The sequence below is a fragment of the Uloborus diversus genome, chromosome 3 (genome assembly GCF_026930045.1).
Source record: "Uloborus diversus isolate 005 chromosome 3, Udiv.v.3.1, whole genome shotgun sequence".
Lineage (NCBI taxonomy): Eukaryota > Metazoa > Arthropoda > Arachnida > Araneae > Uloboridae > Uloborus > Uloborus diversus.
The window spans coordinates 54,788,596-55,076,953 of NC_072733.1; the positions used below are offsets into that span (position 1 = coordinate 54,788,596).

General features: G+C 33.6%; 2 protein-coding genes and 1 long non-coding RNA gene across 3 annotated transcripts; 1 reads left to right on the forward strand and 2 right to left on the reverse strand.

The window, feature by feature from the left end:
• Positions 1 to 33,812: 33,812 nt before the first annotated feature.
• LOC129219436 (RNA-binding protein 26-like) lies at positions 33,813 to 234,485 on the reverse strand. The gene is made up of 18 exons (XM_054853832.1): positions 234,243 to 234,485; positions 186,652 to 186,770; positions 179,939 to 180,120; positions 175,460 to 175,599; positions 169,371 to 169,420; positions 165,436 to 165,522; positions 138,646 to 138,753; positions 126,560 to 126,670; positions 123,354 to 123,536; positions 120,399 to 120,586; positions 108,730 to 108,903; positions 92,150 to 92,281; positions 80,484 to 80,618; positions 79,284 to 79,493; positions 73,293 to 73,499; positions 62,306 to 62,389; positions 58,989 to 59,093; positions 33,813 to 34,040 (listed from the first exon to the last, which is right to left on the reverse strand). The coding sequence occupies exons 1-18, from the start codon at positions 234,299 to 234,301 to the stop codon at positions 33,960 to 33,962; spliced, it is 2,355 nt and encodes a 784-aa protein (XP_054709807.1). The 5' UTR covers positions 234,302 to 234,485; the 3' UTR covers positions 33,813 to 33,959.
• Positions 234,486 to 236,527: 2,042 nt separating this feature from the next.
• On the forward strand, positions 236,528 to 260,520 carry LOC129218751 (uncharacterized protein K02A2.6-like). The gene is made up of 4 exons (XM_054853075.1): positions 236,528 to 239,439; positions 247,602 to 247,684; positions 249,126 to 249,206; positions 260,405 to 260,520. Exons 1-4 carry the CDS (start codon positions 236,528 to 236,530, stop codon positions 260,518 to 260,520), a joined length of 3,192 nt encoding a protein of 1,063 aa, XP_054709050.1.
• A 10,195-nt stretch (positions 260,521 to 270,715) lies between these two features.
• Positions 270,716 to 279,880, reverse strand: LOC129218362 (uncharacterized). Its single transcript, XR_008580318.1, has 3 exons — positions 278,751 to 279,880; positions 272,966 to 273,190; positions 270,716 to 270,864 (listed from the first exon to the last, which is right to left on the reverse strand). It is a non-coding gene; the product is annotated as an uncharacterized LOC129218362 (long non-coding RNA).
• Between the last annotated feature and the right edge of the window lie 8,478 nt (positions 279,881 to 288,358).

Consider the following 288,358-nt stretch of genomic DNA (forward strand, 5'->3'; position numbering starts at 1 on the left):
TATAGAGATTTTTTCGATATATAGAAACAACTTTTCTATGTAATGAACATAGAAATTTGCTGGGATTTCGATACATAGAAAATTTCGATATGTGGAAGTTCGATATATGGAGGTCCGACTGTAGTTATTGCTCACCGTATGTAATATAGAATTGAAAAAATGTTTTTCCCCGTACATTTTGTAATTAGAGTTGTAATATTCTGTTGTAAAAAAGTTTTTGCTCACTGTGCACTTCAAAATTATGAAACACAAAGATAATATAAATATGTGATTGTAAAATACTTATTGCTCACCGTTGTCTGTTATGGCTCACCGTATGTGATGCAGTACTATTTATAAATTATTGCTTACTGTGCATTTCATAACTTATAGACGCAGTGAAAGGTTTTTTTTGTAAATTGCATAATGCATCATTCAAAAAATGAAGATCTTTTTCACAGGAGGTGAAAAACATCTCGGCTCTTTTATGTAAATGCAACTTCTATCCAAAACCAATGTATGTATGACGTTTTTTATATCTCACCATGCATTTATCAATTTTTTAGAAGTATTTTACAGTTTATTTGTAAATTGCACAATGTAGCATTGATGTCTCTCAAGTTTCTGTAAAAATGTAAAATTTTCTTTAAAAACGAAGTTCTATTTTCACAAAGAGTATGAAGCTTCTCAATGGCGGGAAGCACCATGGTCTTACATGTAAATACTAACATTATCCCTAAGTAATCCTTCTATATTGTTTATTATTGTTCACCATGCATTTCATAATTTATACAAGTAACTCATGATGTATTTGTTAATGATACAATGCATGATTAATAATCAAAAATTATTGTAAAAATGTGAAGTTTACTTTAAAACTGTTAGAGAAAAGCATTTCTCTCTCTCTCTCTCTCTCAGCTCTTACATGTAAATGCAATTCCTATCCATAATAATTGATTATATAATGTTTTTAATTGTTAACTATGTATTGATTAATTTATAGGAGTAACTTAATAGTTTGCTTGTCAATTTAACATTACGGTATTAATTTTTCATATTGTAAGCAAATATAGTCTCGTTATGGAGAACTTATTATCAAGTGGAATGAATAAATATCCTACTGCTGTTATAGTTGTAGTTATTTTTGCCCCTAATTCCTTCGTTTTGTATTTAAACTGAACTTTTAAATATTTTTAAGAGGGTTATTTGATATTTAAATTGTTTAGTTTAATATATTTTTAGAGTTTGTTTTCCATTTTGATACATTTTGTATTCTTGTTACACAGAATGTTTTGAATAAAAATTAAGAATTAAATTTTAAATTTCATCACCACTAATTTCAGCAAAATTTGACAAGCAGATACGCGTTTTATTTATTTACGCGAGGGAGCAAAGCTTAGGATTGCGGGGGGGGGGGGGGCATTCCCTCGACCCGATTGAACATTACTAAAATCTAGCAAGCCTGTGCATGGCCGAGTGAATCATACTAAAGATTTGGAAATCTTATCAATAGTTATGTAACGATAAATGATTAATATGTTCACTGAAATATGTTGAATTCAAATCCGTATTTCTTGTTACTTTTCGGCAAAAAGGTTTTTATATTAGTGGTATTTCGAAAGAAAAAATATTTTTGCAGTGAAACACACAAGTGTTCCAAAAATGTATTCATGCAACGATTTATGCTTGATGAGAACCTAATTTCTTCCATAGCTGTTTGTGCAAGATGTTGCTTTCGCTTTTTTTTTTTTTTTCAAATTTGAAGAGTAAAATATAAATAATAAAATTTACGAAACTCGTTATGAACTTTCCTTTCACAGTTTGAAAACATATCCACATAAAATATAACGTTTAAAAAATGTTCCGAGAACAGTCGGATGTTGAATGTTCTATCGAGCAATTTAGGCAAGTAATTTTTGGGTAATTTAGATACAACCCTTCAATTATTATCCTTACTACGATAATAAAGGTTACAAAGCTCGTTATGAACTTTCTTTCACAGTTTGAAAACATATATATCCACATAAAATATAATGTTTAAAAATATGTTCCGAGCACAGTCGGATGTTGAATGTGCTATCGAGCAATTTAGGCAAGTAATTTTTGGGTAATTTAGATACAACCCTTCATTTATTATCCTTACTATGATAATAAAAGTAAAACTTACTTTCAAAGTTCGATGAAAACTCTTCCAATTTCCAATCTTCTAGTTTTTTCTTGACGAACAGATCAGCCATCTCGATCGCTCCGCAAGACAGCAACAGCACGAAAAACGCGCCGAAAGCGTATGAACATTGTCGACACTTGTTCACGCTCTTGAGCGACGCGTAGCATGCGCAATAAGAAAAGAGTTTTAAGCTCGCGAGTTTTATTCTTGGAAGTCACGCTTATTATATTTCCTATTTATACATGAATATTTATTAAACCATGTTCTTGAAACGTTAGCTGCAGTATTAAATGATTGTAGGCATCTTTATTCATGAATTAGTGTTTGATAATGTGTTGTATTCTTATATGATGACTTGGGTATGTTCGTATATGATGACTCGTATTTCTCGTATGTTTGTATTTGATGCCACATTTACTCATTTTTGAATCAATTGTATTCAAAAAAAAATGAATACATTCAGAGTTTCATTTTTGAATACATTTTTTTTAACAGTGTGTAATCGCGAATCGGCATAAACGGCCAATGTTGAGAATAACCTTTAGTTTTGATAGCATTTAAAATATTTCATGGTGGTTATAAGTTTCAAATCATTTTTATTAGCCTGGAATCAAAGTTCCTAAATTTAACGATAGTAGTTAATCTTTGAAGAAACTTCATCTAGGGCAGTTTATTACGGGCTTTTCATTAAGACCAAATTAATGACTATACACAAATTCGTTCGTGTAGAAAAGAGCTAAAAAAATTTTATGACTCAAAATATGAATTTAGACCATTTTGGGTCTTTTTAAAATTTTAAAAACCTGCCTATATACACTCCTGAGCAACAATTTACCTTTGTGCTAAATTTGGAAGAAATCCGACGAAAACTGGATTTGTAGAAGGAACATACACTCCCACACACCCACAAACATACATGTTCTTTGATAGCCTGGAGCGACTTCTATTTAACCGAATTAGGTTATTGGTAATAGTTGAACTGAATTACTTAAAGATTCGACGTAAATCGAGGAATGGTACACAAAAAATTTACACATTGCAAATTGATTTGGTAAGGATCATATGAATGAAATAGATGTGGTTTTAATAAAAGTATTCTAATGCTGAAACAGTCGAAGATAATACGTCAATCTTGAATGTAATATTAATACCTTACTAAGGTTTGCATTTTCTTTGCTATTAACGCGGAAAACACTGATAAAAAATTACACGCAACCCTAACAGTCGGGGATTTTTTAATTAAACAGTATTAAAAATTTCAATTCAACGGTTGCATCAATGGATCCCAGGGGATACGAAACGATGTACAGCATTATCCCGTATATCTACGGCTCTCTTACCACACATGCGTTTCGCTTGTCGCTAAAAGATATTGCCGGCCGTTGTTTATGATACTTTTTGTGTTTATTGTGTTAAAAATATTTCCTGGTGGTTATAAGTTGCAAATCATTTTTATTAGCTTGGAATCAAAGTTCCTAAATTTAACGACAGTAGTTAATCTTTGAAGAAACTTCATCTAGGGCAGTTTTTTACGGGTTTTTCATTTAGACTTAATTCATAACTATACAAAAATTTGTTCGTGTTGAAAAGAGCAATTTATGATTAAAAATATGAACTTGAACCTCCTAGGATCTTTTTTAAATTCCAAAAACCCGCCTGTATAAATTCCTGAGTAACAATTTACCTCTGTGTCAAATTTGGAAGAAATCCGACGAAAACTGTGGATTTGTATAAGAAACATACACATATACCCACACACCCACAAGCATACATCCATTTTTATATATATAGATTTAAATTTATTTAGGGAGCCTTCTCATTTAGCAGATTTTTTTTACATGTGCCATGCGCTATAGAAATCTAATTATATTTTTCTCTTTTAAGTATAATGAATTAATAAAAGTTATTCAAACTTTAAAGTTAGAGATCAAAAAGTTTTGGTTCCTTTTAATACTCATCATTAAAGCCAGAAAAAGAAACATGTCAGGAGGAAAAAATCAAATGAAGTTAATATATATTTTTCCAGTGTGGGGTGGGGGGGGGGGGGGTCTTTTACATTATTTTTAGAAATCTCATTAGATCTCTTGAAAATGAAAACAAGCATCTCGTAGCATTTAGATAGTGTGTAGGGGAAACTGGGCATACTTGATACCCACTTTAGTTCTCAATTTTTTTCTCTAATGCAAATTATCAATTAAAAAAAACATTGCGTGAACAATCGTAGTTGTTCCCTCTATCTCACAGTATTTATTCCAGTTGAAATTAAACATAGTTTTGATAGAATTTTCTTTTTTTCAATATTTTTATAAAAGGATCATGTATCACCACATCAAGGGATACTTGATTCTTTCAAGGGGGATACTTGATCCCACTAAGAAAATACGTTGACTTTTCATTAGATCAGCAATTTATTTTCACATCATGCATTTCTCTCATATGCCCCAAATTCCCCAGTTGTTATGAAATATTTTTCACTTTTTACAAAAATTTAAATTAATCACAAAAATTGTACTTTTTGTTACTGTTTCGGAGAGGAGATTTCGTATCACACAAAATAAATAAATCTAAAATCATTCTTCTGGCTGTTATTAAATTCACTTGCAAAATTTCTCGTAATTTATGACATACTTATTTATAATCCCAGAGAAAAAAAAGATGAGTTGGAAATTCAAGATGGTTGTCAATTCATAATAGCAAGATATGAAAGAGCCCAATTTCATGTTTTCAATCTATAGAAAATAATATATGCATTGATATAAAGTTGAATTCCAAGAATTAAACAAGTAATTTGATTGTGTTTTTGGTCTCGTTTATTAACTGAAAATTGAGATTTTGAAAATCATAAGTTTGGGACACGTTGCAACAGATGATCAAGGATCAACGTGAGAAAAACGCGAATGTACTCAATACTCCACTACGCGCACGCTAATGTACTCAGGCTTCCGAGCTCTGAAAAACAAGGACAATAAAATGACACTTCACATATGGAATTGGTGTGAATGTCAATAGACATGTCTTGGGGCGACCGCCAAAATCAAAGGAAGTAGCAAATCTCCGTTTCCCTCCCCCTCTCGCCTCTCATTACCTTGCTCAAACCTTTTTCTTGTAAATTGGTCTTTGTATAAGGTGGAGAGGGAGGAAGTATTTAAAAGAGAGATAATGGCGTCGATTAATAAAGGTAGATGCACTGCAGCCAACTTTTTTCTTTTCCCGTACTTGATATTTTTCAGTGACATTTTATTTTGATGATATAACAAAAATGGTTTTTAACATTTTAAAGTGTTTTTACTTCTTTAAAAACAAAAATCAAACGTTATTCATAAAATCAAGCCTAGGTAAACAATAAAATTTGTAAGGGTTGGTTGAAGTAAGTGGGACCTCTTTTTAGAACAGTTCGTTTTTGAAACCTTATACAAATATTTTGAAGCAATAATAATAATAACTTCCTGACATATTTTTCATCTTAGATATTGGTAATAACCAAAAGTTCATTACTATTTTATTAAAAGGGCTTTAAATTTTCTTAACGATTACATTTTTTTAAAAAATCACATGGGTTACTTACACCACATACATGCACACTTACCCCATAATAAAGGGGTAAGTAAGTGGGTCACCCCACTTTTATTTAAATTTAAATCAAGCACATCTAAAAATGTGGTAAGGGGGTTTTTCTTTTATAAATTTAAACATTTATGAGATATTTACTACCATTTAAACCTGTATGATGGAGGATTATAAAACGAAAAACAAAACAATTATATCTATGAAATTTATTGAAAGCATATAGGTATATAATTAACTTTTATATGAAAAGTGTGTTAAATGAACATAAAAAAGTTGAATGAGATTAATTTTTGGAAATTGGCAAAAAAAAAAAAAAAAAAACGCAAGTTAAAAAAGAATTTGGAGAGACTAAATTGCGACGTCAATTTAAAGTTGGATAAGCGTGAACCATTATCACTTCATCCTCAATAATAATTCCAACGTCATTTGCATCAAGCCAATAAAAAGTTTCACTATTTTTATCCGTTCTTGTAAATTCAGCACTATTTTTTTTCTTTGAATAATCAACTTCCAACACTGGAGCTATATAATACTTTATGATTTTCTTTGATGGAAGTTTCATTAAATAAATGTCCATTATCTGTAGCAGTTTTTGTAGCTAAACTAGCACTTTCTACTAGGTCTTCATAGTTACCTATTATTTAATAAATGGACTTAATTTCATCAGAATTGTTTTTGATATCAAAATTGTCACTATTAGGGGAGAACGCACTCACCCCACAGTGAGGGGACCAACTTACCTTTTATAAAAAAAAAAAAAAATACGGGGTAAGTGGGGCCCCTCCTTTCAAATACTTAATAAAAATATTTGATGCAAAAATTCATAATATAGAATGCACTTTAGGTTAAATTCTATACATGAAAGTTTAATAATCAAAACAATTACAAAAAGTAACATGGAAACACTTCTTTGAAAAATATTGCTTAAACTCCCTAAAATATATATTTTTAGAAAACTTTTTTTGACATATAGGTTCTATGACTTAGAAAAAATTCCATGAAGCCTAAATATATGTAAAATCGATCGTACCATGAAGCGTAAATGTATGTAAAATCAATCACTGTGATGAAATGTGACATGGTAAGTGGAAAAAAATATAAAAGTCATTTCCATATTTGTTTTAGGGTACCCACTTATTGCAACCAACCCTGCATTTTTAAACAAATGAATAAATACAGCGTTAATAAAGGTATCACCCGTTTCTTCACAACTGAAAATGTTTATTATAATTCTAATGATCTAATGATGTTTGTTATAATTCTAACTAAACCTTAGTTTCATTAAATCGCGGAAAATATTTTTCTTCGCGGATTCACTACAATAAAAGTAAACTCAAACATCAATCCACTTTTTTCTGTTTTATATCTTAATAACTCCCCTTATATAATTCTTAGGACTTTTACAAGAGGAGTCATAATTTTTTTAAAATTAAATCTGTGATATGGCACTTTAAGTTTTAATGCAGAACTTTTGAAAATTGAAATTTGGAGCTTCCTCCTTTTTGCATCAAGCCCTTTAATTGCAATTTCAAGCCATCTCAGCTGACGTTCGGGCTCTGGTGATCTCACAAGAAATTTGTTTGAAGTTAACATCTTACGCTACTCACTGTTTAAATTTTGCAGGCGTTGTACTCAAACCTTTAAAAGAGTCATTTGCATCCCTTTGCTTCTCACTGTCTCATATACTTGCGATAAATATGTATCATAAAATAAGGTGTCGTCAAATTTTGCCTGGTTGCAATAAAAAGTAAACATCAAAAGTATCTATCATTTCAAATGTAATAGTAACGTAAACATACTGTTCAGCTTGGAGTAATATACAAGTTGTTAAAGAGTTTACAATTTTAAAATTCTTTTACTCTTCTTGATATTTACGCCTTCCTGTAGTGCGATATGAAATTACTTGATTTTTTAAAAATTTAGCTGCAGATTTGGTACTCCATGTGCCTATGCCTTCATTTGATAAGGTAGGGAAAGGGCGGGGAGGGGGGTGCTTATGATGGCAGCGTAAAATTTTCTTGCTACCAGTCCCTGATGTCTCTCTAGACTGGCAGAGAGGTAGGGTACATATATATTATGTGAAAAAGGTTTAAAAATTTAAAAAAAAGCTTTTTTCAGAAACATCGAGTTTATTTTATTTATTTATTTATTTATTTTATTTTATTATTTTTTTTTGTCCAGTTCAAATTTATTTAAATAGTTCTTTTTTACCCTAAAATTCTAATGAGAACTTTAGGCCGTGTAAAGAATTTCAAAGCGAGAAAGTGTCAATTTTTTTTTCTTTTATCTTTTCTCGCCCTCGCATTGTAATGAAAACTTCCCGTGTACCAAATAATTCATTCAGAATGTATGGGTGGGATTGTTCGGGGGTTAACCCCTGAAAACGCTTGGTTTTGAACCATATTATTAATCTCATCATAGAGTTATATTTGGTGGAGGGACTGCTTTACCACCCCCTCTCCTTTACTCAGTAAGTTAAATTCTGGCTGCGCTAGTGGCAATATTCAATCATTTAACAGCTACTTTCGAATCAAACCTTTTTAACAAATCATTAAACGCCATATTTCAAAAACTATAAAAAGTTGTTCTTAAATATCTTTTTCTATCATATAACGTCCATCAGGTTTTATGTGACGAAATAATACATAATAAACTAAGCAGAAAGGATTATTAAAGTTTAAAGAGGCAAATTATACACTATTCATTTTCGTCGTAACGGCTTTTTTTTTTTTTTTTTTTTTTTTTTGAGAAATACCAGACTCATCATAACCTTTATGAAACAACTTACTCGTGAATCCTTTATATTGTCAGACCTGTCAGTTGTTTTTCAAAACATAATTTATGTCGGTAATTGTAGAACAATATTAACTTACTGTAAAATTTCATGCATTTTACTATCCCCCCTTCCTTCAATGGGAAAAATGTAACCTGTAAAACCGTCCCATTGGCCCGTCTTGTGAATTTAAAATGTTTGTTATTGCAACAACTGATCTTATTGTACTCTATCAGATTTAGAGATTGCAATACCGGACAGAAAATTCAATACCGGTATTCGGTATTTTAAAACGTAATACCGTTATTTGAAATTTCTCAAACAATTCTTGAAAGCATATTGTTCCATTTGCCACACTTCATAATTGTGTGCAAAAGTTATATTATTTACGAAAACGTATTGTGGAAAACATAAAATGAAGGAACAGATGTCATAATAAAAAATCGATTATAGTGAAAATCATAATGCATTTATTGAACTGTCTAAGCATGGAACTCATTTTAGTGCTCAACTTTCATATAGTTAAAAGTACTCTTTCTGATTCACGCAGGTCGGTGGTACTATTAACAATGTGCAATTCATCTCCTCTAATTGTCCTTCATCTTCAAATAATTTGGTATCTTGCTTATCCGTTTGTGTGTGTGTGTGTGTGTTTTGTATTGTGTGCATTATTATTATTGTTAATTACATTTATCTTTATAGCTAGTTGTAATTTCTTTGCGAGAGACGATACGTTTCCAATATTAACATCATTTTCTCTTGAGAAGGAGAGGTTTGTGTTTGCTTTTGAAATTTACGATACGTAACTAAATTAGATCTTGTTATTTTCTCTTATTCGTTTTCGCTTTCTTTTCAAAATTCTTTACAATTATAATTGTGCAAATATATGAAAGTATGTTTCAGTTGATTAGGTTTTACCTGTATGCAAATTTTCAAGCACTATTCTATAATTTCTAAATATTATCTTTCAAGTATAAAGTCAAATAGCGAGACAGGACAACAATACTGATGATGGTGACAACAAATTACCTATTTGTTATGCTAACAAGAAAAAGTTTTTGTCAAAATTTAGTACAGTTGAAACAATTTTTTTGTAAAAAAATCATAAAGTATTACTCAATTGATAGTTGAAATAAATTTTTCACAGAACATATGCATTCAAAATTACACTCGAAATTTAACTTTCACAGAAGGGAAAGTGATTGATCAGGGAAATGGAAAAAATACAAACATGGTGCACAAAAGCACACGAAAATACGATTTCAGCTCAACATATAGTAATGAAAGTATCATTTTGTAATTTTTCCGCTATTTGTGTTAAATGATATTCTATTAGTTCATGCTTTTGAAACCAAATGTTTACATCAATTGATTGATTTTGGTTGTTGTATCATGGACAAAGAAATATACGTTTAAAATATAAAGTAGATATATTTAATAAGTTGAAAATTCTTTAATTGAAGCTATTGATTATTTTCAGCTAATACCGAAAATACTAGTATTTTACCTCCGCAAATACTCGTATTGCGAAATTGTAAAGTTGCTCTTTATACCGGTATTCGGTATACCGGTAATGCAATCACTAATCAGATTCATTACAAGTATAGCGCAGCCTGAACTACCTCCTGAAGGTTTTTTTTTTTTTTTTTTTTTCTTGAAAATATTGAGAGAAAAACTGAAGTTTAATATTGTTTAACAAACAATCCCACTTTTGAGAAAGTACTCCCCTTCCCCTCCCCCGACGATTTTGTGATTATGAATGAAACTACTATATTATTTCATAAATTTTCAAAAAATTATAACTGTGCATATGTTATGCTGTTGTCATGCTATTTGTCATTAGAAATTCAAAAAAAAAAAAAAAAATCCACGAATGATTCTAAAATTGCTTGTATTATTGCTCTTAGATATGAAAGAATTGAAACTGATATGGTATGCAATACTATAATAAAGAATTATATTTTAGAAAAAATCACGGAAAAAGGATTCCGTAATTCTCGGAAACGTTTTTGAAAATTGTTTGGAGAATTCCGAAATACTCGGAAACGTTTTCGAAACTTTCATGAACCACAGCTGCACAGAATACTCAGAAACTTTTCTGGAAATTACGGAAAGAGGATTCCGAAATACTCAGAAACGTTTCTGAAAATTACAGAAAGAGGATTCCGAAATACTCAGACACGTTTCTGGACAATACAGAAGGAGGATTCCGAAATACTCAGAAACGTTTCTGAAAATTACAGAAGGAGGATTCCGAAATACTCAGAAACGTTTCTGAAAATTACAGAAAGAGGATTCCAAAATACTCAGACACGTTTCTGGACATTACAGAAAGAGGATTCCGAAATACTCAGAAACGTTTTTGAAAATTTCATGAACCGCAGCTGCACGATATACTCAGAAACGTTTCCGAATTTTTTTTACAGTGTATCATTTTGTAATTTTTCCGCTATTTGTGTTAAATGATATTCTATTAGTTCATGCTTTTGAAACCAAATGTTTACATCAATTGATTGATTTTGGTTGTTGTATCATGGACAAAGAAATATACGTTTAAAATATAAAGTAGATATATTTAATAAGTTGAAAATTCTTTAATTGAAGCTATTGATTATTTTCAGCTAATACCGAAAATACCAGTATTTTACCTCCGCAAATACTCGTATTGCGAAATTGTAAAGTTGCTCTTTATACCGGTATTCGGTATACCGGTAATGCAATCACTAATCAGATTCATTACAAGTATAGCGCAGCCTGAACTACCTCCTGAAGGTTTTTTTTTTTTTTTTTTTTTTTTGATAAAAACTGTCTGAGAGAGAGAGAGAGAATATATGTATAAAATACTGAATTAAGTTTTACAATATTGTTAAGGTAGGCGAACAACCTAAATATTTTTTTCTTTAATATTCATTGTAACTTTTCTAAAAATTAACGCAACTTAAAAAACGCGGTTATGAGAAAATCAAGAAAGAAAAAGTAAATTTCAGTTATAAGCAGTGCATTTGAGTTTAGTAAATTTCTTCTAGTTTTCTTAATAATTCAAACGTTTACCAATTTAAAAAACAATTGCGGATTTAGAAAGAACTCTCTAAAACACTGGGGGCTCTCTAAATTTTTCAAAATCTCAAAATCGATAATTTTTGAAAATAAGGGTTTTCGCCCACTTGTAACCAAGGCATCTAACGGAGAGATGACCCCCCCCCCCACACACACACACATCCTTCTCGCTGCACCTACAAAGAGGAGATTTGAAGTTTTACATAACAATAGCTTTTTAAGCATTTTTTAAATAATTCAAAATTACAACTCGAGCGGGAAAAAAGGAAAGGAGATGAAAATAGAAATTGTAACGAGGATAGAAGGGAAACTATTAAGAAAAAAAAAACTGCGAATGATTAAAGGAATTATTTTTACATTGGTTCCCTATTCCGTTAGCGGAAAAAATGTTTTATTTTCGATTATATAAAGTGAAGATTTATGAATTAAACAAACTGTTTGAATAAATTTTCATCTGTCTTTCTTTATGTTCAGTATCAGTTTTATTTGAAAGGTTTGTCTGTATTCCGATAAAGAAGGATAGGGGAAAGAACATAGCGATTAGCCATATGGAAGTGCTTGCCACCTGTTTTGACAGGCTTGCGGTGACCGCCAAAAAGCCCCATATTCCCCCCTCCCCCCTTTCTTCTAAACAAATCACAATAAACCGGTCTCAACCCAGAGGGGGTGTTGAGAGAAACATATACCCTCAAGATTTGTTATCGAAATTGAAAATTGATGGAATGTTTTTTAAATTATACTTCAGATCGGATAAAATGGCCTAAAATTCATTGTCCTGCAGTGGCGTACTAAGAAATTAATTTTGTGAAGTGCATATATTGTTCTTGTAACAAAATATGGCATTTTTAGAACTACCACTCGCTGAATATAATTTTTTACTACCGTATTATAATTTTTTTCTGTTTAAAACTGACTAAGGATTTTTAAAAATTAAATTATAAAAAAACAAATATGAATTATTTAGAAATAATAAAGCTACCATAAGAACAAAATTTGCACTAGCCAAAATTTGGGAAATCAATCATTCAATAATTGATAATACAGTCACATGAAAAGATCAAAGCAGTGAATGTGTCGAAAATAAAAATTATGTACACATTTGGTTTTATAAATTTGCATCTATTCGCATTTTTTGTTTTACAAAATTATTAAGATTTCTTCAGCCACGTAGAGACACATCTCCATGTATTTTTATCCTAATATAAATAATAGCGGATGATCGAGTAACTCGCGTGTTTCAACAATGAAACTCGCGCCACGGCATGATAATTTGATAATACGTTTTGGTGATGTTTAACATGCAGGCAAAGACTAAATGGTCAACAATGAACTCTATCTACTGGAGTTTTGATTTAACCTACTGGAGTTGGGTTTAAAACTTCAACTGTCAAAATATCACCAAACAAGCAATTGCTGAGCTAAAATGTAGGAGCAAATTTTCACCCATCATACCTTGACGGGCGATTTTCTAGTAATATTATAACAAACATTCCGTTCACGCTTCTCAAAAGTACTAAAAATTATAATTTTTTTAAAAATAAAATTACGTTGTTGGAAACGATTTTTCAGCAGTGCATTAGGTTAGATCTTAAAAACCGCGATTTTTTTTTTTCTGTTTTTTGCAGGCCAGTTTGAATAATGCATTAAATTATTTAGAGGTAAATTAACGGAATCAAAGCTTGAAAGATAACCGAAAACAACAATTTCTCGAAACTTAACAAAATGTGTTTACAATTACCGTATAAATTTCAAAATTTTTAAACATTATTGTACACATCGACTTAACTTTTTGTTTGAAATTAAAAATGTATCATTAATGCAAAAACTAAGACTTTTGTCTCTACTAGCAGTATACTTTGACTTTCAATAGCTTGTATAGCTTGACCACGAAAATAAGGCGGATGACCTTGAAGCAAAAACATCATGTGTATCATTTGTGATAGGTTGTTAGTTATTATTTTGGGATAGATAGGATTAGCGAGACCGTGCTTCTTGCTATTTGCTGCTTTCTGGCAGATTCTACCTATTACAAATGATACAAATGATGTTTTGCTTCAAGGTCATCCGCCTTCTTTTCGTGGTCAAGCTTTAACAGGAATTGATGTTGGTTTACACCACTGGGTTAACCCTCTGTCTCCCATAAGAGCAATTTTCACATTTTGTTTATATGACCATTTACTGTTCCTAGGACTTTAATTATGTCCTTTATCTGAAAGTTATCCTCCTTACTCTGTTAAATCTTCCAGATTACTTCCAAGATATTCAATAGAAGAAAATTCCAACAATGGAAATAATATCATTGACTCATTTGTAACAAAGTCTTCTAAGATTTTGTTTTTAATTCAATTCAACTCAACACTGATTTTTTGGTGTAATTTCTACTTTAGCAGAAACTTAATTTTACATATCATTCACCACCAACATCAGTCTTTTTGTTGATATACTGACAACTATCCAATGAAGTTAAACACACAAGTCCTAATAAATATTGCAAGTGATTTGAAAATTGATTTGAATTTGATTCAGAAATGTTGAATTATTGATGAAAATTCAAGTAGCGATTTCAGAAACAGATAATTGTAAGAAACTCTGGAAGCTTGCAGTGCAGACATCTGAGCTTTCAAATATATACAAACTATGAAAAGGTGCATTGGACATTGTCCTTCTCCTTTTGAATTTAATATAAATTGAGTTTTGGATGTTCGGAGCTTGAGGAAATATACGACTTAAGACCATATATGGTAGATTGCTCCCTGTGACAATAGCTTATAAATGTAATTATACTAAGCTGGACCAACAAAAAAAGATGTTCATAAGTTCCAGAACTTCATTACAATCTCCTTATATTTGGTTTATTTTGTTTTAGGTATTTGTTTGCATAGTCGATGGGGGGTCTTTAACATTATGCTTTCTACTAGTTTTGCAATAATCTTTAATGAAGTTCCCGGCTCACACTTCACTAAAAAAAAAATCCTAATATTTTTGAAAACTTTCAAGCAGCGCAATCTTCAGGAGAGGATGTAATTCCTATGCATGCTTTTAAGAATAAACTAATTATCTATACTCTATGATTTGATGTTTGCTAGCACGTGGAAGAAGTTTCTTTAGTTTATTGGGATCAGTGTTTGGACTGGTGCGACTAAAAATCATTGAACAAATGCTGCCATATCAACATTACCAATCTTAAATAGCTTCAGTCTCACTTTTTTCTGTAGGAACTGCGTAAAATTAAGAAATTTCTTTCCCAGCAGCTCAATAAATGATCAAGTTCTTCAGTAAGATTATAGATTAATTTTCTATCACAGTTACAATTTATTAAATTCTATATTTTTAGCGCAATTAAGTGAGTTTTACTGCTACCGTCTAATAATTATATTGTTTGGAAATAAGTAAGAGCCAAGTTTAACCTTAAGAATTAAAACAAAGTCTTCAATTCTAATCCAAAATATTCATGATTTCTAAAAACTAAGTTTTAGAAAAAATATTTCGAACATTTTTTAACGGTAGTTCATGTATTCTGTGATAGCAACACAAAGCGGCTCATCTGTTTTTTCCCCCTATTATTTATAGTTTTACATAGTCTAGTAATGCCTCACATAATTTAAATAGAAAACTGAAGTAGTAATGAATGTATTTTTATGATTTTATCATTAAATTAAATTTCCATGTATTGTATATATGAATGTATGCATATGCATCAAATATTTCCCCATCGTTGAGCTACCTCTAAATATTGTTAGAACCAAATTGCCAAAACTTGTCTGTTTTTTTTTTTTTTTTCCACAAAAAAGAACCAAATTAGGGGGTGAGAAGATTTCAAAAATAAGCTCCACCCTGCAGTACAGTGTTATGAAAGGTTATTTGGCTAAGAAAGCTTGGCTAAGGAAGCTTTGGGTTAAGGAAAATTGGTTAAGGAAGTTGGCTGAAAATTTTAGTTAATTATATTCTGAAAAATATCTAAATTGCACTCTTGTAAAGCTGTTACAGCAATAAATCTCATTTGTATTGTTAATAAGTTCTTCCTCATGGCTAATTACTCCACAGTCGAAATACACATACTATAATCTGCCAAATCTTAAAATCAAGTCTCTCTCAGCATTTCTAATTGATTTATATTTACGTGGTACAGAAATGAGGTCATTCTCCGTTCTTTACGATGTACAGTAAAAGCATTCGAAAAATTATTGAAAAGCATTATGTTAAAATAAAGGAGAGGAAGAAAAAGGGATCATATTTTTTTTTCTTTCAAATTTTAAAACACCTACAACCAGTGGGGCCAACGCCAAAAACTGCTGTGATACTCAAGCATGTCCCAAAAGGTTTGTGATATGCTGGGTAATACCGCACTCTTTACTTCTGAAGAAAAAAACCTGATATTAAAATATATATATATATATATATCCTTTTCTATCAAGTATTTCTCATTCAAAAATATATGAAGCACTTTTTCATGAAGATCTCAATTCAAAATTTACCACGTTTCCCAACCCCTCCCCTCATTTTGATTTTGAACAGTTCCACTGAGTTTCAAAACTCGGTGTTACCGTCTTTAATATAATGAAAAAATCTTGAGGGTGCAGCATGTATTTCTTTGTTGCAACTTTTGCGTATGCCATCCTATACCATTGCTATCCTATACCGACTTTTTATTTTCTTTCGTAGTTAAGTTATATTTCTTTCTGTTGCCAACTCTTTTCGGAAATCTTATTTTGCATGGGTATAATTAAACTGCTTTAGACACATTTATATGAGGAAAATAGAATAACTCTACTCTTAAGAATTTTTGACTACTGGAAGGGGCAATATTTATTTTGAAGAAATTTCTTTCCATAATTAGTCCAATTTTTCTTTTCCTTATAAAATGCAAAATATCAAAATATTTTCTTCAGTTAAAAGAATCGAAAAACACCTGAAAAAGGCAGTAATGTACATTTTATTAAGAAAAAGTCGTATTTATGGATTTATCTGCAAATAACGTCCCTAAAAGAAGAAAAAAGATACAATTACTTATGAACTTTTATGGTTGCAAATAATCCAGGCTGTAACTGTAACTCCCCCCTTTTTTTTCCAATAGATTCATAATTTCAATCATTTTTTACAAAGACGGATTCCTCTGATTCTGACAAAGTAAAAGTTTTAATCCTCATGGTATTTTTCTCACTTTTCTCAAATGATATTTATTTTCAACTTGATTAAAATTGCATTAAAACTCGAACCACTTCGGGTCCATTTGACCCAAAACGATGTTCAATTTACCACATTGCGAAACTTTTTTGTTGTGGAAGAAAATCCTTTTGCAACTTTTAATCATTTTAAGTCAACTACGATTTGCCAAATTTAAAAATCCGTAACTTAAATATTTTTAAAATTATTAGCACATATACCTGAACCGTGGAGTGGGTCAATTTGACCAATAGAATTTTTGCGCACAAATAAAAAAATGCATTTTTATAGAAAGAACTGCTGAAAACTACTTCCTAACCCAGGCCCGTCATCTAAAAGACCCCTCTGGCTTTGAGAAATTGATGTATTTGGATAAAGTGGGTGTGGTTTTGTTGTTTTTTGGTATAAATTTGCATCGAGTATAAACCCTTTGACACCCCTCCCCCCCCCGCCAAAAATAATATTCGAAATGACGGGCCTGTCCTTATCCTCGCATTCTTGATATGGATTCCACCAGAAGAGGAAACAGGGAAAATTTAAAAGTTTTCAATCAAGGTCACTGTAATTGGTTTGAAACACAAACTACGATTGTATGCAATTGAAAAACTAAAGGCCAGTTTGAAGACATTTTGAAGTTACCGTAAATTGGGGCTACTTGAGCCTCCAGGGGCTACTTGAACCCATGAGAAAAAAGTGTTTAAAATCCTTCCTGGTCCTATATAACTCAATGTATACAATTAAAAAACTTTCTCCATGACAGGTAGCAGTACTAGGTAGAGGCTGGATTATGAACCAAAGTTTCTGCTATTCCTAGCTTTTTCTGATTGAGGTTATGATAGCAAGTTGTCTAAACAGTTGTTTTTTGTGTGTCTGCAAACTTTCACATCTAAGTTCATGGAAACATCTGGTATCATCAAGGTCAAGATAGTTTTATGTTTGCATTCTATTTCTTAATAAAATAACTGTGTTTTAAGGTTATAGCTATATAATTAACACAGTAACTAATATAAGTTAGTAAAAGTGCACTGGTTGCCTTAAAATGGGACTACTTGAACCCAGCGTTCAAACAACCTCAAACCACATTTCGTCACTAAATTATGTAAGTAAGGTTTGTAACCTTTTAAAATAAAGAGGTTAGTTACTATTTATACCCGTTTTTTTTTTTTTTTTTTTTTTGCAAATCTAAGGATAAAAAGTGTCCGAAAGTAAAAGAGAACCCTTTGAAGTAGGAAATAATGCTGATTATTAAGAGGAAAAATTACAATTGTGTCCAGCTTCAACTAATTCCGGAGAAATGTCTTAGAGAATGGCATCAGCCCATTTTGACTCCAGTACATCAACTCTTAAAAGGAAATTAAAATATCTTTCGCAAAACAAGCCTGGGCATCCTGTAGTGTTTGGTAGCTTGGAAGAGCAGTTATTAAAAAATATCAGAGAAAACAAAATCATCCAAGCCAGTCAATTGAGAGGTTTTCATTCTTTGTAACGTTTAAATAAAGAGCATTTCAATTAATTTTAGCTGTAGTTGGATATTGTTTCTATTTGAGAAATTATGTTTGCCTAAAAATATGTTTTTTACGTAAATGTTGATTTTATATTAACTTATATAAATAATTTGCAATTTATATAAATAGTTTGCTCACTAGAATATACGTTTTGAGTTTATTTTTCAAAATCATTGGTCTTTCTTGATACCACCACCTGTTTTATAGCTTTTTCTAATGGATTTGCTGAGTGGGACCAAGTAGCCCCAGCACGAGGCTACTTGAACCCAATTTTCAAAAACAGAAAAAAAATATCGAGTTAAAATTGTTGTTTAAAAAAGGCTTAAGGTGGTAACAGAACGTCTGAAAGTGGTAAAAACAAGGTTATCAGTTCAGATTATGGGTTTAACAAAGCATTCAGTGTAAAACTCGCAAAAAGTATGAAATTTCGGGTCCAAGTAGCCCCACTTTACGGTACTTTTGTTCTCTCTCTCTCTCTCTCTCTCTCTCTCTCTCTATATATATATATATATATATATATATATATATATATATATATATATATATATATATATATATATATATATATATATATATATATATATATATAAATTTAAAGTCCCACTCGTAAGTGGCACACTAGCAAGTGTATGAAACAAAAACAACAAGAAACATATAATAATAATAACAGTATAAATTAAAAAACTATGCGAAGTTGAACAATATGAACTTTAGAATTTTAGAATGGGCAGTAACTGCTACGTTATCAAAGAGCTGGAGCAGTTGGCATAATATATCTCTATAGAAACCTGCAAATTAATATATTATGCCAACTGATCCAGCTCTTTGACAACGTAGCAGTTACTGCCCATTCTAAAATTCTAAAGTTCATATTGTTCAACTTCGCATAGTTTTTCAATTTATACTGTTATTATTATTATATGTTTCTTGTTTTTGTTTCATACACTTGCTAGTGTGCCACTTACGAGTGAGACTTTAAATGAGATATATACAATATACATTTAACACTTTAGCTGCATTTGCGCTGTCTAAATGTATAATATTTTATTTTAAGTTCTAAGAATATTATATATATATATATATATATATATATATATATATATATATATATATATATATATATATATATATATATAGAACAATTATGTCATCATTGTCTTACATGAATATGCCAATAAGTACGCTCATTTCTTTCTTACTGAAAAAAGCGTTCCTTATAACGCCGAAACACGTGTCTGCAGTAACCTGAAATTTGCATTTTGACGTTGATATTTCCAATTTTACTATTCCTTACGTATTTACATATAAATTCTTCGATCAAGTTTTCTAGCAACTGAAGGACTATTGTTGATATAATTGAGCTTAATATGTGGTGTTGGGTCTCTAATTTCTATCGAAATATCACTTTAATTTTCTTCCTCTATAGTGAGTATCTATTTGAGAGACATTTAAAAATAAGACCCCCCCCCCCTTCTTCCCCAACTTTATAATTTAGACATTATTTTAAAGAATCAAAACGCCGCTGTCTTAACTGTTCGGGAAACTTTTGAATATTAAAAACAGTTATCAAAAAATGATTCGAAATGTGCTCATTGCTATACGGATGGTAATTATCTTATAAAAAATATATTTTTCCAATAAAATATACACATTTGCAAGGACATTTTCAAAAGGAAACGGCAATAACCTTTAAAGTCAAATTATAAAGTTGGAGAAGAAGGGGGTGGGGGCTAATTTTTAAATGTCTCTCAAATAGATAGTAACTATGGAGGAAGAAAATCAAAGTTTCATTTCGATAGAAATTAGAGACCCAACACCACATACTAAGCGCAATTATATCAACAATAGTCCTTCAGTTGCTTGAAAACTTGATCGAAGAATTCATACGGAAAAACGTAAGGAATAGTAAAATAGGAAATATCAACGTCGAAAAGAAAAATTTCAGGTTACTGCAGACACGTGTTTCGGCGTTATAAGGAACGCTTTTTTCAGTAAGAAAGAAATGAGCATACTTATTGGCATATTCATGTAAGACAATGAATTATAATATTAGAAGAAAAGTATGCTTAAAAATCATCTTTATATACACTTCGAATAGGTCGTGAAAAAAAGGACTTGAATTGGATAACTCGCGGTCAAATTACTGGGAACTATCTGTTCTTCTATAATAAAATGTCAAGAGACCAAGTCCTTGAAATGTGAGATTTTTACACTTCGATACGCAATCGTTGCGGGTTTTATGTAATATGTATTACACCTTGCTGTATTCAATGTCTGGGTTTTATGAATTGAAGTAAATGGATTTAGCTGGTTGAAATTCATTCAAAATTTAGATGTAAGAAAATGACGCGTAAAGTTCGTTCTCTCTCGAACAAAAAAAAAAAAAGTTGACCGAAATAGAGTGCAAACAAAAATGAAGGACAACAGTAGGTTAAACGTAGAAAATGCAGAACACTCATTTATTAAGTTTTATACGCAATGCATCTAGTAAGTTGAATTATAAATATAGTCAGTAAAACTATGAAAGATATGGGGGCTATGGGGGGGGGGGGGAAGACAACGGCCCTGGAAAGAAAGAAGTATACAATTTTGTGAGGTAATTCAGGATCTAGGTGAGTGTCGCGTGCTCCATTACTCACTTTTTCACAACATTAATGTGAGAGCTAACGCTGCTTTTTAATATTCATGATGCAAAATTAAATTAATATTTGTTTATTTTATTTTTATTTTAGCGGTATACCCTCACGCCCCTTTGAAATTCTTCTACGCACCCTTTGGATACACCTCCCCCCCCCCCCCAGATTGAGAACAACTGGTAAAGAATAGCACTTGTCTTAGAAGCATTTAAGAAAAGGTTTCTTGGATCTTTGAAACTCGTGCACGCCTTTTTTTTTTTTTTCATTTCAATTAAATTGTCTTTAACGTTGAATACAGTATATCTCTAATAACAAGGCGTTTGGTCTTGGAAGAGCATTTCTGCCCGGGGGAGTTTCTTCTTTTAGAGTATCTGCGCTCTGTAGTCGATTATTTTAAAGTTGAAATGTTGAAAGTTATACCATAATACTGGAAGCAATTAGCAGAAAATTAATGCAGTAAAAACTGCCCGTAGCTATAATATTATGTAAAAGACGTGCCACTTTATAAAAAACTGGTTCATTGAAAAAAAAGAAAAAAGAACTTTTTGTTTTAAAGCAGACAAAACGAAAATGAAAAATCTACTTAAATAAGTTCATTTGAATATCTTTCGCACTAGAAAATCTTAGGTTAGATATGATTTAAAAAATAATCATTTATAAAGTTGCGCAACGGTTATAGTATCTAAGGGTTTAAAGATAAATAATACTGCAATGTATGCAGAAATAAAAAGAAAAAAAAACAGGTGCAAAGAATTTCCGATCCGAAAGACATCAACAAGGAAAGAAAGAATGTGAAACCACACACTACTGCATTTTTAACGTGATAAGAAAGCAGATGAGATTATAAATATATAAATTATCATACACACTACGTAAGCCGCCAACTACTAATCACTAAGTGAATAAAACTCTATGCCGAAGTGAAACATTATAAACAATCTCGATCGCTTAAAAAATAGCTAAATAGTTTGGTTTTGAATGAATAAATATTTTATTTAAAAAAAAAATAATAATATTTTGTTTCTTTGAGTCTAACAAAGGTGAGTCACAATATTTAAACAAAATCATAATTGATTTGAAAAAAAAAGAGATACAAAAAAAAGGAGGAAGGAGAAAGAATGAAAGAAAACGAAATAAATTATTGGGTTGTTTCCGAAATTTGAAAAGTATTTTTTCTGCAAGAGCATGCTAAAAAACATAAGATTTGATCATTTTTTAAATAATTTGACAAAGTTAATATTTTGTAAAATATACTTTAATTGGTTCAATTTCATTTTCTTCGCTTCTGCACATGACATCACAAACGATGAAATGCAATTCACCGATGCCATTAGAGCAGAGCGCAATATTTAACTAGCATCTTTACTCACATGTACTTGAAACGGTATGGTTGATAGCAAGCGTAGAGCGCAGTATTCAATTCGCTTCTGAATTATCATAACCTGGAAACGCGGTAGACAGCAAGCGTAAGCATTCCGTGCCAGCGGAGATGCGCCAAAGTACATAATTGTGACGTCATAAAAAACCACGCCTATTTTCAAAATTGGACTGTTTAAAAAAAATAGTTAAAAATTAAGCGGTGGGAAATTGAAAGTTTTTTCTCTCTTCATGTTACATGTTTTTTTTTTTTTTTTTTTGCATATTCTATTAATTTCAGTGACTAAAAGTAATACTTTTGACTGAAGAAAACAACCCTATTAAAGTAAAGATAAAGATTAAAGTTATTTCAAAATGTTAAAAATTAGCTTTATAAATATTTTAAGAAAATACGTAAGACATTTTTAAAACCATCTTATAAATATTTAATTATTTAATTTAAACCATGTGTCTGTTTAACTTATGAAAGGTTTTTCTTCAATCTCTTTCTCAAAGCATTAAATAATTTAATTTGTTTACATGAGGCCAGACTCATTAAAAAAAGGAAGCAAAAAAAAAAAAAAAAAGAGAAAATAATAATGATAATCCAGTTTTCCAGTAAAAAAAAAAAAAAAAGTCGCCATTAAAATGTCGCATTTCCATCTGAGGGAAAGAACGCGGAACGCGCAACAGTTTCGGAATCGTTTCACGCTCATTCTCAAATCCATACCTTCCTTACTACACTCCCAACAAAAAGAGAGCAGAAATCTTCCCCCCTCCCCCATTAAGCCTTCAGCCCACTCGCCTGGGGGACGATCTAGGCTAGGAAATCTTTCCACTACCGAGAAAAAGTGACATCCCGCGATCCGCGCAGGCAGTTTTCCCGCCCAAAAATAATGCCTCCTAATAAAGGATACACCATTCCGGCGACAAAACATTCTCCATACAGAAGATAAGGGGTCGGCTAAGATTATAATTTGTTACTCAGAAACGAGTAGTAGTTCGAAGATTTAAAAAAGGTGGGGGGTGGGGGGTGCTTGTAAACTACTTTTGATTATAACCATCCAGTGTGTAATAAAAAGTACTTTTAAAACTATGATTTTATTACTTTTAATACATGAGACAATTAGTAGACAATTTTTAATCAGCTCTATTTATGAATATACTTTATAATCCAATGTTAGAAGCAGCCCCTCACCTCGCACGCACACACACGCACACACTCAAGAGAACAGAGTTTGACGGAATAATGAACGATGTTATGAATATTATTTGAGTATAACCTATTGTTCAATGCCAATTCTATTATTAATTAAATTTTAGAAATAAACTTCTAAAACTGGACGTTATGTCCTAGCTGTCCAAAAATGTGGACGTTCTGTCCCTGGACCTTTTGTCCGTCGGACATTGTGTCCGTTGGACGTTATGTCCGCTGGACGTTATGTCCGTCGGACGTTATGTCCCTCGGATGTTTTGTCCGTTGGACGTTTTGGTCATGGACGTTATGTCCGGCATTCCCCCTGACATCGTCAAAGATTGTCTAAAGTTTCATTTTTAGAATCTTCAGGGGCAGAAACCACCGAGCACCGCTATTTCTTGCCTAACACTATTAGCACAATATAATTAGCACGAATTATTTTGGAAACTCTCTTTCTCCGCATACAAGCGATTCTTCTGATTTAAAATCCCTATTTGTGCGCCATGGAAATGTTCAACTAGAATCAAGGTACTCAAAAATACCAAAACGGATGATTACCATGAGGTTTTTCCCCCAAAATTTATATACAACATAATTAATTCACCATTATATTACAAAACTTATTGAGTAGAAAATGTTCTTATGTGACAAATATTATACGGATAAAGTGTTTTTTTTTTTTTTTTTTTTTGAATTTCCTCAGAATGTCTCATATAAAATTCCTTGTAATTCCTCATTGCCGTTCTCTCTGGCTAATCTGTCACTGTCCACTGGAGATCTGTAAGTACCACCGGATCTAGAGGGAGGGGGAGACGGGGTTTTGCCCTAGGCGGCGACTTCTAGGGGCGACAAATTCACACTATTTTTATGTTTTTTCTTTGAAACTGTATTTTAAAACTTGATGGAAGATGGATAGGGGTGGCAGTTTCGAGATTTGCTCCGCCTAGGAAAAAAATGTAGATCCGGCACTGATTACCCTCTCCCCTAAAGTGTCCTTAATTGGCATGAAACTGCGTTTTTAAAACTTTAATTTCGAAAAACTACCGGGGGAGGGCCCCCGAATCCCCCCTCCCCCATTCATTTCTTACGCGACATTAAAGATGATAAAATCTTTGTTTTTAGAAATTTTTACGGAAGAACTCGCGAAACCACCCTACCCTTTCTAGAAAAAAGCCCAAAATTGACTCCAGCGAAAAAGATAATGAGAATGAACCCGCGATCCTCTTGCTTCATATAAACCAAAGCATAAAGTCACGTTTTTAGTATGCCAATTTTGGTATTTTTCCGGAGGACAGCAGTCTATGAAATTAATGCATCCCCTTAGCATTACTGAAGCTTGTCTACAATTGCATGTTCCAGACTTCAATGTGTAACGATTGTGATATATATATACACATAAAATGTGTGTGCGTATGTATCTGTCGAGTCGGCAAAATCAGTTTCAACACCCCCCCCCCCCCCCAAACGAATGTACCTGGCGACGGTCCTGGCCACGGATGTTCCAATTATTTGACCATATGCTGAAATTATCGCGTTTTGGGTTTTCCAGCTCAAATAAGTGGCGTTGGCAGGAGCAGACATGAGATGCTTTTTTAAATTAACATCCCCTGAATCCAAACGGAAGCGTAGTGCTCCACGGAATACTCCATCATTGACTTCGGATTCGGGCTTTCAAGTGGGCTTCCGCTATCACGGTGCTCGCGAAGCGGCAATTCGTGTCTTCCGCAGAAAATAACTGTTTTAATTATGGGCATTATATTGAAGCGGTTTTCCAAAATCTGCTTTCGGCGACTACTGTCCATAATGTTTATGATAGCATTTTCTGGTCTTCTAAAATTGGCAACAAACTCTTCTGACTTAATAATTGCTTCTCTAATGAAGTTTTCTCATGAGAATCGCAAATTTCTATAACATCTTGATATTGACATAGCGGTGCTTTAACTAGTTTTCCCAGCTTTTGGTTGCCAATATTGTGTAGTGCGAACAAGACACAGTGCTTACAAAAAGCTCCGGAAAGCTTTTCACTGTAAGCCAAGTATACCTTTGTATCCAACGTTTCTGAAATTTTTGTTTCTTTCCTCTTTCCACTACTTGAGGGAAAATATAATTGTCCGAAGGGATCCAACATTCGGTCACAAATGCATATCGCATTTCCCGAGATACTTTCTCTTCGACGCATAGTCCAATGTCGTGAGCGGGGGTGGTATCGATATAATTTGAGGAAGTCGTTGCTTCCTCATCAGGTTGTTGTTTTTTTTCTCCGACGGTGCTGACAAATCTACATCTGCGCTGTTAGGAGCAGATATAGTTGACCTGGAGGCCCCGTGGTCAAAGAGCGTAAGTTGGCGTTTCATAGATAATAATGATATAATGAGAAATAAAGCCAAAAACAATTTTTAAAAACTATCTGAATTTGTAACAATAAAAACTAAAAAATGCATTTTACATTATAGATGAAGATTAACAAGAAGTAGGTTTGAGGTGATACAGCTTGAGCATACAGTTTAAATGAAACTCAAACTCAATGAGAATCGTTCTGTCGTTTGTGTGATCATCGGGGGGGGGGGGGAGAAAGGATTGGCCAATACATACGCACGTGGCAGCGGCGCCGACCATTTTTTAACCGACTTCAAAAAGGAGGCGGTTATCAGTTCATACCGTATGTATGTTTTTTTTTTGTTTGTCCACTCATAGCGTCTCACCTAGTGAACCGATTTTGATGATTCTTTTTTTAATGGAAGGGGATGGCTCAACTTAGGTCCCATTACTTTGTTTGACCATATTTGTTCTTTAGAAAAAAAGTTATGGGCAAAAAACAGTAAATTTTATGCAATTAAAATGCTATTGTAGCGAAGTTCGCACTTTTCATCCGTGGATAACGGTGGCTTAGTGGTAGAATTCTCGCTTCCCACACGAGCGACCCGGTTTAAAATCCCGACTAGGACAAAGAGAATTTTACTAAAATTTCGTTTCTACTGTTTCCCGTATTTTCTCGAATGTTCTATTAATTTCTGTATCTTTCCAAGTCTGGAAAGTTCCAGCACTTTCTCAAGTATTCGCTTCATTTGGCTTTCACATTGTCTTCGCTATCTTCATCTACGCGACAATATGAAACTCATTGTTATAAAAGTTTGGTGCCATATAACAGTAACATTAATAGTAATTGTAATGATAATTTTGAATAAAGGCTTTTTTAAAGCAATACAGTGATATAGAACCGAACTTCTTACTAGGTAACTTCTTACTTTTACTGAAATATCTACATTTACACTAAAAAGAATGAAATAAAAAAATTTTGAAAAAAAAATAGAACCGACTTCAAAATTGCTCTAAAAAGTGAAAAATAATTTTATTCTTTAAACACCATCGATAATACTTTTAAACATAATTTTTGAAGTTGGCGCAAAAACAAAACGTAAAATCCATTGTAACCATGCTTCTTTCATATTTTTATCAAAAAATCATCCAAAGTTAGGAACGAAACATTTATATCGCTACTTAAATATGCTGTCATCAATGCGTAATGCATGTGGTAGTGAAGAAACTAGACCTGGTAAAATTTATACTTGTAGTTGAGTTATGGCTGTGAATGATTTTATCGATCGTTTTTGCGCCAACTTCAAAAATTATGTTTAAAAGTATTATCGATGGTGTTTAAAGAATAAAATTATTTTTCACTTTTTAGAGCAATTTTGAAGTCGGTTCTATTTTTTTTTTTTTTTTTCAAAATTTTTTCAAAAATACTTTTGAAGAAAAATTGAATTGAATTTTTCGAAATGAAATTTTCGAACAAAAATTTCATTTGAAATGAATTTTTCGAACAAAAATTTCATTTTTGTTCGAATTGAAAAAAATGATTATTTTTGAAAATTGTTCATATTAGTGTCCTGGGGGGGGGGGGGGGGGGGGTCACGGGCCCTGTGGGCCCCACCCTGGTTGCGCCTTTGGTACGTACGTTACATATAGTATGCAGCAATAATATAATGCAGAACAACAATACCGTACTGTACAGCAGATACAGTAATTTAATTCGACGCAACTTTTAGTTAAAGCACATCGAAAATCTGGTACATTTCTATATTTGTCAGAAACTTTCTGTTTTTCCTTCCATTTTCAAACTTTAGATAAACAGCTGCTGATGTGAAATTGTGTTTCATGAGCTTCATATTTAAAATGAAAAGATGCGGAGTGGCGATATGTACGTTAACAATTCGATGTTTCGACTAGTATGGTGTGGGGAATTTCTGTTTTCGGTAACCATAAAGGGAAATTCCATTCACGAAACTAATATTTAGTACCCAAGAAAGATGGTGCTGTAAGCCCTGCTCTTCCGCTCCGAAAAGTTTAGTGTTGCGGGTGAGGAATTCGCGTCAGCTGCAAAATTCGTTTCTCGAGAAAAACTTTCTATGTAACCATTTTGCGTTAGTTGAATATTAGCCCGAGTCCACTGTTGTTAAAAATTGCATATTGAAGTAAAGTAAGCATTTTTAGTTATGTTTCATGTTTCGGATTATAGGGGAGGGTGGCCCAAAGCGGGTAGGTTTTCGAAGAATGCTCGAAAATTGTAGTTTTTGAATTTTAATCGCAACAATTTCCGTTTTATTTCCTAGCAGGGTTCTTCAACTTCAAAATAGAAAGTGATTTTTGTATTATTTCAAACCCAATATTTATTTATTATTAAATTTAACAAACATGTGAAAAATTTGCTTTGTCCTATTGAGCATAAAGCGGGTAAGCTTAATTAATTATGGTTGGTACTTTTGCCAATCAAAGAAGTATAAAAAAATGAAGTTATAAATGATTAAAATAGTTGACTAGCTACCAGCCAAGAACGTAGCCAGGGGGGGGGGGTCCATGGGGTCCGCTCCCCCCCTTCCCGAAAGACCACTGTCTGCTTTTTTTCAGTTGTTGCACCTCACGTCAATAAAAAAATTTCAAAAGAGAAAATTTTTATGAAACCCCGTATTTTCCATTTAAATATTCCCATTAATCGGCAATTTTCCCGCATCCGAGTCAATTCGGTACACGAGAACATCGTGAAACTGCAGTTCTCTTTGCTGTGTCGCGTACTCCGTGCGAAAATGACGAATTTCTGTTTCTTCTTTCAACTCAGCTGGGTTGTGACCTTGAAATTCGGCCCCTTTCCCTTGATCCACCACCAGATTGTCATCGGCAAAGTAATTCAAAACAAACATTTATTGTCACTTTCGCCGTACCCCAGTCTCATTGGCGTGGTTTTCTTTCTTTCTTTTTTTTTTTGACTCTTTTCCCGTTTGGACTGATTTCCTAGACCCATGCTGCACGAAGGACAGCCAGAGTGGGATGCATCCCTGGTGAATCAGTAATTGAAATTCCTATTATTTTCTGTTTTAACACACAGTACTTTTCTACCACACACTTATAGGAAAGATATCTAGAACAAATTTGTAATCAGAAGAAAATTGAGTTTATAGGTAAGTTGTAGTTCCCTTTTAAAATTTTCTTAATAATACGAGCAATTTTATGTGTTAATGTGTTTTCTCATTTAAAAATTGAGTTCAGACAGCAACGAAAAAGAAATTCTGCCCATTTCGTGTGTTTGAGGATGAGAAAAAATGAACATTAATTATTAATTAATTTATTTTTGCTCTTTATATTTTTGGGATGATTCATTTCAGATTCATTTTATATTTTGATTAATAATCTTATTTAAACTTTTAGTTTATTTTTAACAATAATAGATTACTTATGTCCCCAGAAGCTTACAACTTTTGAACTTTAATCCTGAAAACAGTTCGTTATTTTTTCTTTTTCTTTTTGAACATTTGTGTCTTATTTTTAGCTCAAGATAACATTGAGAAACTTCTCTCTCCTTTCTGAGAAACAAACTTGATTTTTTACGGATGTCTTTCCACCCAATATTTAAACATGACCATGAAACATATTAAATGCCCAAAAAGAATTTGTGTTTGAAGGTAAAATAAGTGAATAAATAAAATTTGAAGTTGATGCAACGAAATTACTTTTCGCTTTATCAAAATTTTATCAAGCGAAGAATCAAATTGAAAATTACTCGAATATTTTACTGTGATCAGTTTATGAAATTGCAAGTTCAGCCATATTAACACACGTAATTTAAAAGTAATTATTTGAAATTCGTACTTTTAAATCTTACTGAATTGTGAGTCTATGATCCCAAAAGAAGAGCCGTTAGTCATTTTTAACTGAAGAAAAAAATCTTTCTCCGATGTTGTTCCGTTTTTCAAGTAAAGCATATTTGTATTTGCTCCTTTGGAATACATTTTCTGATTGTTATTTACCGCCTTTGTACTGAGGAATTATTTAGTAAGCATCTATGCATTTATCATTAGTAAATTGCGAAGGTAGCATTAAACGTAACAAAAACGGACATGTGCATTTAACTATAAATTATCAGGTGAAAATGTCTGCTATTTACTGCGTTACAAGCAAATAATTAAAAAAAAAAGTGAATGCGAAGTAAATTTTCTTGTGTTTTTCACTTCTATATCATTTTTTTTTAATTTATTTTTATTTTTAACTTTTAATTTCTTCAAGTTAAAATTACTTGCTATTTCTTGCACTAGAATATATTTTACTAACACCACATAAAAGAACGAAAAAAAAAAAAAAATCAATACCTACGTTATAAAATATGATATGCTTTCGAGAATACAGGATGATTACAAAATTGCTCCTAGAATAGTAGTTATACCAATTTGAAAATGAAAGAATCATAAGTGTTATTATTGTTATTTTAATTTCGGAAGATTGATTTAAATCATTACTGGATTTTTAACCACAGTTATTCTAAGAGTTTTTACAAAAGATTGTCTTTAGACTTAAGAACATCAGATGACTGAGGAGCAAAAAATTTGCAAACTGAGGCTATAAGAAACCTATAAGTTTCGTTTCCAAAAATTGGCTAGCTTTATGCATGCATATTGTTGAAAATGTATCTAATTTGATGCTGCTGTATTATCGCAAACGGGACGAAGACTACCTTAATGATCAAAATTTGACGTTTGACTCCAAATTAGGGGCCGTGGTAGCCCGATCGGTAGAGAGTCGGATTCGGGGCCGGAGGGTCCTGGGTTCGAACCCAGATGGTCGAAGACCCTCCGTCGTCATTAAAGGGGATTGGGCGACGTTAAATATGCTCGTGGTCTCAATGTCCTCCAAGTGAAACGATACCTCTGGGGGAGCTAGCACCAGGTAGCTATTAGCTCCTGGACTAGTTCTAAATTCTCATTAACTGTTCGATCCGGTGATGGTGCTGCCATCAATCGGTATATAAAATAATGGAGGCAAGGCACTTAGTATGCAGTCCTCGACATAAATACAGTTGTAGTCAGTTGTGACTCTGAATAGGAATAGGACTCCAAATTATGAAATTTTCGAGTTTGACACTTGCTTACTGCTAATAAAGACAGTAAAGTAACCAGGTTATGATCAAATATTGTCACGATAATTCGTAGCAGAGCATATTGCCATTTTCCCTGTAGTTGTTTACAGTTATTTTTTTAACTTGAAAAGGACTGATTTGTACAGAAGTTGTTTTGTATCAGCAGAATAAACAGAACTTGTGTTTGTGGTGAGATAGGTGGGTGCAATGCCTCCTCTTGATCTTTTTAATGAAGCATCAAATTGAAAACATTTATAAAAAGCAATCATTTACATTTTTTCCAAAATATTGTTAAAATAAAAGTACATAGATGCTTAATTTCATTCATTATAAATTTCATTACTCGCCAGGTAAAAGATCTCTTAGGTATTCGTTTGGCTTGAAAAAATTAAACCCCAAGTGCAGTTTTGCATCACAGAGAGCTCAAGTGCCTCCATCTGGTGGAAACTCGGCGTCCTGTGCCAGTCACATCCGCGTCTTAATGGTAGCATATGAAAGACTAGATGCCACATCTGTGGCTCGCACTAGGTCCGAAAAGGCTAAAGCCTCTAACGAAGCCCCATTAGAAAGAAAAAAAATACCATAACGAATCCTAAGATAGCTTATTTTACCAATTCGTTGGACATAGATATATAGGTACATAGATAGATACATACGCTCAGTTTTTTAATTATATAAGATTATGACTGGATCTATCTCAATTTCAAGTAGATGAGTTACACTTTTTGAATGAAATGTTTACTGTCAGGAAAGGATTAAAAATTTGAAGGTTGAATTCCTTCCACTTTAAATTCTTTCTTGCTGGGAATATTCTATAAAAATCGTAAAAAATGTTTGGATTGATAAATTGGCTCATTAAAGGAAAGAAAGAATAAATAATTTATAGTAAATGTTCATCATCATGACATGTGTGTTTCATGTCATTCCATGTTCAAATGAGCCAATATATCTGTTCAAATGAGCCAATATATAAGTTCAAATGAACCAATATATCAATCTATACAATTTTTTGAATTTTTTCATTCAATCCTCAAACGGTGTGTATGTTTATGTTTTTTATTTATTTATTGTTTTTTAAAGCAGCGAAGTAGTGACTACATTTCAAAAGTAGTTTGTAGTAGCTACATTTTGAAAAAAAGTAGTTGTAGTTAACTACATTTGTATTAAAGCAGTTGTAGGTTGTAGCTTGCTACAAAAAAATGTAATTTTACCAACCACTGCATCAAATACATCTTCCATGGAAAATTGCTTTTTCTATCCTTCTTTTGTCTACTTTTGTGTACCAAGTTCGATGTACATATTAGCACGATTATGTTCAAAATTGCACTGAATAATAATCTTGATATCTGTTATTTCTTCCTACAATATGAAAATTTTCCCTTCATACTCAATATTGGCAAAGGTAGTTCAGCTGACAAGCGTTACTTTGCAATATGCTCTTGAAAACACATCAATAAAATAGCTAGCTTAGAACAGTTTTCCTTTGATGTTTTATCGAATATTTAAACCTCATGAATGTTGATAAAGTGAAAACATTTGTCGTCCAGTATTTCTCCAAAATCTCAATTTGGGAGGTAAACCTTCTTAAAACACAAAGGGCACCTGTTTTAGCAATTACAGATTTCACTGTTTTCAAGAGATTTGATGGTGAACTTTGATGTAATTTCAGAAGTTCACTTATAAGAGACTGGATTTCTACATGGTAATAATCTCTCATATCTGTTTAACATTTGTTTTACTGTCCCAAAGGACCTACAAATGTCCTCTCAGAGGAAAGTCATCAGCAATCTTGTTAAATTTCTTCAGTGTTACTTCTAGAAAAAGTCTCCTGCAGTGTTGTTCTTATTTCGACCAGCATATATCTCAAACTGATAACATAGTTTTTTCGTTGTTCCTAGAGTGATATTAATAAAATCCATGAGAAATTAGCGAATTTTATTCTGATTCCATAATTTTGAACCCCCCCCCCCCCCCCCACCAAACTGACCATTACCGTAACCTACCATTACCTTAAAAATGTTTTTATTTCATTATGACAAAAAATCTAGTTCTTCTATGATCTTGCCATATATTCATAATGTGTTTTACTAATTCCTTCATTCGCATTTAGTGCAGAAAGAGCATAAGTCCAGGACTTATGTTCTTTCTGAACTAAATGTAAAATGAGACCCCTAAATAAAGAGCTTTGTTGTACAAGGATTGACTTCCTAGTTATACTAGTTGATTTCTCTACATACTAATATGGGAAAACCACAGCTAATTTAATTTTGAAAAAATGTGACTTATGACCTTTCTGAAATAATAGATTCACTTAAGAAAAGAAATGTTAAATAAGGTACGGATTTATTGACGCCAAGTTCATGGCTCACTTTCTTCTTCATCATCATAAACTTCCAGTTTAAAAATGTTCTAAAACTCAACAAAAGTATTGAAATATGAAATCGGATATAAACAATTTCAACTATTGCACATTCATACAATAGTATTGAAATTATTTTTCAACCAAGCTCATTTGCTACAGGGGAAAATATATAGTATTGAATTCAATTGAAATTTTTTTTTCTGCCATACTTTGCATTTGTGATTTACTTTAAGTAGTATTTGCTGAATCTGTGTTCGCAAAGCTTTAAAAATTACGTGTTGTAATAATCTGCAGTAATGTTTCAGTAATCTGCTAATTTTGTATGTAAAACATTGTAGACCATTATATGCATTTAACTAACTAAGCATTTTGTGGGTTGAGAGGAAAGTGCAGCCATGGACAACTGTTTGGTCCTCTAGAATCTGTTATCTGGAAGAGACACTATAGCTGATGATTAAGTGTAAGAAAAAGTGCTTCGTATACATTGAAGTGAGAATACAAGATTATTTGAAAAGTAAACAGAATTCAACTTTCAAATTGGCCATTTTTTAGGTACTAGAAAAAGGACCATTTAAAAGGGAACTCCTTATTGACTAAATAGTACTTCAATCAAAAAACACATCTTTCTTAACAATGGAATAAAAAACTTTTATTTTCAAATCTTTAAAACCTTACAAAGATGAGTATTCACAGAGTTATATTCATAAAATATTACTGACAGCAATAAAAATTTGCATCAAAATGAAAAATGACTATGATATTTAAGAAAAAAGAATGCAAAATAAGATAAAGTTTCAATGGCGCCAAGATCTTGCCTCACTTTCCTCTTCATCTTCATCATCGTCATCATCAAAATCGTCCAGTTTAAGAATGCTCTAAAATTCAACAAAAGTATTGAAAAATATGAAATCTTCTACAAACAATTTCAGCTATTGCACACTCATTAGATAGTATTAAAATTATACGTCAATTAAGTGCATTTGCTAAATTCATTTGAAAAGCTTTTTTTTTGGGGGGGGGGGAGGATTTTGTCATACTTTTCACTTGTATGGCAAAAAACAAAACCTTATCCCCCCCCCCCCACAGATTTAGCAAATACTACTTGTCCTCAGTGGTGGATTGGTTGAAAACATCGGCCCTGGCATTAGGAGATGGCAGCCCCATAGCTCTTATAGATACTCAATTTTACCTAACGATTGGGATATCACTTAAATATGAAGAAATTATTAAATTATTCTTAACAACTAAATATGTTTTATTTAAACAAAATTTAACAGATAAGAACACTTCTGCGCTTTAATGGTGAACAAATTGATACAGTATTAGCTAAGCCTTATTTTGGGGGGGGGGGGGGGAATTGTGATTGTAACTGTCCGTTTTTAAGTATTTTTATAATGCCCGGAACTTGATTGTATATTTCTGTAATGACTGCTTGGCTAGTATATCATGGGTGAAAGACTAGGGCCATCTTAGAATGTGATGGGTCCCTTGACACAAACATACATTACTGGGCCCTGTCATAAACATTCCCTTTTTTATACTGCAATACCCTGATGACCCCCAGACTCGAGGCGAGGTCAAAAACCTGGTGAGAGGGGTCGGGTACAAGTTTGGCAGCCCCTTAATTTTTTACTCTGAAAATTAGAAGGCTCTACTCTGAAAATTAAAAAAATATATATTAGCTCTGAAAACGCAGTTTTAGAAGATCTTTGGTGATTTTAAGTCGAGATAGATTACAAGACCATCCACCAGAAAATTTTCAAATTGAAGTCTTAAAAGCCTTTTTTGGTACAGACTAGGACGTCAGCAGTTATTCGAAAGTTAAGTTCCAAAAACGAAATTTTTGCTGACCCTCAATGATGTTAGGAAAAGTGGTTTCAAGGAGACTCAACCGGAGACTCAACTCTGGTCAGGAGACTCAACCCGGAAAATTTTCGAAATTGAAGCACTAAAAAAAATTTTGAAAAAAAAAATAGAACCGACTTCAAAATTGCTCTAAAAAGTGAAAAATAATTTTATTCTTTAAACACCATCGATAATACTTTTAAACATAATTTTTGAAGTTGGCGCAAAAACGATCGATAAAATCATTCACAGCCATAACTCAACTACAAGTATAAATTTAACCAGGTGTAGTTTCTTCACTACCACATGCATTACGCATTGATGACAGCATATTTGAGTAACGATATAAATGTTTCGTTCCTAAGTTTGGATGATTTTTTGATAAAAATATGAACGATGCATGGTTACAATGGATTTTACTTTTTGTTTTTGCGCCAACTTCAAAAATTATGTTTAAAAGTATTATCGATGGTGTTTAAAGAATAAAATTATTTTTCACTTTTTAGAGCAATTTTGAAGTCTGTTCTATTTTTTTTTTCAAAATTTTTTTTATTTCATTCTTTTTAGTGTAAATGTAGATATTTCAGTAAAAGTAGGAAGTTACCTAGTAAGAAGTTCGGCTCTATATCACTGTATTGCTTTAGAGAAGCCTTTATTCAAAATTATCATTACAATTACTATTAATGTTACAGTTATATGGCACCAAACTTTTATAACAATGAGTTTCATATTGTCGCATAGATGAAGACAGCGAAGACAATGTGAAAGCCAAATGAAGCGAATACTCGATAGTCTCAGCTCGAGATCTTTATTCAGAACCACGAATGAACGTTACATCTCCTTATATACAACTTGAAAAAGTGCTGGAACTTTCCAGACTTGAAAAGATACAGACATTAATAGAACATTCGAAAAAATACGGGAAACAGTAGAACCGAAATTTTAGTAAAATTCACTTCGTCCTAGTCGGGATTTGAACTCGGGTCGCTCGTGTGGGAGACGAGAATTCTACCACTGAGCCACCGTTATCCACGGATGCAAAGTGCGAACTTCGCTACAATATCATTTTAATCATTTAATAGGGAAATTTACTGTTTTTTGCCCATAACTTTTTTTCTAAAGAACAAATATGGTCAAACAAAGTAATGGGACCTAAGTTGAGCCATCCTCTATCCATTAAAAAAAGAATCATCAAAATCGGTTCACTAGGTGGGACGCTATGAGTGGACAAACAAAAAAAAAACATACATACGGTATGAACTGATAACCGCCTCCTTTTTGAAGTCGGTTAAAAACGAGATTTAAAACGTTCTTCATTGATGATGCCGAGAGAAAGGAGGGACGGGGCACTTTCCCAGAAAATTTTTGCTACTGTTAATTTAAAAACAAAGTTTTAGACCATCTTTGGGAATGTTTAAAAAATGGGTGAGGTTCGAATATTTTCCTCCAGCAAATTTTCGAAACTGGAATTCCATGTTGTGGTGGAAGTGGATTGAGCTGCTCTCTAATGAAGTTATTCAAAATTGAAGTCCAAAAAAAATTTAAATTTTACACGATCTTGGGTGATATTAGGAGGGGGGGGGGAGGTTCTGGGGACCACCAGAATTCTTTTGACATTGGTTTTTATCAACTTATTTTCTTTTTAAACTGAAGGGCCCGAAACCGTGAGTTTATACAGCGTACAGAATACTTTGTTTCATCAAAAAATATTTGAAACTCACATTTTGGCGGCCTTTGGCCTTTGATTTGATAATCTTAATAATGTAGAGTCTTTCATGCTCCTCAATGGTATTATAAGATTGCATTTTTTTAAAACAATTTTACAGGAAAAAAATATTTTGTCACTTTTATTCCGATTGTTATAAACAGGGTCGTGAGAGCAAAAGCGGATCTGGGAAGAAAATGACCAAAGGTCAATTTTTTCACAAGCCTCCTTCTACACCTTTCACCATTAGGATATTTTACCCTCTGCACGAGTTCAATTCCGAAGCGGGCCCTTATTCACCAACTAAGCTGATATGACCTCACGTCGGCCCTTGCTGTAAGTTGCATTTTATAGCAATTGTGAATTGTCATTTATAAATAAAAGCATCAAAGAGACCAAAAGTATTTTAACTTTTTCAACCACTAAGGTTTCCCTATTAGGTTTTTAAAAAATACATGTATTTTTCATATCGTTGCAATGCTATGTATAATTCTTTAAAAAATGTGGGGCCCCTTAGGAACATGGGGGCCTAGCCTAGTCAGCCTGTGTGTTTTAATCAGGCTCTGGGCAACACTATTTCAGAAATTCTCAGTCCCCCACTTTTGGTAATGGCCCTGCCTTCCTCCACCCACAAGCTTTAGCCCATGCGTAAAGCGGAGCTGAGGCTGTTTTGCGAATTTGCTGTTTGTAGACAAGCCCGAAAGACTTTGCTGTTAGTTGATCGGTCCAAAGCATGATTGGCCCAATGGGCAAAAGCCCGGTTGCCCGCCGGCTGTATCCGCCACTGCTAGTCCTTTAAGTAGTATTTGCTAAATCTGTGCTCGCAAAGTTTTAAAAATTCCACTTCATGATCTATTTATTTTATTCCTAACAAATATAATTGCAATATCTTGAACTACTAAAGTGTGCAGATCACTAACTATGGCAGTGTGGCATGTACAAACATGAATCATTATATCACTGAAAACATATACAGTTGGCTCTCTGTTTAACGACTATCAAGGGACCACAAAAAATCGTCCTTAAGTAGAAAGCGTCCTTAAATAGAATGCTTTTAACACTATAGTGGACCATCTGGGACCATGAAAAAGCCGATAATTAGAGTGTCGTTAAACAGAGAGCCTACTGTATTTATAAATTGCTTAAAAAATTCTCCCATACTCTAAATTGCAGACTATAAGCGCTGCAAGGAAAGAAACATTTTGAATATGGTATTGCTCTAGAAAAGGTTTTCTATCATTCAATAAGCGATATTTTTCATAAACAAATGACTTTTCACATAAAGTTTGTCTAAATCTGTTTATTTGTTTTCTGTTCTTAAAAAACCCTTTTGAAGCATGTACAGAATCTTGAAAACAAGAAAATTTATCCGACTATGATAATAAATTTAAAAACCAATTTTGGGGGGGGGACCAATTTTTAGAAGAAAAATATTTTAAGCATTAAAATTATTTTTAATGTTACTTTTTTATTCAGCAATGAAAACCATATAATAAACAAAAGATTAATTGAAAATAATCATACTTTTAACTTTTTATTGCATACCTAAGAGGGAAGATTATAAAATGCACTAACTTCATATATAATGAGCAAACATACCCGTGTAGCTGGGTTAGTAATAATATTGAGAAACAATTTATACTTTCCTTTATTTCTTTTTAAATGTGCCTTGAGGGTTCACCCGCCTTAATAAGACAACAATGTATTGAAAAACTATTTTAAATACATCATGCTACGATATAGTAAAAAAATTACACACACTATATCATTACAAAACCTTATCCACATCGAGGTTTTGTGTTAAATAAGAAAAAAAAAAAAAAAAAAATATATATATATATATATATATATATATATATATATATATATATATATATATATATATATATATATATATATATATATATATATATTCAATCCAAAATTATTGAAAACCCTTGATTTATAAATTAATTATTAAATGAGTCAGGTAATAATTTCTGAAAATCTTCCCGCTCGTAGCGGTGTTTCAACCCGAGACTCTAGGGTTGCTAACGCAGCGCTTTATCGACTGAGCTATTCGGGAATGAAAGTTCAAACTGTTGATGCAATAAGTGCATCATAATTGTTATATATTTAATTTCAATTTTTTTGCTGCTCCACTAAAAATTAGTCATAGCATGATGCAATTATAGCCCCAATAACCTTCCCCAATAAGTATTCAAGACAAAAAGAATTTTTCAATCCAAACCAGTAGTTCCTGAGATTAGCGCATTCAAACAAACAAACTTTCTTTATTAGTATATTTCAAACTTATTTTATTATTATTTTTTTTTATCATTCATAAAAATATTTCTGGGAACATGAATTGTTTTGCTGGTGATGTCAAAGTTATGGGGATTGTAGAAAATGAAGAACAAGCAAATAAGATGCAAGAGGATCTAGATCATATTACGGAGTGGGCTGATAAATGGGTTATGGCTGTTAATATTGAGAAACGTCAAGTGCTACATTTAGGGCATGGAAATAAGTGTACAAGTTATTATTTGCAAGCTTCAGTCATTAGTCAGGCAGAAAAAGTTACTGATCTGGAGGCTATTTGCTGGGCGTCTTAATAAGTCAGGATTTAAAGTTTAGTTAACAGTGCAGCATAGCTAGTAACAAAGCCAATAAGATGCTTGGGTTTATCAATAGATCTAGTTCAAACAAATCTAAAGAAGTTCTTCTGCCCTTATTAGAGTATGTTGTTCAGTTTTGGTCTCCTTATCTTAAGAAAGATATCAATGTATTGGAAAGGGCTTAAAGGTGGGCTACAAGGCTAATAAATGGACTTTCTCCTTTAGACTACGATTCCAGGCTTAGAATGCTACCTATGTACAGTCTTGAGCAAAGAAGAGACCAACGGGACATGATTCAGTTGTAAATAGTGATGTAAAATACCCGGGTATTTATTTTTAGGGGTAAATACCCAGGTTATATACCCAAAATGGGTATTTACCTGGGTATTTATTTCAAAAATTTATATTCAACTAAAATACTTTTCTGTATGTATTCCACTATGTATATATACAAAGTGTTTTGTTTTAACCTTCAAGACCTCTATTTTTGCAATCGTTAGTCCTAGATGCATACTTACAATTGCAAAAATGTTCAAAATCAGATGCAGACTTAAGATATTGAAAATTTGAAGTAAAAATAAAAATGAGTAAAAAAAATACAAGTTTAAACTTTTTACACGGGCCCCAGGTCCTCTGACTTATATTTAGGGAAATAATCTCCATTTGAAAAACAATTACAAAAAAAGTTTAACATTAGTACGACCACTATTCACTATGATATGAAACGCAGCATTTTGTGACTTACACCACTTTACATTCGCCCTCAGTAACATCTTTTGGGGGGAAAATATAGCAGTTAATAAGTGTTTATATAAAATTATATGTGTGTAGAGTGGTTTTTCAAATTGTTCAAGGTTTTGCAGCATGTTTTGCGTATCACGGCATAACATTTGCATGAATTTTTGAATAGAAATGAAAAATGTAAATACCTTGTGCTTTTTACTTTGCCAACCTATCATTCTTCTGAAAGGATAATAAGTTCGAATCTCATCTTCTGTATGGTCCCTTGAAACTTTCAAATGGAATATCTCCTTGAGTTTTGATTGCACAAATGTCAAGTTTTTTTATGTCAGTAAGTTTTAAATGCAGATCATTTCTCTAAATATAAGTTAGACCTAGGGACCGTATAAAAAGTTAAATTTTGTAGTTTTTGACTCATTTTTATTTTTGCTTCAAACTTCCAATATCTTTACTCTGCATCTGAATATTTTTGCAATTGGAAGTAAGCATCTAGGACTAACGGTTGCAAAAATAAAGGTCTTGCAGGTTAAAATGAAACACCTTGTATAACCAACTATATACGAAACAATAAATTTTTCCCTAAAATTTGTATTTTGATCACATACTTAAAGAATTATTGTGTGAAACAACTCGGCAATCTAATATGATATTCACATTAAATGTGTTGGATATGCCTAATCAATGTTGATAGATTTCACATATAAAATGCAATTCTACAAAAAGTAAAAAGCTTAACTGGTTACAAAAAAAAGCAAACATCTTCTTCAATTATGGCATTGAAAAGAAAGATTCTTTGGTTCGTGATATGTTTCTTTCATAATTTCATTAAGTCTTTTGATAAAAAATATTAAAAACTGTGTAATACATATGTATGTTAATACATATGTATGTATCAGTTTTACCAATTATTTCATATTTAGATTTTAAAAAAAAATTCTCATTCACTTTTTGCATTTTTTTGTAAAATACCCATTTGTTTTTGGGTATTTACCCAGGCCTTGGGTAAATACCCGGGTAAATACCCAAAAAATATTTACCTACCCACTAGGTATTTACCCGATCCACATCATTAGTTGTAAATTTATTAAAATTAAAGATGTTATGGAGCTAAAGTTTAGCACTGAAAACTGGACAAGGAACCATTTTTTAAGCTATTTTAATCTCAGGCTAACATGGATATTAGGAAAAATTATTATTTTAGCAGGGTAGTGGAACCTTAGAACAGCTTACCGGAAGAGGTGGTAATGAGCAAGGGAGTAGATAGTTTTAAGGGGGCCATTGATCTTTACTGGGGATTGTAAATTGACTAGGACGAGCCTAGCTGGGCCCAGAGCCTGTTACTGGCCATCACTTTTGTATTTGTATTGATTTGAAATTTGAAAATATTGTTTTGTTTACACATCATTATGGAAAATGAAAACTTAAGGCTCTTCTAAACCTCTCCGTAAAATCAGATTCGACGAAAACACGAAATCTGTGGCAACACAGGGGGTGTATCTGGGAGGGTCTAACTCGATTTTTTTTGCACTGCTAATTGGTCAGATTTCATGATGGACAACGTCAATCATTGAGTTGTTGAAAGGTCAGTCGTAAATCTAAGCTGTCCCCATCGGTACTCCTTTGCGGTCGGACGAGGGCAGAGAGCTAAGAAGGATTCTGTTCCAAAACATGTCCCCCCCCCTCCGGCCTGTCTCCCACCACGACAACAGATCGGCCATAGCGGAAAGAACTCACGAGTATGAGGGTGAAGAAAAAAGAATCCAATTCTCATATTCTATTCTACCACCCTTCTCACTTTTACTTGAAAACTTTGGAATCGCGGGACAATTCTTTACATTTACTCTTCGAATCGAATTCTGCATTTGTTTTGCAATTCATGGGCGGCATAATCTTCATTTTTTAAAATTTTTTTTTATATTTATTCGTTCAGTTCATTCATTTATGTATTTTTCAATATATAATTGAGGGGGAGGGGGCGAGCAGAACACTGATGATCTTTATAACTTTATCGATAAAAGATTGCTTTGCTTTTTACAGAAATTTCTGAAACTATTCTTGAAAAGAAAAGCAAAACAATCATAGAAAAATGTCGAAGAATTTCTGCGGATGTCGGTGTGAGCATAAAATAAAAACATTTGGTAGTTGTGTAGTTAGTAGGGCTCGACCGATGGCATTTTTTGGCCGATGGGCCGATGCCGATTGTTGGCCAATTGTTCAAAGATGGCCGATTGTTTTCTCCAAATGGCCGATTGCCGATGCCGATGGCAAAAAAAAAAAAAAAAATCAAACAGAAATAAGTTGATAAAATTGTCAGAGATTTAAAGGATGATTGATTCATTTCACTTTACTTCCTTTCTACAAATAAGGAATTGCAATCACAAAAAAAAAAAAAAAAAAAATGAGATTTTCACCTAAATTTTTATTTTACGATCACCCAATTTAAACTTCACAAGTTTTTTCGGCACATTTGTACATGCATATGTACCTAAGAACATGTAGATGACCGAAATATCCATTTTGAACGCTTCCTCAGTTAATTATCGCAAATTCTCCTGTGATGACTTCTTGCGCGTAAACTTACGTCACTCAAAAACGTTATGAAATAGTAAGTTGAAAACTCATACGTACGTAGTATGATCTAAAGGTTAGAGGACAAGTTGTATAAAACCGTACCCTGAATAGTTCACATTACCGAAGCAAATCTATCTACAAAATAGTCACCTTGAACGACTATGCACTTCTGCCAGTGTTCGTGTAGCTTTTAGAAGCGCTCCTGGAAGACATTTTCGCAACCTCCTGTAAGGCCTCTTGCGCTGCTGCTTTAACTTCATCGTAGGGAAGAAGGCGACTTTCATGTTGAGGATGCACGGTTTGATTGGTCAATACTCTGATATGACAAACAAATAACATAACGTTTCGTCGGACTTAGCTCCGTGTGACTTTTACCTGTTCCCAGCAAAAAAACATTTGCATGGACGATGCTTTCCTCCGTCAGGAGAAGATAAAGCTGCATCATAGAAGGTAGCGAAAAATGGCTTTCAGAAGTGTTTCCAAAAGTTATATGAACACTGGCAGAAGTACATAGTCCCTCAAGGTAAACTTTTGAAGGTGGATGTGCTTCTGTAATGTGAACTATTCTGAGTAAGGTTTTATACAGCTTGTTCCGAACTTTTGGATCGTACTACGTACAATCTATAAAGGGTGTAGTTATGCTTCTCCTTTTTTGACTGCTGTACAATGAAAGATAAAGAACAACAGCCAAAAAAAAAAAAATAAATAAAAAAAGAAAGAAAGAAAGAAAAAAGGAAGAAAAACAAAAAGACTGTTTAATAAACAATTGATTTTTTTTTTTAAATTGAACATACCAGCCTAGCTGGGCCCAGAGCCTGTTGCTGGTCGTCACATTTGTATTTGTATTTGTATATATAACTAAGATTTCAGTAATATTGTAATGATGTATGGATTTAAGTTCACTAAACATAGTTAAAAAACATTAAATTATGTTGTTAAATCATTCAAAAAAAAATTAAGAATAAAACTATAAAACCGTTAACAAATTACGCAATTAAATTGGAAAGATTGCACGTAGACATTTTTTAGTCATCAAATTAAAAAAAAGATAACAGATAAATTACAATACTAAATCATAAAAGAAATATTTTTTTCTTATTTAAAATTTATGAATAGAAAATTTTGCATTTTTCAAAAAACTAAAACAGTGACATAAATTTTGCTGGAAAAAAAATTGCCATGAAAAGAGCGAGGTTCTTAAAATGCAGCTATAAACAAAATCAATATTTACACAAAGTTAATAACTGAATACATATGACTACTTGATCTGATGTTTGCATACATAATATTGAACAATTAGATTGTTTAATCTTTTGGTTTGAATAGAAAATTTTGCATTTTTCAAAAAACTAAAACAGTGACATAAATTTTGCTGGAAAAAAAATTGCCATGAAAAGAGCAAGGTTCTTAAAATGCAGCTATAAACAAAATCAATATTTACACAAAGTTAATAACTGAATACATATGACTACTTGATCTGATGTTTGCATACATAATATTGAACAATTAGATTGTTTAATCTTTTATGAAGCTTTACAAACAAGTTCAAATTAAATTGTTCAATTTAACAGTAATTTTCTGAAATTTAAAAAATTGCATAATAGAAAATCCTTGAAACTTTTCTATCAAAAAACGAAAATAACTTATTCATTGATTTTATATAAATATATAAAAATAGTTACTTACAACAGAAAAAAAAATCGATCGCTATTAATGATACAAAAAAGATGGCGCATTACGAAATGGAGGGGGGGGGGGTCACCCTCTGATTTTGCAGTAACTCACACTTCGGCCCCAACCTCGGCCTAATATTTATAGTACAGAACCGCTAAAACCAACACCTCGGAAGAGTTTCTGAATCTATTTCAGCACTTCCGAAGAAAAAATTTAAAAGTCCCTTCGATTTCCGAATTGTGTCACCATTCAAAACGTCTTTCTTTAATCAATTTCTTAAATTAATGCTCTAAATTCTTTCTAAACAATAGATAAAGTTTGAAAACTAAAAATCTCTAATTTTATGAATGGTGTTAGTTTTAAACAACTCAGGAGTATAACTAGAGTTTAATTTCAGAAATTGAGGGAGTGGGAGGAGGGGCACACAAGTGTTCTCGGAAATTCAAAATAGTCGTGAAAAATAGAGTTTAAAATAATCATAAACATTGAGCAAAAAAACCCTTCCGAAACTTGCACCCGAGTTTGTATTGACTTGCAGTGGCGGATTTAAAATACCGAGTGTTTTAAAATGAATAGCGGGGTTTTGCCATCTCATATTTGTTTCCATAGTCTCCAATTCGGCAATATATCACCGAATGACCGTCAGTCTGAGACGCTATCATAGTTTTGCATTGAAATAAGTAATTAATAGCCACAAAAAATGAGTAAACAGGCTTTTCAGAACACCCGATTGAAAACAAAAAGGGAAGTGCACAACTGGAACGTACGCACACCCCACACGCGAAAACTTATCCTTCTACAGTTTACCATTTTGGAGTTATGTCTTATGAGAGATACTACGTACATCCAGCAGCAAGAAACAACGCAATAATTAACTTGTTTGGTACCTGAATGCAATAATAAAAACTCTTTCAGGGGTGACTCAAATAAAAATTCATACTGAAATTTAGTAAACAATTTTATATGAAAACAACCTTTACTTTGTATTAAAAGGCAAAACATCAAAGGTCTTTTTTCTTTCAAAAACATCGGCCAATTCCATCGGCTTTTCGAAGTTTTTAAGGCCGATGGGCCGATGTTTCTTGCAATTTAGCATCGGCCGCCGATGCCGATGCTGATGGCTAAATTGTTGAACCATTGGCGCCGATGCATCGGCCAAGCCGATGCATCGGTCGAGTCCTAGTAGTTAGGCTTGCTGATTGCTAGTTTGATGAATGTTACAATTAATAAAAAAAGCATAAAGAGTATATCTTTCGAAAACACTCACGCCCTGTACAAGGATTTTCTGTGCAGTTTTTAATTAGAAAATTATGCTTTTGTTTTGTCTATGAATTTTCTGCGCATCAAAAGAGGAAAGAAAGAAACTGACGAATCTGCATGTTGGCACGATAGAAAACAGGAAGAGAAAAAAAATGCTGTTGTCTTGTTAGTGATCAGAAGGATACCATATTACCAGTGGCGCACAGGAATTTTTTAAAGGGAGGGTCCAAGGTCGAAAGTCTCATTCCATTATTACGCCGTCAAACATATTGACTTGATTTTATCGATTCCCAAGAACAAAAAACAGTAAAAAATAAGCTAATGAATAAATAATTAGCATTAAGTAAAGAAATAACCAGAAGTTAAATAATTTACGCTTTTATTTTTCTCATAATTAAAAAATGAATTCAAGTTCAAAGGATCTCATTTCAATTTGTAATCACAAAACTAAAAACATAGTTATTACTGTGTATTCATTTATAATCCCCATTCTTCTTCTCATAGGCTAAGTGCACAGTATTTTAAAAAATCTCTTAACATGAGGGTTTTATTTTTTCACTTATTAAAACAGAAGTTATTGTTACCTTTGTTTGAAATTATTTCACGCACAAAATATAGAATCGTAATCAATCGGGGGAAAAAGCAAGACCTATGGGTGGGACCTGACCCCCTGGACCCTTGTGTGCGCCACTGATAAATACCCACAAATGTTTTCATTATTTATACACGTGTACTAAATAATTAGAATGAAATGACAACTCTCAGTAATGCTAAAAGCAAATTATTGCAGAGCTTAGTATTTTTGACAGTTGCATGCAGAATCAACGCTTGATTTAAATCTGAGAAAAGCCATGTTACTGCGTACAAAAGCCCTTTATCACGCTCTGAATGCAAATTGGGAATTTTACTATTGTTTTTCTACGACTTCAATTCAAACTTTCGTCGATGTACCTATTCATCAACATTTTAAGATAATTTCAATTCATTGAGCGTATTGTTAAAAGAATAAAAATTATATGTTCACAAATTTTACCAATGCATATAATAAAACGTAAGTAATTGAACTCTAATGGTTTAAATATATTTCGAAAGAATGAATAAAGTGTAAGAAAGCGTACGGTAGTTTAAAATAGTCAGCAAGTGGTATTTAGGAGTTTCCGTATCATAAAAATTTGATTTCTTGATTTTGAGGCAAAGAATGTTTTTTTCTTTCAGTTTGACACTCTCTGTTATTTAAACATTTTGTTCACATAGTAGGAAATTAATAAAACTCCTTATGAAAATAGAGTGGCGTTAAACAATATGAGTAGCACAGTATACAAATGAAAAACGTTATCTATCATGAAAGCGTCTCGAAAAATATTTACGTGTACCAACAACTACGTTATTGTAAAAAGATTGCCATCAATCATGAAACGAGAAAAAAAAAATTCCCAAAAAAAGGGAAGGAACATGGTTTTGTTAATATTTTCGAAAAGATTTTCGTTTAGAGTTCAACAAAACTGTCATATGACAAAAAAAAATGCATCGATTCAATGAATCAAATGTATGATCATGTTCAATCTCGAGAATTATAGGAAAAAATAGATCGCAAAAGACACAAAATTAAATAAGCACCATTCAAAAGGGGATACAGTGAGGCACTCAATTTATGTGCCGAAGTAATTATCACTATGAGGAACTTTCTTGTTCCCAGTCTCATTTGCTGTACGCAAACGAGAAGACTTGTTTATCCAAAGTGGGGAAACAAAGTGCAAAAGGTGAGAAAAAATTATACATGAAATCAAATGAATTGATATCGTTCCATCTTGAGTATTGGAGGCAAACAAAATAATATGAAAATTCAAAAAAAAAAAAAAAAAGAGCAAGGAAAAAGAGTACTGTGGCCCTAAATTACTGTGACAGTATCACCATACTGAACTTTCTTGTTCGCAGTCTCATTTCTTTTCATGCAGTCACAATGATTGACAAATTTGGATCGCAAAAATAAACTTTATGTAACATGAAAAGATTTCGGAAAATGCATTGTAAATTGTGAATAGAGTTCTTTGATCGTGAGCATGCGCAAATGATCAAGACGAAAGTTCAACTAATGATACTTCTTGAAATATCGAGAATGTTTTTGATATGAAGTGCTGCTGGCGTCATTGCTTTCTGGATTCATTGAAAAAATACTTTCAATTAGTGTTTTAAAGAGCCATTTGGGTGGAAAAAAGCATCACTTTATACATGAAATTGAATGAAGCAAATATGATCTTGTTCCATCTTGAGTATTGGAGGCAAACAAAATAATACGAAAATTCAAAAAAAAAAAAAAAGAAAGAAAAAAAAAAGAGCGAGGAAAGAGTACTGTAGCCCTAAATTACTGTGATAGTATCACCACACTGAACTTTCTTGTTCGTAGTCTCATTTCTTTTTCATGCAGTCACGATGATTGACAAATTCGCCCGCAAAATTCGTATTGCTTTCTTGATTCTTTGAAAAAATATACTTTCAATTGGGGTTTTAAAGAGCCATTTGGGCGGAAAAAAAGCACCAATTTATTCATAAAATTGAAGGAACCGAATATGATCCTGTTCCATGTTGAGTGTTGGAGGCAAACAAAATAATATGAAAATTTATTTAAAAAAATGATCGGAGAAAAAAGGTTGTGAGGTACAAGGGCGGATTCAGGGGAGGATCAAAGGGTCAGCTGACCCCCTGTGAGAAGAATGTCATTATGATTATTATTAAACTTCAATTCTTTACATCCGAAAAAATAGTACATGGAATCAATGTCAACATTTTTTTTTTTTTGCTCGGTTCTGTAAGGTAGTTCTTTTTAGCGCGTCATAATTCAAAGAATTGACTGGATTTGTTTACTGAGGTATTGCTATTTTGATTTCTTTGTTCATTTTCAAAAGCGCAAATTTCTCTAATGAGCTTAACTTTTTTCCCAGTTCTCCTCCCCCTCAAACCACATGTTGTGCATGTCATGTGTGCTTTTTCCTACTATTTATAGATGTTATCTCATATAACCAAAGCTTACGGTGACATGACCAGCATATCTGCCGAAAGAAATGTAACTTTTGATGAAAGTTTGAGGGGGAGGGAAGGTAATTTGAATGGGTTTTGACTTGGAGGGGGGGAGTACTCCATAGCATATGAGGCATTACGCTCTCCTGCATGGAATGATGAGCAACCCTGATTAACTGCTACTTTTTTACGTAGGAATAATAACGAATATCCATTGAAACTTGACCCCCCTTACAAAAATTTCTGGATCCGCCCCTGTTGATGTACTAAATCATACTTGCTGATGATAGTATCACCGTACTGAGCTTTCATGTTCACAGTCTCATTTCTTTTTCGTGCAGTCACGATGATTGACAAATTCGCATTGCAAAAATAAACTTTATGTAACCTGAAAAGAGTTCGGAAAATGCATTGTAAATTGTGAATAGAGTTCTTTGATTGTGAGCATGTGCAAATGATCAAGACGAAAGTTCAACTAATGATACTTCTTGTACTATCGAGAATTATTTTGATATGAAGTGCTGCAGGCGTCATTGCTTTGTTGATTCTTTGAAAAAATACTTCCACTTGGGGTTTTAAATAGCTATCTGGCGGAAAAGCATCACTTTATACATGAAATTGAATGAATCAAATATGATCCTGTTCCACCTTGAGTATTGGAGGAAAACAAAATATGAAAATTCCAAAAACATCGATCGGAGAAAAAAGGTTGTGAGGTACTAAATTACTTGCTGATGGCTGTATCACCACACTCAACTTTCCTTGATCGCAGTCTCATTTCTTTTTCACGCAGTTGCGAAGATAGACAAATTCGCTTTGCAAAAATCGACTTTACGTAACATCAAAAGAGTTCGGAAAATGCATTGTAAATTGTGAATAGAGTTCTTTGATTGTGAGCATGCGCAAATGATCAAGACGAAAATAAAAGTAATGATAATTCTTGAAATATGTACAATCTTCAAAGGAGAAGCATTTTGATACGAGATGCTGCATTCGTCATGACCTTCGTTGATTCTTAGAAAAAATACTTTCACCTGTTGCTCTAAAGTCACAGGGGAGGAAAAAATGCATGAAATTGAATATATATATATATATATATAATTGGATTAATCAAATGTGATCCCTTTCCATCTTGAGTATGGGAGGAACACAAAATAATATGAAAATTTAAAAAAACCATTATCTCTGAAAAAGACAGATACTGGCTGATGACAATATTACCATAGTGAACTTTCTTGTTCGCAGTCTCCTTCTTTCCTTTTTTTTCACAGCTATAATGACTGATAAATTGATATTGTATTTAAAAAATTAAAAAAAAAAAAAACTTTATCTAAAATGAAACATTAAAAAGAGTTCGAAAAAACCATTGTGAATTAAGATAGTAGATCCATGGCCGCGCCATCCTTATGTGCGAGGTCGTGAGGCGCACTATGGCGCCAGAGTCAAAAAGGCGCCTTTCACTACCAATCAAAAATGTTCCAAATGGGGGGAATCTCTCCAAACAAAAAAGGAAAAAAAAGAACTTTTCATTATATCCAGTATCCAATAGGGCCCGCTCAGCCCAAAGTGATGCCCAGGCCCTGGCAAAATTTGGTGCCCCCTCTCATAGGAATATCTGCAATTTTTTTGTGTGGAAGTTTTCGAAAACGGGAAGAAATAAAGAAATTTACCCCCATTTTGGTGCTCCTAAAATTGTGTGCCCAGGGCAATGGACCTACCAGACCGTGAGTTCATCAGGCCCTGATTATATCTTATGGTGGCGGTGAAATTACACTGCTTACTGAAACAAGCAATCCTCTCGCTGCCTATCTAAAATGAAAAATTATTGCCTTGTTGTGTGTCTAAACATGCTTTTCAAGAGTGCAATCTTTTACACTGAAATCATGTGATGCTAGTTAATGCATATATTAGCATTTTTCTTCTTCGTGTGGAGGCGTGAATGCTGTTTAGGGTTAATAGTACACGAAGCTGAGCATATGAGGTGCGAGAAATTTTCTATTCTTCATTTTGGATCTTGAGGAGAATATGTTGTACTATAATTTGTGCAATATGTCTTTTTGTGATTTTTAATTATTGCTCGCGGAAATTCAACTATTTCATGTTATCATACATAAAAATTATTGTAAATATATTTGCATATATTTTACTTGTGCGTAATATTTGTATATTGTAGACTACAATTTTGGCTAACTTTTTAGTTCCAAAAAGTAACGACCTGACCATAATTACTCGATTTCTCTCCCCCTCCTTTTTCTTTAACTATTTGTGTGTCAGAAAAAGAGCTTTGGACAATGTATTTGTTTTAGATATCATATTCAATGCCTTCCGTATTTTAGAATTGTTAATATTTAAAATATTTTCTTTCTCCTAAACGCATTAGTATATGAGAGGAGTTACTGAACTCGAAATAAGTTCGAGATATGAAGTGAAACTGTAATTACACACGTGCACTGTAATCAAAAATTAAATACACATTTTTTCATTTTTTTTTCAAAATAAATTAAATGCCAAACGTATTTTTTTCTGTTGGGCTTAAAAGCCTTTATTCAGTATCTTGGAGCGCTTTTAATTTAATTACAAATGTTAAAGTATTTTTTGAAACTTACCTCCGATATGTTTTTGCCACTCCGCGTCTTGTGTCCCAGCGGCGGATAACTGAAATTGATTCGGGCATGATCGTGCAACATCGGAATCATCCTATGACGTAACACCCGATGGTTGAGATGTTTTTGGCTACTTTGAGCCGAAAAAACGAATAGAAAGATTGTTAAATCACTCAATCAGGAATAGTTGAGATGTATATCTCCAATGCAAAGTAGGGTGTGTCATGGGATGACATATCACGGTCATAGAACGTATAAATAGATATTGAAATATTTTCAGTGCTCACTTTTGTTTGTGTTTACTCCCCATTGGCATCTTGCCATTTTTTGTTGACCAATCAGGGATTGGTCTTTGAAGGTTTGGCAACCATGCTAGGTTGTTGATTGAAGTTGCGGTGCGCTCGAGCCGTTGATGATGCAACGTTTTTGAATTCAAGCTGGGCTTGAGATAAGTTTTATTCAGTGTTAAGTGTTGTTTAAGAATGTTCTAAATTACTCCGGCTAATGGAGGGAAAAATGTCAACATTGCTGAAGAAGTTCGCAGGAGATGAAGTTCATTGCCATTAGGCATAACACTTAACCTTGGCCAATACCTGGATTGATTTACCGGTGCTCCTGTGGTGGTATGGGACTGTCATCAGTTTGAAATCATCGATGTCCTTCAGAGTGACCTTCATGATTGGATTTCCTAGACGTTCCTACCAGAGTTCCAGAAGGTTCCGGTGTGATTCCTGGGCGTGCACAAGTTTGTGTTCCGGTATTTGAAAAGGTTCTTCTAGAACTAAGCAAGCCTATCGGCCGGTGAATGATGGAACTGTTTTCTTTGATTACACTTGGTCAAGAAGTCTTCAGCAATGTAAACATGCGCATTTAGCGCTGGAAGGTGACATTTTTACAATTTTTTCTAAAATGTTTCGCGTTTTTCTAAAAGTGTTTATTTAATAATTTAACTTTGAAATTTCTGTGATTATTGGGGGGTTTTGTACACTCTAAATTATTTTTGGTATTTAACAAATGTTTATTGTTGTATACTGTGATATTTTAATAAATGTTATTTATTTAAAATTACTTTGGGTATGTTTTATTTCTTACTGGCAGACTGCACGGCTTTTTGATGTTGGGGTTCTGTAAACCTTTTATTTAGTTCTATGAACTTAAGGTAAAGACACATTTCCCAACAAGTGGTAGCAGAGTGCGTGGTTTGGTCTGCCCGTGGGAAATAAAATATTTTTTGATAATGGATAAAGATTATAGAAATATAGAAAAGTTGGGATCCCATAATTGGGCCACCTGGTCCAGAGATATTAAGATGGTCCTTATTGAAAGAGACCTATGGGAAGTAACCCAAAAGAAATTAGAGGGGGAAAACATTCCTGCACTTGACCGGAAGAAATGTGGTCAAGCTTTGGCAATAATTTATTTAAACTTAGAAGGCGAAGTAAAAAGGCTGATAGACGATATAGAAGACCCAAGCGAAGCTTGGAATACACTGAAAGGTAATTTTGAACCCCCATCTCTGGCCAGGATGGCGACATTGTGGGAGTCCTACTTTTCATGTAAACTAAATGAAAACGAATCAATTGGGTTATTCGCTGCCAGGTTGGGGGGAATCCATAAACAACTTGTTGATAATGGTTATATAATGGAAGAAAAGATTCGGACTTTTCAATTGATTAGGTATCTGCCCTCCAACTTTGACAGTATTGTCCAGGCTATTTACCGGTGGGACGCAAGTATGTTTACCTTCTCCAAAGTAAAAGATGAGTTATTAGCCGAGGAGGGTAGAATCAAATATTTGACTAAAGAACCTGATACATCAAATTCGGCAATGAATGTTTTTTCTAAACCCAACAGACACGGAGTGGCAAATGAAAGGAGTAAACCTTTTTTTAAAAACAAAATTTGTCATTATTGTAAGAAAAAGGGTCATATTGCCTCGCGGTGTTGGAGCAGGAATAAAGATAGTCAAAATAAAAAAGTAAATAATAAATCTAAATCAGACGCTCAAGCTGCTGGCATGTTTTGTTCAGTGGAAGAATCTGACGAAATCTCGGCTAACTCTACTATTCCAAAATGTGAAAATTCCTGGCTTTTTGATTCAGGAAGTACGGCACATTTTTGCCGGGACAAAAATTTGTTCACAGAATTAAAGCCTGTTCAAAATACCCAAATGGAGGTGGCAGTTGGTAATATTAAAAGTAAAGTAGAAGGAATAGGTAGGGTAATTTTCAAAATAGAGTCAGATAGGAAGCTGATAACAATAACTTTAAATAATGTATTCTATGCTCCAACATTGCGCCGCAATTTACTTTCCGGATCATGTATTGACCGACAAGGTTTTAAAATAAGATGGTATCCGGGTAAAATTTGTGTCTTTAATAAAGAAAATGTTAAATTGTTTACTGCAGTCTTAATTAATAAACTTTATTATGTTAAACCAAGTTTTTATGTAAATTGTGAAAATACCAATTATGTTGATACCCCTACTGTTAAGAATCACTTTGAAAGGGCCAATGCTGTGAATGTAGACATGGAGCTGTGGCATAAACGTTTTGCTCATACAAATATGGACACTATCAATTTAACAAGTAAGTTAGGAGCCACCCAAGGTCTTGAAATTAAAAGGGGGCCCAGATTTGAATGTGAACCTTGTAAATTGGGTAAAAAGAGAAAATGCTCTTTTAGGTCTGTTCCTGAGCGTAGGTCACAAGTTCCTCTTGATCTAATTCACATGGATCTGGCCGGTCCTTTTCAGACTGAATCCTTAGGGGGGAAAAGATACATTTATTGTTTAATTGATGATTTTTCTCGCAAATCTTTCGTATTTTTCTTAAAGAGTAAAGACGAGGCATTCAATGTTTTTTTTAATTTTCAGAAAAGAAATGAGAGGTTTCTTGATAGGAAAATTAAAGCTGTTCGTTCCGACAACGGGAGAGAATTCGTTAATGATAAATTTGAAAGTTATCTCACTAGCCAGGGGATAAAAATTGAGAGGACTAACACTTATACGCCTCAGCAAAATGGCGTTGTAGAGAGGTATAATCTCACGATTATGAATGGTGTTAGAGCAATGTTAAGGGATTCCGGGCTAGGAGAGGAATTTTGGGCAGAAGCAGCTATGTGCTTTAATTACGTAAGAAACAGGACTGTAGTCGGAAATGAAAAGAAAACCCCTTTTGAGCTTTTTTGTGGGAATAAGCCTTTTGAAAGTATTTGGCTGTTTAGCCTACATAGGATTACCAAAGTCTAAATTAAGGAAATTAGATATGAGAGCTAAAAAGGGGATAATGGTGGGATATGCCATTCGGACTCGAGGATACCGGATTTGGGATCCTAACACCAGAACTATAACAGAAACCATGAATGTTAACTTTAATGAGAATGTCAAATGGGGGGAATCGTTAAATAGATCCAAATCAGAAAGAAATTTTAATTTTATCAAACCTATAAGTGAAATTGAGTTGGATCAAAGAATTAAGGAAAGTACTCAGGGAACTCCTTGTAATAAGGTTAAATGGATTAGGGAAGTGAAGAAGAGAAAAACGGGGAAGAAAAAAGATATCTATTATTACACAATTGCGGGGAATAAGAAAGTTCGATTGAGATCCCCAAAGGAAGTATTAAAATATTGTGATGACCACAAAATAGAATATGACCCCAAATTTTTTGACTTTTCTTCCAAAAATCCTGTAAGTGGGGAAGTTTCTAATGGGGATCAACCCCAGGAAGAAATTGTTACTTCTGATGAAAGTGAGGAAGAAGTCCCTGAGGCTAGTTTGGTTGAAGTATTAATTCCCAATTCCTATAAACAATGTTTATCCACCCCCGAGCTGAAGAACTGGAGACTTGCTATGGAAGATGAACTAGAAGTCATCAAACAGAGAGGTGTGTGGGAACTTGTACCTCCACCTAAGAATCAGCCCATTCTGGGGAACCGGTGGGTGTATGATTTGAAGAAAAATGATCGTGATGAGATTGTAAGATATAAGGCAAGGCTTGTTGCAGGCGGAAATCGCCAAATCCCTGGCGAGTCTTATTCTGAGGTCTTCAGCCCGGTGGTGGAATTTTCTTTAGTAAGACTATTTTTCACAATTTTTGTATCTTTATTAAAATGGTGTCATTTTCAAATTGATATAAAGAATGCATATTTATATGCTGACCTGGAAGAAAATATTTTTATGAGGCAGCCAGAAGGTTTTATAAGTAAAATTCATCCTAACTATGTATGTAAACTTAAGAAATCCTTATATGGACTACACCAGTCCGGGAGAAATTGGTTTCATGAAATTGATGGTGTTCTCCGGCGATTCCAATTTAAAAGAATAATAGGATGTAATTGTGTTTACGTGAGGAACAGTGAAATTTTCCTGTTAATATATGTGGATGATATTTTGATTTTTGCCAAGAATAAAAATTTAGTTAAAAATGTAATTGATGAAATTAAAACTGTATATGATATTAAAGAACTGGGGAAAACAAGAAAATTGTTGGGAATTGAATTTATTGAGAATGATGGTAAAATTTTCATTCACCAGATTTCTTATATTTCCAAAATTTTAAACCTTTTTTCTGAGTATAATGTGCCTATATCTACCCTTCCAATTTCAAGAGGTACGGTTTTGTCCAAGGATGATTGTCCTAAGACCGAGTACGAAATCAAAGAGATGGAGAAACTCCCGTACCGGAATTTGCTAGGGTGCTTGGCATACATTGCCGGAAAAACTCGTCCCGACATTTCATATGCAGTTAATATATTTTCACAATTCCAGGCTAATCCTGGTAAGAAACACTGGGATTTTCTTTTAAGATTATTAGGCTATTTGAAATACACCTGTAACTATAAATTTAATTTAAGTGCTATTAACAGTATCAGAATTAGAGGTTTTTCAGATTCTGATTATGCTGCAAATCGTGAGGATAGAGTATCAATGGGGGGTTCAATAGTTTGTATTGATAAAGTTCCAATAAGTTGGAGAACCTTTAAACACAAATGTGTCTCATTATCAACCATGGAAGCCGAATACATCTCATTGGGAGAAACGGCTAAAGAAATAGTTTGGTTGAAAAGAATAATTGATGAGATCAACAACTTAGGAATTGAAGGTTTTCAACTAAAAGAAACTGTAATTTTTTGTGATAACATTGCAACTATTGATTTTTCGAAATCCCCAATTGAAAACTCGAGAACTAAACACATAGATGTCAGATATCATTTTCTGAGAAATTTAATTGAACAAAAATTGTTTTCTATTGAATATGTTAGGACGAATGTAAACATAGCTGACATTTTCACGAAGCCATTATCTAAATATAGTCTAAACTCCTTATGCAGAATTATTTTTAATTGGGGGGTGGAATGTAAAAAATAATTTTTTTCAAATTGTAAGCTCATGTGTATGTTTATATTGTATATAGTATTTAAATTGTTTCATGTATGTAATTAATAAAAGGTCTCCAAGAGGGGGGAACATGTTGGGCTTAAAAGCCTTTATTCAGTATCTTGGAGCGCTTTTAATTTAATTACAAATGTTAAAGTATTTTTTGGAACTTACCTCCGATATGTTTTTGCCACTCCGCGTCTTGTGTCCCAGCGGCGGATAACTGAAATTGATTCGGGCATGATCGTGCAACATCGGAATCATCCTATGACGTAACACCCGATGGTTGAGATGTTTTTGGCTACTTTGAGCCGAAAAAAACGAATAGAAAGATTGTTAAATCACTCAATCAGGAATAGTTGAGATGTATATCTCCAATGCAAAGTAGGGTGTGTCATGGGATGACGTATCACGGTCATAGAACGTATAAATAGATTGATTGAAATATTTTCAGTGCTCACTTTTGTTTGTGTTTACTCCCCATTGGCATCTTGCCATTTTTTGTTGACCAATCAGGGATTGGTCTTTGAAGGTTTGGCAACCATGCTAGGTTGTTGATTGAAGTTGCGGCACGCTCGAGCCGTTGATGATGCAACGTTTTTGAATTCAAGCTGGGCTTGAGATAAGTTTTATTCAGTGTTAAGTGTTGTTTAAGAATGTTCTAAATTACTCCGGCTAATGGAGGGAAAAATGTCAACATTGCTGAAGAAGTTCGCAGGAGATGAAGTTCATTGCCATTAGGCATAACACTTAACCTTGGCCAATACCTGGATTGATTTACCGGTGCTCCTGTGGTGGTATGGGACTGTCATCAGTTTGAAATCATCGATGTCCTTCAGAGTGACCTTCATGATTGGATTTCCTAGACGTTCCTACCAGAGTTCCAGAAGGTTCCGGTGTGATTCCTGGGCGTGCACAAGTTTGTGTTCCGGTATTTGAAAAGGTTCTTCTAGAACTAAGCAAGCCTATCGGCCGGTGAATGATGGAACTGTTTTCTTTGATTACACTTGGTCAAGAAGTCTTCAGCAATGTAAACATGCGCATTTAGCGCTGGAAGGTGACATTTTTACAATTTTTTCTAAAATGTTTCGCGTTTTTCTAAAAGTGTTTATTTAATAATTTAACTTTGAAATTTCTGTGATTATTGGGGGGTTTTGTACACTCTAAATTATTTTTGGTATTTAACAAATGTTTATTGTTGTATACTGTGATATTTTAATAAATGTTATTTATTTAAAATTACTTTGGGTATGTTTTATTTCTTACTGGCAGACTGCACGGCTTTTTGATGTTGGGGTTCTGTAAACCTTTTATTTAGTTCTATGAACTTAAGGTAAAGACACATTTCCCAACATTTTCTGCATCATATTGGTCTACAAAATGTCAATCCAGCTGTTAACTATATTTTCGCCGAACGCCACTGCATAAAGGTGCTCAAAAGATATTTGCACAACGGCGCTGATCAGGCTTGGCACGGGCCTGAGTAGAGCTCTTTGATCTTGGTTATGCGCAAATGATTAAGACAAAAGGTTAAGCAGTGACAATTCTTGAAATATGTATATGGATCTTCAAACGAGAACTCACATTTTTTCCCATTATAAGATGCAGTAATTTACACAGATTCTTTAAACAAAATAACTTCTACATTCAAACGGTGTACTTATATTAAAGCAGCATTGAAAAATATATCACCTAAATAATTTCAAAAACTTAGCAAAGAACTCGAATAAAGAAAAAAAAAGTGTTTTCCTTTTAGAACGGATGTCGTCGAGTCACATAGATACAAGACCAACACACAAAACAACAAAGAATGAATGGTCATTAGTAGGGATCCAGTAGTTTATTGCCTGCCGAGGCAGAAGGGAAAAGCGGAGAAGCCTAGGAGGATTCAAAGACCCTGGGGGAGAAGAGAAAGTGGTCCCTCAAAGTGGGGTGTGGGGGGGGGAATGGGTGTGGTCTGGTGGAATGCGTGTTTTTCGCAGTTTTTCACGATTTTTCTAAAATAAGGCTTTACTCCGTGAAGAATATCAATAGAACTAATTGTCTCAGAAACAAACTCAAAATATGTTTTTAAAGAGAAATGGTCAATCTCTTGCGTTCCTTTTTCCATTTTTCCATATCATTTTTCAAACGTGTGAAAATAGTCGTTTAAAGTTTAAAAATGTTATTGTAAAAATTTCAAAATAATTACAGAAAAAATAAAAAAGCGCGTATCTAGTTCTGTGTCATAGCCATCGTTTAAAACAAACCGCATGAAAATATTCCAGTAATTTCTCGTGTTATGCTTTGAATAGGTAGCAGATTTTCCCGTAGAGAAAGCATTAGCATCGAAAACCAAGATGGACGGTATAGAAGAACCTTAAGTTTTAGATATACTAACAAAAGCAAAATTATCGAAAAATTATTGGAACCACATTTTCTAAAAAGTACATACAGTATCTAAATCAGTATCACTGGAACTGCTGGATGATGAAGATAGCTTATTACGGAGGCTTAAATTCAGGTTAATATCACCAAATTTTTTCCCCATCAAGAAGGCCTAAAACAAATTACATAAAAATAAGTAAAATTATGAAACAAAATCCAAAAATAAGTTCAAAAACCATAAACATATTAAACATTAAAAATCAAATTATAGATTCATAACTGATATTTACATTTCATTCAAGATGAGTTTGAATGAAATTTTAATGCTATTTAATTAATAATGGAATAATGGCAAGAAATTTTTCAATTCTCTGTCAATAAAATATGTTAGTTCTAATTCTAATTTCAGGCACTTGAAGAGCATGACTTGCGAACAACAGACACCAATGGATATACATCATTTTGGAAAAAAAAAAAAGAAAATTTATATGAAAAAAACTTTTTAAAGTTATTCCTTCTCTTTTATTTTGAACCTTATCTCAAGTCTTTTTCCCTTTTGATACAAAATTTGCTAATGTAAGTGGTGCTAACACAGGGTACTGAAAACCGTATCTATGACAAAAAAAACTCAGCTTATTCTTTTACTATGGGTTTTTGTCAATGGCAAAGAGTTTTCACTTTGCCATTGACAAAAACCCAACATTGAAACATTAAAGTGAATAATGATAAATGAGATATCAGGGGTTACAACGGATATGCTAAGTGCCAGGGGTGCAGTAAAGGGTTTCGGGTCAATCCCCAAGCACTATTTTGCTTCATTTTCTAAACAATAACCATAAAATAAGATTTGCATGGAATAGGACTATTTGGCATGGCCGTTCCAGCACTGCGGCTTCGTTGCGAAACCCATTTTGCGCAAACTGTTTGAAAATCTAGTTTTGGTTTAAGAATTTCATTTTGTACATATGTAGAGTAAAAGGAGGTACAAGTTAACTTTTTTTTTCATTTCTTTATTTTTTAAAAAATATTATAAATTTTGAAAATTAAAATTGTTCTCAGGATTGACTGGACTTTTCTTTGAGTGATGGAATTTTTTGAGATTAAAAAAAGAATATTTCTTTACTTGATGTTTTTTTTTTTTCAAAATATTCTCAATTCTTCACATGTGCCATTGCACGGCACATATGTGAATAAGTCCGGGCAAATATGAATAAGGTTAAAAAAGCAGGACAATCATCATATTTCCAAGAAAAACTTATGAATAACATGAAACTTTTACTCAGATACCAATTATAATGTAGGATTTGTAACTTATACTAGGTCAGTAACCTACACTATAAAAAAATTCCAAAAAGTTACTTGTAATTTTCGTGGTACGTTTTGGGATTTCACAGGTTTTCACCAATTTCCTGTGAAAATTAAGTATTTTTGTCAAAAAAATTTCTGAATTACTGAAAGCAGGAGGAATGCAGACTTCTAACTGTTGAGAAAACTATTTTTAGCTACCAGTTTAAAGATTAACTGAACGTATTTATTAAGTGCATCAGCTTAAGAATAATTCTGACCATTCCAGATTGACTAAGCTCCAAATCAAAGCTAATAAGTCTTTAAATTCCGCAGCTTTGCAAGAATTGCAAGCAAGATGCTTGGTACTTGAAATTCTGTCTTAGTTCTGGCTCTAGTTGCAATAATACTTTTGGAGCTTTCTTGGTAAGTTAGGAATGCGCCAAGCTAGTACTTAAAACCTACTTAATTTTTCTCTGAAAGTTCCACAGACATGACTGGCTTTAACCGGAGATATTTCTGTATTATTTAGAAAGATTTAAAGATAATTTCTGGAATGTTACTGATTTTTCGTGGAAAACATTGCTGTTTTTTGCAAGATATGTTACTGGCAGAAATTGGGCACATTAGCTGCCCATTATCTTCCCAAGAACGTTTCTGAATCGTTTTTACAGTGTATACTGCGTTAGGCCAGTAGACTGTCAATGAGAAAATATTTTCTCTCAAATACATAACCTTGCTCACTATCAAGTTTTAAAGTTTTGTAACATGTTCCTACCACTGGATAGACAACAAAAAACTTATACGACTGCATAGTACAAAGAATATTTTATTATGTAAGGATTATTCTTATCATATATTACTTTTAAGCTTCATAAAGAAAAAGATGATGCATTAAAAATGATTTTTAACTAGCATGTTTGATTAAAATAATATGTTTTGTCCCTTTTTATTTCCTTTAACTGCTCTATAACACTAAATTTTTGACTAACTATTTAGTAACACAAAAAAAAAATAATTATTTTTACAATAAGTAAATCATGAAAATAAGAAAACAATTTTTCAAAGAAATTAACGATAAATTAATAAATTTGTTGTAGAAAAATCATTACTATAAGTGTTTAGAAATAACTTAAAATATCAATCATTTCCCTAAATTTAACTTGATGTTCATATAATGGTTTTCAATAATTCAGTTTAGCTGTTTAGTGAGTTTTAAAAATGTTTTCACGGGAATGAAGGCAGTGAGGAAATTATATACAACGGCTGCTAGATCAAAGAAGTTTTCACCACAGAAACATAAAATGCAATTAAACCAAAAATGAGTCTCCAAAAGACAAAAATACTAAATTATATGATAAAATACAGTAAAAATACTAAAACTAAAACAGTAAAAATCAAAAATTACATTAATAGCTGCTGATTTGAGTGTCTCAATATGTCAGAACTTTAAGTTTGCTCCATAATGTAGCATAACAAGTAAAAAAATATCAATAGAATGTTGGGTTTTATCAAAAGAACTGTTTCACACCACTTTTAGGAACTTCTTCAATCTTAATACAGAAGATTGGTAACATCTAATCTTGAGTAAGTTGTTCAGTTTCAGTCCATATTGTAAGAAAATTATTAACTTACTGGAAAGAGTTCAAAGAACTGTGACTAGGTTTCTGATTTAGATGAAGAGTTCAGGCTCAAAAAGCTTTGTATGCATAATTTCAACTAAAGGACAGTATGAATGGACATAATATAGTAATTTAAATTTGCTAAAATGGAAGATGCTGATGGGCTAAAATTCTTCTCTTATGACAGGACCAGGTCTTATTGTTTTAAGCTTTTAAGATCCAAAGCAGATTAAACAATAAGGAAATACTTCAAGTATTCAATAGGATTGCAAGCATTAGGAATAATTTACCAGAAATAGCTGTTTTTAATAATTTACCAGAAATAGCCAGAAATAGCCCACAGCCTGTTGCTTGTTATTACATTCACATTATACAGCCATTTTTATATGGGGAATCAAATCTTCCAAAAAGGGTTTCAGTTACTTTTAATCAAACAGTGGAATGTGCATATTTCAACATTTTTTAAGGAATGACTTACCTTTTCAGCTTCTTCTGGCAAGGAGAAAGTAATAATTATCTTATCAAATAGTGTATCATCAATACTTTCAACAACACCAAACTCCTGAAAAATGTCAAATTACAAATTCCATAAGTCGCAACTGGGGGGAGGGGGGGGGGACATAATTTTTATATGTAACTCTATAATTTATTTGGGAATTACACAATAGGAAAGTTAATAATTACAAAAAATAATAAGAAAAAATATTATTCATTGTTTTTAAATAAACTGCAATCCAGATATTGGTTACAGTCATCATACTTGCATTCTTTAAAAAGAAAAAAAGAACTATGAGAGTCTGGTTGGATAGCCAGTTTTACGAAAAGTTCACCATAGCAATGTTTTCATTTATTGAATCCTCTAAAAATTTCATCATAAACATTTTTGGAAAATTGAAGTGCAGGACTTAATATTTAAAACACCTCAAGCATTTCATTTCTCAATGGCTTTTTATTTTCACTGAAGCTTAATTGTATTAGAAATATGAGATCAATTATCAGAAAAAAAAGGAATAATTAAAAATTGGTTTTGTTGGACAAGTTGCAACATAAAATTGAAAACAACTTGCTTGTTTTGTTCTAAAATTCATAAGTTTCTTCAATTGTTTGTCAATGTCCAGTGGTGGTGATTCAGGGAGTTGGGGCAAGGGGGAAACCCCCCCCCCCCCCACATGTTATAGTTCAATTATTTATTTTGTTTTCCAACTTAAGAACAAAAACTAGAAATTATAAAAAAGCAGAAGTGTCAAAACTTTCAGATCACAATAGGGAAGTTGCAACCTATTAAATGTTCATATTTTGGCTATTGGATATTGTTAATTGACCCTCAAAACTAAAAAATTCACCATCGCCGAATTTTAAAACACCGTGGTTGATTTTTAATGAATTTTTAAAAATCCACGCGCAAAAGTGCGCGCTTCTGAAACGTCACTAGCCTACGTCACAGGGCGCGAACGGGCAGCCTTCCGCCGAAGATCCCTTGTTTTCGCTAGGAATATTTTGAGCGCGCTGATATTTATATTTTTTAGAAATTCAATAATCCTTTTGAACACACTATGGAGACCGGATTCGTTAAAGCACAATCTAAATAATCTTCCTCAAGTAACATCAATGAGGATATTCGAATATTTCCGAGAGGATGAGAGGTTTAATGTTCCAGAAACGCGAGGAGTTAAATGCGAGGAGATAGCCTTTTACGTTTCGTCTTCGAAGTCGAATGCGTGACCTTCGGCTTCTGCCCTACCGGAAGGCGCATAACGTCACTTCCTATGCCATCTGACGTCACAGGCGCTTGAACTTTAAAAATTAATTTAAAAAAAACTACTTATCGTATCGCAAAAATTTTTTCACCTATGATGTTCATACATGTTACTCTATCATATAAAAATAAAATTGAAAAATCGAAAACTTCCCTATTATTTGTTTTACTCTGTATGTCTGTTTAAGAAATATTATTTAGTACAAGTAAAAACTTTTAGTTTATATATTCATTGTTTAGATATTAGTAAATCAATTGTTTACCTAAAACAAGCCATACTTGCTTAATGAAATTATTACCAAGTGTTTGACTTCTCAAAAACTTTGGGGTAAATAATGTAAGTCTAATTCATGTCCAAGTGTTTCTTTGGGGAAAGTTATTGCATACATAATTCATCAAAATCTTAAGATAAATGTGAGTAAAGCTGTTACATTTGCATCAATTACCACTCATATGCTTTATAAGCAGCCTTACCAAAATTTTGTACTTTTTTTTTTCACTTTTTATTTTTTTCATTTTTTGCTGTCGCTAAAAATCCTATGGCTTTTATTTATTTATTTATTTTTTTGCACCATCCATCCCCATTTTTCAGTCCCAATCGCCATCTCTGTCCATGTCTTAACCTCAACTACCCACTTGTGGGGTTTGTTGTGACAATCACTGAGCTTTCTTCCCCCCCCCCCCCCCCCCCCCCCGATTTAAATTTTTGCCAACAAATGATCTAAAGTCAAATAAAGCGTCCCACTATGTCCAAAAATATTTTTGATATACAGAGATTTTTTGATACAGAGACAGGTTTTCTATGTAATGAAAATGGAAACTTACTAAAAGCTCGATATACGGAAAATTTTGATCTGTAGAAGTTAGACATATCATTGCCTCAGAGCAACAATAGGATATCTTAGTGTTATTCCTGGGATTAGATGTCTTAGTGTTGATCTGAGGCGACGATATGGAGGTTCGACTGTACATCAAATAAGAAAAATGAGCAAAAGTATAAAATCTAGGACTGAAACATAAAAACACCAAACGATTAATTGTGAAGAATGACATATTTTTAAGAGAAATGGAAGTACAGTGGTGGTCAAAATTATAAGGACAAAAGTAAAAACCATCACATCTACGCTGCATTTGGTCGGAAAGTTACGTATAATTTATGACTAGTAACTATTAGTAAATGAAACTTTTTTCATAACTGTTATTGAAAATAAAAAGGAATTTTTATTCGTAGAAGGAAGTTTGAGTTTAGACATCCGTGTGATATGGACAAAATTATAAGGACAATTAGATTTGTGTTTTCTAAAAAGCAAAATTTACATGCTTTTTCTTCTGCAAACTGCGCGACATAACAATATAAATGATCAGTAAGTGATTGGGGAAGTGATTCTATTTTTACAGTCATCACGCTAAGTACAAAAGACTATACTTAATACTGTTACAAATTCTGTAAATAGTAATTATTGTAGTAACGTAACCTGTAAATAGTTTCCCGTAATGAATATACAACCCCTTAACATATGGCTAAAGTATACAACCCCCTATTCTTTTTTTCTTATTTCATTCACTGATTTCATCAATGAAAGTGTAGTTGTAGAACGTTGTAGCATTTTCTGGAATATTTGAGAGATTTCTTTTCGGTGTATATAAGCCGTTAGCGATGGATAAACAGTTGAGTTTCGATTGAGGATTTGTACTGAGAGTGTTTATTAGCTCTGTTTATAGCGAAGCATTTCGCTATGTTGTTTTTGTATTTGGAAGTAAATACGTGTGTAACCGTTGAGTTTACGGTGTTGAGTGATATTTGCTTAATTGCTGATGATTATTTTAGCAGTTAACGATTTCTCCTGTACATAGTGTAAATAAAGCTCCTGTGTTTTTATCAAGAACTGTGTCTTCATTTCAAGAAAGTGGAAGTCGCACCGAATCCGTTACAATTTGGCGCCCAACGTGGGGGAACTTCAGGACTTTCTTGCAGTAAGTGTGACTTTGGACATTTTTTCATAAAGACTTTTTAAATTTGGACTTTATTTTTATGGTGATTACTCGCGCAATGGATGAACAATTAAAACAACTGCTTGATGCAATCAACTCTGTGAAGAGTGATATGGCGGCTAATCAAGAACAATGGAAAAGTGATTTAATGGTGCTGAAAAAGGATTTAGCTTCTAACCAAGAGGAAATTAAAAACGACCTTACTTCGGTAAAGACTGTGATGGAAAATAAATTTAATGAGATAGAGCATCGAGTTGATGCTTTTGATGAAAAATTTGAAACAGTAGAAAACCGTATCGCAACAGTTGAGAATCATGTGGATGAGAAAATTAAAGACATGGAAAGGAGATTGGCGACCGCGGAAAGCAGCTCTGTACAGTTTTGCGCTCCCACATCTGTTGCTCGACCGTCCATTAAACTGGCCACATTTGATGGGAAAAGTTCGTGGCAGGTGTACAAGACCCAATTCATGATAGTGGCGGAAGCGAACGGATGGGACTCTGCTACCAAGGCCTGCCATCTTGCAGCATCCCTGAGAGGTGACGCAGCGGACATTCTCCAGACCCTTCCGGACAGCCAGCGCCTGGATTTCGCCGCCCTCACAGCTGCGTTGGAGCTTCGCCTCGGTGAGAAGTGCCAGAAAGATTTCAGCCGACTCCAGTTGAAGTCCCGTTTCCAGAAAACCGGGGAAACCCTGCAAGAGCTTGCGGCGGACATCGAGAGACTGTCTCATCTTGCTTTTTGCGACTGCCCTGCGGATGTTCAAGACAACCTGGCACTCAACTACTACATCGACGGGGTTCGAGATCCGGAAATCTAGAAAGCTCTACGGATGGCGGATGTCAAAGACCTGAATTCTGCTGTTGTGTATGCGATGAGATACGAGGCCGCCCAAGAGGCAACCCGTGTGGATCGCCATCTAATCCGGACTCAGGATGCTGATGAGTCTGATTCCAGGTCGTCCCACCTCGCTGAACTTGAGAGACAACTCGGTGACTTGGCAAGACATCTGAGCAGCATAACAGCCCAAAAGAAACAAGAGCAGAAGTGCTGGAAATGCAGTAGTGAAGGACACCTGCGAAGGAGTTGTCTGGCTCGCCAAGCTATGCGAGGGAAAGAGATCACCTCCACCAGAGCTCTGCAGATTTCCTCTACTAGTAGTGACAGTGATGGACTTTTCATTTACGCACATGTAAATGGGAATCCTTGCAAACTGATTGTCGACACTGGAGCCAATGTGACAATCGTTAGGACAGATGTGGCTCGTAAATTTGGATTGAAACTGTTGTGGACATCGCCACACGTAAGTCTCCAGACTGTGACAGGTGACAAAATTGAGATTGAGGGTAAAGTGGACTTGGAAATAGTGTTTGGGAATGCCACCTACCATCATACGGCATTCGTTGCTGATATCACGGACCCCTTCATTCTCGGATTGGACTTTTTAAAGAAGTATGACTTCAACCTCAACTTCAAGACTAATGAGCTGCACTCGATGAGAGAAGACATAGCCGTTTTCCCCGCAGAAAGTGATGTAAAATCCGCTCATCAAATAATAGCCCAATCAGATTTATCGATTCCCTCAAGGTCAGAATCATTAATACCTGGCTCCCTTGAAGAAAGCAATAGTTTTCGATTTGGACTCATTGAATACCCTAACCTAAGCAATAACCTAAAAGGAGTGCTGGTAGCATCTACACTTGTGGACCTTTCTAAGGATGTAATTCCTGTAAGAGTCGCCAATGTGAGTGAAAGGCCAAGGAATATTCGGAAAGGTGAAGTGTTAGCAACTTGTACTCCAGTAAACTGCATCATTAGAAGAATCAATTCCCTCGAAACTGTGTCTTCTGAGTCCTTGACATCGAAGTTAATTGGGAGTGCGCCATTATCGAAAGATCAAAGAACTGCTGCGGAATAATTGGTGGACGACTTCAAGCATCTGTTTTCATCTACATCGGAGGATGTTGGCCGTACGAATTTAACGCAGCATAGGATCTACACTGGAGAACACCCCCCTATTAAACAGCATCCAAGACGATTACCGTTCGCCAAGAAGGAAGAGGTTGAGACCCTCCTGAAAGAGATGCAGGAGAATGATGTCATCGAACCCTCGTCCAGTCCTTGGGCCTTTCCCATCGTCTTGGTCCGAAAGAAAGATGGCTCCACCAGATTTTGTGTCGATTACAGACGGCTGAATGAAATCACCAAGAAAGACAGTTACCCTCTTCCACGGATAGACGACACCTTGGACACTCTTTCCGGACACAAGTGGTTTTCGACCCTGGACTTAAAGAGCGGCTACTGGCATGTTGAGATACACCCTGATGACCGAGAAAAGACAGCGTTTACAACTGGACAAGGCTTATGGCAGTTTAAAGTGATGCCCTTCGGCCTCTGCAATGCACCAGCTACATTCGAGCGTCTTATGGAGACAGTGTTAAGAGGACTTTCCTACGAATCCTGTCTGGTCTACTTAGATGATATCATCATCGTGGGACGCAGTTTCGAAGAACATCTGGCAAATCTTAGGAAGGTGCTGCAAAAGCTTAAGGAAGCCAATCTGAAGTTAAGCCCGTCCAAATGTAATTTGTTCCGCCGGGAAGTGAACTACTTTGGTCACATCATCTCTTCTGAAGGTGTACAAACCGATCCAGAAAAGGTATCTGCTGTCAGTTGGAGTCGTCCCGAAAACATCCATCAGCTGCGAAGTTTCCTGGGGCTCTGCACGTACTACAGGAAGTTTGTAAAGGGTTTTTCCAACATTGCACGACCTTTGCATAAGCTGACGGAGAGCAAGCAAAAGTTTGAATGGTCCAAAGAATGCGAAGATGCATTTTTACGACTGAAGGAGGCTTTAACATCAACGCCTATCCTCGCCTATCCTCAACCTGAAAAATCCTTCATCCTGGACACTGATGCGAGCAACGAGGGCATCGGAGCTGTTTTATCCCAAGAAATTGACGGAAATGAACATGTCATCGCTTACTGGAGCAAATGCTTATCAAAGTCAGAGCGAAATTACTGCGTCACCAGAAAGGAGTTACTGGCCATAGTGAAAGCTGTAGAACACTTCCATCATTACCTCTACGGCCGAAAATTTCTGCTTCAGACAGATCATGCCTCATTAACTTGGCTTTTGAACTTCAAAAATCCGGAAGGCCAGATAGCCAGATGGATACAGCGGCTCCAGGAATATGACATGGAGATCAAGCATCGAAAAGGGTTATCTCATGGTAATGCTGACGCTTTATCAAGGAGACCCTGTCCTGAGAACTGCCACTATTGTTCCCGAATCGAGAAACAGTATGGAACGACTAGCCCTACCGCCTATCAGGTGACAGTGACTCCAACATCATCAGAACCTGATCCATGGAGTGATGACCAAGTTCGAAAAGATCAACTTGAAGACCCCGACATAAAACCAATTTTAGAGTTCATGGAGAGTGACAGTCGACGCCCTAGCTGGCAGGACGTTTCCATCTTCAGTCCTGCAACAAAAAGATACTGGGCTTTATGGAACTCACTCCATTTACGAAACGGCGTGCTACACCGGAAATGGGAATCTGACGACGGCAAAACATCTAGGTGGCAGTTACTACTTCCCCGATCAAGGATTTCAGATGTTCTGAAAGAAATACATAGTAGTGCGACTGGATTACATTTTGGTGTCTTGAAAACCCTCAATAAAGTTCGGGAGTGCTTCTTCTGGAGCAAGGCGAAGGATGACGTGGAGAAGTGGTGCCATTCTTGTGACGCCTGTTCTGCTCGTAAAGGACCGAAGAAGAGAAGCAGAGGGAAGCTACATCTGTACAACGTTGGAGCTCCTTTCGAACGAATTGGGATCGACTGCTGATGGGAACAAATACATTCTTGTTTCCATTGACTATTTCACCAAATGGCCGGAAGCATATCCCATTCCAGATCAAGAAGCTACCACCGTAGCAGAGACCCTAGTTCAACATTGGATCTTGAGATACGGAACACCTTTGCAGATTCATTCCGATCAAGGGAGGAATTTCATCTCTGCTGTGTTTAAGGGCCTATGTCAAATTCTCGGAATTGAGAAAACTAGGACAACACCACTACACCCACAATCGGACGGCATGGTGGAGAGATTTAACAGCACAATCCTGAATAATCTCTCACTTATGGTCTCCAGAAATCAACAGGATTGGGACAAGAAGCTACCTTTGTTCCTGCTGGCCTACCGCAGTGCTGTCCACGAGACTACCGGATATGCCCCATCTCAGATGCTCTTCGGACGAGAGCTTCGGCCACCTTGTGATCTCGTCTTCGGTCGTCCTCCGGATGCGCCTGCATCGCCTGAGGAGTACATCCAAGATCTCCAGGCCCGGTTGGAAGACGTTCATAACTTTGCACGAGAGCGAATCAACATCGCGGCGGAGAAGATGAAGACCCGATACGACACAAGGTCTACTGGACATGAATTCAACGAAGGCGACAAGGTTTGGTTATGGAATCCCATCCGACGGAAAGGTCTGTCACCCAAATTGCAGTCGCATTGGGATGGACCCTACAAAGTCCTTAACCGACTAAATGACGTCGTAGTGAGGATCCAAAAATCACCTAATGCAAAACCTAGGGTTGTACATTATGATCGGTTAGCCCCCTACTATAACCATAGTTCATGAGTATTACGTAAACAACCATGGTTGATAACATAAAAGTTGTAGATAATTTTTGCTTTTGATGTTCAGTAATATTTCTTGTTATTATTGTGTTTTCTGTATATGTTAGTTATTATTTAATGTGTGTAAGTGTGAACTTGTGATAGAAGTTTGGCACCCTTTCTGGGGATTGTACTGCCCGGGACGTGCAGTCCTTGGGAAGGGGGCAATGTTACAAATTCTGTAAATAGTAATTATTGTAGTAACGTAACCTGTAAATAGTTTCCCGTAATGAATATACAACCCCTTAACATATGGCTAAAGTATACAACCCCCTATTCTTTTTTTCTTATTTCATTCACTGATTTTATCAATGAAAGTGTAGTTGTAGATCGTTGTAGCATTTTCTGGAATATTTGAGAGATTTCTTTTCGGTGTATATAAGCCGTTAGCGATGGATAAACAGTTGAGTTTCGATTGAGGATTTGTACTGAGAGTGTGTATTAGCTCTGTTTATAGCGAAGCATTTCGCTGTGTTGTTTTCGTATTTGGAAGTAAATACGTGTGTAACCGTTGAGTTTACGGTGTTGAGTGATATTTGCTTAATTGCTGATGATTATTTTAGCAGTTGTTAACGATTTCTCCTGTACATAGTGTAAATAAAGCTCCTGTGTTTTTATCAAGAACTGTGTCTTCATTTCAAGAAAGTGGAAGTCGCACCGAATTCGTTACAATACTATGACTTAAAAGAATTCGAGAAAAGGAAAGTAAAGTGGTTGCTTGAAAAATTTTATGATGTATGGTATGTCAAATTGCAGCAAATTTAAATAGATAGAGATTGGTCATTTAGAGCTTTCTCAAAAAGTCCAGCAAATAAGGCTGAGAAAGACGAAAAGGTAGAAAATCTTCTGTTTCTCTGTGTGTGAAACTCATGATGATAAGACGAGCATGCTCCAAAAAACAAACATTAAGAGATGGTAGATGGGAATTCAAGTTATGATACAGTTCTCAAACTATGCAACATCTTTTACAAAAAGAGAAAAAGTTTCATTATGCGAAACTAATGTCATGACAGACTCTTAAAAAAGTTCATAAGAGATCAAGGGATGTGCATGTCAAAAATGAGTTGTTACGGGTAAAAAGTGGGATAATGTAATGTTTTTCAGTAAATAAGGATGGACTAGATGACTTTTGCTACTTCTGGTAAGATCTCTGTCGAGGGAAAAAAATAAGTGTACATTTGGAGGCGGCTCAGTAATGGTCTGAGGAAGTTTTGCAATGGACAGAAACTATACGAGTATTTTTTGTGGAGGGCAGAATAAATTCTGAGCGTAATGGTAATGTACTGAACAATATTTTTTTTACAAAAATCACCGTTAATTATGAGTTTAAACTATCTGTCCCAGAAGAATAATGCTTAGTTACATGTTTATCAAACCTTAATGTACTTGCTTGATGCTTATTTCGCAAAAGTACTGTACTGGCCAGAAAAAAGGCTCAATTTAAGTTTAATGGAAACTTAGTGAGGCATTCTGGCCTCCGAAGCATGAAAAAATGGTATTCAATATCGAAACAATCAAGAACTTATTTTCTCCATCCAAAAACCACGATAAAAGTTTCCAAGAACGTTCTTTAACTCAACTTCCATGACATTAAGACTGATAAAAGTGATTAAAAAAAAAGGAATTACTTTTGTTTATCAGGGCAAAACACTCATTGTCCTTATAATTTTGTGCAGTTTTAACATTGACATTTTTTATGAATCGCGGGAAAACATTTATGTTTCGTATTTTAAATGTTGGGCATTCCACAATAATTTTCAGCATAAAAAGGCATTTTGTTTATAAATTTCACTAAATTATTTCAGATTTTTTTTTCTGAGCAATTTTTCTGCTGTCCTTACAATTCTGACCACCACTGCAGTATTGAATGTTTTATTACAGCTTTATACTAGACTAATATTCTTCTTCTATTAAATGATTTAATCTAACCAAAAAAGTGGTTTCATCAAAATAATTAAAATGCTCTAAAAACAGCCTTTGCAGATCTATTTTATTATAATATCACTATTTATTGCAAAGGTTTTATCACCTAATTGCTAGCATCTTCACATTTCTTCGGAACAAAACTTCGAATTTGATGAGACAAGAAAAATCTCCTAATTCAACTTTAAAACAGTTAATGAATGTTAAATACATCTACTTGTATGGTTTATTTCATCATCTCGTAAAACATTACATTAAAAAGTTTCTTTCAAAGTCTTTCTCAGTAATTTATGACAGTTCAAATTAAAAATTTTCTAGTAAAGATGTTCAAAACTATTATGAGTTTATTACAAACAATCTGTGAGAAATTCATACTAATGATGTAACCAGTTTGATCAATACAAATTTAAAAAAGATATGAAAAAAAAAAATAATAATAAAGAAAAATTATTTATTATGGAGAAAAAAGATTACTTGTCACATTTAATCACCCCAAACACATGAATATGTTTTTATCTTTAAATCTAGATAATGATTTTATTTTAGTTCAAGGCCTGGTAATAACTAAATTTCACTAATACTTAACAAGTTTTGAATATAAAGCACATATATTCTTGAAGTGAATATTTCATTTCACGTATTTTAACTCTTTGTGTCCCAAGAACTAAAAATTTCAATAAACTTGGAATCCCAGCCACATAGCTGAGTTTCAAAATCCATGATTCCCCCTGGTCCCTAGTCCAATTTTAGTACACTGCTGCATAGCTAATGCTATGTGTAATACCAAAGATGCTTCCTATCCTTTTCTTCTGCTCATCAAGCAGTGACAACCGTTCTACAATTCCTACCACGCACAAATTCATGCAATTGAAATTACAACACAGCTCAGCACTCATTTCAGTCTCTCATATCCCTTGTCATTTTCAAATCCGATGCACATGTCCCAATTTTATGCTTGTTAGTTTTTGAAGGAGTGGGAAGGATGCTTGGTTGCATTGGGCTATTATGGGACTGAAGGCAGCCAAGTGTTTTCAGTTATTATGATAGCTAAAGAGTTAAGCATTAAAATAGCTACATACAAACTATCTACAAAAAAATAATTACCTGAAAATGTTTCTTTAAGTTCTCTTTATCAATTTTATCAGTCAGTCCTGACAGCAAGATATACTTAGGACGGCAAGCAACGTCAGGAGACTTATTGGTAGAGAGGGAGTACGAACCATTGCTTGAGACAGTTTCTTTAACATGTGACTTCTTTTTGCGATTTTCAAGGCTTGCTTCTGCATCATCAACAATTTCTAAAGATTTAGCCTATAAAAATTAAATTAACAATTAAATTGTATGACCTATGCAGAGATGCCACTCTCTTATTCAAGCTTTCAGTAGAAGTTCAAAAAATTTTCAGTGCTTATCAGTAGTTAACAATGCCCGACAAACGCTAACACAAAAGTCGAAAGTCAAACATATAGCGACGTCGAAAATTAAAAGGTTATATGTATTACACCAAGTAAACTTGTTCATCAAGATTATAAGAGGAAATATGGAATTAAATATACACTGGATAATAATTTGAATTTCTTCACTGCTTAATGCAAGTATGATTTCCTTTTTGTATCAAGAGCATTCATGAATCTAATATTAAATACTATGAATCCACTTAAATAATTTTGTGTGCTATGGCAGAAAAGCTTAAAGCAATTTTCAAAATATTTATTCATATTTGCAGAACTAATAACAAAAGTTAATATAAATTTTTTAAATGACATACCTTTTTCACATGAGGATGACTGTTACTTATATACGGCTAATTTTTTCAAGATATTTTAATACACATTTAAAGCAAAGTCTTTAAAGGAAAAAAAAGATGAAATAATTGAACTTTTTAATCTGAGTCCATGAATTCTAGAAATCTGTTGCAAGCCAAACAGAAGATAGTTAAACCATGCTGTGCTGACTAATTCCTCCTTCGGTTGTTTTTTTTTTTTTCCAACAAAAATCATTCTGAAAAATTTAAACAACTTGAAGAAAAAAGAAAAAAAAGTCTGGGAACATTTCCTCAAACAGCTGTTTAGAATGGTCTGCAGTAGCAATGGGCAAATTATGCTCAATCAAAAAACGAGTGAAAAGACACTCTGCTTTGATGACTTCCAAGTTTTCATCTTTTTCTCTGAAGAAAGTGGAGACTTCTTTAATGTTCTGCACCGCCTTGGAGTTTTCAACATGCCACTGCGCTGAAACGTGCCGCCGACAATCGTCGCGGCCGCCGTGCGCCAAACTGAAGTTTTTTGTACAAATCGTACAAAACGCCATATTTTCCGATATTTTAGATTTTTCCAAGCAAGGAAACTCATTGGTATAAACATCTGTGAATTTCTGACAACTTTTTTTTTAGCCCGACTCTCGGGAAAAGGGGACGTCGATTGAGTGTTTCCATCCATTAAAGAAAATAAACAAATGAGAGAAAAGATGCAAAGAAACACCAGAGACTAAAAACACACGTGCGAAGCAAGGAGCAAGCGAACGAACAGGGTTGCTGCAAATATCACCCAACGTGGTGGGGAGAATTTCCGGCTAGAACCGGATTCTTTTGCTTTCTACCGTCGCCATTTCTCAATCTCCCATTGTCTGCGACTGCAGACTTCCATAATCGTCAGTACTCGCTCGCTTTGGCGATCGCCATTTTTTTTTTTTCATCGCATTTAGCGTTTGTTGATGTCACAAAAATTTTCCGTAGAAAAAAGGGCCTTTTCCGTAATTCGTAGTTAACTTACTTTTTAAAATTTTTTCCGTAGTAACTACGGATAATCCGTAGCGATTGGCATGTCTGCCTATGACAATTAAGCAGAATGTGAATTATTCATATGCTTTACTTAATCATTTCCATTGTAAATTGGTTCTTAGTATACTCTGTGATTTCATTCTATGGGTTGCCTCAAAAATGTAGCAACAAACTTTTAGGGAAGAGGGAAAAGAGAAGTGCATACAAACTCTTCACTAAAAAGGTCAGAGAAAAGTTGTGGCAGAGGTGAAAAACCCGAAAAAATAGAAGACTGATTAATTGCAAATATTTAGAGGGCAAAATTAGTACATAGTGTACTAGTTGAGTACAGCTCATAATGTTACAACAGATACTCACAGTTCTCACCATCAAACTGCTAAACCTAAGTATCTCAATGTGTTTGACAATATTCATCAATCAAAGCTTTGTCAGTATCATATATGCATTAGGGTGTATCTAAAAACCTTCCTTTTTTTTTTTTTGCAGTTAAGTTGTCCAACAGACCCTGACATATACTGCAAAATTTTTTATTCAAATCAAAAAATATTTAGGTATGTCGGGCAAGGCATAACTATGAAAATTTTTTACAAAAAATCCTTTTTTCTACATACAGTCAGACCTCGATATAAGGTCACCCTGCATATAAGATCACTTTAGTAAAGTCCCGACTCATTGAATAAGGATTGTGTGTTATGGATTATCGGATACATGGTCAGGTCTCAAATACCACCGTCACTTATAAGGTGAATTTTGTCTGACTTTCTTTGAGTGATTTCATTGCCTCACTGATTCAGTTCCACAAATTTCCCCTAGTACATGATCCCCAGGCTGCTTACTGTTGGTTCCAATTCATGCTTTGTGGATTGAGTAAGACAGCTTTTAGATAAGGGTCAAGATCAATAGAGATGGCTTTTATCAATGCTTACAAATTTCGAAGGCAGGTCCCCATAGTGTCACGTCGTCCGTTGTAAGCACATATCCATTCTCGACTAGCAAACCACTGGAAATTATCTCATTCCAACCGTTTTTTCACTTGTATTAATTTCTGAATTAAAATTTTCATAAATAATTTTCTAATTTCCAACTAATTGCATTAATTTTAATTGACTCAACTTAATGAAAACATCATAACTTCATCAAGTGATATAGTATTGAGAACATTATATTTTAGAATTTTTTTTGATAAAAATTTATGAACCGGTTACAAGGTCACTCCGAATATAAGGTCACATTCTCAAAGTTCTGAGGTGTGACCTTATATCGAGGTCCGACTGTATAATTTTTTAATTAAAGGAATTTTTTTAAAGTTTTAAATTGCCCGATGTAAACAATGAAGTTGAACATAATTGTTAAAAATTAAGTTCTTCTCTTGTGCAGTATTTAGGTCTCCCACTTAGTACAAAAAAACAAGATTTTTTTTCAGTTTAAAATATTCATTATTCACAGGCATGAAAAATGCTTCTAACACCATTCCTGCACCACCCTGAACCACCCACGTGGTTCTCACGTAAAAGAACCCCCTGAATTCAAACAAGACCACCATTTCCCCTCATCAACAAAAACTTTTTGGAAATGGCGTCCCCTAATTTTGTCAGTTTTTAACAATTTCATCACCATTAATTTGATTCAAAGGGAAACAGAGCATTGTATTGAACATTAACATTCTTCTGGAGGGCTAGAGAGGCGAAAAATTCAAAAGCATAAACATTTGTAGCCAGTTGTGGGACTCATTTTGGTATTTCCCCCTCCCCCCCCCCACACACAAAAATACAAAAAAGCCATTGATACAATCTGATTTTTTCAGGTCTAGTTTTTCATGTTCTCCACTTATTGTAGCTATCAAACTAAAGCAGTGCTTGGAAAAACTACTTTTTTTTTCTTTTCTTTGTAGCGAACTACAACTACTTTGTTACAAATGTAGTTATCTACAACTACTTTTTTTTAAATCTAGGAACTACAAACTACTTTTAAAATGTAGTTGCTACTTCGCTAGTTTTCAAAAAATAAGTAAAAAGCATACACACTAGGGTGTCCCACAAAAAATGAAAGTCAATATTTCAAGTTGCATACCCTTTTATATTTTTAATCTTGTATCAAAACAATAGTGAAAAAAAGTTTCATATAATTTAAACAGCGGCAACCTGTGCCGCCTTAGGTCTGGAAGTATAAACCAGCACTTGTATGGTGCACAAGTCGAAGAATAACCTTTTTTTCAGAAGTTAGAAATTTCTGTTGATAAAACTTTGCACCTATACCTCTCACCCAGGTGTACCACAAAAACATTTTTTCAAATTTAAAAAAGTATTTAAATATCCCACACTTGGCATTAAATTTATAATTTGCTACAAAAAATAGATTTTTTTCTGTTTATCTTTTAAAAAAAGCTTTAAAAGATTAAAAAAAGCTTTTAATCTTTTAAAGAAAATGTCTTAGAGGCGTCATTTACCCGATTCGTTAAGGTGAAGGGCAGTTGGATGGTAATGGGATTGTCGCAGACTGATGCTGCTAGATATCTCAATGTGCATCGTAGTGTTCTCAGCGACTTTAGGATCAATAACAATCGGAAGATTCTGTGTCCAGAAGACCTGTTCCAGACCGACCACGAGCTACAACCCCTGCAGAAAACCGTTTTCTAGCTCTTTCGGCACGAAGAAGAAGAACCACCACTGTGCCGCAGCTGACTGAAGACCACTTTGTAGCATCAGGAAGAAGAATCTCTGCTACTAAGCTGAAAAATCGTCTTCACAATGCAAGTCTCTATGCAAGATGACCAGTTGTGTGTGTTCCCCTCAACGCACCACAACGAAGGATCCGCTTATGCTGGGCAACTTACTAACATTAACATTCACATTATGAAAACTAGTTTCAGTATATAAAATCATTTTTTTTTTTTTTTGAAAAGTACATAATGAAATCACTAATATTATTTGAACACCTTATGAGGAATAAATCCATAATGTTTGAAAAAAGGTGAAAAAGCTTCTTGTCAGTCAGGTCTGTTAAAGATAAAAAGTCCTGCTCACAATATGTGCAAAAGATATCATGGTGCCTTCTTTCTCTGAAGGACTTCCATGGGTACATTTATCCTACCCTTTTAGAATTGCACTAACAGCACAAAGTGTGGCGACTGACTCTCCTGGATAAAGGATGGAATTCTCTAAAACAGCTTTTCACAAAAGGATTGACTAAGAAACTGCAGCGTAAAATACTCAGAGGAGGTCATTCTGAAAGAATGTTGGTAGCAAAAATTGGACAACAATAGCAATTGGATGTCGTCTTCTAGTGGTTTCTGTAAATGAGTGTCAAGTTCAGAGAGGTTTTCCCGCATTGAAATAGCATTGGGCTAACCATAAGAAAAAGAAATGCCAAGTTACAGAGAAGTTGAGTTACTGAAGTTTCACTAATACATATATATATATATATATTTGTGTGCATGTGTGTGTGTGTATGTACAGTCAAACCTCGTTATCGCGACACCCGGATTTCACGACACTCCGGATGTCACGTCACTTTTTCAAAGTCCCGAACCTATGCCACATAATTTTAACGTTTAGTAGCACCGGATTTTACGACAGTCTTTTTGGTGCACCTCCGGTTACGACGACACTTCGAACAGCGCCGACTGGATCAAATATTTCTTTGCAATTGTTAAATTTTCTGTAAAATAATGAAAACATCAGGAAATGTTTGTTGTAGGAACTTCGGACTCTGCAAGAGGTTTGACCAGGCATGACACCTCAAGAATGGTGGGAGGCGATTAGATAAGTTCTGAAAGGTACAGGTTTCATACTTTGACAAGAGGGACAATAGAAAGGAATTCAAAGCAGGTGGAGAGTCTTGAATTAGTTTCTTTCTTGCTGATACTTTCGTGGAAAAGAGGAGTGTTAAAAATGCTATTGAAAAGTTATTTAGTTAGAAAAGTTTTTAGTTACACAAAAAATAATAATAATAAGTGAAGATTTTTTTAAGAAAAAAATATTTTTGTTATATCTACCAATAATTCAAATTTACATTAGTTAAATCTGATTTAAAATGTATATATAGATACTACTATTTTCTTCATTAAATCTAATTTTAATGTTAACTAATGTTTTATTGTGAATTTTTAAATATTCCGGTTATGACGTCGCTCCGGCTATGACGACACTTTGTTGACAGTCCCAAAGGTGTCGTGATAACGAGGTTCGACTGTATACACATATATCCATACATATACTTAAATATCCACAAACATTCAGATAAAATATTTCAATTCTTATAAAATTCTTATATTTAATGAGCAAAATAATATTTTCTCTAGAACTTTTTAATATTACCTGTGCTTCCAATTCATCAACTGCTGTATTAAAATATGAATTAACTGAATTTTGAATATTTTGATTCTTATTGCACTCTCTTTCCATAATTGGAATCATTTTTGAAGATGCAGGTTTATTAACAGCTTCAAAATAGGCTTTAAGCTCTGTGCCTTCCACTTTTAACTCCTCTTGCATAGTCTTAATTTTTGCAGTTAAATCAAACATTAACTAAAAGAGAAAACACAATGAGAATATAATTTTCTTAGAAATAATATCTTCATGAAATGATAAATTAACAAAATTTTGAAAGTTTAATTTCCTGACCTTTTTGGGGACTTTTTCATGAGGTTTCAAGAACATTAAGGTCTACAAAAGCAGTGATGGTGTAGTAAGAATTTTTTTCTTGGGGGGGGGGGCAATTAGGGGTAACTTCTAAGCACATATATAGATTAGGGAGGTCCTTATTTTTCAACTTTATTTTTTCTAATATCTCAACCCTCTTTTTTTTTACAGGTGGCCAAAAACTATTGCCAGAAAAAAAATTCTGTCATACTTGTAATTTTAAATGGTTCTACAAAGACTGTATATGAGGTCATTTTTGTATAAAGTTCAGTTTTCTCCAAATCTAACAATAAACATAAAGTAAGATTTTATGTACCATAACAAACTAAACACTTCATATGTCACATTAAATATACATTAAAACATGGTTTTAAATGACCTGACCACATATACGTTTCACAGTAGGTAGCGCAGCGGATATGACATCAGCAGTTCTGCTTAAAAAAATTAAATAAATAAATAAAATAGTAACGATAATTATTAGTACATAAAATCAACACAATTTACAGAAAAAAATAAAAATAATTGAAATAATATAAAAGTTCAAAATGACAAAAAGTTCGAAAACTGTGATTTTTTTTTTCATTCTTTATTAGACAAGATGTTGCCGTTATAGCAAAAAACCACTTTTTTTCTCAGGTTTAATCAAATCTCCTTGAATTTTTGTTATTCTTACAAAATTCATTGATATTTCCGATTCAATCAATAAAACTCCCAGACTTTTGCTTGATCTCCCGGTTCTGTTGTCACCTTGATTATGTTGATTTTATTTCAAGCACATTTTAGCTTTGAACTATTTGATCTCATTTTATCTGATATCAACTATGTTTTAAGAAGAGTGTAAACTTATTACAATAAAAAAAAAAGTTAGCTTACCTTTTTCAGCTCCTCTCTTTCGGCAGGTTTTTTACATGACTCAAGCTTACTCAGTATTAACCTTTGGTTACTCATTTGGCCCTCTAACAATTCCTGCTTTTTAACATAGAGCTCCCAGCGCTTACTCACAGCATTCTAAAACAGATGCGGATAAGAGTGAAAGAAATTAATGCTATGGAATGTTATTAAATACAAAATTGATACACTCAAATTTAAAATAAGAAGGAAAAAGCAAAGACAACTAGAAAACATACAATTGAGCCACAGATTCTTAAAAGTCTCTACAAGCATATTTCATGAGTTGAAAATCCGAAATATACCCCAAAAATTTAGTCAAGCAGAAATTCACACTTTATACTTTAAATAAAAATCTAGTACTTAGAAATATTGGTAAGAAAAAACAATTCAAAATTTAATTTTAATTTTTTTATTTTTTTTTTTTTTTGAAAGTGTCATCAAATTTCAAAATACAAAATGTCTTCCATTCTAAACATTAAAAATCAAAATAGAACTTATTTCTTTCTTCCTTAAATCTTCCATTTTAACTAGGTTTTTTTTTTTTTTCCCCCAAACAGAATTGATCACTAGTATGGTCTTCATTGTTTTTTCGTATTTCGCTCCTCCAAAAAATAACATGGAGAAGGCCTAGAAAAAAATCCTTACAATATCTCTGTTTACAGCCACAGTAATTTTAATCTTATACATTAAAAACTGAGAATGTGTGTCATCGCAACTCCTAGAGAGCGACAGAAAACTGAGCATCGAACCAGGTATTGATAGATTCGTAGCTTTTCCAGCTACTTGTTTGAATTGGTTGCATAATTTTAAGACTTGATTATACTCTAATAATTAAGACCGGGTTATACTCTAACATAACCGAGAATGAAACTTGCCCTATGGCATGTGAGACGGCATTATTCATAGTTGGAGCACTTAAAATTCAGAAACTTGATTCATTAATTTGATAATTTTTGGCTAGGTTTGAGAAGCAAACAAGTGCTTTGTTTTGACAAGACTGAACTAGATTCAATAAGTAGGGAAAAGCGGGGCTTAATGTTCTGCGGGTAAGTTGTTTCCTTCGAAATAGCTCAATGAAGAAAAAAGATAAGTACATTTACAGGGGTCTGTCCAGGATTTTTCACAGGGTCCGTTTTTTGTGAAAAATCAAATACTTTTGTAAAAGATGAATTAATTTTGTGAAAAATCAAATAATTTCGCAGAAAAAAAAATGTTAAAAACGAAATTTTAGAATTTAGAGATGACACAAACTGCATCAATTAAATTTAAAGTTGAGTGTTTTACTCTTCTATGTCGAAAAATTATTCTGGAGTGTTTATCTGATATTTGGCGGGGGGGGGGGGGCATCGCTCTCTCAAGTATCAATATTTATCTACCATTCTACATTATGTTAAATTATACTAGAAATATTTCTGTACAGTATTTAAAATAACTGTAACAAAAAAATAAATAAAATAAAATTCAGAATAGGGTTCAGCATTTAACTTTTTGACCCAAGACACTCTTAAAAGGCACAGAATTTCGTTTAAAACTTATAAATTCCGTGATTTTAACAAAAAAAAAAGATATTTTAATTGTTTACCTCTTAACAAAGCGTAATAAACATTAAAAATGCGAAAAATCGGATTCCCATAGCCAGGGCCTGATTACCCGAAAGGCTCGGGAAGCTTGAGCTTCCCCTCCAAATTTTCAGGGGCCCGAAAATGACTAAAAAACTGATTAAAAATTCCAGTTTGTTTATAAATGCATTTTGCTCTATTTCTTTATTTATATTTTTTTATTAGAAAAATTTGTGCAATACAATATGCGAAGAGTTATCGGTAGCTTACCGGTTAAAATAATGACGTCACCCCCCAATGCTTTAGCATTAGCTGAAGTCATTGCATTCACGGTTAAGCACCGGTTTGTACCAGTCGTAATCGTCGAACACAAGTTAAACCTAGCAATCCATTTTTTGACCTGCGGCAAAAAAAGAAACTTCAACTTCAACTTTGCATGAGCTTATGTTTTGATAAACTCGTCATCGTTGCAGGACGGCCGCACGTGACAAACGTTAGATGTTGCTTTATTTATCGGAGTTTTCTTTCTAAACATTAGTTGTTCCTTTCGTGTCCAGAGAGGGAAAAAAGCAATGTCTGCTCAACCCTCAGGTTCCAAAAAGCGAAAATGTAAAGCCTTACTAGAGCAAAGCAATAAAAAGCTTTCTCTTGCGATGAAGAGCTTTATCATTCAAAATGAAAGCGTTAAAATACTAAAAGAAAATTGTGAGTTAGCATCAAACTCAAAAGATGAAAATACTGGATCGATATCAACCAGTGAAAAGTACAGATCAAAATTAAGTTCTGAAAAATCGGATGAAGTATCGAACAATGAAGAAAATACTGGATCGATATCAACCAGTGAAAATTCTGAAGCGACATCGATCAGTGATAATGACAGATCAAAATTAAGTTTTGAATCGAACAATGAAGAAAATTCCAGATCGATATCGAACATAGTGAATGTTGAATCAACATCTTCAAATGAAGTAAATGTTAGCTCGATAATTGACGAAGAAAATTCCGGATCGATGTCTGAAAATTCAAGGGAGAGTTATGATACTGAATCAATCAGAAATAGTACAATTCCATCACAAAATATGGATTTCAAACTTGATATAAGTTCTACATTCAACAATCATGAATTTGTTTACGGCGATCCTGCATTGTGGCCCTCGCCAATAACTGATGATTTTAGAGAGTACTTTGTGTACAATGAAGCAAAGCAAAATATGAATTCTCTGCAGAACTCTAAAAGAATTTTCGGAAAAAATGAGAGAATGTGCAATGCGTCTAATTTTTTTCGCAAAAAGAAAAATGGAGAAGTAGTCAAAAGAGACTGGTTAGTTTATTCTACTAGCAGCAAAGCAGTGTTTTGTTACATTTGCAAACTTTATGGTGTTGCCCAAGTCAATTCAAGTGAGCAAGCCTTATGTAGAGATGGATATTCGGACTGGAGAAACATTGCAAAAAGATTATCATCTCATGAAAATTCCGATTTTCATAGGAAGTCTGTGCATTGCTTTTCTCAGCGATCCATTACAGCAAATCGCATTGACAGTAATCTAGTAAATCAGTATAAGTCTGAATGTGACTATTGGAAAAAAGTTTTGCACAGAGTAGTTTCCATTATTAAGTTCATTTCTCAACGTGGACTCGCATGTTTTGGAGACAATGAGACTTTTGGCTCATTGCAGAATGGGAATTTTCTTGGACTCGTGGAATTAATAAGCTCTTATGATCCGTTTTTAGCGGAGCATATACAATCACATGGGAACAAAGGCAAAGGTAGTGTTAACTATTTATCTTCAACCATTGTGACAGAACTGATAGAAATTATGTCACATAAAGTATTTGCAGAAATAATATCTGAAGTAAAGAAAGCTAGATACTTCGGTATTATTGTTGATTCAACACCTGACATTAGTCATGTTGATCAACTTGCCATAGTCTTGCGCTATGTGGATAAGGATGGTGAATGTGTAGAGCGATTTTTAAAATTTATCCCAATTCATGGCCATAGATCTGAACATTTGCACGAAGTTATTGTTGATTTTCTGCAGAATGCCCAAATTGAGTTGAAGTATTGCCGGGGACAGTCCTATGATAATGCATCTAATATGTCTGGCAAATATTTCGGCCTTCAAGCACGTTTGAAAAATGATTTTCCCTTGATAGACTTTGTGCCGTGCTCTGCACACTCCTTAAATCTTGTTGGGACCAGTGCGGCAGAGTGTAACTCTCAAGCAGTATCTTTCTTTGGACTGCTTCAAACTTTATTTAATTTTTTTTCTGCGTCTGCTCATCGCTGGGAAATGCTGATAGAGAACTTTACTGCTATATCTGGTAATTTAACTTTAAAATCTCTCTCTGGCACAAGATGGTCTGCAAATGCAGATGCAGTAAAAGCATTAAAAAAAATTACAACAGTATTTTGAGTACTTTATCTCTTCTCTCAGAGAATGATAATGAAAGTGCTGCTACTAGACATGAAGCTAGCTCATTAATGTTGAATTTAAAAAAATTTGAATCTGCACTGATGACGGTCATTTGGAATAGCATCTTGCAGCGAATGCATAGTGTTAGCAAATCACTTCAGTCTGTTGATTGCGAAATGACTGCTATTTTGTCATTGTATTCATCCTTGATAGATTTCATGAGCATGGTGAGAAATAATTTTGCAGAATATGAAAATGAAGCAGAAATTTTAGTTGGCACAAGAGAGTATACAGTTTTTCGTGCGAGAAAAATTGCCAGAAGCAAAATGCTTGATGAAAGTTCAAGTGCTGCTGCTGTTTTTTCTGATAGAGAACGCTTTTTATATCAAGTTCACAATGTAATTTGTGACTCTATCATTACAGAATTAAATAAAAGAAAATCTGCTTATGCTTTCTTGGACTCAAGATTTGGATTTATGTTTAGTAAGTCTATGACTGAAGACACAATTCGAGAACGGGCCACAGCTTTTCAAAGTACATATTCAGATGACATTGAAGAAGAGTTTGCTGATGAATTCCTGCAGTTTCACAAGTTTACGAGTCATTTAAAACTTGCTGATAAGCTTAAAATAATCAGATCCTTAAATATTGAACATACGTTTCCAAATATAGAGACTGCTTTACGAATAATTCTATCAATACCCATAACAAACTGCTCTGGTGAGCGTTCCTTTTCGGCCTTAAAGCGAATTAAGAATCGTTTAAGGTCATCACTTTCACAAAGCAAATTAAGTGGTCTTGCTCTTTTAGCTATCGAAAGTGATGTCACCAATAGATTAAATTTTGACAATATTATTGAAGATTTTGCAAATCGAAAAACAAGAAAAAAACCTATGTAATCTGTGAGTTTTTTTGCATTATATATACAATATTTATTGTTTATTTATATAAGTATAAACAAAGATCTTTAAAGCAATAAATATGGCAATATTAATGTTGTTGAAGGTTTAAACTGAAATGCAGAAGGCTGATCATTTTAACTCTTTAAATTTTCTTTGCGGTTAATTAGTGGAAATATTTTTTGTATGCATTAATTTTTTAAAACAAATGAACCAGACTGCTAAAAGCTTAACCCATTATTTCACTCGAGATTGATTTTAATATGAATTTTGCCTGAGCACTGTTGTAAATAATGTGTAATGGGTTTCTCGGGGTGCATAGTGAGAATAATATTTGTGTCGTTGATCAGTTTTGCTTTAGTGTGTATAATTTTGGAAAATTTATGGAGCAAAAGTGTGTGGGGGGGGGGGGCGATGAGCAAGGGGGGCCCTGAAACGAGTATGAGCTTCCCCTAACTTCAGAGGTTAATCGGGCCCTGCCCATAGCGCATGCAAAGAGATCGCAATTCTCAAAGTGAAGGCATCAAAAGTATAAAAACGGCTTGTAAAAGAAATATTTTTGATAAAATTATTTTAAAATTGCATTTTAGGGCCCTATGATAAACATTTCATTAATATCTGTGGACACAGTTGACGCAAAAAAAAAATTAAAAAAAAAAAACATCTTTTCAGCATTTTAATTTTTGACTCATAACAGAAAATGGAATTTTGCTTTAAAAACTTGAAATGAGAGTTCCAACAAAAATAAAGAGACTTTTCATTTATTTGCATCCTAATAAAGCGAAGTTAGCTTGAAAAAAGAACAAAATATGATTCTCATATCGGATGTTAAAAGATTGCATTTTTCAAAATGCAGACATCTAAAGAAAAAAAAAACGGTAATTAAAAGAGTTTATTTAAAGTTAATCATCCTTGTTAACATCGAAAAATCAAAACCCATATAATTTTCTTCCAAAATAACAATTAAACATCGGACCGCACCGCAAAAACGCAAATATTGACAAGCTGGTAAAATGATAAGAATATTTTCTAATCAAGTCATTATAAAGGTTTAACGCCAGACGCTGCTAAGTGGTGATAATTTTGAAGTTGGTAACCCTATCTGAAGAGATCTTATTTTTTCCCCACCCTTACTATCTATCCCTTTGCGGTTCTAAGTTCATTTCACAGATATATATTATTATTGTTTATTAAATCATGAGCGGGGAGAAAAGTGCTTACCAATGCCTTTTTAGAAAAGTTTACAACAACACAGCTGCTAATTAGCTGTGATAAAACAAACAACCATTATATTTATTTGGCAGTAGCAATTACTTATCACTTGCAGGAACATCGCAAGAGTGCCGATTTTTTTTTTTTTCTCAAAATTAGCCGATTTAGTATAAGCTGATCCCTCAAATTTGACTTCAAAAAAGGCTCCAAAAATTATCGGTTTATACACAGAAATATGCGTTATTTTGTTTTTGCTCTTTCAATAAACAATTTGTGAAAGATCTGATCTTGTTTATCAGAATTTTGTGAAGGGTCTGTTTTGTGTGATCGGGATTTTGTGAAAGGTCCGTTTTGGTTGATCGGAATTTTTTTGAAGGGTCCGTTAACGGACCCAAATATCCTCTGGCCAGACCCCTGATTTAGTCAATACCTGGTGAAATGCAGTGCTGCAGCACCCTGATGGTGGCCATATTAGTCAGGATAGTGGCGTCCAGAATATTAAAAGCTGAGCCATGCACCCCTGATCTACTTTTGTAAATATTTTCGTTTTTTTAGATTTTTGGTATTTCTCACGAATTTTAATCGATAGTATTTAGTTCTTAGGTAGGTGTTTTTATAAAAACATAGATTGTGCATCCTAATCTTCACTGAAATGATTTACGTTTCGTTATCTAACCTAAAATTTGACTTTTTGAGAACGTGTGCATGGGGGTCTAGTTGTTACTTTCTTGTGAGGTCAAGTTGTTCCAAGGTACAATTATCCCCACAAAAAAGGAGCAGCTAGCACCAAGGAACTTCTTGCCTTAATTCATCCTCATCAACAATGCAGTAAACAAAGAAAGATATAAATAAGTATGACCTGTAGATATTTGTTACCGTAAAAGACCAAAATTGGATAATGTCGAATTTCATCGATGATTGACTTAAATATTCAGTCTTCCTCATACAGACAAATGGAAAAATACGAAATTTTTGAAGATGAAAATATGAATCAAAATATATTTCATTCTTTGATATGATATGATATTTCCGAAGGAACCCCAGTAGTACCAGAATGTTTAAATTTGGTACAGAAATCGTGTTATTGGTCAAATGAGGGTGTTAAGTGTCACTTGTGCGTTATATTTAAAGTACAAAAACAGTAATATTGTCACTGTGCCATTCCTATGCTAATGTAACGAAATATTTGGCATCAAACCGGTGTTAATTGTACCGTTCAATTTTAGTGCTAATGCCATCTAATTCAAGTGCCCTCTATCTGTGTTTACCTCGGAATAGTATAATAAGCTAGAAGTTTCCTTCTTCTCTTCGTTCGAATACATAAAATTCTGTAAAATTGGATGTTTGTTTGAAGACTAAAGAACACAGTAATCGATTAACTTTTGTCAAAAGTAAGTAAATTGAGTTAAATTAAGTTGGGGAAAAAATCCTAGCTACTTTTTAATTATTGTCATAGGTTAGGCATATGCCGATAAAAGCTAGCGATCTTCTCAGTTCTATTTATCAAATTCTGTGGCATTCATTATAACTTTTTAAAACCTTCACCATGTAAATTTTATACACAAGTCTAATTTTATTTTATAAATTTGTTACAATTTGGAGATGAGTGGTGTCTTTTATATGTACTAAATTTTATCTGTTTTTCTGACCTTAGAACATTTTGGAAAAAAAAATTATTCTGCTTAAAAAAAATATTCAATACAAATAACTTATTTGATTAACAGAAAAGTTCCTCGCTCAAATAGTATTTAAAAAAGATAGATGTATCTTAAAATAGTCAAGGTTATAAAAATAGGATTCATTGAATAAAATTTAATTTATTCTATTCTAAAGCAAAATAAAATGGCGAGTAGCCATACGTTGCAGATTTGTCTGACGTTAACGATATCACCTGCCGCTTGGAATTTCCTCCTGCTCATGCTTCAACGGACAGTAAAAATCAACAAATTATGGAATTTTAAATGGATAAGTAGGAAATTAAAATTATAAGTTTGAAAAATAGGAAAATTTCTGCCTACTGTTCCACCATTTTGATTGTCGAATCGTAGAAATGCTTAGAAGTAAAAAATAACCACTCAGGGAATAATTTACGGATACATTACTGCATTAATTGTTATTTTTAATGAATTGAGTTTTTGTGATTTATAATCTATCTTATTTCTGTAATCAGAACTAAAAAACTCCAACCCTCTTTCATGTTTTTTTTATTTCCTTCATACTTGATCAATATTTAGCAATTTATCAATACAATTGATTTAAAAAAAAAAAAAACTTAAAAGACCATTACAGTGGCTCCTAAAAGTGTTCGTTCACCTACGACTTTCAATGAAATAGGACCCTATAAATTGATTAGAATTAATATTTTTGAATAGGTATTTAAATGATTTTTGTATAGGTTAATTAAAAGGTCTATGATCAATTTTCAACAAAACTAAAAAAAAATCCTTTAAAAAAATATTGAAATTTAATTTTTTAAAAATCAAAAACCAAAAAGTGCCGGAAATTTTATCTCACAAAAGTCATTGTACACTTTAAAAAATGTCTATATATTATTGAATAACCTAACTGTTTATTAACTTATTATTAGGTAGAATATCATGCAGTATCAACAACACCTTTCAAATGTCTGGAAAATTTCATTCCTTTTTCTTTCTTTTTTTTTGCGTAATTTCTGAGTAAGTGTTTAACCACACTTAGAGTCTTACTGTTTCTAGCTCTATTTTTGTTTCAAAGCCGTATTTTTGTAATGTAGCCACCAATATCTCTAAATATGTTGTATTAAATTCAAATCTGGAGAATGAAGTGGTATTTTCTAAACTTTAGGACAATTTGAGGCACCAGATGCAGACGTTGTAAACCATGTGCTTCTTATCGTTGTCTTGATAAAAAACAAAGTTGTTTCCGATAACCAAATTTTTGGCTAAAATTTTAAAATTGGTTTTTTAAATATTTAAATGAACAGCATGATTCACTATTTCATCAAAATATTCCAAACTACCAAGTCCTGATGCTGATATGCACCCTCACACAAGAACATCTTCACCGTGCTGATGAACTGGTCCAACTAAGTTCTTAAGATTAAGTTCCAAATTTTTTCTCTATTTACAATCATACAACAATTTAACCAAAAATATTGAATTCATTTTTATCTGTAAGTAAGGTGCGACTTCAAAACGTTTTGAGCTTATTTATCATTGATTTTGCGACGAAAAGTGTAAGCTTTCTGTTTTTCACACAGCCAGGAAAAGTTTTGTGGCAAGAGGTACCATTTAATCCAGATAATCAGAGAACTTGGCGAACAATTTTAGTTGAAAATTGAATGCGAAAATTTTTCATTTAACTCTGTAGAAACTTTTACAGCACTCAAATGTGTATTTTTCAAATTTTTTTTAACCGTAAATCTCCAATCACGCTTTGTCAACTTTGCCGGTTGACCTTTTCTTACCCTGTTTTCGGTCCGATTCTTTTCTTTAAAGCATTTTATCAAGCACTTCACTATAGAATGAAATAAATTAACTAGTTTAGATACATTTCAAACCAATTTACCGCTACTATGAGGAAAAATTTCAAATTTTAAATGATGTTTGTAGTTTTTTACAAATACCAGCCATTTTAAAGTAATAAGCACAATATTAGGGACTAAATAAACAAAAAATTAAAGCCAAATAATTTTTAAGGGTCAACACAATGCAAAAATAATAGAAAAAAGGACATATGATAATTTTAATCATAAATTTATACGAAAATATTTGAGTGTACGATGACTTTTGTGACGTATTATTTCTCTGTCTCTTCGTTTTTTGATCCATTTCTCAGCAGAGACTCACTAGAAAAGTGAGAATGCTCTACTCAAATTGGGAGAGATGGCAACCCTGGCTATTAATTTTGATTTTGAAAACTGGCAGATTCTTCCTTTCTTTCAATCATTGAAATTAATCAGAAAATTAAACTTTTTCTTCATTTCCCACACATAGTTTTTGTGATCTGAAAAAACAGATTATATTGCGTTTCCATACATGCAAAATACAAGCAGAAATTAAGCACTTTTGAGTAAAATCAATCACTTTTGATGGTCTTTAAAAACAAAACAAAATTTTAAGCACTTTTCAAGCACAGCATACAGACTCTGACCATATACTTTGCCGATTCTCAATTTTCCGTAATTTTTCTGTCGATTCCTTGGCATCTCAGTTCAGACACCACCCTTACTCAATGGTTAAAATCAAAGGAACTAAGGTAGTTATAAGCAATAGTAGTGAAACCAATAACAATAGTGAAAATATTATCCCGTTACTTAAGCCATTTGCCAAATACCATTTCAATGCAATGAAGTCAATGCTAGAAGGCAAGCAAAGGTTTTTATAAATGAAAAGGTATTGAAATGCAAATGAATAATAATAATAATAATAAAGGTTTTAATAATAAACAGAAACAAAATTTAAAAAATAGATGGGGGAACTCAAGTATTTTCAAACAATAACTTGCATTGGCTGAGTAAAATCTTCAAAAGAAAAAGCCTTGGTGAAAATAGGTTTCATTTTAACCCATTTTTGCTTTAAAAAGTCTCCTAAGACCAAAAAAAGTAGCAAAAAAGTAACATTTAGGTAGCCTGCAGCAAACATAACTGTGGGAATTAACTAGTTGTAGATAAACTACAGACCACTGGTTTAAGCATCTGGTGATAGGATAATAGGTTAGTTTAAAAACAACAGGTTTCACTTAGGAAGACTAAGTGTCAACAAAACTAAAAAACAGCACAAATTTTAGCAAAATTAGTTATTCCCACAAAATATATATTTTTAATAAAAAAAAGAATTAAAAATCAGCATAAAATTAGTAACGTTCCATGCACTTGCACATTTTTTTCAAAATCACACGGAATTTTGCAAAGAAGACTTGTACAATTTTATCGCTCTGTAAGTGCCTTAACAGAAGCTACAGTGAAGCACCGTATACGTTTTTGAAGGGACTATATGAAAAAAGCGCATAAATGAAAAAATGTATAATAGGTCCACTTTAATGTGCATTAGATTCTGCAGGGATCAATTTAAAAAACCTATAATTGATGAAAACATATATAAGAGAAACATATAAACGGAGCTTCACTGTATATTGATTTTTCCAGTGGAGAGCGCAAAAGCAAAAATTAGCTATTTTTAAGCTGGTGTAACTCAAAATTATTTTTAATGCAAGGAAAACAGAATTGCAACAGCTGAATGTTCAGAAAAAGGAATTGCTTTGCAGTTCCAAAAGTCGTAATGATATAAAAATTTCAAAAGTCATTTTTACTTCCAATATCCTGGCTTTTCTTATTTTCTAAGTTTTGAAACTTCCTAACCATTACCTAATCACACTGTTATAGTACTGGTTAAAAAAAAAAAAAAAAAAAAAATCAGGAGTAGAAAGAGGCGGGAGGGGGGGGGCGGGTTGAGTATGGAATAAAGAGGTAAAATAAGTACTTATTTTCATGGCTCTTAGAAACAAAAAAAAAAAAAAAATAGCTTCAAGAAATATAGGGACCTTACTTACAGCTCCCACATTTAGAAAATTTTCATACTTACTGTATTATCTCTTCGAATATTTCTTCCATGAGCGCCCCTAGTAGGAGGATATTGAGAGCGTTTGTATGCACCCCTAGTAGGAGGTTTATAGAATCTCTTTGAAGATGAGGCTTTGGAGTAAACTGCAGAATTCTAAAATATATAACACAAAAAAAAGGTGAAATAAAAAATATTAAAGTTTCAAAAGGAGCAGAGTACTTGACAATATTTAACCTAACACAAATTACCTATACAAAAGAGAAAGCTTGTCAAACAAGTAAGTTATAATTGAACCATTTATTTCTAAATCCAATTAGCTAGGCTCTAAAATTTCAAAAAAGCACTTTCAGCATAATATTGAAATTTATCGATAAGGATTACAATACAACTTTAAATTGATAGTGATACCCATTTAGATATATCTTTCCGTAAAAAGTGTTATGATCCCTATTGAACAATTTAGTATAATGATATAATTTTTTCCAGGTGTAAGAAAACTTGGCATTTGACTGGTTTCTGAAAAAAAACCGATTCAATTTATTGGACAAAAATGTAAACCATTGTGAAGAAAACATATAGAAAATTTATACTGTCTGTTCTCGAACTCCGCGACTAGCAGCTGCAAACGGTTCCAATTGAAAAAGGGGTGATGATTTACGGAAGCTCACTTCCCGATGCATTCAGTTTTTGCTTGCTCGTTACTTCCTTCTTGCTATCACCCCTGTTTTGATAAAATCAGATGAGACCTGACACATGCGTAAATTCGAGTAAGGTTTCGCATTAAAATATCGGACAGTAACTGTACAAGTTCTCTACCTGTAAGGTAAATTATATTTGTTAGAAATTCAGGAAAGGAGAGTACAAGCAAGGTTCATTCCCTGCGCAGTTATTTCTTGCACATAGAGTACAGCAGAATCTGTAAATCACCAAACACATTGGTAATAGTTTTAATTTTATAGTAAAGTTGCAGAATCCATAGCTGCCAACATTGAAAGATAAAATAGGGAAACTTGTATGTAAAATTACAAAGACTTTGTGTGAATAAATTTAGCAACAAATGTGGCTAATAAAAGAGTAAAAATTTTTAAAGGTTAAAGAAAAATAAGATTTTTTAAATTTGACCAGAGATATCTTTACTTGAGCCTGAACAGAATTTAAAATTTGATAACTGAGATTACTGTTTTTACTTTTTGAAGTTAAAAAAAATAAAAATAAAGGTCTACAACTTTCAGGGTTTGGAAGAAAAAAAACGTTTTACAAGGGGCATAAGTTTCCTTCCTGTTATAAATGATAACAAACATTCCTTGCAGCGGAGAAAGTTCAAAGAAATATCAGTAAAACTTTCCAGTACTTAATATGTTTTTGTAAGAAATGCAAAGCAAAATAACTTCTTAGAGAAACATCACTTATTGTGGAGAAACTCTGCAAAATGTTGAGAAGTTGGCAACCCTGCTAAAGGATAAAAGCTGGTCAGTGAACAATTATCATAAAACTGTTCAATTAAACTAAAACATCAACAAAGACAAGTAGGTTTCCTTCATCAGTAAAATATCTGCTCAGTTTTGAAAAGGAAACAAGGAGAAGAAAACACTTTTTACAAACACAAAAAAAAAAAAAAAAAAAAAAAAATTCAAATTAAAACGTTAACAAAGATGCGCAGTTTCCTACATTAATTGTTTGACATTTCAAATTTAGTGAAAGGAATAAACACTGGCCTTTGAAATTAAAAAGAGAGAAGCAGAGATTATTCAGAAAAAAGAAGAGAATACAATTTCTTTTCTTTTAAGGACTTGATGAAACAAAATAAAGAATACTGCACCATGTTGAAATATTTAAGAATTTTAGCTTAAAAAATAAACACTTTAAAGGGATCTTTGTAAGCTGTCACAGAAATAAAGAATTTGAAGCACTTTCAAAGATCCATGGCAACCCTGTACACATGCTACTAGAGAAATTGCAAGGTCTCCCTACTGGCTAGTGCTAAATATATTTGTATGGGTTGAAACAACAATACACAGTGCGTCCAATAGAAAAGGTGACTGATTTTAAATAAGGTACAAGACATGAGTTTTTTCTAGTTTACAAGATGATTTATTCAAAATACACACCTTGGGAGTCAATACAATGCTGGAAGCGGTCGTGAAATTTTTAGAAGCACTTTTCAAACCCATCTTTTGGAATTGCCCCCAATGTTGCCGTCGTAGCTGCCTGAATATCTGAAATTGTGGCAAAATATTTGCCTTTCATTGCTAATTTCAATTTGGGGAACAACCAGAAATCTGCTGGAGCCAAATCAGGGGAATAAGGAGGGTGATCAAGCACCACAATACTTTTTTTGCCCAAGAAGTTACGTACAACCAAGCTTTAGTGTGCTGGCGCATTGTCATGAAAAAAAGACCATATCCCTTGGTTTTGGTATTCAGGTCTAACTCGATGAACGTTAACGTTTTGTGAGAGGTTCATACTTGAAACACCAGGTTTCATCACAAGTTACAATGTTTGCCATGAAGTTTAGATCCCTAGTGGCCGCTTGTTGCATGTCTCTGCAGTGTTCCATTCTGCAATGTTTTTGGTCGTCAGTCAATGTGTGCGGTAGAAAGCGAGCACAGACTTTCCTTTTGCCTAAATTTTCCTTTAAAATGAGATGGACAGTGAATTTAGGTATGCCAGTTAATTCTTTGATGAGTCGAGTAGAGGCACAACGATCATTTTCGTAGGATTTTGGCCACTTTTTCAATGTTCTCATCATTTCGAGCTGTTACTGAATGACCTTGTCTTGGATCATCTTCTAAGCTGTCTCTACCATCACGAAATCTTGCATACCACTTAAAAACATTCTTACGACTCAGTACTTCACTACCATAAACAGTTTTCATCAATTCAAAAGATTCTGTGTCACTTTTGCCCAATTTAAAACAAAATTGAATGTTAGCGCGCTGCTCCATTTTTTTTATTTCCCGACCGAGGTCAAGTGACTTCTTCTAGAATTTGCGTTATCACGTTTCAAACGGTGTTGCCAACGCTTTGAAATTAATCCAGATAATAATTGAAATGTGCGTGCATTTAATGCAATCATTCTTAAATAGATAGCGCTAATAGTTCCGCAAATATTAAGTCAGTCACCTTTTTTATTGGACGAACTGTGTATATACAGGGTGTTCTGTTTTAACATGCAAGACCTTCGTTTTCGCAACCGTTAGTCCTAGATGTATACCTCCAATTGTTTTATTGATGCCGAGGGATAAGTGGTCTAAATCACAAAACGCTACGTTTCATATCTCTGTGAATATTGGTCGTATTAATTTCAAATTGTTTATGTTGGAAATATTTTCAATGATGATAATTTCCCTGAATATAAGTTAGGGAACCTGGGGCTCATACAAAAAGTTACATTTTGTATTTTTTGACTCATTTTTATTTTCGCTTTAAACTTTCAATATCTTAATGCTGCATCTGATTTTGAACATTTTTGTAATTGAAAGTATACATCTAGGGCTAAACGGTTGCAAAAATAAAGGTCTTGCAGGTTAAAACGGAACACTCTGTATATGTTATGAGTTGGATTTGAGTTGTCTCCCAGCTCGACTGGGCCTTATACAATATCAGACCTGCTTAAATTATGAAATAAAAAAAGAAAAGTAGATTGGGTCAAAGTTTCAAGGAAGAAAAACAGGAGATTGTAAACAACATTATTTAAACAAAAAATGTTTTTATCAAGCATTTTTATTTCAAAATACTAATACATTAATTCAATAAATCTCAAAGTTCTGAAAGATTTCTAGTAAAATAGTATGCAAATAACAGAACATTTTAATTTTTTTCCAAAAAAAATAAACAAATAAATAAATAAAACACTAATATAACTCATATTAGGCCATTAGCACTAAGACACTTATGTCACCACACTTATGATTTTAACATACTTGCCAACCTTCGAAAAAAAAAAAAACAGGATATTCTTCTAGAGGTATACAGGTGGTTAACCAGCAACGTATCTTTACAACAGAATTATTAATTTATGCTAGTAAATAACATGAATACTAAATTAAAAGTGAAATGGGGATTTTTCGCAGATGTAAGCTAATTGGTAGCAGCAAGAAAAATAAACTGCTAAGGAAAAACTACATAATAAGGAGTGTTTGCTTAAAGTTTCATACATTCTCCAGTCTCTACCATAAAAGTCACTACAAAAATTTAATTACTAAAATAAAAATTAAAAAAATCAATATAAAATAAAAATAAAATTTAAAATAAGTAGGTTTAGTGCAGCATATGTTAAAATAACTTCAAACTTTCAAAATAATTGAAATATTTTTAAGAGGCAAAAGGTTTGAAATCTGTTGCAATTTTCAGCAAAGCATGTGCTTTGTTGAACAAGCAATGAGAAAGCTTCCAAAAAATAAATATTTACTGAATGAGTTATTAATTGGAAAAATTCTTATTGCCTGACATTGGTAAATGACTAGAAAAGGGCGCCATCTAGCGAGGAGAAAGTGAAACTTTTTGATGATTGATGAAAAAACTGAAAAAACGGGAGAAAATCGCAAAAAATGGGAGTCTCCCATTAAAAACAGCAGAGTTGGCAAGTATGAAATTTGAATTATGTTAGTAAATTGAAAAAAATTTGTAATAAATTGGTAAAAAATTGTCAAATGTATGGGAAAATAAAGTAAATATACTGAAAAAAAAAATCACGAGTTTTCTATGGCAGTATATTTAGGTACAATCGAACAATAAGCTTCAATTTCAAAGACAATTTTTCTAATGGGAGGGAGGGGGTACCTGAAAGCAAGGGATGCCAAAAATATCTTTGTTTTTTAGCTCAATAGGCTTTGCACAGTGCGCAATTGAGGAAATGATCAAAAAAAAAGGACAAACCAGAAATAGGTGCTAAAAGTTTGTTGCTCAATCATCAGCAATGTGCTTAAATTGATAAAGCCTTTTCCCACGTGCATACAGCAGCGGAGATTGGGGGGGGGCGACCGCCCCCCGCACTTTTATTATCATTAAAAATTGTCTGAACGTTTTTAAGATTTTAATTTGAAAAACATTCTACGCAGATCACTCAATGATAGCTTAAAACTGCATTTTTTAGACATTGGTTTCAAAAAATTTCCGGAGGAGAACCCCAGAAAATATGCTCCCTCCTTCTTTTTGTATCTTTCAAGAGAGCCTAAATTTGTGTTATGATAAGATTCCAACTTCAGAATTTTTTCTAGGAAGCAAACCCGCTTCATGAGTTTTTACTCATGTAAAAATGTATTTTTAAACCTCCAATTAAGAAGCAAATTCGGAAGTAGTCCGCTGCATTTCCCTTTGAAGTCACAAAGAAAGTCTAAAATTTAATGTTTTAGGGCTTTATCAGCCAAAAAATAACCAGCGAGAACCTCCGAACTCATTCTTTCCTCATTAAGTCATTCAAATATATTCAGAAATGACGTTTTTAAAATAATTCAATTCAGCACAATTTTCGGGAGAGAACCCCAGAAAGATGTTTTAAATTTGCTTAAGACACTAGTTGCTGGATTATTTTTGGGAAGTTAACTTTACATCACCAAAGACATTTCTTTTGAATGGCCGATTGTTTTCCTCCAAATGACCGATGGCTGATGCCATTGGCAAAAAAAAAAAAAATCTAACAGAAATAAATTGATAAGATTGTCAAGGATTTAAAGGATCATTTATTCATTTCAATTTACTTCCTTTCTACGAATAAGGGCTTGTAATCAAAAAAAAATAAAATTTCGACCTAATTTCTATTTTACGATCACCCAACTTAAACTTCACAAGTTTTTCGGCACATCTGTACACGCATATATACCTAAGAACATATAGATGACCAAAATATCCATTTTGAACACCTCATCAGTTAATTATCGCAAGTTCTCTTGTGATGTCTTCATAAGCGTAAACTTGCGTCACTCAGAAATGTTATGAAATAGTAAGTTGAAAACTCATACGTACGTAGTATGATCTAAAAATTCGAGGACAAGCAGTATAAAACCTTACCCTAAATAGCTCACATTACCAAAGCACATTTATCTACAAAATAATCACCTTGAACGACTATGCACTTCTGCCAACGTTCGTATAGCTTTTAGAAGCACTCCCGGCAGCCATTTTTTGCAACCTCTTGTAAGGTCTCTTGCTGCTTAAACTTCATCGTGGGGAAGAAGGCGACTTTCATGTTGAGGTTGCATGGTTTGATTGATCAATGCTCTGATATGACAAACAAATGACATAACGTTTCGTCGGACTTAGCTCCGTGTGATTCTTACCTGTTCCCAGCAAAAAACATTTGCATGAACGCCGCTCTCTTTCGTCAAGAAAAGATAAAGCTGTATCATAGTAGGTTGCCAAAACAGCTTCCAGGAGTGTTTCCAAAAGTTATATAAACAGTGGCAAAAGTACATAGTCCATCAAGGCCACCCTTTGAAGGTGGATGTGCTTCGGTAATGTGAACTATTCTAGGTAAAGTTTTATACAGCTTGTCCCCGAAATTTCGGATCGTACTACATACAATCTATATAGGATGTAGTAGTTATGCTTCTCTTTTTTGACTGTTGTATGATGATAGAGAAAGAACAACAGCCAAAAAAAAAATTATATTAATTTGAATTTTTGGCATCTTGAATTCAAATTATGTTTTCCGCAATCACGAGCGTGTGTGTGTATGAATGCGCGTGTGTGTTTGTGTAGGCGCGTGTGTATGTGTGTATGTATGCATGTGTGTGCATGTTGTGTATGCAGTGCTGTGTGTGTATGTGCGTGTGTGTGTAGGATATGGACGCAACCTGGAGACGGTTTTCGCAAGAGGAGCAGCATTGCGAGGCCGGTCAACGTGACGGTGGTGCTGGCAGAGGGAGGTGGTGGGAAAATAAAAAGATAGGAATTCAAAACAGTCAAATGAGAACAATAAGCAATCGTGATTGCTCAAAAAAAAAGGAAGAAAAACAAAGACACTGTTTAATAACCAACTGATTTTTTTTTTTTTAATTGAACATATGACGAAGATTTCAGCAATATTGAAATAATGTATGGATTATGTACACTGTACATAGTTAAAAAATTTAAATTATGTTGTTTAATCATTCAAAAAAAATTTAAGAATAAAAATATGAAACTGTCAACAAATTACGCAATTAAAGTAGAAGATTGCAAGTAGACGTATTTTAGTAATGAAATTAAATGAAAAAGATAACAGAGAAATTACACTATTAAATCATATTAGGAATATTTTTATACTTATTTAAATTTATGAATAGAAAAATTTGCTTTTTTCATAAAAGCTATAACAGTGACAAATTTTTCTGAAAAAAGAAATAGCCATGAAAAGAGTGAGGTTCTTAAAACGCAGCTACAATAAACAAACTCGATATTTACTCCAAGTTAATAATAACTGAATACATATGCTACATGATCTGATGTTTGCACAGATAATATCGAACAACTTGGTTGTTTAAAATCTTTTATGAAGCACTACAAACAAGCTCAAATTAAATTTTTCAATTTAACAATAATTTGCTGAAATAAAAAAAAAAAATGCTTCATAGAAAATCCTTGAAACTTTTCTAGAACATATTATTAAAAATATGATGAAAACGAAAATAACTCATTCATTGATTTTATAAAAATACATGAAAATAGTTACTCATAATAGAAAAAAAATTGATCGCTATAAATGATGCAAAAAAGATGGCGGATTACGAAATAAAGATGAAACAAGAATGAGAAATACGCAAAATGATATTTCTTGGGCAAAATAAATAATCGCTAAATATTTAAGAAATTCTTGAAACGACGAGGAAGGAGCGAAGGGGGGAGGGTCACCCGCTGATTTTGGAGTAACTCACAACTTTAAACTTCGTTCCCAACTTCGGCCTCATTTGTTTAGTACAGAACCGCTACCACCAACGCCTTGTTTTCAAGAGTTTAAGTCGACTTCAGCATTTCCGAAGAGAAATTTAAAAAGTCCCTTTGATTTCGGAACTATGACACCATTCAAAACGTCTTTAATCAACTTCTTACATTAATGCTCTAAATTCTTCCTAAACAATAGATGAAGTTTGAAAAAAAGAATCTCTAATTTTATGAATGGTGTTAGTTTTAAACAACTCGGAAGTGCAACAAGAGGTTAATTTCAGAAATACAGGGAGGAGGAGGGGGGGCACGAAAGTAATCTATAAATTACCGTCGGTTCAACGAGAAGCTAACAAAATAACACAAAAACCGTTTTCGCCATCTCATATTTGGTCTCCAATTCGGCAATATACACTCTATAACAAAAAATTTGACGCATCAAGAAGCAATCATCCGATGGCTTTGAAATTTTGTATGAATGATAGTTTTGATCAGATGTGCAAATGACTAAAATTTGGTGTCCAATGAATGAATAGTTTGATCTCCAGCGCAGTGAAACTGCGCATCCACAGATGTATATAAAGAGCAGTTCTTTAGCAGTTGTTAAAACTTTCGGTTTGATTGCGATTCAGATTTCCTTTCAACAACTTAAAAATGCCTCGTCGCATGGTTCATGCTCATTAAGAGCAACTGTCAGAGTTTAAACAAGGTCATATCACTGGATTGAAAGAGGCCGGTTGGTCAAATCGGAGAATCGCTCGTCATTTCAGTGGAAGCAATGCAGCGATTCAAAGATGCTGGCAAGGACGGGTGGAAAATGGCAGAGTTCAACGTCAGGATGTTAGAGGTCGACCTAGGGTCACAACAGATCGTGATGATAGAGTGATTGTCCGATTAGCTGTCACAGCGTTTTCTTCACTTCTATGTGTTGGCCTAGCGCCCCTTATATAATAATTAACGAATTCATCTCACCACTTATCCCACCATAATATCAGTCACTTGCCTAATCATTGAGAAATTTTCAACGATGTTTTTCTTTCTTCTAATGCGGATGCCTGAAGACGTATCTCGCACGTGCAGTCGCCGATCTATGACGTCACGACCTTTACGTAATCGGCGATGCATCGTAACAGATCGGCACGTGCCTGATGCTCATTGGCCAGGTGCTATGCTGGCGTGTATCAGAAGGTGATTTGGCGTCCGCATGCAAATGAGTAGAAAATTGACTTCTTCGGTGTTTTCCCTCTGGCTAGTTGACTCGAGCGCCCGTTTGCTTTTATGCAACGACGCGGGTTTTATTTTAATAGATAGATAATAGATTGATATAGCTCAGCTCTAGTTCGCTTTGTTTCAAATGTTTTTAATTTTCTTTAACTAACTTTACTAAAATTACCAAATAAATTTGGTTTTTATTTTTTAAGTTGTCTTCAACTATTTTTAATCATGCATTTCTAGTCATACATTTAATTAGGTTATTGCATTTAGAGGTTATTAGTCTTGAGCATTCTCTTGCTCATTAAAAGGTTATGGGCAACCTGGACTCTGTTTTCGATAGCCTATATTTTCAGTAGGACTGGAGATGGAAATGATGTTTTTGACGTCGGTGATAATTTTCGATGGGGGGGCCGTATAGAAGATTTTTTTTTCGACAAGAGCATACTGATGATAAATATTAGATTATTAGTGCTCATTGATATTGTCTTCCGACTTTCTGTCGAAATAATGGCGAATCCCCAGATAACTATTGAGAAATTTAATGGCACAAATTATGTGTCATGGGCAGCAGACATGAAAATTGTCCTGATGGAGAAAAACGCCTGGGACATTGTAACTGGTAAGGAAACAGTGCCAGTAGTCTCTAAAGATTCAGGATTTACTGAGAGAGACGTTCGTGAGTATTTGGTCAGAGAACGAGCGGCATTATCTTTAATATATTTGTTTGTAGACAACGAATTCAAAAGAATAATAGAGCATTGTGAGTCGCCAGAAAAATCGTGGGAATGTCTAAAAGCACACTTTTATCCTGATAACAGATGTGTGCATATGCGGACTTTCACTGAGTTAACAAACTGTCGAATTAAGCAAGGCGAATCCATAAATCTCTTCGCATCAAGAATTCGTCGAATTTATGACAGGATAAAGGGAATCGACAAGAATTTTTCTGAGTCATACTTAAATTTTCAAGTTTTGAGATATCTTCCATCGGAATATGACAGCATTTGCCAATCAATTTTGAGAAAGAAACCCCGAGGATTTTTCTTTTGATGCGATAGTACAGGACTTAATTTCTGAAGAGAGCAGATTAAAGCTGAAGGACGAGAATAATATTAGCGCCAACTACGTTGCTCCAAAAGAAAAAAGATCGTGTTATAATTGCAGACGTACAGGCCACATCCGCAAAGATTGTAGTTTTCCAGAGAGGAACCGCGGAGGAAGTCCATCCACAAGCTCCAAGAAGTCAAGTTATGGCCAGAGGAGGTCAAGAGGAAGAAACAGGAACCAGTATACCAGAAGAGGCCGCTCCTCATTGCCGAAAAAGTGTGAGTACTCTTCCAAAACATTTTTTATTTCGGAAGCGAACTTTAACGAGATAGACTGTAATCCTTCATCATGGGCATTTGATTCGGCGGCCAGCCATCACTTTGCAAATAATAAGAACTTTTTCCATAAATATGAACCTGTAAATGATCGAAAGATGGCCGTAGCAGTCCAAAATCATGTTTTTCCAATTGAGGGGGGTTGGAGAGATAAAGTTAAAGTTCGGTCCTAAGACCATTAATTTAGTAAATGTGATGTATTCGCCGCATTTGCGAAGAAATTTACTGTCTGGTCCCAGATTTGACCAAGCGGGAGCATGTTTTAAAGGGGGAAAAGGTTTGGTAACTGTATCAGATAATGGCGAAATAATTTTTAAAGCTAAACTATCTAATGGCATTTATTTTGTTAACCCAAAGGTAATTTCAGAAAATGTACATAAAAATGTTAATTATGAAGCTAGTAGTACTGAAAGCTTAGAATTATGGCACAAAAGATTTGCTCATGTAAATGTCGATAATATAAAGAAAACTGCTGAATATAAATGTACTAGGGGTCTATCAGTTTTTAAAAATGATAAAGTAAATTGTGAAGATTGTAAATTAGGAAAGTTCAGACGCGTATCTTTCAAACCAATGGACGAAATTAGATCAAAGAAACCTTTAGAATTAATTTATAGTGACATTTGGGGGCCATCGAGTATTGAAGGTAGAAGAGGTGAACGATACTTTCTTTCAGTAGTTGACGATTATTCCCGTAGAACGTCATTGTACCCATTGAAAAATAAAAATCAGGCAGCAGAAATTCTCATTAATCATATTAAAAGGGCAGAGAGATTTCTGGGAACAAAGCTGAAAGCAATAAGAACTGACAATGGAGGGGAATTTTCAAATACAATTTTTAGTAAATTTTGTCAGAATGAAGGCATTAAACATGAATTCACTAATAGTTATACCCCTGAGCAAAACGGGGCGGCTGAAGTATTTAACAGAACTGTGGCAGATGGTACTAGGGTAATTTTAGAAGAGAGTGGTATAGGTAAAAACTTTTGGCCTGAAGCCATGTTGTATTTCATGTACACCTGGAACCGTGTATGTCATAGAGATCAAAAACTAACTCCTTTTGAGCTATATGGGGGAAAATCACCCTCAATCAGACATTTAAAACCATTTGGATGCGTAGCCTGCGTTGGTGTGCCGAAGCAACGTCGGCAAAAGCTTGATCCTAAAGCCCAAAAAGGAATTTTAATTGGGTATGCTTTTTGAACAAAAGGGTATCGAATCTGGATTCCAAAAAATGATAAAATTATAGAGACCATAAATGTCAGATTTAATGAGGGAAAATTTTTCAAAGACGAATTTGAGTCTAAACACAGTGGAGTCGTGATGGGCACCATAGAATGGTTAAATGTACCAAAATCAGATGAAGATGAAATTCCTGATGAGGAAATCTTAAAAATTCCCGAACTACCACCTGTTCATTCAGAAACAGAAGAATCAGATCAGGGGGAAACTGAATCATCAGATGATGAAAGTGATAAATGTTTAAAATTAACAAAATGGGAAAGAAAAGTCGTACCAAGACCCGATGGATCTCGTAACGATATCTATTATTTTGAAAAAGGAAGCAACAAACGATTGAGATCAATTTATGATATAAAGAAATATTGCAGAAAAAATAATATTGTTTATCAGCCAGATATATTTTGCTTTAAAGGTAAAAATACTACTGAAGGAGAGATTGATAACTCTGTAAACAGCAACGTAATTAATGAATTTTCTCAAGCATGACTAGGACATCAAATCATTATTCCTAACACTTACAAACAAGCCCTTAAATCACGGGAAAAGGACTATTGGATAAGTTCAATGCGGGAAGAATTAAAAGTGATGCAAGATCGCAAAATGTGGAATCTTGTCGAATTACCGCATGATTCTACTCCAATTGGTTCTCGCTGGGTTTTCACAGTCAAAAGAAATGAAAATGGGGAAATTTTGAGATACAAAAGTCGCCTAGTAGCTTTAGCAAGTTCTCAATTGAAATATGAGAGTTATGATCTTACGTACTCGCCAGTTGTAAATTTCAGCATTATAAGATTTTTCTTTTCTCTTTTGGTGGTAAAATTAAACTGAGTAAACATCCAATGTGATGTGAAAAATGCTTACCTTTATGCACCTATTTCAGAACCAATTTATATGAAACAACCACCTGGTTTTGTAGAAAAGGGGATGGAAAATTTATATTGTAAACTAAATAAAGCAATTTATGGACTCCACCAAAGTGGACGATTGTGGTTTTACGAAATAGAAGAAAAATTGATTTCAATAGGTTTTTGTAAATTTGAATGGTGTAACTGTGCTATATTTATAAATCTTCTGTAACTTTACTTTTGTATGTAGATGACATTGTTTTATTTGGAAAGAGTCAAAATGATATACAAACTGTTTTAGAAATGTTACAAAAATACTTTGATTTAAAAATTTTAGGTAAAACTAAAAAATTACTAGGCGTAGAATTTGAGGAGGATTTGAATTGTTTTTCATTAAGTCAAATTGGCTATATTGAAGAAATTTATGAACATTTTGAGAAATTCAATATCCCTATCTCCTCATTGCCGATAAGTAAAGGTATTATATACACGAAACTAGATTGTCCAAATAACGATCAAGATGTACAAGATATGTCAAAAATACCATACAGGAATTTGTTAGGTTGTCTTTCGTTTCTAGCAAACAGAACAAGACCAGACATTAGTTACGCTACAAACATTTTTAGCCAATTCCAAAATAACCCCGGTATAAAGCATTGGGATGGTCTATTAAAACTATTGGGCTATGTTTCTAAAACTAGAAATTACAAACTTAAATTGCAATGCAATGAAATTCAAGTTGTAACATATTCTGATGCAGATTTCGCCTCTAACAGAGACGATAGAACTTCACTCGGAGGTCAGATTGTTTTCATTAACAAATCGCCGATTTCATGGCGAACATTTAAACAAAAATGCATTAGTTTATCAACGATGGAATCAGAGTTTATTGCAATGACAGAGGCCGGCAAAGAACTTCTTTGGTTTGATAGAATCATTGATGAATGTGTTAATAAGGGGGTAATTAACAAGGAACACAAAATTAAATCTGTGTTAAAAGTTGATAATCAAGCTACAATAGATTTTGTGAGATCACCGATTGAAAATTATAGGACAAAACATATTGATGTAAAGCTTTTTTATATACGCGATTTAATTTATAAAGATATATTTGATGTTGAATTTGTTAGAAGTAAAAATAACATGTCTGATGTATTTACTAAGCCTTTGTCTCGATCTGAACTAATAAAGTTCAATGAAAATGTTTTTGTAATGTAATTGCTTTTGTGATATTTTTAGTAATTTAATTTTTTTGAAAATGTAGTAATGTGGGAAAAGTAAACTATTTTAACTATTGGGAACGGGTTAAAGTTATATATATATTTTTTGCGTTTTATAGTTTATATTTGTACTGTTCAAATGTGTTTATACCAAGTATTTGTATACTCGCCAAGGTTTTTCAATTTTTGCAGATTGAATGTGTTTATATGACATTGGACTGATTTTTTTTCGGATTTGTTACTGACTTGGAAAATGGAACAGTTTGAACGGACTGGAATCGGATTGAGTGATATTTTGTTATAAAAGAATTTGCTTGTTGTTGTATTTAACTAATCTACTAATCATGTTTATATTTATTCAAAATCTTTTTGTAAAACTAGAGCTGGTATTGAGATTTGTTAGGAAATGAATTATCTTTAAATGTATAAGAAAATAATGTTCATAAGATGGTGAGAGGGGGGGGGGCATTGTTGGCCTAGCGCCCCTTATATAATAATTAACGAATTCATCTCACCACTTATCCCACCATAATATCAGTCACTTGCCTAATCATTGAGAAATTTTCAACGATGTTTTTCTTTCTTCTAATGCGGATGCCTGAAGACGTATCTCGCACGTGCAGTCGCCGATCTATGACGTCACGACCTTTACGTAATCGGCGACATCGTAACAGATCGGCACGTGCCTGATGCTCATTGGCCAGGTGCTATGCTGGCGTGTATCAGAAGGTGATTTGGCGTCCGCATGCAAATGAGTAGAAAATTGACTTCTTCAGTGTTTTCTCTCTGGCTAGTTGACTCGAGCGCCCGTTTGCTTTTATGCAACGACGCGGGTTTTATTTTAATAGATAGATAATAGATTGATATAGCTCAGCTCTAGTTCGCTTTGTTTCAAATGTTTTTAATTTTATTTAACTAACTTTACTAAAATTACCAAATAAATTTGGTTTTTATTTTTTAAGTTGTCTTCAACTATTTTTAATCATGCATTTCTAGTCATACATTTAATTAGGTTATTGCATTTAGAGGTTATTAGTCTTGAGCATTCTCTTGCTCATTACTATGAACCATCAGGCGTTCAACTCAAACACCAGTGTCCATCATGACCATTTACAGACGGTTGGGACAACAAAATCTACGCTCGCGTCGACCGTTACGCCACCTGCCACTGACGCCCACACACTGCCGAGCCAGATTACAGTGGTGTATGGCTCGATTAGGTTGAAATGTTGCCGACTGGGGATGTATAATAGTCTTTAGGGACGAATCCCACTTCCAACTGTGTTATGACGATCATCGAAGACGTGTTTGGAGATACCCAGGGCAGAGGAGGGATCCCAGTTTCACTTTTGCACACCACAATGGCCGTCAACAATGCATTATGGTCTAGGGTGCCATTTCCTTTGATAACTGGACCCCTTTGGTTGTAATTAAAGGTACACTTACTTCACAGTGGTACGTCGACGACATCCTAAGACCTGTTTTGGGACCGTTTCTTTTGCAGTACCCTCGGCTGGTTTTCAGCAGGACAATGCCAGATAGCATACGGCATGTGTTGCTATGAACTGTCTGCAAGCTTGTCAAACTCTTTGGTGGCCTGCCAGATCGTCAGATCTCTCTCCCATCAAGCACGTTTGGGATATGATGGGATGGCGATTGATTGCATCTGGCAAGGAATGTTGATAACTTCGTCCAGCAATCGGAGCGAATTTGGCCGGAAATACCACAGGACAACCTCTGGGAGCTTTATCGGTGTTTCCCATGTCGTGCTTCAACTTGTATCTAGGCTAGAGGCGGGCCAACACCTTATTGAACTTGTTACTGTAACTCTGACATAAATTACTCAATTGTTCTAAGAATTTAATCATTTACTATTCTGTGCATTGTCTTCCTATCCAGCAATTTTCGTCTCAATCGGATTACTCCTTTTGGTGCGTCGATTTTTTTTGTTATAGAGTGTATCACCAAATGATCGTCAGTCTGAGACACTATATTAGTTTTGTGTTGAAATGAGTAATTAATAACCACAAAAAATGAGTAAATAGGCTTTTTAGAACACCCGATCAAAAACAAAAAGGGAAGTGCACAACTGGAATGTACGCACACCCCACATGCAAAATTTTAACCTTCTACAGCTTACCATTTTTGAGTTATGACTTATGAGAGATACATACGCACATCGAGCCGCAAGAAACAACGCAATAATTAACTTGTTTGGCACCTGAATGCAGTATTAAAAACTCTTTCAGGAGGGACTAAAATAGAAAATCATACTGAAGTTTAACCCTAGCGTCAATGACCAAAATTTTTCTTTACTCTTAATAACCGAGTACCCATGTTGAATTTCGAAGATTTAGAGCAGGAAAAAAATTATTTTTCTGACACCTCTTCTATTTAATTGAAACGTTGTATGACAACTCTACATTACTCGACGTTTAATGAAACCAGTTTAGTTTCAAGCGAGCTTACAAACAAACTAAATTTCACAAAAAAGTATCAATTTACAACTGGCAAACCGAAGCAAAAAATGAAGATTAAATTAAAATCACCTAGGCATTGCTTCTTTCTTTTTCCTTTTTTTTTTTTTGTGAATTCAAAGACTAAAGTTTTGACAGAGATTCAAAAGTCAATCAATAATGAAATTGTACATCTTAAAAGCATACTTCAGTTTAATGTTTGAAAAGGTTTTGAAGAATGTACACCACTTGGAACATGATTTCCAAGCAAAAAATTTAGCCATGCTCTGTAGAAGAATCATTTTATGAGGCTTTAGTTATACCTAAATATTGGATATTCTATCGCTGGGAACCAATACCTACTCTGAAAAATAAACTTACCAAATTATTATCCAGACCAATCTTTGTTTCTGCAATGTTGTCTGTCTGTTTCTGAAAATATACTTTAATGAAACGATTATCAAGCACAGGCTCAGGACATTTATATGCAGCAATTGCCTCTTCCTCATGACTATACTGCACAAGAGCTGCTTCTGGATCATCATCATACTCTATCTAAAAAATTTAATAAGTACAGAAAAATTATTTCTTTTAAAATGCATTTCAAAATAAAAAAGAAATTCAGATCAATAAGTAGTTAAGTTGAGAGGAAAGTTAAGATTCTATTGTTAGAACACAATTATATTTCAAAAGCAATAGTACAGAGCCTATTAGGGTCCTTCCGAATTAATTCAAATCAATGCAATTATTTTTTTTAATGTCACCTCAGAATTATATGAAATTTGGCATGCAGATAGTGCTCATAGAGACAAAGACAAACCTCTTTTTTTTTTTGGAAAAACATAAATTTGTTTTCCAAAAGAGGGCGGTAAAAAATTTAGATAAACTGATGCTTGAAATTACTTAGTTTCTTTTTAACTGTACTAAAGTGCTTGAACAAGTGCAATTTTACAGCATTTTTAATGATCCTTTCAATTTTGTTTCCTATATCAGATCAAAGCAAGGAGGAATCCTCAGGAAAATCCTCCCATCAATCCCCATCAAAAAATATTAAAAAACCCCATTTTTACACTCATGTCAAACAAAGGCAGGTCTAAAACCTGGCTCTAATATAGCTACCTTTTTGGTTACCTCTAATAACTGTCTTAAATTGATTATTTCTCTTATAAAACAGGTGGATTTTTAAAATTCGCAAACTCTTGGTGAGTTTTGAGTTTTGAAGTTATTATAATACTAGAGGTGGTGCACAGAAGTTATGATACCCGCCACAAATGACTTTTACGCCCCCTCCTCCTCCCACATTGTTTACCCTTACGTCATTCCCTCTTTCTGAAAATTTTGCGCCCGGACCAATAGGTATCCATTCTCCCCCCCCCCCCTCCCCCGCCCATGCATAGCCTGAGTATATCTACTTATGTATAAAAAAGTAATAATACGAGATAGAATCCAAAAATTCTGGGACAACAGTCACCAATGATAACCAAAGCATGTGGATAAAAAAAAAAATCATTTTAAATGCATTGCACTGCTCTTCCCTTTGAGCCTGGATGGTTTCCCCTGGCATGTAATTGAGTTGCACGCTGGAATTGAAAGACAAAAATTTTGATTCGTTGCGGCATCTAAGTAAGGGTGAATGCATAGCTTACGAGACAAAATAAACTAATATTGAAACAGGAAAAAGAAAATATTTTAGCTGTTACTGATAAAGTACACTTACTTTTCTTGTAGTTATTAGGCACTAATGTATCAGAATTTCAGTAATTGAAATTATTACACATTTTAATTTTACATACATGCCATGGGCAATAAGATCACTTTCAAAAAATTATAAAACATGGGATTTGATGCATATTATAGCATTAAAAGGGGTGAGCCAATTGTTAGATTTAAAAAAACATGTATTTTTGAGTAATTTCACTTCAAAAATCATAAATTTTTGAAAATTTTCAAAAATTTTAATTTAATTTCCCAGGCTGTATGCATCTATGAATTACAATAAAATATTAGTCCCGTAGAAATAGTGTTAAGCGTTAAACAAATTTCAACAGAAATTATTCTTATGAGAAATGGTAGGTAACATGCTTCTAATGAACATACTAAAAATATACAACCATACTGATGGGACAAATGCTTTTTTGGCCGCCATTTTGAAAAATCATTAAAAAAATTTAATTAAAAAAAATCCCTTGTGGGATCAAATGATAGAATTTCCAGCTAAAAAGGAACAAAGTATGAGATATTGAAAAGAGAACTGAACCAATTAAAAATATTCTACCGTATTATAGAGAAATACGGTGTTTATTAGCTGCAAACTTGAAGAGTCATGAAAAAAATTTTAAAATACAAAAACTATGTGTGATATAAAATGAAAGGAAATTTCAAGCTGCAAAGGAATATAGGATGAGATATTTAAAGTGAAGTGAGCATAATAAAACTTACATCAGTGCTACCGCGAAACAGTGGGGTTTTTTTATGCCACCATCTTAAAAAATCGTAAAACAATTCCAAATTAAAAAAAAATCATGGGTGGTGTCAAATAAAAATAAACTTCTCACTGAAAAAAGGATATTAATCAGCTTTTTTGAAGTGAAGTGTTTTCTAGAGGAAATGGGTAGAAAATAGTAAAACAATTATGCTTACATAAACTGCAAGTGCTAATGCAATTCTTCATAGACCATAATCCATTTGCTATTCTTTTTTTATGGAACATTTTTAACGGAATGATGGATAGCTAAAGCAAAGTTACTGCAGTAAATTCTGATGCCATTGGAAGAAATACAGAAGATAAGCTCACTGACAAAGGCATTATTAACAATGAAATTAGACCAAGCAGCAACAATGAGTAACACAAGTACTGAAAAAGGATTATGATTGCTGGTGAGACTCACTACGTAAATTGACGTCTTTTAACACAGTGGATGCTTGCATGTTTCTGCTGAGACAATAATGCTCAAGATGCTAGTGAATTTTCAAATTACGCTTTATCTACTCTGCCAATTACACGATTTAACCATAGTACTGGGCGATTCTTTTGTCACGTGCGTTACTTTTACACAACATTTTTCAACTTTAATGCCCTTTGTAACAAACTTACTGGATACTTTTCGTAGTTTTTTAAACTAGTTGTTAAATTTTCATGTGTTTTAAGAGTGCAAAAAAAAAGTTGAAGGTTTAGATTAATTTTTTCATTGCAAAAAAAAAAACAATTTCTGAAATTTGGTTACGTGTGTTACCTTTTATAAAGCTTGGTATTTGAAACTTTGTATATATACGTTTAATTCTGTGAAGTATAAAAGAGTAAAATCAAGATTTTTTTTAGAAAGAGATAATTATCAAATGTGTGTTTAGAGATTTTTTTAAAAAAAATTTAAGCAGTAAATATTCTTTTGATTTGGTGAAATTGCTGCGTTACGTGTGTTAACGGAATGTTACGTGTGTTACCTTTTGTGAATATTACAACTGAGGAGTTAAATACTGCACAAAAACATTTAATTACTTGAAATTTACTGAAGGAAACCAATTTATTTTAACAATTGAAGCAGATTAAGGTTTGGGAAGAAATTTTACCGTATTTTTCCACCGTGACATGTGTGACTTTCCGACGTTGTTTCTTTGCGAGCAACAACAAAATGTCAATGAAGTTTTTAAAATATCTTTTATTTTCTTTTAGTATGATAACAAAGAATATCTAGGACTATTTCAATGGCAATATTTTAATTGTGGATAACTCTAAATTTTTTCATAAAATTTTAAAGCATTATGTTTGTGATTCAGAAAATAAAAGAAATGGAATGAACTGAATATTAAAGAGTAAAATGAACCAGACTTTTTTTAACATATGTATTAAGTGTTTACATGTGTTAATATTACTATTTGCAAACATATTTTTCTGAAATTCTTAGTGACTGAAGAGTGTTACGAGTGCAGCCGCATGTGACATATGTTTCAATCAAAAGTAACTTTAGTGCTAAAATATGATTTATTTAAGTCAATTTCAAATCACATGAACTAAAAGCCCCCAAGATTGTAAGCTAGGGGGGGGGGGCAGGAAGAAAGGAGTTGTGGTGCAGACTGCGCCATTAAATATTTTAGAGGTATTCATTTTATAGAGTTTTTTTAAAGCCATTTGGGGTGCTCTGTCAAACTCCAGGAGAATGGGCAATCCTCTTTGGAGAGATGGTAACCTTTGTGGTAAATTATGTGGTTTTGAATTTTACCTATCCACATAACACCAGTCACCCACTTGTAGCTCAGTAACAGCCTTTGTTTTATTTGATCAATCATCAAAACTCACTATTAAATCTTTTGCAGATCATCTGCATGCAATGATTTTGCCCTTCATGGCTGACATAACATTCATTCTTTTGATACCTGGAGTATATTTTACATTTTTGCACAGGTTATCTTCAAGTCAATATCAACTTGATTGAATAAAAATACTTTGGTTGAATGTGTAGGATCCTTTATTATGTTAAGGAAATCAGTTGATGACTGAACTTTAATGTTTCTCAATTTACTGGCACTTTCTGCCTAAACCAAAAGGTTACCTTTTCTTTCACGCTGTCACTAACATTTTTGCCATGCATATAGATAACAAATATTTAATTTATTTTTTTTTTTTAGGTATGGAAATAATTTTTGCTTTGGTTCTATTCTCTTTCTTCAAGTACAATCCTTTTTAAGCTCAAATTCATTCATGAAACATTATTTCATTTTTTCACTGAGGCATAGTTTTAGAGTGAGCACATTAAATTTTTAGATGAATCATTTAAAACAGACTTACCTTAACACTCAAATGTAAGGATCTAACATTTGAAGAAAATCATACAAAAACATTACGTGTGTTACCTTCTTTATGAAGCTCTAATAAATATTTTCTACCAAATGTAGAAAGATGAAACTTCGGGTATATGACTAACATATCAAGTTAATTTATAATATAAGATATTTTTCTTTTAACCCACTAATTTAGGTTAGGAGACAAACATAACCACTTTACCCGTTACATGTGTTACCGAAAAAAAATGATCTGAGTATTTTCTAGTTTTGAAATTTTAATAAAAGTCTTACTTTTAAATTTTTAACTCATAGTTATAGTAGAATATTTGTTTTAATGTTATTTCATAGTTTTTTCAAGAAAAAATTAATGATTAAGAAAAACATTGCTTTTAAATTTATCTTTATGCATTTTTTTGGTGCTGTCTGTGTGCTACCAAATACGGCCAAAATTTCATACAAAAAAATGTTTTTATCAAAAAATTGATGCTGAAATTGAAAACAGTAGATGTTTTTTAATCTAAGAAAAATATGCTTTCAATTTGTGTGAAAGAAATATTTCAGTGTGTCAGGACCACTTTCCGTGGAATCAACCTACTCAGCAAATGAGAAAAACTGATAAATCTTGAAAGGCAAAATCATTAGATACCTTGAATGTTAATATGATATAGGTGCATCAGAGCACTTCCTACTTTTTTGATGGTGGCACATTGGTTGATCAGTTACATGATCCATGTCTAAAATATTTATAGATATGAAAGTCAACACGAAGCATATGAAAGCGAAAGATGTGGAAAAACCAAATATAAATACATGGAGCACATGTTGCGCATTAAGTAGTTGTCAGTTGAAGTAGCATTTGATGAAAATTCACCTATAATTATTCCGAAAAACAATCTTTCCAATCAACAAACAACGTTTTGTCAACATACTGGCAAGTTGTATTCTAAGGAGAGGTCTTTCTGTGACTCAAGCGGAAGGTGACACAGATACGGTGATAGTGAAAGAAGCTCTAAAAATTGCCCAGGAAAACTGGACGGTAGTTGCAGATGATGCAGACATTTTAATCTTTGTACTACAATATGATTCTTTTAAGAATATTTCAATACATCACCCCTGAGGGTCTCCTATTCCTGTCTCTGTAGGGACTCACCAGTTAAATATTTAAATACAGTTTGCCACACAATCTGGTGAAGTTTGTGAAATTCAAGCCATTCGGGAATCTACTGGTGAGAAAGCCTTGTTATGTTTTCTTAAAATGCCATAAGGAATATACAGTAATAATATTTCAACTATTATATTAATTAAAACTGAATCTAACATCGTCATCCATATTAACCAACTAAATACAGCTGAATAATAATATCTATTATCACAAAAATCTTTTGTTATTAAGATTTGACTCTTATGACTGTTGAGCATACTATTTAAGATCATCAAAAGATGTTACTTAGGAATATTTGTTGAAATCGGTTGTAAGATTATTGTGTCACTATATGTAGGGAAAATCGACACAGGCCACTTAAAATGGTGTTTATTAGCTTGAAGAGTCATGAATTTTTGTTTTTTGTTTTTTTTTTAATAAATAAAATTTTACTTGACATAGCTCATTTGCACCCAACGCAAAATACATTGAAATATTATCTATATTGAGTACATTTGCTAGGCTTTATTTGGAAATACCTTGAATTACAAACTCCTGATCCCACACTTTGGGTATAGCAGTCCGTAGATGGAGAATTTCAGCCATTATCCAGAATTTAGCTCAGCACTAAATCAGCTCTTAAATATAAATAAATGTACTAGCCAAAATACACTAGAAGAACCTTGTAACACTACAAAATGTATATTTGGTCAATGTGAACTTCCATACTCGGTAATTTGTAAAAACTGTTGTGAAAATAACTGCACAAACACAGGAAAGATTTTGAATTTGGATGAAGATCAGATTTCATTTTGATGATTTAAATATTCTATTTTTTAAAACTTCTTTAAATTCATAAGCTCATTTTTTCAAGATGACGGCCAAAAAAAAAACGCATTTTTCACTTAAATATAGATGTATGTTTTACGCATCTTCATTTCACCTTAAGTATCCCATTTAACATTACTTTTCAGCATGAAATTTCCTTTCATTTGATACCATACCTGATTTTTTTTATTTTTAAATTTTTTTTATGAATTTCCAAGATGGCGGCCAAAACATGCATTTGTCCCAACAGTAGGGATGCATATTTTTAGTATGTTCATTTGGAGTGTGTTACCTACACCTACCATAAGAATCATTTCTGTTGCAATTTGTTTGACCCCAAGGTGTTTTTTGACCTATTTCTACTGCACTATATGTTATGAAACTATTATATAAGAGCTTCAGACTACCATCTCCGTTTAGCAAAAAAAAACTTTTTTCATGGAGAAAAAAACCCATAAAATCTGTAAAAATGCAGCTTTTTCACAACAGAATTTTTTTTTTTTTCATCAATAAACCTAACTAAATTTTGAAAAACGATGTCTAGATGATATATGTGTCCTTATTTATTTTTAGAAAAAAGAGTTATTCAAATAGGTTCAATACTTTTAAAATACTGTCCATTTCAAATGGAGTGTTTTGCTGGATTCTTCCAAAACGGCCGTTTTCTGCAGAATTTTAGTACGATTTTAACTGAAGAAAAAAAAATTCTTGCAAAATCCTTTTTTGATATTTCATATGCCTCTTAGTTGTAACTACTGTGGTTTTTTCAGAAAAAAAATCAGTGATGGTCATGTGACAAGCCCTGCCCAATCTGAAATGGCTCTAAATAAGAAGCCTAAGACATTCGAAAGAAAGAGTACAACTGCTGTTGGAAAATTGATGTTGACATGCAAAAAAGTATGTTTGTTTAGTTCTGTAAGAATTTCTTGCACTTGTTTTCGTTGAAGTGGTTAAAAGATTCTAATGGTACATTTAGTGCATCTTCCGACAACTTTTAATTTCACTTTAAGCTTCATTGCTAGGACCAATTTTGTTGCTTACAAGAGATTGGGATCATTTTTGTGACTTTTTACAGCTTTTCATTGACTTTTTCTATTCAAATGGCAAACAGTTTCTACACCTCAGCACAACAGTCAACCCAACACAGATCCACCACCATAATGACAGCATGATACTAAAGCTGCATTATTGACCAACAATTGTTGAGTTCATTCAAAAGACTGGAGAAAAGTTGTAAAAACAGTTCAGGGGACATTTTCTTTCCAACTAATTGTATGTTTAAATTGCAGCAACTGGAACTCAAAATGATTTTGAAATTGTAACTGCAATTGCACTAAAAGAAAAGTATATTTAAAGAAATAATTGCAACTGGAAAGAAAAGAAAAATTCAAACAAACATAAATCATTAAAAAGCAATAAAATAACTTTATAAAGTTCAAAAATTTGGTGTAGCTCCTAAAACAGGTTATTAATTGCTTCAAAAAGAGAGGGTTCTGTAGTTACAGACAACATTGATACCAGTGATGATGAAGTATGTGATCTTGGCATGCTTGAAAGTAAAAAGGGAAACATTTGAAGGGAATGGAAGAAAAGTAGGTGATGTAAAACTCTTTCCAACTTTTTACAAGTGGACACAGAACTTGTAACAGCCTCATGTCAGTGAACAATCAAACCCAAGAGAAGTAATCTTCCAGAAAATAGACAAGACAGCTAAAACAACATTGAAACTAAGATTCAGGAAATCAGTGAATTCTAACCTGTCCAAGAGGACAGATGTTGGGAATTTTTATTAATCCTCAAAACATTTCCACTTCCTCTAACAATTATTTTAAACTCCATGTTTTTTATTATGTACTAAATCTCTCAAACTTAATATTTTTTACTATGTTGCTGTTGTCTTGTGTATGAAAGTGCAATAAGGTAGAAATATTTCCAAAAAATTGGAGGATGAATTTTACGAGTTCTGGTGCCTGAAAGCTGTATCAGACGTTCTCTGGTGGCGAGTCAAGTTTAAAAAGTTTAACAGTTGAAAAAGTGTTCAGGTGCTAACTGGATATGGGGTCAGGGTTTGTATATCATCGCCTCATAGCAGCACTAAGACATCTAATCCCAGGATTACTACAGTGAAACCTCTTGAAGCATCCAACTTTATTAGCGGCCAGTTTTGCACAGCATGGAATTTTCGGCCTATCAGCGTAACATTAAATCAACCCTTAAGAGCAGTCATTAAAACCCCTCTGAGTGCCAGGGTAGTCGCCATTATAACCTCCGAAATAGACTGCCGACAACTCTTTCATTTCTTTTTTCATTTGAATGCTTTCGTTAATAAGCAAACTGCTAGGAATTCTCTATATCTTTGTGGTGCGATTTTCGGTGGGGAGGGGGAAGGAATACAGACACGTGTAGATGTAAGTTACCACCTCGCCAATTTGCTACTTTAGTGATCCATGAGCACTGATATTTTTCCCCCAGAAGGGAAACAATTTAGAGCTTTGGGGAAATTTTAAATTTTTACTCATTGATTGATGATTGTAAAAAACAAAGACTTTTCGGCAGCATTTTTAAATTAGACGATGAAGCTTTTAATGTTAGTTGTGATAAACAAGAGTCAAGTTTTTAACACAGCAAATTTTGGAGAAAGTTTGATTTCAGCAGGAATTCAAAAGCTATAGCTGATGACTCAATTCAGGATTTGCTTTAACAAGTTAAAAATCAATTAGAAAAGAAGAGTAGTTTTTTGTAAAATAGTACATGAATACAAATTGAATATTTTGTTTTTTTAAAGGAGAAATCATAGAAAAAAACATTTTCTTTTCTTCATTTTCACTAAAAAATATTAACAAAACTAAAACTATGCTCACCTATGCAAATCTCTGAGTCTGTGAACAACAAAATTTTTAATGAAACATAGGGTTGGTTGGGGTAAGTAGGACCCCTTTTCAGAAAAGTTTGTTTTGAAACCTTATATAAAATTTTTGAAACAAAAAAGTTTTAACTTATTGTCTTATTTTATGTTTGACATTATTAATAAACAAAAGTTCATCATTATTTTCTAAAATAATGCTTAAATATTCTTAATGATTATAATTGTAATACAGTTGATATCGATCAAGAGTAAATTAGCCAAAAAAGTTGAAAAAGAAATTGGAAACACTTAATGACTGCGTCTATGTATAATTGGATAAGAAGAACCCTTATCGCTTCATTCTCAGTAATTATTCCTATATCATCTGCACCATGTCAATAAAGTGTCACTATTTCTATTTGTTCTTGCAAATTCAACAGTATTTTTAAATTTGTATCATCAACTTCCAATATTAGACTTACTTAAATCTTAATGGTTTTCTTTCATGTATGTTGTATGTTTCACAAATACATAATCACCAGCTTTAGCAGTTCTTGTAGCTGAACTATCAATTCCTACTAAGTCAATATAGTTGTCTTGTATTTCACCAATACAAATAGTGTTTAACAATACAAATTCAATACCAATACAAATAGTGTTTAGAAATAGTGTTTAACACTATATTTGCATCAATTTTAAATGTGAAAATGTGTGTTCAAAATGTGAGGTTTAACAAATGCAAATGAATATTAAAGTAAAATAAATGTAAGTACCTGCCAGAACATTTCACTCTCTAAATTGGTGAACATTCTTCCCTTTTGAGTCTTTTAGTTAAGCAAAACATTTTAATTATGTGGGTAGTTCTTAAAAGGTGGGAACAAAAAAGTTAAATCTGAGCCATTTTTAAACTTTTGAAATTTGACATCAATTTTGCTTTTATTGCATAGAACATCATATATAAACATAAAAAAACAGCAGGTATTTATAAAAATTAATAAATAGCAAATTTAATGATCGGTCTGTAGGTAACAGATTTTCGACATCATCATAATGAAAGTTTCAGTTTTTGAACTTTTCCAATGAAAATTTTATCTATTTTTAAATTCTACAATGAAAAATAGAAGTTCGTGAATGACTTTATATACTGGTCTTTAAATAAAAAAAAATTGTTATGGTTTCGTAGAAGCTGAAAAAAAAACATCCATTTTGCCAGCGCAGGTGATAAAAGTCGCTAAAACTGACGCTGTTGGCGAAAACCGGAATTCCTTGCTGGTAACGCTTTGCTTATCATACGCTGTGAGTTGTCGCCAATTGGGGTTTGCTCGGCGATTTTTGCCGCCGTTTTGTTTACTTAAATGCATTCGTTACGATCGAAAAGTTGCATTTCTACTGTTATTTATGTAATGTTCAATGCATAACATATTAATTGTGTAAAATACTAATGGATTAAAAAAATTAACATCATAATGTCCTTTTTTATTAAGGTTACAAGACAAAAGATCATTTATAATATTGAATAATTAGACAGATTTATCGGCGTCTAGATCGTAACGCAATTTGGACATCTTATGTATATGTTTAAGAAAAATGATTTTGCTTCAAAGATACCATATAAAAACGAATGAAAACACTGTAAGATAAATAAAAATTGCTTTTGAGGATCGAAAAATACCTTCAAAACATATAAATCATGTATTTAGTTCTCAAATAATAGCATTGTACAGATCGTAACTTTTGGACATTCATCAAACTTCCAACAACTTTTTCTAAAATCGTTTACAAAATAAATATGTCTGTACTTTTGTAATTTGTAGAAAATATTATCAAAAAATTATTCAGTTTGAGATTTATACCCTTAATCTTTTTTTTTTTTTTTTTTTGAAACCTATTGAAATAATTTTTAAAAAAAATTTTTGATGGTTCATTTGCTCAGTTAACGTTTTGAATGTCCAAAAAAAATGTGCCTTTTAGCAGAGAAAATATTTTTTTAAGGATATTTGAAGAGCATTTTTACCATAATTTATGTCAATTCTTGTCTCCATACAGTATTATACTTTAACTCAAAAATTTTTGAGTTAATTAAAATGAAAGTTATTTGGTGTTAAAGTTTTAAAGTTGAGGTCTGTGTTTGCTCCCACCTTTTGAGAACTGCCCATGTATCCATTAAAATTAACAAATTTATAATAAATGTTGCTTCCTGTTGGATTGAAAGTACTAATTAAATGCCTGTGAACTTATTGAAACTTAAAGTTTAACATTTATTTAAATAACTGCAAAAATCTAATTTCCATTTAATGAATTTTTTTCTTCTTACAGAATTTCTCAACTAGAATTAAGTGACTTTCACTAATGCGAAACTCTACTGTAAAAATATTTGAAATAAAACAACATGAAAACAAAATGGAAAATTTCAAAAGAAAAGTAACATTTATGCACAAAAAATAGCAAAACACTAACCTGAATATGGACAATGGTTCCAAATTTTCTGAAATGACCAATCAAAAACTCCATTTTATTCAAATGTCGTGGGATTTTCCGGACTTCAAGAACAGTCTTGTTAAATGTCAGTTTAGGAACTTTTCTTGGACCACCCAAACTATCAAAAGCTTTTCTTTTCTTCTCCAAAATATCATTACTTCTTCCAACTGATATAGAAAAAATACATAAAATTTAAAAAGTGATTAAGCTCACGATGAAATGCAAAATGAAGAGCAAACCGTAGCTCATAGTCAAGTATGAGCTATGATTTGCTTCCAAATTTGTTTTAAAAAACGCCTAACAAATAAGGTATGTGTCATTACATGGAAATTTGTTTAAAAAAAACAAACAAACATACAGTAATTTTAAAAACTTCAAAAGCCTTGCTCAAAGTTTTTACTCATGCAATTGTGAAATATTTTGGTGAGCAAGGAGCAGTGCAGGATCTTTGATTTTTCTGGGCCTGAAAAAATCTTGAACTTGCTGCCCTTTACCATAGTCCTTAATGTAGTTTTATTATTGAAATTTATTTTTATATTGAAAAAAAAAACACAGAACTAGTGTGATTTTGTCACTTGGAACAAAGGTCCTAGGGCTTGCTGCTCCTGTAAATGGAACATTATGGTACATAATGGTACATTATGTAAAAGACTGAGGAACTTTATTTACCAGCTTTAATAATTATCACCAATTAATCATTTTTTAAGGATTTAAATACTTGGCTTTGGAACAAGAAGGAGAGTATTACGCGTCCTAGCATCTAATCATTTAACAGTTAAAACATGATTTGAGATTGTGCACAAGCCATTTTCAAAATTTGATACTGATACTGAAATATTTTGTGGTATATCAAAAATACTTTATCAAAAATTTGATCAAACAATTTGATCAAAAATATCTTTACTAATAGAATAGAAGATTCTCATTATAAAAATATGTTATTTTTCACTTTGCCCCATGAAAGAAAAAGAGGTGAAAAATTTTCACCTTTTTTTGAAAGTATATATTTACTGCCGAAAATAAAAAATGTTTCAAGGCAAGGTTTATCATAAAATATATTGCTCTTTCTTTATGTACCATAATTTTTCAGAATAAATTTCCAATTTGTTCATTTTGAAAAAAAAAAAAAAAAAACAAGCTGATATGTGCATCACATGACTTCCTTTTCCTCCAATTTAAAGATAATACAGTAGAAGACCGTTATAACGCCGACCTATATAACACAATTCTCTATAAACCACACAACTTTTCAAAAGCAAACAATAGGTTTTGAAGTTTAAAAAATCTTTCTGTTTTGCTTTGCAAGCATAAAAATTGTTAAGCAAATTAAAAATTTGGAAATTTTTCATCTTTCCATCTTAACTCAAAGCTTTAAATTGAAAATTAGTACTCAAAGTAAACAGAAAATATCAGATGGCTCTTGAAAATGCAGCTGTTATGCAAACCATGAAGCTAGCAGTAGTGCAGGATAATGCACTTTCTTTTGATTGTGAAACATATTTATTTGTGAATAACTAATTGTAATATTGGTGCTTTGATACTCATTGCAGATAAAACTCATTCTGAAGTGCTAATATATAGATATATTCTGAATATTAGTTTCAAAATTTGTGAAATGACCTATATAACGCAAAAACCTGTATAACGCAAAAGCTCTGGTCCCAAGGTGTGTGTTATAAGGGTCTTCTACTGTAGTGCCTCGGAGAAAGCAAAAAAACATTAAATATTTTCACTCCAAGTTGGTTGCCAACCGAAGCAAAATAAACTTTTTTATACAGATAATTTTTCCAATATTGGCAGTTTTAACGTGATTCAATAGTTAGCTCTCTAAATATGGCCAAATTGAACCCAGATTTGAAAAAAAAAAAAATTGCCAAATTTGTTGTCAAGTTGGCGAAAAACTTGGTGACATATTGCCAAGTGTTTGCCAAATTATAACACCACTTGAGTTTGCATTGAAATTAACAATGATTTTACTCCAAAAAAGTGTGAAAGACCCCGTTTGGAACATCCGAATGCGACCAAAAGAGGAGGTGCACAACTAGACCCCACTAGGAGTCTAAGTACCAATTTAACTTTCTAGGGCATACCATTTTTGAGTTATGCGAGATACATACGTACATACGGACATCATGATAAAACTCGTTATAATTAACTCAGGAATCGTAAAAATGGATACTTCAGGTGTCTATACGTTCTTAGGCATATATCAAAGTTTGATCGGGTTGAAAAAAAACTCAATATTCATTCGGAAGCGAGCAAAATGCAAATTAAGGCCGATTTTCAAGTGAATATTTTTTTGTGAATACAATACTTCCTTTTTTGTAAAAGGAAGTAAAAATATCAGTCAAATTTTATCATAGTAACGAGTTGATGTGTGCACCACTTGACTACATTTTACCCCAATTTAATGATTTTTAATCATTACTTTCAGAAAAACACTATAATCTCATTCTGGTGTGTCACTCACATTAAAGAATCTAAAAGCACTTCAAATATTAACTAGTTTGTCACAAACCGATTCAATATCTGGTAACTAGTTTTGATTTGGTGAACCTATTTCAGCGCCAAAGTTTTTATCCTAACTATTAATGTTGAAACAGATGAATATTGATCTGCCATGCTTTATTTTTTAAGCAAATTCAATTCAAAATTGATTTGGTTTTTCAAAAAATCTATATGAATTATGTTTTTATTTTTCACATAATAATTTGGCATTGTTTGAATGAGAGTAAGAAAACTACCAATTTTACATCTTGCAACTGTTGGTGACATAGTTTTTCCTTAACACACCAGATACAGAGAGGGAAAAACCCTCCTTGGGTACAAACAATCAATGTGGTAACAAAAAGTAAATCATCTTCTGAATCTAATGTACCACAGCTAAAAGAAAAAAAAGTTTTTTTCTTTTACCAATAGAATCATCAAGCATACCTTGAGAGTTGTCTGATATGGTTACACCGATCAACTCTCTAGTTCTTTGTGGTTTATAGGATGAAGTGGAAAGTCCGCTCAAGTGACTAGCATGAGATCTTTTGTAATCATTGTAACTTTTGCGTTCCGAATCCATATTCATGCCTGGAGATTCTGGATTGTATGGCTCAGGAAGATAAAAATCTGTATGTGAAAAGAAAGATTAAAATTTCAAAACTCAAATTTAGTCTAAGAAAATATTAAATCAAAACCTGAATTTCCTTAACTTTAGCATTTCCTTAACTGGGGTTCTATTGAAACTTTTTCTAAATTGAAGACCTGAAAGCACAAGTTTAAGGTATGTTTGGTAACACCAGGGGAAGGAATGGGGTTTGAGGGATCTTCCCTGAAAACATTTTGAAACTGGAATATGAAAAACTCAAGTTTTTGCCATTGATCATGTGAGGTTAAGGGGGAAAAGTAAAATTCCAAAACTAGAGGCTTAAAAACGCAAATTTATACTATCCTTAATGAACTTAGAGAGGACGAGTTTGGGGGTTCTCCCTGAAAATTTTTTGAAACTGAATTTTTGAAAGTACTATTTAAATCTATTTTTGGAGGACTTAAGGAGGAAGTGGTTCAAAAGCTCTCAATTGGAAACGTTCAAAAATTGATAAAACCCAGAAAACTCAATTTTAGACTTCCTTTGATAACTTACGAAGAGATTCATGGGCTTTCAACTGGAAATTTTTGAAATTATATCGTAAAAGTGCAATTTAAGTTATCTTTACTGATGTAAGAGTTAAGGATGGGAGGGGGGCTCTTCCTAGAAACGATTCCGAAACTAGAGTCTTAATAAAGCAAATTTTGGCATTTCTTGGAGTTGTTGGAAGGGGCTCCTGGGTTCTTTCTTGGAATTTTTGCATAATTTTAGTCTAAAAGTGCAATTTGGTGACGTTTAGGATTACCTCGGAAATTTTTTTGAGCCTAAAATCTTAAAAACGTTTAGGCAATCTTTTAACGATGTAAAAAGGGGAGAGGCGGTCCCCTACTCTTAGCCATCTGAATTCTGCCAATATTAACCAAATGGCACACAGTTACACAAAGGAAGTTTTGACCATAGTAAGATAAAAATATAAAGTGTCTGCTCATACAACTCAAAACTATTTACAGGATGGAAAAATCATTTACAGTGGGTAGATAATTTTTTTGATAAGAAATGTCTTTTACTTTCAATTTATACATCCACAAATGCAGGAGACGAACTTTTCATAAATTTATCTACTTATTTTTAAAATAATCAATGTTTAGTATGGATTTTAATTATCAATTATCAGGCAGTACACTTATCAACAGTAAATGTATTTGCGCAGTTGCGTCTATCTTATCTAGCTATGGTTTTGACATTAATTTGTAATTTTCATATGCATTACTTTTCACTATAGTACAATATTTTACAAGTGGATCATATTAGCACAGTTCTAGTTTTTAAAATCCAAATTCTTTTTGAACTGTACAAAAGAATTTTTTTCTTTATTTTTAAAGTTTCAGTATTTTTCCATCTGAAATTGTGGTTTTTGGGTTGTGGGGAGTGTCCAGATCACTGAAACTCATCCCTTATGTAGGTCCATGGAGCCCTCTCATTGTCCTTCTAGGGTACCAAGTCATCACTCACCAACTTACTTTTCAAAATCATCATAAGCATAGCAATGTTGTTTGTTTTTATGTATTGCACATTGTCCCAACATGGTATAACTGCCAAAATTGAAAGCTTAAAATTAAAAATTAGGGAGACTTATGAAGTAAATTAGGGAGACTTGGCATGAATAAATTTAACAAGAAAAATTCGAGAGTAAAAGAGATTTTCAAAATATAACTAGGGATTTCTTAAATTAAACCTGCATAGGACCTGAAATTTGCAGTTTGGAAATGCCACAGAACCCGAAATTTAGAAATTGTAATTTTTATTACTTTCGTGAAGTTAAAATAACTAGAAATTTTAGGTTTAAAAAAATGTTTGATTTTGGCATAATTTTGTTTTCTCTTCTAAATGATAATGAACATTCCTAGCTGCAGGTAAAAATTAAGGAAGCTCAGAAGATAATTCGAAATACTTTGCAGCATTTTTTGGGAAACAAAACTTTTAAAAAGGAGGAAAATGAAATTAAAATGTTTCAAAAATAATTGACATGTACAATTTTCATACTTCTGTATGCCAAAATGTCTCTTTTGCAATTGTTTCATAGTGGAAATTTTTCCTACTCACTAAAATATCCTTATTTAGGGAGTTTGAAAGAAGGCACCAAACTCTGAGTCTCAGGAATCAATTTGGAAAGTTGGTGGCTATGGCATAATATCCCATGTATGCTACAAATAGTATTTGTACATATACATAGCCACATTACATATTATCCAAAGTTCCAATTAAACCCAACTCAAGTATTCAGCTACTGCATCACAGAAATCTGATTTTGAAAATGTGTTCAACTATCAAAAAGTGGAAAATATTTGGCACACAATGCTTTCCTCAAAGAAATAAAGAAAAATAGATTATCTATCAAAAATATTAAGTATAAAAGAACTAGTGAATTCCTCCTTAGCAAAAGCCTTTTCTGTCTTTAATCCCTTAATGATCGAATAATTTTCAAGAAACGTTCATAAAGTGTCTATTTTTCTTATTTAAGAAAATTATATAAAAATAAGTGTACAAACAACATGTGCACTCAATTTTTCATTTTCGATATTTTTGAGATTGAAATTTGAAAAACTTTAAAACTTTATGAAAAGCCAACACGCAAGCCGAAGCAAGCAGTGAAAATGTAAGAAATACGTCTTTAAAACATTAAACGATAATTTTATTAAAGTTTTCTGTAACATAAGTAAAGATTAGTAATTTATTCTTGGGCCGTAAATTTCAAAGCATGAGATACAGAGTTCAATGTCACAATCTGGACAGTAGTACCGAATTTCCTTCCTGCATCACTGGATTTACATTTAAAATTGACAGGTGCTGCCATCTGGTGTATAAAAAGAAAAATAAAATGTTTTCCGGGGCAAAAGAAATGAACTAGTTTTCATCGTTTTGTCGCGTTACTATTGCACACCCCATCACGCCAATATCACGGGCTCAAGAAATGGAGATTGAAACCCCAGCCTGTCATTTTCACGGAAGTCAGAGGGAAGGGGTTAAAGCAGAAATTCAGAATTCTAGGAAAAGATGAACTTACCTGAAAGAGGAGGAGGTGGTGAATTTGGCAATGGGGGTAATGGAGGTGGAGGACGAGATGGCAGTGGTGGCTTCAATGAAAAATTCATATTAAATCCAGTATTAGAGGAAGCTGCAAAAGAAAAATGTTCCAAACTTAAAAAAAAACTTGATCAATCAACATTCTAAGCATATAAAGTGAGTAATGATGTTGATTTGGAAACTCATTTTTAAAGAGGATACAAATACACTCCTTTTGTGAAAATTGCAACACCATGAAAGACTTACACGAGTAAGCTGAAAATTGCAGGAAATGTAAAGTAGGGCATGATATGCAAATGATTAGAATTGCAGACCGGTAGCGCATGCTGAGCAGTGCCCTCTGAACGGCGGATCGAACCAAATATAAATAGACGGCTGTAGCGAGGCGTGTATGATTATCGGTGGTTATATGCTAGAGTAAGAGTTTAGTTGTAGACAGCTTGAATCTTTACTATGCTTCTTCGACGAAAGAAAGCAAAATTTGAGCAAATTTTGGAGTTTGAAAGGGGCAGAATTGTTGGCCTTCGTTAAGCTGGATTGTCTTACAGTGTAGTAGCCGCTCGTGTGCAGCGTAACAGCAGCACAATCATGTGTGTTTGGAATCCGTGGACGGATGAGGGTTGGACAGCTCGGAAATCCGGGAGTGGACCCCAAAATGCGACGTCAGCTTGCGATGACAGACACCTGGTGCGCGTATGGCGCTGACGGACCGCACAGCTTCTTCTAGACAATTGGCAGCACAGTGGTCAACAGCTACAGGTGTTCATCAATTCGGAGACGTCTGCTGCAGCGTGGGCTGCGCGGAAGGATTCCTTTATACAGGATTCCTATCACCCAAAACCATCGCCGCCTGTGGCTACAATGGGCCAATGTGCATAGGAGCTGGCGTGCTAGGTCGTCTTATCTCACGAATCCAGCTTCATTTGTGGCACCATGATGGCCGCATCGTGTCGGGTGCTATGCTGGTGAACGGCACATTCCGGAGTGCATTATTGAACGCCACAGTGGATGAACACCAGGATTTATGGCCTGGGATGCCATAGCATATCATGGACGATCACAATTGCTATGAATTTTGGGCAATTTGAACAGTACCTGATACATAAACAAAGTTTTACAGCCCCAAGCTATTCCTTTCCTGCAAGGATTACCAGGGGCTGTATTCCAGCAGGATAATACCCCTCTACATGTCGCCAGAACTTTCAAATCCTTCCTTGATTCGCTGCAGGTACAGCTTCTTCCTTTGGCCTGCATCTTCCCCGGATATGTCACCGATTGACCATGTGTGGGATTTCGTTGGGCGGTGTCTCACTTGTGATCCTCGTCCTGTTCCTTCGACAGACAAACTTTGGCTGCGGATACAAAAAATATGGAATATTCTTCCGCAGGCAGATATTCAAACTTTGTTCCACTCCATGCCGACTTGTGTAGCAGCTCTTATTGCGATGCGTGGTGGCCACACAAAATACTAATTTTTATCTCTTTTTATTGTTTGTTTGGTTTGAAAATGTAATCACATATTCGTACCATTACCACTCAACTGTGTATTAAATTTCATTCAACTATGATGCTTCCTTTATGGTGTTCCAATTTTCACAAACAGGAGTATACAATTGCTTTTTGCAACTTAATGGGTGTTGAAGATTTTTTAACTTCTAAAACATTCATATAAAATTAATAAATTTTCTTACATACTTTACTAAACTATAATTAAAAGGAAAGATACATATAACATAGTACATGAATGAATACAATGTGAAAAAAATGGAGCTCAACAGAAGCAAGCAATGCAATAAACATATACAGGGTGTAGGCAGCTTGAGGTCACACAATGTAGGAGCCAGATTTTCCCGTGTGTTATAGTAACGTAGATTATTTGGTCCCGATAGACATGGCAGACCCTATTCTTACTCACGAAATTAAGAGGCCTACCGTTATTGTCTCTTTGGGTGCAGGACACACCGATTCAGAAATTACTGCATTCTTGAAGGTTGCCCGATCATATGTTTAAAAGTTCCGAGATCATTGGGAGCTGCAAAGGGGGATGTGGTTGCAGTTTTGCAAAGGAAACGGCATTGTCAGCATTCTTACTGTCAGGACACCAGAATTCGTCAGCCTTGTCCAAGCTCTCATAGATGAGGACACATGGAAATCAATGAGGGCACTGGCTAATGAGCAGCAGGTTGATGATCCAACGTGTTGTTCATGAGGACCTCCGGAACAAATCATACGTGATGCGAAGGGGACAATTCATGTCGGACAGGACCAAGGTTAATCTCTTGACTAGAGCCAAGAACCTTCTGATTAAGCTCAAACATTTTGAGGCGGCAGGACTGCTCTGGTTTTCCTCACATGAGAAGAATTTTGTTCAGGAGCAAAAGATGAACCACAAAAATGATTGTTGGCTATGTAAAAGCCCTGATGAGGTCCTAATGGTTATGCATACCAAATTTTCAGCATCAGTGATGGTTCTTGGGGTACTAACTAGTGAAGAAGATGTGATGCTTCCACAATTTTGTTGTTAAGGTGATAGAGTTAATGCTGTTGCTTAGACCGAGGTGTTACATAGTTGTCAAGCACTGGATCACTACTGTAGCTGGTAGGAGGCCGTATGTTTTCCAACAAGACTTCACACCATCCCATACAGCCAGAACAACCCAAGATTGAAAGGTAAAAATTTTCATGATTTTGTCACCACCTAACATTTGCCCCCCCCCCCCCAGCAGCACCCCAGATCTCAATTCAATGAACCACTATGTGCGGGACGTAATTGAGAGGGACTCTAATAGTCATTCCCACAACACTATTGCAGCTCTCAGAGCTGCTATTGAGCATGCAATGGCAAAACTTTCTAAGACTTATCTCACTACTGCCTGCAGTCGATTTCGACAGCATATAGAAGCTGTTATTGCTGCTGATGGTGGGTTTATTGAATGATGTCGTCCTTTATGTATCTGACCACCTGAATGAAAACTCTAATAAGTAATAAATGTTCTTGTAACTCAATTTGTTTGTTCTCCTCTCCTGTGGACATTTATTCTCAAATATTTGCCATACCCTGTATATGTATTGTACTTTTTCCCAAACAAAAGTCTCTAAAACAGACAAGAAACTACCGTAAAATTCAGCAAACTAATGGAAATGTAATGAATTATGCAAGGTTTGATTATATGTTGAGCAAAGTGTTCAAACCAACAGGCAGAAAGCACTTCACAATCACACAAGATGTAACAGTTTTCTCATTATAAAGCCAAGTCCTGCAAGTGGATTCATCACATTCAATGGGACAAGTAAAACAGTGTTAAAACCTTTCTTAGAAAGGTGATCAGCTATTCACTAACTTCGACACTCAAGAATGACCTCAAGACTTTCCAAAGTGCAAATCACATCATTGTATTCCCAAACAATGGGTGATTTGAGGGACCCAAAAATTTGATTTTTTGTCCTTATTAGTAAGAATGCAGTTATTTCAGTTACTTTAAGGAATGTCACTAAAATTTTACACCACACGCATTTTCTTTTTTTTTTTAAATTTAGATGTTGCATCTCCAAAGATAAAAGCAACAAATAATTTCAAGTTTCTTTGAATTATGAAACCAATACATTATTAAGCTCAATGGGGAAAAAAGTTGATTTCAGCTTCACATTACTTCCTAGTGTTTGTTAAATAGCATATATTTTTAAAAGCTAAAAACAATTTCTGTTGAAATCTGAAAAACGAAGTCTTTTGCTATCATAAAATTCCTTTTATTGCATACAATGTTATGAAAAAGTATCGAAAAGTCTGTATTGTCAACCTCGTCAAGCCACATGAAACCATTAAATGATTACTAAAGAGGAATTTAGTGATGACTAATGTAATGCAGCCTTGTGACATGAGGAAAATCATGAAAAAAAAAAACCTTTTATCGAAAACGATTCAAAATTTACATTTTGATTTGCGACAAAAACTATATCAAGGTCCTTTTTCGAACATGCCTGCAGGGAGGGCAACCATTTAAGAAGGAGCACTATTAGACATTGCCCATTTTTAAAAAATAAAGTTTCAACCACCTATGACTAACTGTTTTTGAGCTCGATGAGACAAAACGTGACTAAAATGACTCAGAGTTAGTCAAAATAGCATTTTTGGTTGTTCACACATTTGTACGTTACATAATGCATACAACAAGATGACCCGTGTGAAGCATTTAAGTTTGATAGTAGTAATTTTAAAATTTAATTTTTTAACAATAATTTTTCGAAAAACAGGTACTTGTTTATTTTTCACCAACAGCGGTTAAGAAAATCTTTGAAATGATACTTTCCCAAGTAGCATCCACTCATCGGCCGATCATCGGCCATTCATCGAAATCCGATCAAACTTTGATCGGCCAATGATCGGATTCCGATGAGTTTTCATCGGAAATTGCCCAATATGTCTCATCGGCAATAGTAGAATCCGATCATCGAGATCCGATGAATTTTGCTCCCTATATCAATGAGATTTGGAGTAATATACGAGCAGTGCTGTTCCGAGGCGATGAATTTAGGATGAAAATACGATGGGAAGTAGTAACAGCCACGATATAGGGACAAGCAGGAGAAAACAATTTAACAGTGGGAAGGGAGTTCGCCATCTTGGATGATCAAGTGACCATTCCGCCATCTTGAAAACTTTCAGGTGGGGTATTTTCGGTTGACATCATTTTTGACAATTAATTAATATCTTTTTTCTTTCTTTAATAACTTCCAATTTCTTACTTTTGATGAACGTGATTCAAGACTTTAACCTAAGTTGCTTAGGCCGGGAATCGAACCCCAAGCCTCTGGAACACGAGCTTCATATGCTAACTACTAGACAAGCTATATTCTTCCCAAGGAGGAAAATAATGTGTTAAATGGAAAATCATTTGTGGCGCCATCTATCGGGGGCCAAGGCCATGACAGATTTCTGAACGGAAAGTGAGAATTTTATTCAGTGAATATGCTTGTGGCGCCAGCTAGTGAAGAGTCGGAGTCGATCATCTTGCCTGCAAACCAAGTCGGAGTTGGTAATTTTGGGAGTCAAATTGAACGGAGTGGAATTGTTTTGGAGATAGAGAGAAATTATTCAAGAGTCGGAACCTCATTTTGTTTGCAATTCCAGTGAGGTAACTGGAGTTGGAATCGTGGAGTTGAAGTTGCAGGAAGTAGGAGTAAACCCTTCCAAAATCCAGGAGTCGGATTCGGAGTCAAAGTCCCAGTCATTTTTCCTTCGATTCTCAACCCTGAATGTTGATCCGTATAGCCTTACGTTTGATCAATAGTCGGATATTCGAATAATAAAACTTATCCTATTTTAACAGTTGGAGATTTCCAAAAATTTTAGATTGGGAAAATTTTTATCAGAAAATTTAAACAACCTACTTTTTTTCCGATGAAATGTAACTCAGCAAATTTTCATCGGAAAATTTGATCATTACGATCTCTTTTTTTGATGAAATGTAGCTCGGAAAATTTTCATCGGAAAATTTTATCGTTAAGTTCTCTTTTTCCGATGAAATGCAGATCAGCTCAGCAAATTTTCATCGAAAAATTTGATTGTTACGATTAGGTTTTTCGATGAAATTGCGCTCGGAAAATTTTCATCGGAAAATTTGTGTGTGTGTGATTGTTACGATATCTTTTTCCGATTAAATTTTGACCGACAAATTCTAATCGGAAAATTTGATCGTTACGATTTCGTTTTTCGGTGAAAAACAGCTCATCGAAAACCGGTTCTCGGATTCTGATCGCAATGATATCAGCGTGTGTTACGCGATGAGTTTAGGAGGAGTCCATGATCGACCGAGCAAAATCCGATGAGTTGATGCTACTTGGGTTACTTATGAAATTCAATGAATTACTTATAAAGTTATGTCACTGTCACAAAGTAACCACCAGTAATACAGTATCAAGTAGCTGCCAGTCATATTTATCAACCAAATACTGAATGTTTATATATATCTTTAGTTTGAGTCCCGAAGATCGGTAGCTCCTAAATTCCTGTAAATATCTCTTATGCTTTTGTTCTATTTGCTTGAGAACGAGTGGTCTTGTCTTCTACCTATGTAGACATTGTGCAAATAAATTGTTATCATTTGTTGGTGCAATGTTTTGTCAGCTTATGTCACAATATAATAAAAATGATTTTAAAAAATTTGCCAAAATGATTCAAAATTTACATTGATTTGCCACAACTACATAACGGATCTTTTTTAAACATACCTGCAGGAAGTGCCACCAATTAAGAAAGTGCACTACTAGACTTTGCATAGTTCAAAATAAAATTTCAACCATCTATGACTAACTTTTTTTGAGCTAAGTGAGATACATAATACATATGCAATGCATTCATACGGATGTGAGACAAAACGCAACTTAAATGACTCGGAGATAGTCAAAATAGATTTTTTAATTAGCTCACACATTTGTACCAATACATTACACATACAACTAGCTGACCCGCATGAAGCATTCATGCTTAAAGGTAGTAATTTTACAATCAGATTATTTTAACATAATTTTTCGAAAAACAGTAACAGTTGCAGTCAAACTCGTTGATAACAAGCCCTGATTTAGAGAGGAAATCAGAAAGATTTGGTTGGTCCAATGTTAAGTCTATGGGAGCATAACTCGCTTTTAACGAGCAAACCCTCCTTAAAGCGAGCAATATTTTTGTGATTAAAAATTTCTATTGACTTCCAGTAGAGCTTATTCTTTCTTGGAAAAATTCTTTAGCATTCCAAAGTCAATTGTAAGTTAGTGATGACTCATAAATCCTGAGAAAAGGTCATGATGGCCCTTGTTTTTGATTTGTTAAGTAGAGAAGCATTTGAAAATTATATAAAAGTTGACCACAATGTTATCACTTCAAGGATATTGTAGCTCAAATTCAAGCTAATGTAGATTTTAAAAAATAATGAAAACAAAGACCAAAATGACAAATTAATCTGAAGAAATTGAAGTTTATCTTCAACGCACTTAATGGCTTCTGTGAGGCATAAGAAATTCAAACCTTTTTGAAGCCAAGGATAGAAATGAAGACGTTTTTAAGGCCATGAGTTTTCCTTGAAAACAAAAACACAAAAAAATAAAATAAAATAAAACAGTTTAATGCAATTAATCAACTTCTTTTCCATTGTATAAAGAAAAGCATGTAGCAAGCGTGCATGAATTTTGAAGATTTATTTCACAACCACATTTTTTATGAGCACTCGGTTATAACGAGCAAATTTCGTCGTCCCTTCGCACTTATTATAAGTAAGTTTTACTGTATTTATTTTTCTACAAAAGTGGTTTAAAAAATCAATAAAATTATGCTTTACTTATGAAATTCAATGAATTATTCATGACTAATGGCATTGTCATAAAGCAGTCACCAGTAATACAGTGTCAAATAGCCACTAGTAATATCTTTCCACCAAATACTGAACATTTATATATCTTTAGTTTGAGCCCCGAAGATCAGTTTCTACCAGTCTTTTGTAAACATCTCTTATGCTTTTGTTCTATTTGCTTGAAAACTAGTGGTCTTGTCTTCTACCTATGTAGACACTTCACGCATTGTGCTGAAAAATTGCTTTCATTTGCTGGTGCAATGTTTTGTCTGTTAGCATGACAATATACTGAAAATGGGGGGGGGGGGAAACTTGTCACAACAACCGAATAAAGATATTTTTTTTTTTTTTGAAGATAACAGCAGGGAAAGCAACCAATTCAGAAGGTGCACTACTAAACGTTGAATCATTCTGAAAAATAAAATTTCAACCATCTACTATTAACTTTTTAAGTTAGGTGAGATATATACACAATGCATTCATACATGTGAGACAAAACAAAACTAAAATGACTCAGAGACAGCTAAAATAGATTTTTTTGTTGCTCACACATTTGTACATACACATAATATGACCGTGCAACTAGCTGACCCAAGTCGAAAGCATCGCATTCGTGCTTGGTTGTGGTGGTTTTAAAATCTGAATTTTTCAACAGCAATTTCTCGAAAAACTAATAATGATATTCGTTTTTTTTTTTTTTTTTTTTTGCCAAAAGCGGCTAAAAAAAATCTAAAATTATGCCGTGAAATTCAATGAGTTATTCACATATTATAGCATTGTCACTTAAAAACACCGTTGAGAAATAAAAGATATGCTTATCACAAAAATCAATCAAAACTAATTTAAGGGTGACTGTTCCGTGAATGCAATATTTCTTTTACTTTGTACTATAAAATGAAAATTTGTTTTTTTTTTCCTCATCCTGATAGAATAAAATTTTAAGTGTAAAAAGTTTTCGAATAGCCCTAAATTTCTGAAACCCGAGGAGGCATCAACCCAAACTACCTCAGATTTTTCAGACTCAACAGTACTATCTCATTTAGAGCCTTTAGAGTAGCTTGACTAATGCAGCAAATGTGAATACTGTCCACTTCTGACAAGTTGAGCTCTGCTGCCCGAACGATGAAACAATTCCATTTGTTTAAATAGAGGTGAGGAAAAATGGCTTAAGAACTTAAGCGGATTTAGTTGGCAGTGTTATTGCCCATTTCGCGAAAAATATATATTTCAGGTAAGAAATAGCAAGGGGTACAGGATTTTCTTCCAAATAAAGGAGTTGCAATGGTAGCCCAACTCGGCACCTAACAATTCCTCTTCTTACTGATTGTTCTCCCTTGAAAAAAACATACTTACTCAAGATATAGCTCAACTTCTTGGAGCTGGACAGTACCTACATGTTTGTGTTTTCATGAAGAAAAAACCTGCATATTATATACACTCATGTTTGAAAATTGCAACACCAAGAAGGAATTTTGCAAATGAACTGAAATTCACAGGAAATGTATAACAGGATAAGATATGGAAATGATAAGAGTTACTGAGACATTGCGCACACGTGGACCAAGTTATGTCTTCTGATGTGCGGCGTAAACTCTATAAAAAGGGCTGTAAAGGTTTTTTGGAATCATTGTATGATTATCTGCCGATGGTTGATGTTTCTCTAGTACTCAGTATACCTCGTCCAAAACGCAGAGCGTCATATAAATGAGTAACGGAGTTCGAATGAGCCGCACGATCTGCATGCGTGAGGGTAAACTTACGTATAGAAAAATCAATGCCCGCACTTAACGTAATGCCTGAACTGTGATGCATATTTGTAAAAGATGGTAAAAGGACGATGAAATTAGTCGAAAGACTCGCGCCAGCCCACCCAACTGAACGATGCCACGAGATTACAGACACCTTTCCTAGCAGTGCCTAGCTGTGATGGATCGTATAGCATCTTCTCGTACACTAACACAACGTTGGAGTATGGCTACAGGTGCCACATTTGCTGCAGCCACGGTTTTTTGAGGTCTGCTGCGCCAGGGCAGACCTCTCTCTCAACCATTGTCATTTCCGGCTTCAATGGGCCAACAAACGCACCAAATTGTGCGTGAACTAACAACAGGTCATCTTCTCGGATGAGTCGGGGTTTAATCTGCAATATAACAATGAACGTGTACCCGTCAGACGTTACACATAGGAACGTTACCTCCCCCGAGTGTGTAATTTGACGTCATACCGCCATAACGCCAGGCATCATGGTCTAGAGCGCTTTTGAATATCAAGGGCAGTCCCATCTAGTCCAAATTATGGGTAACCTCAATAGCGACTGCTACTTTGGGGACTCTGACGCCGGAAGTGCTACCCTTTCTTTAGAGCATACCTGGTGCAGTGTTTCAGCAGGACAACGCACATCCACATGTTGCACATAATGTACAAGTGTTCTTCGTTGCACGACAGGTTACCTTATTTCCTTGGCCTGGCCGTTCTCCGGATATGACGCCAGTCAAGCATGTCTCGGAATTGCGTTGTTCAGAGACTCGCCCATGTGTCTCCTCCGGCAGTTGGCATGGATGAACTTTGGTTTCAGATTGAAGCCATATGGAATGCTACTCCTAATCATGACATTCAGCACCTCTATGATTCGATGTCAAATTGTGTACATGCTCGAATAGCTGTGCAGGGTGGCTGCGTTCGATATTAATTTAGGCCAGTTATTTTTATTTCATTGATCTGTAATTTTGATCGTTTATTTGTAGCACTATGAGTAATATGTGCAAAAATTTTTATTTCTTTCCAATGAGTTCTTCATGTTGTTGCAATTTTCTCAAACATGAGTGTGTGTGTATATATATATATATATACAGGGTGTTACGTTTTAACCTGCAAGACCTTTATTTTTGCAACCATTAGTCCTAGATGCATACTTCCAATTGAAAAATGTTCAAAATCAGATGCAGAATTTAGGTATTGAAAGTTTGAAGTGAAAATAAAAATGAGTCAAAAAATACAAAATTTAACTTTTTATACCAGCCTCAGGTCCGCTAACTAATGTATTTAGAGTAATAATCTCTATTGAAAACTACTACTGACACAAAAAACTTGACAGTTGTGCAATCAAAACTCAAGGAGATATTCCATTTCAAAGTTTTAAGGGACCATACAGAAGATGAGATTGGAACTTATCACCCTTTCAGAAGAATGACAGGTTGTCAAAGTAAGAAAAACAATGTATTTATATTTTTCATTGCCATTCAAAAATCAATGAAATGTTATGCCATGATACGCAAAAACACTACAAAACCTCGAACAATTTGAGAAACTATGCTCTATGTACACATATCATTTTAAACACTTGTTAGCTGCTATATTTTCCCCAAAATGTGTTATTGACAGCGAGTGAAAAGTGGTCTAAGTCACAAAACACTGGGTTTCATATCTTGGTGAATATTGGTCGTACTAATTTCAAACTTTTTTTGTTGGAATTATTTTTTAATGGAGATTATCTCTTTAAATATAAGGGGATCTGGGGTAATGTAAAAAGTTTTGTATTTTTTGACTTATTTTTATTTTTACTTCAAACTTTCAATATCTTAACCCTGCATCTGATTTTGAACATTTTTGCAATTGGAAGTATACACCTAGGACTAACGGTTGTGAAAATAAAGGTCTTGCAGTTTAAAACAGAACACCCTGTATATTGAAATAATATATAGAGGAAAATTAAGAAAAGTCAAAGATGGGCAAAGCAGCAAAACAAATGAGCCAGGTAAATATTATAGTTGAATTATTTGAAGTGCAAATACAGAAAATATTAACACAAATAAAATAGTAAGCACACTAGATTGCATAACAAAATAAATTAAGTAGATGAAGCCAGAACTCATCAGCAGTGGAAGCTTCATCTTTGGGTCAAAAGACCAAAAATTACCCTAAAAATGAAATTATTATCAATGTTTACATAAAGATTTAAAAGTAAAATTATATAAATTATAAAAGTCATATTTCAATGCACACATACATTTAAAGAAAGTAAATTGCTGATACAGATATTTGAGATCTTAAAACAAAAATTCAGTAAAAGTTTACTGGGATCACATTTTTTAGCCAAGTGTTTATGAAAATCCTAATGAAGAATGTAGTAAAGCAAAACATTGCTTGAAATGTTTAAACATATGGTAGAAGTTAATAAAGAAAATAAACATAGAGTGAAATGTAATCCTAGAAAGAAAAAAAAGCCTAGTGAATTATAACAGGGATATTCATAATCAATAATACAGCTTTTGTAACTATATTTGAACAATAGATTATTGCTTTATGAATAAACGTCTGCAGCCTAAATAATCCAGATACTAAGGTCATCTGGAATGCTTTTGTTCAATGACTTTACATCTAGAAGCTCACTTTTTTGTATTGGCAAAAAGGTTCCTTGAAACTATGAAACAGGCATGCAATTTTTTGCAAATTTGTGCATTTAATGTTGTTTATCCAAATTTTACTTTGTAGCACAAAGGTATTTATTTCTTAATCGAGATGCACTGCTGCAATTTTTGCATAAATACAGTCAGTGAAACCTTATTATCTATCCATGCATAATATTTTGGACAGACTTTTTATGAGCACATACTGATAAATAAATGTTTAAAATGCTATATTAATAATCATTTCATTAGAAGATTTTTAGCTAAGCTGAACATTAATTTCAGAAAATACAAATAAGGTTCAACATAAAGAATAGTACCTTGTGAGGTAGGAACTTTTAACCCCAATCCTGAATCAACATTAACAATCAGAGGGTCAGAGCCATGATCATAGAGACAACTATTCCCTCTCATACAGAAACCTTTTTCTAAAAAATGAATGGGGAAAATTAGCTTTTTTAAAGATGTTTTCTCTCAGTCCATAGACTAAAGAGAAAACTAATAAAACAGGAACGCCTCTCATTATTTATAGTTAATGCACCAAAACATGATTGAAATTTTCAATCACATAAAACATACAAAATTTATATTATGATTTATGAAAAAGTCACAATATAATATTGTTATGAATCCTCCTTCACTTCATGTGTTCTTGAAAAGATGCCTTGAAAACATATCATTAAGTTCAAAAATAACATCTGTCCAATGTATAGGCTATTTATAGAGGAGGGTAACTGACCTATTTTAATGACTTCCTCTGTAAATGGGTCATCTGTAATCCATACAAAATTGAGTGAATATATCTTCTTTTCCAGAGCCGATGAGAGGCCATGTCAGCCTAGTCCAAAACTAGGGGCCCATCCCTTGAAGAGGCCCAGCACGGAACAAGAGTAGTATAAATTTTGCAAGTTTTAGGGATGGAGGGGGCCCAGTGACCAAACTGACTAGGGACTTACCTTGGCTCTCGTAATTTGTATGCCCAACTTTCTTAGATGTAGAAGAAAACACACAAGACTTAGATTTATTTCTCGGTACTACAGGTAATGCAGCACTGCTAATTATATTTGATATTAAAGTCTCAAAAGACTTGGTCATCAAGGAATTGGATCATCTATTGATGTAGTAAACTGGAGTACAAGTTGCTAACACATTTTCCACTTCACTTTAACTATTGTCATCTGTAGCAAGCCCATTGATACAAAGCAGAGCCATAGAAGAGGAAGGGCTAGGTCTTAGCGCCTCGAAAGTAGGAACGGAGGGGGAAAGTGCCAGTGACGTCACTAGGTACACTCGATCTGGGACATTTGTGTTGTGCGTGCGTGCGTAATTCCTCACTCTTTTCCCGTTTTTATGTTATTTCTTGAGGGTTAAGCTTCAAAAAGGAATGAAATACAAGGGTAAATGCTTTGAGTCCCATCGACAAGTTAATAAGCGATACGAAAAACAGTAAACCTGATTAAAATCTACAATACAAATTTTTAGTTTCTCTTGTGTAGTTTTGGATATTCTTTAGCCAATATTCCTGATTTAAAGGGGTAGAAAGCGGAAATTTCGCACAATAAAATTGAGCTTATAAAGAAATGAAAATAATTTACTGTGCTTGTCAAGTTTCCTCTCGTGTGTACATAATTTTGTTAGTTTAGGCTTTAAATAATATTAATAACATTGTTATTTCAATTTTGTCTCAAATAAAATGAAAGAGATAAGATTGATATAAGGAATAATTAAAACATATTTGAATTTCGCGATACCATTTGAATCTAAATACTGCCGATATGTTTTAGAGAAAATTATTTTTTACGAAGTAACTATAACTCTGAGCAAGAATCTTAACAAACGTTGTTTTTGAAAACTGAAGTAGAACCTCATTAACCTGGACTAATATAGGATCCAGGTCATCTAGATTGTTTAAAACGACTTAAACAAAACAACCTTTAAATTCAATCAATGTACATAAGTAAAATACTTGAACACAGTAAAAGTTGTATTTTGAATTCAAGAGAATGAAATATAAAGCTGCATTAAAGAAAATTAAAAAAATAAAAATACAGCCTTACAAAAATACATTATTGTACTAACGCGTTCTTCATTTATACCGTATGTACATTTAAATGGTTTTCCCAGATTAATGGGTGTTTACTGAAATTATTAATCAACATTTTATTCACTTCAATTTATAAATAACGTATTGAAATTTAGCAACGTAAACCAAGTTTAAAGTTTCAATGATTATCGCCAAATTTATAAAGCTAACTTATTTGTAGACTGAAAAATTTCTTCATGTCTGAATTCTACAAAACATTACGTTATAGTAATTAATTGAAATCTTTCGGAATATTCTACAAAAATTTTTCTTCTGTGATAAAGTCCATTTAAAAAAAAAATGTCGGCGTACCTTTTGTAATCAGAAAGTTTTTCGTTCAAATATCGGATTCTTCCAAATGTTCTTACGCGAGAAAAAAGTTCAACAGCTTTTTTATATAGGTCGGGAAATTAGTCTTCCAATACAGAAGAACAATTACCGTACTACCCCGCATTATTCGGCATGCCGGAAAAAAGCGAGGTTGACGCGCCCGCCGAGAAATTCGAATTGTCCGGCATGCTGGATAATTCAGGGTTTATTTCGCATTAAAACAAAAGTAAATTTTCCCGTTCCGGTCCAATCAAAAGTCAAACCACTGTAAGTAAAAAAATAAATAAATCGCGAAAGTAACCTTTTTTCAAAATAAATGTGCATTTCATATAACATGTGCGTGCTATTTATGATAGGACATAACTAATGGATTTGATTACATGCCAATAAAGTAATCAGTTCAGAAACAATCATCGTTACTGCGATTTATTCATATTTTTTTTTACATAAAAATATTTTAGGTTCCTTTCAGAGAGGTAAGTTTAATTTTTATTTATTGAAGAGCTATGGTAAATTATTTAGCACTGGTTTAGGGGCGGACTCTTACTGCTTAAATGTTTGCTTACATAGTTTCAATTTAATTTTTATAAAATTATTTGTTATCAAACAATATTTTTCTTGTTAAAATAACAAATGGCATTGTTAGTAAATATTTTCACAAAATTAAACTGTTTGTTAATATCAATAAGATATGAAAAGAATTCATATTCATTTTTAAGCTGATCATATATTTTTTATATTATTTTTTTTTTCCTAACCTCGATTTTTCCGGCATGCCGGAAAGGACCAGGCAAGTGTTATTGAAAATCTGGTAACCCCCAAATTTTGCGGCATGCCGGATAATGTGGGGTAATACGGTAACTGGCCAAGCTTTTGTACAATCACAAAAACACTAATAATAATCACGATACAGTGCTCATTTTACATGCGAATTATTAATTATTTTAAGCATGGGGATACAGTGTTCAAGAAATTGTTTAGTTAAATCTATTGAATAATATTTACAAAGAAATTTCATGCATTACATCTAGATATTGTAATTTTACGGTTGAAGGAAACTTATTACGGTCTCACAGTGCCGTTAATAAACTTATTAAATATCATTAACTTGCAATGTGACAGGGTTGAACCAAATCCTGCATTAAAAAATAACTTCGTACACCACATTTTATGAAATTTGCCTAGCTCTTTATCTTAACTTTTTAAAATTCTTCCTCCAATTATTTATTGAAGCAGCTTCAAATTTAGTATTCCATAAAAAAAAAGCATTTAAAAACAGAAAAGAAGGTTGTATTCTCAATTTTTTGATGTGTTTTGAGCTCTTTGAAAATTTTGAAGGAAAGCTTAAGTTTCCAGAACTTTTTCAGTACTAGGCCATCAGCACGTGAAGGCATTTTCAATACTTTCAAATATAATTACACACAAATATTTTCGATTCTAAAAAATGTGACCTTTAATGTCTACTTTAGCATAACGTGGAGGAAAAATGACCTGCAACTGATCTAGCGCAGGAGCATATTTCTGAAGAAACCCTAGACAAATGTTATGAGACATTTCCAAATTAAAATCAAACCTTGAAAACAATATTCATATCCTTATTCATAATAAGTGATTTTTAACCTTGTCTGGGATTGGCCTGGGCCCCTTCAACTGCTTCTTTAACAACCCTTGTACAGAGAACAAATTTTTAAATTGTATTTTAGCTAAGGCATACAGCAGTTCTTTGGGCACACACACACTGGATTGTCCCGCGTAAGGCCCCTAGTCCCGCGGAGTGTACCCGATGACGTCAAAAACGAGTTTTCTACTCTCGCTGTCCTTTCGGCGGTGGAAGGGAAAGATCAAAGGATTGAGCTAGCCCTTGTAACTTTTATGGCCCTGGATACAAAGTAGGGATATTTCATTAGGTGGCAAATTGCAATCATCAGTAATATAATTGGTAGACTCCTCAATATGACCAGGAGTGGGCCATAGAGATAACAAATCCCCAAATCCCCATCCTAACTGCTTACATTAGAAAGCTCAGCTGTAGGACCAGGTGCATCAAACTAATTCTAATTTTGAGTTCTGTCACAGTTCTAAGAATGACATATCTTTAACAACCAACTGCTCATTTCTATTACAGCTACAAAATATTAAACTTGACCTCAGGGATGCTCTGATTGAGACCTGTCAATTAAGTATTTTCTTTTTACTATGTACTTCATACTGATCCTTGGAATGTTAAATTTTAGCAGTCGTTTTATATAGTGTTTTATGCAACAATGCATCTTACACATATGCTTCTACAGCCTGTAGTGAATGCTCTCCAAAACTTCCCATTGTTGGAAGCATCTAAAAAATTCAAAAGGGAACGATCCAGTAGTTGATGCATTGTAACTTCAACAGTTGACACCTAGGTCAACTATCGGACTCGATGGTTTTAAAATGTGTTATGATAAAAGGTTTCACTCAGAAAACTCCTGAATAGCACTTAAATAAAGTAGCATTACCATATTATATTACTAACCACCAGTTGATATCCTATGTCAACTGTTTAATATTATGTCATTTAAAGTTTTAATAGTAGACAGGGTACCCAACAGAGCCATATTTTTGTTTTTGGTTATCTTAAACAAATTTTTACCCAATTTGGAGTCTGAAGAAAAGAACTAAAGGCTTTTTTGATCAAAATTCTGAAACAAGGTCTCAGTTTGCTGTGCTAACCTCCCAGCTGATTCTTTTCATACTCCTCGTAATCTTGTAACACTGTGTCCATTAAGGAGCACTACTGTTAATAAATTATCCCATTCATCAGGGTTGGCAAGTTTTTGCCGAGGTGGTTAAAACCGGCATGGTAAAAACCACTTTCTGCCACCTTTGCGGCAGAAACTGGCAAAAACTCACGAAATGGCAAAAAATTAATCATTGACACAAAATAGAAAATACATGGAAAAATAATTGTTAACCAAAGCACAATCAGTCGTTACATTCCAACAAATGTTACATTGTTTGAACCCTGCAGTTGCCCCTTCGAAAAGGTGGTACCAGAAATCTAAATAGTTTTTTCATTTAATATGTACAAATGAGGAACTTTAGAATATTCTTGCAACAGAAGAGCTAGCAGGCAATGCATCAAGAAACTAGCAATATTTGTGAAACTTTCATCTATCGTATTTTTCTTTAACCGGTCAACCATGCAGTAACTGGGAAAGCGAAAGAAATTTGACTGGAAAAATAAGTTTCGAGAAATGGAGTCATTTTTTTTTGCAAAGTTGTGACATTAGGTACATGCAAAATCTAGGTTAATATTGGCAAGTAAAATTCTGACACTTTCTTCCTGAAGTATATGATAATTTCAATCACAAACAATTTAGATGAATCCTCTTTCCTAAGAACCCGTATGATTTTCGTCCTTTGTTAGATTAATCCAAATATTACAAGCATCTGAAAAGCTCTCTCTCTAAACTAAATCAAGGGCACTAGCATAGGATTTTATTTTTTTACAATGATGAAATGAAGTTTAATATTTTAGTTTATTTAAACGAATATCATTTAGTAATTACTTTAAAAGTTAACTTCAGTTAAAGTTATTAAAGATGCTTTTAAGTTTTTGCAAGTTTCTGCTGGTTTTTACTGTACATGACCAGTTTGCCACTGGCACGGCAAAAACTAGTTTCTGCCGGCAGAAAGCCAACCCTGCCCCTCATACAAGCTGATAAGCAAAGCAATGTGTTAAAAGAGGGGGGGAATAACGTTTTCTTATTTTGGCTGCATTTTTGTGCATAAAATGGAAATGAAATTCTCGTAAAAAAACTTCATCTTAAAGAAGTGCAATTGAGATACAGAGACAACTTGGTATTGAAAACACCAAATTATTTTGGGACCAAATGAAAACTTCAAGATAAAGGAATGTTCGAGTTATAAAGCTTCAAGTTATCGAGAGTTGACAGTATAATTGTTGTGAAAATAATATGTCGATCGTCATGGTCCACTTGGGATTTAGAAGGGTACCATGTGGTCCTCAGAAGTGAAAAAATTGAGAATCACTGATTTATATCATTTCCATTCTTTAATTAACAGAATTCAATGCAACTTGATTTCTATTTTTCTTTTTTTTTTTTTTTTTTTTTGCAATTTTTTTCCATATTTGCCATTTTAATCCATTTTTGGCATGTTCTTTTTTATTCACTATACCTTTTTGCAGGAAAAATTAACAACCCTGCTGACACATTAGTTTTCAACTTTGAATGTAATGTAATTTATAGATTTCTTGCAAACTACAAAATTACACAGATATTGGTGGATATTACACATAACACAGAATCATAGGAATATTCACACAGCTAGCCTAAAATTTAGTCAAAACATTTAAAAAAATCAAACAAACTCTTCCGTGGTACGCCCATCATTGGGGTGATCAGAGAGGTCAATTGACCCCCCCCCCCCCTGGATTTTATAAACATGTAGTTATGCATTTTTTTATGCATTTTGTTGTTTTTTTCCGTTTAAAATGTATTGATTACAAATCCTTTGTCCCTCCCCCAGAAATTTTTGAAATGACAGGCCTGGTATGTGACAATCTTGCCTGAATTGAAGCTATTAGTTTAAAGCACAGATACATTACCTTTGAAAAACCAGTTGTTTTGGCACTTTTTTTAAACAGTTAAAACATGCTCTTTCCTAAGGTCAATAGAAAATCTTAGAAACAGGAAAGGTAAAATTACTGGTGTTAATCAAGGCAAAAGACAATTTAGGGAGCTAAAAAGTTAAAAGAGCTGAGCAAGGTTCTTTTGGAGAGTCAACCTATTTCATTACACTAATGAAAGATGCCAACTAGATTAGCACACTTATCCCTTCAAATACGCGTGCTCAAATATTAGGAGATCCGACAACATTTCTTTTTTTAATACAGTTGAACGTGGTTAATACGAAATGACAAAAGTTTACAAATTTGTTTATATTAGATGTTATTTTCAACAACCTGAATAGGAAAAACTGTTAAAAAGAAATATAGAAATGCATATGAATTGTTCAGTCCGAAAATCTGGCATTTCTACTTTCGCCATATTGAAATTATTATTTTTCCATTTCAACTGATGTGGAGACCCTTTCAGCTTTAAAAAAGTCATGTCTTTCAAATAATTATAGAAAATATTAAGCATTGAAGTTTCCATATAGTTCGAAAATATGCTATGTCCTAGAGATGACTTGTGCTCAAGGTAAACTTGAACCTGTACTGTATATACACTCAATAATATACCAGACTGATACAATCATGAACCACATCATTAAGATCACTCTTATATGATTCTTGTAATAACAGATGACTGTAAACATGATTCTTGTAATAACAGATGACTAAATATGATTCTTGATTTTGAAAGTTGGTGGCTAGAGCATTATAAGAAAATTGTCATATCAAAATACTCGTATAGAAAAACAAGAAAAGAAAAAAACCTAATTTCAGGCATCTTATTACTACAGCTTTACTTAGGAAAATTTGACAACTGGTGAAGTGTAAGTATAGAAATTTATTGGGAGTTTACGCAAAGTAATGTTTGCTTTGTCAAGAAAAAGTACCATAAAAGTAGTAAAAAGTATCATTGTCAGTAAAGGAGGCATGTTCTGTAAAATTTGCCATAAATCACAAGAAAATTATAGACATTAAGAAAGTGTTAAAATACCAAGTGATTTTTTGGGTTTTTATGAAGGAGTTTTATTGTAACAATCTAGAAGAGGATTTCTGGACTGAGATTTAGTTTGGCTTTTAAATTTACTTTGTTAACTGTTAATTCTATTATAGCACAAGAAATATTCATTTGAATCTATTTAATTTGTAATATATATGGGTGATTCTACAAATACAGGAAACTTTCCAATATGTAGATTTCAAAAAAATAATTTAACAAAAAAAAATCTGAAAAAAATCAGGAAAGTACTTTATAGTTTGCATAATTAAAATAAAATATCAGCAGAGCTTAATTGTTTGTATTTTATTGTTTTTTTGTTTTTTTTTTTGGATGCATGTGAATGACAAAATGGACATGTGAATGACACAATGGGTATTACTGAAATTTTTTAAGCTATCAACTGTTAGACATGATTTTCAAATATTGTACTGTCAGAATTAATTATATAATATTGGGTTGGAACTAATAAAATTGATTTAAAAAAAAGTAAATTTAATAATGTACTGTAAAAGAAAGAAATAATTAAAGAAAGAGTAGGCAAATTAATCAATATATTTAAGAAACAGGTATTGACTGAAGTGCAGAGCTAGTTTCTGCCACCCAGGGCGGTCTATATCATATATTTAATAATATTGAATACAATCTAATACATTATATATACCATACATTATTATTTACCATATTACCATTATATATACCATATTTAATACGTTAAACCATCAAAAATTATTAACTTCAAATTGAAAACTTTATTTAAGGAGGAAAGGACACTAATTTAGGCTATCTTCTAAAGTCACAGCTAAAAGTAACGTTTGGGGCGAAGGGGGAGGGGGGGAGGGCTCTTTCGAAACTTTATCAAAACTAGAAATGTAAAATTTCCGGAAATTTTGAAGTGGTGGGAAAAAAAACGGTTTTTTTACCGGTTTTTTCGGGAAAATTTGGAAAAAATGGAAATTTTGATTTCTTTATGAATAAAATTAGGGTTTCTTAATAGCTCTGTGTTTCTTGGAACATATAAAGGGTTGAGCATTAAAAAATATATGCTATCCACGCATCTTCTTTTTCTGCTTGACAGAAATACACATAAAGGTACGATTAATCAGAAAGAAAAACCTTTTTGTTTTATAACTGAGAGCTTTCATGGTCAAACACCAGAAATAAGTCCAGTCGTCATTCAACCATTAATATTGGGTAATGTGTGATCAATCATAAAAATTATATTTTATATTTTAGATTGCCTTTGAAATTTGAAATATTAATTGAAATTTTTGACTTTCAAACATATTTTTTTGTTTGAAAGAAAAATAATACAATATTACTGTCTGAAAATAAAAGCTATTGACTTTTGATTTTTTCCAACCCAGTCTAAGTCCAAATCAAAACTAAATTGGTTTTTCTTAAGCTGAACCAAAACTTAAACTGGAGTTTCAGTTTATTCATATGGCCGTGCTAAGCACGGTAGTAGAAGTAGCTATACCAGCACTTTTGAACAAAACTGAATTATTAGAACCAAGTTGTTTCCTGTTTTGTATTTTACATAATTAATAAAATGTTTTAGGGTCATTTGATCAAGAACTTAAAAAAAGAAAAAAGAAAGAAATCTGAATCAAATATATGGAAGAGCCAAACTTTAAAACACAATATCTCAGCTTGAGCCCAACTTCAAGTTCCACTTTTTTGCTTAGCACGGCAGTATACAGAGTGCGGCAAAAAAAAAAAAGATATCGGACGAAAATTGTATCATCGAATGGAAGAAAGGTAATTTCATTTTAATAAGCGCCTAATTTATTTTTGTCTCTCACTTTATTAGAAAATAATTTACAATATATTTCCTAGTTTATGTGTTGTTTTTCGGTTTTCTCACAATTTTAAATAAAATACCTGCTATTTTAAGTTGTTTAACCAAGTAGTTGAACAACAGTTCGTTTGCTTGTTGTGCCTCGGCAAACAGTATTTGAAACAGTATGTTGCTTTGAGTGGCTTGGAAATGATCCTCGATGTCAGGAAAGTTGACAAATTGAACAATGAACATTTGAGTTAATCGTCAGGTCATCCAAAAGTGAGTTAAATGAAATTCTCGGGTTTCCAAGAGAGCAGTCGTTCGTAAGATGGGAATTTGTGACCGATAAGTGCGACTAAGGGAAAAAACAGCTCAAACAGAAGTTTTACGAGTTCCAAAAAGTTCAGGCATTTGTATGACTCCAAAGATGCCAAAAACGTTTGAGACGGACCGCAAGGCCACGTTGAAAGATATAGTATTCAACCAGCTCATATCCCCTATGGCCTGGTCTGTAGCCAAGCACCTTAAAAAATGTTAAATATCGCCAAAATCCGAAATTAGGCTTGGTCTGTGATGGAATCAGCACAAGCGAAAAAAAAAATAGTTTTTTTGTGGATGAGGGCAGTAAAATGAATAAAAAAGTGAACCAGAAGGACATTTTAGAAGTTATTGTACTTCTGCGGGCCTAAGGGCACTTCAGCAATGTAAACTGGATATTTTCCTTGAACTCCACGCCGATTCATATGGGCAAAAAGATTTCCCCCCCCCCCATGATATTATCTTTTGAGTGGACGCTCTACTCGCTAGACCTCAATCCCATTTATTACACTGTATCGTCTATTTAGGAGTCGAAGGTCTACCCTTAACTACACGTAAGTTTGAACTCTCTAAACCAATTGCTTTATAGAGAATAGGATTGACTTGTGGCCCTTGAATGAAAAATTCAAAAAACAGTTGCATCTCTGTAGTACTACAAAAGGCTGCTAGTTTGAAACCATATAAATTTATTTATTGCTAAAGGTCTACTCATATTATTTTTGTGTTTTGTTAATTTATTCATTTTTAATAAAGTTTCATTTAAAATTGCTTGCCCGGGATTTTTTTTTTTTTTTTTTTTGCCGCACCCTGTACATTTTATTTGCTTGAAGAAGGAAAATAAATTCTTCACTGAGGTTATTGGTTTAAGCTTTTTTGCAAAAGTATTATCAAACTTTTTTTATCTATGTGCAAATTATATTATCATACAAAAACTTGCATTAAGGTTAGACAGTATTTTAACATAAAACGGAGGGGGGAGGAGAATTGAGAATTTAAGTAGAAAAATTTTCTAATCATTTGTTTCTGAAAATTTCAATTAAAACCCTGAAAATTTGAAAAAATTCTTTTTTTTTTTGTTCAATTTTTCCGAAGTGGAAATTTACTCCTTCGGAAAAAAACGTTTTTTTTTCCATTTTTTTCGGAAATTTTCCGGTTTTTTTCCCCGACTGTTTTCATCTCTAATCAAAACTGTAGTCAGTTTTAGCCTTAGTTGATATTAGTAACTTGGATTCTTTTACAGAAATTTTTCTGAAAAATTTAAGCTTTAAAAATAATTTAAGTCAATCTTAGAGGATGCTAAGGAAATGAGGAAGGTTCAGGGGTTCAGTGCAAACATTGAGAAGCGCAGTTTATTCATTCTAAAACCTTACATTTCGAAGAATTTTTTTTTATTTGCCTCCAGTTACTGACAAAAATAATGTTTCCCTTATTTAGATTTTTTTCTTATTAAAAATACAAAATTACTGCCTCAAAAAGTATGCCCACCGGACTAACCGCCCCCTCCGCCCCACTCGAGCTATACCACTGCTTTTTTAATCATTTGAATTAAATTACAGTTTATTTCTATTTATTGCATAGTATAAATAAATAAAATACACAATGTTTAAGAAAATATAAAGCACTGAGGAAAAAATCCAATAAAGGAAAAAAAAGCGCTTGTTTGACGAAAGCACAGGATAAGCAGTCAGATGATTAAGAATAAAATCATAATATTAATTTTTCTATGAATGTTATTTTTTATTTTTATAAGGTTAATGTGCCAAATGTACACAGTCCAATACTTTTTTCTTTGGAAGAATAACTAAAAATCAAAACTAAAAGTTTGCCAAGAAAGAGAAAATAAGACAATGTAAGAACTTAAAAAAAAAAAAAAAAAAATGCTAGATATTGAATATTAAATAGATATTAGTTACTGTAATGGAACAATTGCACAAAACTAAATTGTCAAAAATATTAGGGATTTAGGCAAATTTTTTAAATAATTTATTTAAAATCTGTTACTAAGGTATTTAACATGTCTTCAGCTGTGATTTTAATGTGCCAAGTGATAACAAAAACTTTATTAAATTTGTTGTAAAGGAAAAACCTCAGAGTAAAACTAATCTATACCAATGTTTAATAACATAAATATTTACAAATATCACAATTTCTTCTATATTTAATCTTATTTCATCATTTCCATGGCCTTTGAGTCATCCACATGTCTCATATTGAGACATGTGAATGACATAAGAAAATGGGCATGTGAATGACAAAACACAAGTACAGTAGAAGACCGTTATAACGCCGACCTGTATAACGCAATTCTCTATAAACCGCACTACTTTTCAGAAGTAAACAATAGGTTTTGAAGTTTAAAAGATCCCTCTGTTTTGCTTTGCAAAAATAAAAATTGTTAGGCAAAATAATTTTGAAAGTTTTTCATCTTTCCATCTTATTTCAAAAATTTTAAATTGAAAATTAATACTCATAGTAAACAGAAAATACCAGATGGCTCTTGAAAATGCAGCTGTTATGCAAACCATGAAGCTAGCAGAAGTGCAGGATTTTGATTTTGAAACATATTTATTTGTGAATAACTAATTGTAATATTGGTGCTTTAATACTCATTGCAGATAAAACTCATTCTGAAGAGCTAATATATAGGTATATTCTGAATATTAGTTTCAAAATTTGTGAAATGATCTATATAACGCAAAAACCTGTATAATGCAAAAGCTCTGGTCCCAAGGTGTGCGTTATAATGGTCTTCTATTGTAATATGTTCTCATAAAGTCATATCTGAAGATTTGTAGGATTAACTTCAAATGAGAACTTACAAATGTAAGATTTAGACCTCCTTATTATCAAAATTTATTTACATGTACATTTTACTTGCATTCTGTAGGTCATGTTAATGATCAAGATGAAAAACACTTATCTTGAAAGTTGAGTTTAACGTGCTATTAATCAAAAAAAAAAAAAAAAATGTAGAACAGCCAAATCAATCTTTGGTCAGGAATAACTAAGCTCCATGCTTCTTTTTAAGATGTGTTTCCAGATTTTCAAATAAAACATTTCAGTGAAAAATGTCTATACTTTTCAGACATGTGGATGACTGATAATCACTGGGACAAAGTTCAGATCAATTTTTAGAGATACTATTTTTACATTATTTTGATTTTCCTTGTGATTTACATCTTGCACACATACACAATCAAAAATAAAAAAAAATCCTCGGAAAAAATTACTTTTTTTCTTAATCTAGATTCTATAGATTGTGAATATTACACCTACAGGACAGGGCATGTGGATGACTTTTCAATGTAATACTTTATTTTAAATGAATAATAATTAATTATTGACATTATTAATGACCAGAATTATAGTACTAAGGATGCATAAAAATATTCCCAATAGAGTTTTTCTTTTTTTAATTCAAAAAAAAAAAAAAAAAAAAAAATCAGTATGGAACACAAAATTGCCTGTTTTTGTAGAATCACCCATATAATCCATTTTATTTCAAGTTTTCCAAAAATAATTATCAATATTTTTTCCCTTATTAAAGTAACGGAAAGTGAGTTTCAATGTTTTGCCTAAAAACAAGACATCTCTAACAAGTTTTTGTGCTGAAACAAGAAGCGTTATAATCACATAGAGGTGATATAATCTTATAGTCAAAGATCCCACTAAGCTTGACCTACCCTCATTGACTTTCCTAAAATTGTTACCATAGATGAAGAATAAAAGTTGTAAATAAAACGTGAAAGAATTTCTACCTTTTTCATGAGAACTAATCAGGTTGCCAGAGTTGAAAGGTGCCTAAAAATAAGTAATTTACCCTCATTGAGTTTCCAAAAATCGTTATCATAAATGAAGACTAAAAGATGGAAATAAAATGCTTAAGTAAGATTGCCTATCTTTTTCAGTCCGCTAATTAGGGTTGTCAGGGAATAAAAGGTTTTCAATGAGGGAGATAATTTACCCCTCATGAAGTTTCCAGAAATTGTTGTCATAAATGAAGAGTAAAAGCTTTAAATAAAATGCTAAAGTTTGGTTGCCTACCTTTTTCTGGTCCATAAGTAGGGTTGCCAGAGACTAAAAAGTTCCCAAAAATGAGAAATTTACCCTCATCGAGTTTCCAGAAATTGTTGTCATAAATAAAGAGTAAAAGCTGTAAAGAAAACATTGAAGTAAGATTGCCTACCTCTTGCATGTGAACTAATCAGGGTTTCCAGGGGCTAAAAGGTACCCAAAAATTGAGTAATTTACCCTCATAAAGTTTCCACATAAGTAATATAAAAAAAAGTAGGTAAAAATATTGCAAAGCCAATGGTTAAGGGTTGCCCAAGTGAAAATGGTCTAATCATAGGGTTGCTGTTGTTCGAAGTTTCAATATTATTTACAGCTTTCACTCCTCCTGTATGGTAACATTTTTAGGAAACTCGATGAGGGTAGGGCAAGACTAGTGGGATTTCGCCCTGTTAGGTAAAGAGCCATATGCTACTGTATAAAAAGTGAAAACAGTCCTATATATCTGATGGTTATTGAATAATTTAATTTTCTCTCTCTCCTGTCAAATTAAATTTGATGGAGACAACTGGTTCTCAAACTCCTCAATTCATATCTATATTCGAAAAATAATTTCTACTCTTTTATCATCACTAATACAAACATTGAAGTCTAATTACATTGAGAAAATTTAAACTTACTTTTTAAAACTTAACATATTTGAAAAAAAATTCTCAACATTTAGTTCTTATTTAGACCCATTTAAAATCCCCATGACAGGATCCCCATGCCTGACTCCATCTCTGAAAAGCATACAGTTTTATTTCTAAGCAAATTGAAATTCCCACAAGTAAACAGATGCATGTGCTTTATCCTCTATACAAAAAGGTTCTGTTTACACTTCTAGATACCGTTTGAGCATTCTACAACCACATAAATCAGGGTTCATACTCATTTTTAAAAGTAAAAATTAAAGACTTTTTAACGACTCTCAAAAAATTTTAAGGATTTTTCTCTTTTCTCCATACACACCCCAACATTTAGCTGTAAGCCTTAGGTTCCACCGTCCGGGGGGTTCGGGTCCTTCAAAAAAAGAATTCTTAAAATCAAGCAGAAAAGGGATGAGATCAAAACAGCCCTCCATGACATTCCGAAATTCAACAAAAAATGATGAATTAACCAGTTTCAAAGATAATAAGAGAGTTTTTCCCTATTAATGATGCTTGAAATGATTGGGTAGTAGTTAATACAATACATGGCACATATTGTTCTTAAAACATAGCGTTTATTTCCCAAATTTCAGTCATAAAAAAAGATTAGGAAAATGGTGATAGCTGTAGAAAATTAGTTGTATATTAAAGCATTATTTTTTAACATACATGATAGGAGTGAGAGGCAAATTGAAGGAAAATAACTAAAATCTCTTTTCTTCAAGATATTTAAACTAGTGTTCTGTAGGACTCGACCGATGCATCAACCTGGCCGATGCATCGGCGCCGATGGTTCAACAATTTAGCCATCGGCATCGGCATCGGCGGCCGATGCTAACTTGCAGGAAACATCGGCCCATCGGCCTTAAAAAACATCGAAAAGCCGAAGGAATTGGCCGATGTTTTTGGAAAAAAAAAGGACCTTTGTTGTTTTACTTTTTAATACAAAGTAAAGTGAGTTATTGTTTTCACATAAAATTGTTTACTTAAATTTCAGTATGAATTTTTATTTTAATCACCCCTGAAAGAGTTTTTAATACTGCATTCAGGTACCAAACAAGTTAATTATTGCGATGTTTCTTGCGGTTGGATGTACGTAAGTATCTCTCATAAGTCATAACTAAAAAATGGTAAGCTGTAGAAGGCTAAATTTTCGCGTGTGGGATGTGCATACGTTCCAGTTGTGCAATTCTCTTCTTGTTTTCAATCGGATGTTCTAAAAAGCCTATTTACTCATTTTTTGTGGCTATTAATTACTTATTTCAAGGCAAAACTAATACAGCGCCTCAGACTGACGATCATTTGGTGATATATTGCCGAATTAGAGACCATGGAAACAAATATTTGATGGCTAAACCGGTTTTGTTTCATTTTGTTAGATTCTCGTTGAATCGACGGTAATTTTTAATTTTTCGATATTTGTAATATGAATCTTTTTTGTATCGCTTCTGCGGAGCTACAAGTTTGGGGCTCGTCTAAATACATTTTGGGGCCCTATTTCTCTATCATAGAAAATGTAAAACATTTATCATAAGCATTTTTGTAACTCGGGCCCCTACGGTTATGGGGCCTCTCGTGCAATTGCAATATTTGCTATATTTTAAATTGCGCCTGCGCGTCAAAACAAACTCGGGTGCAAGTTTTAAAAGAGTTTTTCTGCTCAATGTTTATGATTACTTTGAACTCTATTTTTTACGACTATTTTTTGTATTTCTGAGAACACTTGCGTGCCCCTCCTCCCACCCCCTCAATTTCTGAAATTAAACTGTAGTTGTACTTTTGAGTTGTTTAAAAGTAACACCATTCATAAAATTAGAGTTTTTTTTTTTTTTTTTTCAAGCTTTATTTTTTGTTTAGGAAAAATTTAGAGAATTAATCTAACAAAATTGATTAAAGACGTTTTGAATAGTGACATAATTCGGAAATCAAAGGGACTTTTGAATTTTTTCTTCGTAAGTGCTGAAGTAGATTCAGAAACTCTTCCGAGGCGTTGGTGGTAGCGGTTCTGTACTAAAAAAATGAGGCCAAAAAGTTTAATGTTGTGAGTTACCCCAAAATCAAAGGGTGACCCTCCTAACCCACCCTCGTCGTGTCAAGCATTTCTTACATATTTAACGATTATTTATTTTGGTCATGAAATGTCATTTTGCGTATTTCTTATATTTGTTTCACCTATATTTCGTAATGCGAAATCTTTTTTGCATCATGAATAGCGATCGATTTTTTTTTCTGTTATAAGTAACTATTTTTATGTATTTATATAAAATCAATGAATAAGTTATTTTCGTTTTCATCATATTTTTAATAGTATGTTATAGAAAAGTTTAAAGGATTTTCTATTATGCAATTTTTTAAATTTCAGAAAATTATTGTTAAATTGAAAAATTTAATTTGAACTTGTTCGTAGTGCTTCATAAAAGATTAAACAATCAAATTATTCAATATTACGTGTGCAAACATCAGATCAAGTAGTATATGTATTCAGTTATTAACTTGGTGTAAATATTGAGTTTGTTTATTGTAGTTGCGTTTTAAGAGCCTTGTTCTTTTCATGGCTATTTCTTTTTTCAGCAAAATTTATGTCACTCTTATAGCTTTTATGAAAAATGCAAACTTTTCTATTCATAAATTTTAAATAAATATAAAAATATTCCTAATATGATTTAATATTGAAATTTACCTGTTACCTTTTTTGTTTAATTTGATGACTAAAAAATGTCTACGTGCAATTTTTCCACTTTAATTGCGTTATTTGTTGACAGTATTAAAGTTTTATTCTTAATTTTCATTTTAATGATAAAACATAATTTAATGTTTTTTAACTATGTTTAATGTACCTAAATCCATACATTTTGACAATATTACTGAAATCTTAGTTATATGTTCAATTTAAAAAAATCAATTGGTTATTAAACAGTCTCTTTGTTTTTCTTCCTTTTTTTCTTTCTTTCTTTATTTTATTCTTTCCTTTTTTTTTTGGTTGTTCTTTGTCTCCCATCATACAGCAGTCAAAAAAGGAAAAACATAACTACACCCTATACAGATTGCACGTACTAAGACCCAAAAGTTCGGGGAACAAGCTGTATAAAACCTTACCCAGAATAATTCACATAACCAAAGCACATCCACCTTAAAAGGTCGCCATGAGGGACTATGATACTTCTTCCAGCGTTCATATAACTTTTGGAAACACTCATGGAAGCCATTTTTCGCTACCTTCTGTGATGAAGCTTTATCTTCTCCTGACGGAAGAAAGCGGCGTCCATGCAAATCTTTTTTGCAGGGAACAGGTAAAAGTCATATGGAGCTAAGTCCGAAGAAACGTTATGTTATTTGTTTGTCATATCAGAGTATTGACAAACCAAACCGTGCGTCCTCAGCATGAAAGTCGCCTTCTTCCTCACGATGAAGTTAAAGCCTTACAGGAAGTTGCGAAACAGGCTGCCAGTGCTTCTAAAAGCTATACGAAAGTTGGCAGAAGTGCATAGTCGTTCAAAGTGACAATTTTGTAGATAGATGTGCTTCGGTAATGTGAACTATTCAGGGTAAGGTTTTATACAGCTTGCCTCAAACTTTTAGATCATACTACGTACGTATGAGTTTTCAACTTACTATTTCATTACGTTTTTGAGTGACGCAAGTTTACGCGGATGAAGACATCGCATCACAAGTGAGTTTGCGATAATTAACTAAGGATGAGTTCAAAATGGAAATTTCGATCATCTATATGTTCTTAGGTACATATGCATGTACAGATGTGGCGAAAAAACTTGTGAAGTTTAAATTGGGTGATCGTAAAATATAAATTTAGGTCGAAATCTGATATATATATTTTGTGATTACAATTCCTTATTCGTCGAAAGAAAGTAAAATGAAATGAATCAATGATTCTTTAAACCTGACAATCTTATCAATTTATTTCTGTTAGATTTTTTTTTTTTTTTTGCCATCGGCCAACAACATCGGCCATCGGCAATCGGCCATTTGGAGGAAAACAATCGGCCATCGGCCATCTTTGAACAATCGGCCAACAATCGGCATCGGCCCATCGGCCAAAAAATGCCATCGGTCGAGCCCTAGTGTTCTGTTATTATTGCTTTTGATCTGTTATTGTTACTAAAATCCCATTTTGAACAAATTTGCTATATTGTACTATTCCTGGCAAGTTTGTTTATTTCTATATAAATTTAAATTTTGAAAGAGAGGAAGCAATTTCTAACTCCTGAGGTTGATGAAGCCAGAGTTCAATCTTGGCTGTATCACTCAATAATATCAATATTTTTATATATTTTGGCGGGAAAATATTTTTTTTACAAAAACATTTGAAAATAAACACACACACACACATATATATATATATATCTATATATATATATATATACAGTAAACTCCCGGTTATCGGTGGTCGGTTTATCCGCGGTTCGGATTATCCGCGGGTCTTTTCACTACTTTTTTTTAACAGTCACTAAATGCTCTTAAAACTTTTGATTGGGTTATTGTTCGCTTTTAGCTTTTACATATGTATATTTTTTACATTCCATGTTAGTAGATGGAACGTAGCAATGTTTTTAGCTATAATTTAAATGTAAGTGTGAGTGTTATTCATATTTTTTAGCGATTGTATATAGTAGTAACGTCTTTTACCTATTATTTGGATTATCCGCGGTTACCGTGCCACCCTATTCTGCGGATAATCGGGAGTTTACTGTATATATATGTGTGTGTATATATATATATGTATATATATATATATATATATATATATATATATATATATATATATATATATATATATGCATTGTTTTCTAAACTAAATTTAAGAAATAAAAATATTATTGAAATAATGAAAAAAATAAACAGATATAAAATAGTAAATGTTAAAAAAACCTTCCAACATTTAAAAAGATTGAAATATTTGCAGGATGCAAAAAGATTGAAATCTCAAACAAGGCAAGCAATTTTCGGCGAAGCACCTGTTTAACGTGGTTGGCATGTCCCCAAAACATACGTTTTTGGCAGATAATGCAGAGGATAAAGATTTGAAGGGATAAAAAATAAAAAATAAGAAAAGGGGGACCAAACTTGATACAGTTTTAAAAAAATTAAGGACGTTTTCAGAAAATTAAGGCCTTTTTAAGGGTTTTTTAGGGACCTGAATTTTGCTTGATGAAATTAAGGGTTTTTTAAGGAAGTACGAACCCTGTAAATGGTGGATTATTTTCACAAAATGTTACGGCATTCAATCACCAAACTTCTTAGCAACAAACTCAAATTTTCAATGGTTTTAGCCAAAATTTACATTTTTATGCAAGAATTATGCGCGAAATTTTTAATTAATTAAAAAGCAAACCTAACTTTACTAGCAAGACGTTCATTTCAGCAGTTATTTTGTATTAACTGTGGTCATATTAAGAGAGAAACTTTTAAAATATGCAAAAATTGTCCACATGTGTCCTACATGGGATACATTTGGACATGCTTGTAGCGCATAGGGACATCATAAACAAAACATTAATTATTTAAAATGGCAAAAGGCAAATGACTTGAATTCACCAATTTACCAATTAATTTTATTTTATTTTATTTATTTATTTTTTTCCCCACCACTTTCAGAAATATTTTGAGCAGGGTAGGAAATTTGAGGTGCCAGACATGTCAAAATTTAGAAGCTTCACATTTCCCTAGGTAGAAAAATGACTTTTCTCCTTTACTTGTAAAGACATGCTGACAACTTCATTCACTTCAATCAACAGCATACTTCAATCGTTCAAACTGACCGCCTAGTTCAATCCTAACTTAATTACACAGCTTATACAGAAGCAAAGCATGAAAGCAACAGACTTGGTTAGTTATTTAAAAATTGGTTAGTTATTAAAAGCACCCTATTTCTTAATTTTGTGCAATAACTTGTTGGCATAAGGAGCACATTCAGACTGTTCGCATGTGCCCCCAAAGTAGTGTCCAAATGTGCCCCATAGCTAGATGCTTTATAATTTTGTTAAATCTAGCCTAGTAGTTTTTTTTTAAAACAAATTTGGTTAATAAATCATTGTACTCAATAAAAAGGCTATTTACTTTTATAGAATAAATTTTCAAAATTCAGTGTGAAGGTGTATTAATTAGTGTTCAAACAAATTCAGCATAAAATACTTAAAGGATCAAAACAGCATGATCAACACAACATGGAAAATTTTACAACAAATTGATTCAAAATTTCTTGGGAAGTGGATCATTGGTGCAATCATTAAAGCATAATTTTTCATAATATTCATATCTAAGTATTGAGTGATGGCTGTCTCCTATGATGTCCCAGGTCATCTCGTACCACAGTTACTGTAAAGGCCCCACTAATTCGCTTAAACTCATAGGCTGTTCAATTTGCTGTCTTAAGTGATCCCAGATATGCTGGATTTTTGACAAATCAGCGCATCATGCAGGCCACAGAAGGTGATAATGTGGAAGAGAAAGTCCCTTGATGGCCTTGCAATTTGTCACCCAGGAGTGTCCTGTTAAAAAAGGGCTTCTAGAAGCCCCACTATGAGTGTTAAAATATGTGACTGAAGCATGACACTAATGTACAATTATGCTGTCATGGTGTCGAGGATCAATATTAAAGATAACCATGCTTCATACAGCATAGCAACCCATAATATTACACCAGCTGTGGGTGTGGGGTGCTGCTGAAAAACAAAGGCATTATTTGGGAATGAGCAAATGGTTCTCTATAAGCATACAAAAATGTGATTGCCAAAATTTTATCAGGAATTATCACTAAAGACAACCTGGATCCATTCCACGGCAGTCAAATCTTGTTAAAAACTACACTACTCCAAGCGGAGGCCCAAGTGTATGTCCTAATAAAACCATTCAACTACACACAACACCCACAGCTGGAGTGACATTATGAGGTGCTACAGTATACAAAACATGGCCACCTTGAATATTGATTCATAATATTCTGGCAGTCTATGTTTGTGTCATGCTTCAGTCACATATGCTGCCACTCATGGAGGCCACTCACCCAGGAACCATCGTTTAACAGGACAAGGCTAAGTCACACAAAACAAAGATTTCAGGGCACTTCCTCTTACACATCATCAACTTCTCTGGCCTCTGTGTGATGCTCTAATTTGTCACAAATCGAGTATATCTGGGATCACACAAGAGGGTAAATTGGACATCCAAAGAGTTTGATCGAATAAGTTGCCCATTTAAAGTAACTCTGGTGCGAGATGGCCAGGACATTGTACGAAATCCCTATGCCTCAATGCTCTACTATACCGCCTTATACATTCACGCTGGAGGTGGCTCAGCAGGGTACTATATTTTCTATTCATTCGGGAGTTTTCCAGTAATAAAAGATCATTTTGCTTCCCTTTCTTATATCAATACTGTTCTAATGTATGTAAAATTTGGTCTTATTCTGAAAACTCCTAGTAGGTGCATCAATTTTTTTTGTTATAGAGTGTGCATATATATATATATATATATATATATATATATATATATACAGTTGAACCTCATTTTACACGGGGGTTACGTTCCACCGAAATGCCGCGTAAATCGAAGCTGCGTAAATTGAGACCTAATAATACTGTTTCCGTAGATAACAAAATGCTTCATTCTAGTGATTACTAATGGTATAATAAGTTTTATGTGTACTTATATCGACTTTTGTGCACAACATGCATAAAGAAAACATAAATTAATTTCGTGTTCTGTTGTTTATAAAGAGGAGCTGACTATGATAGTCTTTTGGCAGTCATTACGAATTTTTTTCTGTAATTCTTTGCAGAGCATTGACACATCCACGATCACTTGCATCATTTCCATGATCGAATCTTCCTTCACTAACAAATCAGAAAGATAGATAATTCTATTGTCAGATCATTTTAATTGCCTAGTAATGGCTCAAAATTTTCAATGTGAACGTTTTTGGTTGTGCGTCACCGATGTCGGTATCGTGGTTGGTTTTGACCTCCTTTGTCACTCCTAAAAGCTCTTCCTTCAGTGAGTTCTGAACTATGTAAGTTTAATAACTTTACTTCTGGAAAAAGCTCTGGAACCAATTGCATAAAATGTCTCCAGTGGCCCAAGCTCGATTATTAGCACGCCAAAATGCAGTTGATTACACGTAATCTGCAACCTTTAGGAGTTCGGATTTTGAAAGAGGGGAAAATTTTATCTGTTTGCATTGCTGCATCCGCGTAAAACCAAAACTCATTCGCGTAAAATAAAATAAAGGTGTCAAATCTTAAACCGCTTATAATCGAAACTGCGTAAAATAAACCCGCGTAAAACGAGGGTCTACTCTATGTATGTATGTATATGTGTGTGTATATATATATGTATATTAGGGTGGTCCTTATTTTTGAAGTTGCAGATATTTTACGCGACGCCCCCTCAATTTGTTCCATTGTACAAATAAATGATCCTTGCAAAATTTAAAGTCAATCCATTAACATTAACACGTGCCCCTAGGGCCCCCTTTTTTGAGTTTCGAAGAAAAAATTGCGGATTTTCTCATTTTTATGTAAAAATATTCTAACGTTTTATATTTAAAGTAATTTTGAACCTCAATAGGTGCTGCTACTTCCAGATCGACCATTCTCTCTCATTCATTCTGTAAAATTTAACATGTTACAGAGAATAAAATGTACACCAATGGCCTTGGGTCAAGCGTACCGCTCTTCTGCGCTTGTTCCAACCAAGCGGCAGGGAAACGTTTCTTCCCATCAAGATGGACACAAGGGATTCTATAGTTCATTAATGAATGATCTAGGCCATTAATGAACGATCTTTGACAACAACAAATTGCCTCCTCCAGGCTTTGGGGGTGTTGATTTACAAAATTCCCTGTGTATGTAATAGGTGTGGCAAATAGAATCGCAAGGTTTCAATGCCATAAATATAAGTAATTACAATTATATTTTAATTCGCTGTTCTTTAGTTATAAACAAACCTAAATGCTTAGGCAATTTTTAATTTTTAAAATGTAAATTTCGAAAAATCCTCGATTACTGGTAACATAAAAATATACTGTATTTTCCATAACTAAAATAAAAATTAAAAAAAAAAAAATCCAGATCGGAACAATGTACAAATCTATACTATAAATTAATTTTCTTCTATTTCAGTACCCCCCCCCCCCATAGTCCTTTATTATTATCAAATTCTTGCAATTCATAAGATTTAGAAACCGAAATGAGTATCTATCTATCCTAACCTGTTGAACTTTTGTTTTCTACAGCTGGTCTACACAATGCAAAAAAGCTTGACAATTATTGATATCTGCTCGCCTTTCATCACTGTTAGACAAATGCCATATTAGGGATAAGATTTTGTTCATTTATTTACAGCCTATGTAGATGCAGTAAATTTAAATCCAAATGACCTAGTGATCAATCGTACATTCCTTAAGAGAGCAAAAGAAAATCTTCAAGAGGTAAAAAATTAAATATCATGAATTTAAATTTAGATTTTGTAGTTATTTACAGGGATACAAAGCTACATCCAGATGTAACTGGAAAAAGAACGCCGACAGGATTACCGTGATAGCTTCAGGTCCTAATATTGAACAGCTACTCGGAATTCCTTAGATATTTCTAGAGTTGTATATGATAGCTTAGATGATAGCTCTTTATTGCTAACTGTTCTAGCTGTAGTGCTTGATACAACGACTTGCCATACCAACCGTATAAATTGTGCATGCAATTTTTAGAGCAAAAACTGAACGGTGATATATTATATTTGGATTGCCATCATCATGCACTTGAAATCGTACTGCAGAGTGTGTCCTTAAAGAAGTTCTTGCCTTTCTTAGTTCTAGATTAGATATTCAATTATTTAACTGCTTCAAAATTTTGTGGAAAGATCTCCATCATTCAGAACTTATAACATTTCAATCAAGTACACATACCACTTAAATTCTAAAAGACAAAGTTAACAACACATTATTGTTTGTAAAAAGCGGAATTGAGAAAGGTTGCAGAGAATTCTCATAACTTGTAATAATATTTCCTGGTGAATTTCCTCCTACAAGGCTATGTTTTCGGCAACCTGGAGCTTATCCCTGAACCACATGGGTGGCAAAAGGAGTTTTTGTTTGAAAATTTTTATATTTAAGAAACAATTTAAATTGACCTTACATGAAAAGAAAGCCCTTCAATGCTGTTTTACAAAGCTCTTTTACAATTAAATGCTGTACGAAGATATGGGTTTTCGCAGCAACCCAGTCGAGGTTCCTTTGAATAATACAATGTCTGAAAAACTAGCAGCGTACAAAATGACGTCAGAGTTGCAGCAGAATTAGAAAATTCATAAATCACTTATGGTATTTAGGGGATAAACAAGTAGCTTTGTCCGCATTGGATGAAGGAATTAACTTTGAAGATAGGAAAAGACTAGTCCAAAAAATATTTGTGACAAAGAACACGTGTCTGATGACTGTTTAACAAATTTCAGATAACAATAGATGATTTAGAATACTTTCTTAGAAAATATCATCCTCTTCATAGAATCAATTACGTGTCAATAAAATTGTTTGATAAGTTGCAAATACTAAAAGATTTTTTCCTATTTGATCCTGATTCACGGCAAAATGTTTAAGCTATTTAAAGGGCGGAGAGATTGTTAAAATACTGAAAATTGTGAATGATACAACTGAAAGAGGAGCACAATATTAATCGAAGAATTTCACAACTAATTTACCAAATATGAGTCACAAAGCAATTTATTTTACAGACCGTCCAAGACTATCGGAAAAAAATAAACACTATCGAGGTTCATTGAGAAAAGCGTACGATTAAGGAAAGTTTCTAAACCATTATTTCATTCTTATTCAAAGTAAAATCTTTAGATGATATAAAGTAATTAAAAAGGTTAATTTTAGTGCTACCTCATTGTAAAAATATTTTGCAAACCTAGGAGAGACGATGTACTGGGTCTGAAGTAAAAACTCAGAAGATTTGTGGGAAAATTATCAAAAGTGTTAAAGTTCAACGACCTAGGGGCACGTGTTAGTATTGATCGATCAAGTTCAAATTTTACACATGTTACTTTTTATTATAGTGTCACAAAACTAGGGGCCGTCACTTGTTGAATTCCGAATTTTTTTTTTCCCATATAAATAAGGACCACCCTAATATATATATATATGGAGGTACTAACCAAAACCATACATGACTATTCGAAACGATTTTGGGAATTCATGAAAAACATTTTCTGAATAACCTTCTATGGAAAAATATATATGTATTTATATAGATTGGTTTAATTTTGTTAATAATCTTAAGAGAAAGCTTCCAAATATAGGAATACCAATAACCATGTTATTAAATTTTTAAATTAAGACATGTCTTCATTTGATTGAATCTAATGGACATGCTTTTCTTTGATTAAAATTGTAATGAAAATGTTTTATATTGATTGAATTAAAAACAAAAACTGAATAGACATGTTGCTTTTCAATTGAAACAAGCATATGGTCATGTTTTCATTAGATTTAGGACTCTTTCAGTTTTAAAACAGAATTTAAATATGAAATGATTACAATTTTACTGAAACTTAAAATAGTGTCATAGGAAACATCCTGTCATATATGAATCAGCTGCTAACTGAATTTTTGTTCAAACTAGAAATAAATGCTTTCAAATATTCTTGAGATGGCACATTTTGCCGACCTACCACTGGTATGCAGCTAAGAGTCCTGGTTTGTCGATTTCTTGCAGTGTCCTCATCCTCTTCAATCGTCCATGGCTTGATTCTGTAGTGGAACTTTAAAGTGTTCAAAGTTTTTCATTGGGGAGAAGATTTTCTCTCCTTGTTCCTATTCCCTTTCTGCAAGACCTGCCCATCTTCTTGCTTGCATTGGCACCTCATGGAGGCAGCTGAGCAATGAGCAGGATGTTATTTACGAAGATCTAGCATGTCAGGGCCTTTTGAACCTTGTGTAGGCTTTCCTACACCAAGGGGATAGTAAACAACAACAACATACGTGCCTTTGATTTGCACCACCTCATATATGTTGCATAATTCCAGAGTGTTCCCCATATATATATATATATATATATATATATATATATATATACATTTATAAATAGATATATAGATAATATATGCCATGTAAAACAAAGGAATTTTCAAAAATGATCAGGAAGAATAAAATAAAATATAGTAAAAAATAACCTTCTATATAATTCAGTTGTTATGAATTTTAGTTTACTTACTGTCATAATCTGAGCAACGTTCATGTTTAACTCCATTATATACAACAACAGATGATAAGTTAGATGAACTAGCTGCAGAATTCTTCACTGAAAGATTTTCAAAACGCATTACATATACTGAAGATATTAGCATAAATTTTGAATTATAAGCAAAAAGTTTGATTAAACTTAGAGCATAAGATTACAAATTTAGAGTTCATAAAACATTTTTCAGAGACATTCTGTGTTATTCATTCCATTTATACGCACTGACTAATACACAGTCCAGACACATTAATGTGACCACCACATACTTTCCACGTCAGAGTTAAATAACCAATCACAGAAGGCAGGTGGCAGCACAGTGCAGTTGAGCATATACAAAGGGTGTGTGAGGGCTTCGGAAAACATTTCAATCGCCGGCGTAATGCAGAAACGAAGCGATTTATCCGACGTCCAAAAGGGCATGATCATTGGCTTTCGGGCCAAGGGTGAAAGCATTTCTGAAATGGCTGAGTTTCTGAACTGTTCGCGTCCCGCTGTGGTAAAAGTGTACTGTGCATGGCAAAATGGGACTGTCCAAAATCAGCGACATGACAAATGTGGTGCACCACGGGCCATAGATGACAGAGGCGAACAACGGTTGCGGAGATGCGTTCGGGCAGATAGACGGGCTACCGTTGAGCAACTGACCACCAAAATGAACCAAGGGGCTACCAGAAGTGTCTCCCAAACTACTATTCAGCAAACATTGCTGCGTCTGGGCCTCCGAAGCAGACCCCTGGTTCGTGCACCTATGCCGACTGCTGTTCATCGACGACGAAGGCTAGAATTTGCACCCCAGTACAGCAGCTGGACGTCCACTGAGTGGCGACAGGTAGCGTTTTCAGATGAATCGCATTTTATGCTCCATCGGACAGATGGACATTGGCGTATAAGGCGTGAAACATCTGAAAGGAACCACCCAACAACCATTGCCGGAACGGCCCAAGCTGGAGGCGGGAGCATTCTGGTCTGGGGAATGTTTTCCTGGCATTCTCTGGGTTCACTGATCACTGTGGAAGGCACGATGGATCAATACAAGTACGCATCTGTCCTTGCGGACCATGTCCACCCCTATATGCGCATTGTTTTTCCTCAGGATGATGGCATCTTCCTGCAGGACAATTGCGAGGTGCCATACAGCTGCCAGTGTACGTGCGTTGTTCGAAGAGCACCAGGATGAGTTTACCGTACTCCCCTGGCCAGCAAATTTACCTGACTTAAACCTAATCGAGCATCTGTGAGATCATCTCGATCGAGTTGTTCGTGCCATGGATCCTCAACTGCGTAATCTAGCGCAGCTGGCCACGGCATTAGAGTCGGCATGGCTCAACATCCCAGAGAACACCTTCAGGGACCTAAGTGACTCTCTTCCTGCACGTCTCGCAGCAGTCCGCTCTGCGAAAGGTGGTTATTCTGGCTCTTGACAGATGGTCACATTGATGTGACTGGACTGTGTATATTGCTATAAGAGCCCTTAGAAAAGGAAAGAAGCCCGGAGCAAAGAAAGCATGAATTAAATAAGACATGATACTATAGATGGTGCAAGCAAACTCAACAATTACTGTAATATCCTTCATCAGGACTTTTTTCAACATATTACTATCAAAACTGAATTTTTCACTCCAATAGTGGTTTCAGAATATAATTTTAACTATGCAAAAAAATTCCTAATCTTAAATTTTATTTTGGTATTGATGTATGACCAATATAGATTTTCTGTTATGCATAAATTTTTATTCAAAGAAAAGCACTTTAATGTCAGAATACAAATTTACATAGTTGAGATTGAATGAAAGTGAAAAGAAGTGGCTTTGGTTTGAATGAAATTAAAAGCTCATAGTTTATTCATAAATGTGTATGTTTTTAGTTGAGGAGTTCCTTATGTGAACAATTATTTTTCTTGGCCATATTAATGTATAAGGAAGTATAATTTTTACTTTGTTTTTATTGCATTTCTGAAGAATAACAGCAGTATAGTAAGGTTCTGAAAAATCAATTTAGTTCTAAAGCATGAACATAGAATGTAAACACACATAGATAGGCAGAGGGACCTAAATAGCTCAGTTATTTGAAGCTTTGTACATACAATATATTTTACATTTATAACAACACATTCTGAAATAATATTTGTTTTTATTTTTTAACTTTTTAAATAGGTTTTAACTAATGATTTTTTTAAACAAATCTCTTGATGAAAATGAAGCTGATTGAATTCAATGAAACCAGATAATTTTCTATTGAAATATTTACTTACCACATATGTATTCTTTTGCATACAGAATGAAATGCATTAACTCTTAAAATGCATCATCATTTGTATTATTTATAGTTAATATTTTTAAAGCAAAATCGGTAACCAAGATATATTTTAGACACAAATTGCAATTTAACATCCTGGGAAAGACTCTTTCCAACACTTTCTTTTTTCACGAAGGAAAATTCTTGTTAACACTAGAAACACGGATGGAGTCATTTTGACCCAAAAGCAATTTTGTTTCCGATTTCCTCAAAAAGTTACGAATGAAATTGAAAAAGAATTCGTGACTTTTCTTATTTTTATACCAATAATAATCTGTGAAAGTATGATACGTTAAATACTTACCACTTTTTTGTTTTTCATACTTATACCTAAAACCGCGGAATGGGTCATTTTGACCCTATTATAATCACAAGCACTAAAGTTGCAGTTCAACGTTTCCTAGAATAGGAAAAGCTTTTTCAGTTCTCTTTCCATTTCCCAGATGAAAGCAGAGCAATACTTCAAGGTCAGTAAAATGTTACTGATAACACAAGTGCAGGTGGTGGGGGGGGGGGTCTGCAGTAGTAGTAACAAGTGTTGCAGACGCCCCGCCTCCCCTAACGTTATCGTTCCTTGTGGGGAAAATGCATCTGGTTAGTGTATTCAAAAAAATGTTTTCTTTCATGTTTTTTTTTGTTTCGGCCTAGAAGGTAAAGTGGTGAACTGGCGCACATCCGGTTCCTTGTATTTCACAACTGGTTGTTCGCATTGCCTTGGATAGTTTGATTGTACCAGTCTCTTTGTTTTTTCGCGCCTTGTTTACACGGAGAAAATATTTATCTGATGTGAAAATGGCTGGAAGAAATAGGCGTAAATCAACAGTTAGCGAGGCCCTTGAATATATGCGACAATTATCGGAAAATGAATTCGAAAACGATAATGACGAAGAAATTGTTTTCAGTGATGATTAATATGTGCCCCCAGATGAGGAAAATATTTCCTCGGATGAAGATACCGTATCTAATTTTTCTGGATAATGTACTAACAGAAAAACTACTTCTGAGAGGAAAAGACAATATGTACGTAAACGAAAAAAGTTGTCAAATTCAAATCCAGATGAAATAAAATCTAGAATTTTTGTTACAAATGGCGAGGCCCTCGAATATATGCAACAATTATTGGAAAATGAATCCGAAAACAATAATGATGAAGAAGTTGTTCTCAGCGATGATGAATATGTGCCCCCAGATAAAGAAAATATTTCCTCGAATGAGGATACCGTATCTAATTTTTCTGGACAATGTAATAGCAGAAAAACTACTTCTGGGAGGAAATTTACACTACAAAGTGAAATGAATAAATGATTAAAGTTAATGGGAGATAATTTTATATCTTAATATTACATTGTATAATTTTGGTATTACTCTTGTTCATCAAAAATATTTTTTTTTACCTCTTTCTAAACATCAAAGAACCCATTTTAAGCTTTGGGTCAAATTGACCCCTGCCCGCGGTTTTAGGTATACGGAAATTTCCGCGGATCTAGTGTTAAACTTCAACTCAGCTAGGTGATTTTAAATTCTAGTATCATTATTTAAGAGAGTAGGCTAAGGGCATACTCAATGGTCATAGCAGTTTTACACATGTACATAAAATAAAGGAAAACTCTTACCTCCCTTTGTTGCAGTTGGCACATATAAAGGAGCTTCTTCGTTTCCAAACCTAGATTTAGATTTTTAAAAATGTAAATGAGTTTTATATACATTAAAAAAATTTCATTGCAAGACACAGTACATGAGAAATTCACTATCTAAAATGCTTAACTCAATTTTAGTTTTTAGCTCTTAGATAATTCTGTAAAAAAACAAAACAATTGTAGCATTTTTTGCTTTTAATGAAAATGATTATGAATGTTCCTTCCCTTGTGTTTTCAGTTGTCCATAAAGACGTTAACATTGAACTAAAAACTAGTAAATTTGTAGAAAGTGACAAATGAAAATACAGTATACTCTCGATATCTGGAGCTTCGATATCTCAAAAACCTTGATAGAAGAAAAATTATTTTTCCACTTGATTTTGCATATTTATCTAATGTTATTTTTCATTCTTATGTCAAAGAGTTTTTAATCAAGACCTTGTTATGTCAAATATTTTTCGAAGTCAAATGTACTTTTTCTGGAAAAATTGCAGTTAATTGTCTCGAAGCAACTTGAGGAATGTTTCCAAAAATTTCTCACACCCTTCATTATTTCTCTCAGGGTTTAAGAATGATTGGGAGAAGTTTATCTACTGTCACTTTCATTCTAGAGTCCGAGGGTGTCAGAAAATCTAAGTCATGAGAAGCCCAAAAAACTCACCTAAAACTTTTCGCCCCCTTCTCACGTCATTTGGTTGGAGCTTTTAACTCTACTTCCACCTTCATAAAAAAGGGAGATGAACGGAAGAGAGATACAGGGAATGGTGCAATCCTTTGTCCAACTTCTTTTGTTCCGTGGTGCTCGAGACTCGTTTGAAACCGTTATGCAACTTGGTAATCCAAATCTTTGATAAGTTTAGTAGTGGTAAATCACTACTTTTTGCTACTTCACTAAGGCGTTTTTTTATTCTTTTTTCTCTATTATTTTTGGCTCACTTTAAGAAGCAAAAAAATTTTTATTGTATTAAGACTTTTGTCCAACTTTCATTACATGTTTCCACTTATTTTTAACTATTGTGACTAATTTTTAGAATATTATTTTATTATGGTTATGACCTTGTTATCTCAAATTTCTTCTACCGTCCCTTCGACTTTGTGATATCAAGAGTATACTGTATTCTCAACCTCTTATAAACTAAATTTAAAAAAAAAAGATATTACAAAGTTATGCACATAGGTTTTAGCGAACTTAAATTTAAAATATTTAGGAATAATTACGGATAACTTTTAAAACAGTGAATTGATAATAGACTGTCTTTTCGCCACACATTGATAGGTTCTAATACTTACATTTAGACTGACCAACAGCAAAAATGCATCCGGCTCACAAATAGTTATTTCTGAAGTATTTTGTCTTACTAAACACAAAAACCACCATAAAATTGAGATTAGCTCTAGTTTTCAAGATACAAAGCCAATATGGATAATGAAATTTCACTAATGCTGTTGTTATCCTAGCAAATAGAAGCACTTCCCATGGGACTCACTGCCTTTTAAACATCGACCCCGGTTGACACAGAAAATTTCCCTACAGAAAACACAAATCGAGTTCAAAGAATTTAAATTCTGGAGGAGAGAATTGCCAAAATGAGCCTTTAGTAGATCCACCAATTTCTACTATATTGAAACTAAGGTAAGGGGAGATCATTTTTAGCAGCCCTTCAAATACGCACAATTTTGAAGACTACTCTTTCTCAAAAAAAATTTGGAGAGGAACAGAAAAACAATGCTGAAGCCATTAAAAGTTTGTTACAAGTAAGTCTTAGAGGCAGAGAAGATGAGAACTAAAAACAGTTAGCCAAATAACGTCTACAGAAGTTCTGTGATGACTGATGCAATACGCATCTCTGAAACTCCATTCCCTCAAGATTGCCCTCCAGGATGTTTTGTCTAAAAACTATAAAGTTGTAAGCAAGGGGAAAGGTTTCGCCAAGATTCCTCTGCAATAGATTGCTGATATCCCTGTGTCATCCTCACAGGGGTAGACACATCCTCAGTGTCATTGACCTGAGTTAATGCTCGTCAAATACTGCTGGACTATTACAAATTATGATCCTTTTTTTGACATACCCTGAAGCTATCAAAAATAAAGTGTTTACAGCAATAAGCTAAAAGCAACTGCTGTTTTCTGAAAAATAAACATTGTTTAACAAAACAGGACCTATTTAATTATATTTATTACACAAGATTATTTTTTCTTTTTTTTTTTTTTAAATTTGCCTTCAAATCAATGGATGGTTGCTGTGCATCTTTCTCCAGTTGGCTTTTGGGTATCTTGTGATTACAAGAGCCAATAAAAAAATCATATTACAATAACCATTTTTTTCAACTTAAAAATTAGTAAAAATTGATTTTTTAAAACCAGGATGTAGACTAAAAGTTTTTTGTTGTGTAGTGTTTTCCGGCCTATTGGCAAGATATACTGGATGCAGCATGTTGACTGGATATCTGTTGCAAAACTATTAACTACTTTTTTTAACAGCTTTTGGCTATTTTTAAGTATTGCTTAGACGTCTTGTGCAGGTGTGATAGTTCACAAAAAAAAAAAAAAAAAAATGCCAGAAAGTCTTAAAGGAAAACATGGGTGAAAGGGGTAGTCATTTTGAAAACTTTGACCCTTAATACTTAAACATGCATAATTATACACACATATCATTAAGCATACAGAATTATGACAGATTATGCATTTTTAAGTCAATATTGCAAAGTAGTTAGTGAGTTTTTGAGTCCAGTGATTTTCTACCCAGCAAACATGTGAATTTTTACATAGGGTGTTTTCACATGATATTTTTTACAGCAGGGCTATTGATTTCGAGTACTTTGCAAGGCTCAGCTAGTATACATTAATTGCTTTTGATAAACATATGCAACATATTTTCTTATATTTGAATAGTTTCTTTGTTAAAATATTATGCACACTTATAATAAAATTGTTAAAGTGTTATAAAGTTACTTATGAGCTGGTATTTAACTAATATTTTTTTTTTTTGAAAAAATTTTAAACATACCATTGACAAAAAAATCAAATGCAATAAATGTTAAATTAACAGAAGTTATTTATGCTTTGTATCCATAATGTCATTACTTTTTAAAATGAAATCAAAAGGTTCACAAAAGGTTTTCAGTTAATCCCTCACAAATATTTTGAAATATTAAAACTTGCACTAGCTATTGAATATGTGGAAAAGAATTAAATTAGATGCAATGTATAATTTTTTTAAGCAATACAATATGAAAAACAAAATTCATATTTATTGATACAGACTTGAAATATGACTTAGAGCTTTTATGTATGTGTATTAAAAAAACTTCATATTTGAAGAAAAATTAAATTAACACTATAAAGACGGAGGGGCCTGTGTGGCCCCTCGCGTAGTTTGTTGTTTAATGACTCGGATAATATCTAACGGAACTTAATGAAACTTTCTGACTTTTCATTATATGACTCTATTTGAATGCTGGTTTAATCATTTTATCATTCGCCTCATACTACTGTAAATATTGATCCTTATACCTAGAAAGACGGAAGGGGCCTCAGTGGCCCCTAAGCTTTTTTAGAATTAAAACCATTATTTTGTTCCTTTCTCCTAATTGTTGTAGCTTAAAAAATTGTCATTCACTCTTGTTTAACTTATAACCTCCTCTTTATGCAGCCGGTTGGATATGCAAATGCTTTAAACAGTACCGACTGCTTACCAGCCTAACGGTAGCCATTGCTCTTGGAAAGAAAAACTAATTCAACCTTTTGGCCGGTATAGAGAGAAAGTCTAAGAATAATTATGTACTTAGTTTTTATTTAGTCATGAAAGAAGGTTTATTGGGAATGTGGACTCACTCAGGAAGAATTTTTAAAAGAATTCACCCCAAATATAGGTAGGGGCCGCACTGGCCCCTTCAGTCTTTCTAGGTATACAGAAAATGTTAGTCGTTGTAGTGTTAAGGCATTGATTCAACATTTAACTTCAGTATTTAACACTTTACATTCTTAACAAGCACAGAATTTCATTTAAACTTTTCAATTTTACGATTGCAATAAAAATATTTTTAAAAAACATGTTTGTTTCTTTTTAAAGATGAGAAAAATCCAATTGTAATAGAGAATGAAAATGTTCACAATTTTTAAATTGAAGGCATCAAAAAAATAAATGAAAAAAAAAATTCAAATAAAATTATTTTAGAACTGTATTTTGAAGGTAACAATAAATGAAGGGCTACGGGGAAGAACGATCAAAGTCCATGTTTCTAAAAAAAACTCTGGTTAACCTATGGGAACACATAGACTATTACAGACAGTATTCAAGAGAAATATTATTCAAGCAAGAACCATCATAGTGAGTTTTAACAGGGAAGAATGAGGCTAACTTGGAAACGATTCAAGATTTCAAGCTCAAAAACATGAGGGAAATTTGAGCATGGTGGACTATGATCATTCTTCCCTGTGGCCCTTTAACTATATTAATTATCCCTGAATCAAAAATAAAATTAAATCAGATATTTAGCATATTAAATTAGCATAGTTTTCAGTTGTGTGTGCAGATACTTAATATTTTTATCTTACATTGCAGACCAGTGATGTTGCCTGCGGACCTGTACATATTCACATTGATTGGTCCAAAGAACCAATAGGATTTTTTTCTGATTTCTAATGTTCATGTATGTAATTGTGAATGAAAATCAGGTTTGTGCAATGCACAATATAGGATAGGGTACAATATTGAGCACAATATGTAATATGGGCCAAAGTAGCTTCTTATTTTCCTTCAGAAAAAAAAAGTGGAGGAGTGAAAGTGAGACTGGTCTGTGTGCAGAGTCACTTTCAAATAGTCAGAGGAGGCTTAAAAGAGGGCTTCATGACAAAAAGCATCATGTAGCCAGTACTGTTAAGTAATTGAAAAAAAATATTGCATGAAAATCAATTATTTAATTTATGAAAAACAAACATTGGTACTCTAGTACTATTTTTGTGGCACCCTAAAATAGAAGATATTCATACAAACAAATCTTTTCTCGATTTTGGAAAAAAATGAAAATTTATAGCTAAAATTTTTCGTTTCAGCTTTGGAACTCAAATGATCTAAATCACAGAGTTCTGAATTTCAGTTTGAAGCTCAACATTATTATTTTTTTCTAATCACGTTAGTTGAAAGTAAACAAAGCAAAAAGTACCCTATTTTCGACACTTTTACCCTAATATTAGCATTTTTCAGTATTTGCACGGCAAGGCAATTGTTTAGCATATGCTTTTGGTACATGAAATGTTGTTTAATTTACAGTACATAATATAAAGCATATTAAGCAAATAGAATAATTGTTTCCGTTTGATTGCAGGGATCAGAGACCATGATAGATATGAGACATAATGAGACTAGATGCATTTTCCCTTATCATATTTTATGTGCGGAAAAACATTGTTTGGTGGAAATAATGATGTGGGTTATAGACCAAAAATAAAAAGTGCAAGGAAATCTTTTAGTGCAAAAAAAAATTTGCTAATAATTTTTATCAAGGAGGTGGGGAGGGGGAGTGGTCAGCTGTGTTTTTTTCCCCCGATCAGCACTTTTTCTGTGCATTTATCATGTGGTGAGCGGATATTTTCAGGTCTAAAAACAGTGAATGCTTAAAGTGATCTAAGGCGTATCGCTAAAAAGTTGAGAAAAGTGAATTACGTTACGTGTTTAAAGAATAAGATTGTAAACTTTATATGTGTAATAAACAAACTGATATCATTAGGTGGAGAATGCATATTAATGGGCATGTTATTAGCCATGCAGGTTATGTCTCAAAAACTTGTAGAATAAGCTATGACCTTAGCCCCCCCCCCCACCCCACCTTTCCTCACTAAAAAGAAATTAGTTTCTTCTTCTCTAGAAAAAAACCTACGGACAAATCAGAAAGGAACTTTTGCTTTTGCTTCAAAAATCCATTGCAATGAAAATTTAAAGTTTAATAGGAAAAAGACTATGATATGCGAACAACTCCAACACCTGAAATATAGAATTTTTTCATGCTTCTACCTCACTTTATTAAGCAAATTTTCCAAGTTTTTAATAAATAAAGGCACAAACCTTGGTGCAGAGCCATGAGCTCCACTGTATCCAGAAGCACTGGCTCCACATTTGCTATTTTCCTCAGCAGTTAACCCAAGAACTCCACTGTATGGAGATGCAACATTGATTCCAGATTTAAACTGTGGTGCAGAATTCAGCTGAAGAAAATAATTTTATTTTTAAATTTATTTTAGTTCATAATAGAATTTTATTTAAGTCCCAGATAAGTGAGTTAGGCTGTCCTTTAAATTAAAAGTACTCATAGAAATTGCACACAAAATTTACTAAATTTAGCCACTCCCCCCTTCCACCACCCCCCTCCCGTCTTTTTTCCATAAAGAAACTCTAAACTTGATTTGGTTTCTGTGGAAACACTGTGAATGCGTTCTGCAACAATAGGATACAAAAGAAAGACACTTTTTCTTTTTTGAATAGACATTATTATTCATGAAGAAAAAGATGATAAGCTTAAGAAGGATTTGAGCACTTTTGTAGGAATTTGATTAAATTAATCTTGTAGCTGATCAGTTATGATAATGATTTATAATGTTACAATTTCTCTATCAATTTTTTTAATTCATAATTTTGAAGGGCAAAATTTTTCAAAAATGAATTTATAAACTATATACAGTTTATTGTTCAATTTTACGGTCCAAAATAGGAAGATTTTACTGCCAAATATTGGTACTAAATTAACAAAAATTGAACTTGATAAAATAAGCATATTCACAAAAATAATGAAACAAAAACAGCACCTTTACAAAAATAAAAATTATTTCTCAGCTTAACCCATTAAACGCCGCTACATGAACCACATTGAAAATACTTAAGTTTTAATATGTTTTGAGGTTCAATACACACCTCTAACCATATGTAGCTGAATTTTTGCATAAATATTTATTAGGTTAGGATATATGGTATGGTCCCAAAATGGGAGACTTGGCGTTTAATGGGGATAACATACAAATCCCTGCCACTATTTTGAGACTTGAAAAATATTCGACTAAATCCAGTTAGAAAACCCTAAAATCATCTTTATGTAATTAATAAAGTTAGTTATTGGTATTTTAAGTACATATTTAATATTTTCAAGCTTTAAAATAAAGAACTTGTAAGTTTTCATGAGTCCCGGATCTATAAAATTTGGGCCCCACTGCAACAAAATATGTGGAGGCCAGCTTCAGAGGCCAGCAGTGCATATTTGCAACGTTAACAAGTCTTAGTGCTAGTCATTTTCTTTTTTTTTTTTTTTTTTTTTTTCAAATTCTTGAGTCGTTGGACCCCTTAGGGACGTGCCTCCCCCCTCCCATGCCAGTTCTGCAGGCATGCTGATCTGGGTCTGGTTTTCATTCCTTTTTGTTATACATTTGTGTACGAAATGGAACTTTTCTCACACAATTTAATATGTTTTAGTGAAAAGCCTTAGGTTTTCCATATGCAAAAAGAGAAGTGGTAGGTCTCTTCAAGTAACCAGGTCGAGGATAGAGTAACGGTTAATGACAATGACTCGAAGCACTAGACTCGTATAAAACAGAACTAAGGTATGTTTGGACTGCCTAACGGTGTATTTGTTTCATCATAAATGAGGGTTTATTCAAGGTCTACATTTCGGTTGCTTCACTACATGTTTGATGAGCTGATTTAAATCATCATAATGGTTTCAGAGATTAATGGCCTGCATGCTTCAAGTTGAGGAATTAGCAATGGTTCTAGCTTCACCCATTTCATCCAATAAATAACAATAAATTGTAAAAATGCAAATTGAGATAGTTATTGCATTATATGTGATCTAAGCAATTTCGATTGATTTTTTCTTATCAATTATCCGTACAGAATCTGGCGATTCAAAAAGAAGTGATACTGCAGATCTTTTTGTAATACACTAAAATATATTATTTCCGTACTGTTTGAAACTTGTGGCAAAGTCAAAAATGCAAAAAACAGTAAAATTTTCTATTGAAATTTCTCTATTGAAATCCAACCTCCCTTATTGAAAGCCCCTGACCTAGACTTTATTGTATTTACCTCAGGGGGGAGGGACACATGGCGCTGACTGAGCTACTGACATTTGGAGGGGTGGGGGTTAATTTTAAAGCAATCTTTGATCTCATTTTAGGGGAATTTCTTCCCTGCTCTATAGAAATTCAGAGAGATGCGTCATCCTTCTTCGAGAGGATTGGCACCCCTGTTTTTCCAGAACTTTTTTCTAAATGAATAGAATGTCACTTGTTTTGATAAAAGCATCTGCTCTTGACCTTGAACAACAAAAGAGTGTTTACAATAAGAAAATACAAAGGGGGCTGTGGCTTCAACAGGAAAAATTTTTCCTATGGACCAAGTTGTTTTATTCTCATAGCTTAAATCATAGTATAATATCCTTGTCACTCCTATGTCTGGTAACTCTCATAACATTAAAATAAGCATTTTAATTTTTTGAAAGAAAATTACTGATAGTTCTAAGTTACCCGCTGTAGGTTAAGTGCAAACTGTGATCAATACAGGTTTTAAAAGTAGAGTTATAAGGAAAATTGAGATATCTAATGAACATTCTTTGCAATGTTTATTTATGAATTTTATACATATGAATTACAATTATGCCATTTACTCCAACATTTGAATGGAAATAATCACTGGGCCAAAACGATATTGTTTAGAAACTGGGGGAAAACTAGAGTCCTCTGAAAATATATGGCAGTAGTTAACTTTTAAAAAGTAGATATATCTTTGGCAGAGGATGCCCCTGATGAACTTGTACAGGTAATTGGTTTGTCTACAAAACTTGGAATGAAATTTCAAATGGAAATATTGCATTCTGCTGTTTAAGAAGGAATACAGTCATTATAGAAGGTTAGCGACAACGAATGGAACTTTTCGGTTTCGAGAAAATGCCTATCAAAAAACGTGAAAGTTTCAACATAATATGTTGTCAGAGTATACTCTATAATATCAAATCGAAATTATCACATTTGATTGGAAGTGAATGCTTTTACCATTTACAATTTTTATTAAATAACATAGTGATGCCAAGAAAAAAGTCTGTAGTCAGTGCTGACCAACAATATAAAATGTGCGAGAAAGCTGGGCCTTCATCAGCTTTAAAAGAGAAACAAAATAGGTATACTCTATAACTATGTTTAAGAATTCAAAATTCCTACAATAAATTTCAATGTAGATAAATATTTGACTTTGATTGACTGGAATTCCATTTCACTTATAAAAATTGACACTGATCTCATTTACGATGCTAAAGAAAAAACTTGACTTATAATTGTTTTTTCATTTATCCTTTCAAGTTGTTTATATGCAAAAACAGCACTTCCATTTACATTTGAATTTGTAACTGAATAGTTTTAAATCATTCGAACTAAATAGAATACTTGAAAAAGAAAGACAAATAACTAGAACAAAGAGCACGGTTGATAGCAGAGAACGAAAAGAAAGTGCGCTTTTAAAGAATATGCGTTTAGTGCGTTTGAAAGCAATTTTGCAATCGCCTAGGTCATTCAACGAACTGTATGTAAAGTATTTATTTATAAAGAGTTTCATTTCAAACATTCAAAGTTTCAAATGAGAGGTAATTATATTTTATCAATCCATTTTCATCAGTTTGATGAAATATCAGGCTAATTAAATTTCACAGTCAAATGGGCAGCTAAAGATATTATTTGATTTACCTGAAATTTTGTATGACAAATACGCTTGGTACAATGCAATTTTTCCGCATATAGGCTTTACATATTTCTCAATTTTGTTTTTTTCACTCCACCCTATTGTATAGTCTTTGATTTTTTGTTTTTGGACTCACAAATTTAACAATATTTTTTTATCTGTTAAATTTTTCATTTCTGTTGTTTTGGAATGATCAGAAACATCACTTCAAAACTTAATAAAAGGTAAACAAAAATAAAATCAACTCTGTCATTCAGTATTTAACTTCATGACATTTGAAAGCTTGCATTTGAAATGATCATGGAATACCATTAGAAGAAAATTTCTTAATAATTTTTTGTGAAATTTGGCTTGGAAAAGACTGGTTTGCTGTTCGGAAAATAGAGATTTGTTGTCTGTCCTATATAAAGCTGTGTTGAGCCAAGCACCCCTTCCCCCTTGCTACAGCAGAAGCCAAACTAAAGTTTCAATAAGAAAGAGAAATTCAATTTATTAGCTTTTTAATTTTTAAAACAACTACCCCAACAGGTGCAAAAAGATTGCATTTTTCAAAAACCGGAGTAGAAAAACAGCCTGTACAATCAGAAATACAAAAATGGAAAATAAAACGACTTCTTAATGATTTTAGAATTTGTTTCAATAAGGCTGAGATATCAATCACCGTAGAAGCAGTCTTACTAAGAAATACAAAGTATAAAATAATGCTGAAACTAAGCTCATTAAGTCTAATTTTGGATATTCTTTAAAATAAAACTGTAGAGATATCATAAGGAAATATTTTACATAAAGTTAAATTAAGAAAGAAATAACTCAAAACAACATATTCACCTCTTTCACTAAATCATGTCCATTACTCTCCAGAGGATACTCAGCCCGAAAATCAGCCTCTGTATAAGGTCGGATTAATCCTAGGGCAACAATATCTCTAACATCATCATTAACTTCAGAAGGATCCAAATACTCTCTAGTCCTTAACACTACAAACAACTTGTTAACAAAGGCTTTGGTATCTAAAGAAAAATATACACAACAAATGAATATTTTTATAACTGCTAAAATCGTATTAATGTTTCTTTATTTCATCAATTAATGGGTCATTCCATGTCAAGTGATCCAAAGTTTTTTCCCTCACCTTTTTGTATTTCTTTGAAATTTGGCTCATCGATTGTACCCTTCAAGGCAATCAAAAGTCCAAATTTTTAGATTTTTATCTCTATTATTTTTTTATTTATAACACTTTGATTTTTTAAAAAAACCCTCTTTTTTTCATGGATGCTTGAACATAAAATGGACGATAACTCAGCACCAAATACAGATAGAAAGATTTGGTAAAAAGCATTTTAAAGTACATTAGTTGCTGTTTAATGGGATATGCAACATGACTAATTTTAGAAAAATTTTAATTTTTAAAAAACAAAATTTAAATTTTAAATTTAAATTTCTCAGAAAAGGTATAATGAATTTTTTTTAAAAATTCTTAAAAATTTGTGTGTATTTTATCTTTATTTGTGCTAAGTTTCAAGTTGGGATCTCAATGGGATCATATTTTTATGAATTTTTAAATAAAATTTGACTTATGAAATAATGACATTTTTTCGGATTCTAGCTAGTTAAATATGAGGTTCTCTTACTGGGGATGGTCTAGTAAGTAGTAATTGATCATGACTATGCTTGAAATGAGCTGACATGAATTTTTTGATTAGTACCCCCCCCCCCCCCCACACACACACACACAATCACTTTTTATCTTTTTTTTTTTTCAAAACTGTATTTAAAATTAAAAAAAAAGTTGGGCACGTAAGAGTTATAATCATAATAAACTGGGAGGCACGCTGCTAAACATCAGTAGTGACTAAGCCTTATAAATGGGGAGGGGGGGTCATAAAAACTAAAAGTCAGAAAAACTTTAACAGACAAATAGAACCACTCATTTGCAGCTTTTTTTTCTTTCGGAAAGTGGGAGGGTAGGGGGGGGGGGGCAATCTGGAATGAAGCTTAACAACATGGAAGGTTATGCTCAAACTAGCAAAATTTGTTTGGTCTATAACTACTTTTAATATATCTGTAAATAGATCTCGCTGCATTGCTCTCCTTTACAACTGAAATTAAAAAGAAAACTAGCGTTAAAGAAAAGAAAAAAAACAGCTGCACTCCAAATGTTGTATAAAAATAGTTTTATGCAGACAGACATATGATCTGATGCTTAGATTTATTTTTAGTTTAGTGTGAAAAGAATGGAACAACATGGGGGGATATACTTCTATTTTGCTATGATCTTGGGGCAAACTATTTCTCTCCTCCCTTCAAAATTGAAAGTTGGTGCAGGGGTACGGGATGAAATGAATCATAACTTTCCTTATCAGATAGTGAATTAATCAAGTACACTTTGTGAAGTTCGGATTGAAAAAGAAACACTTGGTCTGAAAAAAAAAAGCATCAGGCGAGGCGTGATACTAGTATAGTGTTAATCGTATGGGTGGGGGGGGGGGGCGGAATGTACTTCGTCTTGTATTAAAGAAGAACATTTACCAGCTTTTAATATGTTTTCTATTCATTTTGTTTTATTTTACTCATTTATTTATTTTTTACATTTTGAAAATAGTTTTGAAAAAAATAATAAAAGTGGTGGTGCGGGGGGTGGGGCTTTTTCTTGCATTAAAGAAGAACATTTACCAACTTTTAATAAGTTTACTATTCATTTTGGTTTTTTATTTATTTATTTGTTATTATTATTTTTTTTACATTTTGAAAAGTTTTGAAAAAAAAGAAGAAAAAAAAGATTAAAAGTGGTGGTGGGGGGGGGGGGTTAGCTTACCAATCTACAAATTCATGTCAGCTCATTTCAAGCATAGTCATTATCAATTACTACTTACTAGACTATCCCAAGTAAGCGAACCCCATATTTAACTAGTTAGAATCTGAAAAATGTCCATTATTTCATAAGTCAAATTTTATTTAAAAATTCATAAAAATATGATCCCATTGAGATCTCAACTTGAAACTTTGTACAAATAAAGATAAAATACTCACAAATTTTTGAGAATTTTTTTAAAAAAATTCATTATACCTTTTCTAAGAAATTTAAATTTAAAATTTAAATTTCAATTTTTAAAAATTAAAATTTTTTTGAAATTAGTCATGTTTTATATCCCATTAAACAGCAACTAATGTACTTTAAAATGCTTTTTACCAAATCTTTCTATCTATATTTGGTGCTGAGTTATCGTTCATTTTATGTTCATGCATCCATGAAAAAAAGAGGGTTTTTCGAAAAATCAAAGTGTCATAAGTAAAATAATAAAAGAGATAAAAATCTAAAAATTTGGACTTTTGATTACCTTGAAGGGTACAATCGATAAGCGAAATTTCAAAGAAATACAAAAGGGTGAGGGAAAAAAATTCCCAAATTTTGGATCACTTGACATGGAATGACCCATATGCATGACTCATACTTAAAAAATGCAAAACATGCTAAAAAATTTCAGTACATAAAATTTTTAAATTTATTATATTTTTGGTACAGATGTGATATACCCCCCCCCCCCCCATTTGGCGACATTCGATTTTTTTGCACAAAATTAAAATATTTTTCTCATCAATGAGGCAATAATTTTTTATGCATGGCATCCCTGGCCAAACTAACCTGTGTTTAGCAACCCGAAGGCAATCTTACAGATCTGTTCAAACTTGTTTACTTGGGTTGTTTGGGTTTCACGCAGGAGATATACGTGGTGTTGTTTCGTGCAATATACCTTACAGGAATGCTTATTTTGTGTTAGTTTAAATTCAGTAGTTGTGTTTTGAAGTAAAAACATTAGAAAATGCCAGTTTCTTCAAACTTGAAGGTTAATTAAAAGTTAACTCCAACATGGTGTGTATCTGTAACGTGCCATTGTCATATGATGTATTGTTTTAGACTGAGTGTGAATATTTATACCATATAAAAAGGTAAGTTCTTTATTTTAGTATTCAAAAAAAAACCTCTCACTTCCAAAATTCTTTGTTTTTACAAATCCTTGAGGGGTTCTTGTAGTTTTTAACTTTATTTTTATTGTATGTAAATTAATTTTACAGAAATAGTACAGTTATTTTGTTCTAAAAGTTAATTCTTATCGATGCCACGAATTATTTAGACATTCTATTAACGTGCCTCCTTTAGGTACTGAATTTTATGTTAACAATTGAAAGTTCTTTCGGTTGTACTCTTAAAAATGCTGAATTTTATTAATAAATCTGCACAATAATGGTGCATATTTCACACTTAAAACTGTGTCATTATTGTACACTGAACGGAAGGAGCCACCCTTGGGTGTCTCCATGAAAATATACATAACTGTGACCTTACTCCGACTGTAATGTATATTAACAGTCGGAGGGATAACGGACCGAGTGGAGCGAGGTCCTGGCGAGCCCTCGGTCTCATAGTACTTTCGTAATGAGACCTCGGCTTATGAGACCAAGGGCTCGTATCCCGGAGAAATGATGAAAAAAAAATTAATGCATTAATTTCGACTTGTAATTAATACAATAATTTATTTTCATTGTATTTTAATATGTTTACAAAAAAACCCGGCCCTGTACATTTTTGAAGCATATATTCGTGATGTTTTTTGTTGTGCTTTTATGTTGTTTTTATATATATTGTGTTCTGAAGTGCTTTGATCATGTTTTTTTTATCTGATTTTTTCCTGTTGGTGCTAAAAAAGCATCGCTAAAAACGATGTATGACATATGTCGCCATACATCATTTTCTTGGCGACGCTTTCTTGCCGCCAACAGGAAAAAGTCGCCAAGGGTGGGGTATATCACATCAGTTCCATATTTTTCTTTTTAAAGTTATCAAATCTAATTCTAACACTTCAGTAAAGTTTTTTTTTTTTTTTTTTTACTTTTACAAAACTGAACATTTTTACCTATTTTACAGACATTGAATAATAGACACGTTTAGTGTGACGTCAGTGGTTGCCAGAAACACGGGGAAGTTTCCAATCATGCCGTTGCTTATGCGCGTTGCTAAGGGAGAATCAGCATAGGATCTTCGTAGGAATAGGGTTAGAGTGATGTTTAATTGATAGTTTTTTTTGGCAATTAAATGGTCTAAATAATTTTTTTAGTGGTTTCAAGTTACATATAAGCCACCTGTAGACATCATTTGACGAGTATCAATAGTTTTTACATGTGAATCGGGTTAAAATTCGGCAAAACATAGTGATTATATGAAATACAAGTGTGTTTTCTAGAGTTATACACTCTCCTTATTGTTATTTCTTTTTTCGTTGGGGGGGAGGGGGACAGGTCCGACATTTGAGAGGGTCAGGAGAGGTATTGCCCCCCTCATGCCTTTTGGAAAATAACTGTATTTCAATAAATTTGGCGTAATTTTTGCTGTTTTTCGACGCAACATATTCGTACATTGACTATTTCCTTTTTGCACGTACCCCTCTAGGAAATTTGAAATATCATGACTTGGGGGGGGGGTGAGATTTTTCTTTTAAAGTTTAGAGCGAAATTTAATTATTATTATTATTTTTTTTTAGGAAGAGGAGTAGTTTTAATTGAATTGTATGCATTCTTTTTTTAGAAGACGAGAGACCATGTCAGCCTAATCAGCGATACCTGGAGGGGGGAGGATTTTTCTGCATTTGTTCCAGTAATAATGCATATTTTAATGAAACTCCATTCCTTCGGGCTCTTTGGGGGAAAGGGAGAATTGCGTGTTTTCTTCAAATTGTCACGAGTATTTTAATCTTTTTTTTTTTTTTTGTATTCCGAGGCGGGGGATTTTTACTTTACTGTACTTGTTATACATATTTTTTATATCAATATACATAAATATACATTGAAAATTTCAGTTTGTTCTACTATTTGCAATGCATAGTTCAATTAAATTCTTTTTTTCTTCGGGGGGAGGGGATATTTCTTCTTGCTGCCCGTAGTTTTAAGTAATTGCTCTTTGGGGGGGGGGGACAAGGATATACATATTAGTTTTTTTCTAGGTTCAATGGGAATTTTATCAATTTCTTCAAGCTATAGTTTTTATTCCTATTGGGAATAGAGCTCAATTGGAGTTTAACTTAAATTACATGTGTGTTCTCCAGAAGAAAAACTTTTAAACTAAAATATCCCAATCAAACTCGCAATAGAATAAGGAGAATGTAACCTAACATCCCCCCTCCCATTCGAAAAAAAAAATAATTTCAATGCAAACAAGCATCACAATCGAGAAAAGTGAAAAATTCTCCTTCCCCAAAACAAAAAATTACTTATACCATTAAAAAAAAATTTAAAAAAAATCTCGCCTGAAGAAAATAATTATAATCAAATTCTTAGAAAGCTTTAAACAGGATTAAAAAAATATATCTCCCTCGTCCCGTTATTTAAAACTTTTCTGCAAAGGGGGGGGGGTTAAATCATATACAGTCAATGCATATTGCATCGAAAGACAAAAAATTGCGCGAAATTTATAGAAATACAGCAATTTTCCGAAAGCGGGGGAGGGGGGCAATGTCTTTCCAGACCCTCTCAAATGGCGGAGCTGTTCCCCTCCACCCAAAGAAAAAGAAATAACAATAAGAAGAGTGTAACTCTAGAAAATACACTTGTATTCCACATAAGTCTATGTTTTGCCGAATTTTAACCCGATTCACAAGTAAAAACTATCGATATTCGTCAAATGTTGCTACAGGTGGCTTATATGTAACTTGAAACTACTAAAAAAATTATTTAAGCATTTAATTGGCAAGAAACCATCAATTAAACATCGCTCCAACCCTATTCGTACGAAGATCCTATGTTGTTTCTTCCTTAGCAACGCGCATAGCAACGGCATGATTGGAAACTTCCCTGAGTTTCTGGCAACCCCTGACGTCACCACTAAACGTGTCTATTAGTAAAATGAATGCAGTGTACATGATTTAAATCACACAATTAAAACCAGTCATTTAAATTTGTTCATACTTTTTGAATCAATACATGTACTTTAATATTTAAAAATAGCACAATTTTTATGAGCTATTTATCCGGTTTTATTTTTTTATTTTATTTTTTATATTTTTTTTAATGTACAATTGAAGCCAAAGTTGTTTGGAAATTTTTTTTTAACTAAGTTATTTATTTTTATTTTTTGCTGAATTAAATGAGCTTTTTTTGTGTACCAATGCTTGAAGGATACTGAATTCCATCACTGCCTTGAAGTTATTCTGATACTTGTCTGAGTATTTGTTTACACATGTTACAATGTATATACACATAAATTCAAATTCAGAAAAATCAATAAAAAAAATATTTTTAATAAAGGTTCTTACCAATTACTTCGAATTGTATTGATTTTATAAAAAACTGATGATATTTTTTTTTCTTTTTGTAAGGAGGGGTGGAGAGATTAAAACTAAAAAATGTAAATTTTATTTTATTAATATTTTAAAACCTTTTTTAACAATCTGAAAGAAAACATTTTTTTTAATGCTCTAATTATGAAATTTCTGCAATTTGGAACAGGTTAGTCTTAATTTTTCAAAAATAAATTTTGTTTAAAAACTTACTTTTTCGAAAAAATGCATAAAGTTGCAGCACACAAAATCTGCGTAGCTCATCCTCTGGTTTCTCCTTTCGGATTAATGCCAAAATATATTTGGCTAAGGTGAATTGATCCGCTTCACAGCTATGAAGGAGAAATAAGACAAATAAAAAATTTAAATAAAATTCATGTGTATATTCAAGATAATTTCCAAAACAATAACTAAAATAAATAATTAACATTGATAACAATAAAATAATATAATATCAATGACATACAAAAATACATATCAGATACACATTAAATCTGACATTAATACAGTTCAACCTCCATATATTGTACTTCCACACATCAAAATTTTCTATGTATCAAACTCCCAGCAAATTTCTATGCCCATTACATACACTCCTGTTTGTGAAAATTGCAACACCACGAAGGACTTACACGAGTGAGCTGAAAATTGCAGGAAATGTAAAGCAGGGCATGATATGCAAATGATTAGAATTGCAGACCGGCAACGCATGCGTATGCTGAGCAGCGCCCTCTGAATGGCGGATTGAACCGAATATAAATAGACGGCTGTAGCAAGGCGTGTATAATTATCTTTGGTTATATGCTAGAGTAAACGTTAACTGAATCTTTACTATGCCTCTTTGACGAAAGAAAGCGAAATTTGAGCAAATTTCGGAGTTTGAACGGGGCAGAATTGTCGGCCTTCATGAAGCTGGATTGTCTTATCGTGCAGTAGCCGCTCGTGTGCAGCATAACAGCAGCACAATCATGCGTGTTTGGAAGCAGTGGACGGACAAGGATCGGACAACTCGGAAATCTGGGAGTGGACCCCGAAATGCGACATCATCTTGCTATGACAGACACCTGGTGCGTATGGCGCTGACGGACCACACAGCTTCTTCTAGACAAATTGGCAGCACAGTAGTCAACAGCTACAGGTGTTTCATTGTGTGCTTCATCAATTCGGAGACGTCTGCTGCAGCGTGGGCTGCGTGCAAGGATTCCTTTATACAGGATTCCTCTCACGCAAAACCATCGCCGCCTGCAGCTACAATGGGTCGATGTGCATAGGAGCTGATGTGCTGGTTGGCAGCAGGTCGTTTTTTCTGATGAATCCCGCTTCAATTTGTGGCACTATGATGGCCGAATTCGTGTCAGGCGCTATGCCGGTGAACGGCACATTCCGGAGTGCAGTATCAAAAGCCACAGTGGACGAACACCCGGAGTTATGGTCTGGGGTGCCATAGCATATCATGGACGATCACAATTGCTACGAATTGTGGGCAATTTGAACAGTATCCGATACATTAATGAAGTTCAGTTCCACAGTTCCCTTAAGTTTATTTTAAATCTCAGTTGCAACTGGTAATACAGTAAGATCAGTTTCAAGCTATCCCTTTTGTCTGTTGATTTTAATTTCAGTGTAAAATATTCAAAGTAAATGGCGTTTTATATATATATTTGATATTTTACTTTTCTCTTGATTACATTGTCAGAACGAAAATCCCTTAATAATGCGGATAACGTTGAATTGCCGAAGAATGACTATAATTGAAGGCGCAAAAATGTCATTTTCTGGTAGATTAATTATTTCTGCAAGTAGAGTGTCTACTATTATAAGAAATCAGAAAGCCTTGATGAAAGTATTGAAACTTACTGAAAACTTTCACTCAAAACCATGAAACTGCAAAAACAGTAGTTTGTTTAGAAACTATGTAGTGATCAGTAAATGTTTCACATGAATTCATTTTTTAATTATTAGCTTTCATTTCATCCGATTCACATATAAATTAGAAATAGAGTTTCATACAGAAAAATTAACTTTAATTTTAATGTTTTGGGGGAATTAATGATAAACTATAATCACTTCAACATATCGAAATTTCTTTATATCGAATTTCTTTCCAGCAATTTACTACTTTGAAATATGCAGCAAATGTTTTAACGAAGACTGTAAATGTCTTAACAAAACGGTGCAAATCTGTCATTCAAGGGATCAGGATGAGTCCATTGACCTCCTGTAATTTAGAAACATACTGTACTTTAGTATTTATGCATGTATTCTGCTGTTTTTTGCTTTGTATTATAACCCCATCCCCCAAGAAAATCTTGAAATGATGGGCCTGCAAAACTATCAACCAGCAACATGCTCTGGACCCAACTAGAAGGTGGGTTGCTTTATTGTTTCACAATAAGAATCAAGAACTGATCTGAAACTATTCACCCTCTTACAAATAACAAACCTTTCCAAAAAAAAAAAAAATCTATTTCATATACTCAGAATCCTATTGCAAAGCTGCCAACTTCAAAAGATAAGCTGCAATTTCTTTCTAAAGCTTGTACAATCCATAGAAAATTAGTGAAATATCTTCTACAAATAATTAAAATGTACTCAAACAATTTTATTTAGTTACTGAATACATTAGAAGGAAAAACACCAGGGCTGTGGAGTCGGAGTCAGACTGATTTTGGAGTCTTGGAATCGGAGGACGTTAGAAATCATGCCGACTCTGGGCTTCCTTTTTTCTTTAATTTTCACTCTCCTTGCATTTTTTTAAGAACAGACATCCAATTGATTCAATTCCATCAAAAAAGGCCTACTAATAAGAAAATAACTGTCATTGGCAACCAGCTAGTTAAATTGTTTATCAAACTTTCTGTAATTACTAACTACTCCGTCCTCTAGTTTGCTTGTTTTTTAACTTTCTTTAACTAATAGCAACTGTCAGCAAACGGTTTTGATGCCTAGCATTTTATAATTACTTTCAAATAAAAATAATAATATATCTTTTACTTTGATCTCGGTTATAAAATAGTAAAAAGAATGTATCCCTTGAGCCTGTAGCTCGGGAGGAAACTTCTAAGGGTGTTCGGTAAATTCAAAATAAGTGTTGGCTTGAAAGGCGAATCCATAAGATTCGGTAAAATATATCTGTTTTTAAATCTAAAGACTATATCTATAACTTGGTTCTCATTAAAAACTATGAAATAAAATGAGTACATGATTTCTTGGTTACAACACTCAATAATTCCAGTTATTCTAAAAATCTTCATATTAAGGTTAACTATAAAGCAGCCAGTAAAACTAAAATTAGAAATTGATCGAAGACAAAATATAGGTGAAGTAAAAGCTATTCCTACAAAGCTGTATACTGCCGCATTTTGTGTAAAATTTGTTCCAGACTTCAAGCGTACATGTACCCTTTCCTCTAACCGCAATATATTGCCCTATTTTCATTGAAGTTTTTTAGTTACGATTTACTGACAAAATTTTTCAGAATTAAAATACTTATATATTTTATAAACTTTGAAATTAACTTTTTGTGTCATCCACCAGATGAGTCTCACCCGGGCTGGATCGCCTTCTCTCAAGAAAGGTTTTTTGACTTTGCAAAAGTTACAGCTTTCAAAAATTGAAAGCACACACTTTGATGAACATCTATTTGTTGAACATTAAAAGGGAGCAAATTAGTCTTTTTCATTTTTTTTAAAGGGAACTTTTAAGTAATCTCACTTTTAAAACCGCAACTATTGGAAAAATTTATTTTCAAATTGAATTTCTAGCATGCTTCACAGCACCTCTTAGGTTTACAACAAAATACAACCCGAAAATTTCATAAAAAGGAATTAATATTTCAATCTATGTTTTGGGGTTTTCCCTCTTTCCATGAGGGGAGGGGGAATGGAAATGCAAATAAATAAATAAATGGAGTCAGAGTCAAACGTTTCAAAATCCAGGAGTTGGAGTCGGCCATTTTCCTCCCGTCCTTGCAGCCCTAAAAAAAAAACTCTCCTTTTATTCCCAAAAAATGAAAATTTAGACCATTTCCAATATGCACTAGTTTTAATTACAGGGTTCATACTCTATTTGGATGAAAAAATTCCATGACTTTTCCAAGACTTTTTCATGACTTCAATGAAAATTTTCTTGACCTTGTTACACGAACAGAATAGCACTATTTAATCTCAAACTTGGCAATATTTGGAAATGAGCATTAGCAAAACATCTATATGAATGCCACAGCCTCATTGAAGCACTTACTAGTAATTTTAAAAATATAAGTGCACACTTAAAAAACTAAACTATTCTTATTTGTCTTCATCATATAAATTTAAGTAAATCAAAAATGCAGTGAAGCGAATATGATGATGCTAAAATGTCTGATATTTTTTTTTAAACAGACAGAATGATATTGAATGGGACAAGGTTGATTGAGTCATCATGAAGTTTCAATAAATTTCCTTCAAAAGTTACCTTTTGGTATCAACAGTGCCTTTAATCATCCACGTAACTTGACAGTATTTTGGTTCTTTGAAGTAAAGCCACATAGTTTAGTTCTTTATGTTTCTAAACCAGATCTTTTTTAAAAAAAAACCCATTCAGTAATGAATCAATCTTCTGATTCAAAAGTATATTTGTTTTGTTTTCAAATTTGCATACTTTCAAATCTATATAAATTAATAGGTTCAGAAATTCAGGAACACGTTTAATTCCCGACATTGAACATAGCAGTGGGTCGCATGGATTAGTTTTGCGTGCCGTATATTGAGCACTACTGGTTTAGAGCATTAGAATGCCTCTTTTTCTGTATTCTATCGCCTGACGTAAGATCTTTATTTTCTAAAACATTTAACAAATTAAGATAAACTCTAATAAATATAATAATAAAGTCCTTACGAGTGATGGAATCGAACTTGCATACAATTGAACTGCTTTTTTTTTTTTTTTTAATGGGCGTGGCAAAACTAAGAACATGAAATTTTGCTACTACGGAATATGAAACATAAGAAGTGTTGTAAAATAGAAAATTCAAAATAAGTGATGTCCAGGTAGGAAAATCACATCGCAAAAAATGGCAAGGGGCTGCGACAGAAGTAGATGCAATGAGATTTCAAAATTCAGGTTTGATTTTTGGATCGTTCAATTTTCCACTTTTAATAGCTTTTTTGTGCTAAACTGTTAAATCACTCAAAATTTCTAATGTTCCTTTAGCTACTGTTCCTTTCTCTTTGTCCAGGAAATTTTTCCATGACTTGAAATAAATTTATATGACTTTCAATGAAAATTTCAATTTTCCATGACTTTTCCAGGTCTGAAATTTTGTTATTTTTTTTCCATGACTTTCCAGGATTTCCATGACCCGTACGAACCCTGTAATTAGTGTATTTGCTAATTAAAGTCAAATATTTTGCAACCAAACTTTTCATTTTCAAGCCCAAATTTCAAATAGTAGAAGCCAAAAATTTTGGGTCACATCGAAACTTTTTGACCCCTAATGCGTTGTGATGGAAGGGGGATTGCATGATTCCACAAATGTTTTCTAAAATCTCCACTTCAAAACCATGTTTACATGACTTTTATACCCCGCATTTCCCTGCTCCAACTCAAAAAAAAAAAAAGTTCGGAAAATACATCATTCACATGCAAAAAGATCTTGTACCCTGTACCTGAGAAAGTAGTTTCACCCAGCATCCTTAGCAGCTATACCCAGCTAGTGAACAAACTCGTTTCGCTAAGTGCATTCTGGGTAAAAACCCTGTACCTACTCCAATCAATAGCAAAAGGAAGAAAGACCCAGTTTACCCAGGAAATAACTCAGAATGTAGTTTAAAGCAAGTTTTTCTGGGGTAGAAACAATCCATGTGAACAGTGCTAATAAGCACAAATACAATTGTAACGACCAGCAACAGGCTCTGGGCCTAGCTAGGCTGGTCCTAGTCAGTTTATAAGTCTCCAGTGAAGATCAATGGCACTCTCACTCTTAAAGCTATCTACCCCCTTACTCATTACAACATCATTCGATAAGCTGTTTTAAGTGACCATAGACCTATGATATGAAAGTAATATTTTTTCCTAGTTTCCAAACGAGCCTGAAATTTAAATAGCTTAAAACAATGACCCCTTGTCCTGCTTTTTGAGCAAAACTTTAACCCAGGGTCACTCCATAGAAATGTCAACCTCAACCTTAGATTTTTTTTTTCCTCAAAGCCCTAATTGTGACCTATCAGTTCATTCAACATACTTTCTAGTATAACATTAACAGTTTGAAAGAAATTCATTCAGTGTTTTTCTTCTGGCTCTGTGCGAGGTTGTAGAAAAAGCTTAGCATATGCAAAATCATGCGTCCAAGTTTTCTTGTGTAATGTAAAAACTTTTAAAAATTTTTAAAAGAACTATGTTTATTCTAAAAGATTCGATGTTGGCCCAACAAAATTGACTGTTCTTTTTGCATACATTATAAGATTTAGTATTTTAATTAGTTTGGTTACTTCACTGAAAATATTTACGGTACGTTAGTTATGAAAATGTATTTTTTTCTGCTTAAAAACTAAACCAGATGATTGAACCAAACAGCACTTTTTATTTTCTTACATCTGTGTCATATCTACTTAAAAAAATATACATTTATTTTAGTATCAGTAGATATAAAATAATTAGTGTGACTAACATAACAGTTTGCATGTGACTAATGTAACATTTTAAAAGTGACAGCTAATATTTAAAACTTATTTAATTTAATGTACATTTTCATGAATAATTTTGAATAAGTAGGCATTCTATATTGATTAAAAATATAAAGGGTGAAAAATAAAAGTAATATTACAAAAGACCTTCTGTCTACTTAGAAAAAAACTTTTTTAAAGGTCTTTAAAAAGATACTTCCAATTTAAAGAATTATTAATAAAAAAAAAAAAGGTGAGTAAAGCAAAATGCGTACTATGCTGAATGTGCATTCAACACAAGTATCCAAGCTAAAGAATTAAGAAAATAGAAAGACAGTTTTAACAAACAAAGGAGAACATCTCTATTTTTTTAGAAAAATACATGTCCACCTATTATTAAAATGAAGTAATCAGGGGTCAATCTAGACAGAAATTCGGTCCGTTTACGGACCCTTCACAAAATTCCAAACCCTAAAAACGGACCCTTCACAAAATTCGGACCCCTATGAACGGACCTTTCACAAAATCTATTTTGCAAAGCAGTCACTGAAAGTTGTTTCTACCTCAGATCAACTAGGCACTCCGAGCGGAATGAGTCGCGCGCACGTACGCTGATCGGATCGGATTGATCGGAGGGAGGATGACGTGTGACGTGCGCCTCTCCGTGATTGAAGGAATTTCAAGTGCGCAGCGTGCTTATTGGTGGTTTTCGTTTTGAACTGCGAGCAGTGTGGCAATGAAATGGAAGCTGTTGGCGGATGCCTTGTTGCATGGTGTGTTTTATTTTGCTCGCCACGTTGGAACATGGAGCTAGGAATGCAATCTTAATTTTGTTTAAAGCTTTTATTTTTGCTCTCAAATTTACTAAAAAATAAAAAATATGACTTTAAGTTGATTTTCGACATTTTTTTTTTTTAACTTCACTAGTCGGAATGATCATGTTTCTTGGCGGTTTTGAAACCTCCAGTTTGGCAACACTATGCAAACAACAAGTTCAAGTAGTAGAAAAAACGCACGGCGTGCAATTGAATTCTTAAACTTAAACTGTTCAAATAAATGAACTAAACATTATTTTTAATTGAATTCTCATCTTTTTAAAACTATAACTAAGAGTTATTTAGGTTATAGTGATCTTATGATCTTTTTTTTTTTTCACAAAATTCCATTTTAGTTTTCACAAAATTCCATTTTAGTTTTCACAAAATTCCAAATTATTTTTCACAAAATTCCTAAAACAGGACCCTGACAAAAAATCCTAGATTGACCCCTGGTAATGGCAGCTCGTTGGAAAACATTTGAAGATGTTACATGATACAGTGACAATAAGCGCTGCTGCCATATATTTCAGAAAATGCAAGAATGATCATTTAGAAATTCAAACATTTGCTGTGATATCTGGAATTAAAATGCATTCTGCAAAAAAGTTTGAATATTTTTTTTCCAATATTACATTTTAATTCACAATGCACAACACTATTCGTTCGATGAATCAGTAAACCTTAAAAAATAATGTGTTTCGTTGGAAAGTACTACGGAGTTTCTTACGACGATAACTAGTATATCGGCAGAATACTAGAATTTGGTGAAACTATCAACTTGTATTAAGTTAACTTTTTAAAAGAAAGATATTTAGGATTTAACTATCCCAAAAATGATGTTATTCAGTTTGTAAAAGCAGTTTTCTAACATTTTTTTTTCGCACATTCAAATCAAGTTAATTGAACTGAATCCTGCCATTCAATTTCTTACACTAATATAGAAAAAAAGTAAAGAAAGAACCATAATGCAACATAAAGACGGTTCCTAAAAAGTGTGAAAGTTATATAAGAGCAAGAGATTATTTATAGAAAGTTTTTTATATGCATTCATTGCTTGTTATTCGATGGTTATGTTAGTCACGTTACGTTAGTCACACACAGTTTTTCGTAAAAGTACTATTAAGGACCAAAAAAGATTCATCTGTAATAAATCTGTAGTATATTTTTTAAAATGGACAGTTTACCTCTTACAAATCTATAGGCCAATTTTAAATGCCTGCGTTAGTTTCGGAAAAATTTGCCTCGTAACATAAGCATTGTTTCTAAGGGTTGCAAAATTGTTACGTCAGTCACAATGCTTTTTTTGGTGAAAAAATACCTGCCAGTGCTTATTTTGCTTCAAATTCTTAGTAGGAATGAAAAATAGTCACCTTGTACATTTTAAATCTGCATATTAAACCAAAAAACATTTATTTTTACTCCCGGTGTAAGTAAAAAGAGTAAGAAAAACAGCTGCGAATGTTACGTTAGTCACTATGGAATGACCCCCCCCCCCCCGATAAATGCCTTTCATTAAAATAAATTTAAACAACTGAATCATGTCCCCTCTGACCAGGGATGGCAAAAACCCGGATTTTTTTAAAAAAGCCCATGGACCCAGGGTTTTTTTGGGTTTTTTTAAATAAAACCCAACTAAAGCTGGGTTTTTTAAAAGAAATGTGGGTTTTTTTTGTCTTTTTTTAGGGAAAATGTAGGGTACTTGTAGCATATTGTAGCGTAAGTATATGAACAAAGCACAAGAATTGTCTTGGGGTAAAAAAAGCTGGAAAACTAGTTAAAATTCAGCGTTTTCTGAAGAAGAGTATGAAAGACGACAAAACCCAAGAATGGTGAAGTTTCAGATTTTTTAGTTTCCATGATTCCCATCAGTTAAGGCAAAATTACTTCTTGAGTGATAAAATCTATTGTTCGTTTTTAATTACTACTTTTTTTTTTTTTTTTTTTTTTTTTTTTTTTTTTTTTTGCATTTTACTTTATTGTATTTCATTTTTTTATGCAAAACTACTGTAGAACCTCAAGTAGTTTAAATCCCTATTTACTGAATTCCAGCTTAATCAAGACATTTCTTTGAATTTTATGTTGCCTGTTTTTCTATTTCTGTGTACAGATTAAGAAATATTAAACTTTTTTGTAAGATAATGAAAATACTGTACATCCTATTCTGTTTTCTGTACGACCATTTGTAAAACCTGTTAATTTCTAAAAAAAATATAACTTGTTAATTCGAAATTTGTGACGTGTCGGGTTGCAGAAAATAATTCACATGAAAGCCTTTTAGCTAGAGTAGTTTCCTCTGTACAATCTACAAATATTGAGAAAACCAGACGTGACAGGACTTAGTCAAGATAATTTGAGTTATTTATTGACCAGTTAAGGAAAAAAGTTAAATATATTTATTTAAAATCTTTGAAGTATTTTTTTAATGCCATTAAGATTTAAGAAATACTATTTAAGTTCAAAATTTATTTTTATGTCCATTGTCTGTGGTGAAGAACAAATAAAATAGAAGTTTAAATTGTAAAAGTATTTAAATTAATTACTTTTTTAAAAAACTTCTCAAAAAATTTTTAAAAAACCCAAAAGTGGGCTAAATAATGGGTTTTTTCAAAAAAAACCATTGGGTCCAACCCAATTGGGTCCAATCCGGCCAACCCTGCCTCTGATTCTATTTTACTCCAGGGTATACATATTAAGACATTTAAGTCTGGCATCATAATCTAAATCTGGAAGTCCTTTCACTATCCTTGTAGCCATTCCTTCAACCCTTTCCAACAAAGAACTATCTTTCTTGAGGTAAGGAAACCAAAACTGAACAGCTTACTCCAAATGAGGTCTTACTATACTTCTGAATCTTTTTAGATTTATTTAAAATAGATTGATTGATAAACCCAAGTATTTTGTAGGTTTTGTTACTTGCAATGCTGCACTGTTGATTAAACTTGAAGTACTGATTTATTGAAACACCCAAATAATACCATTTTCTGCTTGACTGAACCCTGTAAATAATAACTTGTACACTTATTTCAATGACCTAAACCCCCCTCTTTATGTTTCAATTATTTATTTTATTTTCCGATTTAGGAACGAAAAATCAAAATTTTGAAAAAAGCAGAAATGACCACATTTTCAGAATAAAATTATTTGTTTTACTTTATATATCTGTTTATGAAACATTATTTAGCACAAGCAATAACTTTCAGTTTATGTGTTCATTGTTTTGATATTAGTAAATAAATTGCTTTACTTAAACAAGACATTACTATTCAATAAAATATTTACCAACAGTTTGTGACACCTCAAAATACTTCGCAATAAATAATGTAAGTTTAATTCATGTCAAAGTGTTTCTTCAAAAAAAAAAAAAGGGTTTGTGTACAAAATTCATCAAAATCTTAAGAAAAGAATGAGTTAAGTTGTTAGACTTGCATCACTTATCTGCTTCAATATTCTCAAAACCAGCAACAAAATTTTGTACTTTTTCTTTTCATTTTTTACTGTCGCTAAAAGTCCTATGGCTTTTAGTGGTCTTTTTTTTTATTGTCCCCCCTCCCTTATATCCCCAATCCCTGCCACTAGTTTTAGGGGGTTAAACCTTTCCCATTGGGGGGAAAAGTAATAAGATACATGAAACTAGGGAGACTCGACCCAATTTTTGGTTCTTTATTTTTCTTTCTTTCTTTTTTTTTTTTTTTTTTGTAGAATAGCTAGAACCAGGGTTGTTAATTTTTCCACTTTTTCATAAAAAACCCCAGGATGCCAAAAGAAATTGGACAAATTGACAAAATTTAATGAAAAGAACAAAATATGGATGAAATGAAAATCAACTGATTTTCCATGTGCTTGATTGATAGATTTATTTTTAGGATGTGATAAAATTAGTATAAAATTCTAATGCATCATATATTGTCAGTTAATCATTTAATTAAAATTTTTTGATTTTATACTTCGGAATTTAATAAAGAAAAAAAAATGCTAATTACACATTGGTGCAACTAATTTTAGATCATATTTTACATATAAGTAATAAAGTTTAGCGAAGTGAATGAGATATTCAGCGTATTTACATTATTATACAATGCTAGCATTAAAGAATACCTCACTTTTAAAAATTTACAGCACTGTAGATGATAAATAGAAAAAAAAAAAGATAAACTATCCAAGTTTCGTTTCAATCATAAATGTTCGATGTGTGTGCCTTTCGTAACGCAACACACATCTATAACATACATATTGGAGTGTTTCACTGTTGATTTTGCATAATGCTACACATAAGTGATCTTCAAGTTTATGCAATGTTGTAGGCAACGTTGGTATATAAACATTCGTTGACAAAACCCCATAAAAAAATCACATGGGGTTAGGTTTGGAAATCTGGCTGGCTATTGCATAAAGAGGAAAACATCATGACCTGAACGGCTAATACAGCGTTTAGAACCACAGTGGCACAGAAAAGTGGGGGATAGGGGGAAAAGACACCCCCATAAGCTTTGGTTTTAATATTGTTGCCAATCCTAATAGAGTAGTTAATACCCGAGCAAAGACTTGTGAGCAAAAAAAAACCCCCAGAAGGAATTTCTGACTGAGCTAGTGCGGAACATGCACGTTAATTAGTTATGTGCATTTATGTACGTTCAAAAAACTTTCAGTTTATCTTTATTTTTATGTATCATTTATGGCGGTAAGATATAAATTTTGAAAACCAGGACATTCTTTTATGCTAACCCTGTATATTACACTAACAGAAATCAAGCTTAATGAAACAGTTACATAAAATGCTTAGAGAAATACATACAAAACCAGGGTTACATAAAGAAGTGAAACATTTAATTACTCTTTTGAAACCCATCATCAGTATTTCATTAGAGGTGCTACAAAGAAATTTCTCAACTGTAGCAGACATAACTAATGAGTTTTTGACACTTTTGAAAGCTGAAGAACAGAAAACTCATAGCAAATTTCTATAGCAAGGTTCCTAAGGTGTGGATACTGCGTTAAAAATCATGGAATTTACCATCTAGTCCAAAACTGTCCGAAAGTGTCCAAAACTATATTTTTAGAGAAAATATCAAAAAGAGAAAAAAATGTGTACGAACATTGAAGAAATATATATGTAACTTATTTATACAGCTGATTCTAATCTGGTTACAAAGAAGTTGAATTCTTCATTAAAAATTAAAACTTATAAGCATGAGGTGTTCCCCCCCCCCCCTTCCCATAATTTAGTAACCAAATCTTTCAACATTTATGCATGTGTGCAAATGAAAGTGTTCAAAATATAGTGTAATAATTGTCCCAAATGCAATAAATGAGTTTTTCAACTGAAGGAAGAAATACATATATTTGAGAGTCTTTTACAGCTTTGTGAACATTTTCATCTCTTGACTGTGGTGTAATTTCATGATCTAATACTAAATTACCACCAAACTACTTTAGAAAAATGCCAATTTGTTTCTAAAAATTGTCAAGATACTTTAGTTATTGTTTTAAGACTGTAGTTTTTAACTGTTTTAAAACTGTTACTGTAGTTAAAGACTGTACTGCATTAAAAATATGAATTAAAAAAAAGAAATTACACAAGTTTTTAAATATAAGTGCATGTATTTAATTACTCATTTAATAACATTCCTTTGAGCTAAAAATGGAACTGAAATTAGTTGTCTTGGTAGCGTTGTGAACAATGGCGCTCATATAGGGGGGCAAGGGGGGCTCGTGCCCCCCCCCCCCTTTGAAATCAGAACTTCCTTGCTTTTGATACTTTTTCTTTGCAAAAATGTAAAAACATTTATGCACAGCCATTAATGAATAAGTTATTAAAAATGAAATATTTTAATGACTCTAATCTGTCTTGAAACCGGTTTGCATGGAGAAAATACCCTCCTAACCCAAGGGGGAAATATCTACCCCCCCCCCCTTACAATTTTGCATATGGGTGAATTTTCATTTTATTATTGTGAATTTTCTTTTATAACTCTGCCAACTGTCACAAAAGGAAATTTTTATGAAGGAAAATTTGTACAAGAAAATAGAGAGGGTATCTGCTACATTTAAAGTTTTGAAATCCATGACTTTCCCTGACTTTCCATGACTTCTGCTCGTAACTTTCCATAGCTCACAGGATGCAATTTTTCCAGAAAAAAACATTAATTTTTCACAAGAATATCTACATATGTGTTTTGTGAAAATTAAATTGCAACCATCTGATTTATGCTTTGGACATATGCTTATAAAAATTCAAATTAAAGTGAAATGTAACTAGTTCAGCTACTATTATAACTATAAAACAATTCATGCAACAATGACTAGTGATACAAATGAAATTAGAGTTTCAAGTTAACTATTTTGCTACCAAGGATTATACATTTATAAATCAAAAATTTCTGGAAATATTTTTTGGATTCCAAAAAATCATATAAAATTTTTGTATGGGTAAGAATTTACATGAAATCAAATTTATCATTTTTCTCAGAAAAATCTGATGTGATACACAATAAATTTTCAATCACTAAAAATACTGAAAAAAAGTTTTAGTTGCAAAATGATTTTTCTAAATCAAAGAAGCTTCAAACATGCAGCAATAGTATGTTGAACAACTGATGAATAGCGAAGCATTGATTTTTTTCAAATATTTTATTTTATAAACAAATAATGAATCTAAAATTTATTATTTTTTAAAGCTAGTAATTTTCTAAAGAAATCTGTAACTAGCAATAATTTAGTAAATACTAAAATTATGTTTACATTAAATAAAGTAAACACATAATCAGAAAAATTAATAATTAACTTACCAGACATTACCAGATATGCTACCGCCAAAGTTTTAGGATAGGCTACAAATATTGAAAAAATTCCAGTTTGAAAATTCCCTGATTTTTGTATTATATCAATATTCTAAACGTCCTTAATTAATTCTTTAGACCAATTTTATTTTCTAAAATGTTCATTAACTTAAGACACTGTTGAAAATAAAAAGATAATTTTTATGAGTCTCTTGAATCAACTCGGATGCAAATGACTAAAAATGTTTGAGTCGAATGAGAGCGGCAAACTAAGAAATATACAAGACCCCAGCAATACAGTTTATTAGACATATAAGGAGGATAAAAATAATGCTAAACACAAAATTATAAATACAATAATATCGTAAAGAAAAACGAGCGAATATTATAGAAGCGGATGCAATTGGATTTCGAAATGTGCAAAAAATCGGGACCAACAGGTAAAAGCGTAAGAAACGGCTAAGATGAGTAAATTTTGCACCTAACTTGTAGAATTTGATAAATATGCATGTTCTTGAACACAAAATCCATGACCATATGTCAGTTTCCATGACTTTTAAGCATTTTTTGCTGAAAATTGGCCCTCTTAAAACTATCCACCCCCTTGCTCATTACCACCTCTTCCGGTAAGCTGTTAAAAGTGCCCACGACCCTACTAAAGAAGTAATTTTCCCTAATTTCCAGGTAAGCCTGAGATTTGAATAAATTAAAACAAAATGACCCCTCGGACTGCTTCCTGTGTAAAAATTTAACACGTTAACATTTTTAATTATGATAAATTTAAACTACTGAATCTTATCTCCTCTGGCCTTCCTTTGCTCCAGGCTATACATATTAAGCCTATTAAGTATGATATCATAGTCTAAATCTGAAAGTCCTCTTACTAGCAGGGTTGGCAAAAACCCGGTTTTTTTTAAAAAAGCCCATAGACCCAGGGTTTTTTTAAATAAAACCCGAAAAAAAAACAACTAAAACTGGGTTTTTTAAAAAGAAATGTGGGTTTTTTGGTCTTTTTTTAGGGAAAATGTGGGATACTTGTAGCATATTGTAGCATAAGTACATGGACAAAGCACAAAAATTGTCTTGGGGTAAAAAAAAAGCTGAAAGACTGGTTAAAATCCAAAGTTTTCTGAAGAAAAGTATAAAAGACTACGAAACTCAAGAGTGGTGAAGTTTCAGATTTTTTAGTTTCCATAATTACCAACAGTAAAGGCAAAGTTACTTCAAGTGATAAAATCTATTGTTCATTTTTAATTTTTTTTTTCGCATTTTTCTTGATTGTATTTCATTTTGTTATGCAAAACTACTGTAGAACCTCAAGTAGTTTACATCCTTTTTTACTGAAATGCAGCTTAATCAAGACATTTCTTGGAATTTTATGTTGCCTGTTTTTCTATTTCTGTGTACAGAGTAACAAAAATTAAACTTTTTTATAAGATAATGAAAATACTATTCTGTAATCCTATTCTGTTTTCTGTCGAACCATTTGTAAAACCGTTTAATTTCTAAAAAATATACCTTGTTTATTCGAGATTTATGACGTGTTGGTTTGCAGAAAATAATTCATTTGAAAGCCTTTTAGCTTGAGTAGTTTCCTCTGTACAATCTACAAATATTGGGAAAATCAGACGTGACAGGACTTAGTCAAGATAATTTGAGTTATTTATTGACCAGTTAAGGAAAAAAGTTAAATATATTTATTTAAAATCTTTGAAGTATTTTTTTAATGCCATTAAGATTTAAGAAATACTATTTAAGTTCAAAATTTATTTTTGTGTCCATTGTCTGTGGTGAAGAACAAATAAAATAGAAGTTTAAATTGTAAAAGTATTTAAATTAATTACTTTTTTAAAAAACTTCTCAAAAAATTTAAAAAAACCCAAAAGTGGGCTAAATAATGGGTTTTTTCAAAAAAAAAACCCATTGGGTCCAACCCAATTGGGTCCAATCCGGCCAACCCTGCCTCTGACTCTATTTTACTCCAGGGTATACATATTAAGACATTTAAGTCTGGCATCATAATCTAAATCTGGAAGTCCTTTCACTATCCTTGTAGCCATTCCTTCAACCCTTTCCAACAAAGAACTATCTTTCTTGAGGTAAGGAAACCAAAACTGAACAGCTTACTCCAAATGAGGTCTTACTATACTTCTGAATCTTCTTAGATTTATTTAAAATAGATTGATTGATAAACCCAAGTATTTTGTAGGTTTTGTTACTTGCAATGCTGCACTGTTGATTAAACTTGAAGTACTGATTTATTGAAACACCCAAATAATACCATTTTCTGCTTGACTGAATCCTGTAAATAATAACTTGTACACTAATTTCAATGACCTAAACCCCCCCCCCCTCTTTATGTTTCAATTATTTATTTTATTTTCCGATTTAGGAACGAAAAATCAAAATTTTGAAAAAAGTTCTTAAAACTAAAATTAATTTTTTTTTTAAACTTTTCAGAAATTTTTTTAAAAAACCCCAAAAGTGGGCTAAATAATGGGTTTTTTAAATGGTTTTTTCCTGAAAAAAAAAACCATTGGTTCCAACCCAATCCGGCCAACCCTGCTTACTAGTCTAGTAACCCTTCTTTGAAGCCTTTCTAACACAGAAATATCTTTCCTGAGATAAGGAGACCAAAACTGAACAGCATACTCCAGATGAGGTCTTACTAAACTCCTATATAACGGCAGTAGAACCTTCTTTGAAATAGATCTATTGATAAACCCAAGCATTCTGTTGGCTTTGTTACTTGCAATGCTGCACTGTTGACTAAACTTAAAATCCTGATTTATTAAGATACCCAGATCAATAACGTTTCCTGCCTGACTAATGACTGAACCCTGTAAATAATAACTTGTACACTTATTTCCATGACCTAAGTGTAGCACTTGACATTTCCCTACTTTGACTGTCATACCCCAGCTATCCACCCACTTAGTAATATGATCTAAATCCTCTCGAAGTTGATTTACTTGTTCCTCCTTCTCTACAATCCTCATAACTTTTACATCATCAGCAAAACAATTGATGTTTCCAGAAATATTTTCATCAATGTCATTCATAAAAATAATAAGCAGAAGAGGCGCTAAAACTGATCCCTTAATAACTTTGCTTAAAATAGCACTACATTTAGAATGATTTCCTCTCACAACTACTCTTTGTTTCCTTTCAGTAGGCCAATTCCTAACCCGAAGTGAGGTTTTTCCTCCTATTCCTACATTAGCAAGTTTGCTAAGAAGAGCAACATGCGGTACCTTATCAAAAGTTTTTTGAAAATCAATATGAACAACATCCACACACTTTTTGCTATCTAAAGCCAAAGTAATCTTGTCATAGAAATGCAATAAATTAATAGCACATGATTTATATAGGTCAAGATTCAGAAAATTTCTAAGTGGCCAGTGGCCCGAGAAAAAAAATCCGGAAGATTTTTTTATTTTTATCCACAAGATTTTAACGCAAAATAAAATCAAACAGGACCCCTATCCTCTTTACATTTAACAATATATTAGTTATGAATTTCATATCAATTGAACTTACTTTCGTTTAGTAAATATTACTTTTATTGCTTTCTTTAAAAGTTTAGAAATAACATTTGGTACTCATTTTAAAAAAGAACAAAGCACAAACAGCTCGAACTGAGAGAACGAGAAGATAATCGGCGCCGAAATTGTGCCCCTAGTTGCCAGGCGCGACGCTTGCTTTGATTGGATCCCGATGAAGTCATGCAGTCATGCGCTGTATCACTCCGTGACGTCATAATCTTGCTTCACTTCTTCTCGTGCCATTCTCCTACAGCAACCTTTCCTTGGCTACTTGGCCTAAAACGCGGTGCCGCATTCCAAAAAAGAATCGTTAGCACCAAAATTGGCGAGATACTATTTTTTTCCTACAAAACGTGAAAAATCCGGAAGATTTTGCTCATAACCGGAAAAACGGAAAAGGACATAAAAATCCGTAAAACTTCCGGGAAATCCGGAAGGCTTGGCAGGTATGCTAGACCCAAAAAACTTGGTGGTCACCACTGTCGCTGAGTGTTGAAGTACAAAATGGGAGAGTAGTTTTTACTACTTTCATGAAAAAACAAATAAATAGAACTTTACAGAAATACATTTTAAAAGCTATAAACACGCACTTTTGGTTTCTTTTTCTTCCAAAATAAATAAACATCCAGGTCTGGATCTGCAGACCCTGCAATGCGGGAGGACCCACATCCTTAAGGGGCCCAACGGCTCAAAAAATTGAAGACAAAATGGAAACAAACTAGCACTAAGACTTATTAACGTTACAAATATATGCTGCTGGCCTCTGGGGAAAGGCCCTACAGATTTTGTTGCAAGTGGGCCCAAAGTTTATAGATCTGGGCCTGAATAAATCAATGAAAAGTCGGCAGAAAACTAGACCTCAAGGTTCAGAAAATTTTCTAGACTCAAAAAACTTGGTGGCCACCAGTTTTACCAGGTTTCGAAAACAGCACTCTAGTACGAGAAAGGGGGGGGTGGATTTCAATTTGTATTTTTTTGAAACAAATATTATGAAAGTGATGCTAAATGTCTACTTCCATCTCGCAAACGACCAAATATGGCGACTAAGTAAAAAATTTAAGATAATGAGTAGATTTTTGAATTTGTAGCATAAAAGTAATTATAAATAATAATTAATCTTTAAAAAACTACAATTAAGACAAAATAGTCAGTTTGTAGCACACGAGCGTCTAAATCCATTAGAATTTAAAAAAATGTTTTAGAGATAAAATTTCGCATTTTTCCAGAAAATAATAACAAATTACCCGGAAAAAAGGGCACATTTTGCGCTGTTATCAATAGTTTGCATTGCAATAAACATCCAATGCCATTTTCGGAAACAGGCACTTAAAAAGTCTTGTGTACTGCCATCTTGGGAATGACCAAATATAGCGGCTACGACAAAAATTAAGAAATAATTTTTTGAATTTGTAGCATGAAAACAATTTAAAAATAATAAATCTTCGTGAAACTACAATTCAGTTGAAAAGTTTTTAGCACATTTGCGTCCAAGGCAATGAGGATAAGATTAAGTTTTAAGAGCAAAATTTTTCATTTCTCAAAAAAATTACATATTTAAAATAAAATTTAAAAAAAAAAAATTAATTTGAATTTTGACATCTTGAATTCAAATTATGTTTTTCGCAATCACGAGTGTGTGGGGGGGATATGTGTGTTTGTGTGTATGGGGTATGTGTGTGTAGGCATATGTGTTTGTGTCTGTGTGCAGGCATGAAAGTGTGGGTAGTTTTGTGTGTGTGTAGGTTTTTGTGTGTGTATATGTGTAAGTGTCTGTATGTATGTGTGTTTGTGTGTGTGTAGTTGTGTATGTATGCGCGTGTGTGTAGGACATGGATGCAACCTGGAGACGGCTTTCGCTATAGCATAGGCGTCGGAACCGGGGGAGCTTGAGCTCCCCCTGGAATATTTCAAACCGGCTCAGCTCCCCCGGAAAATTCTAGCACTACAGCTTATTGCCGTAAGTTGATTTCCTCAAACCTGATTTCAAAAATGTGATCTGCCTTTTCTAGGAATTTCGGAATTTCCACCTAATAAGTTTGAAAAGCAGGGAGCAGACGGAGTGGTCAGTGCACTTGAATTCACCTTCACCGTTTTTTTTACTGTTAAAACATCTCTTGATTCCAGAAATGCGGAAAAGTGGGCTCTAGCCCGCGGCCTGCGAAAATCAGTACCAGTATGGATTTGCTCTCCACCTTGAGCTCGTGTTTCGGCTTTCGAGTGCAGCATTGCAGTTGAGTTCATATTTTTATTAGTTTTGCATGCGTTTTTTTTTTTTTTTTTTTTTTTGTCCAATGCGGTGGCGAATCCAGAATTTTGTTCTGGGTGCGGCTGAGGTAGTTAAAATTCTTGCTGAGGTCTCCTTGTCATTACCAAAGTTTATCGATGTAAACGAAAGTGTTCCATATCATTATTTGCTATCTAGGGGTGTTAATAACTAATGAATCTTTCTGAGTTACATTTGAAATTATCTAAAATTTGGTATTCAATGTTAAAATTCTAAATTTTAAATGTATATTCAACGTTTTTTACTTCGTTTAGACATATTTGTTATAAAATTTAAAGGCAAAATTTTCAATTCTTGTTAAGGATGCAAAACAATTACGCTGACAAGGTGATGTAAATGAAATAGGTGAAAGAAAAGGTGAAAGATGTTAAACAAATAGTGAAAAACAGCGAGAAAGAAGACAAAATTTTAAGAATTGATATTAAACACAAAAATTAAGGAGAGAGAAAGAAAGAAAAACAAGTAGCACTTACTTGTTTTTTGTCTTACTACACTTTTTTCTCCTTTCCTTCTTTCAGTGAGTAAATGTATAAATATTTGGAACAGGTAGGGAAAAAGTTCAGAAATTTGAAGGGAAATTTCGGAAAACTAACACTCCTGTTACTATCGCAAATTTATGTATCAACCTTAAGAAGAGCGAAAACAAATTAATTGATAAAGATAGAATGAATGTAAGAAATTATATATATATTTTTTTAACATTAAGATGCATAGACAAAGGGTGAAAAATATATTTCTGGTATGGGGGTGGCTGCAGCCTCATAGCCGCCCCCCCCCCCCCTGGATTCGCCATTAGTCGAATGATCACAAAAAGAGTTAATAATGAGCCATTTCGGCATTTAAATATGAATAACATGGAAGGTGCTCCAGACATGACTGAAAAAAGGTTACTAAGGTTGTTTGTACTTGTTCAAATAATGTTGAACTTACGTGAAATACACCGCCAGCTCAGTCATTTCCAGCCGAGGACTGCAGTTTCGTGCTTATTAGCACTCGTCAGCCCGGCATAGGAAAGTGACTGAGCTGGAGATGGAAAACCTCTTAAGGAAGCCAAGAGTGCTAAACAAACTGGTAGCAACTTTAGCCCTGGCTAATGGGCGGTAATTTACTGAATATAATGTTGAACTTGTTCAAATAATTTCAACTTTCCAAAAACTTACAGTGGCTCCCAAAAGTATTCGTACACTTAAGATTTTCAATGAAATACACCATTATCGATTCGTCAAAATTAATATTTTGAAACGGGTATTTAATTATAAGATCTATGATTTATTTTTTAACAAAACTACATGAAAATTGTTAATAACATAATAAAACTTGATTTTTAAGAAATCAATAATCAAAAAGTGCCAGAAACTTGATCTCACAAAAGTCTTCGTACTCTTTGAAAAAATGTCAAAAAACTAGTAAATAATCTAACTTTTTGCCAAGTTATTATTTAGTAGAATATCATGCAGTGTCAGCAACAGCTTTTAAACGTCTGGGAATAGATTTCATTGTTTTTTTTTCTTTTTTTTTTGAACAATTTCTGAGTAAGTGTTCAGCTGCACTTTGAGTCTTACTGTTTCTAATTCGTTTTCCGTTTCAATAGTGTATTTTCGTAATATATCCACCAGAAATCTCAAAATATGTTCTATTAAGTTTAAATCTGGCGATTGAGGAGATATTTCTAAGCTTAATGACAATATTTGAGGCACCAAACGCAAACGTGTGCTTCTTATCGTTATCTTGATTTAAAAAAAACGAAGTTGTTTCCGATTGCCAAATTTTGAGCTAATAACTTAAAATTGTTTTTAAAAATATTTCTCTGAACAGCATGATTCATCGAAAAATTTCAAACTTCCAAGTCCTGCAACCTCACACAAGAACACCTTCACCGTCCTGATTAACTGATCCCAACTAAGTTCTTTAGATTTAATTTCTCATTTTTTTTCTATTTACAATTATGCAACAATTTAACCCAAAATGTTGAATTTATTTTTATTTTTAAGTAAGACGTTGTTCCAAAATGTTTTGAGCTTATTTATCATTGATTTTACGGCGGAAAACGTAAGCTTTCTGTTTTCCGCACGAACAAGAAAATTTCTGCAGGAAGAGGTCCCATTTAATCCAGGTAATCAGAGAACTTGGCGAATAATTTTAGGGGAAAATTAAACGAAAATGTTTCATTCAATTCTGCAGAAAATGTTTCATCACTCAGAGGTGTATTTTTCATCATTTTTTTAACTGTAAATCTCCGATCACGCTTTGTTAACTTTGCATTTGACATTTTCTTACCTTTTTTTCGATCCGATTCTTGTCTTTAAAGCATTTTATCAAGCACTTCACTATAGAATAGTATAATTAACTAATTTAGAGACATTTCAAACCAATTTACGGCTACTAAGAGAGAAAAAACATCAAATTTCGAATTGTGTTTTTGGTTTATGCGCATAGCTGCCGTTTTAAAATAATAAGCAGAATATTAGGGCATAAATAAACAAAAAATTAAAGCCAAATGACTTTACAGTGGGTCATCACAATGCAAAAATAATAAAAAGATAACTTATGATAATTTTAATCATGAATTTATTCGAAAATATTTCAGTGTGCGATGACTTTTGTGGCGTATTTTTTTCTCTGACCCTTCGTCTTTTGACAAATTTCAAAAATAAAATCTGGCGCAATATTTTGATTAAAAAAAAAAAACTACTGGGTTTTATTCAGAATGGCATAGGAATGGTGTGAAAAAAAATGGACTTCATATTCGAATTCAGTTTCACATTATTTTGATTTTACCACAAAATTTCAAGGTGTACGAACACTTTTGGGAGCCACTGTATTTCATTTTAAGTTATCTGACCCCTCAGAATATACTTTACGAAGTTACAGTTATTCTTCTTTTTTTAGCAATCACGCTTGCTTATTGCTTTCATTTGACTGTTTTGATGTGCTATCATTTTATTTTCCCGCCAGTACCCTCTGCAGCACCACCGTCGACCGGCCTCACGATGCTGCTCCTCTAGCGAAAACCATCTCCAGGTAGCGTCAATATCCTACACTTACACGCATACATACACGCACGTACAAACAAACATACACACATACATACACGCACGTACAAACAAACACATACACACACATACATACACCTACACACATACATACACGCACGTACAAACAAACACATACACACACATACATACACCTACACACATACACACACGCATACATAGGGACATATACACACACACCTACACACAGCTACCCACACACTCATGCCTGCACACAGACACAAACACATATTCCTACACACACATACACATTCCCCCCCTACCACAAACACTCATACACACAACTACCCACACACTCATGCCTGCACACAGACACAAACACATATTCCTACACACACATACACATTCCCCCCCTACCACAAACACTCATACACACAACTACCCACACACTCATACCTGCACACAGACCCAACACACACGCCTACATACACACACACACACTCGTGATTGCGAAAAACATAATTTGAATTCCAGATGTCAAAATTCAAATTTTTTTTTTTTTTTTTTTTTGCTTTCTCAAAATTATGATTTTTATGCCAAAATTGTTACCTTTCATCTATTATTGCAAAAAAAAAAGCCAACAATATTTTATAGTTTCTATCAAAGACTCAAAGACTTAAAACTAAAAAAAATTTATCTGAACAATATAATATATAGTGAACAATTCATTTTAACACATATCCAACGTTCTGTTTTTCCGCCTTCCTGTTTCATCTATTCCCCTTTTTCTAGTTCTCAGAAAATAAGAAAGTCTTCTAAATGCTACGCTGTCGAATCCTCCCCTTTCCTCCAAAATTATTACAGAGCGCCTCAAATTTTATTTTCAAGGCTCAATTCCCTGAAAATTTCCGGAAGAGAGACCTTTGAATGCCTTGCCTTCCAACAACATGGGAGATTATGTAATATTCCGTTTTTGGGACCGCAATTTCAAAAAACTGCTGGACCCCTAATGCCAACAAATATGATCCACAGTCGCGTTTTTCAGCAACTACAATTTTGAAAAAATTAAGAAGAAACCTCTGAACCTTTTCTGATTACATCATTGAAAAACGCTCTCTATTAGGACTTCAATTTTGAAACATTTCCAGAGTAGAACCCTAGTACAGCCTTTTCCCCTGCCATCAATGAAGGTTGTCTACAATTACGTTTTTAGGACTTCCAATTCGAAATATTGGGACGGAGATGTAAATCGTTCGAAAAATCGATCGAGGACAATCCTTCGAGTCATATTTTCACTAAAGGCAACAAATATGGTATATAATTGCGTTTTAAGACATTAATTTCGAAAAATTTTCAGGGAGGGTATTCGAACCTTTTCTAACCTTAACTTATCAAAGATTACCTATAAGTTCGATTTTAGAACAAGAATTTTGAAAATTTTCTGGGAGACCTCGAAACACCTCTATTTGTACATACTCATCTTCGAGTACTAACCGCCTCCTTTTCAAAACCAGAAGTTTAATCACCTCATTCTCTCCATAAACAATTGTATATATACAATATTCAATAAGAGATGGAAGCTTCGAAGCCAATTTTTTTATGGGGAAAAACGTTTAAAAGCCTCCCGTCACCCCCCCCCCCCCAAAAAAATTATTTTGTGGTTGCGCCTCTGCTTCTGCCCCTTAGATTCCAGACACTTCTTATACTGTGTCCCAGCTCCCCCTACTTCTACAAAGTTCCTACGCCTCTGCGCTATAGGAGCAGCAGCGTGAGGAGCCCGCCTGTTCACGGTGATGGTGCAGAGGGTGGCGGTGGGAAAAATCAAAGGACCTCAAAAGCAGTCAAATGAAAGCAATAAGCAATCGTGATTGCTCAAAAAAAAAACAAGTTGCAGCACATTTTGCGTTGTTTTCATTAGTTTGCAGTTAAACATCCAATTCTGCTTTGTTTTTGGAACCTTAGGCATTTAAGCATCGTGTCTACTTCCATCTTATGAATGACCAAAAATGGCGACTACGTTCATTCGTAGCTGAAAAGATTTTTCGATTAAAAAACGATTTTCCCAATTGACCCCACCATCCGCAGGTTTGTGCTTTAGATGCAGGAAAATGTTCTCCTCCCATTAAATTTGTGCATAATTCCTGTTCACTCCGGGAATTTTTTTCTTTGGAATTATTGAGGGGCAAAAATGGTGTCCGCAGAAGTTTTTTTTTTTTGGGTCGCCTTTTTTATTTTATTGCCAGTGTCATTTTGCCTCAAAACTTTCTTTTTTTTCAGGAAACATCCATGAAAACGAAGATTAGAATTCAAGGTACAAAATTCCCTGGGAAAAAATTTTTTGTGACAAAATTTGAAATTTCCCTGACATTTTTAACTACGTCATTTTCCCTGACAATTCCAGTTTTCCCGGAGCGTACCATATTTTCCTGCGTTATTATCCGCGTGCGGCCTATAATCTGCAGGTTCTAAAATGGGCCTGAAGAAAAAAAAAGCATCCTATAATCGGAGGCGGTGTATAATACGATGTTAAAAAAACAAAGTTGGAATTTAATATACCATTTGAGCAACTAAACTACAAATGTGAAAAGGTAATTACTTTGTAGGGATAATCAAAATTAATCTGAAATATAATCTAAAATATAATGATTTCCTCTTGAAATCATGATTATAGTAAGCTAATTACTTGAAAAACAAAGAGACAAGACAAAGGAGCAAATGCTCTAATCTTGTGCAAATGGCTTCCTAGTTCACTGTATTCTTGAAAATCGATAGCTGTTGTGCAAGGTAAATTAGATAAAAATGGAACAACGTTTAAAAGGACAAAAAGGATAAAAAGTTTTTTAAAACGCAGACATGTTTCGGAGGCAATAGCCTCCTTCCTCAGTGCGAAATGAACAAATGGATGAATCAAGGTCAAGGGAGAGTTTAAATGCGTAACCGAAAAAACATTGAATTGTTATGTGGGACAGACAAGGCGTTCACTTAAATTTCGTTTGAAAGAACATGAAAACCGCGTTAAAAAACAGGAACTCTGGCTTCCACTCTGGCTTATAGATATGTTGATGACACTTTCACCCTCTTAGATTGCACTGTTGATTTTGTTCCGTCTATCATTGATCTAATTAACTCCGTCAATTCTAATATTCAGTTTACTGCTGAGATTGAAAACAATAATTCTTTGCCCCTCTGGACAGGGGTTACCCTCTTCAGGTCATCGACTGGGCTTTTTGCAAACTTTCAACCTGGAATAAAACCTCCAACATACGTAGTTTTTCTTCTACAAATTTTGTGGTTTTACCGTTTTATCCACACATTTCTTTTCGTATTTCTAGAATTCTCAGTAAATTTGACTTTCGCGTAATTTACAGACCCATAAATAAACTTTCTTTTTCCAAACTGAAGGACCCAATCCAACCACTTGATCAGTGGGGCATATATCACATTCCTTGTCAATGTAATATCGGTTACGTGGAACAGACAAGGCGTTCACTTAAATTTCGTTTGAAAGAACATGAAAACCACGTTAAAAAACAGGAACTGAACAAATCTTCAATTGCTAAACATTGTTGGGACACAGGGCACAATTTTCTATTTTTCGGAAGCCAAGATCATTTGCAGACCTACAACAGTAGGTGAATTAGATTTTCTGGAATCCTTTTACATTCATAAAAACTTAAATAATTTATGCAATGAGTCTTTTGCAATCTTATTCAATCTTACATGTTAGAATACGTCATATTTTGCCTCAGCACTCGCTGATAGCTGATTGGTCAATGTTTTCTGGTTACGCATTTAAACTCTCCCTTAACCTTGATTCATCCATTTGTTCATTTTGCACTGAGGAAGGATGCTATTGCCTCCGAAACATGTCAGAGATTTTTAAAACTTTTTGTGCTTTTAAACGTTGTTCCATTTTTATCTAATTCACGGTATTCTTGCTTATTTTACATGCCCTGAATCGCGTAAGAGGAACATTCAAGCAACGTAAAATAACCAACATACAGGCAGGCAGTGAGAAAGAACATGCAAGCTTTGTAAAATAAACAACATTCAGTCGGAGTATGATCTCGTTCAGTGAATCTTTATTGTACTGATACATCTGTGGAATGGTGTGGAATTCTTTTCTTGGGATCTAAAGTAAAAATAACCCCCAAAAAAAGTTGGCAACTGCAGAAATTTTTTGGGGTCGCCAATTCTGAAAACTGAGTCGCCACGTGGCGAGTGACGACCGTAAATCTTGACCTTTAATGATTTACCTTTCCTGAAACCATACTGCAAACTAGTCAACAGATTATTAGTCTCTAAGAAATTCATAATCTTAGTCTTGATGAAAGTTTCAAAAATTGTATAAACCAATGAAGTCAGACTTACAGGTCTATGATGCTATATTCTAATTCTGAGGAAAATACCTCTTTTAAGCTCTGCCTAAGTGCGACAAAGTCAGTGTTTCTGAAATTGGCCACAAACCTGAAACTTTCATCTTTGTACGCTTCAAATGGTTGAACAGAACTTCCTACATCACAGAAAACTGAATCCAAAATCGCATCCTCTCGAGTTCCCTGAGTTACAACTTGATCTAAGAAACAGTCACCAATTTCTGTTATAAATTCCTCTTCTCTGCCATTTTTGAGGTGAAAATTATTCCAATCAATACTTGGAAAATTGAAATCTCCCATTATGATGACAGATTCCTTACTGGACATGTTACTAACAATACGATACATCTGTTCACCTTGTCCCTGGCTCAAATTAGATGGCATATAAATGTTTCCAAATCGCAATTTTTTGCCCTTATATCTCATCAACTCTAGCCATACCATATCAATATCAGTAGGTTTATCATTTCAATATCAGTAGGTTTATCATTTATGACCAATTCATTGCAAATGAAAGTGTCTCTAACATAAAATAAAACTCCACCATCTCTTTTGCCTACTCTATCTTGTCTAAACAAATTATACCCAGCAATACACAATAACTCTGTATCAAATTCGGTAGCCCATGTCTACGTAATTCCAATAACATCCAACTTCTCTCAGGGTTCGCGTTTACGCGCTATAGCGGGTTTTTTACGCAAATTCGTGGGAAAGGGACGCAACTTCCGCGAAAAATCGGGTCCAAACGGACCCAATAAACCCCAAAGATAAGAACCAGAAAAAAAATGGGAGAAAATGCTAAAGATCTATTTAGTAAATGCTTTTAAGCTTCATAATGACCAGGAGAATCAACAGAAAGGGACTAAAATGACCCTATCTGTTTATCAGATATTCAAACACACCCCAATTGTGGACCAGTCAATGGAATTTTAGTGATAAGACTGGAGCTTACAGTGACCTCCTGGGCCCATTGTACTGTATTCTAAGAATAAGCTTTCCCTCAACTTTTATCTTGAGGATATTCCTAAAAACAGAAATGAAGACTAAAAATAAGAGGTTTTCAATGCAATCTTCAGGATTAATACAAGACAATTGTACAGTAAAAATATTGCAATTTGGCATTCATGTAACCAGAATTACTTTTGAAAATCATTATTTTGCATCCCCAATAAAAAGAGGGGAGAAAAAAAATGGCGAACATTTTCCAGATCGCGCTAAACACAAAGAGTTCGGAACTTTACATTTTTCTTGTTAAATTGCTTATGAATACTTGAATTTTATACAAAAGCACTTTAACCTTGTTCTTTTTCTAATAATTCATCTCTTTCTGATGCGTTATTTTTATTTGGACTTGCAAAAGTCGGGCATTAATCGATCACGCCATTTTCAAAATGGCGCGATTTTAAAAATAGAATAAAAACCAAAGCAGATATTTTGAACGAGTCAAAATAAAGTCAAATACACTGATTTAAGATTGCAAATGAGCAATTTCCACACTCATATGAGAAAATGTTTAGTTTTTGTGATCGCGATTTTTGCGTTGGGTTCATTCGTTTGCGATTTATTATTATTATTATGTAATTGCCAATGATAATTGGGAAGGGGGGGGTGTTCGCTTTTTTCACTAAGAAAAATTTCCAGGAAAACAAAGGTTAAGGGAGTGTTTTTTGCTTGATCAATCAGAGAAACTTGTTTTATATTTTATGGTAAAACCCATTTTTAAAGTAAATTTTGAGTTAATCTCATTGTAACTGACCAAATAGTTTCTCACATAACTAAGTCTTGCAAGTGTATTATTTAAAAATAATTTTACAATGATAAAATCACAAAAAATTAGGGCAAAATTAACCAATTTGTTTTATTTCACGCCTCCCCCCCCCCCAAGTATAAATATTTTTATATTATTCATTTACACACTAAGATTTTCTGTTTAAAATTTAAGGGACTCATTTTTTCCACCAAAGGACCCAAATCTATTTCATTAATGGGTCCCTGGGACCCAGGTTACGGATAGTTCAGCGTGAACACTGTCTATAATTATCTTTTTAATTCTTCCATCTTGTTCCTAATACTGCAAGCATTGGTATAGAAAACTTTAAGCATACCTAAATTGCATTTATTTAACACCCTGAAATTTCTTAAATCGCAATTGTTAAAATTACTACTCTTATTAGAGACTGTTTCCATTTCTAGTAATATCCAAATTTTTTTCACCCTCTCGATACCTGATGCTTGATCCATGCCCCCAATTCAAACTCAGTTTTTTGACTCCGAAGACCCTAAAATTAAAACACTAACCATTTTGACTCCTATAGAGCTCAGATGCAGGCCATCCCTAGCTATCCAATCATGTTTACAAACACTCCACGCATCAATGAACCTGATACTGCACTTTTCACAAAATGACTTAAGTAGCAGGTTCATACACCTAGCACATTGATTTAGGCAGCTCCTATGCACTCCATACTTGGGAAGCAAACCAACAATTTGGACATTGATTGAATAGTTAGTTGCTTTATCCAACAGGGACCCCCATTCCATTGTGGCCTACATCATTTTTTCCCACCCAAAAAGTAACCATATCCTCCTTATTTAATACCCCCTTCTTTTCCGCAACCTTATTAACGTCTTTCACCTGAGCCCCTGGTAAACAACACCTGGTCACCTTACGCTTTACTCTCCCAACTGTATTACCCACCTCCCTCCCTTACCATACAAAATTACACCCTTAGTTTCCCAGTCTGGTTCCTTATTTGAAACATCCCCCTTTGTCTCTGGAATATTTATACCCACCCTCTACAACTGACACACAACCTAAAGCTAACCAGGCTTCCAAAGTTAGCATCCTAACTCGTAAATCAGAGTTCAGCACATTTAGTGCAAATATAATCCTCTTCAAAAAGACTCATCCTCCCCCTTATACTGGCAGAACATATGACATAAGTCACAAGAGATCCACCTGTCCCCAGTAGCATAACTATAGGGTCTAGCACACGTGGCAAACTAAAGAAATTGCACCCCCGCACCCCCCAATGGTTGCCTACATGGAAAGTCACCAGAGGTCATTGTGACCTCCAAAAAAAAAATTTTTTTTTAACATTTTGAGTTATTGATTTGACAAATAGGAGGCAGCATTGTATTTTTTTTTCTTATTTTCTTTTTCAGAATTATTCTCAATGAATCCCAATGTTCCTTCTCTGTAGATGATATATATATATATATATATATACAGTAAACTCCCGATTATCGGCGGTCGGTTTATCCGCGGCTCGGATTATCCGCGGGTCTTTTCACTATTTTTTCAACGGTCATTAAACGTTTTTTTAAACTTATGATTGTGTTATTGTTCGTTTTTAGCGTTTACATATGTATATTTTTTACATCCAGTGTTAGTAAATGGAATGTAGCAATGTTTTTAGCAACAATTTAAAGGTGTTTGTGAGTGTTATTCATATTTTTTAGCTATGCTATACAGTAGTATTGTTTTTTTAACTATTATTCGGATTATCCGCGGTTTTCGCTAATCCGCTGTTACCATGCCACCCTATTCCGCGGATAATCGGGAGTTTACTGTATGTATATATATATATATATATATATATATATATATATATATATATATATATATATATATGGGAGGGTGGGCCACAATGAAACAAAAAACAAATATTTTTCATTTTTGGTATATTGTTGAGTTCTAAAGCACAGAAGCATACTTGATTATATCAAAGGTATCGAATTATAGTATATTGCACTAAATTAAGCTCATTTTATGTTTGAAAAGAAAAGTTATGAGACTTTATAAATTCAATGCAAAGTGTCTCATTGTGGCCCAGTGATGGGCCACTGTGAGACATTCAGTAAGGCCACAATGGGACAGCTGAATATTCACTGTATTTTTACCTAAAGTTTGCAAAATAAGTACCTTTAGCTACTTTATTAAAGAAACTTAATTCGGTACAAAGTCATTAAAAAATTAAAATTACAACACCATGTGATACAGACTCATTTTTTCCATAATTCCAACAAAAAAATTTTTTTTCATAAATTTGATGGTTTCAAGGTCGTGTGTCCCCTTAGAACATACTTTAAAAGTTTAAAACTTTTTTTCTTACATACAAAACAATTTTAATTACAGTAAGCAAAAAAAAAAATAAAAATCATTAGGACTTAAAAAAAAAGAAAAGGATAAAATAACTGCCAAATATTAATTGTTTATTAACTTATAGAAGTATTTTATACAAATATTAATTATAAAGTGCTTTGAAATAAGTACCATGTTTGGCAACCTAATTAACACCTAACCGGTTTCTAGTTTTGTTTTTCACAAATCTATGTACAGTGAACCCTCATTTATCACGGTTAATTCGTTCCAGACTTTACCGCGATAACTGAATTTCCGCGAAGTAGGATTCTGTATATATTTTTCTATTTAGAGCGCATAAAACTTACTTACGGCAATTTAAATAGGTTTTTATCATAGTTAGAGCCCCCTAGACATAAAACAGCACCCTTAGCCACCATTACATTTGTATTACTTAATATATTGCACCAAATATGAGAAAATTAGATATGTTAGAAGCAATAGATATCACATTGTTAGTTATTGGGAAACACACACACACACACACGCAGTTCTTACACACTACTACTAGTCTATGAAAAAACCTCAACTTGTTCGATGATGAATCAATTGCCCGTTAGTGACCATAGGAGCCCTCGTTCTTCCTCTACATTTACGTATACAATTTAAAAAGCTAGTGCATTGTTGAACACCATTTACAGATGTATTTATCCATTAGTAATAATAGTGATTTATACTTTCCAGTTAGAGCTTAATGGTTAAAATGAGATAGCGATCCCCTAAACTTTCTTCGGCGATGTTATACCTCCACGTATACAACTAGCCCCTCAGACCTTACTTAAAAGACATATACTTTGTTATTCTTTTGAAGAAAAAAGTTAACACGATCGCATAAAAAAGGTTAATTACTATATCTGAAAAAAAAAACTAGAAAAAACCGCAATGTAGTGAAGCCGCGAAAGTCGAAGTAGCGAGGGACGACTATAGTAAAATAAAAAGTTCAGTTGTAATAATTAGTTAAAATGGTACAGATGTGATATACCCCCCCCCCCCTCCCTCATTTGGCAACATCCGATTTTTTTCACAAAATTGAAATATTTTTCTCGCCAATGAAGCGATAATTTTTTAAGCATGGCATCCCTGGCGAAACTAACCAGTGATTGGTAACCCGAAAGCAATCTTAGATCTGTTCAAACTTGTTTACTTGGGTTGTTTACTCAGTTTTAGGCAGGAGATATACACGTTTTGTGCAATATATCTTACAGGAAAGCTTATTTTGTGTTAGTTTAAATTCAGTAGTTGTGTTTTGAAGTAAAAACATTAGAAAATGCCAGTTTCTTCAAACTTGAACGTTAATTAAAAGTTAACTCCAACGTGGTGTGTATCTGTAACGTGCTATTGTCATATGATGTATTGTTTTAGACTGAGTGTGAGGATTTATACCATAAAAAGGTAATTTCTTTATTTTAGAATTCAAAAAAGAAACTCTCACTTCCGAAATTCTTTGTTTTTACAAATCCTTGAGGGGTTCTTGTAGTTTTTAACTTTATTATTACTGTATGTAAATTAATTTTACAAAAATAGTACGGTTATTTTGTTCTAAAAGTTAATTCTTACCAATACCACGAATTATTTAGACATTCTATTAACGTGCTTCCTTTAGGTACTGAATTTCTGAAAATAAGTTGACTCCAGCATTTTATAAAAATATAAAGGTGTTATTTTATGTTAATATAATAGATACTTTGAAAGCATGTCTGGATAGCAAATAAATGTATGGTATTTTTGTACTGTTTATTTTAGGATGTTTTTTTGAGACATTTCTATTTTTCATACATCAAAATTTGAGTAACTAAGCGCTTTTTTGGCTGAAATAGCTATTGATTTTGGGGATGTTCTCCGCTTTAAACATCGCAATTTGACTCGCTTTGCTCTTTTTTAGCAGAGTATGAGAAAAGTTTTTGTTCGATGAAATGCACGTTGGAAAATAGCTTCTATTTCTATTGGTACATATTTCATTGGTGAGCTGTTATAGTAATTTGTCAATTTAAGCATTTTAAATACTTTCTAGTAATTGTTCTTTGTGTACAAAAACTTTCTAGTTTCTGGCATTTTTGAAGCGTATAATCGTGATGTTTTCTGTTGTGGTTTATGTTGTTTTTATATATATTGTGTTCTGAAGTGCTTTGATCATGTTTTTTTATCTGATTTTTTCCTGTTGGTGCTAAAAAAGCATCGATAAGAACGATGTATGACATATGTCGTTATACATCGTTTTCTTGGTGCCAACAGGAAAAAGTCGCCAAGGGTGGGGTATATCACATCAGTTCCGTTAAAATACAAATATTTTTAAATCACGCAATTTTTTATTGTTAAATTTATTTTTTGTAAACTAAAACAAGAAGTAGATAAGTATTCTACACTTGCTTAATGCTACTTGGGCCACAATGAGACGTCTGATTGTGGCCCAAAAAATTTGTCCCATTGTGGCCCAAACATCAAAATAAAGATTTTTGCTTCATATCATTAAAATAAACCATGAGTTAAAAATAATATAGTTGAATAATAGAAGTTTAAAGTATCAGTAACAACCAGGGCCGGACTGGGTGGTCGACGGGGCGCGGGAAAGCTGAGTTGAAGGGCGGCGACTGAGCCTCCATAATATCAAAGAATTTAAGATTTAGTGCAGACTTTTTAAAAGGATAAAAAATCATTGAGAACCAAAGAATGCCTTTTTTTGTAGCAGAAAATGTCCAAACAAGAAGTCATATTTTTTGCAAGTTCAAAAATAGTAGGAGAGACCTCCCCTCAAAGAGTGCTGGCACATCCCCTTAAATATTAATGATTACCCCCTAGAAAGAGACCACATTTAAAAAAGAGAGGAGAGACCACCCAAATACCCCCTGAAAATTTGAATAACGTCGGGGGCAGTTGGGGGTGGGGGAAATAATTTCTAGTTTCGAAGAATGAGAAGTTTTGCTGAATGTTTCTCAATAGACACTTCTTCCGAAAATTCATTGCTTGTTCGTCTTTCTTCTGAAATGCATCATTCACTAGTTCAATAGCATTCAGCAACAACATCTCTTGCAGTATTTTTTTTTCTTTTTTTGTGTGTTGTTGACTGAATTTTTTTCACTGGTATCTGCTGTTGTTTTAAAACATGATGCTGTCATTTTGTTACATGAATTTGTCGATTCCTTAAGCTGACGAGGTTTTCTCCGTGCAATCAATATTCATGCACAGTTTTTTTTTTTTTTTTTTTTTTTTTTTGTCCCTGCATATGCTAGTTTGTCATTTTCGACAAAATGCTTCTGCAATTTAAAATTAAAAAGAGATACACATGACGTTTCAAACTTTTGTCTATTTCCAAAGACTGTTTTAAAATATTTTTTCCCACTTCATTTATTGTGCTAAAGTTCAAAACTCAAAAAGAATAAATTAAAAATATCATTTCATTTGTAAATTTTGTTTCTTTGGATTGTTAAAAATCTTTGCATCTCTGCATGGTGCTCTTTTAAAGCATTTTAGTTATGCAATTATTTTGAGAGTAGGAGCGAGTGGTAATGAATATCAGGCCATTACTAGTTTCTATAAATGTATTTTTTTTTTTTTAAAAAGGTATGTTTTTGGATGAATAGCAATACAAAAAAGGCATTCAGTCATGAAGGGAAAACTTGATTTTACAAATTGGGTAAATCAAGAAACATTATAATTTATCAGAAATGAAAATTAATAAAGAGTAATTAAGATGAAGAATTTAGTGTGGACATCAGACATGACACTAGTGATTAATTAATTTCAGTCCCCAAAATCAAAAGATTATTCGAGTTATGTTTACGCATTTGTTCTGTTATTATAGTACAGCTATACTATTGTTTTTTTCCATCTCAAACGTCAAATTTGATACGAATTATGCATTCGTAATGAAATCGGCTTATGTATGCTATAAAGTAACTGCTACCATGAAAATAAGTTAAAATATCATTTTTTTTCTTCATGTTTGCAATACATATTTTTTATAAATAAAACGTAAGTAAATCTAGAGTCCTTAAAGTCTATTTTTAAATTCTGATTTTTTTTTTCTTCAAATCCTATATTTATTTACTTATTTATTAGTAACATGATCATGTCATAGCAAATATCTTGGGGGAAAGTTACAAGAAAATACAACCAATCAAACTCTAACTTATCCAATTCACCTGATTGTCTCTTTGCAATACGTAATAAATAATATCATTTTGATAACACTGAAACTATTGGGAAAATCTCGAAATTAAATTATTTGAGAAATCATTTTTTATGTATGGGTATATACTTAAAATTACTATTATTGTTTGTGACCATTATAAGGAATAAATGAATTGATTTGATTAATTAATTAATAAAACTTTTGCAAGAAAATTCAAAGATTTCAGTTTAAAAGAAAAACAAATAAATTTCTTGTCCTTGTCCAATTTTCCTCTTGCCTTCATTTTTCATTTAAGAATTCCTTATTTTTTTCGAAGTAAAATTACAAGTTTTTTGTTCCGCAGTATAAGAAAACAGGAGGGTTTTTCGTGATGATATTTTTTCCTCCACATTCTTAGATCAGGATCTAATTTCTGAAAATTCGTTTCAGAAATTCTCGCTGTCCAAAGTGTTATATTTTTTAAGTATATATAGCAAATGAAAATTTTATGCATTTCTATTCATTTTCATATCATTGTTGTCTTAAAGTTTCGAAATCTTTTTGAGTGTAAAATTTTGTTTTTGAAAACTGACGCGATTTAGAAAGAGCCGTCATAAACTGAACCAATTATATTTTAAAGAGAGGGAGAATGAAAAAAATAGTTCAGGGACAGGCTTGATCTTAATATTCTTTTACTTTTTAAAATAATAGTTTTCAATTGATAACACAAGACATTTAAATTTTATCTTTCAACTTATCCAAGTACGTTGTTTTCTTAACTATATGTATTGTCAAATATTTTGCAATATCATTTATCTGTCGTTTCGCAGCTTATAGATCATGTTACAGTTAATTATGAATCATAGATCGTAATTCTATAATTTAAGATTATACATGAATTAAAATATTTTTGCAATAAAAAGAAAATGAAAACAAGTAACCTACTGTTGGAAATATCCTTGACTTAATGTATCCAATTTTGCTACCGCTTCAAAATTACTTGTGCACTAATGCAAAAATCTAATCCAAATGACTCTTCGATTCATGTAAGTAACGGCAATTGGACCTCTGTACTCTAACAGCATAAAATTTTTGATAGTTGTCCTCCCTTGTCCAACAGAAATCCACTGCTACGAATCCCCCAGGACCCAAGCATCGCAGATCCTTATCGATATAAAGCATCTTAAAAGGCGTTATTTAAAGCCATAAAACAAGTGTGTGGTCTACATGTATGCTCCCTTTTTTCTGCTTACCAAAAGATAGTCAAAAGCTCTTGCACAGTACAAGAATGCTTCGAAAGACCCTCATAAAATGCTTTAATGGTTAGAATCTTTAGCTTTTATTCTGTGAAAAAAAAATGCTGTTTATTTTTTAGGCTTTATACTATCCTGATATGTAAAAACTAACTGCAGATAGAAAACGAATAAGGTTACTTCGATATTTCTCACATTACATTTCTAATATAGTCTTTCTTGACTCATATTAATATTTATAATACCAGTAGCGTACCTAGCATGGGTGACACTCGGAGCGGTAATTACTGATGTGCCACCCCTCCCCCCCCCCCTCTCCCTCTAAACGCAAAAAAAAAAGTTTTTAAATTCTATGTAAGCATGAAAATATTGCAATTTTCAGAAACAACTGTATTTGTGAAAAACAAAATTTTATGTGGGATAATATACATAAGGCAAATAAAAACTGAATGCTTTTTATGTAACTTACCCAAGACGCATGTGTGCGTCGAGAGATCAAAAAAGTAAGGGGGTCTGTGAAATTGTTGGCCTCGTAATTACTTTGAACTTATTTTACACACATGGAAAGCTAATGGGTTTTCAGTTTTTTGTTATAAGAGGTCACTACTAGGTTTAAGTATTGACAATATGAACCTAATTCTGAGTATAGTAGTACGTATTGATTCCATGGTGTGGGGTGGGAAATATTGGGGTACGGGCGGGCCTATCCCCTGTAAAATTTTCAAATTAGAAGTCTTAAAAATGCATTTCAGCTTCATTTTTATCAAAAACTTGTAATTCCACTTTGGGTATCACCCCCCCCCCCAGACAGTCAAACCCGAGGCGGACACCCGCCCCCCTTCGCGACGTCACAAATAATAGCTTTGCGTTTTACTTATTAACAACATCGTTATACATTCCTTCTTCAAACTCAAAATTCGTTCCGCTCATAATGAATTGCATTGTTTCATTGATGCAAAGTTTATCAATAATAACCTTCACAAGTCAACAGGATAGCGAGGGGTGGGGGGCGCGGTATCGAGCTTCATCTGAGGGAAAACACAGATTAAAAAACTTCCCAAAATGATATAAAGGCAGCATAAAATGTAATAATATTATGATTTTATGCAGAAATTTAAATATTAATATTTTTAAGGTAGTATTGTAGCTTTTACATAAGGGCAACAACCCCCCACCGCCAGGGCAATGACGAACCTCCTCCAAATGCTACGCAGCGCTCCCCCTCCAGAGAACTTGACCCCAAAAATGAGATTTATAAAATCTCTTAAGTTAACTCCTAACAATTTCAATGCCGAAGGTTATGCCATGACCCCCTTCCTTTGTACACACATCTGGCTAAAAAGACAGTAAAAGAATGAAATCCAACTCTAAAAACTGGAATATGTTTTGAACACAAAGATCTTGAACTTGTAATGATTTTAATTGACAAAACTTAGTTTAAAATCCAAAAATGTTTTATCTTCAAAATTTTTCGGCATCTTTATCGTGTTTAGTCCAGTAATTCCTCAAATGTGCCCAGGGGAGCCCTGCAGTCCTCCTAGGATCACATCGAAAATTAACTATTTTTTCTCAATTAATTTAGACTTATTATTTGTGAAACTTTTTTTTTTTTTACAGAGCCTCTGCAGGATAAATAAGGGCTATTCAATGCAGATACACGACTCATGTTTATTTTTGACTGCCAGTTACAAGTCATACTTTTATTTTGGGAAGGGCGCCATGCGAATATCTTAGTTCCAAAAAGGGCGCCATGACTCCAAAATCTAGGAATCACCGTGCAGTCTTGTCCTAAAAGTTATTTTGTGAAGTGACAAAAAATACGACCTGACTTCTGTCATCGTGTTCATTCATCCACTAAATTATTGCTTTTATGCGGCTTATTTCGATATTACACTATTTTTAATGGGCAGATTTCAAAAATTAAAATTATTTGTCTTCTTACTTGCTTGTATTGCACTTAAGATCGTTAGCAGAACAGGGAGTCATGCTATCCGCTCTTTTACAGCAACTTAAGTACAGTCAATAAATCAAACCATTCTCGTATTCTTGACCATAGATATGTGCTGTCACTTTCACCCTCACATCCCTTTTTTATTGTCCTCAGAATTGAAACTTGGAGCAAAAGATAAGCCACAAACGATGGGGCAGCAGGCCTGGGAGCAGACCGTTTACGAAACGAGAGGGGACTAATTGCCTTTATTGGGGACAATAAAAGGGAACGTTTATATAAATAAGAAGACCATTGCTTTTGCATGTGAAAATATTCACATGCAAAATCACTTCTTTGTTCCACATAATTTATTTCCATTTTGCTAAAACATTGTTTTGAAAAATAAGAAAAGAACAGAAGGGCGCCTTTCGAGAGGGCGCACCGGGAAAAGTCCCGGTCAAGTCTATGGCCAGTCCGGGCCTGGTAACAACATAAACTACAACACTTACCTTAATTGCTGAAACTTTTCAAGATTATGATAGGATGCAAGAAATTATGACTGAAATAACTTTCAGTGTATCCAAACAGTAAAAATTGATTGATTGATGGGTGTTTTTAGAGGTTTTTGCCTATCCTACGAGAGGAAGCTTGTACCCCAGCAGATATAAGGGTTGACATCCCAGAGCAGGCAACAACAGTGAGAAGACAACACAACAGATGGTGGAATCATCTATGGACAGTTCGAGAATTTAGAACCAGGCTAAGAGTTGAATAACTTTCTGGTCTGGCACCCCCAGAGGTATCGTTTCACTTGGAGGACATTGTGACCACAAGCATATTTAACGTCGTCCAGTCACCATTAATGACGACGGTGGATCTTAGACCAGCGAGGATCGAACCCCAGATCCTCTGGCCCCAAGTCCAATGCCTTACCGATCAGGCCACCACGGCCCACAGTAACAATTTTTTTTCCACAAAACAAAAGCATAGAACAGCATGGAACTAGGAATACTGGGAAGCAATTTGGTTATGTTTACTCCACCTAGGGTCCTGTAGCTGTCAAAAATTGTATAATGTCTCATTGTGGCCCACCCTCCCCTATATATATATATATATATATATATATATATATATATATACATATATATATATATATATATATATATATATATATATATATATACCACCTAGCTCTTTTTCTTGTGAGTTTAAAAAAAAAATAGCATTTTTTAAATTCTATGATCAAAAAAAAAAAAAAACCTCTTTTTTTTTTTTTTAAATCAGCCGAAATGACCCCCCCCCCCCCCCTTCCCTGGCTGCTGCGCATCTGGTGAGAGCCACTCCTGCCAACCCCAAGTTATGTTACTGTCTGTCTCCCTTCCCACATTATGCATATAACATCCATTTCTAATCAGTGAAAACTCCAAAAGGCAAACAAAAATTGACAAAAACGGAAAAAAACACAGAAAAATACTAAAAACAGAAATATAGCAGTAAATAAACAAACTGAGTTTCTACCACCTAACAAAGGCACACAAATTCTAACAAGGAGATAACCACATGTTAGGCTTAGCTCCAAAAAATATAAAACACTACAAGAATAGAATGACAGTAAAAACAAGCCCCCAAAATACTATAATACTAAATTACATGATGAAATACAGTAAAAATACTAAAGTTAGACAGTAATAATCAAAAATACACAAAAAAAAAACACTTATCCAAACAGCAGCAATAATACTCCCTGCATCAACAGGCACCCTCTAGTCTTGATGTTATTGGGTAAGTTCTTTAAGATTTTTAAGGATTGAGATAGATGTTTTGCATTCAACGTTAGTCTAGTTGCTAAGATGTTGGATAGCACTGCCGTTGTCAGATAAAATCCATATGTTACCGTCTTGATGATTCTGAGAGCTTCATTAATGGCAATTAACTTGGATTTAAAAATGGAACCAAAATCTGGATTTCTAATTTTGAAGTTATGAAAGCATTTAGGAGCCTTTATAAAGATGCTACTGTCACATGAGTTTCGATCATATTTGCTGCCATCAGTATAAATTTGGAATTGCAGCAGCTGGTATTTGATTAATAATCTCTAATGCAAGTTGACGTAGGTAATTAAGCGGATCTTGATTTTTGAAAGTATGTGTCCCCATTTCTGATCTAATTGACTTTAGGTAAGCCATCTAGAGGGGTTAAAGACTTACTTCAAAACATGTTCTTCTACTTCCTGATCCAATCCAATTCTTTTTATAAATGCTATTGCATGCATTATAGCTTACTAATGTTCATTTGTTTTAAATATGCACTTAAATAAACTTCAACTGATCTTATTTTTTTTCATCCTCACTTTAAACTGTTTTACAATCAATTTTTTATATACATATTTATGTATGTTGTTGTGATATTAAAATTTTGCTTGAATGGGAATAGTACCTATTTGTTTATTATTTTTTAACTTAGAATTTTTAACGGGGTGGTTTAATCCAGGTTCTTTCCAGCATTTTTTTTTTTTTTCCGGGATGGAAAAAATAGAACAACATTGGTTAAAACAAAATAAGAGAATACATATAAATAATTTGCCATTTTGCACATTATTATGGCTTAAATTCATAGCATAATTCTAAGTAGAATGGTGAACAAAATTATATTCCTCAAGTGTGCACATTAGGTCTAGTGTCCCAAAATCTAGGGAGACTTGACCCAGCACTTAGGGAGACATGACCTTTCTCATGAATGTAAGAAGACTCGTAGACAGAGCCGGATTTACATATCTTACTCCCATGGGCCCGAACATTTTTGCCCCCCCCCCCCCCACTTGTTACTTCATTAAAAAAAACGGTAATTTTATTCAAGGGTATAATGTTTCGATTTTTATAACTTTCTCTTCTGTTCGTTGCATAGTGAATATAACAGAATATAAACAACCACGGAGACCCCTATTTTATAATACTAAATGTTCACTTTATCAATGGTAAAGTTGACGTCGTTAATATGTAGTTATTGAACTCCGCTAGTAGTTGACAGAACATTTGACTTCTTGTCACATTTTTTTTGAATAGTTAAACTTTTGTAAATTGTTAGAAAAGGAATTACTTTCTTTGACCCAGGAAACAGATGTTGTGAGTATGGAAACCCATTTTCTTAGAGAAATGAGCATAACACTATAGTAAAAACAAGTAATGTATAAAAAAGCTTTTTTAAGGCAATTCCTACTTAGGTCAACGTAGAAAAATAATACATGTGCTCTATTAAGCACCATTTAAGGCGTTAAATAGTTTAACTTTCTGATGAATCATTTTTCATTTTAATGTAGCTTTAGGTACTGTTTTAAAGCCCCCGCCTCGTTTAAAAATCAACCATTTAAGTTTATACTTCAACAACTTTGTTCCGGCAGTATTTAACATGCAGTTTGTTTTGATTTGTTTTATTTCATGAAACATTTTGAACTTGCACAGTGAAATGATGAATAATAAAATGTGAACAATAAAAATGAATATTAATGAATTTACTATTGAAAGGCTCACCTTAATATAGCATGAAATTAGTTTCATTAAAAAGTTCACAATGATTAGTTAATTAATTACTTTGATTATAGAATATTGCATTGTCATCGCATCTGAGGTCGTGTTCCAACCCAGAAAGAAATCTAATGACAGGAAGTGGGTGAAAATTGAGCTGCATGATTTAAACAAGATATATATATAAACAATTGAATAACATACTGAAAGGCAACGCCAAGTAAACTATTTCTCATGAAAAGAAGGTTTTATTTGCTGAAAAATATTACGTACTTTGTTACAGAAAGGTATGACAAGAATGGGATAAAATACGGAATTGAAATAAATGACAAGTTGCGGGTATGCTTAAGAGTGTTTTTTTTTTCTCTTACATTTTGCCGTGGATACAAATGGGTCTAGTTCATGAAAAAAAAAAAACTAATTCTTATGGTGGTAGAACTCAAAAATTACTTTTATATAGCTATGATATCTTCATTAATTTTCCCAATATGATTTATATTTTTATATATTTCGAAATAAATTCTTACGCTATTACACTACTTTGAACAGATTCAGTCCCACTCGATTCATTATGGTCGTTTTAAAAACTAACAATGCTCATGCTAGTTGAATTCAATTAATATTTAGAGGAATTAAACAAAAAAATCAACAATATTGAAACACTAATTTTTTCTCAAATTTAAAATACCTTGAACTTCCAATTCGAACAAAATTAAAACTAAAAGGATGATAGAGAAACTCAGAAACTGTGCTTTTGAATTTGCAACTAAATTACAACAAAAATAATTAAAATAAATAAAACTATTTTATTGCTGAATTTTTTTATTTATCATTAATCAAATTTAGCTATTTAATCATCAACACTCAACAAGAATTTTGAGTAAGAACGGCCTGAAGCACCGACGCAGACAATGAGTTTTTTGATGCGATGATTTTTTTCATCTTTAACTCGTCACATGAGCACAACTCAAATACTTATATCATATTATCAAGTTTTGGGCACATTAGTTTGAACGTATATTAAATGACTTGATTAATGATAAAAAAACATTCAGGATAGAAAAAAAACCTAAGAAATGAGTACGTTCCAATAAAACTATGATTTGATTTATATATACAAAAAAATCAGCAAGTTCCTTAAGACAAAAGCACTTCAAATACTTGAATTCAAAGGAAATTCACTACTGGTGGGTGAATAGCAGTAAGAAATTAACATAATAAATAACATTATAGATATATAAACTTACAGTTGAAATTTTAAAAAAGGTGTTTGCACTTGATTATTAACATATTTAGAATACGAATAATAAGAGCTGTTTCATTAAAACCTCCTACGTCTTGTTTACTATTGGCAAATGTATCAATAACCTCATTAAAGTCTAATTTAACAGTTAAGTCATTTTCAATAGCCAAAATCGATGAATGAACTAATTTTTGTTGGCCTACTGAAGATCTCAAATAATTTTTGATCCGGGAAAGTGTGGAGAAAGATCTTTCAGCTGCACAGTTAGTTGCTGGTGTGCATAAAAACACTTTAAGGCAAATGCTTATGTTAGGATATAAGTCTTGGAGATCTTTTGATTTTATAAATCGATACAGTTCTGACAGGGACATTTCTTCCGTACTATCCGGTTTTTCTTGGGGCAGGAGTCCCTTTAGATGAATACACTCGATCACCAATGAAGAATATTCAATGTCAGCTGAATAAAACTTTTGCAGTGAGGCTGCTGCTGCTGTTATTTCTTCCACATCTAAGTTACCTAGATTTGACAAAAATGCAAATCTATTTGAAAACTCTTTATATACACCAATTTTCTTATTCAACTCGGTCGAAAGCTTATCAGTTATTGTTGCAACAATTTTCTTGCAGGCAACGGATCTGGTTTTCTTCTGTTTCCCCACCTTCTTCAAGTTCAGATGAATCTGATTCATCATAGAATTTACTCCTCTTTCTCTGTCTCTTATTGCTTTCAAGACAATCACTGTCTATGCCAAGAATATTTCTAATCTCCTGTAATTTCTTCTGCGCATCAGTAATAAAAAAATATGAAGCATTTCTCAGCTCGTTCAGAAATTTTTCGAGGGAATTGTATAAGTTAACTACAGTGTACAGATTAATTCGATGGGACTGTATTTTTTCGCTTACAGAGTTGAATTCGTTTAGTACATTTCCCCAAAATGATGCCATGAATATTGTTTCAAGAGAAATAAGTTCTTTTAAAAGCCCTTTAGCTTTGCTCTTCGTAATTCCGTTCTCTTCTTGGCTATCGGTCATACTCTTTAGGCATTTTGCAATAGGCTGAAAACTTCTATTTAAGCTTTTGCAAGCATCTTCTCTTGCTGACCATCTGGTTGTGCTTAGAGTTTTAATTGTTAGGTTCTTCTCATCGGGTTTATAAAACGACTCAAGGAGGCTCCATCGATGGGTAGATGAAGAGAAAAAATTGTAGAGTGATTGCAGTAAGTCAAAAAAAAATTTTCGCAAGAGTACAACATTCTGCAGCATGGGATCCTACTAAATTGAGAGAATGGCCAGAGCAAGGAACGTAAGATATCAATGGATTTATTTCTTTTAGCTTGGCTTGTAAGCCATTATATATTCCAGACATGTTGTATGCGTTATTAAACGATTGTCCACGACAGTTTTGAATGTCTAAATTATGTGTCTTCAAAAATTCGAAAACTGCTTCTGCAAGTTCTACACTTTTATGACCTTGTTTTTTCAAAAAACCAACAAATCTCTCTTCAGGGTATCCCATTTCATTGACATATCTTAAAACAAAAGACAACTGGTCATTATGTGTCACATCGGGTGTTGAATCAACTATAATTGAGAAATATTTCGATTCTTTCACTTCTTTTAAGATAGTTTCTAGAACTTTCTTACCCATTAAATCAATTAATTCATCACATACTGTTGATGAAAGGTAAGATGTATTTCCTTGACCAGGGTTACCGTACTTTTGAATGTGTGATTTTAAGAATGGGTCAAACTCTGCAATCAATTCAAGGCACATCATAAAGTTGCCATTACTGGTGGAACCAAAAACTTCATCGTCTCCTCTGAAAGCTAGTCCTCGCGATGCCAGTTTTTTAATAACGACGACAACTCTATGAAGTACTTCCCTCCAATACTTCACTTCCTCTTCAATTTGCGTTTTTAACTGCCTGTCAATGGAACCTATTTCAGCAGTTCTTTGCTTAAAGGTTAGGACACTGTCAAGATGTGTATGAGAGTTCTCATGCTCTTTAAGCCTATGAAAACCATGCTTCCAGTCATTAAAACCACCGTCAGTAAATTGAGTTGAAGTGGTGCAAAATAGTTTACACGGGCCACAAAATATAGATCCTTGGCTGGGCGAATAGATCAAGTAATCTCTATTTACTATTTCTCTGTTCGCAAATTCTCGATTAAAGAGTGATTTTTTCAAAAACCTATTTTTTTCACGGTACGATCTTTTTGATTGTTCAAAATTTCCATCCTTATTTTGATCAAACCCCATTTTTCACGAAGAAGTCTCTGGTATCATCATTGACGGTCCAGAATATTGGATCATTACTGGGCTTGTCCGTCCCACTGGAGGTACTAGACTTCGTGGGATAAGGTTGAAAACGATCATTATCCTTCCCCTCAACATCATATGCAGCTTCTTTCTCTTCAGTAATTACTTTATGTCTTTCTTCTTCTACCTCTACATTTTCTCCGTGTTCTATAGTTGAATTCGAGTTCAATTCGGAAGAAGGTTCCTCTGAACGTGGATTAGTTTTAAAAAAAATATCTATTTTTATGGTTTTATTTACAACTTCACTTAGCTTTTTCCTCTTTTCGTCTGCTTTTTTCTTATATCCTGCGCCACTGAGCCTTTTGCGTCCGTCCATCTTTTCAGATTTAAGCACAAATAGCCGATATAGTATCTGAATTCGGCCACTAAATGCACCAAGGTATTTTTATTGAAATATTTGCTCTGATTTAAGTATCCAAGTGTCACAGCTTTTGGTAACACACGAAAACAAAAGTAATAATTTTCAGCATAAACATTCACTGCAATTTAAAACAATACTGTTGTGAGGGAGAGCAAAATAATACGAGCTTACGGAATAAACGAAACTTGTGCACTGTAGTAGTACCATAGCACTACCTGAAGCCCATACGTCACATTCCATCGTTTAGCCTCAGGTATAAATTTGCCTTCGGAAACGGACCGACATCTGGACACCAGACCTCTCAGTTTCCTGTGCGACATACAAATTCCTCACCCCCAAAAAAAGGTGAATATTTAGGCCCGCATTTTGAGGAACCTTCTTGAAGCGAACCTTCTCGGTCCGGCGTTTGGCGAGTTGCGGTTATGACCGTTACGACCAGTAAAAAAAAATCAGCAAAAGCGCAGCCGCCGTTCGTCCGTTTCCTCTCCTTATCAAACGCCCTCAAGTTCCTACTATAAAATACCTCCCAGACAGACACCTTTAAGCTAATTAGAACCATGTGACTGATGTTACAATGGTGTATTCATATTCCCAGGACCTGAGCATGGAGTGAGGGAGACAGTCAACCCCTTTAGCCGCGGGGGGATGTTTTTCTTGTCGCCCGGTCGGTCCTGATAAGGAAAAAAGAGGAAAATAGCTGAAAATAGTGCTTTTGCATTGTTTGGTTGGTTCTTTTTTATTTCTAGTCTCCTAGCAAGCGCCGCCCTTTATTTCCATGAAAAATATCGTATATACTTTTCAAAGATGGGAATTGCAAACGGTTCTCTTTTTTTTTGATAAAATTTTTAATTTAAACACATTGCCACTCTCTAGAATTTGCCGCCCTGGGCCCGGGCCCATGTGGCCCATGCTTAAATCCAGCCCTGCTCGTAGAAATGGAAATCAAAAACGCAGGTTTGATGACGTTTCTTGTTTTAATAAGTGATACAAGAAGTGAATGAACAAATGTTCACTCTTTAGGTGAAGTGTTACACATTTTTTTAAAATTAATCTTATTGCATATCAGCAGAAAAGCAGAAGTCTAATTCAAAACTTTATCAGTTAAAACCTAAACAGTTCAGTTATTTTATTGACAATAATCGAAAATTACTGCAAGGAATACTGACAAATATTGACAAAAAACGTAATCGAGAAAACAAATCCTTTCCAAATATTACGATCGTAAAAACGAAACTTGTTAATGCATGCAAGCATGAAAATCGCATATTACCAAACTTTTACACGTTTATTACGTCTTATATTTCATTTCTGCTCTTTTTGAGATGTTTAGTTAAAAAGCAGAACAGATGAGAAGATCTCACTTTTTTTCCTGTAAATGGCAAGATTAATCTTAACATCAATACCAACATAGCAATCGAACATAAATCTCCCTCAATACAAGCAGTTAACACTTCAAAAAATGCATAACTTAAAAATTTATCAACTTACAGCCTCCAGATTTTAGCTGCCAGCCACTTCTTCAGTGCTTCACTATCTTCAACGTGCATGGTAAATACGGAACTGGACTATACCAAAATATTTTCAATTGGACCAATTAATCGATGTATTTTACATAAGTATTAAAGCATTGTAGCGATCTGTGATCAAACACATGGAATTTAAAGCAATCAAATGCAAGTAATCAACTAACAGAACAGACTGACAATACAGCTTCTCAACTTCAAAACTGAAAAATTTTAACATCGCTACAGGCAGGATAGTTCTTTGCATAGAGGACGCTGTCCTGCAGGGAATTGTCCAGTAAAAAGCAAGAAACGTTTCCCTCTTGCAGACAGAGAAAATTTTGAGTAGGAAATTTCGAGTCTGGGACGAGCAAAATTAGATTCCTTTTTTTTATTTACTCCTCTCACTTTTTTTATAATTTTGAGAATAAGTCAAATGAGAAAGCAAATGATTCAAAGGCGCTACCGGTTTAAAGCAAATTCCCTTCTTCCCTACCTCATCAGATCAGTTTCCCTACATGAAGATGTTTTCCCCTACACACATGCACAACAGCAAAGCAGTTTCCCTGTCCATAATTTCTTGTGAAGATTCGTTTAATATCAAAGTTGTAGTTTCGAAAGAGTGAGATAAAGCATTTTAAATACATCACAACTTGCAACATGAAAAAAAATTTCATAGTAAATGCAAAAAAGAAACAAAGATGATAATGGTTTACAATTACAGCCGGAAGTCGTGAGTTCGATTCCCACTGGTGCCTTCAGTGCTATTTCGTTGTAAATCTTTATTGCTGTGTTTGTCTGGAGTCAAAGATGCTTTTGTGGTCCTCTCCGTGTGAGTGAAATGTTCAAAAAAACATAATATCAACAGTCGCCCAACCACGGGAGGAGTTTCGGGGTTAAAACCCTTCCTTACATTCATTTTTTCTCAACAAAAGAGGGGGGCAACAGTATTTAAACATTTTCCAAACAGAACAAGTTTTAACAAGATAGCTTCTGAACTGAGGAAGCAATAAAAAATTACATTCCACTTCAAGCCACCGAACTACGAAATGGGAAGATTGGGAGCTGCAGATTGGGCGCTAGGAACATAGGGCACCGAGAATTTTGGGCGCCGGGAACTTGGACACAATGTGCTCGGCTCACCAATGTTCCCGCAGCACAAAATGCTCGGTGGCCAATTTGACGGGGCCCAATCTGCGGCGCTCAACCTTCCTAGACCGCCCGAACTAGTATAACGAATGCTATGACTTTATAAAACTCAAAACGCAGTACTGGTCACTCAGTGTTACGTGTTATTAGTTATGCCTGAGTGGCAACATTCCTGTATTCCAGAGATGTAAATAAATTCACAGATTTAGTTGGTTTTGTACTATAGGAGTTTAAGTATCTCTTTACTAAATATTTTAAGACTATATAACATGAAACATGGTGGCAGCGGGAAAAATAAGTAAATTATTATTCTCTTAAATAACTTTGAAGAAGTTACTTAGATCGAAATTCTAATTAGCCGCAATGAGCACGGACGCTGCTAAGCCTATTATCAAAGCTCCTGAACCGTTGTTGTTCGATAGTGATCTATGCACAAGATGGAAGTTGTTCAAGCAAAAATGGATGAATTATGCGATTCTTACCAATTTAGAAAAGCAGACTATGAAGTATCAAGTTGCGCTATTATTACATACACTGGGTGACGCTGCATTACAAAGATACAATGGTTTTTCGTTTTCGACAGATGATGAAGCAAGAACAACTGAAGAAATAATTGACAAGTTCGATGAATATGTAGTCGGTGAAATTAATGAAACATATGAAAGATTTATGTTCAATAATAGAAAACAAGGAGATGGTGAAACATTTGATGAATTTTTATCTGCCATAAGAGTGTTAATCAAAACTTGCAATTATTGTGAAGACTGTATTGATTCTTTACTTCGAGATAGAATTATTTTAGGTTTAAAGGACTCCCAGTTACAAGAACTACTTTTGAGAGAAAGAACATTAACCTTAGAGAAATGCATCGATACTTGCAGAGCTGCAGAATATGCACAAAGTAAACGAAAAGAATTTCATCCAGAAATAGTGAACAAAATTCAGCAAAATAAAAAATTTGAAGCTAAAAAGTTTTTTGAAAGCGAGAAACAAGAAAAATCATGTAAGTTTTGTGGTAAAAAGCATAAATTTGTGAAAGAACTTTGTCCAGCTTGGGGAAAAACATGTTCGAAATGTAAAAAGAAGAACCATTTTACAAAAAAATGTGTATCATCATTCAAAATGAAGAAAGAAAGTATTCATCATTTAGATTCAGATCACGAGAGTGAAGAATGGGTGAATAAAGTTGAAGACAAAGGTAAAGACATAAAATGTCTGATGTTAATTAATGGAAAAGAAGTAACTTTTCAGGTAGACACTGGAGCTACAGTAAATATTTTGCCCAAACATTATGCTACTGGCATAGATCCATGTCATAAAGTTCTAAAGATGTGGAACGGTAGTACTTTAGAACCAGTTGGAGTTCATCGTGAACATGTAATCAATCCGAAGAATAACAAAAGGTATAATATTGAGTTTACTATTGTTGACAAGGAACATATACAACCACTTCTAGGGTTGAAGGCTATTCAAGCTATGAAATTGATTACGATCCAAGAGAAAGAATTCCAGTCTGTAAACATAGTAAACATAACTGATTATAATAATATATTTTCTGAAGGAATTGGAGAATTGCCTGGTATTGTTCATCTACAGACTGACCCTAATATCTCACCTTCTACTATGCCTGTACACAGAGTGCCTATTGCTTTGCGAGATAAACTTAAAAAGGAACTGGACCAACTTGAAGAAAAAGGAATTATCCGGAAAATAACTGAACCAACTTCTTGGACTAGTAACATTGTCTGTGTAGAAAAACCAAACGGTAAGTTGAGAATTTGTTTAAATCCGCTTGAATTGAATAAAGCACTTAAAAGACCAAGATATATTATGCCTAGTCTAGAAGAAGTGTTACATGAATTAAATGGTGCTACAGTTTTTAGCAAATTTGATTTGCAGAATGGCTACTGGCACATTTCTCTTGATGAAGCATCAAGTATACTAACAACATTCCAAACTATTTTTGGACGATATTGTTTTCTGCGCTTGCCTTTTGGCTTGAATGTAGCTTCGGAAATTTTCCAAATTAAGATGAAACAGTCATTTGAAGGTCTTCCTGGACTCATCAATATTGCTGATGATGTAGTAATTTTTGGAAAAGACAGAAAAGAACATGATGAAAATGTACAACTTTTTCTACAGAGATGCAAACATCTGAATGTGAAGCTCAATAAGGAAAAAATGGAACTGCAATGTGATGAAATTATTTTTATGGGTCACAAAATCTCCAAAGAAGGCGTGAAACCTGATGTAAAGAAAATTCAAGCAATTATTGATCTTAAAAAGCCTAATAATAAAGAAGAATTGAAACGATTCTTGGGAATGTGTAATTATCAGATGAAGTTTCTAAAAGATTATGCTACTATTAGTGAACCATTGTATACTCTTTTAAAGAATGATATTCCATGGAATTGGACAGAGAAACAAGATGCAGCCCTAATGAAGCTGAAGAGTCTACTCACAGAAGCACCAACTTTGAAAATTTTTGATTTTACAAAACCTGTTCAAGTAGAATGTGATGCAAGCCAATTTGGGCTTGGTGCAGTATTAATGCAAGACTCGGGTACAATTGCCTATGCAAGTAGAACACTAAATGCTGCGGAGCGTAACTATGCTCAAATTGAAAAAGAAATGTTAGCTGTTATATGGAGTTTAGAAAAATTTCACCATTATGTATATGGAAGAAAAATAACTGTATACAATGACCACAAACCTTTAGAAGCTATTAGAAAGAAACCCTTACACAAGGCACCGAAGCGCTTGCAGAGTATGTTACTTAGAGCTCAACGTTACAATTTTGATTTAGTCTACAAGCCCGGAACACAAAGCCTTGTGTCAGATACTTTGTCTAGGGCGCCACTGAATACAACAGAACAGGACAATAAGAAAATTGATATAGTTTGCAGTGTTCACACTCTGCCAATTAAAGGAACCTGTTTAGAGAAAATACAAGATGAATCAAATAAAGATGAAGAAATTCTCGCTTTAAAAGAAATGATTACAAAAGGATGGCCAGAGGACAAAATTGATGTTCCTCCAAATATACGAAATTATTTTGACTATAGAGATGAAATTGGAATTCAAGAAGGTGTTGTAGTAAGAGGAGAAAGAATAGTAATTCCAAAAGCGATGAGAAGAGAAATGAAAGACAAAATTCATCTAGGACACCAAGGTATTAATTCATGCTTAAGTAGAGCAAGAGAGCTTATTTTTTGGCCTGGTATGTCATCTGAAATTAGACAATTCATAAGTGGATGCCATACATGCTTATCATATAGTGATCGTAGACCTCAAGAAGCAATAAAGTGGCATGAAGTAGCAGAAAGACCTTTTCAGAAAGTTGGAATTGATTTATTTGTTTTACGAGATAGAAATTACTTAGTTACTGTGGACTATTTTAGTCAATTTATAGAAGTGGATTATCTACCAGACACGACATCAACAACTGTTATAGGAAAAGTCAAACATCATTTTGCAAGATATGGTATACCAGAAATAGTTGTAACTGGAAATGATTCACAGCTGAAATCTTCTGAATTTGACAAATTTTGTGAAGCTTGGGATATTAAACACAAGCAGACCAGTCCATACAATAGTAAATCAAATGGTCAAGTTGAATCTGCCGTAAAAATTGTGAAGAGGATTATGAAAAGGAGTCTCTTTGCAAAAGAAGATCCCTACTTAGGTCTATTGAATTATAGGAATACTCCAATTGAAAACATTTCAAAAAGCCCAGCACAGTTACTTCTTGGAAAAAGGACAAGGACTCTAGTACCCACTACAAATAATTTATTTAAGCCATCTTTCAATTCCTATCCTGAAATTACTCATCGTAAAGAAGATCTAAGACAGAGGAAGTCTGAAGCTGATTACAAGAAATCTGTTCTGCCTGAATTTCAGTATGGAGATATAGTGTACATGCAGCCTCAAAAGAAAAATGATACCTGGAAGAAAGCTGTGGTTACAAAGACTTTAACACCTAGAAGATTAGAGGTCACCACGGATAATGGACAAAAATATGTCAGAAATAGAAGGTTTATTCGAGGAATACCCAAAACAACACACACGAAAAAAAAAATTCGAGACACCAATACCAAATACGCCAACCAAGCAGATACCAGAAAGTGTACCAACAGAAAATATAAATACAAAAAATAAAACTTGTATACCATCTTTACTACAAAAAATGGGTACTGATTCAAAAAGAGACAATACAGAATATAAAACAAAATCAGGACGCGTTGTGAAATTGCCATCAAGATACAAAGACTAGAACTGCTACTTTTCTTTAATTTTTTTTCTCTCTCTCAGAATTTAATTTACCTTATTCTGCTTAGTGATTTTTTAAGTTTATTTCTTTAATTTTGAAGAGAGAACTTTTGTGACGTTTTAAAAAATTTTTTGATTCTAGTATAATATTGTGTTGTGATTTTATTTTGAGGGGGAAAATAACTGTTTGAAAGTTCTGTAAAAAGGGAAGGATGTTACGTGTTATTAGTTATGCCTGAGTGGCAACATTCCTGTATTCCAGAGATGTAAATAAATTCACAGATTTAGTTGGTTTTGTACTATAGGAGTTTAAGTATCTCTTTACTAAATATTTTAAGACTATATAACATGAAACACTCAGCCCTTTCGTGCTGCACAAATTATTTTTAGGGATTTTCTGCAGGGCCGACGAGAGACCATTTTCCGAGTAAGCTGATGGCTGACATAAGGACCCGGCCCTATTAGGGCCAGCCTCAGAATGAGTAGTAAATGTTTCGCAAATTTTGGGGCGAAAGGGGGCCCGGTGACCAAAATGACTAAGGGCCCGCCTTAGGCTCTCGGCGGCAGTGATTTTCTGTGGTTGCTTTCCAATTCTCAAAGAGAGATCGAAAACCGTTATTAGCCTGCATTTTACAAAGTGACCTTACTCGATTTGAAGAGAATTTCCGAGAATTTGAAATAGAGCAATGCTTTTCCTTCGCATTCGGTCTAGGAAGATTGGGTGCCGAGCATTGGGGCGCCGAGCACATTGTGCCCAATGTTCCAGGCGCCCAAAGTGCCCGGCGACCAAAATGCTCGACGCCCAATGTTCCCATTTCGGAAGTTAAAGGTGTGGCTTTGCTCTCCCTGGTTTTCGGGTTGGCGAGGGGATTTTACTTTAATAAATTTTTGTTTGAAACTTTTCAATACATCTAAAATAATGTTTTAAGAAAATAAAAAAGAAATTAATTCATGTTAAGCAACGTACAAATTGCAATCACATAAGAACGTACACCACATTCAGTGGCGGACTGGCCCTGCGCGCCATTGACCCGCCGCCCGGTGCATGGGCTGGTCCGCCCCTATTCGGCCTGATCACCCTCCCTCCTCTACGCCCTCAAACCTGTGCCTCTTCGTTTATTACTTTCTTGTCGAGTCCCGACTTACGCGAGGGATGCGTTCCAAGACCCTTTGCGTAAGTTGAAATTTCGCGTTGTGGAAAATGGTATGTATAAAAACTTTTACAAACATACCCATACGATTAAAGACACTTGTAAACACCGACTCAAACAGTTAAAAACCATTTCATAACCATTACTGTTCTTCTATTACTGTATAACTATTACTGTTTCTTAACCATTACTGTTTCTTAAATAAGAAATTGAAATTTTATTTATTGTATTTTAAAAATAGTTTTATTTAACATAAAAAAATACAACCGTGCACAACCCTTTAAACTTGTGTCTCTTCGTTTTTTACTTTCTTCTATATCTAATATATAGAAGAAAGTATTGGATAAGTGCAAATTTTCGAATTTCGAATTTTGACGGATTCGAACGTTTTGAGGTGTGCGTCCATTTCGACCATTTTTGGAAAATGTCTGTGTGTGTGTGTGTCACGTATGATGTGTGTGAACAGTTTTTGTGGCCGCTCTACAGCAACCGCATGAAATCGAACGAAATTTGGTACACTTATGTGCCCCTATGTGAACTTGTGCCTACTGTTTTTTGGCGTGAATTCTTCCAAAGGGGGGTGGAGCAATGGGACATTTTTTGAGTTTTGCGTGCCTGCTATTCCTCAAGAAGTAACTGGCGGAATCAAACAAAACTTGGTCCATATGTTGCCCTTAACAGGTACAGGTGCTGATTCAATTTTTGTGTCAATAGCTCAAACGGGGGTTGAGCTATAGAATTTCTTTTTTTTTTTTGTCGTCTATTGTGACTGCTGTATCTCAAGAAATAATTAACGGAATCAAACAGAAATTTATCGACAAGTAGACCTTAGAGGGTATAAGAGCTGATTCTATTTTGGTGTCAATAGCTGAAAAGGGATGGCGCAATCAAACGTTTTTTTTTTTTTTTTTTTTTCATTGTGAGTGCCATATCTCAAGAAGTAATGCTACGTTCGGGATGAAATTTGGAATAAATGTGAATCCATATGTAAACAGGCATTGGTTCAACTTTGACGCCCTCCGCCCCATGGGGGGGGGGGGGTTTGTGAATGAAAATAGCTTTATAAATGCAACAAATAAGAAAGATAAATCGTAATAGACTGTCGTATGCGTATTTCGCATGATTTTACCTGTTGGAAAATAAAATGACCAGATAATCGCGATGATTTAAACCTTTTAACTGGTGCCACCTTGTGTTTGTTAACAAATAAATGTTTATAATTATTTTAAGCAAGGCTTTTAAAATAATTTTCTATTTTCATTCTTTGCTTTGCTTTTCAGATAAATCGGGAATGGGGATGGTCGTCAAGTTTTGGCGTATGTAATTTTGTTTTTGTTGGGAATATTGCTTCCCCGTCAAGCATAGGGATGGATCAGAATCATAACTATAAAACTACAAAATGCATCACAAAAATTACTAAACTCATGTGCATGGCTATGAGCGCCAGCAACGGGTGCATTCTCACTCCCGTTAACTTTTAACAATAAAATAAAATTAATTAAACAAGGTCTACAAATACTTAGGAAAAACTACAAAATACATCAAGGGAAATATGGTTCACTTTCATGTCCATGAGCATCGGTATAGTGCCTAGAAAGAATAGTGTGCCGATCGGCGCTTTTTCCCCTTCGATTCTTGAAGACAAAATGTATGAAAACCGCTAGAGGGCAGTGCGGTCGAGGTGTACGTTCAATTTCGCGGTGTTTACATTAGTAGATGCGGGATTTTGTTACAATTTAGTTCCGCGTTTCTCTTTTTTACCTTTATTTCGTGAATATTTCATGAAACAGCGTTTAAGGCTTTTAATGGAGGCATCAAAGTTTAATATTAGAAGAAGTAAAGCTTCATCTTGTTTCGTACCAGGGTGCAAAAGTGGATACAAAGCATGCAAAGAAAAAGTTTCGCTTTTTAAAGCTCCAGCAGATGAAGAAAAACTAAAGAAATGGAACTCGTTAATTCCCAGGTTAGATAAAGTTTTTGATAAATATTGCTCAATTTGTGCTCTGCATTTCGAAAAATATTTTATTGAAACACATTATAAGCATATTATAAATGGTGAGGAAGTTTTAATTCCTCGAGGAAGACCTTTTTTGAAAGATGAGGCAATTCCGACAATTTTCCCAAATCTGCCAACATACTTTACTAAAAAAATACCAAAACAAAAGTCCATCAGGAATTATGCAGTTAAGAAAAATGTTCCCTGTTTGAAAAAAATAAAACTTGATCTTTCCACAGATGAAACTGAAATAACCACGTATAAATCAATTATAGATGAAATTGTTCATATTAATTTGCCTAACGAATATTGGGTTTGTATGAAATTTAAAAAATCTCCAAATATTGTAGTTTTTGTATATAATGAAAATTATGTGGAAAATAATATTGACGATAAAAAGATCATTATTGAAGTAGAAGAAAATTTACAAATCAATACTACTATTTTAGTCAAAGGTGTAAAAGTAGATTATCCTGTTCTTAAATCAGTGTCGGATGTCAGAAAACTTTTTATTGACGTTGATGCTAGAATCATGTGCAATGGGATGGGTACATCACAGGAATTCAAATTTGTGTTGCCTGTAATGAAACGAACTGAATATTTTGCTGATGGTTCATCTGTAAGACACTGTAAATGTCAAGGTTTTGTATTGAGTGAAAAATTAAGTTGTAATTTTTGTAAAGAGAAACGTAAATATTTGTTGACACAGAGAGCTCTGAAAAACAAAAGAAATATAGCAAATTTACAAAGAAGTATGGTTGCGGAAAAATTAAAAACATGCATCAAGTAACTTACCGTCTGAAGAAAAAATCAATGGATTTATCAAACAAATTAAAAGTTAAGGAAATTAAGAATAAGGCAAAACTTTCGAAACCTTTACAGTTAACTTCGGAAACTGTTTTTAAAATTTAAAAATAAAAAAAAACAAAATCGAATTTTCGATAAATCGCTTCGAGGTGCACACCCCCATGCTACAAACTAACTTTGTACTAAATTTCATGAAAATCGGCCGAACGGTATAGGCGCTGTGCGCATCACAGGGATCCAGACAGAATTCCGGACAGAAATCCAGACAAAAATCCAGACAGAAATCCAGACAGAGAGACTCATTTTTATTATTAGTAGAGAAATAAGAGACGCGCTGTTATTGAATACTTAAGGGCCATTCATTAATTGCGTAAGGATGATTTTGGCAATTTTTGACCCCCCCTCCCCCATGTAAGGGTACGTAAGAATTTTCACCCCCCTCCCCCCATTTTTATGTAAGATTCCATTTTGTTTTTCAAAATGATAAAATAACAAATCTTGAATCGTTACATCACTGGAATCGTTATTAAATTCACATTATTAAATTAAACCTTTTGCGTAAAGAAATAGTTAGTGAAAAGAATCTAAACTGAATGTTTTTTCGACTTTTTTTTTTTTTTTTTTGATGTAATATTAATTACAGATAAAACATGCCGTACGCAATGCGACTCCTTTATTATATTTTACACTATAAATTCCTTGTAAAACAAATAAAAAAACATCTTATCCTAACACGTTTCTTACCTTCCAGACGCAAATGGAACATAATCTCTGCCAAATCACTTGACTGCGCAATTTCTAATGTGAAATATCGACATGGAAAATATTATGTAAGAATGAGTTTGACCCTCCCCCAAGTAAGGGTACGTAGAGGCTTTTCCAACCCCCCTCCCCCTCGGGACCCTTACGTATTTAATGAATGGGCCCTTATAGTCTACTATTTTCATTGAAGTAAGGTAGTTTTATAATAAGGTAATAAGGTAATTTTATATGCTTCAAAAAATAAACGAACACCCATGTAACAATTAGCATTTATTACAGAATTTGTCTTATGCGCAAAAATAAGTTTAATCCGAAAAACGGGGCTTTTAAACTGCGAAATCAGCATGCAATCGCTGATTTAAAACGAGTCTGATTGAGGAGCATAACGTACTACTCGAGTGTAGCGCCACCTGGATTTTCCTCAGATCTGACCTCACTTTTTCCCCGCCGATCGGCACACTACTCCTTCTAGGCACTATAGCATCGGTAGTGGGCTGCTTCAAGAGAGTGCACTTGCAACACTTGGCTTTTAAAAAGTAAAAGTAGTTGATTTTAAAAAGTAATATCACTTTTAGACTTTTTTAATATTAAATTCCTTTTATTTATTTTTTACTTATTGCAAACCTTTCCTTAACTTAACTTTCTTTGCTGAATAGCTTCAACAAAGATAAAAATACAACTGACTATTCACTTTAAAGAAGCCCAGTGGCTCTAACGCTTAGCGCTTTCACGCCACAGGTCCAGGTTCGATTCCGGGTTGGGCTTGGTCAACTCAGCCATTCATCCTTCAGTTGGTTGGTAAAATGAGCACCAAGCGTGCTTGGGAACTAAACACTGGGGGTCCCACCTTATAGGCTGACCACCTAACTGAAACATTTGCTCTTGCAGTGGCGGATTTACTAGGGGGCGGTGGGGGCGACCGCCCCCTCCGTGACCGTCATTTTCTGAAACCAATGATATTAAATTGAAAGAATTACTAGCAATCGCTACTAATTTTAATCAAGTACATTCCGCAAATTTGCTTTAAATTAATTTTAGAAAGTTAGTGTAGTCGAGGATGGACAGATTTACCCACTTTAACCTTAGTTCGCCTTTTCCCCTTTTTTCGAATTTTGATAATTTTTATATTTCTATTTGTGTTTTTCAACCTTTTCCTTCCAGGACTACACTATACTGGTATGATAAGACATTGCTATGGTTTAGAACAGTTGTTTCCAACCCTGGTGGGATCACCCCCAAAGGGGCGATTTGACACTACAAGGGGGTGAAAATTCGTTAGAGGCGATTGATATTTAAAAGATAGGGTAAGAGGGAGGGCATTTGACTCCTTGGCCCCCTACATGACGGGTCGGGGGGATGGCTTTCACGGTTTTCAACCGCCACCCCCTTGAATAGACTAAATCTGCCCCTGTGTTCTTGCATCCGGGCCGTGGTAGCCCGATCGGTAGAGTGTCGGATTCGGGGCCGGAGGGTCCTGGGTTCGAACCTCGATGGTCGAAGACCCACCGTCGTCATTAAAGGGGACTGGGCGACGTTAAATATGATCGTGGTCTCAATGTCCTCCAAGTGAAACGATACCTCTGGGGGTACTAGTACTAGGTAGCTATTAGCTCCTGGACTAGTTCTAAATTCTCATTAACTGTTCGATCCAGTGATGGTGCTGCCATCTATCAGTATATAAAATAATGGAGGCAAGGCACTTAGTATGCAGTCCTCGACATAAAATACAGTTGTAGTCAGTTGTGACTCTGAATAGGAATAGGTGTTCTTGCATCCCACAGCCCTTAGTCAGAAAGTCAGGAAAACTGAGATGGCACATTTAGTCCTGGGCCCTCATGGGCTGTTGTTCACTGGGTTTGGTTTATTCGCTTTAAAGTAAATAAATTAATCTATACAAATAAAACAAAGAATGTGTGTATATGTGTATGTATGTTCTAATTCAAGCATATATATTACAAATTAAAAAAAAAACTTTGCGTTGTGTTTCCACTATTTAAAAACAGGTTCAGCAAGGTGAGGGAATCCATCAAACATTTATTTTCCAGCATACATTGATTTCAATAAAAAAGGGGACAAAGAGGTCTCAACCCTACACAAATTTTACAAGGGGGTACATAAATTATGATTCACAACTATGGCAGTTCAGTCATTTAGGCAGTTCATGTTGTTCTTAAGGTTATGATTTGCAAATGACATACCTTATGAGGAGGGTTCTGCTTGGGTAAGGAGGCAACTTGGCAGGTTTTCCTGTGTGACTTTCCACACAATGGCCACCCTAGCTCCACATTCCACACTGTAATCAGACTGCATCAGGATAATTCTATTTCAAGGGGGCCTTTCTGGTTCTTATTCAACCTTCTTATTCCTTGTATATGCTAGCCTCTTCCATATTTTTCTTGGTAGGACACTTCCATTACCAACCTTGGAATTTTTATCTCACTCCCCACATGGTCTCATGGCCTTTCTTCTCTTTTCAGCCTCTATCCACTTTCTATTCTATTCTATTCTATTCAAGAGTCACAACTGACTACAACTGTATTTATGTCGAGGGCTGCATACTAAGTGCCTTGCCTCCATTATTTTTTATATACCGATAGATGGCAGCACCATCACCGGATCCAACAGTTAATGAGAATTTTGAACTAATCCAGGAGCTAATAGCTACCTGAAATTAGCACCCCCAGAGGTATCGTTTCACTTGGAGGACATTGAGACCACGAGCATATTTAACGTCGCCCAGTCCCCTTTAATGACGACGGTGGGTCTTCGACCATCGAGGTTCGAACCCGAGGCCCTCCGGCTCCGAATCCGACACTCTACCGATCGGCTCTATCCACTTTGTGCTTTTTTTTTTTCTGTTGCCAAACCACCAAAGAAAAAACCCCTTCCCAAAAGTGGCCCCCATCGAAGTGACTCCGCTGCCGGCTGCCCGGACTCGAAAAATATAAACATTTCTTATGCTGCCGGCCGGTGATGTCATCTTATTCCTATACCCCCTATTTGCCGCGCAAGAATGGGATCGTCCAGCGTCCAATGTGCAACGTGGGTAATGGTCAGGTATGTTCTTTTATTTTAACGCATTAATTGCTTATCTTTAATTATGCCTTTTTTGATTTCAGAATAAAAAACTTCAACACTTTCTTTGCTGACTTGATTTGGGTGAGAAATCAATTTCTGAAATTTGTATTGTTAAAATATTCTTTATTTCCAGGTTACCCTCATCCCGATGTAACGAATACTGTGAAGTAAGAATTGCAATTCAAAAGAAAGAATCAAAATTTAAAGTGATACGAAGTAAGTCATTTTAATTCCTCTCATTAGCATCTCAAACGAAATTAATATGTGTAGAAAAATTGTAAGATTTAGTAGTATCTGCATTTTAATGGCAGCCAATCTATATGAATTGTCTCGATATTATTGTTTTAATTATGTGTTTTAATAAGGAGAAATTTAAAATCCTGTAACCTAGGCGTGTGTGTTACTTTATAGACATTGTAGCTAATTAAACAAATTTTTTTAATTGGAATATTTGGGGGGGGGAATAATTTTGGAATGTGAATTATGTAGTATGAACAATTGTGTGTACGTTATTAATTATTTTATCCTTGTTTTAATCATAATCCTTTACTTGTGCTACCTTAATTTACTAAAATGTCGTTGGTTATAAAAAGCAAGTCTTCCTGAACATATGTGTATATATTTTATTGAAAAATACCTTTGTTCTGTTAATAATATTTTCTATTCAATTTGTTTCTCTTGCTGTGTTTTATAAATTATTCAACCTTCTTTAATGAAAAATTTGCTGCATTCTGTGAATAGTGATGTCATTTTGTAACTAATCTTGTACCTTGGATGTGCTCTTTTATGTACATTTGGCTAGTGCTGTTTGTTATGAAAATCAAGTCTCAGAAAATTGCTTTAGCAAAAGAATAATGTAATACAGAGGGTAAAGCAACTGGAAAAGTGAAATAAATAAAACAACCGGAAGTGAATAGGATAAATTTTAGAAAGGGGGGGGGATTTGTTTTCTGATAGTAACAGGTAGACAGACGTTACTTTTACAGACGTCCTAAAAAAACTTTTCAGTGGTTAGTCACATGTAAATGTTTATGGAAATGAAGTTGCTAACGGACTGGCACATGAGGGGAGCCGAGGGGTTTCTCCTTGTAAAGGGTGCCTTTCTTCCTCAGAAATTGCAACCAGAGTCAAGCAAAATATCAGCTCCGCTTAGAGACTGGCTCCTGCACATGGGTAAAAAGCAACCCACCCTGTTTTTGCTTTACTTATGGCAATCAGCTGGGAAGATCAAATCATACTAGCCTTACTACGAAGCGCACACAGTCAAGCACAGCAACATATGGCAGGTCTCAAAGGGCCCTAAAATATGTACTGTGAACCCTTGATTATATAATGCAATGCATTGCTTCAAAATTATGTTTCTATGCTAGTTTATGTTGCTTTTATTTATAGGTGAAGTATGTTTTTTGTTCATGAATCCAAATTTTTACTGAATAATTATATTATTTACTGAATTGCAAAACACCTTTGTTTTGTCCAACGTGCAATGTGGGTAGCGGCAAGGTACCTTCTTTTGTTTTAATGCATTAATTACTTATCTTTTATTATGCCTTTTATGATATCAGAAAAAAAAACTTCATTGCTCTCTTTGCTGACTTGATTTAGGTGAGGAATCAATTTCTGGAATTTGTTTTGTTAAAATATTCTTTATTTCCAGGTACCGTTCCTGCCCGAACGACAGAAGTAAGAAATTGCTATTGGCAATTCAAGAAAGAATCAAAATGTAAAGTAATTCGAAGTAAGTTATTTTAATTACTTGCATTAACATCTCAAACAAATTTAATATGTATAGAAAAAGTGAACTATTTAGTATCTGCATTTAAAAAGAAGCCAATTTATATGAATTTTCTCAATTATTGTTTAATTATGTGTTTCAATGAAGAGAAATTTAAGATCCTGTAGCCTCTGTGTGTGCTACTTTATAGACATTACAGCTTAATGATAAATTTTCTTAATTGGAATATTTCTGTGGGAAATAATTTTGAAATGTGAATTATGTAGTATGAACATTGAACAATTATGTGTAGTACATTAGTAATTAGTTTATCTTAGTTTTAATGCATAATCCTGTACTTATGCTATATTAATTTACTAAAATGTCATTGATTATAAAAAGCAAGTCTTTGCTGAAATTACGTGTATTTATTGTATTGAAATGTACTGTTGCTCTGTTAATGCTCTTTTCTATTCAATTTCTTAAGCGAAAGAATAATGAAAACTGAAATCAAAGTTCTGCAACATAAATGCAACTGGTATAGTGAAATAAATGAAACAAGGTTTGTTTTCTGATAGTGAGAGATACAAAAAACCTGATTGAACAAATTAAGAAACCATGTGTGTTTTTTTTTCTTAATTATAAATTTTGACTTAATAGTGAATGCTTTTTTTCCTCTCCATGTTCCTGAAATACGTTTTTTGTGTCCTCTCCAAACTGAATGAAACACAGCAGGGGGATTTGGTTTCATTTTAGTTGCCATTTCCTCTGCTTGTTTTTTTCAGTGTTTTCTCGTCCATGGATCGAGGTATTTTCTCTTGTTACCATCCCTTCGTATATCGCTGCAATACCTCTGGGGGTGCTCGGCTCCTGGTCTGGATCAAAAAACAGCATTCTTCGGTGCCCTAAACTGTGGCACTTGGACCTTGGATTGTCATGTAATGTATTGCTTCAAAATTATATGCTCTGTGTTTCTAGTTTATATTTCTGTGTTGCTTTTATTTATTTTTGGAAAATGTTGTATGTTAAGATAATCAGGTTTCACTGAATGATATTTATATTGTTTATTGAATTCCCTAAAACCTTTGTTATGCTGCTATTCTTTTCGTTCTAATTTCTATTGGTATATTTTATAAACTGCAGGTCTTTCAAGTATAGAGACAAGTAGCTCCAAGAGTTGATTTTCACTCTAGTAAGAGGATCAGATTGAAAATTTGCAGAAACAGTAGTTAGGTACATATTGCTGAAAACTGCCTTAGCAGAAGAATCAACTGAAATCAAAGTTCTGCAACACAAGTACAGTGAAACCCCTCCTAACGGTCACCCCTCTTATGCGGACAATTTTTAATTCCCCAGTTCCAATGCAAATAACATTATTAAACCCCTGTTCTGCGGACACCTCTCTACTGTGGACAAAAAAAATTGTCCCGATAGTGTCCGTATTAGAGGGATTTTACTGTACAACTGGTATCATCAAATAAAACAATTTCAAGAGAAGAGAATGGATTGTTTTTATTTTAAAGGGTTTGTGTTATCTCATAGTGAGAGATACAAAAAACCTGATTGAACAAATTACGAAACCAAGTGTGTGTTTTTTCTTGATTATAAATTTTGATTTATATTGAATGCTTTTTTTCCTCTCCAGGTTCCTGAAGTATGTTTTTTGTGTCCTCTCCAAACTGAATGAAACACAGCAGGGGGATTTGGTTTCATTTTAGTTGCCATTTCCTCTGCTTGTTTTTTTCAGTGTTTTCTCGTCCATGGATCGAGGTATTTTCTCTTGTTACCATCCCTTCGTATATCGCTGCAATACCTCTGGGGGTGCTCGGCTCCTGGTCTGGATCAAAAAACAGCATTCTTCGGTGCCCTAAACTGTGGCACTTGGACCTTGGATTGTCATGTAATGTATTGCTTCAAAATTATATGCTCTGTGTTTCTAGTTTATATTTCTGTGTTGCTTTTATTTATTTTTGGAAAATGTTGTATGTTAAGATAATCAGGTTTCACTGAATGATATTTATATTGTTTATTGAATTCCCTAAAACCTTTGTTATGCTGCTATTCTTTTCGTTCTAATTTCTATTGGTATATTTTATAAACTGCAGGTCTTTCAAGTATAGAGACAAGTAGCTCCAAGAGTTGATTTTCACTCTAGTAAGAGGATCAGATTGAAAATTTGCAGAAACAGTAGTTAGGTACATATTGCTGAAAACTGCCTTAGCAGAAGAATCAACTGAAATCAAAGTTCTGCAACACAAGTACAGTGAAACCCCTCCTAACGGTCACCCCTCTTATGCGGACAATTTTTAATTCCCCAGTTCCAATGCAAATAACATTATTAAACCCCTGTTCTGCGGACACCTCTCTACTGTGGACAAAAAAAAATTGTCCCGATAGTGTCCGTATTAGAGGGATTTTACTGTACAACTGGTATCATCAAATAAAACAATTTCAAGAGAAGAGAATGGATTGTTTTTATTTTAAAGGGTTTGTGTTATCTCATAGTGAGTGATACAAAAAACCTGATTGAACAAATTACGAAACCAAGTGTGTGTTTTTTCTTGATTATAAATTTTGATTTATATTGAATGCTTTTTTTCCTCTCCAGGTTCCTGAAGTATGTTTTTTGTGTCCTCTCCAAACTGAATGAAACACAGCAGGGGGATTTGGTTTCATTTTAGTTGCCATTTCCTCTGCTTGTTTTTTTCAGTGTTTTCTCGTCCATGGATCGAGGTATTTTCTCTTGTTACCATCCCTTCGTATATCGCTGCAATACCTCTGGGGGTGCTCGGCTCCTGGTCTGGATCAAAAAACAGCATTCTTCGGTGCCCTAAACTGTGGCACTTGGACCTTGGATTGTCATGTAATGTATTGCTTCAAAATTATATGCTCTGTGTTTCTAGTTTATATTTCTGTGTTGCTTTTATTTATTTTTGGAAAATGTTGTATGTTAAGATAATCAGGTTTCACTGAATGATATTTATATTGTTTATTGAATTCCCTAAAACCTTTGTTATGCTGCTATTCTTTTCGTTCTAATTTCTATTGGTATATTTTATAAACTGCAGGTCTTTCAAGTATAGAGACAAGTAGCTCCAAGAGTTGATTTTCACTCTAGTAAGAGGATCAGATTGAAAATTTGCAGAAACAGTAGTTAGGTACATATTGCTGAAAACTGCCTTAGCAGAAGAATCAACTGAAATCAAAGTTCTGCAACACAAGTACAGTGAAACCCCTCCTAACGGTCACCCCTCTTATGCGGACAATTTTTAATTCCCCAGTTCCAATGCAAATAACATTATTAAACCCCTGTTCTGCGGACACCTCTCTACTGTGGACAAAAAAAAATTGTCCCGATAGTGTCCGTATTAGAGGGATTTTACTGTACAACTGGTATCATCAAATAAAACAATTTCAAGAGAAGAGAATGGATTGTTTTTATTTTAAAGGGTTTGTGTTATCTCATAGTGAGTGATACAAAAAACCTGATTGAACAAATTACGAAACCAAGTGTGTGTTTTTTCTTGATTATAAATTTTGATTTATATTGAATGCTTTTTTTCCTCTCCAGGTTCCTGAAGTATGTTTTTTGTGTCCTCTCCAAACTGAATGAAACACAGCAGGGGGATTTGGTTTCATTTTAGTTGCCATTTCCTCTGCTTGTTTTTTTCAGTGTTTTCTCGTCCATGGATCGAGGTATTTTCTCTTGTTACCATCCCTTCGTATATCGCTGCAATACCTCTGGGGGTGCTCGGCTCCTGGTCTGGATCAAAAAACAGCATTCTTCGGTGCCCTAAACTGTGGCACTTGGACCTTGGATTGTCATGTAATGTATTGCTTCAAAATTATATGCTCTGTGTTTCTAGTTTATATTTCTGTGTTGCTTTTATTTATTTTTGGAAAATGTTGTATGTTAAGATAATCAGGTTTCACTGAATGATATTTATATTGTTTATTGAATTCCCTAAAACCTTTGTTATGCTGCTATTCTTTTCGTTCTAATTTCTATTGGTATATTTTATAAACTGCAGGTCTTTCAAGTATAGAGACAAGTAGCTCCAAGAGTTGATTTTCACTCTAGTAAGAGGATCAGATTGAAAATTTGCAGAAACAGTAGTTAGGTACATATTGCTGAAAACTGCCTTAGCAGAAGAATCAACTGAAATCAAAGTTCTGCAACACAAGTACAGTGAAACCCCTCCTAACGGTCACCCCTCTTATGCGGACAATTTTTAATTCCCCAGTTCCAATGCAAATAACATTATTAAACCCCTGTTCTGCGGACACCTCTCTACTGTGGACAAAAAAAAATTGTCCCGATAGTGTCCGTATTAGAGGGATTTTACTGTACAACTGGTATCATCAAATAAAACAATTTCAAGAGAAGAGAATGGATTGTTTTTATTTTAAAGGGTTTGTGTTATCTCATAGTGAGTGATACAAAAAACCTGATTGAACAAATTACGAAACCAAGTGTGTGTTTTTTCTTGATTATAAATTTTGATTTATATTGAATGCTTTTTTTCCTCTCCAGGTTCCTGAAGTATGTTTTTTGTGTCCTCTCCAAACTGAATGAAACACAGCAGGGGGATTTGGTTTCATTTTAGTTGCCATTTCCTCTGCTTGTTTTTTTCAGTGTTTTCTCGTCCATGGATCGAGGTATTTTCTCTTGTTACCATCCCTTCGTATATCGCTGCAATACCTCTGGGGGTGCTCGGCTCCTGGTCTGGATCAAAAAACAGCATTCTTCGGTGCCCTAAACTGTGGCACTTGGACCTTGGATTGTCATGTAATGTATTGCTTCAAAATTATATGCTCTGTGTTTCTAGTTTATATTTCTGTGTTGCTTTTATTTATTTTTGGAAAATGTTGTATGTTAAGATAATCAGGTTTCACTGAATGATATTTATATTGTTTATTGAATTCCCTAAAACCTTTGTTATGCTGCTATTCTTTTCGTTCTAATTTCTATTGGTATATTTTATAAACTGCAGGTCTTTCAAGTATAGAGACAAGTAGCTCCAAGAGTTGATTTTCACTCTAGTAAGAGGATCAGATTGAAAATTTGCAGAAACAGTAGTTAGGTACATATTGCTGAAAACTGCCTTAGCAGAAGAATCAACTGAAATCAAAGTTCTGCAACACAAGTACAGTGAAACCCCTCCTAACGGTCACCCCTCTTATGCGGACAATTTTTAATTCCCCAGTTCCAATGCAAATAACATTATTAAACCCCTGTTCTGCGGACACCTCTCTACTGTGGACAAAAAAAAATTGTCCCGATAGTGTCCGTATTAGAGGGATTTTACTGTACAACTGGTATCATCAAATAAAACAATTTCAAGAGAAGAGAATGGATTGTTTTTATTTTAAAGGGTTTGTGTTATCTCATAGTGAGTGATACAAAAAACCTGATTGAACAAATTACGAAACCAAGTGTGTGTTTTTTCTTGATTATAAATTTTGATTTATATTGAATGCTTTTTTTCTCTCTCCTCTCCAGGAAACACAGCAGGGGGATTCATTTTAGTTGCCATGCTTGTTTTTTTCAAGTAGGTATTTTCTCTTGTTACCATTTCGTGCTGTCCTCTCTCGGCTCCTGGTCTGGATCAAAAAACAGCATTCTTCGGTGCCCTAAACTGTGGCACTTGGACCTTGGATTGTCATGTAATGTATTGCTTCAAAATTATATGCTCTGTGTTTCTAGTTTATATTTCTGTGTTGCTTTTATTTATTTTTGATTTGGTTTCATTTTAGTTGCCATTTCCTCTGCTTGTTTTTTTCAGTGTTTTCTCGTCCATGGATCGAGGTATTTTCTCTTGTTACCATCCCTTCGTATATCGCTGCAATACCTCTGGGGGTGCTCGGCTCCTGGTCTGGATCAAAAAACAGCATTCTTCGGTGCCCTAAACTGTGGCACTTGGACCTTGGATTGTCATGTAATGTATTGCTTCAAAATTATATGCTCTGTGTTTCTAGTTTATATTTCTGTGTTGCTTTTATTTATTTTTGGAAAATGTTGTATGTTAAGATAATCAGGTTTCACTGAATGATATTTATATTGTTTATTGAATTCCCTAAAACCTTTGTTATGCTGCTATTCTTTTCGTTCTAATTTCTATTGGTATATTTTATAAACTGCAGGTCTTTCAAGTATAGAGACAAGTAGCTCCAAGAGTTGATTTTCACTCTAGTAAGAGGATCAGATTGAAAATTTGCAGAAACAGTAGTTAGGTACATATTGCTGAAAACTGCCTTAGCAGAAGAATCAACTGAAGTCAAAGTTCTGCAATACAAGTACAACTGGTATCATCAAATAAAACAATTTCAAGAGAAGAGAATGGATTGTTTTTATTTTAAAGGGTTTGTGTTATCTCATAGTGAGAGATACAAAAAACCTGATTGAACAAATTACGAAACCAAGTGTGTGTTTTTTCTTGATTATGACCCGTCATTCCGATGTAACGACTGAAGTAAGAAATTGATATTTGCAATTCAAGAATGAACCAGAATTTAAAGTTATTCGATGTAAGTCATTTTAATTGCTCTTATTAACATCTCAAACGAAATTAATATGTGTAAAAAGTGAAATATTTAGTAGTATCTGCATTTTAAAGGAAGTCAATCCGTATGAATTGTCTCGATAATATTATTGTTTAATTATGTGTTTTAATAAGGAGAAATTTAAAATCCTGTAACCTACATGTGTGTTACTTTATAGACATTGCAGCTTAATTAAACAAATTTTTTAATTGGAATATTTCTGGGAATAATTTTGGAATGTGAATTATGTAGTATGAACAATTGTGTGTACATTAGTAATTATTTTATCCTTGTTTTAATACATAATCTTTACTTGTGCTACCTTAATTTACTAAAATGTCATTGATTATAAAAAGCAATTCTTCCTGAATACATGTGTATTTATTTTATTGGAAAATACATTTGTTCTGTTAATACTCTTTTCTTTTCAATTTGTTTCTCTTGCTGTATTTGGTAAATTCTTCAACTTTCTTTAATGAGAAATTTGCTGTATTCTGTGAATAGTGATGTCATTTTGTAACGGATCTTAAATGTGCTGTTTTTATATACATTTGGCTAGTGCTGTATGTTATGAAAATCTTTCTGATAGTAACAGGTAGACAGACATTACTTTTACAGACGTCCTAATATTACTTTTCGGTGGATACCGTCACATGTAAATGTTTATGGAAATGAAGTTGCTGATGGACTGGCACATGAGGGGAACCGAGTGGTTTCTCCTCGTAAAGGGTGCCTTTCTTCTTCAGAAAGTGCAACCCGAGTCAAACAAAATATCAGCTCCACTTGGGACTCAAGCACAGCAACATGTAGCAGGTCTCAAAGGGCCCTAAACCATATACAGTGGACCCTTGATTATAAAATGTAGTGTATTGCATCAAAATTGTATGATTCTTTGCTAGTTTGTGTTGCAACTACAGATCTTTCGAATCAAGTTTAAATTTTAGAATAGAAAAAAGTGGCTCAAAGAAGTGTTTCTAGGTCTAGGAAGAGTATCAGATTAAAAATTTGCAAAAGCATGAGTTAGGTGCAAATTACTGAAATTTTCTCAAGCAAAAGAATAACTGAAATCAAAGTAATGCAACATAATTCAACTGGTATAATGAAATAAATAAAACAACTGGAAGTGAAGAGAATGATTTTGTTTAAGGGTTTGTTTTCTGACATATATATTAGCAGGTAAAAAAATATTTTATTGAAAAAGCTACGAAAAAGTTCTGTTTGTAAAAATTAAGATCAACTATATGTTATTGATTTGTATTTATCATGTATTTTAACTTAAAAATGAATGCTTTTTTCTACCCTCCAGGTTCCTGAAATTTGTGTCCGCTCAAAACTGAATGACACGTAGTGGAGAGACTTGGTTTCATTTTAGCTACCATTTCCTCTGCTTGTGTTTTTCAGTGCTTCCTCGTCGACGTATATTCTGTTGGTGCCATACATTCTTCTATTCTCTACCCCAGGGGTGCGCGGCTCTCGGTCTGGATCAAGGAACAGTGGTCTTCAGGGCCCTAAACCATGTACAATGGACCCTTGATTACAAAATGTAATGCATTGCTTCAAAATTGTATCCTTCTATGCTAGTTTATGGTGCTGTGTTGCTTTCATTTATAGGTGAAGTAAATTTTTTGTTCAGGAATCCAATGTTTTACTGAATAATAATTATATTATTTACTGAATTGCATAACACCTTTGTTTTGTTGATATTGTTTCCATTCTAATTTTTCTTTGTGTATTTTTCAAACTACAGATCTTTCGAATCAATATTAAATTTTAGAAAGGGTTTGTTTTCTGATATTAGCAGATAAAAAACTATTTTAATGCAAAAACTACAAAAAAAAAATATTCTGGTTGAACAAATTAAGATCAACTATATGTTATTGATTTATATTTATCATATATTTTAACTTAAAAATGAATGCTTTTTTTCTACCCTCCAGGTTCCTGAAATTTGTGTCCGCTCAAAACTGAATGACACGTAGTGGAGAGACTTGGTTTCATTTTAGCTACCATTTCCTCTGCTTGTGTTTTTCAGTGCTTCGTCGTCGACGTATATTCTGTTGGTGCCTTACATTCTTCTATTCTCTATCCCAGGGGTGCGCGGCTCTCGGTCTGGATCAAGGAACAGTGGTCTTCAGGGCCCTAAACCATGTACAATGGACCCTTGATTACAAAATGTAATGCATTGCTTCAAAATTGTATCCTTCTATGCTAGTTTATGGTGCTGTGTTGCTTTCAATTATAGGTGAAGTAAATTTTTTGTTCAGGAATCCAAGGTTTTACTGAATAATAATTATATTATTTACTGAATTGCATAACACCTTTGTTTTGTTGATATTGTTTCCATTCTAATTTCTCTTTGTGTATTTTTCAAACTACAGATCTTTCGAATCAATATTAAATTTTAGAAAACATTTGTTTTCTGATATTAGCAGATAAAAAACTATTTTAATGCAAAAACTACAAAAAAAAAATATTCTGGTTGAACATGGGCGGATTTATGGGGGGCAGAGGGGGGCAATGCCCCCCCCCCCCCCAGTTTTGGGAGAACTTTATGTAGTAACAACACATCTTCCAAAAATAAAAATAAAATCATTTTTTTTTCTTTTTTGAATAGTTCAGAAGAGCATGGGTGGGTTTACAGTGGGAGGGGGGCATAGGAGCAATACCTCCCAGTTTTGAGAGGACTTTATATAGTAACAACACATCTTCCAAAATCTTAAAACAAAAAAATCATTATTTTTTTTCTTTTTTGAATTTTTCAATGAAAATAAAGAGAATAGCGAATGTACTTTTCTGATGGGAGAAAAGAAAAGAAATAAAAAGAAAAAAAAACGAACATTAAATACAAATAGCGCAGCTGTCCTGGGGTGTTGAAAATGTGTCTAAATTCAGTAATTTGGACTGAAAACCATTTGGGCAAGTGTATGAAAATGTAGGCTACACAAGCTGTCCTTAAAGCTGCAACACTTATAATAATTGACGATTATTTTAACAAATTAGAACCTAAAACGAAGGGAGGAAAACTCCCCCCCCCCATTCGCGCTAACAGAACGATCTACTCGTTATGATTTGCGTCCACATTTAAAATATATTTGTGCATAATATTTATGTTCTTAGTAGATTAATTGACTTTTTGAGAGATTCTAAAAAAGAGTTTTTTTTTTGAGAGAGAGAGAGAGAGAGAAATTTAATTCTATCCCAAACTGAATAAATTTCAGTTATCTGAGTATTCTGATTAATTGAATCTTTTTACTTAGAGGGAGAGTACAATTTTACTTACTTTATAAATACTGTTTAAAAAGTAAGGTAAGTCATAATCATCTAAGTCTAAGTGAGTCAGTCCTTGTCATTATTGAAATCTAAATAATTGTGTCATCAAAAGTTTTGGAAAAATTTTATAAAAATCTATAAAAACCCAACAAAGATTGGTAAAATCGTAAAAATCCTTTAATCGTAAAAACTGACGAATTTTTGTAAAAATTACAAAAAAATCAAGCAAAAATCTGTAGGTAAGAGTGAATTACAAACAGGGCTGAATTTGCCTATAAGATAAACAAGCTTTTGCTTAGAGCCAATGCTTTGAAGTGGGTCCCTAATTCCCCCCCCCCCTAAAAAATTGCATGATTCGTTCCTTAAAAAATGGAAGTTGGTTGAAAAAACAAATTTCATTTTCAAGTGTTTGAATATTTGGAAACGTATGGCTACAAACCTTAAATTTTAAAATTTCTAACAAATGGTAGAGGGAGAGGAATGCCAAAATTTGTCAAATTCAGCTCCTTGCCACATCCTGCATTAAAAATAAAAATCATGGTTCTCACATTTGTAACATATTATTCGAAATAAATTTTTGTGACTCACGTTTCATATCTTGCTATATATTCAATCTCAAATGCAGTATTTTGGAAATTCTTTTGTATTGATTGCTTTTATCTTACTTCTATTGCATATTGTTAATCTGTTTAGCCCGAAAAAAAATTATACACTACCGCTATTCCTTTTCTGCACTACTTATCATTAAAAAAAGGTTGTTGTAATGAGAAATCTATAGTTTATTTTTTCTTTCAAATTTAAAATGGCTGTTTCTTAGAAAGTTTGAACAATACTGTACAACTGTATAATCTAGTTATCAATTTCTATGTCTGTCCCATTAACCTTAATAAGGTTTCAAAATGCAGAATTTTATGTCCATTTTACAAAATTTCCTCCAGGGGGAGAAACCCCGGGACCCCTAAAATCGAGATATTCAATTTCCCACTTAAAAGGGAGCCCTGTGTCACTCTCTTAATACTAGCCCCCCCCCCTCTTAAGGTCAAATAAAAAGGGCAGCATTAAACACACATTAATGAAAACAACACACAAAAAAGTAAAGCATGGCCATGCATCACAGACAACAGACAAAAACATGGGGGTGGGGGTTATAAAAATGTCGCTCAAAAAAAAAAAAAAAAAAATCCTGCCCCTCCAGGAACTCAGTCCTAAATCCGCCTATGTGGTTGAACAAATTAAGATCAACTATATGTTATTGATTTATATTTATTATATATTTTAACTGAAAAATGAATGCTTTCTTTTTTACCCTCCAGGTTCCTGAAATTTTGTGACTGCTCAAAACTGAATGACACATAGTGGAGAGATTTGGTTTCATTTTAGCTACTAATTCCTCTGCTTGTATTTTTCAGTGCATCCTCGTCGACACATTTTCTCTTGGTGCCTTACATTCAAAGTATTGTTGCAGTACCCCTGGACGTGTTCCGCTCTTGGTCTGGATCAAAAAACAGCTGTCTTCATGTCCTAAATCATCTTATTTATTGTTATAACAGTTTATATTTCACTTTACTGCATGCTGTTAAGTCACTCCTATTAATATAATACTGTGTTTTAAATACTCATACTCTATGTTTTAAATTACGTTAATCCTATGTATTTCTTTTAATTACAATTAATGCTTTATAAGTTGGTGAGTTTATATTAGTAAGAAAGTTAGCGTTGTTTAGATTATTGAGCTGTTTTGAAGTAGGGTAGAATGTCAATTATCAGAAACCCTTTTAACTTGAAGCTACTATAACTGGCATCAATTTCTTGAATTTCAATTTTTGGATAGATAAAGATTGACCTAGAAAAATTTCTAGAAATTCCAGAAACACATTTTAAATATATTGCAGCAAACATCATATAGTTATATGCCTCACACTTATCTATTTGTTGTATGATGAAAAAAATATTTTCAATCATTGTGTGAACTAGTTTATAAATCTTTTTATGTTATAATTCTCTCCAAGCAATATTAATTTCACTAATATTGAAGAAATTAGCCCCAAGTAGAAAGTATAAACTCTCTAAAGTAGATAAACATATTTTAAAAAATGCAATAATGATGATAGGTGCAAATGGCAGAAAGCTACGAAAGGTAATTTATTTACCAAAGGCTTTAGCAAGAGAAAAAATGCAACAGTAGTAAAAGTACTGTAACCAAATTAGAACTAACTGGAAGTGTAAAGGATGAATTAGTATAGGAACTTGTTTACTAACAATTGTAGGAAAAAAAAGATAGTTTTGTTGCAGTTACTACTAAAAAACCTTTTTTCTGATTGAACAAGTTGCAAAGCCGTTACTGTATTCTATTCTGTTAAAATGTATTCATATATTAATAAATTTGATTTCATAATGTATGTTTTTTTTCACTCCACTTTCCCAAGAAGCTTATATTTTTGTACCCACTGAATGGCACATAGCAGAGAAATTGGGTTTCATTAACTGCCATTTCCTCTGCTTGTGCTTTTTGACTCATTCTAACTGACCTATTTTATGTTGTCACAATTTTTCTTTATCAGAGAAGTTGAGAAAAGAATTCCTCAGTGCAAAAAGATAGTGATAAAGTTAAATTATCAAGAATTTTATCAAATAACCAGGGATGACTTTACACAACCATCAAGATAAACGAAAAAACAATTAGTTGGCTGCTATATTTCGGGAATAAGGTAGAATCCCAATGACTCTTTTGACTGGAAACTCAGGATGTCAGTTTCCTTCAATTTTAGCTTTTGATAAGGATAAGTAAAGATTCTCACTTCAAGGTTCCAGAGACTGCCATTTCTACAAAATCACATTATGTACATTTCTGTCACTACTATGCTTTATGTTTTCTAACTCGCCAGTAAATATTTGGAACACTAACTAGTTCTGGTTTTCCAAAAAGTTTAATCAATATAATGGAAAAATAACATAATAAAAAATAAATAATTGTTTTCATTGGTAGTTTTTTTCAGCTATTTATCATTTAGGGCAAAAGAGAGTCAACTACGTTATTAAAAACAGAATGAAGAATAAAGTTTACTATATTATGTCTTCTTAGATTTTGTTCGTTGGGGAAAGTGGGTCACACCCGTAAAACTTAAATATCCATCAAGCTTTTGTACTTATTTACACTAATCATGTCACGCAGGGTTGCCATACCATAGAAAAACCAGAAAATACAAGGAATTCAAAATCTCCCCCCCCCCCCCCCGCGAAAAAAAAGGAAAAAACTAGGGAATTTTACAAATTTTCTTAAAATGCAGTACGTTTCAGAAATGGAAGTTGCAAAAATTGCTAAATGTATAAGCTACTAATAATTAAATAAAAGTTAAAATTAAATGAATAGACTAAAATAAAAATCAATTTTGCTTTAACATACACATTTTTTCCCCAGGTTTTTGTTTGAGTAAATTTTAAAATATCTATCGTAAAATCAAATGGTCTTGAATATTTTATTTGACATGCATCTTGAATTTTATGCTAATTTAATTTAGAGATCATGAGATTAGTCTTCAATATACTGTTCTGCTAACTTTTAGTGTTTTTCTTTTAAGGTACAAGCAATGAATGATTTAAAGAGAGCTTTTTTTTTAAAAAATAAAAAGTTAAATATATAAATATTCAGTCACCATGCTATTTATTTCAGTTTTAATGAATTCTTCATTTCCTCTTTAATTTATTAATTTATATTTTCCCTCCGTCCTAAAATTAATGTCTTAAAAGTTTAAAAGAAAATTAATGTCCTAAAAGTTTTTATGAAACTTTTAGGACATTCATTTTCTTATACAAATACACCGATTTAACAATTGCCAAGGGACTGGAGAAAGTTATCGTTAAATCGAGAAGCATATATATATTCAATAAAGTTAAATCCGAACCAGTGAAATGTATCATTTAATTGAGGGAATCCGTAAATTTGATATCGTTAAATCGAAATTATACTGGATTAGTGTTTGCTCAGTTGTGATGCTGCTACTCACACAGGGTAAACTCGAAGAATTTTTTACCTATAAGTGAGTGGCAAATGGCAATCCTGTCATCACAGTATGGTTGGTTTTGCACATTTTTGGGCTTCGTTTTCTGCGTCACAGAATTAAAGGCAAAACAAATTTCCAAAAAATAATGTTTTAGGGAGTTCAAGCAACACTTTTCACAGAAGCGTTTCCAGGTTAGTGTTTATTACTTATGCTCATTAAACTTCAATTATAGTTTCACCTAAAGTGCACACTTCTATAGGAATTTTTGCACTAAGTATTATTAATAAGTTTAAGAGAATGGATCCCACTTTCCCTATATTATATGTTTGCTACAAGGGCTAAGTGCCCTATAATAATCTCATCCTCTAAGCAAAGCCTGCTTAAAAATGCGTTTTGGTCCACGTTAAATTTCCGCGAGAGAGCGCTTGATCGCCTTGTCCTCCCCGCATGAGGGGGGGGGGGAATTGGTCGTTTTTCTCTTGGGGGGGGGGGGCTTTGAACCTAATCGAAAAAAAAGCTTCAAAATTTTAAGATGGAAAGAATGCCAATATCGCATGTGTGTACACACACGCATGCGTATTTGGGGTGTCCCAAAAAGAAAACGAAAGTAGATTTTTCAAGACGAACAGCCTCATGTTTTTCCTTTTGGGCAAAAACAATTGTAAAAAAGTTTCATATAATTTGAACAATGACAATCCGTGCCGACTTGAGCCTGAAAGTGTGAACCAGCACTGTACTAGGCCGTATCGAAAAAAAAAAAAGTTTTTTGCTGTTCGAAATTTCATGATGATAAAAAGTTGGCCCCACATGTGCCACAAAAATATTTAGGTGACACGCAAGAGACCTATATTTTGAAATTTCCTTCAAAAAGTTATCAAGCTGAACAATATAAACAGTTAAGCCGATAAGCGTTGAATAGAAATGTTAGCTCTCCTGCAATATATTAATGTCTCCCACATGGTGCTCAATATATAGACTTTTTCAAATTTAAGTTAAATTTTGAACTTGATATTTTATTTAAATAACTTTTTTTGAAAAGAATTATAAATTTTATACCTTTTGCTGGACGTCTAAATATTTTCGTGGCGCATGTGAGGTTATAAGGGCAACGCAGTGGCGGCGATTCGGGGGGGGGGAATGGGGGTTATTTTTCTATGGTTCATTTATTTATTTTATTTTCCAATTTAGAAACCAAATCTAAAAATAAATAAAAAAAAAAAAAAAACAGAAATGTCAAAATTTTTTGAACATAATTCTTTGTTTTACTTTGTATATCTGTTTACGGAACATTATTTATCACAAGCAGTAACTTTTAGTTTATGTATTCATTGTTTAGATATTAGTAAATCAATTGTTTTACTTAAATACACTCCCGTTTGGGAAAATTGCAACACCACGAATGACTTACGCGAGTGAGCTGAAAATTGCAGGAAATGTAAAGTACGGTATGATATGCAAATGATCAGAATTGCAGACCGGTAGCGCATGCGTATGCTGAGCAGCTTCCTCTGAACTGCGGATCGAACCGAATATAAGTAGACGGCTGTAGCGAGGCGTGTATGATTATCGGTGGTTATATGCTAGAGTAACTGAATCTTTACTATGCCTCTTCGACGAAAGAAAGCGAAATTTGAGCAAATTTCGGAGTTTGAATGGAGCAGAATAGTTCACCTTCGTGAAGCTGGATTGTCTTATCGTGCAGTAGCCGCTCTTGTGCAGCATAACAGCAGCACAATCATGCATGTTTGGAAGCAGTGGACGGACGAAGGTCCGACAGCTCGGAAATCTGGGAGTGGATCCCGAAATGTGACGTCAGCTCGCGATGAAAGACACCTGGTGCGTATGGCGCTGACAGACCGCACAGCTTTTTCTAGACAATTGGCAGCACAGTGGTCAACAGCTACAGGTGTTTCATTGTGTGCTTCATCAATTCGGAGACGTTTGCTACAGCGTAGGCTGCATGCAAGGATTCCTTTATACAGGATTCCTCTTACGCAAAACCATCGCCGCCTGAGGCTACAATGAGCCAATGTGCATAGGAGCTGGCGTGCTGATTGGCAGCAGCTCGTCTTTACAGACGAATCCCGCTTCAATTTGTGGCACCATGATGGCCGAATTCGTGTCAGGCGCTATGCCGGTGAACGGCACATTCCGGAGTGCATTATCGAACGCCTCATGGACGAACACTCGGAGTTATGGTCTGGGGTGCCATAGCATTTCATGGACGATCACAATTGCTACGAATTGTGGGCAATTTGAACAGTATTCGATACATAAACAAAGTTTTACAGCCCCAAGTTATTCCTTTCCTGAAGGATTGCCAGGGGCTGTATTCCAGCAGGATAATGCCCGTTCACATGTCGCCAGGACTGTCAAATCCTACCTTGATTCGCAGCAGGTACAACTTCTTCCTTGGCCTGCTTATTTCCCGGATATGTCACCGATTGAACATGTGTGAGATTTCGTTGGGCGGCGTCTCGCTCGTGATCCTCGTGTTGTTGTTTCGACAGACGAACTTTGGTTGCCCAAACTTTGTTTCACTCCATGTCGAGTCGTGTAGCAGCTCTTATTGCGACGCGTGGTGGCCCCACAAAATTTTCTATCTCTTTTTATTGTTTGTTTGGTTTGAAAATGTAATCATTTATTTGTACCATTATCACTCAACTGGGTATTGAATTTTATTCAACTATGATGCTTCCTTCATGGTGTTGCAATGTTCACAAACAGGAGTGTAGTTGTTTAATGAAATTTTTACCAACCTTTTGTGACATCTCGAAAAACTTCTGGTAACTATTGTAAGTCTAAGTGTTTCTTCGAAGAAAGTTATTGTGTACAAAATTCATCAACATCTTAAGAAATAAGTGAGTTCACATCAATTACCCCTCATCTGCTCTCAAAACCAGCCCTAACAAAATTTTACACTTTTTTTTTTTTTTCATTTTTTTGCTGCCGCTAAAAATCCTATGGCTTTAAGGTTTTTCTTTTTGCCCCCCCCCCACCCCCCGCACTTTTCAGTCCCAGTCGCAGCCTCTGGGGCAACGTTTCATTGACATAAAATTTCGAACTTCAAAAAAAAGAAAAAGATTCGACCTAGCACATGGGGGGTGGGGGCAATTGCTCCTCCCGAATCCCGAAATGACGGCCTCCCCCTTCCTTTTTTGGAAAGGACCACCACTAAAACCAGGCCCTGAATCCACCATTTTGATTCCTTCAAGTTTTTTAATAAAATTTTAAGTTTTAATCGCAGGAAAAAGAGGGGGGAGGTGAATCTATTAGTAATTTGAAGGTAACAAGTTAAACTAAAATTGCAATTTTTGGTGGTTTTCGTTAATATAAGAGGATGAACAAAGACACCGATTGAAAAATGATTTTTTAATTTTTTATAGAGTAAATTGATTTATTTCACGAAAGTATGAACTAAATATTCCAAATAAAGGGACATTACTCATCTTATTTCATAAAAATGGAATTTTAAAATTGAAAGGAAAAATCTAAAGTGATTCTCCGCCCCGAATTTCGAGGCCATATTTTGCAGTTTAAGAAGTAAATTGAATCAGTAGTATTAAAAGCCAGGAATACTATAGCCCAATTTCACGAATAATAATAATAAAAAAAAAAGCTTCAGTGGTTACCCCCCCCCCCCCCCCCAACCTCTACGCTTCGTTTAACCCCTTTTTTTGGTACAGCCGCCTATGATCTTTTGGTGATGTTAAGGGGATGTCTTGTTACTGAAAGAGAAGTTAAGTGGCTCTAGTCCGGAATTTTTTTGAAATTGCACCTTAAAACGGGACTTTGTTTTGTAACGGTATCGAAACTGAAATCAATTTTCTGCTATATATCTTTCGCTATCTGTGAAGAAAATGAGAGGGGGATCTACTTTGGAAATTTTCATAATGGAAATCAAAAGCATGCAATGTCTGACTTTTTTTTTTTTGGTATTAACGCAAGGAGGGAGGGAATAAAGGAACACCTCCCCCGGAAAACTTCTGAAATTCAAGGCCTAGAAATGATTTTTATAGTGTATTACTTAAAAGGTCAGGGTTGGCGCTGCTCTTGAAACTTTTTCATATTGAATTTTAAAAACGCAATTTTAGCCTGTATAAGCGAAACTTTGGAAGGGTGAGAGTACTCTCCTACGGACACCTTTTAACGTAAAAGGGTTTGGGGGTGTCCAAGGAAGAGTTAAGCTCTAAAAACAAAGCTATCTTTAGGTAATAATTAACTTTGGGACTCTTTATACCTGCACCTTAAAACATTTTAAAGCTATCTTTGGCTTTATTACAAGACGGAGGAGGGGGAATCGCTTGGGAAATTGTAAGAAATTACTGATGTCCCAAAAACGCCATTTTAGGCTCTGTTGAGCCAGGTCAGAGAAGAAGAGGCAAGGTAAGTGACTCTCCAGCGTAAACCTTTCCGATAATCTAGGAACTTTGGGCGCCGAGCATATTGAGCGCCTGGAACATTGGGCGCCGAGCATTTTGGGCGATGGGATCATTGGGCCCAATGTGCTGGGAGCCCAAAATGTTCCCAGCACCCAACATGCTCGTCGCTCAAACTTCCCATTTCGAAACCTTTCTAAGCTCAAGTTTTAAAAAGATAGCTTTCCGTAGTAGCACACCATATCGTGGCGTCATCTGTACGTCATTGCCGTAAACTGTTTTTGCTGTATAGCGCGTCATCGTCACGATATTACGAGAAACGATATTTTACAAAATTATTTTTATTATAGTCATATTTCAAAGCTGTACTGTTATTTTATGAATAAATAAAAAATAATCCAGTTTTATTTAAAAATTTCAAATTTTTGAAATTTTATACCCCTCTCTCATTGCGACACGAGACATTTACGTTATGGTTACAATGACGCATAAACGATATAGGAAGATATCGTAACTATGGGAAAGGATGACTGCATAATGACACTTGCGTCATCGTTACAATGACGCGTAACGATACTGTCACAATAGCGCACGCTCTGTCAGATTAGACATCGTTTTATATTGTGACCCGATGACACAGCGATATAGCATTGGTATTTTTACGATATTGTCGTACGTCATGTGCTACTAAGGTTTTTAGCTCTTTTTCTGACAAGAGAGGGAGGGGCTAGAAAATCAGGAGGCTGTACCCCAGAAATTTTTCGAAACTAAATGCCTTTAAACGCATGTTTATGCTCTCCCAGGTCTCGTCAAGGTGCGCAGTGCACTTAAAAATTTTCTCCTTCATAAGTTGCCGCTCCGGCGCTGGGTTTTGTTCCATCTACGACAAAGAATGTGCAATGAAAAAATGTCGCAAACAAGATGTTTGGAAGACTGGCCAATATCACGTAAAGTTAGGATAGCTGACATCAAACGGTTTACTTTATACAATATTGGGCAATACACAACGCCAGTATTGGCTGATACTGGCAGAACAAAATTAGCCAATGCATGCCGGCAAGTTTTTTGCAACACTGGCAGATGCAGGGCTGGCCAATTTTGTAGAACAAAATTCGTCATTATCGGTCTAATTGGGTCGGCCGCCACCAAACGGTAAAGTTTTTCACAATGTTGGGTAATTATATTGGGCAATACTGCCGGCAAGTTTTTTCGCAACTTTGGCAGATACTTTGGTAACCAGGTGACATTGGCCCTGCATATATTATTGGGCAATACTGTTGTGGAATATTGCCTTCGCTCGTATTAGTTCCCAAGGTCGTTCACCCTCCACCTTTCAGTCATAAGTAGTATTGCAAAGAAAAGAAAAAACTGGGTTTAATCCGGGATTTTTGAAGATTTTCGCGAGAATTCTAAATTAATTTAAAGCAAGGATGTTACCTAATCAAAATAAATATGCAACGTTTAATACAACCAAAAAATCTGAAAATAATTTCTGAAATGAAATTTTTATACTTTTAATTAACTTGTAAACCCATTCAAGTAGCACCCCCCTTCTTGTAGTAATGCTACTGCGTTTGTTAGATTCTATAAATTTTAAATATTGGAGCAAGTTTTGAGCATGTATTTTTTCGTACGCTCTTAAGACACATTTTGGGTGTCATTCACCCCGAAGGATTAATTCTATATCTTAAAATGTTGGGGATGTTTTTCAAGCAAGGCCGCAGCCAGCGGGGGGAAATTTTCGAACCTTCACAAAAATAAATTGCGAAAAATTTCGTTTTTCGGACTTCAATTCGGAAAAATTCGAGTTGTGTTCGAACTCCCCCTCCCCCCTCCAATATTACCAAAGATCGTTCAAACTTTCGTTTTCAGGGCTTCAATTCTGGAAAAAATTACGGGAGAGCGTCGCCGAAAATTACCGAAAAGTGGCCCCAAATCTCTCCTCCCACAAACAGTACCGAAAATCCTCTAAAACCTGCCTTTTCAAAAGCTAACTTCAAAAAATTTTCGGCGGAATGTTTCTTCGCCCCCCCCCCCCCCTTCTCTACCATTAACGATTGTTTGAAATTTAGTTTTTAGGGCTTAAATTTTGAAAATTTTCAGGAGAGGAGCTTCCGAAAATTCTTCCACATAACATCATTGAAAGTCAACCAAAATTACGTTTTTAGAGCTTCAATGGGTCAAGATTGCCGGTCCCCTAAACATTACCCAAGATATTATCACAATTGTGTTTTGAAGATTTCAATTTCAAAAAATTCCCAGGGATTGGCCCCAATCTTTCTTCCCTCAAACATTACCCAAAACTGGGTTTTTGCAACTGCAATTTCAAAAAATTTCGGGGTATATCTGTTTTGATAATGTCACTGAATATCTTAAACTAAGTCTTTTCCTTCCCCCAAACTGGTTTCCAAGCTCAGCATGTATTTTGTTAGTTGCATGTTAAGTATTGCTTCTAACTAAATGAAACACTAGATAGTAATAAGAAATTGTTTTTACATTACGGATGCAAAAGTGAAAACTCAGAACAGGCTCTGGGCCCAGCAAATTAGGTGCTAGTCAATTTATCAGCCTGTATAATCCGGATAAATATCAACAGCTCCGTATTTGTAACTTGAAACTTACATTAAAAAAAAAAATACAAAAGATTCAAACATTTTGAAACATTGTAAATCAACAGAAACAAAATAAATGCCTTAAGCAGCAATAGTTCGATCCATACCAACAGAGTTACATCTGAGTGATCTCATACATCACTCCAGATAGTGAGTAGACATCACTCCAAATAGTTTAATCAATCCATGGGGAGAGAGTTAGGTTTCCACTGAACTCGTAAACCTCGTTAAAACAGAGCCAGCAATAAACTTATACTTGAATAAAAATGTTTAGAAAATTTTTATAGTGCAATACAAATTTAAACACCCATTATGAAATTTTTATATATTTTTTTGTAATTTTTGGGGTCCTTAAAGCCTGTGCTTCTCATGCTTACGCTTAAACGAGGCCCTGAATGTATTAAGATTAAGTATCAGATGCGAACATCCTATTCTACTCATTGATAGTTTAATTCTGTAAGAATGTTTTCTCTAAATGACAAAAGTAAAGCCATTAAAACAAAAAATAGGAAACATGTTGCATTCATGCGCTACAAGATTATAAAAACTTTTCTAATGGCTAATAGGGAGCTTCCAACGGTAAGCAGCCACTATTATTTTAGGAAGTTTGTTTCTTTGTTTTCTTTTTTTTTTCTTCAAAAAGAATATTTTGGAGCAATTTATATATTTACAAATTTATTATGAATAAAAAAGTTTTATACATTTTTTTTTTGCATCTATACATTTTCTTCTTCTTATTCGGATTTGCAAGTCTAGTATCCTTTCTCGATTTTTCTAGAAGGATGCAAGTTCCAATCAGCAGCACCAGCTAGCACTTTACTGACTTGATGGCTAATGGAATTAGTCTCTGCTTGTTAGTACTTAATTTTTACACTAACTAAAGAAAAAAAAAATTAGTCACTTAAGATATAATTACACATTAATTTACACAGTGAAATAGGCTAAATAAATGCATAGTAAGAATTATATATTACACATAACAAAAGATACAAATTATGTATAACAAAATTTATTAATATGACTTAAGTAGTGGGGCAGCAAAGAGAGTTTTGAGTCCCCAGAGCCCTTCGTTATAACATATATTACCAATTCTAATATAGTAGTCAAAAACATGACAAAACTTAGGTCCTTCGGCCTTCCCACCCAGGTAAAATCCCTGGCTGAGAAATTCTCAAGAGATGATTTAAGATCATAAAATTGTTTCATCGATGATTAAGGCCTAACTGAACGTTTTCCAAATCAAGCCCTTCTTCAATAACACTTTTACGATGGTAGATCAAATATGAACCAGAATTGAAAAAAAAAATGTCTCAACCAAAAGCAATTTTTATAAGCCATCCTTTTTCATCATATCATTGTTCCATTGATAAATATCAGATTGCCAAGTTTTTGATGCTGCCGTGATAAACATAACAGGGCTGCCACTGTTATGGTCTAAAAATAGTGGTCTAAGTAGAATTTTAAATAAAAAAGTCTGCAAAACAGTTGCCAAACAAGGAAAATAGTAACTGGTTAAATGAAGGAACCAATTATGTGAGTGATGGTCTAGTAGATGGATTATTTTCCTAGGTAAAGGATACTGCCTGCAGGGCCAGATTTAAGGGAGGGCAGGCGGGGCTACTGCCCCGGGACCTCCACAAGAAAAGGGCCCCCACAATAAAATTTTTACAAAATATCCTAACTTTCAAGGGTTGAAAATATCGGATATATACATATATATCAAAATATTCGGATATATATATCAAAGTATCTAATATTTTCGAAAATATGATGATCTTTTGGAACCCTGATTAGGGGCTTCCACTCCTTCATTACCCCAGGGCCTCCACATTTCCAAATCCGGCCCTGACTGCCTGAATAGATTTTGAAAACTTTTGCAACTGAAGTTCTTTTAAAGACTTACAGCCAATGAGAGCCCCTTTTAAAACTTAAATAAAAAATATGACTCCGACAAAAGTCAAAGTTTTTTATAAACCTTTTATTGGTGAGTAAGAGTATATTATACATTTTGTCAACAAGTCATTATATATATTTTGGTATGCAATAAATCTACTTCATAATACATACTTTTTTTTTTTTTTCAAAAATTTGTATGGGCTTTCACATTTTTCAAAAAAAGTTCTAAATCTTTTTTTGAATGATCCTAATTTCCTCAATCAGTAAATAGGCATATATTATTAATTTTCAATTAGGATAACATGGTGGGTCACAATTAATGAAGATATGTTTCACTAGAACTTTCAGTTCAGAGACTTTCGTAAATATGCAATCTATTTTTGCGGAATTTCTCTTCATTCATAAGTTCACATGTGTTTCTATTGAAAAAGAGATTCCTTGTGACTTTGAAAACATGCTCAAGCAAGTTTTATTGCTATTTTGGCCATCAAATAGTTCATTACAGCAAATTGGCCAATTAACCATTAGCTGATTAATTATAATCATAATGGCTTTTACTGCTCTCTCAGTTGAAAAAAAAAAATATCTGCATTAAAAACAAAAACATATTACACAATAACATTTTTGCTCAATTAAAGGGTGTAATTTTTAAAGCAAATTGTAAAATGTAGTAGTTGTGTGTATAAAAAGAGAGTACAATAAATGAAAAACTTTTTTTTTTTGCTTGAATAGGAGTATTCTGTCAAAAGTTTGAGAGGAAGCGAGGGGAACTGAGTCAGGCTGCATATAACCACCTACTATGGTTCTTAAACAATAAAAAAAATATTTACTTATGTATAATAAATTCACCCATAGTTTCTTGTTCTAGGCATACTTAATATATAATTTTATTCAAAAAATAATTTTCCTGCCCATTAAAATCGGCAGTATGACTAATTACCAACGAATTGGTGCATTCCTAGAATAAACTCTCGTCAGTAAAAAGTTTGGGGAATTTTTAGCTACTTACTAGTACACAACTTTCAGAAAAGGTAAGTTACAAAATTATAAGGTACCAATTTCAGGAATTTTGCTATACTTACGAATGCATCACTTTTAACTGCATCAAACCATTAATGCTTGACAGACACAAAACAAATTCATGTTCTGCAGCATTAATATCGCCAATTGCAGCTGCAACTTGGGAGCTTTCTTGGACATCACATTCATCTCCACCTTTTCCTGTAGCAACTTCGCTTCTCTTTTCAGCTTTTTGCCGTCTTTGTAAGCTTGGCCAAAAGATTCAAAATCTCTCGCAGAACTATAAACTAATTAAAAGGAAAATAAATTCTTTTTAAAAAGGCATCAAGTTATAATAAAAATACAGTCGGATGCGAGGGATGCATTCCAAGACCCCTCGCACAAGTCGAAATTTCACGTTGTGGAACAACGCATGTTTAGAAATTTTTTGTCAGCATACCTAATTACTTCAGACAAGTGTTAACGCCCCTTAAATTGTCTAAAAACATTTCTTAACTATATATTACCGTATCTGTTATAAAGAAATGATTTTTTTCCGCATTTTAGCGTTAAATAACTAAGCATTAAAGTGTTACAATTTAACATAAATTACTACTACAAAGCACAAAATCAATGAACAATAAGAGACATGAATTAAAACAGTACGGTACTTACATTAAGTACCATACAAACCATACTGCATCTTTGTAAACCATCTTTTGTCAGATGTCTTTTCATCCATAAGCTAATTATTTTTTGCATTGAAAAAGGCATTCCCTGTAACGCCGAAAAACGTGTCTGCTGCAATTTGCAAGCTGGTGCTTCTTCTAATGTTGTTTTGTCTTACCATACTGCATTATATTAGCACTGAACAGTAGATATCGTAAACGTAATTATAATTTTTAAAAGGATGAAGATGATGGTTTATGAAAGTGTGGGAGCACCCCTCTTTCTGGCCTCTTTAAGTCACAATGAAAGAGCAGTTTCTATTCTTATGATTGTATTTTGCTCAGACATTACTCTGCGAGTTTCAGTATCAAAACTAAGTTCTGAACTTTTACGGATTTCCTTTTCTTGAATTTTAATTGCACGTATCAAAGATACACTCATACCTGATTGCTGTACTACTTTGAATCCACTTATTAATTGTTCAAGCATATTGAGAATCTTGACATTTTCTTTAATGGTCAGAAGCTTTCTCATTTTCTTTCCATTTTCGCCAACTTTAGATGAAAAAGCGCGTTTGGGAGCCATTCTATCTTATCAACGTTCATATGTAGAATGAAAAAAAACTCATTAAGAATCGGAGCGGTTATTTGCAGGCCTGGATTTACTTACAAGCTAAGCAAGCTATAGCTTAGGGCCCCCAACTGCCGGAAATTTGTATGATTCGTTTCAAAAATAAAGTACTTGAAAAATAAATTTTATTTTCTAGTACTTGAAAACTTTGAAAAGTTGGAAAAGTGTAGCTACAAACAACAAATGGGAGGGAGTATGGAGAAGGAATGCCAATATATGTCAAATTCAGCTCCTTGCTTTATCCTGCACAAAAAATGTAAAAACCATGTTTCTTATGTTTCTGAAACATATTAAATATTTTTGTGACTCACATGTTTCATATCTTGCTATTTATATAACTCCGAATGCAGAATTTTGGAAATTCTTTTGGTGTTGCTTGCTTTTATCTTACTTCTGCATATTGTCAATCTGTTTAGCCCAAAAATAAAATTACACTCTACTTCTATTCCTCTTTGTTTTCTGTCCCACTTGCAACTGAAGAGAAGTTGTTGTAATGAGAAATCTATATTTTTTTTTTCTTTTACATTTAAAATACCTGTTTCTTACAAAGTTAGAACAGGAGTTTAAAAATTTAGGATCAAGTGCTAAAATATCAGACAGAAAAGTACAAATGAAGTGAGTTAAAGAATTTTAATTGTTTTAGAGTACTTGAAAATAATTAGTAAGTCTTTGAAAATCCGAAGCAAAGTTGGGCTCCAATTTTATTTCTTATCAAGTGCATACATTAGGAATTGTTCAAATAGGCAGTATGTTATTGTCTTGTTACCTATTTTCTAAATCTGTACACCATATGTTTTAAAGCATTTTTTACAATTGATCATTTTATATTTAACTCGTTGTATTTGTTGGTGGGTTGGAATGATAATTAAAAACTAACTGTATCGAAAGCCAATGTATTGTCTTTTCTCTTCCCACACTCTTTTTCTCTGTCAACTTCTGTCATTGATTCGTCAAATCAAAAACAATTTCTACTGTACATTATCTTAATTTGCGTATTATCTTAATTAAAGTATATAACTTTAAAAAAGTTTTGTTTGCCTATTTCTGTCCTGATATTTTTGTAGTTCCAACTACATCTTATAAGGCTTCAAAATGCAGAACTTAATATCTATTTTTCAAACTTTCCTCCAGGGGAGAAACACCCGCACCCCCTACAATTGGGGATATTCTATACTTAACTTAAAGAGGAGTCCTGGGTCTCCAGCTCTTGAAATCATTCCCCCTCCTTAGGCCAATCCCAAAAGGACACCAGGGAAAAGCAATCAAAAAAGCAAAAGTATTGCTGTATGTAGCAGATGAAAGAGACAAACAAAGTAAAGGAGAAAAAAATTAAAAAATTGTATCTTACACCACTGAGAGAAACATTGTCCAAACTACAACAGGTGGCCCCAGTACCTGAAACAGCTTAGGGCCCCGCTAAGTCTAAATCCGGCCCAGGTTATTTGTATAAACTAAAGCAAAGCATTGCTTAGGTTTAGACTAATACAGTGTGTGAACTTCTGATTTCAGTGATGTTAAAGGGATGAAAGTCCATTCACAAAACCAATATTTAGTGTGAACGAAACCTACGCAGCTCCTTTCAAAAAAATTTCATGTTGCAGGCAAGCAATTTGCGTCAGCAATAAAAAAATTCATTACTTTGGAAAAAACTCGCCTTATAGTCATTTTGCGAAAGTCGGATGGCGTTGTTGCGGGATCCGACTGTATATATGTGTTGCAATCAGGGTTGGGTTTTGGACTGTCCAAAACTGGTTTAGGACAGGACAAGTGGTTTTTATTGTCCAAAACTGTTTAAAACTGTCCGAAAGTGTCTTACTGCCCAAAAGTATGCTAAAACTAAAGTGTAATCTAATCAATTTGTATTTACTGCAATATTCGTGATGCATAAATATAAATATTAATTAGTTTTAATTAATGAGTATTTGATAATATTTTTCTTCAAAATGTTCACTTACGAAATATTTCACTTAAAAATTTTTGCAAATAACGCTTTACATAAAAACTTTCTTATGTAACAGTTAGAGTAATGAAAGGAAATTCACAACAGTATCAAGATAACTAATTTCAGTTCCATTAAAACTCGGAAGAATGTTACTAAATGTGTGAAGTAAAGTGTACAAAGAAAAATCTGATTTTTTAAAATAGTTTTTGCACTTAAGTTTTATATGAAGTTTTAATGAAAATTCTTTTTTCAATCATTCATTAACGAACAAGACATTGATCATTAAATATATGCACTCGAGTGGCCCTTAGCTATAGGACATTTTTCAGAAGTTAAAATTGCATTGATACCCACCTAGTGATGTGGATCGGGTAAATACCCAGTGGGTAGGTAAATATTTTTTGGGTATTTCCCCAGGTATTTACCCAAGGCCTGGGTAAATACCCAAAAACTGGGTATTTTACAAAAAATGCAAAAAGTGAATGGGATTTTTTTTTAAAAATCTATATATGAAATAATTGGTAAAACTGATACATATATATGTAAAACACAGTTTATAATAATTTTTATTGAAAGATTTGTTGAAATTATGAAAGAAACCTATCGTAAACCAAAGAACCTTTCTTTTCAATGTCATAATTGAAGAAGTATAAATAATTCAATGATGAACTTCAGGATTTCAAAATCACAATCTAGGTTATTCATATCCAAAAGGGAAAAAAAAGGAAGCATGAGGGATGTTTGAAAGAATAAACTGAGAAATTATTAAGACTATGATGTTATTTATTTATTTTATTACTGTTTAAGTGATAACCAGACAAATATAGAAACAGTTTTCACATTAATAAGCAAAAAAAAAAAAAAATAGTAATACATAAAAATTAATTTGAATTCTGGAATTTTGAATTCAAATTATGTTTTTCGCAATCACAAGTTGCGACAAGACCCTACCCATTAGTTACTACCCTACTCACTTGTTTCTAGTCACGGCTCCTGTCCCTCCAAGTCTACCTCTCCTCTTGAACGGAGACGTGTGTGTTAGTTGTGTATGTGTAGGCTTTTGTGTGTGCGTAGACCTGTGTGTATGCACGTTGGCGTGTGTGTATGTGTGTGAGTGCGTAGTGTATGAGCGTGCATGTGTGTAGGACGGCACCGACTAGGAGCGGCTACCGGGGGACGGAGTCGCACCTGCAGGTGACGGTGGGAGCTGAAAAAGGCACGGACACCAAAGACGGTCAAATGAGAACAATAAGCAATTGTGATTGCTCAAAAAAAAAAAATCAAAATATTGTTTTCTGTTGCCTTGCTCATTTGCATTTTCTCCTCGGTACTTCATGATGAAAATTTATTCAAATTATTTTTGATACACCCAAATAGTAATGTAGGGTGGGAAGGTTAATATTTTTTTGGGTATTTATCCAAAGGCAGGGTAAATTCCCTAGTAACTGGGCATTTTGCAAAAAAAAAAAAAAAATAGGTGATATCAAAAGGTGATGATTTTCTTTTTAAAAAACATAAACCGTAAAACATCTTTAAACACATTTTACTGAAAAAGGAACAATCAAGTATTTTTATGCTAACATTTATGTTGTACTGCATTTATTTTTAAAATTATTTTGCTCTTTAAATTAAAGCATATTAGCTGTAACGTCTCTATTTTTTCTCACACTCAATACATATGCTTGAAATACAATATGAAGTGAAAGTCAAAATATCAAAATGAATTAAGCGAACTAAGGACTGATACGTTATCTGCAGAATACACCCAAACACTTGAACTAGGTTTGGAGGAAATTTCTGCATATAGGATATAGGTAAATAAAGAAAAATAAAAAAATTGAGCGGCATCTCATTACATTTTGATGTCATGCATGGACATAAAACTGGGTTATAAAAGACTAGGACCTTAAAAAATTGATGTTTGCTTTTTTGTAACCAGTTAAGCTTCTTACTTTTTGTAGAATGGCTTTTTATATCTGAAATTTGGCTATCAACATTGATTAGGCATAACCAACACATTTAATGCGAATATCATATTAGATTGCTAAGTTGTTTCACATTCTTTGAATATGTGATCGAAATACAATTTTTGAGCAAAGATTTATTGTTTTGTATATGGTTGGTTATATATATACATAGTGGAATACGTACAGAAAAGTATTTTCGTTGAATATAAATTTTTGAAATAAATACCCGGGTATATACCCAATTTGGGTATTTACCCAGGTATATACCCTGGGTATTTACCCCTAAAAATAAATACCCAGGTATTTTACATCACTATACCCACCCTCTTATTTTGTTCCAATGGACAAAAGAACAGCCTGTGCAAAATTTCCCTTCAATTGGACAATTTCTAAGGGCACCTCAAATGCCTTGTTTTTGATACTTTCTCACAAAATACAGTTTCACTAAAAATGCAGTTTTGGACAGAATGGTAAAAACCATGGTATTTACCGTAGTGTCAAAAACCTCGCCAACCTTGGTGACAATGTTATTAAAGTAAGTAGTAGATTTTAACTTTCAGCTCAAAAGTCAGGACTTAGCAAAAAGGTCAATTGGACCAGAATTGAATTAGAAAAAAAAAAAGCTGTTTTCAATGTTAAGGCAATAAAAACTACACTTACACCTTTCTTGAGTGTGAGACCTCTTTACAAGTATTCACAGCAGTAGATTCCTCTAGTAGAGATATCTGACTGTCACAGGAAATTACAAGAACCAGTTTTATTTTTCTACAATTAAAGTAAAGAGTTAATATTTAATTTAAATACAATTATAGATATAAATATGTTAGTAAGGAAATAAATCTGGCATACACTTACACTGACAGAATTTATTCTTAAATTGTTTCATGGTAGCACATAGTTTAAATTATCTCCTTCAGACCCAAGCAAAGAATGAAAGCTTAATATTTTGTACAATGAACTTGAATAATTGTTTTGATTAGTACAAAGTAAAAAAGAGTAATGTTTTTTTTTTCTATTTGAGGGTGGGCTTAGGGGGGATGTACCACATGTGATATAGTAAGAACTAGACACTACAATCAGGAGTGTTTTATTTCTGAATAAGATTTGACTAGTTTGTTTAGCTATAGTGCTAACGACACAATATATGCACAGCATAAATACTAGATGAAAATAAGCTTTATTTTTATGTTGTGGTAACGTTACATGATTCTTTTTACTTTCATGAAATGGCTTAGAACAACTTCTTTTAGCAATGAGACAAGTCAAGGAAAAAAAAAAAAAACCTTGCAGTCTCTACAATGGGTACAGTAGCGGATTGGTTGAAAAAATCGGCCCTGGCATTAGGAGATGTCGCGGCCCCATAGTTCTTATAGATATATTAAATTTTACTTAACGATTGGGCTATCACTCAAATATGAGGAAATTATACTTAACAACTAAATATATTTAAACAAAATTTAACAAATAGGAACACTTCTACGCTTTAATGGTGAACAAACTGATACAGTATTAGATAAACACCTTATTTTGGGGGGAAATGTCATTGTAATTGTCCATTTATTTATTTTTATAGATCCCGGAACTTGATTGAATATTTCCGTAATGATAACACTGTATGGCTAGTATGTCCTTTTCTGCAGTCATAATAAGTAACTTAATTACCCTGTTTTATGAAACTGATCTAGCAATGTTCATGGGTGAAGGACTAGGGCCGTCTTAGAACGTGATGTGTCGACACAAACATACATTACTGGGCCTTGTCATAAACCTTGCCTTTTTTATACTGCCATACCCTGACAACACACAGACTCAATGCGAGGTCAAAAACCTGGTGGGAGGTGTCGGGTACGAGTTTGGTAACCCCTTATTAACACGCTTTTATTAGCTTCACCTGTATGTATGTATGTATGTATGTATCTTTAACGGAATCTTACAGCTCAAATTTTGCCCACTTCCTGCGATCGGATTCTTTTGAAATTTGGCACGCGACCTCAGACCCGATGACGATGCAATATTCTATAATAAAATTAATTAATTAACTCTTTTAATTGTTAGTTTCCTCCAATTTTAATCAATATTTTGGCATAAATCCAACAATGTGAAAAAGGAAAAATTTTAAAAAATACATTAAAAAATGCTCGCAAAAAGTATTTCAAAATATCTACAAAAACCTTTGAATTTTCTGCATCAGACAAAATTTGTTCCAATGTTCCAAGGTAATTAGAACATGAAATATAATCGTTTTTAACTAATTTCATGCCAAAATTTAGGTGAGCCTTCAATTGGAAATTCATTTCTGATCAGACCATTGCTGAACAAACTTTTATTCAAATGCATCTCAAATTTTCAAAGTAATATAAATATGATTTCCGCAAACATACATCGATGACTCACAGTAGCTTCCTATCGGGGTGTCCTTGTCTTAACTTTAAGATATTACCTCGCACTCGTTTTATAAATAATTTCGTCGCCTGATAATTCTCCAACATAAGAGTAAAAAACAGAAAAATAAAATAATAGTTTAAAAAACTAAAAAAACACGCTTTTGTAGCAAAATGAACTAAAAAGTGAAAAATAATCTTTGGATGATAGTAGTTGACCAATCACTTAATTTTAATGTAATACAAAAAAGCGTGGGGGGCTTCTTATCAGTTGTCTTTAATTTCTTCCATTTGTTGTCCAAGCAAAAATGTAAATAGACAGCACCCCACGCTTTTTTTGTATTACATTAAAATTAAGCGATTAGTCAACTACTATCATCCAAAGATTATTTTTGACTTTTTAGTTCATTTTTCTACAAAAGCGTGTTTTTTTTTAGTTTTTTAAACTATTATTTTATTATTATTTTTTTCAAACGCATATATCAATACAAAGAGATAAAGTGGACTTAAAGAGCTTTCTGGCTTCTGGGAGTCATTAAAGTATTTGCAATATGAACTTAATGGAAAGATTAACATTGAGTCTGAAATGGGAGGTCCGGGGGTCCTCTCCCCCGGAAACTTTTTTTTAAATTGTAGTCTTAAAAACCCAATTTTAGACAATATTTGGAAATGTCAGGGAGCGTAGGTTCGGGGTTTCTCCGGTTGCAATATTTCGGAAGTCGAAATCCAAAAAAAAAAAAAAATAATAATAATAATTTTAAATTATCTTCGAGTATATGGTATAAAGAGCGGTTCCGGGGGCTCTTCTCTGAAGTTTTTTTTTTAAATATTAGCTCTGAAAACGCAGTTTTAGAAGATCTTTTGTGATTTTAAGTCGAGATAGATCCCAAGGACATTCATCAGAAAATTTTCAAATTTAATTTTTGCTTACCTTCAGTGATGTTAGGAAAAGGAGTTTTCAGGAGGCTCACCCAGGAAAATTTTCGAAATTGAAGCACTAAAAATGATATTTAAAACGTTCTTCATTGATGATGCCGAGAGAGAGGAGGGGACAGAGCACTTTCAAGAAAATTTTTGATACTGTTAATTTAAAAACACAGTTTTAGACTATCTTTGGGAATGTTAAAAAAAAATGGGAGAGGTTCGAGTACGTACCTCCAGCAAATTTTCGAAACTGGAATTCCATGTTATGGCGGGAGTGGATTCGACTGTTCTCTTATGAAGTTATTCAAAATTAAAGCCCAAAAAATTAAATTTTACACGATCTTCGATGATATTAGGAGGGGGGGGGGGGGGGAGGTTCTGGGGACCACCGGAATTCTTTCGACATTGGTTTCTAACAACTTATTTTCTTTTTAAACTGAGGGGTCCGAAACCGCGAGTTTGTACAGCGTACAGAATACTTTGTTTCGTTAAGAAATGTATGAAACTCACATTTCGACGGCCTTTAGCCTTTGATTTGATAATCTTAATAATGTAGAGTCTTTCATGCTCCTCAATGGTATTTTAAGATTGCATTTTTTTAAAATAATTTATGGAAAAAAATATTTTGTCACTTTTATTCCAATTGCTATAAACAGGGTTGCCGAGAGCAAAAGCGGATCCTGTAAAAAAATGACATAGGTCAATTTTTTTACAGGCCCCCTTCTACACCTTTCACCATTAGGATATTTTACCCTCTGCACGAGTTCAATTCCTAGACGGGCCCCTATTCTTTAACTAAGCTGACATGACCTCACGTCGGTCCTTGTTTTAAGTTGCATTTTATAGCAATCGTGAATAATCATTTATAAATAAAAGTATCAAAGAGACCAAAAGTATTTTAGCTTTTTACGACCACTAAGGGTTCCTTGTTTTTTTTTTTAAATTCATTTATTTTTTATTATACCACTAAAAACATATTGGTAGCTTCAGGGCCCGAACAACTAGAAGTGAGGCCCTAGGCCCACATTAATTTGGAGGCCCCATGAAGGCTATGCAATGTTTATTTACATTTTTAAAGCATGAATGCACTTTTTGGAGGCCTCTTTGTCTAATCACACAACTATGCATAAATCACTTATGTGCATTTATGAATCCCCTTTGGGCCCCTTCATAATCTTGACCAAGTAAATTCGTTACTGGCAGAATGATTAAAAATTCCCCTTTAAGTTTTTTCTAAATAATAAGTCATAATTTTTTATTTAAAAAAATACATGTATTTTTCATATCGTTGCAATGCTATGCATAATTATTTAAAAAAATTGAGGCCCCTTAGGAACATGGGGCCCCAAGCCTAGGCCGACAGCCTGTGCGGTAATCAGGACCTGGGTAGCCCCATTTCAGGAACCCTCCCCCTCTCTTAGTGACTGCCCTGCTGCTTCCCTCCACCCGCAAGCTTTAGCCCAAGCGTAAAGAGGAGCTGAGGCTGTGTTTTGCGAATTTGCGTTATTTTAAACACAGCGCACTAAATTTATATTTTGCTGTTAGCAGACAGGCCCGAAAGTCTTTGCTGTAAGTTGATCGGCCTGAATCATGACCGGCCCACCGGGCAAATGCCCGGTTGCCCGCCGGCTGTATCCGCCACTGAATGGGTATAGTACTTTGTCAATCATCTGCAACTGAATTAGCTCCAATTAGAATCATAGTGACTAATGAAATCTAAAATTTTGACCAGTATTAAAATTTTACTGAGTAAAAAATGGAAATTAAAGAAAAGGGCATAACAACATATATAGCAAACAATTCCAGTAAAAAATTAAAATGAATTGAAGGATTCGGAGGGGAGGGGGTTGGTTTTACTAACCTTAATTGCTTACATCAATACACCTCTCCCCGCCCCCCCCCAAAAAAAAACTGAAACTGACATAAAAGTTATTTCCAATAGCCATCAAGTCCCATTGCGTCATAAATATACAAATAAATTGTACAAGCTACTGTGTGGTAATATTTCAGAGAAATTTTTTTTCTTTGGCTTTAAATTGTGCAGAGTACATATGAAAAGGAGGTCCCCCCTCAAACATGTTTCTCTCAACTACAGCATTGATTACACTTAAAAAATTTATTTTTCTAGTGCTTACTAAATAATTTTATTCTTGAAATCTTCATAACCTTTATCCTTGCACTATAAATAACTCAACGAAATACATATTTGACCTTTGATACAGCATACAAATTTAGCATAGTGAGTATTAGAAATAATAACCACACATTGATATTCATCGAAATAATTTGAACGAATGTAATTGTAGAACTAATACTTCTTAATTCCTTACTTCTGAAATGCTTACTAATTTGGAGCAAGGACCCATTGAGATTAAATCTCTCATCCCTCTTATATGATAAAGATCTGTTAACCCGTTCGCACCCAGCGTCACGCGGACGCTACGCAACGATTCCTCTCCTATCAGCCCAGCGTCACTTATCCGCTACGCGCTCTGATCGACGCTGTAGTCCCAGCGTCACGTATATGCTTTCTCGAAATGGAACGATTGAATTGAATATTTAAATGATACTAGATGGCGCTAAATGGCTATAACTTTGATCATATTCGAGTCACATGGTATTTGACCTTCATGTACACGCTTTAGTTTCTTATTTGGGCCTCTCAATGGGATAGATTTTTTTTAATGTAAACAACAGTGAATCACTGCTCTGCGCATATGATTTATGAGGTCTCAATTGCTCTTGCTTATATCTTTGCTTCTCTTTTTTTTACGAGTAATTGAAAGAGATATACTTCTAGCTGAATAAATTATGGGGGAGGGAAGGAAGGTTAAAATATTTTCGCGTATGTGTTCCAGACTTTTGGGATTCCCCGTTCAATGAGAGTAGAGGAATGAGTTCAAGAGGCCTGAAGTTTATGATTATTTTTGAATCCTTTCTGATATTGTTCTTCTGTATTTATTCTTTTTCATTTGGGGATGGGAAACTGCAATAAAAATTATTAGCGAAGTGAGTGAAAGGGAATGTTTTCGAGTGAATTATGAAGCAGTTTTGAAACTTGTCGCGTGGGAAATATAACTAGATTAAATTCGTTGACCTAAGTTGTTTTAATCAAAATTACATAAGGAACATATTTTTTTGCTACATTTCTTTTTCTTTGATTCCACACTCACGATGTCAAACTCTAACTTTGTTTTTGTGCACATATCATTTAATTTTGTGCACATGGTTAAAGTTTTAGTATTCTACTTATTTCGTTCCTTCTAATAATGTAATAGTCTTTATATTAGTAATTAGTAATCAGTAGTACATTGTTTAAACAAAATTAAAATTTCAAGCCATTATTTTGAGATGCTGATTTTATATGAATATTTTTGTTCAGTTAGGCTTAACTGCTGTAAATGCTCGGGCCGATGGCGGCGTTCCATTTCAGAACGTTCGGTCCCGTAGCTGCGCTTCGTTTTCCGAGCGCTGGTCCTCAAGGGGTTAAGAAAACAATTAAGCCATGGTTGTCAGCTTTGGTACTAAAAATGCCAGTGTTTAAACCGAAATTACTAATATACACCAGCAGGCTGAATTTGCAAAACTTGTAACTGAATAATTACTAAATTCCGCATCTAATGTAAACTCCGTCCAAGTAGCAAGTTTCCAGACTTTACCACTCAGTGGATTTCCAGTTTTGGTTTCAAGAATGAGCGGGGGGGGGGGGGGGGGGGGGGTGGGGGGGGGGGGCTCTGGTCACAAGTCAGAAGTTCACCAATCAGGCCACCACAGTCACTAAATAACAGGTTGATGGCATCCCTCCCTCCTGCAGAAACAACTTAAGAATTCAATTCATCCCTCTCCCCCAAGGTAATCGCAAACCCTCTCAAATGTTACAGATTATTCATTTAGAAAGAGACTGATCTCGCACTCAAAAATAAGACAAAACAACCCTCTCAAAAAACTGCCCCTTTAAATTTTAGTGGTGCTGTTTGTGCTATAGACCCCCTCCCCTCCTCTTTTTAGTGGGCACCTCTATCGAAGTCAACTCAATTTTGAAAAACTTGAGTTTTAATTACTCAAAAACGCAGTTTAAACATTTCAAGATCTCAATTTGAAACATTGTGAGATATGAATTCAAAATACCCCAGCAGTCAATCACTCGAGTTCCCGATTTCAAAAGTTCTGTCATGAATCACTCGAGTTCTCGTTTTCAAAAAGTCTCAATTATCAGAAGTACTTGATTCCCGAGATCTTGATTATACCCATCACTAGTCTTTATGGTTAACTTAACAAAAGAGCTTGATAGGCCGCAAGCAGCCTATCAGCTACTGATCCGGTACTGCTGGTTTAGTCACCTGCAAGATTTTGAATGCATACAATGAGGATTAAAAATTTTTCAGCAGAAATTATAATTGACTGGCAAGGCCGCTTAAAAAACTTGTCGCTTTATGCTAAAATTATTGCCAATTCATTCGAAAAACATTCAGCATAACATGTATAATTGCTTTAATTCCTTTTCTGCAATGGAAATTGGATAATTTCTCATGCTCCTTCTTTATGAGGTTTTTTTTTGTGACCCTCTTTTAAAACAAGCCTGGTTTTTCATAACAAACCCCTTTGAATAACACCACTCCCTAGCACCAACAAATGACCACTTCTTTATACACATACATTTTCCAGATGTGCTAACTGAAATAGTTTGTCAAATGGTTAGTATCATAAAAAAATTAAGATTAAGTCAGTAAACATGATAGTAAGATCATGGGTCATCAGTCAATGGTAACTGTAGGTTATTGCCATGGATGGATCCAGATGATTACCTTTCAATAAATTCCAAAACCTCCGCCCTTTAACATCACTGATGATCGTCACAAATTAAGTTTCTTTTGCTTTATTTCTTTTTGTTGGGAGTGGATTGGGATGTCCTGAACCCTTTCCTTTAACTAAACGTCATCAAAGGTGTCCTAAAATTGCTTTTTTGAATTTCAATTTATACTTTCTGGGGGTGATCTCCTGAACTCCATAATGTCATCTAGAATAGAGTTTTTGGAACTTTGAAAAACTACCTGTGTTCCGATTAATATTACTAAAGTGTTAAGCAACATTCTACGATTGCATTTTCAAGACAACAATTCTGAAAAAATTCCCATAGAGAGCCCACTTTTTCACAACATTATAGATCATCTAAAATTACATTTTTGGAACTCGAGAAACAAAAATAGGTTGAGGGACAGTTCCTGCATCTCGGCTCAAGGAGGAGCCGATCGTTCCTCCCTTGCATCCGTCCTTGGTTATTAAAGAACCATATCATAAAAATCGGCACTAAATAGGTAATGTAAGGCTTACTTATGGTCAAATATCTGTTCAAACAGGAGAGTTTAGCACAGCAAGATTTGGGAAAGCCCCGACTATTGTGGCAATTACGTAGTGAATTTCTGTTCTTTAATCCATGACTGAGGAGAGAAATCTTGAAATGTCTCTGAGACTTTGTAGTGGCTTAAAAAAAAAATAAATAAATAAAAAAAAAAAAAAAAAAAAAATCAGGACACAAAATTACAAAAAATCAGAACACTTAACATTTTTTAAAGAGTAGTGCACATATATCCTATTGCACTCAGTAGCAAAATGAAATGTATATCATCAGATATTGCAAACAAGTTAAGTACACATGTTTTTCATTTATTATTATTTTTTTTGCACTGGAAATTTGTCATAACAAGACCAATGCAAATTGTAGGGCTCACAACTGGACACTGTTACAAGTTTCTAAAAGTCTATTTTTTTTCAAAATCAGGCCCTTGTTAGCTTTAAAATATTGGTTCCATTTCGAGTTTTACTCAGTGATTCCTCTGTCCCCTTCCATTTTTTTCTCAAACAAAGTATTAACAGTGGCAGATACAAGGGGAGAGTCATGGAGGCTGGAGGGTCATACTCCCCCCCCCCCTAAACAATCGAGAACTTTATGCATAAAATGTAGATGATTACAGTATCTTAACATTTCATTTATTATTTTTAAAAGTAAACATTTGAACTACTTCATCTCATTCCTCATGAAATCAATTTGCAATGTTTTTCCCCAGTTAGGTGTCTTATTCCAGGCTGATTTGATGCTTTTTATTTACCCGCAAGCAGTTTTTGAAATTTTTCGCACCTAAAACCATAGGTTCGTTCACGGGGGTCGTCATTCTTCAGCTAACCCTCCCCCTCAAAATAGTTTTCTATATCAGCCCCTGAGTATCAATATGTTGTTATTAACATTACCATACTTGACAGTTATGAATCAAATGGTGAGAGAACAGCTTGATGCAATATACCAACTGGAGTTCAAAACTATTGGTTAGGTGTAAATAATTCATTCAGCATATAATTTCAAGTGCTTAGCAAAAGTTATTTCAACAATATAAAACAGAATCTATCGATTAATAGGCTAAAATTCAATAAGCATTGTTACATCCTCTATGCGATGATACTTTTAACCAGTCATGTTTTTTCTTTAGGGGTATATATACTCCCAGTAATCCATTACGCACAATGTGTATGCAATCATATACATAATATATCACAGTATGAAAATTTTTGAAGCTTGAGGGTAAACGCTATATGTCTAAAAAATGTTTGAGAGTATATAGCGTATATGGAGAACACTGCTTTTAACATGAAAATGTTTGTACTGATTAATCAGTTTCCAATGGCGGGTAGGTAAATCAGCGAAGCAGTGGATTACCAATTACTGCCGGAGGCTACTAATTACTGCTGGTTAACTAGGGAATTGCTAATTTTAACCTTTTGAAGTTCAGATTAAGGACCATGAAGAAATTAGGTACTTTTCCCAAGGAACAAACTGAAAACCTGTTGGGATCATCAGGACCAAAAGTTAATACTCATGACAAAATATTTTTTATCAGGATAATCAGGACAATTAAGAAGCCTGCTGTAAGCAATTCAAGTAGACAAATGGAAAGTCTCATTTTAGTGTCA

Excerpts from the sequence above, each read along its gene's own strand:
- LOC129219436 (XM_054853832.1), bottom strand. The coding sequence starts at position 234,301 with ATGCACGTTGAAGATAGTGAAGCACTGAAGAAGTGGCTGGCAGCTAAA. Across the intron at positions 180,121-186,651 it reads TTATGCATTTTTTCGAAAAA|ATACCAAAGCCTTTGTTAAC; the intron begins GTAAGTTTTTAA and ends ATTTTTCTTTAG. Across the intron at positions 175,600-179,938 it reads GACATGATTTAGTGAAAGAG|CTGAATTCTGCACCACAGTT; the intron begins GTGAATATGTTG and ends TATTTTCTTCAG.
- LOC129218751 (XM_054853075.1), top strand. The coding sequence starts at position 236,528 with ATGAAGAAAGAAAGTATTCATCATTTAGATTCAGATCACGAGAGTGAA. Across the intron at positions 239,440-247,601 it reads AAATATGTCAGAAATAGAAG|GTTACCCTCATCCCGATGTA; the intron begins GTTTATTCGAGG and ends CTTTATTTCCAG. Across the intron at positions 247,685-249,125 it reads AAAATTTAAAGTGATACGAA|GTACCGTTCCTGCCCGAACG; the intron begins GTAAGTCATTTT and ends CTTTATTTCCAG.